General features: G+C 42.8%; 11 protein-coding genes, 2 long non-coding RNA genes and 1 other non-coding gene across 21 annotated transcripts in view; 7 read left to right on the forward strand and 7 right to left on the reverse strand.

Moving 5' to 3' along the window:
- ETF1 (eukaryotic translation termination factor 1) overlaps positions 1 to 12212 on the forward strand; it is a 29158-nt gene extending 16946 nt beyond the window's left edge. Inside the window, exons 3-11 of the mRNA XM_040239997.1 lie at positions 2819 to 2994; positions 3369 to 3508; positions 5982 to 6120; positions 6406 to 6596; positions 7125 to 7254; positions 7790 to 7945; positions 8350 to 8414; positions 9584 to 9731; positions 9902 to 12212. Of these exons, the coding sequence (XP_040095931.1) occupies positions 2819 to 2994; positions 3369 to 3508; positions 5982 to 6120; positions 6406 to 6596; positions 7125 to 7254; positions 7790 to 7945; positions 8350 to 8414; positions 9584 to 9731; positions 9902 to 9984 (1228 nt within the window). The 3' untranslated portion in view covers positions 9985 to 12212. The remainder of the gene's footprint in view (positions 1 to 2818; positions 2995 to 3368; positions 3509 to 5981; positions 6121 to 6405; positions 6597 to 7124; positions 7255 to 7789; positions 7946 to 8349; positions 8415 to 9583; positions 9732 to 9901) is intronic.
- LOC120863605 lies at positions 7334 to 22891 on the reverse strand. Its single transcript, XR_005721034.1, has 3 exons — positions 22840 to 22891; positions 21807 to 22021; positions 7334 to 9577 (listed from the first exon to the last, which is right to left on the reverse strand). It is a non-coding gene; the product is annotated as an uncharacterized LOC120863605 (long non-coding RNA).
- Positions 22892 to 38423: 15532 nt separating this feature from the next.
- EGR1 (early growth response 1) lies at positions 38424 to 42565 on the reverse strand. The gene is made up of 2 exons (XM_040239998.1): positions 41668 to 42565; positions 38424 to 40975 (listed from the first exon to the last, which is right to left on the reverse strand). The coding sequence occupies exons 1-2, from the start codon at positions 41978 to 41980 to the stop codon at positions 39657 to 39659; spliced, it is 1632 nt and encodes a 543-aa protein (XP_040095932.1). The 5' UTR covers positions 41981 to 42565; the 3' UTR covers positions 38424 to 39656.
- A 4323-nt stretch (positions 42566 to 46888) lies between these two features.
- Positions 46889 to 50940, forward strand: LOC120863608. The gene is made up of 2 exons (XR_005721035.1): positions 46889 to 47042; positions 49175 to 50940. It is a non-coding gene; the product is annotated as an uncharacterized LOC120863608 (long non-coding RNA).
- A 3197-nt stretch (positions 50941 to 54137) lies between these two features.
- REEP2 (receptor accessory protein 2) lies at positions 54138 to 60201 on the reverse strand. The gene is made up of 8 exons (XM_040239999.1): positions 60037 to 60201; positions 58213 to 58285; positions 57846 to 57922; positions 56506 to 56626; positions 56194 to 56307; positions 55689 to 55836; positions 55464 to 55594; positions 54138 to 55378 (listed from the first exon to the last, which is right to left on the reverse strand). The coding sequence occupies exons 1-8, from the start codon at positions 60066 to 60068 to the stop codon at positions 55310 to 55312; spliced, it is 765 nt and encodes a 254-aa protein (XP_040095933.1). The 5' UTR covers positions 60069 to 60201; the 3' UTR covers positions 54138 to 55309.
- A 1722-nt stretch (positions 60202 to 61923) lies between these two features.
- KDM3B (lysine demethylase 3B) lies at positions 61924 to 119677 on the reverse strand. The gene is made up of 24 exons (XM_040240000.1): positions 119428 to 119677; positions 108009 to 108176; positions 105706 to 105819; positions 103628 to 103733; positions 101954 to 102078; positions 99989 to 100063; positions 96522 to 97121; positions 91808 to 93044; positions 90742 to 90943; positions 85650 to 85864; positions 84735 to 84887; positions 79334 to 79441; positions 77947 to 78074; positions 76592 to 76871; positions 75610 to 75866; positions 72763 to 73029; positions 71795 to 71966; positions 71307 to 71397; positions 71037 to 71167; positions 70511 to 70630; positions 66115 to 66254; positions 65677 to 65853; positions 65080 to 65214; positions 61924 to 63357 (listed from the first exon to the last, which is right to left on the reverse strand). Exons 1-24 carry the CDS (start codon positions 119626 to 119628, stop codon positions 63277 to 63279), a joined length of 5283 nt encoding a protein of 1760 aa, XP_040095934.1. The 5' UTR covers positions 119629 to 119677; the 3' UTR covers positions 61924 to 63276.
- A 3005-nt stretch (positions 119678 to 122682) lies between these two features.
- Positions 122683 to 132229, reverse strand: FAM53C (family with sequence similarity 53 member C). Its single transcript, XM_040240003.1, has 5 exons — positions 132032 to 132229; positions 128931 to 129160; positions 128487 to 128544; positions 126546 to 127330; positions 122683 to 125626 (listed from the first exon to the last, which is right to left on the reverse strand). Exons 2-5 carry the CDS (start codon positions 129006 to 129008, stop codon positions 125369 to 125371), a joined length of 1179 nt encoding a protein of 392 aa, XP_040095937.1. The 5' UTR covers positions 129009 to 129160; positions 132032 to 132229; the 3' UTR covers positions 122683 to 125368.
- Positions 132028 to 137191, reverse strand: LOC120864485 (oocyte-specific histone RNA stem-loop-binding protein 2-like). The gene is made up of 6 exons (XM_040241559.1): positions 137175 to 137191; positions 135593 to 135673; positions 135382 to 135486; positions 134396 to 134539; positions 134112 to 134253; positions 132028 to 132225 (listed from the first exon to the last, which is right to left on the reverse strand). The coding sequence occupies exons 1-6, from the start codon at positions 137189 to 137191 to the stop codon at positions 132028 to 132030; spliced, it is 687 nt and encodes a 228-aa protein (XP_040097493.1).
- A 459-nt stretch (positions 137192 to 137650) lies between these two features.
- CDC25C (cell division cycle 25C) lies at positions 137651 to 175570 on the forward strand. Its single transcript, XM_040240001.1, has 14 exons — positions 137651 to 137929; positions 138520 to 138725; positions 139610 to 139704; positions 140404 to 140449; positions 142013 to 142046; positions 142152 to 142241; positions 147378 to 147536; positions 167918 to 168070; positions 169097 to 169198; positions 170177 to 170239; positions 171504 to 171602; positions 172137 to 172270; positions 172659 to 172770; positions 172975 to 175570. The coding sequence occupies exons 2-14, from the start codon at positions 138532 to 138534 to the stop codon at positions 173122 to 173124; spliced, it is 1431 nt and encodes a 476-aa protein (XP_040095935.1). The 5' UTR covers positions 137651 to 137929; positions 138520 to 138531; the 3' UTR covers positions 173125 to 175570.
- Positions 175571 to 178920: 3350 nt separating this feature from the next.
- Positions 178921 to 200500, forward strand: GFRA3 (GDNF family receptor alpha 3). Its single transcript, XM_040240004.1, has 8 exons — positions 178921 to 179183; positions 187575 to 187862; positions 191512 to 191604; positions 192894 to 193206; positions 195415 to 195518; positions 195686 to 195820; positions 196234 to 196322; positions 196534 to 200500. Exons 1-8 carry the CDS (start codon positions 179111 to 179113, stop codon positions 196621 to 196623), a joined length of 1185 nt encoding a protein of 394 aa, XP_040095938.1. The 5' UTR covers positions 178921 to 179110; the 3' UTR covers positions 196624 to 200500.
- A 35980-nt stretch (positions 200501 to 236480) lies between these two features.
- Positions 236481 to 265001, forward strand: CDC23 (cell division cycle 23). Of its 3 annotated transcripts, XR_005721036.1 has the most exons (18): positions 236496 to 236678; positions 236764 to 236836; positions 238601 to 238738; positions 240138 to 240180; positions 240703 to 240808; positions 240903 to 241035; positions 242818 to 242995; positions 243079 to 243176; positions 243316 to 243397; positions 252385 to 252538; positions 252793 to 252912; positions 253501 to 253576; positions 253878 to 253939; positions 255321 to 255399; positions 255477 to 255596; positions 256823 to 256919; positions 261059 to 261216; positions 264918 to 265001. XR_005721036.1 is itself a non-coding variant. In XM_040240014.1 (17 exons), the coding sequence occupies exons 1-17, from the start codon at positions 236518 to 236520 to the stop codon at positions 264929 to 264931; spliced, it is 1734 nt and encodes a 577-aa protein (XP_040095948.1). In that variant the 5' UTR covers positions 236496 to 236517; the 3' UTR covers positions 264932 to 265001. The 3 variants fall into 3 exon arrangements, 2 of the variants coding, with proteins under 2 accessions (XP_040095947.1, XP_040095948.1); XM_040240014.1 differs by lacking the exon at positions 261059 to 261216; XM_040240013.1 differs by lacking the exons at positions 256823 to 256919; positions 261059 to 261216; positions 264918 to 265001 and adding an exon at positions 255798 to 256788 and having other exon boundaries at positions 236481 to 236678.
- LOC120864952 lies at positions 239031 to 239157 on the forward strand. The gene has a single exon (XR_005721291.1). It is a non-coding gene; the product is annotated as a small nucleolar RNA ACA64 (small nucleolar RNA).
- On the reverse strand, positions 257260 to 265662 carry KIF20A (kinesin family member 20A). The gene is made up of 19 exons (XM_040240012.1): positions 265546 to 265662; positions 264903 to 265085; positions 263492 to 263581; positions 263271 to 263390; positions 262287 to 262425; positions 261999 to 262186; positions 261785 to 261914; positions 261411 to 261605; positions 261194 to 261305; positions 261021 to 261089; positions 260659 to 260802; positions 260351 to 260516; positions 260076 to 260240; positions 259808 to 259947; positions 259563 to 259665; positions 259093 to 259288; positions 258756 to 258847; positions 258390 to 258527; positions 257260 to 257821 (listed from the first exon to the last, which is right to left on the reverse strand). Exons 2-19 carry the CDS (start codon positions 265062 to 265064, stop codon positions 257504 to 257506), a joined length of 2667 nt encoding a protein of 888 aa, XP_040095946.1. The 5' UTR covers positions 265065 to 265085; positions 265546 to 265662; the 3' UTR covers positions 257260 to 257503.
- Positions 265663 to 265776: 114 nt separating this feature from the next.
- BRD8 (bromodomain containing 8) overlaps positions 265777 to 285673 on the forward strand; it is a 21078-nt gene continuing 1181 nt past the window's right edge. Inside the window, exons 1-21 of one of the 6 annotated variants that reach the window (XM_040240005.1) lie at positions 265777 to 266136; positions 267326 to 267422; positions 271452 to 271521; positions 273113 to 273162; positions 273391 to 273513; positions 273629 to 273709; positions 274144 to 274208; positions 274851 to 274987; positions 275525 to 275743; positions 276137 to 276281; positions 277139 to 277348; positions 277727 to 278007; positions 278334 to 278786; positions 279089 to 279185; positions 279391 to 279437; positions 280216 to 280430; positions 280605 to 280697; positions 280885 to 280953; positions 281904 to 282081; positions 284253 to 284357; positions 284834 to 284878. In XM_040240005.1, coding sequence (XP_040095939.1) covers positions 266118 to 266136; positions 267326 to 267422; positions 271452 to 271521; positions 273113 to 273162; positions 273391 to 273513; positions 273629 to 273709; positions 274144 to 274208; positions 274851 to 274987; positions 275525 to 275743; positions 276137 to 276281; positions 277139 to 277348; positions 277727 to 278007; positions 278334 to 278786; positions 279089 to 279185; positions 279391 to 279437; positions 280216 to 280430; positions 280605 to 280697; positions 280885 to 280953; positions 281904 to 282081; positions 284253 to 284357; positions 284834 to 284878 — 2799 coding nt within the window. In that variant the 5' untranslated portion in view covers positions 265777 to 266117. Of the gene's footprint in view, positions 266137 to 267325; positions 267423 to 271451; positions 271522 to 273112; positions 273163 to 273390; positions 273514 to 273628; positions 273710 to 274143; positions 274209 to 274850; positions 274988 to 275524; positions 275744 to 276136; positions 276282 to 277138; positions 277349 to 277726; positions 278008 to 278333; positions 278787 to 279088; positions 279186 to 279390; positions 279438 to 280215; positions 280431 to 280604; positions 280698 to 280884; positions 280954 to 281903; positions 282082 to 282880; positions 284124 to 284252; positions 284358 to 284833; positions 284879 to 285673 lie in introns of those variants that run through there. The other 5 variants (XM_040240006.1, XM_040240010.1, XM_040240008.1 and 2 more) reach the window with 5 other exon arrangements.

Here is a 285673-nt window from a genome sequence, read left to right on the forward strand (position 1 = left end):
TTAACTTTTTGACCAGGCCAGATCTTAGTTCTCTAACCAAGAATCAAACCCATGCCCCTTGCAGTGGAAGCACTATTCACTACTCTGCAGTGATCACCAATATGATTTTAAAACATTTTCAACCCAAAAAGAAACCCCCATGTGCCCATTACTAGTCATTCCCCATTCCACCTTGGCTCCTGTCTCTGGATTGCCTATTCTGGACATGACATATAAATGGAACCGTGCAAGTGTGGTCTTTTGTTACTGCTTTTTATTGATATAATGTAAATAATGTACTAGCATTCTATATTACTGAATAATTCCATTGTTTGGATATACCACATTTTGTTTATCCATTCATTAGTTGGACATGGGGGTTTTTCCTACATTTTAACTATTATGAACAGTGCCTTTGGTGAACACAAGTTTTTGTGTGTACATATAATTTTACTTCTCTTGAGCATATACCTAGGAGTGGAATGGCTGAGTCATGGTAAGTGTTTAACCTTCTGAGGAACTGCCACGTTGTTATTCATAATGGCTATATACCATCTAACATTATCACCAGCAATGCATATGGGTTCTGTATCTCTGCATCCTGCAAACACTTTTTTTTTTTTTTTTTTTTTGGTAACATTTTTTTTTTTTAATAGTGGCCATCTTATTGGGTGTGAAGTGGGTTTGTGTTTTAATTAATGATTAGTGAACTGGTATATTTTGATAATTTTAAAAATATTTTCTTCAAAGAAAATGAAGAATATTGAAATATTTCTTAACTAGTGATGCTAATAATAAGTCTTGAGAATGTCTAGGTTAAAAAGATACGTTGTTGGCATCAATATTGAGGTTAGAGGGGTTGATAGCTGTTCAAAAGGGAGCTCTCATGGGACAAAGCCTTGGGGATGTATCCTCCGTAAGTTAGGGTTTTGTCCTGGTTTTTAGTTGTAGAAACTTCAATTTGCTTGGGTACCCGGAGGTAATGAGACTCCGCATTTCTCTCTTTAATCAAACTCAAAAATGATTAATATGTAAAATACATTTAGAGGTACATTTATTTAGAGAGAAAGGTGTGTGTGTGACGGAGATTTCCTAACTGGGATATTTTATGTGAATCCAAGACTCTTGTTTGTCATTATCAGGATACTTAGGGTGCTGAATTAGTGATTCTAAGTTTTCGTGGTGAGCCTGCAATTTTGAAGGAGGGGTCCAGATATTAAACTGGTATTTCATCTAGACTTGTTGCACCATCCTATTATTGCATCTTCCTCTGAAGAACCACCAGATTCTAAGCCTCTGCCATGGACTCAAGGTTAAATTCAAGTCTTGTCACACCTTTATCAAAGCTTCTCCTTTCATTCCTTGGTGAATGAGGCATTTCCCAAGTACCTCTTAAAGTGCCTTTTGTCTTTACATATAGCTAAAGCTGGTATTCATTCAAAGAATTAAACACCTGTCATATTTTTTTAATTGAAGTATAGTTGATTGTAAATCAATATATATACATTCTGGAGAAGGAAATGGCAACCCACTCCAGTATTCTTGCCTGGGGAGTCCTGTGGATGGAGGAGCCTGGTGGGCTGCCGTCTGTGGGATTGCACAGAGTCAGACATGACTGAAGCGATTTAGCAGCAGCAGCATATACAGTGATAGTTATGTGTGTGTATATACATTCTTTTTCATATTATTTTGCATTGTGGTTTATTACTGGATATTGAATATAGTTGCCTGTACTGTACAGTAGGACCTTGTTGTTGTGTCTGTTAATCTCAAACTCCTAATTTATGCCTTCTCCCAACCCCTTTCTCCTTTGGTAATCATAAGTTTTTTTCCTGAGTGTTTTGTAAATAAATTTGTGTCATATTTTAGATTCCACATTAAGTGATGGGATATGTCTTTTCTCTTTCCTCAAATGGGATTATCTCATTCCTTTTTATGGCTGTGCATGTGTGTGTATTTAGTTTTTAAGCAACCTTCATACTGTTCCACAGTGGCTGCACCAACACCCTCCCACCTGTGGTGTAGAAGGGTTCCCTTTTCTCCACAACCTCTCCAGCATTTGTTATTTGTAGACTTTTTGATGATGACCGTCTTGGCTGACAGGAAGTGATACCTTGCTGTAATTTTTATGTGCATTTCTGTGATGATTAGCAGTGTTGACTGTCCTTTCATGAAATGTCTTCTGCCTATTTTTTGATAGTGTTTGTTTTTTGTTCTTGAGTTAGTTGTATGAGCTGTTTGTATGTTTCGGAAATTAAGCCATTGTTGAGCGCATCATTTGCAGGTATTTTCTCCCATTCAGTATGTTGTCTTTTTGTTTTGTTTATGGTTTCTTTGCTGTGTGAAAGTTTATAAATTTGTTTAGGTCCCATTTGTTTATTGTTGCTTTTATTTCTGTTGCCTTGGGAGACAGACCTAAGAAAACATTGGTACGAGTTATCTGAAAAGGTTTTGCCTGTGTTCTCTTCTAGGAGTTTTATGGTTTCATGTCTTAAAGTCTTTAAAGCATTTTGAGTTTATTTTTGTGTATGGTGTGAGGGTGTGTTTTCATTGATTTACATGCGCTGTCCAACTTTGCCAATACCACTTGCTGAAGAGACTGGCTTCTCTCCATTGTATAGTCTTGCCTCTTTGTTGAAGATTGATATACCTACCATGTTCTGAACACTGTTCTAGCTCTGGGTACACTTTAATTACAGAGGTATAGCCCCTACCTTCATGGTCACTTTTAGAGTGATTTATTTTTCCCATATTAGGGGCATCTCACTTTTAACTCCATTTACTAATGATAATTCTTTACTTATGTAGTACTTAAACCTCTAATGCTATTCTTCCACAGCAATGGCACAAGCATGATATCGTTGATCATTCCTCCCAAAGACCAGATTTCACGAGTGGCAAAAATGTTAGCAGATGAATTTGGAACTGCATCTAACATTAAGTCACGAGTAAACCGCCTTTCAGTCCTGGGAGCCATTACATCTGTACAACAGAGACTCAAACTTTATAACAAAGGTAATCTGGAGCTTGACCATTTACCTCCTCTACTTGGTCTTGGTTGTATTTTCCACTTACTCTGTTGTGATGCTTTTGGTCACAAGTGCTTTATTTACCCAGCCATGAGCTGTGTTCCTTTGGTCTTTTTTTTTTCCCTAAGTTATTTTTTGAAAGTTAAGTAGTATGTACTATACTTAAAATAATAAATCCTTTTGAAAACATCGCAAGTTTCAAAATTAGGAAGAGAAATCCACCTGAGAAATTTACAGATATTTGTACTTCATGTAAATTATGATTTAAAGGGGCAAGAACAATGGGCTGTGGGAACATTTCCTATTAATTGAGGAAAATTAGGTGTGTATTTAAGTGGAGAAATTGTTTGTTCTTTGCAGTACCTCCAAACGGCCTGGTTGTTTACTGTGGTACAATTGTAACGGAAGAAGGAAAGGAAAAGAAAGTCAACATTGACTTTGAACCTTTCAAACCAATTAATACGTCATTGTATTTGTGTGACAACAAATTCCATACAGAGGTAAGAAGTTAAAACAGGATGTTTTCGTTACCCTAAAAGAAATCCACCATAGCTCTTAGCAGTCACTCCCAGGCCTTACTCTGTCCCTTCCGCCACACCCCAAGATCTCTCAGCTATAGGCTACCCTTAATCTGTTTTTCTGTGCCTTTTGTGGCTTGTTTCTTCTACTTAGCGTATTTTCAAGGTTCATCCATTTTGTGTTATGTATTATCCATCATTCTTTTTTTATTACCAAATACTATTTTCCACATTTTATCTATTCATGGATATGCCACATTTCACTTAATAACATCATTTTGTGAAACTGTCATTTCCACTGTTTGGCTGTTATGAATAATACTGCTTTGAACATACGTGTACAAGGTTTTGTACGTCCATATGTTTTCACTGGGGGGCCAGGTATACAAGCTAGAAGTGGAATTTCTGGGTCATATAGTAATTATGTTTAACCAGTTCAGCGATTGACAGGCTGTTTTCCAAATAACTATTCTATTTTATAAGGCTGGCTCTTTTAAAAAAAAAAAGATACATTATTATGACAATGAATGACATGAATATTCAGTATATTTGAGGAAAGTGCTAAGCTGGGTTTGAAGAACTAATTAGAAGCAAAGAAATAAATGTCTACCTGATCTCTAGGTCTCCCTATGTATCCATGATATTTGAATATATTTCTTGCATTCTTAGTTTCAGCTCACAAATTATAAAAATCTTCAGTAGTCAGAACCATAAGAGCTTTTTTCCCCCATCCATTAAAAAAAAAAACAACTTTTGAGTGACAGAACCGTCATAATATGATGAACATTAAGGGTAGAAAGGAAACCTCATTAGAGTGACCTAAATCAGTCAATAGTAGAACAATCAGGAATTCACAGCTGGCTTCTAGTTCAGTCTCTTGCCTTTCATCGACATAGGGGAAAACCTCTATAGTGGAATTAGAACTGACATTTGTCTACACAGTTTACAATGGATGATTCTGCTAACTTGACGGGAAGTTCAATTCCAGTCGGATCTTGAGCGATTGCATAGATGGTGGAGATTTTTCTCTTGGCTGTCACAGCCTGCTTCTGGCAAAAGTTTCATTGGGGAGGCAGTTTGCCACCCTCTTCCAATTAACTCTATCTGCTTTGATAAAAGCAGATTTTGAGTCTTCTTGATTTAAATAGTACATGATAGTCATGTTATCTAGTTTTACCTTACTTACCTAAGTTAGCTTCATTGGTTTTTCTACACCTTAACTCTTTTTCCAAGATACCATTTCATCTTAACTAGCTTTGTTTGTTTTGGCTCTAACTGTTATAAACTACATACACATGTGGCATACTGAACAACACAGCTGAAGTTGTGTTTAATCAGGATATTTATATATTCTTATTATGAGGGATAAGTCTATTCCCTGATGAGAACCTAAATTAATCAAGTTATGTAACAGAGGTAATTGGGATAAGGCAAAATTTTTTTAAACAAGTTATTTATTTAAATTCTGGCCCCACTCTGTGGCATGTGGGATCTTAGTTCCCTGACCAGGAATCAAACGTGTACCTCCCTGAAATGGAAGACAGAGTCTTAAAGGCAAATGTTTTAATATGGGCAGTATTCATGTCTTAATGCTAATTATCAAGTATGCTTTGGTTAAAGAGTGATTCTTAGTGCTTAATATGCTTTCCAGTCAGTTCATGAAGAGCTGTTTTCTTCCTCAGTTAAATGGTATGGGTAATAATTTCTTAGCTCTATAGAGGCTGCCACCTAGTAATTAGTCATCTACCATGTCTATAGACGCCAACTCTTGCCCATCTATATGGGTCCCAGATCTATTTAAAGATCTGCTCTTTCAGGAGGCAGAAATACAATGATATAATAACCCAGAAGGATTTTCTCTCATAAAAATTCAGTATTACGTATAGTACCTTTAAAATTGAATTTTAGATATTGATGTCATTAATATTACTCAAGACATAATTAAACACTTCAAAACTAGATCTTTTTATAGATGGTTTCTGGGTTTTGTCCTCAGTGAGTACTCCTATTCTAGAATTGATTTGCAAAAGATTCTTATTAGCCATAGTGAATACTGCTTATTAATGCTGGGGTTATTAATGGTAATAGCAAGTCAACTTTTAGAGGTTAGACTTTGAATATTATGTTCCCTAGACCACCAGCAATCTAAAAACAACCTAGGAAGAATTTGATCCCTATAACTCTGTGTTAGTTTTGGGTTCCTGTTCCCAGGTCAGCTTTGTAAAAAGGCTTCATGTTGATATTGTTGGTTTTCTCCTGCATCAGGTTCAGATTTGTCTGTGTGAGTTACATATTGATAGCTGAAGCCTTTAAATTACTCTGTGAAATGGTTTTTCTGTAGTACTCCATACCGTTCTGAGTGAATGGAAAGGGCTTGTATATGACCTTTTGGAATTTTGTCTTAATTTTGCAAAGCCTTGAGATTTATGGTGTGGTACCTGTGTTTGCTTTGCAGGCTCTTACAGCACTACTTTCAGATGATAGCAAGTTTGGCTTCATTGTAATAGATGGTAGTGGTGCACTTTTTGGCACACTCCAAGGAAATACAAGAGAAGTCCTGCACAAATTCACTGTGGATCTCCCAAAGAAACATGGTAATCTAGGAAGAGAACATGAACACTTTTGCTTTGTGTCCAGCATTAAGGAAGCAAATTGTGTAATAGGGGAAAGTAAACTCAGGTGATGGGAGAAGCATTGTTACTTGTGGCTCTTTTGACTACAGAATTATTGTTCACTCACTAAAAGCAATTTTATTCTGAAAGGAATAGTGATTTTCTCCTTTCCTTGGGAAATAGCACGGTTATATAATTACTTTTTAATTAGCAAGGTATCATGTACTTAATAAATGCCTTTTTCTCTCATCACTTTTTTTGTCAAAGGTAGAGGAGGTCAGTCAGCCTTGCGTTTTGCCCGTTTAAGAATGGAAAAGCGACATAACTATGTTCGAAAAGTAGCTGAGACTGCTGTGCAGCTGTTTATTTCCGGGGACAAGGTGAATGTGGCTGGTCTCGTTTTAGCTGGATCAGCTGACTTTAAAACTGAACTAAGTCAATCTGATATGTTTGATCAGGTAAGTGAGAAGTAGATGTTCCATTATGTAAGTTTCTAGGTGGGAGTAGTTGAGTTCTGTGAGTGCTGGGACATGCACATCTCTTTCTTTTACAGTGATAAATTCCATGTTAAAAACCTCGCTCTGTGTTGGCAAAATTTTGTGTGTATTATTAGTAATATTAGGAGATATTCCCCCATGTCTGGACTTAATTTCTTTTGAAATCAGCCATTTGGGGATGGAATCTTTCTTGGCCCTATGTTGGCCCCTGGTTTTAGTAGGTTGCCATAATTGGCTTTAAATTGAAGTTTGATTTCAAAGAAACTAGGAGCTGGTTTTGTAAGTCTAATAGGATGTGCAATACAGTTGGCTGGGGAGGTGATCTTCATGAGACCTGTTCATGAATAAATTGGGCCCCTTCCCCTATGGTCTTCCTCTTGAGGTTTCACTGGTTAGTTTTGCATGCCGTTAAGAGGTAACTGGTCTTGGTAAGGGTGTTTTGAAGTACTAATGATGTGCTTTTTCTTTTATAATTTTGTTTTGTGTCAGAGGTTGCAATCAAAAGTTTTAAAATTAGTTGATATATCTTATGGTGGTGAAAATGGATTCAATCAAGCTATTGAATTATCTACTGAGGTCCTCTCCAACGTGAAGTTCATTCAAGAGAAGAAATTAATAGGTATCAGTGAAATACAACTTCTTTACTGTGAAAAGTTTTTGTATTTGTGTATGTACAAAACAAGACACTGAGAAGGGTGAAAGAGGAAGGTTTAGCATTTTTATTAAAATCCTCCTCAATGGAACCATTATTTTAAATCATCCTTTAGTTGTCACGTCTAATATTAATAAATGTTTGTTTTTCTTAGTTTTTTACCCTTTGGCAGTAGGAACCAAACTTCAGTCAAATTTCCCATATTATCCTTTGTTTTAGAGTGATAAATAATTCAAAAGCTCATATTAAAGATTAATAGGGCCATTGTTTGGCTGTGTTTCCAATTTGACACACACACCTTTCCAAATGATTATGTACTTGGCCCAACTGGTACCTCTTGAGACTCAATTTCTGGAGCCTTGACTAGTGGTGTGATTTTTCACTAACTTTTGGCAGTTATTTTTAAGTTGACCTTTCTCTTTCTCTGATTTTGAGTAAGCAGGTGTATATGTACAAAAAGAAACATTAATATACATTCTTACTGACCTGTCCCTAACCACAGGGCGATACTTCGATGAAATAAGCCAGGACACGGGCAAGTACTGTTTCGGAGTTGAAGATACACTAAAGGCTTTAGAAATGGGAGCTGTAGAGATTCTAATAGTCTATGAAAATCTGGATATCATGAGATATGTTCTTCATTGCCAAGGGACAGAAGGTATGATAATTAGTAAATAAGTTTTCCATTTGTTACTGACCTGTGTATTCAAGAAGCCTGGGGTGGATACTGGACAGGGTGGCTGATTTCAGGAGCAATCAAAAGACAGATGTACACCTTCTTCCCCACTCCCAGCCTGTACCCTATTGAACTGATAAATGTCTGCCTAAGATTTTTGAGGACAAGGGCTGTATCTTAAATGTCTTTGATGTTTCCTTATGATAGGACCAGTATAACTGGTAGACATCCATGCACTGCATACTGACTAACGTGCTTATGAAAAGGAGGTTGATAGAATCAGTTCAGGAGTCCTTTCATCTAACCTAATTTTCACCTCATGGAACTTAAACCTGTTAGTATCTGAGAAGCAGCTTAACACATTTTTTTTTTCCCCAATACTGCAGAGGAGAAAATTCTCTATCTAACTCCAGAACAAGAGAAGGATAAGTCTCATTTTACAGACAAAGAGGTATGTGATTGTTTATATGCTTTGATGATACATGCAAGGAAACATAAATCTGTATGTTAGACCACTGGCAGGATACAGTAGCATCAGCCTCAGGAAACCAGACCTCTACTTGTTGGCAGTGGGAGTACCAGGAGGTGGTCCACTCCCATATGCCACATAATAGTCTGATTCCAAGGAAGGAGGCTAGGTGATGGTTACCCTGGTTCTTAAGTATAAAAAAGTTTACTTGCTCAGCACAGGTCCCTTTTAATTGTTCAGTTCAGTTCAGTCGCTCAGTCATGTCCGACTCTTTGCAACCCCATGAATCGCACCACGCCAGGCCTCCCTGTCCATCACCAACTCCCGGAGTTCACTCAGACTCACGTCCATCAAGTCAGTGATGCCATCCAGCCATCTCATCCTCTGTCGTCCCCTTCTCCTGCTGCCCCCAATCCCTCCCAACATCAGAGTCTTTTCCAGTGAGTCAACTCTTCACATGAGGTGGCCAGAGTACTGGAGTTTCAGCTTCAGCATCATTCCTTCCAAAGAAATCCCAGGGCTGATCTCCTTCAGAATGGATTGGCTGGGTCTCCTTGCAGTCCAAGGGACTCTCAAGAGTCTTCTCCAACGCCACAGTTCAAAAGCATCAATTCTTCGGCGCTCAGCCTTCTTCACAGTCCAACCCTCACATCCATACATGACCACAGGAAAAACCATAGCCTTGACTAGACGGACCTTAGTCGGCAAAGTAATGTCTCTGCTTTTGAATATTTTAATTTTTAGCATCTTCAAATTCTGAGTTGGACAACTTTGGTTTTTACAAGGCTCCTCCAAAAAGCAGTTGTGGCTTGTCTCTTAGCTGTTGAATATTGTCTAGAGACACTGTTAAACTTTGTAACAGCCTGACTTCTCAAGACAATGGGAGGAACTATAAATTGAAAAACTGCCAAGTGTGTGTTAACATTTCATTACTGATGCTAGAGCCTGGAGAAGAATGTTGTTTGAAGTAATCAGAATTTCTGTGCTGTTGTATTTGTCACCAGAACTCATAATTTGCTTACAGTTTAACACACCATAGATCTGAGGGGAAGAGGGAGAATGTTCACAGGCAGGGTAGCAAGTGTCTAGCAAATCCATGTCTTGATATATCCTAATCCTACTGTTTCTGTATCTCATGGCTGCCCCTGCAGACAGGACAAGAACATGAGCTGATTGAGAGCATGCCCCTTCTGGAGTGGTTTGCCAACAACTATAAAAAATTTGGAGCTACATTGGAAATTGTCACAGATAAGTCACAAGAAGGATCACAGTTTGTCAAAGGATTTGGTGGAATTGGAGGTGAGTAGCAAATCAGAAAACTAAAAGCTAGGGTCTCAGCCACCTTTCCTGTGTATCCCCAAGATATCATTATTCCAGAGAGGTGTGCTGTAATTCTGCAAGGGGATTGCTCCCCACCCTCCAGTTCTGTCAGCCACAGCTATTTACTGTTTGTTCATTTGTTCCCGTAGGTATCTTGCGGTACCGAGTAGATTTCCAGGGAATGGAATACCAAGGAGGAGATGATGAATTTTTTGACCTTGATGACTACTAGGTAGTCGACATGGGTCCGGCAAAACGTGCCTCACCCTCCAGCATCCAACCCAAGGAGCATACCCGTGGTGGAATCCAAACAGATCCCTGCCTTACAATTGGAACATTTCCAGAACTTAATCCATGAGCATTGGATATTGAAAAGAAAACCGAAACAAAACCAGACCCAACCCTACACTTTGGTTTGTCATGGTGTCAGCACAGCAGCCTACAACTAGTTCCTAAATGCCACTTTGGACTAATTTAAAAAAGAATCCCAGTTTTTACTTTTACTTGATGGTGAAATTGGTTGCTCTTGTATTTTATGGGGAAAAAAAAAAGATTTTTTTAACCTTCATACATAGAAGCAAAAACACTTTAACTGCTGTAAACCTTCAAAAGTTAATAGAAATGAGATATACTGGTTTGTTTATTTTGATTGGAGAAAAATTAAATTGCTGCATTTCGCAGTGACCCATTTACATGGCATTCTCAGCTTAGACTGCATAAGAAGAAATATATGTGGTGAAATGTTGGAACCATTTCTCTCTCGGTCTCTGTTTAATGTTGAAAGGGTGAGCTAATAGGCAATTTCAACTTCACTCCCTCACACTACCCGTCCCCTCCAGGCTGTCAGTTTCAAGGATGCAGATTGCATTGCAAAGATAAACTGACACATGAAGCATTTGGGCCACTGCTCTGTTTCCCTCCATCTGTTTTGCAGGTGCATTTGCGCCCAGGGTTTGGGAACCCTTGGCATCAACTGCTTTGACAAGGGTTCACATAATCTTGCATACCAGAAACCAGTTTGGGATGGATATGATGGGACTTCTATGCTATTGCTGGAATTGGGAGAAATAAAACATGCAATTTAAGTGGAAGCAAAGACATTTAAATTATTTTATTTTGCTTGGGTCTGTCCTTGCAAAAGGGAGGTGGTCGTGTTTTCCTTGTGTTGGATGGCATGAGATTATGTGAATGTTTTGATTTTTAAAAAATGAACTGCAAGGTTTTTCACAGGAACGACAGACGAGACATGTATGACTGTGCATGTAATTGTAAACCCCTGACCTCCTGGTGGGGTTGGAGCATCTGTTTCAAATATGGGACTTAACAAGCACCTCTCATAGGAGAAATTATGGGAGGAGGGTGGGAAGGGCAGGGGTGGGAAGGGATGGGGACACAACTTCTGGCACCAAGGACTTAAACCATGTTGGACCCCAAAGTGGGCCTGAAAACCTGAAGCTTAGGCTTCACGGCTGGGTTGTAAAGCAGACTTGACCCCAGCAAACATGCAAGGTCATGGACAGGGTGCCTGAGGTGGTGACAGTGAACAAAGTGTATAGGATGTGCCCAGTGGTAGCAATGGAAGAAGGTATACCAAATGGACTTTGAAGGACCAAAGGTTTCAAAAGTCGATTGGTATCACCCCACACTGCTAGGGTAGTGGGGTGCGTTTGATTTTCAAATTGGGTACTTTTAACACTTTAGTGCCTGACTGCTGTTCTTCACTGACTTGACTCAGTCACTCGTAGCTTTATTGGTCTGAACCAGCTCCTTGTTCCCAGGTTGCAGACCTGCCTATCGTTCCAGTAATCCTGTTTCACTTGAATGAAGGGAGTATGTCTTAAATGTAAAGCTTCTGGTTCTCAACACTGTACTCTGAGGTCCAAATGACTGTCTGTCGATGTATAACCTGATGTCTCAACCCCCAGTATGAAGAGTCAATTCTTTGGTATTCACCAATGTGGGAGGCTTCACCAGAACAGGCTTTTTCTTTGGGCTCTGCTGTTTGTTTGCAGAACACCCAAGAGCGAGCAAACATGCTCTCTTCATAGCAGTACCTTAGGGTTTTGCCATTGTAAATGGGTCTAATGTGATATAAGATCAGAGAAATTGGATGTAAATTTACATTTGAATATGCTTGTTGTTTCACATGATACATTTAGGGTATGCAGCTCCTTTTGTAGTTTTTATTTTTACTATTTAAGTTTGGAAATGATGCCAAATTTTTGTATTTCTTTAATCAATGTGTTCTCTTCAGTGATATATATTGCATTATATATTGATGTGTGTATCAATATATACTGATATGTATTACACTTACACAATACAAACACATAAGTAAGAGGGGGTGAAAACCGTAGCCTTTGCATTCTCTATAGCCTCTACAGAGAGATCCTAAACAGCAAAATCTTGGTGTTGTGATGTACAGAAATGGAGAAGAGTATTAAACCATATTTAAGAATATACTTCGTGTGCTTGAGATTTTTTAGGACTGTTCTAAGAAAGGTCTGAGCCGTGGAGACAGTGTGAGTGAGCTCTCCAAAGCATGTGCAGTTTCCTCAGTTACTCTTCAGCCATAGATTTAGTTGTCTAATGCTACATTTGCCTATGGAAGGGTATATGCAAAAGACCATGATCCCAGTGTTAACACCAGAGAAAAGAGGTTCCAGTTGCTGGGCCAAATTAATTTGTACCTTACTCTCTTCCCTATGCAAGCCAAAGGGAAACTTGCCCTTTAAAAAAAAAAAAAAAAGGTGTTATCCTTGTTAACATTCTATGGAGGTAGGTGGCATACTTAACCGAAAGAGGTTAAATAGCAGCTCTTCAGTGGCAAAGCCAATTTTTATGCCAGGCTTAGTTCCAAAATTCTCTTTCTACATGTGGTTGCCTTTGAGTCAACAGCGGATCCAGATGGAAAGGTGCAAACAAAGCCTCCCCTGTTCTGATCTTGCATACCTGGTACCTGTGGAAGAGCAGTAACCTCATTCAAGGGCAAGCCAGAGGTTGGCTCAATGGAACAGGGCTTCTAGGATGTGTTAAAACAGAAGAGGATTCTTGTTTCATTTCTTTTCCCAAAAGTGGAACTCCTCTTTAGTAGTTTAGGAAGCCTAGTTGAAGTACCAAGGTGGTACGTGATTTTCTTTGTCCAGGTTTAAGAAGTATTAACAAAACTGACCAGTAATGGAACCTCTTCTGTCACTTTGCTTTTTCAGCATAATTTTGTCCAGTTTCTCATCTGATTTAGATGATAGCCTTGATGAAACCCAGTCACCCTATGGGAAGAAGCAGACATGCCCATGCATGGCAGAGGTAGTTTTTTCTACCCCTAGTTGCAGTCTGAAGTCAAAATTTAGAAGGCAGCACAGTAGTGCCGGTTATGTGGGCTGTTGTGCTCGCCTGTCTGGGCCTGCAGCACTTGCCATCTTTTGTTCCCTGGCTCCAGTTCTCATGCCATGGTGCTCCTAGACAGACATAGTGTATTCAGGGCTGAATGCCAAGATGGAATGTAAGCTTCATGCCAGCTTCTCCCTTGTTGCCAATTTGAGTGTGTGCCTGCTGGGACGCCTACCTGCCAAGTCCACCCTGATGGGACTGTGCCTCCCAGGGACACAGGAACTGACTGACCAAGAGGTGTGGAAGTAATGGGTGCCAGAGTTATTGAGGATATAATTGGCACTAGAAGTATATGTGGAAGCAGTTTATCTCCAGGATACTCTTTGACACTCGACTCCAAACATGTCTGAGAACTCTGTTTTGGGTATAGTCAAACTGCTTGGTAAGCTCACCCTGGGGTTAGTGAAGAGCCCAGGACAAAGAATCAGCTCTTTAGGCAAACATTTCTGGTTTTGTCTCTGCCACTTGTTGAACTTATGACTTCACGTAAGTCCCTTCCTATCTCTCAGTGCCATATCAGTGTAAGGATGAGTCTGAATCTCAAAGAGCCTTTCCAACTGTAAAGCTATCAAGATATAATAGCAGGAGATCTAACATCTGATGAATAGAGATGCTGCCTAGAGACATTTGGCCATGTCTCTGAGCAGCAGTTTCCCTAACCTGTAACAATGCCTGCTCCCTATAGATTGTGGTAAGGATTACATGCAATAAGGCATGTGAAATACACAGTAGTACTTAGCAAGAACTCAGCTGGGAGATGATCACACCTGCACCAGCGCTTCTCTAAGTGGCCTGGGTGAATCTGCACTGCAGACCACAAGGTGGTGCTAGAGTTAAGGATACTGGTTGCGGAAGAAAGCTGCTTCCGGTGGGGAGATTTCTGACAAGCATTAACAGATTCCTGGGACAGCTTGTTTAAGATTTGGCTTATATGGAGAAGGCAAACTACCAAAGAAAGCAGGGATGAGTGAACAGGGAGGAGAACCAGGGCTTTGAGTGGCCCATCTGGAAAACAACTACAATCACTAACATTTGTTGGACAGTTACCAGGTACCAGACAAGATGCTATGTCACGTGCATTTAATCCTTAGAAAAACAACGTGTCTCATTCTGTTGTATATCTGCCCATTTGGTTCCAAAGCCAATGCAAATACAGGTCGTTCTTCCATCAAGAAGAGAGAACAGGTATTGCTACTGCTAAGACAACCAGTCAACTCACCTCACCAACCTCTGCTTTCAGAGACAACCAACAACTTGGATTGCATCTGGAAGACATTCATCTAGCAACAGTTATGTCCTTCCCTCAGAACATATATGTTTTGACAGCTCAGTCACAGCCACAGTTGAGAATGGATAAAAGAAACTCCCTTGGACTCTGTAGAGGATCCCTGTAATTGATCCAGCATCTTCAAAGAAGAATGTATACACATAATGGAATTTCTCATAATGGAATTTCTAGGGCATCTGCCTCTGCTCTTAAAAAAATATGCTGAGGGCAATTAATGAAATTGGAATGTGGACTATGGATAAAATATTGTTATCAATGTTTCTGATCTCCTGAACTTGATAACTATATGTGGTTATTAAGAGAATACACTTTCTCATAGGAAATATTCACTGATGTAGCAAGAGGTTTAAAATAAGACGTTCATTAAGGAAATTTTTGAAATTTCAGAAATACAGAAAAAACCTAAAAGCATCATTTAACTAACATTTTAAGGTCATCGTGAACATCCATTATAGAAACAGTGTAATATAATGAATGTTTAGGTTCCAACTGATTCACAAAGTATCTAGAACACAATTTTAGTTTGACCCTTCATTCAAGTTTGGTTTTTACTCAGAATTTGGGTTTGACTCAAGGTCAATATAGGAGACAGGTTCGATCCCTGGGTGGGGAAGATCCCCTGGAGGAGGGCATGGCAACCAACTCCAGTACTCCGGCTTCTAGAGAATCCCATGGACAGAGGAGCCTGGCAGGCTGCAATCCATAGTGCTGCAGAGAGTCAGACATAAGCGACTCAACAGTAGAGAATGCATTAGAAGAGTTAATTATGCTGCAGGGTGTATAGCTGAGGAGAAATCCCCAGCCAGAGGGGCGGGGGGTGCTGAACCTAAGAACTGGGCCCAGATTGGAAGGAAGAGAGCAGAGGCAGTGCCAGAAGAAGAGCTTCTGTCAGTCAAACACTTCAGAGATGAAATCAGCTTTGGAGTTGGATCAGTGCTGGGTGAGATGAGACAGTATGAAGAACAAGACTTCTTGGGGGACCCTTGACTCCTGCTTCACTGAGCGACCCTGGGGATGAAGGGAAGAAGGCAACGCTATCTTAAAGCCTAAAACTCATTCACAGCAAGGACAAGAGTGAGATCAGATCTAGTCCTCTGTCCACAGCCACACCCCTTCACTACTTAAGGAGTCATAATTTCAGCACTTATAGGGGGCTTGGACTTTACCATCCCAAACTCCTAATTAAAGGGATAAGAAAGCTGAAGCCCAGAGAGCAGCCTAACGACCTGTCATGCTCACGCAGCAAATGAGGAGAGCCAACATGAGCAGCTGTTATAGCTCCAAATTCAGTGCTCTTACCAAATGTGGGATCTTGTTATTTTTCATCTAGGCCCCTTCTCCTCGTTAGAGATGAGAAAAGGGAGGATCAGAGAATAAGGGAGTGGCACCAAGCCAAAGACAGAGCTGGGAAGGGAAAGGTGGCCAACATCCAGGTGGAGTTATGAAAGTTGTTTTGAAGCCACTTCCCTGTGAGTCAGGGTTGGCTTGAGTGTATAGATTAACTTGCTTCTCCAGCCTCCAGGGTTCCATGTTAGCACCATCTAGGTTTCCCTTACAGTCAGACTTCTGGCTCTAGCACTCTAGTGAGAAACCCTGCCTGGGCTCATCCCCTTCTGCTTGATTCTTCATCCTCACCCAAAGGAAACCTAGGGGGCAAACCCATTTTCAAGGAAGCCTGAGTGAGTAAGTGAGTGAGTGAAAGTCAAAGTGTCCAACTCTTTGTGACACCATGCACTATACAGCCCATGGAATTCTCTAGGCGAGAATACTGGAGTAGGTAGTCTTTCCCTTCTCCAGGGAATCTTCTCAACGCAGGGATCAAACCCAAGTCTCCTGCATTGCAGGCAAATTCTTTACCAGCTGAGCCTGGAGAACCAGAAAAGGAAGGTGGAAACTTCAGAGGCTCTCCAAGCAGGAATGGCAAGGATCTTTTGAGGTAAACCCAAGATGTAGGAATATTCTGCTCCATGGAGGAAGGGAGGTGGAAGACAGCCTTGAGAACAAGAAGAAATCAGGGCTTGACGCTAGAAGGCCTGTTCCAAGTTAAACATCTGTCCAGACCTGAGCACATTCCCAGGCTAGGCTCCCCTGGGGACTGGGATGAACCAACCCCCTCACACAGCAATCCCCACTAGAGGGCCGGCAAAGGAGCACTCTATTTTTAAAAGGACAGGATATCACCTGAGGAAGAAGAGTTGCACTTCAGTCCTCAAGGCTAGAGGCCCTCCCTCACAGCCCTGTCAAACTTGGATTCTACAGACAGATGACATGGGCTCTTTCCTCCCTGAGGAACTAAGCAAAGGTCCTCAGAAATTCAGTCTTCTCACAGACATTGCTCAATGCCACCTCTATTCCTTACATTGTGCTTGGGTTAACTCTGGTCTCATTCTTTCATTCAGCAAGTATTTACAAACATTTCCTATGTTCTAGGACCTATGCACGGAGAAGGCAATGGCAACCCACTCCAGTACTCTTGTCTGGCAAATCCCATGGACGGGGGAGCCTGGTGAGCTGCCGTCTCTGGGGTCGCACAGAGTCAGACACGACTGAAGCGACGCAGCAGCAACAGCAGCAGCAGCAGCAGCAGGACCTATGCAAGATGCTGGGGCACAGTGGTGAGAAACAGTCACTGTCCCTGTCCCTGCCCTCCAGCAAGAGACAGCAAGAATTATAATAAAAGTGAAGAGTGTTAGAGGATGAGGAGGGCACCTCCTCTTCATCTGGGGGTGGCCAAGCTGCCTGGTGAGCCAGGGTTGGCCTGGAGAGGTGGGAGGTGAGTTTCGAAAGGCAGATATGTTGGTCCTGACTTGACCCAAAGGCCAGGAAACTACTCAGGTTTTAAAATACTTTTCTAAACCTGTTATCATTTTTGTTGTTTATTAACAGCTTTATTGAGGTATAACTTACAAACTGTAAACTCAACCCACTGCATGTATAGTTCGGTGATTTTTTAAAGATAAATTCATACAGTTATGCAAACATTACATAATCCAGTGTCCACCTCTCAAAAAGGTCTTTCATGTCCCTCTGTAGTCAACCTTTGCTCACTCCCAACCCTAGGCAACCAATGATCTGCTTTCTGTCTCAATAGTTTTGCCTTTCCTAGGAATTTCATGTTACTGGAACAGTGCAATATGCAGTCTTTTACATCAGGTTTCTTTCACTTAGCTTTTTTCATTTAGATGGATTTTTTTCACATACATCCATGTAGATGCATGTTTGTTTCTTTTTATTGTTGAGTAGTGTGATATAATAAGCAATATACATTTGGTCTTTGTCTCCTATTCTTGGCAAAGACTTTCTCTAAAACCCTTGGAATCTCTTGAGTGATGAATGTCTTTGGTACACTAATGAGATACCCAGATAGTTTCAAGATGTGGGCTGCTTGCCAAATTTAAAAAAAAAAAAAAAGGGATTACAGGGTTGGAACATTCAGCCCTACCCCTGGAGGCAAAAGGGTCTTGAGATCAAATCACCAATTTCCAATGATTTACTCAATAATGTCTACATAATGATGCTTCTATAAAAACCCCTAAATTATGCAGATCGAGAGCTTCCAGTGTGGCGAACACACCAAGGTACTGGGAGAGATCCTTGAAATTCTATATGAATTTGAGGATGAACTTTTCCATATTTGCAAACAGTGACACTGGAATTTTGATAGAAATTGCACTGAATCTCCAAATTGCTTTGGGTAGCATTACCATCTTGAACATATCAGGTCTTCTAATCCATAAACACAAGATGTATTTCCATTTATTTAGGTCTTCTTTAATTTCTTTCAACTGTGTTTTGCAGTTTTCTGTGAATAATTCTTTTACATCCTTGGTTAAACTTGCTCCCAGGTGCTTTAGTATTTGGATACTACTGTAAATGGAACAGTTTTCTTAATTTCCTTTTTGGATTGTTCATTGCCGGTGTCATTCTGGTTTTGATTTACAAGCCATTCATGTATCTTTTCTGGTGAAATGTAATCTTTCATTCTTAAGCTGCCACTTTATATTTCCATGAGTAGAGAGAGAGGGAGTCCCTTTGTCTCTCAGATACTTTCTCCCTTCTTCTGTTCCTCTTACTCTCTAAAAGTGCTTCACAGGTGGAAGGAAAACACTGTGCATGAGGTTAGCAACAGACCCTGGAGCCACATTAGGTCCGCTCTGCTACTTACTAACTATATGACTTTGAGCATGTTGTTTCACTTCTCTTTCAATTTCTTAAAGGTTTAAATAGGATGCTTTGTTAAATAAGCTATTTCATTTGTCACATAAAATATTAATAACTACAGCCTACTACAGCCAAGCATCATGCTAAACCCTACAATGCAGTCATAAGTAAAAGAGACACAGCCATTGAGCTTCCAATGCCTTATCCCGGTGAATGTGAAACCCCAAATGCAATTATCACCTGAGGGAGGGCGACAGGTGAGTGCCTGTCACAGGGTATTTTGACCTGGCTGTCAACTTTTCTGAAGACACTGGTGCTTTAATTGAGCACAGGAGATATTAGCTAGACAAAGAAGAGGAAGAACATCCCAGGCAGTAAGAATATGTTGGCGGTGGCAAAGAGTACAGTTAAGGAGGTAGGTGGAGAGAGGTGTGGATGAAGCTCAAAGAATGAAAAAAAGGCAATGTCGTGGAGGAAGCGAGAAGCGAGGCCAGAACAGGCAGTCCGGGCTGAGCCTCAAGAGCCTTGCTGAGACCTTGAAATTTTATTGAGAAATGGGAGAGGCTGCTCCGGGCTGAGCCTCAAGAGCCTTGCTGAGACCTTGAAATTTTATTGAGAAATGGGAGAGGCTGCTGAGGTGTTTTAAGTAAAAGGGTAACAAATACAGATCTGCTTCTCAAAAAGATCCTTCTGGGCACAGTGCAGTTTGAGAAGAGAGCATGAGGCTGAGTCTTGAAGTACTGGGACATTTTCTTTTAAATAGGATTTTTTTTTTTTTTTTTAATTTTTGGCTATGCTGGGCCTTCATTGCTGTGCTGGGGCTTTTTCTAGCTGTGGCAAGCGGGGATGCTATTCTTTGTTGTGGTGGTCAGGCTTCTCGGTGTGGTGGCTTCTCTTGTTGCAGAGCACAAGCTCTGGACGTGGTGGCTCGGCAGTTCTGGTGCATGGGCCCAGTTGGCCCACAGCATGTGGGATCCTTTGATGTCCCCTGCATTGGCAGGCAGATTCTTAACCACTGGCCCACCAGGGAAGTTCTCCTACTGGAACATTTAATATCCAAATAGAGCGTTGTACATCAAGACAAGTAAGCAATGAAGGAAAAGCCTTCAAGAAGAGATAATCAGGGACTTCCTTGGTAGTTCAGGGGTTAAAAATCCGCTTTCCAGTGCAGGGGCCTCAGATTTGATCCCTGGTTGGGAAACTAAGATCCCACATGCCATGGGGCAACTAAGCCCACATGCTGCAAATAAAGAGCCTACATGCTCTGGGCTATACAGAAGCCTGTGCGCCACAACTAAGATACACAATGCAGTCAAATAAGTTAAAAAACAAAACAAATCACAGATGGTCACTTACAAGTCAATGCTGGTGAGAATTACTAAAGGAAAATGAAGACTGAAAAAAAATCTACTGGACTCAAGAGTCAGGGGGTCCCTGGTAACAGCTAAGGAGCCCCCAAACACTGCTGCTCAGACCTCGGAGTCTGTCTAGCCTCTCTATGGCCCCACGGTCACTGCCTCAGGACTTATCCTCTGGCAGCTCAGAGCAAGTCTTTCTCATTAAGATTCTTAGGATTCCCTGGCAGCTCTTCTGGCTGGCTGCACCAGCTCTATCATAGGACCAGTTTGCCCATGTCTGCCTACATATCTCATCTAACCCATCTCACCCATTTGGCTGCTGGGGAGCCAGAGGTTTCTACTGGGTGCCAGCAAACAGGCAGTTTCATGCCACAGTTAAGCACTACTCCAATGTCACACACCAGTTCCTAACACAGCTCTATCACTTATCAAGATCTTGGTGAAAGATATGTAAATGGATGAAACTGTTTTCCAATTTGTAAAACACTTTGACAATGAAGCATGTATCAAATACTCCATCTAGAGAATTAGCTATCATAGGTTCACATTCATTCATTCAACAACTGTTTATTGTATAGGTAACAGCTATATAATAGACAACAAGGCAGACATCATCTATGTCAACAAGGAGTATCCAATCTAGTGGCGGATCCAGTCAAACAAAGATTTGATGCCTGATAGGAAAAGCACAGGGCACTGGCAGAGAATTGGGGATGGGGGGGCGGTGGGCAGAGAACAAAAGTCACACCCCTAGTACTGTTGCAGGGGGTTGGCTTTTCTTTGGGCAAGATCACTCATTTATAGCATAAATACAGGGTTGGTGCCATAAATAATAAATAATAAATGAATAAGGTTTGGTTCCTGTCCTAAAAGAGAATTAGGAGGTAAGCACAGGAAAATAATATGGTTAATGAGAAGAAAAGTGCAAAGAAATTCCAGGAAACTGTCAAATTGGGTGTCACACTGGCTTTTTAGGCACAAAGTCTCAGCTTATTTGGAACTCAAGTTCCATTAAATATCCCTACCACAGAGAGGCCTAAAAGCTAGGACCCAGGGCCACTGGAGTCTCAATCTCTCTCAAGATAGGGAGCAACACAGAAACCCTACTGCTCCATAGGGTTTTTCCAGGCTCAAATCCCTGTCAACCCAGAAGTGAACACAAGGCCTCCCCAGAAGAGGCCTGGGGTTCCTGCAAATTCTGTAGCTGGAGAGGAAGCTGCCAGAGCTCCCCTGCCTCTCTCAGGCCTTGCTCCTCTGCTAGGCTCAGCTATAAATAGCTTGCTGGTTTCCAGCTGGGGATCTCCCAGCCCTGAAAGGAGTAAGTACCGCCTTCTCACCTTGTCCTGCCCTCAGCCTGGAGCAGAAGGGGGTGGTAGCTGGCAGCCGGAAGGAGATGAGGGGAGGACCAAAATGAGCACCACAGAGAAGCTGGCCCCTGGACTACATTACCCACAATCCTAGATCATAGCTGGAAAGAAGAGGCTGCTTTGGGCCTGCAGCCTTAGGTGGGAACAAGGCCAGAGGCAACCTAGTGCCTGCGTGTGCAGCCCAGGCCCAGATTTTTCCAAAACTCTAACCCAGAAACCTTCAGTCATGGACCTTAGAGATCATCTCCTCTCCATATACTCAATTCACAGGCACTCAGTTGATCTGAGGCCAAGGAGACGGACAAAATTCCGTTTATTTTCACCTTATTAACCGTGTGTGTGCGTGTGTGTGTCTATACCAAAGACTGGAAGTCTATGAGTGATTTTATTCTGGATGAAGTCCAGAGGCTTCTTAGTGCTAAAAGCCCCCTCCCCAGCATTTACTTGACTCATTACTCCCAAGCTCTCAGCTTTTCTTTCCCTGCCTCACCTGAGGAGGAGCAAATGCTCACAGGATAATCCATGTTGCACTGCATTTCTGGAAGCGCTGGGGGGTGGGTGCCCAGGAACTGCTGTCTCTGCTGAGATCTAGTCCCTCTCAGACCTTTGCTCATCTCCCAGCAGGCAGATCAGGATAATCACGTGGCTGAGGCAAGTTTTAGTCCCTGGAGGTGCTGTAGGAGAGCCTGGAGGGGTTGCTGTTTCCTGTAGTGGATAAACCAAAGGTGTCAGGCTGAGCAAGGGAGGCCATTCTGGATGGTAGACGCACCCAGTGGGCACTGCTCCAGACCTCAGTGCCATGGCAGGTGTACACCTGCCCCAGGTCTGGCTCCCCCAACTCCAACCTTCCAAGTTTCCACAAAGAGCCAAACTATTCATGTTGGATTCTGGGGCCTATGAAGGTCCAGACTGACAGGGAGCATAGCGGTGAAGATATCTGGGACTAGACCTTAAGTCGGGGATCCCTGTCCAAGATGGAAAGATACTAAGGCTAGCCTGACAACAGGGTGTTTCCCTCCTTCCCCTCGCTCAGATATAACAACTCTCACATCCTGAGCCCGGCACCAGGAATGTAAAGATGGAGTCACAGTCTCAATAAATAAATGATGAGTTAGGTACACAAGAAGCCTATGGGTGGGGGGTTGGAAGGACTTCCAGACAGCCAGAGGTCTGAAACAAGTAAAGGTGACGCACAGTTCCACCAGAATGGTGTAAAAAGAATATTCCAGGCAGAAGGGACAGCTTGATAATGGCAGAAGGAGCGAGAAACAGAAAGCAGAGAAATACCTAAGACCGACTAGCAAAATGCGCGCGCGCTGGCGTGCAGCAAGCGCCGCCAGGCCCTCACACCACGCTAAGGTGTGGGCTTTAGGCCTTGGGTCGGTAGCCGCCAGAGGAGCTCCAGCAAAGTCGGCGGCACTCAGAGAATCAGGGGATAAAGTGGGACAAAATATGAAACCGGTGGGGAGAGTGGCAACCTCGGACCCTCTGGGGACGCCCGAGTCGGCCTATCCCGCGTTTACCTCAGCCCGGCCAGGCCACGCGTTCCCGGCCCCGCCGCCGCCGCCGCCCCCTCCTTGGCAGAGTCCCCTGGCCGCGGGCTCCCGGGCGCGGGCGGACCCGGAGGGCCGAGCTCCCGCCCACAGCCGCCTGCGGGCCGCCTGCCAGACGCGGCGGGAAGGAAGCGCCTTGTATGGGCCTCAGGCAGGGAGGAAGCGCCAGGCAGGGCCCCGGGAGGAAGCGCCATATTTGGCGAGGGGCGGGCCGGGGGCGGGGAGCGCGCTCGCGAAGGAGGCCGCTTCCGCCGCCGCAAGACGGAGCCACGCCGCGCCACCCCGCCCCCACCGCGCCGGGCCGCGGCCCCCGCCCGGCCCCTCCTCCCATTGGGGGTACGCACGGCTTCTCGCTCCGCTCCCTCGGTTCCAGAGCTACGGGAATTGGGGACGGAAGGCGGGGTCCAGGCCGGCTTTGACGACTGACAGAGCGGAGAAGGATTCCCGGCTCCCAGCACTCGCTCTGTGTCCTTGGGCAAAACACTTTGGTCTCTGAGCCTCGGATTCCTCTTCCTCCGAAGGAAATGGGGATAAAATGAGAGGATGCCTGTTAAGCACCGCCAGGAGCGGCACTGCCCGCAGTGGCAGCGCATTAACCCCAACAGTTCTGTGTGGCAAGAGAGGGGCGGAGGTGTTTCCATTCCCTTGCCGTGTCTCTTTAGCCTCTTTATAGCCTACTAGGTGCCTGGGGGCTATATGGAGCTGACGCTTTCAAGAAGATATTTTTCTTGAAGAAAATAGGGCTACCTTAAAGTCTAGAGTTTTTCCTTCCAAGCTCTGGGAGTCAGACAGACGGAGTTTCAATCCCAGCTTCTCCCCTTCCAGCTGATTGATGCTCGGAAAGCTACTTTCCTAAATCTCAATTGCCTCATCGGTAAAATGGGGATAATAATTCATGATTTGCAGGGTTGTTGTGGTGATCAAATGAAACTGCTGTGTGTGTGGATGTCTGTGTGTAAGAGAGAGAGAGCTCTTCTCTGCCTACCCTTAGAGCCTAGCTGACCTGAACACACTGGCAAGGGCAAAAACAACCTGGAGGAAGTTGAAGTTCCCATCACAGCCAGAACCTGGTATCTAGGACACCATACCCTCCCCCGCCTGCTGTCAGTACCACACCCACACGTTTCACCAAGAGATGGATATCAATCTCAGAAAAACATTTCCCAACCCTCCCTTGTTGGCCCTGCCCTGCCCTCATCAGTTCTGCCTGTCCTGGAGTTCCACTTAAATCTAACCAGAATCTTTCTGCCTCTCAGTCGCAGCTCCATCCTGCAGTTTGCAGTCCCTAAGAGGTTCCAGGCAAGTTTGTGAACACACACAATAGATGCGTCACCCACGGCCTTGCTTCCTTTCATCCTTGCTGGGCAAGGAGGCTGTCGTTGGCATGGTAACCTTGCCTGTAAAAGTTGCAGCCCTCAAGGATGTTTTTCAGTTCCAGCGGGGACATGGCTCCTTCCCCCCACCTCCCCCATGTAGATCACAGGGTGACATGTAGCTGTGTCATCTGGCCTCCCCCAGAATGGGGATGTGGTGCCTGGAGCCACTGGTTCATGGCTTCCTTAAGCCCATGGAGTGAAGGGCTTAAAGGAGATGTTGATTGGATCTCTGAGGAACAGTTTCCTTCTGTTCCTTCTGTCCTTCTGTATGTGTTGATCCTCAGCCACCAGAGAAAACAGTTCTGAGGTTCAGAATATGTAGGGAGCCACTCTGGATCTCGTGGTGAATGACAAGCACACATCTTCACTAAAATCAGGCACCCTGTAGAATAAACTGTTAAACCAAAAGCCTCCAGAATCCAGTGATTTCCTTTGTCCCCATGCCCTGTGGAATAAATGAATATTTATTAACCATCTCCCATGTTCCAGTTTCCCCATATATTATTTCATCTAATTCTTCCCACAGTCCTTTGAGGGAAGTATTAAAACACTCCTTTTACAAGTGGGGAAACTAAAATTTGGGCAGAGATCTTCAAGCAACTTGACCAGAAATACATGGCCTTGAAGTGATGGTACTGAAACTGGAACCCAGGTCTTCAGACACCCAGCCCTCACAAAAGTCCTGTGTTCCTTTGTATTTGTGACTGTACTACTGGTAAAGAAATCCTTACCCCCAGGTCACAAGGCATTCCCTTTCTAGGAGGTCCTCAGGAATGAAATGGGCATCAGCATCGGTCGGTGTGGCTGCGGGGTCCTGTGTGGCCCTGCATGGCACAGCAGTAACAGCGTCCTCAAACCTGAGGCTTCCCGCTACCAGCTGCCTCGTCTCTGTCATGGAGTTTCCCCGGCAGAGGGCAAGCTGAGGGAAAGTGGTTCCCAGCTGCCAGCCTCATCTAGACAAAATTGCATTAGCGCCAGCCCCGGCTTCCCTCAGTCCCTCCAGAGTGAGCACATTCGGCTCCCCCGCAGAAGGGAGGGGCAGAGAGATACCGAACACAAAATTTCTTTGGCTGGGAAGCACTTGGCTTCCAGCTGCCACTCATCTTGTAGGTGGGGAAGATTAATACTGATCCTCTGGAGACTACAGAAGTCTCTAAAATGAACCCTTGGGCGAAAGGTATGCCAGGGAGAAAGGCTAGTAGAAAAGCCCAAGGTTTGAGTGCAGGGGGCTGGAATGAGAGGCAACCTTAGAAGGGAGGAAGGCCACTGATCACTGATCTCCTGTCATGCTCACTTCTGGGTGTCATTCTTCTTTCTGTGGGACTTCTGGCCTTTTAGCCCAAAGGTGGAAACAATCATTTCCTGGCAACTGAAGCAGGGTGAGGTAGGAAGCAGTAGGAGGTGGGAACTATCAGACTGTGACCTCAAGCGAAACAGGGGATGCCTTAATAGTATTAATAGTTAATATTTATTTAAAAAACAAAGTGTGTCAACCACACTTTCTTTATTACCTATTAAATAGATCTTACTGGTACCCCTGTTTTAGAGAAAACAAAACTGAGGTTTATGGGGCTCCTCAATGACCATAGCTCCCAATAGAAGTGGGCCAAGCACTCTGTAGATATTGTCTCATTTAATCCTCACCATGAACCAGTGAGATGGAACCATTATGCCCATTTTCTAGAGGTGAAAACTGAGAAGCAGGAAACTTGCCTGTGATCACTAATGTAAGTGGCAGAGTGAGGGATTAGAATGTGACACATGCTCGACCACTTTGTCTTGCTGCTACCAAGGCTTCTCCATGCCTTTGGGGACTTCTGCTCACATAGCCTGGGACCACAAATATCTGCCCACACTTGCATTTTCCTAGTAGTTGCCACGTAGGTGAAAATCCAGCCAGAAGCGTTCACTTGGTTTAGTCCAGACTTGCCATCAGAGTCTTTGTAGGGCCTGAACAGATAGGTCTGGGTAATGTGGGGCCCTATATCTTGGGGCTTGGCTATCTCCCATCCAGACTCCCAAGGTGGGAGGAAACCCAGAGAGGTCTTCACTACCCTCCTCATGCCTTGAGATTTCCCTAAGAGATACAAAGATAAATTGAACAGTCCTCAGGAGGTCTCCTTAAGACCCAGGAAAGTGCTTCTTGCGGGAGAGGATGAGGAGTCCAGCAACTTTAACCAGTGAAAACCGAAAGCAACAGCCTCTCCAGCAGGGCAGGCTCCCAGTAGCCTTTCTCAGAGGCTCCTCTGCACTATTATATGAGGAGACTCCATTGCTCCCAGCCCTACTGCAGGACTGCGGGGGTGGGAAACACTTGGAATTCTGAGTCAGAGGCAAGGTTCCACTTCACTTTCCCTGGAACAGCAGGTCAAGGATGCAGCAGGCAGTGTATCTGGAAAGGAAGGGTAACTGGAAAGTGAAAAGGAATCGTGCACATTTCCTTCCCTGGTAGATCTCTTTTATTTTAAAAACATTTTATGTATTTAATTTTTATCATACCATGTGTGATGCATATTATTGCAGAAAATACATGTGATGGAAATGAAGTTTTTTAGTGTGAGTGTTCCTTCCTTTTTTCCTTTTTTTGGTTGTTCCACTTGGCATGTAGAATGTTAGTTCATTGACCAGGAATCGAATCCATGCCCCCTACATTGGAAGCTTGGAGTCTTAACCACTGGACTGCCAGAGAAGTCCCAATGAAAGCATCCCCCACCCACCGCCTTTTTCCTCTCCTAACTTACCAACCCACCAAAAGGTTTCCAGTTCAGAATCCAATCCCACGTTCCAGTTTAGAGTTCAGTCTTTGCAGTCCAGTTCTGGACATTTTGTCATGCAGAATCAGAATTGGGAGAGGGGAATAGTTAGAGATGTAGAGCCTGCTGTTGTTGTTCAGTCACTAAGTCGTGGCTGACTCTTTGTGACCCCGTGAACTGCAGCATGCCAGAGCCTGAGAGTCTGGGAAAGGAAAGGACTTGGGCATAGAGGCTAAGCTGATGTATTTAATAAAGAACAAAGAAGGAGAGGGAGAAAGAAAGGTAGAAAGGAAGAGTATGAGGAATTTTATGAAGTATCGTAGGGCATCTCTATAATTCCCCAAGTAGAGATTGAAATAAATTGTACTTTCTGGCTCCAGGGTCATAATTCCTTATTTGCAACTCTTTATTGCAAAGCTTGTAGAGCTATAATCATACAGAGATCCAGAATTTGTTAGGGATACAGGAAAGTACAAAATATCATTATGTAATAAATGAAAGAAAATAGTCAAGGATTTATCCTTTTTTTTTTTTTAACAACTATGATTAAGCCTAAATTCATCATCAACACATTCTGGTTAACAAATGCTAATGGAATGATAGAATTACAAAATCACCATTTTGTAACCTCTAATGAGATAATAGATTTAGATAAGTATCATCAGTAATCCGGGGATTCCTGAAACCATTGGGTGGTGAAGGATTGACATAAATTTTATAACATCAATAATACTTGAACCCATCAATTAATTTTAGCATCACAAAAAGAGAGAACACCCAAGAGAACTGAAAACATCTTCACATAGAAACCTGTATATAATGTTCATAGCAGCAGCCTTATTTGTAATAGCTAAAGTGGAAGCAACCCAAATGTCCATTAACTGATAAGTGGATTTTTAAAGGTGGTATATCCATACAATGGAATATTATTCAGTGGAAAAAAAGGGGTTGATGTACTGACACATGCTACAACATGGATAAACCTTAAAAACATTGTGCTAAGTGAACAGAGAATCCCAGGGACAGTGGAGCCTGGTGGGCTGCCGTCTATGTGGTTGCACAGAGTCAAACACGACTGAAGCAACTTAGCAGCAGCAGCAAGTGAACAGAGATACCAAAGGCCATATATTTTATTATTTCATCTACATGAAATGTCCAGAATAGGCAAATCCATAGAGACATAAAGAAGATTGGTGGTTACCAGGTGCCGCAGGAGGGTTGGGTGGAATGCAGAGTGACTGTCAATAGCTATAGGATTTCTTTAGGGGGTTGTGGTAATGTTCTGGACTTAGGTAGTGGCAATAATTCTACAACATTATGACTATATTAAAAACCATGAAATTGTACACTTCAAAGTTTAGTTTTATGTTATATGAATTATTTTCAATTAAAAAATCATATATAGGAAATTTTAAAAAGAGAGAGAGAATCTATGTCTCTTGATATACTGCAGGAGCAAGTATACTACATGACCTAAAAAGTGAACCTAAATTTGATCAAACCTCTAGGTGTAGAACGAGTTTATAGGAAACTCATGAGATAGAAGGACATAGTAAATAACATTATGAGAGGAGAAAAGCAATGCAATCTATCAAGTCCTAAAAGTGGTGAATTCTTCAGGACATGTAACCTGGTTTCTTCAGTAAATAAATAGCAAGGGCAATATTATGGATGAAAAGAAACGTAAAAGACATATCAACCAAATGCAAAATGTGGTCTTTTTTAGGTCGTGATTTAAACAAAGGAACTTCAAAAATACTCATAAATATATACATATATATCGGAGAAGGCAATGGCACCCCACTCCAGTACTCCTGCCTGGAAAATCCCATGGACAGACTTTCACTTTTCACTTTCATGTATTGGAGAAGGAAATGGCAACCCACTCCAGTGTTCTTGCCTGGAGAATCCCAGGGACGGGGGAGCCTGGTGGGCTGCCATCTGTGGGGTCACACAGAGTCGGACAAGACTGAAGTGACTTAGCAGTAGCATGTATATATGTATATGTACTGAAGGGCTTCCCTGGTGGTCCAGTGGTTAAGAATCCACCTGCCAATTCAGAGGATGAGGGATGAGGGTTCAATCCCTGGTCTGGGAAGATTTCACATGCCACAGGGCAATTAAGCCCATGCACCACAACTACTGAAACCCACTCGCCTACAGCCTGGGCTCTGCAACAAGAGAAGCCACCGCGATGAGAAGCCCTCACATGGCAACTAGAGAGTAGTCCCCAGTCGCTGCAGCTGGAGAAAGCCCGCGCACAGCAACAAAGACCCAGCCCAGTCAACAATAAATAAATAATTTTTTAAAAAGTATATACTGAAGTATTTTTCAAATAAAATTATGTAATGTCTAGAATTTGCTTCAAAACAATCCAGTGGATGTTGGCAGGGAGCAAGAAAGGCAGCATAGATGAGACAAGACCAGCTGTGAACTGACAGTTGTTGAACTGATTGTTAGATACAGAGAAGTTCACTACACGACTCCCTTCTACTTTTGTGAATGTTTGAAAATTTACACACACTTGTAAAAATGAGGCTTGACTTACCCATGAAATTGGGGCATATTTAAATGTTATATATTATTTAAAGGAAAATGGGCTAAGATCAGATAATTGAGTGTGAGGTCACTCATGTTTTCTTGAAAGCTGAAATTAAAGATCATGTATAAAATCTGAAGGGACCAGTGAAATTATTGTTACCATTATTGTTATTATTCCAATAACCATGTTGGAAGTGGAATAGGGGGACCAGGACCCTCCCAAGGAGGCAGAAAGCAGTGCAGCCTTTCAAATACACAGAAACACAGTCAAACTAAGTTGTTGGCCTCTGACACCAACCTGCGTTTCAAGCCCCATTTCTTGCCCCCTCCTCACTTTCCTTGCTTTCAGGCCACACCACCATTAAGTCACAGGTTCCTGAACACCCTGACCTCCTTGCCTTTATACTTGTTATTCCCCTGCCTGCAAATCCCTCTCCTGTGAACGCCTCATCTTCCTTTTACACCCTATTCTCCTCCACCTTCATAGAATTAGTCACTCCCTGCTCTATACACACCTCTGGCACAGTGCAAGGCAATTATTTATTTCTAAATTTTCCTCCACCCAATTCTGTCTTGCCCCAGACTCTATTTTGTTTATTTCTACAAGCTCAGGGCCTGACATAAAGCAGGTAGCATTTGATGACTATGTTTTGGATAATAGACAGGTGGAGTGACTGAGGAGCAGCATAGACTTTGGATGGCCCAGTCCTCAGGGTGGCCCCAAGACAGTTACCCAGACTTGGGCTCTCCCATCATGTGCCTGCTACACTGGGATACAACAAAGCAAACAGTCTGATCCAAGAACAATCAACAAAATCACCTGGTTTACAACAACTCAGTTATAAGCAGAAGAAAAAAGTTTAGGAGAAAAACTTTGAACCTGGTAGTGTGCATGAATTGTGTATTGAAATGAGGACAGAGATAATTCAGTACTGGGGGCAAGATCTCAAGAGTTCTCTAACAGTTGAGGGAAGGTGACAAGCTAATAAAATAGTACTTTCTGACTTTTAAAAAGCCTACAGCCCCCAAATTTAGAAGCCAGCAGCAGCTCTCTGATGCTTCTATCCTGCCAGATCCGACAGACAATCCACCTACAGGGAATATTAAACAGGCAACCTGTGTCCCCTCAGCAAAAACCTAGAGCCTTCAGTCCCTGGAAAAATTTTCCCTTTTTTTCTTGTTAGCACTCTTCGTAACACCTTACAACTGAAGGAGCAGATCTGTGCAGGGAAAGAAAGTACTCCACCAGAGGACCTTCATAAAGACCCCTACATTACACCAGATTCTAGAAAATAATTGCTTGCTTACCTAGTATTTTTTTCTCTTTTTCTTTCATAAACAAAATTATTTTCTTTTGATGATAAAAAATACCTGCTTATTCGGAAAATACAGACAGGTCCCCAACATGAGATAAAAATATCCCATAATCACACCAAAACTAATATTAACATTTGACGTATGTGTGTGTGCATATGTGTATTTTATATAATTGGACTCATGTCATAAAAAGTTTTATATATTCAACTGTGGTATATTGTGTTACTAGTCAGGTCAATGACTATTTTAGAACATGATTTATAATGACTGCATAGTAGTTCATCATATAAAAATTGACTTCAGCCATCACCCATAGGGCACTTACGTTGCTGCCAGTGTTTTTTTTTTTTCCCATTACGAATAATATACTATAATTAACAGCAATCCTGGAAGAATTGCTAGGTCAAAGGGTATGAATTTTTATAAGGTTTTTGGTGCATGTTGTTGAATTGCTCTCAGGAAGGCTTGCACCAGTTTATTCTCCCTCCATCAGTGTGTGAGACTTTCGTGCCTCAAAGTGCTATCCCTCATTTCACCATGTGTGAAGAAAACATAGGTACATTCTCACAACAAAGATATATTTTGTAATCAGAAAATAATTCACATTCTTTTGAAGGGGGCCATACCCTGTGGTGTGTGGAATTTTCCCTACCAGGAATCAAACCCCTGCCCTTGCTTTGGAAGCATGGAGCCTTAACCATTGGATTGCCAGTGAAGTACTCATGTTCTTTTTTAAAAGAAGAAGAAAATAAGCACTATTTTCCCCATTAAACAGATGAGAAACATGAGGCCCATGGATGAATAACTTTAAAAGACTTGTTTTTTTTTTTTGAAGCCTGACAGTTGGATCCGAGGAGGTTGGAAAAAAAAGGTATTTCTGGATAGAATCAAGATGCTTCTAAGAAGAAAATTCTACGGACTTTGTCAGTTTCATTAGCCAAAAATGAAGTCTGACTCTGAAGAGAATGAAAGATGACTCTGAAGAGACTATTCAGGGGAGTCATCACAGATCTGAGGGGACAAACTTGGTTCTGAGCCTTCCGGAATGGGATCAGAAGCAGTTAGCACTCCAGAGTTCCTGTTTTACAGCAACCTGGGGCAGTCAAACGTGCGTTTGCATCATTCATAGAGTATCGAGAACATTCCCAAAGTACTGCTTGACCTCATCACTGATCTAGGAAGAATTACAAATGGCCCAGGTTGGGTGGACCTGAGAATATTAAATAAGTGGTTCTGAGAAGAGTTTAAGATGGATGATCGGTGTTGAAATGATTGAAAACTGGTTGTGATAAGGTAGCTGGAGATTCACTGTCTCTGACAAGCTGATGTGAGGAAATTAAAAGACATTCAGAGGTGGTTGGCAGGCTGGGATGCTTTTGTTTTTCCTTCCCCCACCTCCTCCAAATCCCCTGGATCAACCCATCCACAGTAGGTGCTTAGTTAATTTGTTCAATAAACGAGTCACAGTTTGTTTCTCAGGAGTCTGGTCTTCAGATCCGAAAAGATTCTAGGATGAGAAGTTGGCTCTGAGCTTCCAAGGATGCTGAGATAATTGTCTCTGAGGAGGGCACCCACTTCTGGTTCTGCGGAAATGGAAACCTCTGGGTTTGTCTGGGAACTGAGAAGGCACCCAGGCCCAGATGGACAGCCTGATTTGGGGAGAAGACCCTTCAGCTTAGATTCATTTCCATCCATTTGCCTCTCCAGATTAACTAAGCCCCTTCCCTTAAAATGAGTCCCAAATGAGAGTCTTAAGAGGGCCTCCACCCCTACTATCCCCAGGTCTGTTCTTTGGACTCTGGTTTGCAAATCAGCATCATGATCTTAGAAAGCTGTGTCCTCCCAGCAGGGCAGCTAGGAGAGAGGCCCATGAGAATCCCATGATATTCTCAGCCCATGAGAATCCCTCTCAGGGAGGAAGGACAAGTCTGTAGGATGGAGTGAGCTCCGGGAAACTCACCTGGGGAACAGGCACCTAAGACAGGGAAGAAAAAGATTTTAAAAATCTGGCTTCAGTGAGTATAAAGGATTTTAAAATACTATACTTTCTTTTTATTTAAATCAACTATACTTTGACTTTCCTCTTTTTATTTGGCTGCGCCGAGTCTTAGTTGGGGAATACTAGATCTTTATTTGCATTTGAACTCTTAGTTGAGGCACGTGAGATCTAGTTCTTTGACCAGGGATCAAACCTGGGCCCCCTGCATTGGGAGTATGGAGTCTCAGCCACTGGACCACCAGCAAATCCTGAGGTATAATTTCATATCCTAAAATTCATCCATTTTAAGAATACAATCAATGACTTTTAGTAAATTTACAGAGTTCAAACATTATAATTTATTTTTAGAAAATTTCCATCATCCTCAAAATAACAAGTTGATTTGCAGTCAAGACTTATTCTTTTTTAAAAATGTTATTTTTGAATTAATTTTGGCTGCGTCACTGCACTCAGGATCTTATTTCCCCCACCAGGGATGGAACCTGCGCTCCCTGCAGTGGAAGGGCAAAATCTGAACCACTGGATCACCAAGAAGTCCCTCAAGATCTCCTCTTACCCACAGCCTCTGGCAACTACTAACCTGCTCTCTGTCTCTATGGATGTGTCTCTTCTGGATATTTCATATAAATGAAACCATACAATATGCACCAAACTTCTTTATTATAATGTCTGTAAGGTTTATCCATGCTATAGCACACATTCATATTTTGTTCCTTAAGGATCACAGAATGTTATTTCTTTGTTAGTATATACTCCATCTTATTTATCCATTCACCAGTTGAATAGACATTTGGCTTGTTCCCACTTTTTTGACTCATGAATAATGCAGGCATCTGTATCTTTGTGTGAACATGCTTTCATTTCTTTTGGGTAGAAGCCAGGAGTGGAATTGCTGGGTCATATGGAAGATCCCCTGGAAAAGGGCACAGCAACCCACCCTAGTATTCTTGCCTGGAGAATTTCATGGACAGAGGAGCTTGGTGGACTACAGTCCAAAGAGTTGAACACGACTAAAGCAGCTTAGAATGGTGTGGCATGGTAAGCGTATGTTTAACTTGACAAAAAATAACTAAGGACTTCCCTGGTAGTCCAGTGGTTAAGAATCAGCCTTCCAGTGCAGGATGCAGGTTCAAGCCCTGGCAGGGAAGCTAGGATCCCACATGCTGAGGGGCAACTAAGTCCGTGCACAACAACAGAGACCTGATGCAGCCAAATAAATAAATATTTCAAAAAAGAAGAAGAAATGGCTAAACTGTTTTCTAAATGACTGAAGTGGTACCTTTTTACATGCCCACCAGCAGTGAACGAGGGTTCCAGGTTACTCACATCACCAACACTTGTTAATGTCTGTCTGAAAGTGTAAATGTTAAGGACACTTTTCTAAAATAAGTCAAGTTACCCCCTCCCTAGCCTAATCCCAACACATACCCAGGCAGGCAACAAGCGCCAGTTTATGAGAGTTGGGAACCTACCCTCTGGCCCCCTCTGTCTTTTCACTCTCAGGCTGCGGCCCAGTCCCAGGCTCCCTTGGCCCAAAGAGGAGAGACAAAAGATGTAGTTACAAGACTGCCTCAGAACGGAGGGTTGGAAATGTGGTAAGACAGGGTTTGTGATAACTAGGGAGTGAGGGGGGCCTGTGTTCTAGAAAATCCATCCAGATAAGATCCCACAGGAGATAGTAACAAAATGCAATGTGTACAGATAAGCTCCCAGGACTAGTCTCCCAGGATTGCTTCCCACATCATCTGATCTTAGCCACTTCCTCCTTTTGAGGTAGGAGCACCTCATCAGTGTGTGGCCCACCACCCACCAGGCTCCTTTTCTCCTTAGAAGAGTATTGCTGAGGACTTAAGTACATTTGCCAAGCTAAATAAATAATGACCTATAAATAAACATACCTTGTTTAGCCCCAGACATCTCGTTAAAAGAGGGTATAAACAAACTGGAGGGAGTTTGAAATAGAGCAGTAAAGATGATGAAGGCACTGGCTCTGTTTCCATGCAGAAAAATGAAATGAAACAAAAAATTTTTAGAAGGCTGAGTGCTGACTCTGTGAGTTTCGGGGGAAGCAGGTGATTATTGCTTTGAGTAAGAGAGAGGCCAGTGAATGGGGACATGGTAAGAAGGAGCCAGAAACGGGAGGGGGCAGTTTGGGAGTGAATGGGCCCACATCTACACAATGACTTGTACTCACATGCCCGCAGCAGCTTTATTTCTAATAGCCCCTAAAGGAACCAACCCCAATGTCCATGCACACATGAAAACATGAGTAAATTTTGCCATTCCTGCACAGCAGAATACTGCTCAGAAATAAAAAGGAGTCACTATTTATTTATACATGCAACAACATGGATGAATCTCAAAATAACACTAAGTGAGAGAACCCAGGCCAGAACCAGTGGATACTGAATAATTCAATTTGTCTGGAACTCCATAAAATGCAAACTGATAAGTTTATAGTGACAGAAAACAGATCAGTGGTTGCCTGGGGACAGAGGTGGAAGAAGGAGAGAGATTTCCCAGGGGTATAAGGAAAGTTTTGAAGGTGATGGATATGCTCACTACCTTCACTGTGGTGATCATTTCACCTGTGTACACATGTATCAAAACTTATCAAACTGTACACTTTACATGTACCTCAACTGTATTTGTATCAGTTTTGTACTTATATATACATACCAACTGTACCTCAATAAAGTCATAATAGCAACAACAACAATAATAATAACAAACAGCCTAAGTGCTGAGGAGAATAGACTTACAGGACGGCTTCCTAAAAAAGATGAGATCATGCTACTTGGATCTGAGGAGCTGAGTCCTCAACTTAACCTATGAGAACATATCAACTAAGCTTTGCCTCAGAAGTCTCTCCTAGGGTCTAGTAGTGGGAAAAGTGAGATGGGATGAAAAATCACTGCAGTGGAGGGATAGATTTGCTGTTTGGGCGCAAAATCTTATCAACACCCAAAGGTGTATGGGTAGAATGTTGAAATCTTACTTGCTCAATACCTGATTATTTTAGATTTTGTCTCATTTCCCCTTAGGACCACTAGGATCTTCCCCTCTCAAACTGAACTAAGTGCGGCTGCACCAGGGCAAACAGCAGAGGAGAGAGGGGCACATTGGAGAGAAGACCTCTGACTCTATTGCACCCTTTCCTGACTCCCATTTCTTCCTGAAGTTGAGGACGGGCTGTAAGTGGGGGCAGGTCAAAGGAAACACACCTCAAACCCAGCCTGAAGACAATGCTAAGCTCCGCCTTTCTCAGTGCTTAGGATTCTTCAAAAAGGATGAGACTGAACAATCCTGAAGTTAAGAGAAAAGACTATCTCTCAGATACTAAGAGGTAAGGGTCAAGGGTCCTGAGGATTTGGTTCTTTCTTTCGTTTCAGAATTGAAACCTGTCCTTTGCTGGCCAAGTTCCCCTGATTGCTCTCCTCTTCTACCCCATTCCTCTCTGTCCCTCTCCACAACCCCAAAGGCCTAGACAATGTCCCCAGGTAACAATCAATCGCTCCACATTCTCTGGGTTCCTTCCCAAACCTCAGCTTGTATGATGATGAGTGCTTTTATCAGCACTACCCTGTGCCCTTGGTTTTAGATTTCCCTCACAGGAGCCAGAGTTAAAATGAACACTTTCCTTTTTCTTTATACTATAAGACTATAAAATGGGGGCAATTAGTGAGTCTTGGCCTATTTCAACCATGCGAAGAAACTTGAATCTCAGTTGTCAGAACCTAAAGAAACTCTGGTGACGGGACTAGTAATAATTAGCTAGCAGTCTTGGCAGAATTTCTCGGTCTGCATCAGAATCACCTGGCATGCTTGTAATCAAGGCCAGTTCCAGGAACCCAATTCCAGACCTCAGGTATCAGACACTCTGGGAATGGGGACTGGGAATCTGACTCTAATGCTCTGTAACGATGTAGGAGGCCCTTTGTTTTAAAGGAACAGAGTGAGTATCTTCACTCCTTCTTTCGTATTTTATTTTTGTCATGTTTTGTTTCTTGGGAGTCTGATGAGAAATTCTTAAGAATGTGTAACAGGCATAGACTTGTGTTTCTGGGCCAATATGGGGAGGGTAGGTGGGGCTGGCAAGAGGTGTGCCAGCATTGTCCCATCAGGACATGGCAATTTTGCCAGGAGGCTCACAGGGATGTGCTCTTTGCTAGAGAAGGTGGCTTGGTTCCCCCCTGTTCCAGGCTGAGGAGTCTGGTGTCCTGTAAAAGGGCAGAGATCAACACTGCTGGTGCTTGAGGGCTAGCATGGAAGAGGAAGAATTGGGCTGATGCCAGGGGACTGCTGGAATTCCCCTGGCTCCAGTGAGACTCAGAGAGACGAGAAGGTATGGAGGCAGATTAGACCTCCATTTCATTGAGGGCCTGATATCCATACTGGATAGAGGAGATACTTCATTGTTCTTGATTTGGAGGTCAGAAGTTGGGAGAGAAGCCAAGGCTTGGGAATTCCAGAACTATTAGATTCCAAATCTATTGTACACTGACCAATGGAAGGGGTGTCTAACCAAGTCACAGAACACTCCTATCCAGGTTGGAGGCCGTGCTTCTCTTCAAGAATCTAACCCTCCATCCTCCCTGGCTCACACACAAAACAAACCAATCAGGCTGACTTCTACTTGCCCTGACAAACTCAACTTTTCCACCTTTCCTAAGCCCCTGGATGGGTTTGAGAGCCTCATGCTTGCCCATATTATATAACCTAACGCCATGTTACAATTTTCGGCTTACATCTCTGTCTCCCCAGCCTACAGTCTGCGTTGTTGTTGTGGCCAGCTCAAAGCCTCTCACACAACAGACAAATGCTCACGAGCCCATGAGTATTGCTCTGTATACGATTGTGGATCCTCAATGGACGGGGACCAGAGGAACCTAGCACCTAAGGCCTCCCACACAATGGGGACAGACTTAGTCTAGATGGAACCTTAGACAGCAGGCCAGCCTCCTGCCCGCTCTGCCCTGTGTCACAAAGCTGCCAAGGATCCCAGCTCCAGCTGGCAAGTGATGAGATTTCTTCCTGGAAGGATTCCTGGCTTGAGAACTGGCCCACGTCTCTTCTAGTTTTCTTCAGTACCCTCAGGCTTCTGGGGACCTAGAAGCCAGGAGGGGGACACCAAGGCAATCCCACCTTCATTACTGTTTCCCAGTGCCCTCTGCCTACCCCTTAATTCCCCCAAGTGCATATGGCAGGGATTCCCTAGAATACAGTTTGCCAAGTCCAGATAGACATGAGTTGGGGGGTGGTCAGGGCTGGCTGAACATTTGTGGCCAGAATGGTACTGCCTCTGGCCACAATTACTCCACCTACACATCTGGCCTTTAGTAGCTTTAATTAACCAAGATAAGCTTACAGCCCACCAGATTGAGGAACGAGCCCAGTATCAAAAAGAGGAGACCCACATTCAATTTTCTAAGAATTCACTCCAGTGACACACATTGGGTACATCTCTGGTTAGAATATCCTTGTCCCCGTAAAAGTCCCTCAAACCCCTCAACAGAGATGGCTAACTACAAACGCCTCCCCCTAGCCCAGGAAACACACCCAACCACAGCTATTTTTTTTTCCTTTTAATTTTTCTGAAGGATATACACCACATATCCCATGGGCAATAAAGCGCATTCAATGTGTTTATAAGCCAAACAGTCACTTTGTTTAAGCAAACACATGTACAAAGTAAAATAAAACCACAAAATAATGAACTGCATGTTCATAACATACAAAAATTGCCGCCTACTCAGTAGGTAACTACAACATTCCAACTCCTGAATTATATTTATAAATTTACATTTTCAGTTTAAAAAAATAGACTTTTGAGAGTTCGGATTTTTAGATTTTGTTTTCTTACATTCTGGAGAACTGGAGCTCAAGCTCAGCCCCCTTCCTTATTTTGCTCCCAAAGCCTCCCCCAAATCACCACGCCCTGCCCCCCTTAAGGCTAGAGGTGAGCACATCCCTCACAATTGCACATGTCAAGCCGTGTCAGCAAGGCGCATCTCACAAAAGGCACCAAGACGTGAAACTTTTTAAACCAAAAGGACAAAAAAAAAAAAAAAAACTACTTTCAAAAAAAGGAGAAAAACCAAACCGTATTTTGCCACGTGAGTACAGTCGGGCAGTATTTACAAAACGGTTAACAGAACAACACTCTGACACATGCTCCGATTAATACCAAGAACTGCTGTTTCAAAAAAAAGCTTTAAACTGAATCGTCACAGCATCATCACAAAACAAAGGATCACCATTGGTTTGCTTGGCTTTTCTTTTTTTTTTCCCCAAAAGTGAGAATCTAATTCCAAATAATACAATAGAGTATGCAAATTATCTTCACATCAAGAGTACCCCAAGAAAAACAAAATCCATGGCACAGACACTGTACAAGAGTACAGGGCTGGGCTCTGAGGGGCCCAAACCCCATTTTTGCCAACTTGATTTTCTAGCATTGAAGGGAGCAAGGGGTCAGGCATACGATGGAGATGATACTGAAATGATATATCCAAAATCCATGCAAATCAAGTTCTTTGGATAGATGTGAAGAACTTGGACATGGCTGTTTCAGGCAGCTGAAGTCAAAGGGAATAGGGACTGGGGAGGAAAGGGAAGTGGACAGAAAGAATTGTTGGCCAACAGACCTTCCACAGTGACCCTGGGGTCAAGCAGAGAGGGAGGACTTGGCTCTGAGAACCTCCATCTGACCTAAGAGGAAACCACCCCCCTTCCCATGGCCATCTCCTCCTCCTGTCCTTTAAGTCTCTTGTGTTTCCTTTTCTCCCTTTCACTTTCCCTTTAGCAAATTTCAATTGTCCTGGGAGAGAAGGTGGTTGTCATGTCCGAAAGCCCAGTGGAGGCGCTGAAGGAGCTGGTGACAGCTGAGGAGGAGAAGCTGCTGACCTGGGTCGGGAAAGCAGGAGGGACGGAGGAGTATGTGGTGGCCACTGACGGGGATGGGAAACCATTGTGGACAGGGGATGGGTAGGTCGAGGAGCCGGGAGAGGAGTAGGAGGTGGGCACGGGCGATGGGTATGAGGTGGTGGCTGGGGATGGGTAAGAGGTAGTAACTGGGGATGGGTAGGAGGTAGCCACCGGGGACGGGTATGAAGGGAGAGAGGAGGTGGCAGCAGAGGCTGCGCTTTTGTCTGCTTTTTTGTCCTTCTGCCGCAAGTGGATCTTGGTATGCCTCTTGCGTTCATCGCTCCTGGCAAACTTTCTCCCGCAGATGTCACAGGCGAAGGGCTTCTCCCCTGTGTGGGTGCGGATGTGGGTGGTGAGGTGGTCGCTGCGGCTGAAGTTACGCATGCAGATACGGCACTGGAAGGGTTTCTGGCCGGTGTGGATGCGAATGTGGCGGGTGAGCTCATCTGAGCGAGAGAAGCGCCGGTCACAGGACTCCACGGGACAGGCGTAGGGGCGCTCATGGGGGGGCGTCTTGCTGGGCCGGTTGGGGTACTTGCGCATGCGGCTGGGTTTGATGAGCTGAGACTGGTAGGTGCTGTTGAGGGCCTTCAGGTCCTGGGAGCCCGACTGTGTGGCAAAGGCCTTGATGGTAGAGAGAGGAGTGAGCGAAGGCTGCTGGGTACGGCTCTCCAGGCCCTGGAAGGGCTTCTGATCTGGCGTGCCCAGGCCCAGGTCCCCCTGCTGTTGTGGAAACAGATAGTCGGGGATCATGGGAACCTGGAAGCCCCCCTTGGCACCAGGGTAGGCAGGAGGTGGGTACTGAAGGGCGGGGCCTGCTGAGCCCGGAAAGGCCTGGCCTTGTGGCTCAGGGAAGATGTCAGTGTTAGGTGTGGGGAAGGTGGGCGCCGCCGAGTAGATGGGGCTGCTGTCGTTGGACTGCACTGCGCAGCTCAGCGGTGGGCTCTGGGAGGCTGAGGAGGAGGCCGCTGGCGATGATGCTGAGGATGAGGTGGCCGGCGGGTTGGTCATGCTCACGAGGCCGCTGACCAGACTGAAGAGGGGCTCAGGCCAGAGGGTGTTGCCACTGTTGGGTGCAGGCTCCAGAGAGAAGCGGCCTGTGTAGGTGATGGGGGGCAGCCGGGTGGTTTGGCTGGGGTAACTCGTCTCCACTAGAACCTTCTCGTTATTCAGAGAGATGTCAGGAAAGGACTCTGGCAGGAGAAAGAGAGGGAGGAAGCCTGGTTACTGGAGAGCAATCACCGGAGGACGCGGAAGACCCATGCTGCCAGACAAGAGGTCGGGCCAGCTACCATTGACTCTTGAGCTGGTTAATAATTGATAACAGCAGATTGAAATGTTCCTGGACCCGCTCCAGACGCAGAACCCATTTTAACAACCGCTGACGCAAATACGGAGAATCCCCCTCCACTGCAGCTTCCAGCGCTCCGCAGCGGCGGCTGCGCGGGCGAGGGATTCCCGCCAGTACCCCCGCAACGGCCGCGGCTAGTGCGCGCCCCCTACCCCGGGCTGCCGGGACATCCCGGGCCAACGATCCCGGCCCTTCCTCGGGGATAGCGGCAGGCTAGGAAAGTCTTTCTGGAGGGGGAGGGGGGCGCAGCCCTGTTCGTCAAAACAAGCTCTCCCTCCTCCATCCACCCACGCAGCCCTACAGCTCTCCATCCAAAACAAAAGCTGCCTCCTCTGCGCACCGTTAAGGACAGGGTGGGGGTGGGGAGAATGTCTTCAGGCAGTCCTCTAACACAGGACCCTGGGGATGTGAGGAACGGAAGGGAAACCCCACTTGCATCCCTGCGGCGAAGGGGGCGCTGCAAAGGCCGTGGGGAAGAACCGGACGCCAGAACGTCGGCGAACGGGCTAGCCCTCGGCGTAGGCCACAGCTTACCTGCGGTCAGGTGCTCGTAGGGCTGCTCGCTTGCCTCCCCCTGAGGGTTGAAGGCGCTGCTGCTGTTGCTGTTGCTGCTGCTGCTGCCGCCCCCTCCACCTCCACCGCCCCCGCTGCTGCTGCTGCTGCTGCTACCGCTGCTGCCCTCCGGGGCCCCGGCGGCACCGAGGAACTGGGGAGCCCCATTGCTCAGCAGCATCATCTCCTCCAGCTTAGGGTAGTTGTCCATGGTGGGCGAATGAGGAAAGGAGCCAAAGGGGTCGGAGATCTGCAGCGGGGACATCAGCTGCATCTCGGCCTTGGCTGCCGCCATCCCGGACCGGCGGGCTGGAGAGCTGGTGTTGGGGCGGGTGGGCGCAGCCGGGGACCGAAGCTGCGGGGGACACCTCTCAGGGGCTTGGCCAGGTCACATGCGGGGCGCGGGGCACACTGTGAAGAGCGCAGGCGGGGTCCGCAGGCTCGCCCTCGCCGCCGGCCGGTGTAGACGCGGCGCTGCTACCGAGGCTGGGGTAGGGGCCGGTCCTGCGGCGGCGGAAGCTGGCGGCGGCGGCAGCTGGCGGCGGCGGCTCCCCAAGTTCTGCGCGCTGGGATCTCTCGCGACTCCCCGGATCCGCCTCTATTTGAAGGGTCTGGAACGGCACGGACCCGCCTCCGTCGTGACGTACATGGCCATATATGGGAGGCAGGAAGCCCTAATATGGCAAGACCGGCCGGGAGGACCCAGAGTGACGTGAAGCCCCCTCTCCAAGAACTGTAGGCACTGCCATCCCGCACCCTGGGCCCCACGCCGGCTCCCGCACCCTAGGTGCCCAGGCTTCGAGGAAATTTAGTGCTCAAGCCGCAGCTGAGAACTCCCGGACCGAAGCTGCTCAGTAGTTCCCGGCGTTGCCCCCGCCTCTTCCCTCCGCCTTCTTCCCTCCTCCCGGAGCCGGAAGCAGCCAGGCCATATCGGGGCGCTCCAAATAAGGCGATGCCCAAATTAGGATTGTTCCGGCGGGGGATCCTTCCTGCTCCTTATATGGCGTTTCCGGGTCTCTGCTTACTGCTCCCTGGCTCCCTCCCTCCTCCCTGGTTCCGAGCCGGGAGCCCAACGCGCGCGCTAGAGCCGGGGACGCCCAGGCGGGGAGGGCTCCGGGCGCACCGCGGTTCCCCGGCGGGGACTGGGCTGGGAAAGCCCGGGCCCTGGGCGGGGGCGAGGGCGAGGAGGACTGGGGTTCTGCCACCGTCATCCAGGGCTCGCCCGCCCACCTCTGGGACCGTGGGAGCCGGGCTGGAGCTAAGGGGAGGAGTGGCTGGGCTGGCCAGGGCAGAGGCCGCCCAGGAGAGGCGGGGCCCTGACCCCTGGCCTCGACCAATGGCATGGTGCCTTTCCAGGTGTCGCGGTGGAAACTGAGGCTTAGGAAATAATAGCCAGATGGTTCCTGTGCAGTGCGATGGGCTACCTGCTTCTCCGCCATCTGCCAATGGAATGGGGTTGTTGGGGCCTCGGGATCCCTCTGCGCCACCAGAACCGAAAGGCGATTCTCTGGTTCCCTCTGGGGGAGAGCCCACACTTGGGTGGCTGGACAAGGAAAGCTGATTGTCTCTGGAGAAACCTGAGTCCTGTTCCCACCAGGAGCTAGTGGTCCTTGGGATGGTGGGAGACTGACCCACCTTTATCCAGAACAGGTGATCGGGGGCGAGAAGTGTGGGAATCTGAACAGGAGGCTTCCCTACGGACTGTCTGGTGACCCCCGGCTGGCGAGAAGAGAGATATGCTTAGCGAGTTGGTGCTGCCCTCTGGAGGTCCCCTCTCCAGCTCGGTTCCCCCGGCCCCTGGCCGAGTAGGCTCTTCGCCGCCTTCTTGCTCTCCCTCCCAGCTCCTGTGCTGGGCGCTGCGCCAGGCGCGGGGAGCCTTAGACGCAGTGAGCGCTAACTGAGCAGGCGCCGCAGCCTGGGCTCCCCCTGCAGTCCCTGGGGAGCCACCACAGCCGAGGCTCACAACTCCCCGGCGGGATAACACTCCCCTCCTCCAGCCAGGCCAAGGGCGAGGGTGGGAGGAGGGTGCGGTTAGGCTGGCAATGTTCCAGCAGGTCTCCTGGGAGCTAGACGCAAACGGGGAAGCCCTCCCCATTGCGTCCCCGCTCCCCCACTCAAGTGCGCACCCCAAACAGAACGGGGATTCCTGTTAGGGAAGGCTTCTGCTCTAGCTCTGAATCCAGGGGAGGTAGTGTTTTTCTGAATTTAAAAAGAAAGCAGAAAATGTGTGTGTGGAAGGAGGGTGCTGACGACACTGGGAGGGAATGGGGGGCGGGTTAGGGTCTCCCTGAACCCAAACAGCTTCAGGAAGTCGGGGTTGAGGGTGTAAAATGGGGGAGGAGGATGTAACTATCTTCGGCTTCATCCCTCTATATTCTACACACACGTAAATCGGCTTAGGGAATTCAGCAATGAACCAGGGCTCCCTTACCCCTGTTCTCTAAATCTGAGCTCCCCATCCCAAACGCTAGGACCTGGTGGGGGCCAACTCCCACCGGATACCGAGCTGTCCGTTAGAAGCAAAAGCCTCCTGCAGGGCAGAATGGCCAGGCCAGTCAGAGTCAGATGTGTTGTGTTTGAATGTCCATTTTGCTTCTCCCTGGTGGGGTACCTTGGCCAGGCTTTTCGTATCTCTCTTCAGCTGTAAAACAGATCTAATGTTAATGATGGAAGGATTGTTATAAAGACTGAAAACTTACATGGACTTCCATGTGTGAAGTTCCAAAGCACAGTGCCTGCCTTGCAGTTGACATTCAGTAAAGGGTGGCTATTGCTGTTTTCTGGGGCTTTTGACCCACTGGGGTTGCCCACAGTTCACCCACCCATCCTCAACCCCCAAGTAAACCTCAGTGACCATTTTCTGAAAAGTTGTACAGAGAAGGAGAAACATTCCAATCCTAACACAGGGGCCATTGTCCTGAAGAGCTCATCTTAATCCTTCTTGCTGCAGTAGAACATTATTTCATAGAGCAGAATTTTTTCAACCTTGACTGTGCACAAATGGAACTCTGAAAAAGAAAGATTTTACCCTAGGCTGACCGAATCACAATCTTCCTGAGCTCATGAGGGCCAGAACTGAGCAGAGACTTCCTAGGATCCTTTTTCTGTCTCTGGGGAGCTACCCAGGCTCTGAGAGTACATATTCCTCCCCCAGCCAGGGCAAACTGGTTCCCCTATAATTCTAATGTGGAAGTTGACCCACAGGATGTTCAGGTCCTCACTGAAGCTGGGCACTCGAAATCCTAATAATCGACATCTTTTGCTTTGTGTGTCCAACCATTCTTTTCCTAAGTGCTCCCAGTCAGCTATTTCCTTTGGAGAACCACCCCCAATCCATGTGGTTGAGGGAAGAAAACCCCATCCTAGATCTAGGTGAGGACATGTCACCCCTACCTGGCCATCCATCAAGGATGCTTTCTTCCAGCAGTCTAGGAGACTTCTATCTCCCTAGGCATAGCCACTGCATCAGGATGGGCACATGACCCAAACCAGGCTAATGAGAATCTCTTCTAGGACTTTTTCTGGAACTCTGAACAATAGGAATTCTCTTTCCCAGATGGTACTAAACCAGTGGAATGTAAGCCTGGAAGCCATCTTGCCATCTGACCTGGAGAGCTTACGTGAGAATGAAGCCCATGCAGAAGAAATTAAAAAACAGATCCACACCCAGAGAATAAATCTCTAGATAGAGTCGGGGCCTTTGAGTTACACAGATTAAAAAATTTCTTTTTTAAATAAAGCTTATTTCAGTTTCTATTACAACCCAGCAGGTTCTGATTAAAACACCCATTATCCACAACAACAGTAAACTTTTTTGAGGACTTTCTGTGGATAAAGGCCTGAGGCATAGGCTCCTGCTGCTGACAAGCTTACAGTTGGGTAGAAGAGAACCTGGACTCCATGTTACAAGAGAATTAAGACTAGGCAGCAGCCCTGAGTCTGGGACTCTCAGACCTTGTCCACCTGGTGACTGATGCCAAAAACTCTAGAAAAGGTGAAAGGCCCTCAGAGGGTCTGCAGGTCTGAGCTGATGTCTATGCTCAGACTTTCCTTGCAAACCAGAGAAGAGGAAGAGGCAGAGGTGAGAGCAGAACTGGGCTGGTCCATGGCAGCTGATGCTAGGAGAAAGTCAATGGGAACCATCATGTCTGACCCAGGGCTGAACAGGCTGCAACTTTCAGAGGAAAACAAGCCCCTTTTTCCATTGCCACTTCCTCCTCCCCACCCCAGGCTACGTCAGCACCCACACGTGCTGCTCGGATAGTGGTTTGCTGCCACTGTGACCAGCCCAGGGCTCAGGAAGTGACTCTCGCTTTGGTTCTGCCTGGGGTGCCTGTCACACTTTCCGATGGTTGATCAGCTCTGCCGGAAACATGGAGGGCCTGGCCTTCAATGGGTCTGGGGGCAGCTCTGCTCCCACCCCAGGGAGGGTCTTTGGGCACTGAGAGAAGAACCTGAAGAGGCCAGGTATGGGGTGGCACAGAAGATGCACTGAGGTGGGGTGGGGCTGGGGCACCGGGGAGAAGTGGAGGCATGGTGGGAGAGAGGAAATGAAAGAGAATCACCCCAGAGTGCTCTGGTGGGAAACCATCCTATTTCCTCCAATTTCAGATGGAAAAACGGTGCCAGAGGAGATCCTGAGCCCTAGGACAGGTGGAGAAGGACAAATTCTGAGACAGGCCCACAGAGTGATGCTGAGGCCTGAGGAAGTGGAGGTCCCTTGGGCCCTGAAGAGGTGCCTGGCTGCACCTTCCAGATGGGATCCAGGGCTGCAGTGAGAAGTCCATGTAGGATTTGGCCCAGGTTGGGGATCTGCCTGTGAGAATCAGGGTCTGGGCTGCTGTCCTTAGAGGCTGCACGAGGGGTCATGTGCTGGACAGAGTTAGGTAAGGCCTGAAGTAGAAGTCACGGGACTGGCACAGAGGGACCATTAAGGGAAGAGGGAGTGGGTCAAGGTAGGTGAACATTTCGGCATGCTCACTGGGTCCTCTCTGCCCTGCAGAAGCAGGAAGAGGCTGCTGTCCCTGGACATCAGTCCCTTTGCCCTGTGCTGAGTGGTCCCTCTCCCAGGCCTGGGGTCAGCGGGATCCTGGGCTCAGAGGACAATCCATCCTTCCTTGCTCCCCCCACCCCTAGCTGAGTGTGCAGCAAAGCTGGCTGCAGAAATCTCTGGAAGCTCGTTGGGCAGGCAGAGGGAGGGGAGTGTTACATAAGAACCCACTGATGTGCAGGAAGTCTAGAGCAGCCTTTAGATTAGAAAGGCAGTGTTCCCTTCCAGCCCAGAAAGGCAGGAATAGCAACGGCGGTTATTTCTGGCCCCTCACCACCGCCCAGCGCCAGGGCTGCTCAGCTTCGTGGTGGGTGAGCTTGGACTCTGCAGACCTTGGGGGAGGGCAGAGGGAGGGCACGTAGCCCCTGGGTTTACCCCATTCTAGCACTGGCCTCACCGTCCCCTCCCCCTAAACACCGGGATGCCGAAATCAGTGGTGATGCTTGTTTCCTCTGATTTTCCTCAATTTCTAGATGCATTTCCTATCCCCACTCCCACCCCTCAGACACATTTACAATGTGACAGGATTCATACTAAACACTTGACAGGTATTTGTCCTTACAATGCCTTATGAAGTAGGTTCCATTTTCACTCCTGTTTCATTGATGAGTAAACAGGTTCAGAGAGGGCAGGTGACTTGCTCAAGGTCAGAGAGCCCAGCAATGGCAGAGCCAGCATTCCAATCCAGACAGTCTGGCTTCAGGTCTGTCTGGCTGAACCCCAGTTCATCCTAAGAACTGTTTTCTGGGGCCCCAGAATGAATCAGACAAAGCTTTCATCCTACTGGCACTCTTGAGTCAAATCAAATAGCAGAGGCAGACGTGAACACATCATTTCAATTCATTCATTTGGCAATTACTTATCACACATCTGTTCCACTCTGGGCATTAAAGATATATGGAGCAGTAAGGCAGGTTCTCCCTTTTTGCAGGTCATAGCTCAGTGGGGGAGACCGACAAGTAAGCAAGCAATTTCCACAGTGTGCTGTGTGCTATCCTGGGGGAAGCACAGTGACTGGGGAGCCCCTAATCCAGCTCCCACCCACTGAAGTGGTTCCCAGGCAGTCAAAGAGCCAACGCACCATTTTAAAATAATTCCAGGAGGCTGGGTGGGGGAGGACTGGCAGTGAGACCAGCCAGGAAACTGTGTAGTCATCCAGGAGAGAGGGTAAGGTCTGCATGCCTCAGGGTCAGCTATCAGAGACTCTTCAGGGACCTCCCAGTCAGAGAGCAAGAAAACCGACCCCCAAATTTACAGACAGGCCTCTCAGTCCAAGGTACATCTGTTCCCCGTGGTACTGTGGCAATGGGAAAGTCAGAGAGGTTGGATGGAAGAGTCTTCTCTTTTTCCTCCTCTAATCATCCCCCTAACTGGTCTACCCTTATGGAAATCCTGCTTTTTACTTATTTATTTATTTAGCTGTGCTGGGTCTTCATTGTGGCACCCAAACTCTTAGTGGGATCTAGTTCCCTGACTGAGAATCCAACCTGGGCCCCTTGCATTGAGAACATGGAGTCTTAGCTACCGGGCCACCAGGGAAGTCCCAGAAAACCTGTTTTAGGGCAAAGTCAAATGAGTGAGTAAAGAGGAAGCTGGCACCCAGAAGCAGGGAGAAGCACTTCCATCCAGATTATCACACTGACGAGTAGTGATGAGAGAGAGGACAGTTAGCCCCGGTGCCCAGGAACATCTACAGAGGGGTCTTCACTTCACTCTGGGCAAAGACCACACTTCTGTTCTGTCAGCAAAGGGAGGGACTCTTCGGAACTGAAAGGATTTGTTTTCCCTCTGGTCAAGCTACAGAGAGAGCTATCGTGGCAGGATGACGATGTCTTTAGGCTGACACTGGACTCGTTTTTTTTCAAAAACATGTTACAATAAAATATACATAACATAAAACATCCCATTTTAACCATTTTAAGTGTCCTATTCAGTGGCATTCAGTTATATGTGCAGTGCTGTGCAACCGTCACCAGTATGCATAGGCAGAACTTTTTTTTTTTTATCATCTCAAACAGGAACTCTGTACCCATGAAACACTGGGGATAGGGAAACATGAATTCTCTATCCTGTTGCTTCCTCTTTGGCCCCTGATAACCTCTATTAGAGTTTCTCTCTATACAAATTTGCCTAGTCTAGGTACCTCCTGTAAGGGAAGATGTTTGTCCGTAATATTTGTCCTGTTGTGCCTGGCTTAGCGTAATGTTTTCAGGGTTCATCCATGTTGTAACATGTATCAGAATTTCATTTCTTTCTAAGGCTTAGTAAGTATGTATATACCACATTTTGTTTATCGTCTTATCTCTCTCTCTTTTTTTTTATCCTCTCATCTCTTGATGGACATTTGGGTTGTTTCTATTTTTTTGACTATTGTGAATAATGCTGCTATGAATATTAATGAGCAACTATCTGTTTATGGATTCTGTTTTTATTCATCAGGCCTCTGCTGCTGCTGCTGCTGCTGCTGCTGCTAAGTCGCTTCAGTCGTGTCCGACTCTGTGCGACCCCATAGACGGCAGCCCACCAGGCTCCCCCGTCCCTGGGATTCTCCAGGCAAGAACAATGGAGTGGGTTGCCATTTCCTTCTCCAATGCATGAAAGTGAAAAGTGAAAGTGAAGTCACTCAGTCGTGTCCAACTCCTAGCGACCCCATGGACTGCAGCCTACCAGGCTCCTCCGTCCACAGGATTTTCCAGGTAAGAGTACTGGAGTGGGTTGCCATTGCCTTCACCAGCCTCTCAGCAGTTACCAAATAGATTAAAGTTAGATTTAAGAAGGACTTTCTGGTTTCCTACTACCACAGACCTAAGCAGCAGCATCTCTGCCTATGGATAGTTCCAATAACCTGAATCTCTTCCACCGCCTCTAATCCCATCCCTAGGCTGGGGTAGTGCCCAGAATGGCTGCACCATCGCAGGAAAGAGGATTCACAGGGGTCACTCTGGAGTCATACCTCTGGATGACTTATTTTTAGTAGCTGGGTGGGGGTTTCATTGCCTTCTCTTGGGTTCTGGGTACGTTTGCCACCACTACCCATCCCAGACCCAACGTTCTCCTTTCCCTGGCAACATCCAGACTGTCTCCCTTTTTCTCTCCCAGGCTAAATTGGGAGTGTGAAGCTGCTCTTCTTCCCAATTTAGCTTTTGAATTAAAGTGAGAAGTGAATGTGGCTGGAAAGCTGACTCCCATCTGTGTGTGAGAGAGAGAAGGGCAAAGCAAGCGAGCATGAGCACATGCCAGGCGGCCAGGGCGAGGGTAGGTGGTCTGGGCAGCTGCTGTTTAGTGCAGACACCCATCCTCAGGTGCTGGCAAACAGCTATGCAAAGAGATGCTGAGGGTAGAAGGCTGGTGTTTTTTTGGGAGAGGAAGAAAGCTGCAGAGATGTCATTCGTACATTCCAGAAAAATGTGCTGAATTATTAGAGTGTGCCATGCCCTGTACTAGATGCTGGGGAAACAGTGGTGAACCAGGTAGGCCCATCGCCTATGCCCAGGCTTTCAGTCTAGTGGGGACACATGGGCAATGATGAAACAGGGTGATATGTGCTGTCAGGGAAGAGAACACGAAAGAGAAGACCACAGGGCCCTGGACCAGGTGCGGTGTCACATCTAAGCTGAGACTTGAAGAACACGCAAGACACTGCCAAGTGAAGCAGGAGACAAAGAGCACGTGAGCAGAGGGCACTGCGTGTTCAAAGATTTGGGTGGGCCTGGTTTCCCAGAAGAAGGGCGCTGCCCCCCCCCGCCCCCCCACTCTGGGAAGACCGCCAGGTAGGCTCAAGAAGGCTAAGAGCTTCCACTTCCTCCTCTTCTTCCAGGGAGAAGAAAGCCAGAAGACAATGCCAGGGCCAGAAGTCTGGGAGCGCATGAGTCCCTTCTGCTCAGGCTCTAAAATAGTTGAAGCAGGGGGAGGAGGGAAGCCCCAGGTCTCCTTCTGAGTTGCCACTCAGAAAGCTGGACCCGGCAGGTCCAAGATGGACACGGAACAGAGGAAATGGGATCTCACTTGCATCAGAGGAGACAAAGGAATCAAGAAGGGTTGCTGCTTGGTTTAGCTTACCCCATCCTCCCCCGGAGGCTGCCTGAGTCGGTCTCTGGGGGACCCGTCCTCTTCTCACCTAATGGCAATGAATCATGATCTGGTGGAGATGGGGACAGGTCGAAATCTTGGCAAAGAAAAGAGGAATAAAGGAGCTCTTTAGGGGCCATGCATTTCTCTGTCAACTCTCAAGTTCCCCAGTGACAGGCACGGCTAAGGGATGCTGGTGTAAAACTTGCCATTAATATTTCAGGCAGCATTACTTATTGATCACTCATCTGGCTGGGACAAAAGAAGAGAGTAATTCATTAGGTGTGCAGGGCTGGTGGGGTCAGTTTGGGAAAGAGGTCAGGCAAGGGTAGGTCATTCAGGAGTCAGCCTTGGCTGCTGGAAAAAATACCTTGGGGTTCCACGGTCTGAAGATTAGGGTCTTTGTCTCCTTTTTCAGCTCTACAGTAACCGTGATGAAAATAAGGGAAGGGGCAGGGGACGGGGAAACCTAGGGGCAGCCCTGGGACTGCCACTGTGGCCATAAGGGAGTCAGCTCCAGGGAACCCTGCATCTAGTTGAGTGTCCCTCTCGCTCGCCCAAATTGTCCCTCTCTTGACAATATTTTAGAAGCCCAAGTTGGGTTCTTTGGGCTGTATGACCCTCCTAGGGTCAGCTTGGCAATTTCCTTGCTCCCAGGAGGTGCCTCCCCAAAGGGAGTACCTGCTTGTTGGGTCTGACTATCTCTTCTGCACACAAACTGGGGTTGGAAAGTGATTGAGAATTCATATCTGCCTATCCACGCACAAGGATGCTTTCTTCATGAACCTCCAACTCCAGGGACTTCGGTTTAAAGCATCCTGCTCAGCGGACCTTAAAAGCCCATTGACTGCTGCAGGAAAGGGAAGGGCCAGGGAATCCCACACTGGGGGGGGGGTTAGCTGCGCCACCTAGTGGGCTTTTTCCTCCTTGCAGGCATCCTTCTCACCCATCACTGCCTCCAGCCTAGATTTGCTGACAAGCTCTCAGGCAGAACCCAGATGGCTCTAAGACTTAAGGTGCCCTCCTCCTTTATGCAGGCCTGATCCAGCTCAGAGAGGGGAAAACTGGGGTTAGGGGGAATCTGTGACGGAGATAATCACATACTCGCTGGTATTTAAGGCAATGGGGAAGCCAGCACTTTGGCCTGGGAATAGTCTCTCCCTATTATTCTGAATGCCACATATATGAGGACTAGAGGCCCCCAGAGACCCCCCTCCTCTACCTAACCTCCTTTCCTCCAGGCTGAGCAAGGCTGGGCTCAGCTCTGCTGATCAAGGAAGAGCTGGCATAGGCTGGAGCTGCTGGCTTTCCTCTGACATCATAGCCTGGAAATCACATTTTAAGCAGGTTCTCCTAGTGTGGGGCACACACAAGGAAGGGAGGGGAAGCAGGATGAAACCGCTTCATGCCTGAGGACCGTTTTAGCCAGGGACCTCAGGCCTGGAGGGCTGCCCAGTGTCCCCAACATGGTTTGGGCGTGGGACACAGGGCTAAACCTCAGCCCCCACTTCAAAGCTAATCTCTCTCAATGCCCAGTGGGTTTCCAGGCAATTATCAAGCACCTTCCACATAGCTCCTGCCAGACATCTCTGTCATGACTTCTCTTCCCCACTCCCCTGGCCTAGAGAGATCTACTAAGGTGGAGGGGAGAGGACAGGTGACCCCAGGGAATAAGACAGCAAGGGGTCATGTAGACCCAGATGTGTTTCACCAGCCTCCACCTCCATTCTGTTTGTCACCCTCCATCTCTCCTCTTCTCCCCAGCACCACAGGGGTCAGACCCTGTGTGGAGGGCTAGAAGACAATGTTTCCATGGCAACGGGCCAGTGAACTTGGAAATCTGAGCATCTTCTGTTGACACAGGGAAACCCAGATGTGCAGGGAGAGCCTGGAGATGTGGAATCTGACAGTGACCTCCTTGGCCACTGGTCACTGTGGATGGAAGTGTGTAATCTGAGTGTGAGTTGTGTGTGTGCATGTGTGTATGTGTGAAATGCAGCAAATGGGATTTAGGTTAGAGAGGCCTAACCTGCTTTCCTGGCCATATCATAGCTGCTAGCAGGAGATGCAAGCAACTTACTCTGTGGAGATCTTTCTAGAACCAGCGAGTCTCTTACCTGACTTCTACTCTGACACTTCCTCTCCTTTCTGATAGTGAAAGGGGCCAAATTGCCCAGAGGGCAATGGTGAAAGGAATGCCGCTCAGAGCACTATTGACTAAGGAATTTCAGCAAAGATGAAAAGGGCCTCTCACACGCCTCCCTCCCCCTGCCCCCACTCTCCAAGAGCACCTCAGTTCAGGAGTTTCTTGGCCAGCTGGCTCAAGTTTGGCAGAAGGACATGCCCCTGTGATGCCAGGGAAAGGAGAGGAAAGCCTGGTGTAGGGATGTTTTGCCAATCCTGGGGTCCAGGGCCGGGAGCAAGGTCTCCACTCAAACCCGCACCCCATCCCCAGCTCTGCTTCCTCCCTTTTCCTTCCGTAAGGCTGAGCTGCTGTTTCTCTAGGTTCTTTCAGCCTTCCTTCTCCTTCCCTCTTTTCCCCCCTCCTCTCTGCTCTTTTCCCTTGTCTCTTCTGATGCTGCCTCTGCCATCTTTTCCCTTCTCCTGGCTTCTGTTCCCACCAGTGGTGCCCCTGGTGACCTAGGCTCCACCTCCCCAGAACTTGACCCCAGGCCCTGCAGCCTCCCTCCTTCTCTCCTCTACCCCAGCCCAGCAGCTCAGGGCTCCAGCCCTCCTTCCACAGGCCACATGGGCGTGCCTCACTGGCTCTGGCCCTTGGGTTCCTGCCTGCCTTGTTTGTCCCCAGGGTCAGATGTGAACCATGAGGCTGGTTCCACATCTCCGTCTCTCCCTGCATCCCACCTAGATCCTCCCTTCAGCGTCTGGCTCACTGTCCCTCTCCAATGTTTTTTAGCCTTTCTAGGCCATAGCGATCCAATCCCCAGGCTCTGCCGGGAGCCCCCAATATCCCATTCTTTTTCCTGGAGCCTCATCATGATCTTTGCCCCTAGAACTTACACCCTGGCACTTTCTGAGGTGCCAGAATGGGGAGGGGTCTGTGGGTAGGATTCTGAGGGACAGGACAACCTCTGGGGGTGGTTCCTTGCCCTTGGTAAGTCCTGGCTCTTTCCAGCCCTCTGGCTCTATGTTGAACCTCCAAGCCATCTTCCCAGATGAAACTACCTCAAGCCTGTCTCTTGGAGATCAGATCTCTTGAGTTCACAGTTTGACTTCTTCACCCCTCCATCCCACAGCTGAGCCCTGGCTTCTCACTTGAAGTCCTTCTCACCTGTGGACTGGTAGACCAAGAACAAAGCACACAAGCTAAAACAAATGAGGTGCCAGAATTTGGTTTATTGGCTCATCCAGTGCCAAAGGTCCATTGGGCACCCTCTTCCCACGGATCTGGAGCCCCCTGGCTCCTAATACCTTTTTCTTCTTTACACGATCCTCCGAGCCCTGACGGAAGGAAGCCACAGCAGAAGCTGGGGCAAAGTGTGGGGCAAAGGCTGGGCTCTGACAGGGGTCTGTTACAGGGGGCCTAGTCTGCTTGGCACAGGAAGAGGGCCTTACAGGGAAGGAAGATGGGCCCCCAGGAGAGGAGAAAAGGAATCGGCTCAGCAGGGGCCTCTACTGAGGGCCCAGAGGGGATGGAGCCCCATCCTGGGGCAGGAATGGGAGGAGGCAAAAGAGGAGGGGATCAAGGGCAGAGGAGCAGGTGAGAGGCCCCTTGGAGCCCTACTCTCTCATGGGCTGGGGTCCTCTGAGGCTCAGAGAGTAGGCAGGATGGCCAAGGGGGGAAAAGGGCAGCTGGGTTGGGTGGGGGGAGGTTACTGCTGGAGGGAAAGTCCTTTACTCAAAAGCCCCCAGCTCTAGACCCAGAAAAATACATACACACACACACACACATTTTCTCTTTCACACACACGCACACCCCTGGAGCCCCACCTCTTTTCAGTGGGCACAGGTAGCTCACACCCCTACCCAACACCCCCAGCTGCAGCTCTGGCCTGGCTCCTGGTCACTTAAACACCACTGAGCCCCTGTCCTCCATTCACACCTGCAGGCCCAGAGCCCAGGTTCTCCGAGGCCTCCCCACTTCCTCCTCCTCTGCTGGGCCTTCAGGCTTCAGTCAATCTGGGCTGTGACTGGCCGCCCACCCTGACTCGGGGACAGCAGTGGGGCCATGTGTTAGGACAAGAGGATGGCCATGGTCTTCAGCAAGGCACTGGGTGGGCGGGGTCAGGGCTGGAGCAGGGAGAGTAGCATTCGGGCTCTGGGGGGCCCGCACCTCCTCGAGTGGCTCCATCCTCAGCTCCTGGGTCCAGCCTGCACCCTCGGCCCCCCACAGCAGGGCCTCCCTTCTCTTTCCCAAGCCCTTCCAGGGGAATGGCCACTGGGAGGCACCGGAAACAGCCATCTGAGAGGCCCCGGGGTCTGAGGCTGAGGGCTGCTGGCACAGTGTGGAGCTGGGATTCTGCAGCCTGCGGGGAGGGGGCTGGGGCCTCAAGCTGAGTCACCCCCTGCGGAGGTCTTCTTCTTGGGCCGGGTCTTCAGCGTCTTGGAAGCCGGTGGCTATGGAAGGAAGAGAGGGAGACAGAGAGCTCTGCCTGGAGCCACAAGCCCTTCCCACTTCCCCAAGCTCTGGCCTGGCTCTCACCTCAGCTTTGGGCACTTTTTTGATGGGTTTGACCCTCTTAGGGGCCTTGTCTCCCATGTCATCCTCAGAGATCTCTGCCCGGGGATCTGCCTGGTTGGTGCCTGACCTTACGCTCAGGGTGGGGTCATCTCCTGGTTTGGGGAGGAAAGTAGAGCAGGTGTCTGGTCTCTCTCCTACTCAGCCTCCTCGCCCTCCCCCCGTGCCCGCCCTGGGCCCAGACAGTACCCAGGTCTTCAATGGTGTCCAGGAGGCTGCCAGGGCTGGCTCTGAGGCGGCCGTCAGGCCCCTGCAGGGGTAGCGCATCCTCGTCCCGGATCAGGGTCAAGTCCTGCATGCTGAAGCTTCGGAGCTTCTCTGATAGCACCCCCTGGCCCTGGGGTCACCACCACGCACCGGGAGGACCGGAGGAGAAGGGGTGGGGTGGAGAGAGAGGTCACCACAGGGCACTGGACAGCCACTGGACTCAGCGCTCTCCCCATGGTGTCCTCACCCCATCCCACAGCGGCTCTAACAGGCTGGGGCCACGTGTTCCCTTTGGACGGGTGAGGAAACTGTGGCCAGCCGAGTGGAAGTCCTTTAGCGGGGGGATGTTAAAGGCAGGATGGGAACCCCAAGCTGCACAAGCCCCCAAACCTTCACCACCCCGAGAATGCACTGGATGCAAAGGGGACTGGCCGGGGGATGAAATGAGCAAGCTGGGGCCTGGGAGATGGGTCTGCCCCCATCTCACCTTGGCAGCAGCCGTGACTGCGGCATTGGCGGCCAGATTCAGACCCCTCTTGCCCACCCTCATCATGGTCTCATAGCTCTTGTCTCGGGCCTGTGTGATGTACTCGTCGATCTCCTGAGGGGTTGGAGGGGAAGGAGGAAGAGGTGAGGCTGGGTCCTACCCTGCTTTGCCCTTGTTCACACCTGGCACTGCCTGCCCCAGAGGGCCCTCCCAGATCACGCACAGGGAGAGCCACGAATGCATGTGGCTGCAGGCTCTGGGCTGCCTAGACGTGGGATAGGTGGGAAGCAAGCGTCCCTTGTTCCAACAGACCTTCTCTTTGTTGGACAGTGTTGGGTGCACGAACTTGCGGTAGAGCACGCTGGAGCCTTTGGTATAAGGGGACAGCAGCCATATCACAAAGGCGATCTTGAGCTCAAAGTAGAAGGGGAACCTGCGGGTGGGAGACAGGTAAGGGCAGAGCCTAGGGCAGGAAGTCAGGAGGCATATGGACCCACTGCAGGACCCTGGCTGGCCCCCAACCCCTTTTAGTGCACTAAGGTCCCCATGTGGCTTAGGAGACCGGTCAAGCGGAGGCTCAGCTGAGACCCCCAGTAGCAAGGTGAAAAGTGACCCCAGCAGGAATTCCCAGTGGCGGTGGCTCTATCACCCTCTTCTCTGACAGAAGAGCACCCACTCCTCCGTCCTGGGGTCAACACCACGGCGAGCTCCCTAACCTTCCAGGTGCACTCTTGGGTGCTCACTCCCCTTCCAGGTGCACTCTTGGGTGCTCACTTCCTTCCTTCTGCTCTTCCTCCCATGAAGAAGTCGGGCTTCTCCAGCTGCGCTCTCGATCTATCCCTTGCTGCCGTGACACGGCCTCTGCTATTTAAGGACTGTTCTCTATTCTCGTGGCTCCTTCTCAGGCCACACACTCCTTCAGGTCTCCTCTATCCTCACAAAGCCCTCATCAAATCTCACTCCTTTGCTTGCATCAAGAGGCACCTGCACTCACCTGTTCTCAATTTTTAACCCATTACTCTTTCCTAATTTGACCCCATTCAACTTTCTCTGCTCAAATGGTTTTTTCTCAAAGGCCCTTGAAATCTACGAACGCAAGGATCTTTTGTCCTCTACCTCTCAGTAAAACTCTTTTGACTTCCAGTGTACTGTGCTATGTTTGTCCTCTCTTCCAAGAGGCATTTGCTCATTTAGTAAACATTTTTGAGCGCCTGCTGTGAATATACAGATGGTTAGACAATTCCGTGTCCTCAAGAGTGCATATACATAGTCTAGTAGTGCCTAGAAAAAGCCTTTGAAATACAAGCTTTGAAATACAATCCAATGTTCACGAGATCAACTCATATGCCTGTTTTACAAATAGGGAAACTGAGGCCTAGAAAACTGTGACCTGCCCAAAGTCACTGTAAGTCTGGGAGAAACAGGTTTCCTGAATTCTATTGTGCTGCTTTGGCTGCCAAAAGAAAGGTGAGAGTTATGTCTGTTCTTATTTTGCTCAATCAAGCCAGGACTGGATGGGGGCTGAGAGGAGGGGACACCCAGGACCCCATGGGACTGTTGGGGAGATGCCACCCTAGGTGGACTGGCTGTGTAGAAGAAGTCAGAAGCCCTGGCCCCTGAGGTGGAGGGAGGCGGGGGTTGCTGGACCTCACCAGGAGAGCACGATATCTGTGAGTGTCTCAGCAGTGGTGAAGAAGGCAAAGACGATCCAGTACATCATCCATTTCACCTAAAGGTACAGAGGGCGGTGTTAGGTGAGGCCTTGGGGAAACACCCTGGACCCCACCTCTACTTGCCAACCTGCTGGAGGCACTGTGGGGGGGGGCACAGAGGGCCCCGACTTTGTCTGTGTATCACACCAGGGCTGGGGAAAGGGAATACACGGGAGCCTCCCCTGAACCAGGTCTCATTAGTGCTGACAGCATTAGTATAAAGCCATCCCCGTCTGTCGTGTGACTCACTGTCCTCCCTGATCTCTGCCACGTAAGTTGGGTGGGAGATGAAGGGTCACACACTCACATATTCCTTCACGTTTTTTGTCTTCACGGCCTTGTAGGAAGAGTAGGCTGGGTACAGGGTGCCAAAGATGAGCCTAGGGAGGCAGGCATGGTTACTGGGCCCCTCGGCCAAAAGCAATGGCCTCTCCCTCCCATCTCTGCATCAGTCCCTGGGTAGGTAAGGGGAGAATGGACAGAACTCCAGGGTACTACATCAGCTGACTGATGAACTCAGGTCAGGGGTTAAGGTCAAAGCAGGCAAGCCTGAGGTGACACACAAGCATGGAGGCCCTAGCCAGCTAGGGTGATGCCCCTGAACCCTTTATTGTTCAGTTCTTCTCCAGCCCCTGACAGAAAGACCTAGAGGCCAGAGGGTCTGATGTGGCTTATCTGGCCCTGAACCTCATTCGTGCATAACCATATCATGGGGTGGGGGTCAGGTCACTGCCTCAGGGCTGTCGTCCTTCTCCAGACATCACGCACTTTCTTACCCATTGGCCCTTACCCTCTACCTGCCTGTCGTAGGGCCAGTGACACCACCTAACAGGGTACCTGGCAGTCAGAAGTACCGCTGTAGTCCTGGGGACCTGAGGAGCAGAGGGCACGGGGGCAGGAGGCCCTGAAGGGCAAAGTGGTTTATTTCCCGATGTAAACACTTTTGGGAGTAGGCTCCGGAAAGTGCTGGGCTAGAGATCCTGGCTATAGTGGAGTCTGTGCTGTTCCCATCAGAGACCACATATAGGACACAGGCGAGGCAAGGAGAGGACCAATGCCACTCGGGGAGCTCATTCACACAACAGGAGCAGCCACTGTGAAGGCCACATGGAGGTATGAGGGCCCTGGGTTCCCTCAGGTGGGAAGGGAAGGAGACTCTGCTGGGTCTAGAGGAAGCCAGAACAGAACATGATAGCAGGGAGGGGATTCTGGGGTGTCAGTGCCCCAAGGTGGAGGTTGAGGGGCAGGGTCCTGAGCTGGGGCAGGTTAACTGAAGCCATGCAGAGTTCCTGCCAGGCCCAGCCTCTTGACAACGTGTGGATACTGCCTGTTCCCCATGGACTTGCCTCACTGAGGCAGGATACTTCGGAGATGGAGTCGGGGGTGGAATCCTCAAGGACAAAGTCCACATTTGTGGGAGAGGGCACCCTCCTGGAGCCTGGGGGAGCTGGGAGGGACAGAACTGGCAGCCTGGGAATGAAGACCACCTAACACCTTTCCCTCCACGGCTCTCACAATCCCAGGCTGAACACACATATCCTCTCCCAGTTACCTCCCATACTTTGTCGTCCAAGCATCTCTGCTCCCCGTCCTCCCTGGGGGGCCTTCAGAGCATGTGCGCTCACCCCCAGTCTCCTGACAGACAGTGGAAGAGGGAGGAGAAATGGGGCCCTTCGGGGAGGCCAAGGCTGCCATGGCCCTAAGCTATGGAACGAGGAGGCCCTGCCTTGTTCCCCTGGCTCTTCGGTCAGTTCTCCCGCTGGGAGATGAGAGCCTAGGTCTGAGGGGCTCCTCCGGCCAGCTCTGCTACGTGGGGGAGGGGACAAGCCGCCTCCCCTCATAAATCAAGCCATGCTGCCTAGCCCCGCCAGGGATGAGGGAGGGCGCAGAAACAGGGAAATTAAAAATAAAAGGGGTGGGAAGCCAGGCCTGCCTTGCTCTTCGAACATTCCCCCCTCCTCCGGATCCCTCACCTCCTCGTCTCTGGGGACCCCAAATAGGGATGATGCGCCTTTGGGTGATTCTGCTGTACGAAGCCACGGACTGGTCCATCGCAGGCTTCCATACCCTCATCCGCCACCCCTAGCCCCCATCCCCCTCCCAACCTGCCGCGCCCCACCGCCGCACTCACACCACCAGGCGAGAGATGATCCAGGACACCATGGCGGGGCCGGGCGGGGCGCGGGGCGCGGGGCGGGAAGCCGGCCCTGGCCGAGGATGTAGCTGCTGGAGGCCGAGCGGCGGCGGCAGCAGGAGCCGCAGTAGCAGCAGCACCCGCAGCAGCAGCCGCCGCGGGGGCCGCGGAGCGCCGAGCCGCCGCCGTTAAAGGGGAGGTCCCTGCCGCAGCGGCGGGCCGTGGGCGGCGGCGGCTCTTAAAGGGGAGGCCGCGGCGGCGGCAGCGGCGCGCCCCCCTGCACCTGCTGTCGCTGGGCATGCGCCTTTGACCTGCCTTCCTCCAATGGCTTGTTCACCTTTCTTGGGTTCCAAACCCAGGATTGAAGTCCTCAGAGGCCTTCATGGTTCCATCCGGACATCCTAGCCCTCTTCCTGCGCTGATCACAACAGGCTGAAAGACTTACATATCCTAAGAGGAATAATGACTGACTTACTGAGTGCTTATTGTGTGCCAGGCCCTGTGCTAAGAGCTCCACATGCGTTATTTCAGTGACCATCCCATAAGACAGACGTTATGATGATCATTTGAAGATAAGAAAATGGGAAGCTTCAGGGAGGTTCAATAATTTGCCTCGGGTCACAGAACCACTAAGTCATGCTGCTAAGACAGGAACTTAGGAAGTCTACCGAATTGGCTACTTCTTCCAACTGCTATCAAACCCTTCTCCCCTATCGCTGACCGTCAAGACACCCACCCAGGAAGTCCTGTGGTCAAAAGCATAGAGGCATATGTCCACCCCACCATCACCAATCACTCAAGTTGTAAAAGGACCTAACCCCATTCCCAACCTGATTTGCTTTAACGTTGTCAGTTCTTAAGTTTTGTAGAGGAACAGGGCCCTGTGCTCTCAAGGATACCCTGGGGCAGGGGAATCACCCTCTTTGTAAAGAGAGGCTGGTAGAGAGGCCTGGGGTCCAGGGAGGCGATGAATAAGGGGCTCCAGTTCCATCCCCATCAGCCAGCACTGGTGGCAATGGCTGCCCTAATTCTGAAGACATTTATATCCAGAATGTAGGCTAGCCTGCCTCCTGATTTTCACCAAAGCAACAAAGCTCCAGCAACCTCTGCAACCTCCCTTCCCCGACTGCTTTCCTTTCCCGTCCCATTTCAAAGCTTCTGCATTCTTTATGTTGAGATATCATCCTCTGATGATCACAGCACCAGCCCGTGCCCATCCAGGCTTAAAGGACATGCTCAGAACTCTGTATTTCAGTTATGGTGCTATTCAAACTCAGTATCCTTGAACCACACACAATGGTCTATTTCCACCCTGATAATTGTATTTCCAGGCTCAAACACTTTGGAAGATGTTTTTCCAACAGGATCCAAGGAAGCAGCCTCTGATGACCCCTCTTGCTATTCTTTACAACTTCCTCTTCGAAAGGCCTTTTCTAATTGGAACACAGTCTGTCCTCACCCTTCAAGCCACTTCAATCTCCTATGTCGGCAGCCAGGCCTCTTGTTCTGAGGAACTTTGTCACTGATTGCCCAAAACCTTGCTCAGGCCACTCTCCATGGCCCTTCCCCAGCCCCCCACCCCCAGCTGCTTCTGGAAGGTAGGAACCCACCTTTCCCATAGGGCAGAAACTATGGAAAGCCCATGTTTGCTCCTACCCTCTAGCTCATGTTGAACATTCCTGTTTGTCCCTAAGCCCTCAAACCACAATGACCTGGCACATCCCTCACCCAACTGGGCACAAATTCAGGAAGCAAAGAGTAATAATTGGATGCAACAATGTAATGATGATATGAAAATAAACTATCCTTCAACTCCAACCCCACCCTCAACCTGGCCCTGCTTTTTAGAACAACTGGCACAGGAAGAAGTTAGTCCACTATGAACAGATTTGTTAGATTTTTAATAAGAACATGGAAATCCCAATCAGCCCTTCAACAAAATTAAAATACAGAAAGTGAAATTAAAAGTATTCTACAGTAAATGACTTTTATTTAAAAAAAAAGTAACTGTGAACATATAAACAAGCCTGCAGGGCACTACAGTACAGCTGGGAAGAAGATAGATACATTTTCCAATGTATCTATGGGCCAATGAATTCCATCATTTTCAAATAAATTCTTAATAAAACTCCACTGAGTTGGAAAGTTTTGCTGAAAATATTTCTGGACAAAAAAACTCCCAAAACAAAAAGCCTCATGTAGGAAAGCAAACTTTCCTTTGAATTTGGAACTACAAGAGGAGTCCCAAGGGAACGCTGGTAATCGGTGGAAATGGTTCCTGGAGTCACCAGTGTGTGTATGCATGGAACACACCACAGCTCAGACACAACAAAGTTCTTTCTCAAGATGGCTGTTCCCTCAAGATAGGGCTGAGATGGGAGGGGGGTGAAATTAAAAGAACCCTAAAAAGCCAATTCTTTTAAATTCTGCTTTGGCTGATTTTTGTGCTATAATGGGCAGTTGATTTCTAAAAATCTTATTTCTTCAAAGTGTTTTCTCGAAGGAAGACTAAATGTAATGTGCCTTTCCTCATAATCCAGGAAAACAACTGTGGTATTTCAAAAGTTCTAAAAATATCTACTTTCATGAAATAGTAACTATTTCACTACAAACCTATTTTTCACTAAATACACACGTTTCCTAATCCTGGAGCCTCTTGGAAAAAGCAGTGGATTCTCCCTGGGTCCTTCAAGACTTCAGTGTTCATGGGAGAGAGATGGTGGGGAATGGCTTCACCCGGCTCCTGGGATGGGCTGTGTCAGAGGTCATGTGTAGAGACACCATCAGGCTTCCACCAGGCGTGTTTAAACAATTAGCCCCCATATGTACCAGGTATGTGATTTCCCCCTACCTCCAAACACATTCCCACTTAACTAGGCACAAGAGAAAAAAAAAAAGAAAGGTGTGCCCACATTCCCGGTTTCCACAAATCTCAAATCATGAGAATGTGCAGGACAGCCCAGCGATGTTCAGGCAATCTGAAGTCCCAAAAGGCCACAGGACAGGGATGTGGCACCCTCGGCTTGGAGTCTGAAACTGTGTGTGTGAACAGTGCGACTTTCCTGTGTCAACCTTCAGTGTTGAGGCAGCGTAGAAAAGAGTGGCTGGAGAGTTTGTAATACTGACCACACTGGCTCCAAGTGAAGGACCTCTGCTCCAGCAGAGAACCCTGTCGTTCCCTGTATGTGTTGTGAGTGAAAGACCTGCTTCACAGGGGAGTTTGAAATTTCTCCATGCCTACGATCTTGCCAGCTTGGATTCATGTGCCTTGAGGGTGCCAACAGCATCTTTCACTGCGTGATAAATGATGTTCTTCACCTGGAGAGAGCAATCAGCACCATTAGTTCAGGGCAGCCACAGACTGTGTTCTGCAAATGAAAATATCCTGCAACGACTAAAAGCCTACTGATGAGTGCGGAAAGCCCTCAACCAGGACTGCACGCTCCCCTAACCAACCCCAAAAGATGACTGACAAATCACACGAATATATAGTCTACATTCAAAAAAGAATGACCCATCATTTAAAAGGCTATATAATCACCATCCTCTATGTGTATATATGTGCTGGGCACTACTGCTAAGCTCTTTATGTGGACTTTCATTTAATCCTTACCATAATCCTATGAAGTAGATTCTATTACAGTCCCCATTTTGCAGATGAGAACTGAGGTTCCATGGTTAAGAATCTTACATTAAGGTCCTATAGCTAATAAGAATGGACTAAAAACAGTGGGCAGGTAAGATTTATTGGGTATTTTTCCCTTTCGTGCCTATACTTTCTAATTTGTCAAAAAGGAACACATATAATGTATGAAGTAAAAGTTATTAAAATAGAGTGAACAGGATAAAGACAGTTTTAAATCAACATGATGATTATTTCTGGGGAGATGGAATGGGAAAGGGTACATGGAGGCTTCAACAATGTAGTTGTATACAAATACATTGTATATATGGTATGAATATGATGTTTTATCTCTTAAGCTGAATGATGGCCACACAAGCCCCCTTGCTATTCTCTATTACATTTTTTGTATTAATTCAACAAATGTTTACTGAGTACCTACTATGTGCCAGACATGTCCTAGGGAAAAGCAGTGAACTAAAACAGCAACACCCCTGCCTTCATGGAGCTTAAACACTTATGTTCTAGTAGGGATAGAAACAAACAAAAGATACACAGTATGTTAGATGGTGAAAACTACAGGAAAAAATAAAGCAGTAACAGAGGACTGGGAAGTGATATGTGACAAGTAGAGACTGAACAGAGGGTGGTATAAAATATATATGCCTGAACACTTGCATTCTATCTATAACAGAAATGTCATCTATCAATCTACCAACAACCAAGAAAAATATCCAACCTCATGGGTCACTGACACACCTGAGTCACAGGCATGACGCAGGAAAATAGGCCTTAAATGAGAGGCTGGAAGAATGCCTGTTTGGATGCTAAACCTCTGCCTGGGGAATCTTGCTTTCTTATTCTTTTTTTTTTTTTTTAAATGTTACTAAGCATCCAGGTATATTAAAAATGAAATTCTGCCCTTAAAGTTCCAATCCATTTCTGAACAGAGGAAAACCTAATCTGATTCTCCAGTTTAGATAGATCTACTCTTAGGGACATGGATTACAGTCCCTAGCAGGGCTCTAAGGAATTGAGTTTGCACAGAAATTTGCTGGGAGAAGCAGTTTTGTGGAAACAGGTTTAGAACACACTGCCACATTGCTTTTCGCACCTGACTGGGGAAGTCAGTCTAGTGTAGTTTCTAATACTGAAACACTATATTTTCCAGGGGCAGGGGCAGAGAAGACTGCCACATTGGAAGTGAGGTTAAAAGATGACTATTCTCTAAAAGCAAACCTGAAGAGGACTGATTAAACACTTCCTGAGGGAGGACTTGTCACACCCCAGACATGGGTCCCTGAGTCAGCTCTCTGCAGTTATCCTGCCCAGATAATGGTCTCAGAAAGCAGTGTGCGCCTCCTGTGTATGTGGCCTACAAGGAGATAAGACAGGGCTGGAGTGGAGGAGTTCTTTACCTGCAGTTTATCCTCATGGTTTGTGTGAGTGTTAGAGAGATGCCTGAATTCCTGCGTCAGGCGAAAACAGTGCTTTACGTGTTCTGGAGACACGAAGTCTTCTGCGACTTTTATGCAACTGTATAGATTGTGCACCTGGAGAGGAAAGGCAGAGGCAGACACCAGGTGCCAGAGTCAGTAACCTGTGGGAACTGCTCACCATGTAGTTCACAAGGACACTGGGGAAACACTTCTGATACCCCATGTTTATAACAACAACAAATGCAGAAAGACTGTAAGTATAAATTTATAAATGAAAATGTTACTAGTTGTGCAAAAATAGGATATGGAAAAATATATACCAAACTGTTAACAGTAGGCTACTTTCTGAGGAAGCCAGAATGAAGGGATTGAAAAGGGGACTGAACTGAGACTCACTTTCTTCTTTAAATGAGCATTTAAAATTACATGGAAGAAAATGAAAATGCCAAAAATAAGTTGCAGTTTAAGAGCAATTGGTCTAACCGACACTTTTATATCTACTGCCAGATTAGCAACAAACTCAGAAATAAGGAAACTATGGGAACTGCGGAGCCCCACCCACAAGTTGGGACATACCTGGTGTGGGGCTCCAGCAGGTATGAAGACAGCATCTCCCAGGAACTGGACAATGGCCCAGCCTTGCACACCATACTCCTCATAGAGCCGCTTACGTAGGGTCTGGTCCAAGTACCAACTTTGGTCATGAATTGGATCATGATCAGGGGGATTCTCTTGGCCTTGCTCTTCTCCAACCTGATCATGAAACCACGATCAAAACCCAAAGATGGAAAAATCAATAAACACATAAAGATTATTAACAGGATTAATCCAGCTTGCTGCAGTAACACCTACTTTATTTAATATCCTCTAAGTGAGGATTCAGCCCTATGGGGCATTGTAACAAAGGACGCAGGTCTTTAATGCCAAGGGACTCTACATGAGAAACCCTAGTTAGACTGTCTTAGCATCCCCAGACCTTTAATCTGTGATCTGGGAGCCCACTCAGGGACATACCTTTCGGAGCAGCTCCCGGATCTTCTCTGCATCCTTGGCTGCATAGATATGCCACAAAGCACCGGGTTTCTCCTTTCCATCATGAATCCTTTGCTTTGTCACCTCATCAGCATCTCCCTCGTCAATTGTTTTGAGAACCTCTAAAAAAAGCAAAATGATATTTCAATGTAAGCAGCCACTTCAGTACCTCTGAGTGAAGCAAAATGTCCAATTCAAACAAGTTTAGTCTCCACTATTCTTCATCTGGAATATTGGACTGGTTTAAAATTGGGAAAGGAGTATGTCAAGGCTATATGTTGTCACCCTGCTTATTTAACTTATATGCAGAGTACATCATGTGAAATGCCGGGCTGGATGAATCACAAGCTAGAATCAAGATTGCCAGGAGATATATAAACAACTTCAGATATATGCAGATGATACCACTCTAATGGCAGAAAGTAAAGAGGAACTGAAGAGCCTCTTGATGATGGTGAAAGAGGAGAAAGAGCTGGCTTGAAACTTAACATTCAAAAAACTAAGATCATGGCACCCGATCCCTCACTTCACTTCACTTCAGTTCAGTCGCTCGTGTCCAACTCTTTGCTACCGCATAGACTGCAGCATGCCAGGCTTCCCTGTCCATCACCAACTCCTGGAGTTTACTCACTGAGTCGGTGATGCCATCCAACCATCTCATCCTCTGTCGTCCCCTTCTCCCGCCCTCAATCTTTCCCAGCATCAGGGTCTTTTCAAATGAATCAGTTCTTTGCATCAGGTGGCCAAAGTACTGGAGTTTCAGTTTTAGCATCAGTCCCTCCAATGAATATTCAGGACTGATTTCCTTTAGGAAGGACTGGATGGATCTCCTCGCAGTCCAAGGGACTCTCAAAGAGTCTTCTCCAACACCACAGTTCAAAAGCATCTGTTCTTCGGCACTCAGCTTTCTTTATAGCCTGACTCTTACATCCACACATGACTGCTGGAAAAACCATAGCTAGACGGACCTTTGTTGGCAAAGTAAACTCTAGGCTTTTTAATATGCTGCTTAGATTGGTCTAAGCTTTTCTTCCAAGGAGCAAGCGTCTTTTAATTTCATGGCTGCAGTCAACATCTGTAGTGATTCTGAAGCCCAAAAAAATAAAGTCTCCCTTTCCACTGTTTCCCCATCTATTTGCCATGAAGTGATAGAACCGGATGCCATGATCTTAGTTTTCTGAATGTTGAGCTTTAAGCCAACTTTTTCACTCTTTCACTTTCATCAAGAGGCTCTTTAGTTCTTCTTTGCTTTCTGCCATAAGGGTGGTGTCACCTGCATATCTGAGGTTATTGATATTTCTCCCAGCAATCTTCACTCCAGCTTGTGCTTCATCCAGTCCAGCATTTCTCATGATGTACTCTGCATATAAGTTAAATAAGCAGGGTGACAATATACAGCCTTGACGTACTCCTTTCCCAATTTGGAACCAGTGTGTTGTTCCATGTCCAGTTCTAACTGTTGCTTCTTGACCTGCATACAGATTTCTCAGGAGGCAGTAAGGTGGTCTAGTATTCACATCTCTTGAAGAATTTCCTACAGTTTATTGTGATCCACACACTCAAAGGCTTTATCATAGTCAATAAAGCAGAAGTAGATGTTTTTCTGGAACTCTCTTGCTTTTTCAGTGATCCAACGGGTTGGCAATTTGATCTCTGGTTCCTCTGCCTTTTCTAAATCCAGCTTGAACATCTGGAAGTTCACGGTTCACGTACTGTTGAAGCCTGGCTTGGAGAATTTTGAGCATTACTTTACTAGCGTGTGAGATGAATGCAATTGTGCAGTAGCTTGAGCATTCTTTGGCATTGCCTTTCTTTGAGAGTGGACTGAAAACTGACCTTTTCCAGTCCTGTGGCCACTGTTGAGTTTTCCAAATTTGCTGGCATACTGAGTGTAGCACTTTCACACCAACTTTTAGGATCTGAAATACCTCAACTGGAATTCCATCACCTCCACTAGCTTTGTTCGTAGTGATGCTTTCTAAGGCCCACTTGACTTCGCATTCCAGGATGTCTGGCTCTAGGTGAGTGATCACACAATCGTGATTATCTGGGCCATGAAGATCATTTTTGTATAGTTCTTCTGTGTATTTCTGCCACCTCTTCTTAATATCTTCTGCTTCTGTTAGGTCCATACCATTTCTGTCCTTTATTGAGCCCATCTTTGCATGAAATGTTCCCTTGGTATCTCTAGTTTTCTTGAAGAGATCTCTAGTCTTTCCCACTATATTGTTTTCCTCTATTTCTTTGCATTGATCACTGAGAAAAGCTTTATCTCTCCTTGCTTTTCTTTGAAACTCTGCATTCACATGGGTATATCTTTCCTTTTCTCCTTTCCCTTTTGCTTCTCTTGTTTTCTCAGCTATTTGTAAGGCCTCCTCAGACAACCACTTTGCCTTTTAAAATTTCTTTTTCTTGGGGATGGTCTTGATCACCACCTTCTGTACGATGTCATGAACCTCCGTCCATAGTTCTTCAGGCACTCTGTCTATCAGATATAATCCCTTGAATCTATTCAGTATCACAGTAATCCAAGTGTATGCCCTGACCAGTAATGCTAAAGAAGCGGAAGTTGAATGGTTCTGGTCCCTCACTTCACGGCAAATAGATGGGGGAAAAAGTGGAAACAGTGACAGATTTTATTTTCTTGGGCTCCAAAATCACTGTGGATGGTGATTGCTGCCATGAAATTAAAAGATGCTTGCTCCTTGGAAGAAAAGCTATTGACAAACGTAGACAGAATATTAAAAAGCAGAGACATCACTTTGCTGACAAAAGTCCATATAGTCAAAGCTATGGCTTTTTTCAGTAGTCATGTATGGATGTGAGAGTTAGATCATAAAGAAGACTGAGCACCAAAGAACTGATGCTTTCAAATTGTGGTGGTGGAGAAGATTCCTCAAAGTCTCTTGGAAAGCACACAGATCAAACCAGTCAGTCCTAAAGGAAATCAACCCTGAATACTCAATGGAAGGATTGATGCTGAAGCTGAAGCTTCAATACTTTGGCCACATGATGGGAAGAGCTGACTCACTGGAAAAGACCCTGATGGTGGGAAAGACTGAAGGCAAAAGGAGAAGGGGGCAGCAGAGGATGAGACAGTTAAGATAGTATCACTGACTCAACAGACATGAGTTTGAGCAAATTCCAGATGGTGATGGACAGGAAAGCCTGATGTGCTATAGTCTAGTGGGTCGCAAAGAGTTAAACATGACTTAAGAGACTGAACAACAACATTCTCTATCTCTCGGGAGTGATAAAAAGTAGACTCAAAGAATCAACAGTCACATTGAAGTCTAAGCTTCCTACACATGGGAAGTGACCCTAATCTTCCATACTTTTGATAGAGAGGCAATGGCAACCCACTTCAGTACTCTTGCCTGGCAAATCCTATGGACAGAGGAGCCTGGTAGGCTGTAGTCCATGGTGTCACTAGGAGCTAGAGATGACTGAGCAACTTCACTTTCACTTTTCACTCTCATGCATTGGAGAAGGAAATGGCAACCCACTCCAGTGTTCTTGCCTGGAGAATCCCAGGGATGGGGGAGCCTGGTGGGCTGCCATCTCTGGGGTTGCACAGAGTCGGACACGACTGAAGCTACTTAGCAGCAGCATTTTTTGGAAGTACTGTTTTTTTTAAAAACATATTTCCTGTTCAAACTGTGTAGCCATATCTTATATTCAAATTGCACGTTATTTCCTACTGTATGTAGATGGACTGTATACTTTCTCAAGACCTCTTCAAACTCTAGGATTCTATGGATTTAAGGCCATGAAGAGTAAAGCTTCTCTGCCAAGGTAAGAGGCTTGGCTTCTAATCCTCATCTATTATAACCCTTTAAAAGACAGCATGATGAAAAGATCTACAGGTGTGGCAGAAAATATTACCAAAGTAATGACACTGATTATCTTTTAACTTTGAGATTTTGAGTTATTTTCTTCTTTAAAATTTTGTTTTCTGAAACCTCCATAATTAACACATATTAATTTTACACCAAAATAGCGGAGAGTGCAAAATGCAGCAAAGTATCACTTTTATGCTTCATTTCTGTGCAAATGACCTGGCTTTATCATCTGTTACCTCACAGCTGAACTAGCTGCTGGATGAAGTAGGCCAGTTTGCCATTTCTTCTTTTTCCTCTTTGTGATGCTATACACTCAGTGTTAAGGGGCAGCATTCCCAAAGAGAGAATAACTCTGGTTGATGACACACAAGTACCACTCTTCTCTGCTACAATCACCCCTTTGTGCACCTACGACGCATCATGTCTGGTGGAGACTTAAGAAAAAGCAACTGGCCCTGACTGAGGAGAAGGACATCCCATTTTACTTCTGAGGCTAAACCTCACCCTCCTGAAGCACTGAGTTCTAGAAATCTTACCTTCATCATGAGCACCCTCCCCGATGGGGATCCCAACATACACCATCACATTAACTGCATCAGACACATCTAAATGAAGATTTGTTGTGCCAACTCTTCTGTCTTCTGCTGTTATCAAGCCTGAAGATAAAAGGAAGATATACAAGGTGAAATGGCAATATTCTGTATTATTATTTTTTTCATTTTTGGCTGAGTGGCGTGGCATGCCGGATCTTTCCCTGACCAGGGATTGAACCCATGCCCTATGCAGTGGAAGCATGGAATCTTAACCACTGGATTGTCATGGAAATTCCTTGGATGGAGTCTTTGAGAGGAAACTTTCTAATGCTGTAATGTAAGTTTTATGGACAGTAAATCAATGATAAAAGCAAACATTCAAAACTATCCTGGATACTGTCAGCTTCTTCTGCACCTGTCACTCTGCTCTCTATCATCTCTACACAGGACACTTATTACAGATCTCCCTCTTCAGGTAAAATGGAAACAAAAGTGTCCAAAAAGATCAGTTATGGCCTCTCCCTCATACCGTAGGCATTGTACATCTTGGGGCCCAGATCGGGCCTTACAAAATAGCTGGGTAGCCTGGAGGCCAGATTGAGCCTGCCATCTCGCTTGGTATATTCTGGCAGAGGAAGGTTCTCCATCAGATCTTCAAACCTACAAAAGAACATGAGAGATGACTTAGGTTGTTACAGGGGAAAAAGGCAAAGAGATGGAGCTCACTTTTCTGTGATTACTTGGTGATGGCTTCAACAAAGCACAAGTCTCTCAAGATGACTTATTGTAGTTCACTAACCTTGTTGGCATCATGTCCCGAAAATCTTCCCCAGGAGGCCAGTCCTTGAGTTTGAGCACCATTGGCTGCCCATCTTCTGACCTTAATCGCTCTGGAAGAGAAAGCACTCCTATAAACATCTGCTATGTTGGCTATTTCCTGATTCTCCAGTGACTAAAATGTTTAGAAGACTAAACTCTCTTTTTTTTTTAGTTTGCAAACCTCTATAATGGATTATGTGGGCTTTGTTTTCCTCACCCACAGAAAAACCATGGTGAGTTTTTCCATCTCAAAGTGAAAGTGCCCCACACAGCCCATGTGATCATGTGCTTAGGTCCAGGTAAGGTCTGGGAGCCATGTGATTGCCATGAGAGCTACCTGGTTGCCACCATGATGGACTGTTTCTCCCACTAAGAGGATGTATCAATAATTTGCTATTTTAGGGTCTGGGCATATAGATGTTAACTTTCTAGTCTGCTTTTATAGAACCAGATAGCAAAGCTACTTACTGCATATAATCTCGAAGCCATCCCAGAAATCCCGAACTTTCACATCGGAAATTATAGCACAGTTTCTGCAGTTCACCAAGTCCACATCCTGGTCTCCAAATTCCTGGCTAAAGGCTTCTGGCTTCCAGAGTTCAGACTTGAGCTTTTTATGTACCCCTGAAACCAGCACTGGCTGTGGAAACAAAAGTATCTTTATCAGAGCCATGTAGGAAACACTTAACTCAGGGCTAAGGATTGAATAGGAGGGTTTCCTGAGGACAACCTCTTCTCCATGATGACTTATTGATCCCTCCCAGTTTCAGAATCCATGGATCAACATGTCAGCTACAGAAAATGAAAACACTTCTATTCTGTTACTATATTGATTCTCACAGGGTGAGGGTGGGGGTGCATTCCAGAGAAATCACTTCTATTGCCCTGGTATATACCATTAATTTGAGGTGAGAGGATGAAAAGCTAACAAATGCAACTCAGAATACTTCCTCACATCTCAAATGAAAAACTATCTAGACAATTCCATAAACTCCTTCTTCCTCATACCTGCTAATGTATAAAACTCAGGAAGTGTTATCATACTATCACACAGACTTGTATGGTCTTGAAACATTTACCTAGAAAAGTACCACCCACTTCCTCCAACTCTTGCCTCACACCATATCTCACTTAAGGATTTTCCTCTAAAGGTGTCATTAATGCCAGATCACAACCTCACAGGAATTTCAACTGTGCTTTTAAGAACACAGAGCTACACAGCTGAGAAAGAAAAAAGATCCATAGTGTATTTTACAAATCTTCCGATTTTTAAAAATCAAAGAAAACTCAAAGTAGCAAGGCTGTCTACAACAAACTTACTGTATATCTAAATCTTCTTGGCAGAGTATCTCCCAGAGAGAACTGAAACTATCCTGCTAGCTTTGGTGGGTGGACAGGTAGACAGCCGACCCTGGGATCTGCTTATTCTTGCTTACCTGGCCTTGCTTCCAACACTCCCGGAAGATCTTCCAATTGTTTTTGTTGCTGGGGTCATGAAGACACAAAAGTCTTCCATCACAGAGCCAGGAATGAGAGGTATGGGGGTCCAGCACATTTAACCCCATCACCATCTCCTTCACTTCCTTTTGGGTATCAGTCAAGTTACAGGCCCGCTTTGCAGCATCTGAGGTTTTCTTATTTTCTACCACTGAGGCAATGATGTGGTCAAGGAAGTTGGGTAGGCTGGCCTTGTTCTTCACTCCCTGCCAGACACAAATCCATCAGGTTAGTATGACTGAGGCACCATCAGTAGAGTATTAAAAAACAGTCTCACAGTTTTATTCACATGGAGTTCTGATCAACTTTATTCAATTTCATAAAAGTCATTATGAAGTCTTTTGTGGTTGGAAGGGGAATCTATTCAGTATCTTACATTTTCCTAGCCTTCATATTCTGCTTTTTATTTGTGAAAGAAAAGTACAGAAAGATCCCCTCTATTGCAAGAGATTTGAGACCTAAGAAATATCTCTGGGGACTTCCCTGATAGTCCAGTGGTTAAGATTCTGTGCTCCCAATGGGGGGTGCATAAGTTCAATCCCTGGTCAGGGAAGATTCCACATGCTGCATGGTACAGACGAAAAAAAAAAAAAAAGAAATATCTTTGGCATTGAGGCCCATTTTAAGTATATGCACGTAGACGTCAGGGATCACAAAATGCTATAGCTGAGTGAAAAAGAAAGATCATTTACTTTGAGGGTTATACATTTTTCTCTGGCCAGCATGTTCAAGGGATATAATACTTCAATTAAGTAACTGAGGTGACTTACCAAGGCAGTGACTTTTTACTAGGGAGTGTACCCAATAAATATTTGTATCCAAGAGAACTATATATTCTGAAAGTAGTCTCCCACTCCTCAGTTTGTCCCCTACCAAGAATCTCTCATTTGTTTTGGCTGGTGGGAAAGCTCAGGCCCAGAGATGAAAGTGACAAACCTAAGATCACAGATGTGAAGGAAGGGGAGGGCTTCTGTAAACTTGATAGCCCAATGACTTAAGTATCACTAATTGTTATCTCTATAAAGTATATGTAACCATATAACATCTTTGGAAAATTTAAAAAGAGAAAGGAGAACTGGGAGTCCAAGCCAAGTACAAATAAAACAGAGCTCAACGTAATTTTGGAGGTCATTTATCCAAAACAGAAACAAATAACCCACACTGTACAGGGCTCAACCATCATCAAATTTCAGTCAGTCATAAGATAGAATGAGAAACATGTTTATGTTTTTGTTTGAAATGATCTCTGAAATACATAAACTGAAAATAAAGAAGCAATGTATAAAAATATCTGTGTAAAAAGAAGAGGAAAAAACTATATACTGAATGTATTTTAATATCACAGAAAGGACAATCATGAAACAGTGGTCACCTACAGAAAGGGAGGCAACAGCAAGAAGATGCCTTTTCACTGTATCTTGTAAATTTAAATTTTATATCTTTGAATTTATTTGTTCAGTAAATGCTTACTGAATACCTATGTATCAAACATTGTGGCACTATGGCTACTGGGGGAATAAAACAGACAAAAATGGGGGAATTTCTAGCAGTTTAGTTATGACTTTGTGCTTCCACTGCTAGGGACCCGGTTCGATCCCTGGTTGGGGAACTAAGATCCCAAAAGCTGCACAGCATGGAAAAAAAAAAAAGACAAAAATGCCTTTAAGTGGTGATAGAAAATAAATAAAACACAGTAAGTCAGATGATAATAGGTGCAGAAGAAACAGATATGAGTGGAGGATGGGAGTGGAATGGACTTTAAAAAAAGGGTGATCTAAAAAGAAGCCTTATTAAAGAAGTAACATTTCAGAAAGGAGGAGAGGATGCTGATGAAGCAGGCCATGTGGTGACATGGAAAAGACAGCTCTTGGCGGAGAAAAGGACACATGTAAAGGCTCTGAAGAGAGCATGCCTAGCCATGTCCAAGGAAAAGCAAGAAGGCGGGTGGGGCCAGAGCAGAATGGACAATGAGAGTGGAAGTTGAGGTCAGGGAAGTGAGGAGAAGCTAGGGCTGGAACATTATAGTCCACTGAAAGGACTCTGTTTTTATTATGGAATTGGAAGCCCTGGAAAGATTATAGGCAGCAGTGATATGATTTATATCTTAAAAGGATCATACTAACTCCTCTGTATAAACTGACTGTAGAGTGGAAAGGGAAGAAATGGAGATTACTGTAAGAATTCAGGCAACAGAGGATGTTATCTCAGACTAGAATGGGGAAGCTGGGGAGCTGATGAGAAATGGGTGTGCTACGAATACATTTTAGCAATCAAACTGAAAAGATATGCTAACAGATTAGACACAAAGTGTGAGAGGGGAGTCCCAAATGACTCTAAGATTTTTGGCCAAGCAACTGGAAACCAGTGATGAAGAGAGGCAAAAAAAAGGAAATGCAAGTTTATAGGCAAAAGATTAGGAGTGTGGTCTTAGACGTGTTATGTTTGAGGTATCTATTAGATGTCTAAGAGGATGCCACATAAATGTATTGCCTATGTTAAAAAAAATTAGCTGTTATCATCAAGAAAATAAAGTGATTCCTGATGATGACTGAAAAATTCCAATGTCTCAGTTTCTACTGATATCCTAACATGGCACAAAAGCTTTACTACTTAAAAGGATCTGAAACATTCCCCAAACTTGAAATAAAGAAAGATCTTATCAGTTGGGACTGATAATGTAGAGAACACAAGTCACTCTATACCCTCCAACCTAGTTATCAGATCTCTTTCTGATGGTTCTTCCATGGAAAAGCAGCAAAGGCTAGAGTTTTAGGGAGGACACTTACTGCTGAGGATGTAGAGAAGACCGGGGGAAAGGGTATGCCTGTGTCCAAAGGGGTTTGAGGAAGCTTTCCTGGCCCGGAGTGGAGGAGGTCTCGAAGGCTAGAGCCTTCAGTTTTGTTGTTGGAGGCAGTGGGACCCAGTAACAGACTGTTAAAAAGCTTTGGAGTCAACGGAGAGACCTTTGCAGTGGAGTTGAACGAGTCCAGCCCAAAGGGTGAATGAGACTCTTTATTGAGCACCGACCTCAGGGACCCTGCTTCTGTAAGAACATAACCGGGAATAGCATTAGGCACAAGGAATACCCAGCAGGCAACTGCCTCCTAAAAATCAGCAAAGTAGGAAAGAAGAAACTCTCCCCTCCCCTGCCCCCCAAACTACATACAGCCTGTCTGGGCCAAGCCTGATGAGCTATGACTATGGCAGGTCTCATGGCCAAGGAGAAGCTCTCCTACTTCTTCCTTTCGTTTCCAGATCTGGATTTCAAACTTCCTTTTGTTCCCATTCATCTTTCGTCTCCCTCACTTTCTAAGACAGTGTTTTTTCAAGTAAGTCTCCAGAATACTTGTATTGCAATCACCTGGAGTGCTTGTTAAAAATGGAGATTCTCATTTAATAGTTCTGGTGGGGCACAGGAATCTTCATTTTTAACGATTCCCCAGGTGATTCTTGTGCCCATCAAAAGACAAATCTAGCCCTCCTGGCTAGCAATACTGGCTTAATAACAGGGCAATCTGGGAAGATTGTTAAAAACCAAATTCTGTTAAAAACCAATTTCAAACCAAATTCAAGCCCAGGCATGTGCCTTTTTAAAAAAGCTCCACTTCTAGAAAGAAGTTGAAAGAGATTCCCTCATTTTATGTGATCGGCCAGAGAAAGCAAGCAGCATGTTTCAAAAATGTGGATGGTAATGTGTGAGTTTGAAGAATTCCAGAATAACTCAAGTGTTCCACCCACAGGCAGGGCAGGGACTTGTGTTAATCTCACCTTTTGTTTCTTCTTTAGCCTTCTGAGTTGCTAAATCCGCCAACCAGTGCAGGGCAGAGGAGGGTGGGGCTGTGTCAGGGCAAGGGGGCCTGATGGCTTTTAGCTCACTATTGCTATTTGATGTCGAACTGTCTGCTTTCAAAGGCTCATCTGATCTGCTGTCAGTACTGTCGGCTTTGGGAACATGGTCCGTCTCTGGTTGTGTTCCCGGTGTAGTTCCTCCTCCGCTTGAGAAGGTGGTTTCATTTCCAGAAGAGGCACTAGGGTTTATGCTAGGAAGCTATAGCACAGAATGCCAAAGTTATTAAAGTGCTGTCCTTGAGTAGAAAAAATACACTGCAAATAGTAAGGACTGCTGACACTAAATAAGTCTGGGAAAGCAATTTGGAATTGTCCCATAAACTGCTATTTCACTCACTCATTAATCTAACATATATTTATTGATTCCTACATGTGATAGAATCTATGCCAGGTTCTGTGGAAAGAGCAATGAACAAGACAGGGTTTTTGTTTGGTATGCCTGAGGCTCAATTTCTACAATGACAAACTGGTGATCAGAACCTGACTGCACAAAGCTGCTCTGAGGATCAAATGAGATAGTAGATGCAAAGAGCTCAGCACAGTGTCTGGCACACAGAAATGCTCAATAAAAAGGTCATTATTCTATTGTTATATTTTCCAGATGATGTGTTCTAATATATCAATTCTACTGAGAATATATCTTGAGATTTCTCAGGGTTAATCCTTGTACCTCTTATTGATCACATGTAGCATGCCTGGAAAGTCCTCCAAAAGTAAGCAGTGTGTTTTTTGTTTTTAAATAATGTCTTATTCTTAGTGGTCACCATCAAACTAGAATGACCTCCACCTCTGACAGAAAATGGGAAAATCACTGCCGCTCTATGAAGGCTTAGGATGGTTTCAGGTGGAATGATCCCAGAGCAACGGGCCAATATTCATGTTTCTTTCCTCAGTACCTAACATGTCAAGGCAGGGTCCATGCACACAGATAAGACTGTATTGCTATACTCTTTTCTATACTCTTTATCTACATAAAGACCCTGAGGTAGAAATCCTGACAAGATGCAAAAGAATCTCTTTGTGCTGCTTATCAACCAAGCCTGAATTGGTTTTAAAGACAAATGAAGAGAAACTCACACGAGTTAGGGGGAATTTAAATCCCTCCAGTAAACCCTACGGGCTCTCTCTAGACAGGCTTCCCTATCTCCTAGTTGCCCAGGAATCCAAGAGTAGCCTGGGACAACAGAGGTGAAAATGGGACATTTCCTGGAACAAAGAACTTAAGTTTCTCTCAGTTTACCTGTGAGAAACACCACTTTTTCACACCATTTTACCTGTGACATCCCATTAGTGACAGCAGGTCTCAACACAGATTTGCTCTGCCGACTAATACAAGGGCAGTTTGCTTTAATTCCCCACTTGCCCCGGGCAGCATGTACCATGTCTCCAATATTGTAAAGAGCTGGAAAAAAGATAATTATAATAATAATCAACCTTGGAATACTTTACATTATCTCTCTCAAGCCTTACAGCATTTCAGTGAGGTAGCAGTTTGTACCCTTGATTTCTGATGATGAAACTGAGACTCAGGGAAGTTAGGTTATTTGCTTAAGTACATAAAGTTGGTAAATGAAAGTACTAAGACTTTAACCCAAGTCTATCTAGCACTAATGTTCTGTACACATTTAACCACTAAGCTACACTCCCACCCTCCTCTAGTAAACATTAACAAGGTGTCCTTCAGCAGAAACTCTAAGGGTAGATTCCTTAATATTCAAGCGTATATAAATGTTTTGAATTGTATACTTGAGATTTAGGTACTTTACTATAAGTTATACCAATGTATACTTTACAGAAACATTTAACCAATGCTTAGATCAGCAGGGAGCAGGCATCTGACCACTGCACTCAGGGAGCTCTTCTGCTTGCATACACTGGGGTATAATAGGGGGTGGTTCCCCAAAGTGAAGGAGACTATAGGCAGGGGATTCACCAGCTTCAGTGTGTGTGTGTTAGTGAAAGTATGGAAGCTGGAAATAGACTTTCTAGAGGAAATCTCTGAAGTAAGTTGCCATGTGACCATTGATTCCTACTGGTAAGCTGCCTTCTTCATGGTTTCAAGAGCTTTGATTAGCTTCAGCTGGATTTTTTTTTTGGCTGCACCATGCGGTATGTGGGATCTTAGTTTCCTGACCAAGGATCGAACCCAGGGCCCCTGCATTGGAAGCATGGAGTCTTAACCACTGGACCATTAGGGAAGTCCCTCAGCTGGATTTTTATAAGCCTAAAAACAAAGGTCTTTCTGGAAGCCAGGGGACTAGCTTTTTCTTTCCTTTTTTTCTTTTTGCCATGGTACACAGTTTGTAGGATCTTAGTTCCCCAACCAGTCTTAAACCCAGGCTCTCAGCAGTGAGAGCACAGTCTTAATCACTGGACCACCACAGAATTCCAAGACAGGCTTTTTCTATTCTGGCCCTGCTGACCATAAGAATGACATCTGAAAAGCAACCAACCCCTACACCCAGCAAAGTGAGGCAAAGTATGTGCCCTGGCTGCATACAATCAATCTAACATTTCTAAAGATTGAAAGTCTCAGAGAAATCTTGTGAAGCTTTAAAACAGTCAAGCTGACATAAACCATTTTACCAAATTTTATAGTGTATAAATTATAACTTAAAAATATTTTTCTCCCACCAAATCTAAAAAAGGAATTCCTTTTACCTGTGCCAGGGATTATCTGTGTGGGCATGAGATTCTCTGGTTCATGGGACTGCCCCTTTGCACACTTCAACCACGAGAAAACCTCTTCATCACCCATCTCTTCTGTCTCTGAAACGGAAATGAATGACTTTCCTATTTATGAGGGTCACAAGATGTATCTCTCTCAGCGAGTGAGAGTTTCAGACTCTAAAGGCCAGTTTTCTCATGGGTCAAAGAAGAACACAGCTAATTTTATTTATTTTTGGTTATACAGTTTGTGGGACCTTAGTTCCCCAACCAGGGATCAAAGCCATGCCCCCTACCGTGAAAGCAGAGTCTTAACCACTGGACCACCAGGAAGTCCTTAACTTTTAAAAAATACTGCTTCACTGAGGTATAATTTACATAAAATTAGTTCAACAATTTAAAGTGTACACTTCAAATTCAAATATGTTTGAATTTAGACAAAGATATCTAGTTGTGGAAAACAGTGTGACATTCAAAATTTAGAACATTACTATTCCTTCCCAAAGTTTCCTTTAGCCTTTGCAGTCAATACCCTTTCCTCAACCCCTGGCCACTACTGATCAAATTTCTAACATTAAAGTTTTACTTCTAGAATTTCATATTACTGGAAACATATGGTATGTCATCTGTCATTTGTGTTGAGATATTTTCATTCGGCATAATGATTTTGAGATTCATCCATATTGTTCCATGTATAAGTAATTCGTTCCTTTTCATGTCTGAGTGCTGTTCCATAGTTTGGATGTACCACATTTTGTTTACCCACTCATGAATAGTTGGACTACTTTCAATTACTGGTCAATAGTTGGATTGTTTCCAATTATTGGCTATTATGAATAAAGTGCTATACACATCCAAGCACAAGCCTTTGTGTGGATATATTTTCATTTCCCTTATACATACTAGTAGAATGCTAGTTGATGTTTTCCAAAGTGATGGTACCAAATTGCATCCCTATCAGCAATGTTTAATAAGTTTTAGTTGCTCCATATCCCTGACAGCACTTTTGCACCCTCAGTTTTAAAAATGTTATCCAACCTAGTGGGGACAGTGGTTTCTCATTATGGTTTTAATTTGCATTTCCCTAGTAAGTAATGACAGTTTTTTCCATGTGTTTATTTTTCATTGACCTATCTTCTTTGATCACATATCTGTTCAAATATTTTTCCCATTTAAAAACTGGGTTGTGGGGATTTCCCTGGTGGCACACTCCCAGTGCAAGGAACTTGGGTTTGATCCCTGGTCCAGGAAGATTCCAGATGTTTTTCCTTGTCTTTTTAATGTTCTAATTTTTTGGCTGTGCTAGGTCTTAGTTGCTGCGTCGGCTTTTCTCTAGTTGCAGACAGTGGAGGCCACTCTGTAGTTGCAGTGTGTGGGCTTCTCATTGCAGTGGTTTCTCTTGTTGCAGAGCATGGGCTTTAGGGCGCTCGGGGTTCAGCAGCTGTGGAACACAGGCTCGGTACTTGTGGCTCCCAGGCTCTAGAGCACAGGCTCAATAGCTGTGGCGTGCGGGCTGTTGCTCCACAGTATGGGGGATCTTCCCTGACCAGAGATTGAACCCATGTGTCCTGCATTGGCTGGCAGATTCTTTCTAACTGAGCCACCAGGGAAGCCCTTCTTTGCCTTTTTTTGAAATTATTTATCTATCTAGTCAGTTATTTTTGGCTGTACTGGGTCTGCTGTAGCAGGGGCTAGTCTTCCTTGTGGTATGTGGGCTTCTCACTGCAGTGGGGTTTCCAGTTGCAGAGCACAGGTTCTATACACGTGGGCTTCAGCAGTTGTAGCACCCGGGCTCAGCAGTTGAGGCTCACAGGCTCTAGAGTGTGGGTTCAGTATTTGTGGCGTATGGGCTTAGCGGCTCCACAGCCTGCAGAATCTTCCCGGACCAGGGACTGAGCCCATGTCCCCTGTGTTGGTAGGTGGATTCCTATCTACTGTACCACCAAGGAAGTCCTAAAATAAGAAAAAGTTTTTTATATGTACCCATATATTTACCATGTAGCACATTCTTCATTCCTTTGCATAAATCCAAATTTCCACACTGTATCATTTTCTTCTGCCTGAGTCACTACCTTTAACTTTGCAGCATGGGTCTGCTGGTGATAGAATGATGAATTCTACCACTTTTTCCATTCCTGGAAAACGATTTCACCCTAGAAAGATATTTCCACTAGGTATGAATTCTAGGCTAATAGGTTTATTTTCAGCACTTTAAAATGCTGTACCATTGTCTCTAGAGTATAGTTTTCTGACAAGTTAGCTATCATTCTTATCTTTGTTACAAAATGTGCATCTTTTTCCTTTTGTGCTTTTCAGCTTTTCTCTTTACACACAGTTTTTCAGTAAGTAATTAGGACGTGCTTTGGTGTGTTTTTCTTAATGTCTTTTTAATTTGAGGATTATTGTTGGACCTCTGTTCTCCTGCCCTTTCTCTTTCTGGAACTCCACTTATTGTTTGGGAGACTACCTAATGTATCTGGTAGTTCAACAAGGCACTCTTCAACTTATAAATTTAAGTCCTCTGTCTGTACTTAGTTTTTTACAGTTTTTATTCTATGTCTTCAAGTTCACTGTTTCTTCTGCAGTATCTAATATGCCATTAATCCTACCTAGTGTAATTTTTTTTGAGTTACTTTTCGTCTCTAGAAGCTTCATCTGGGTCTTTTACATGTCTTCTATATTACTCATTATATTTTCCTTTATGTCCAAGCATATTGCTGCTGCTGCTAAGTAGCTTCAGTCGTGTCCGACTCTGTGCGACCCCCTCCAGGCAAGAACACTGGAGTGGGTTGCCATTTCCTTCTCCAATGCATGAAAGTGAAAAGTGAAAGTGAAGTCGCTCAGTCGTGTCCGACTGCTAGCCGAACCCATGAACTGCAGCCTACCAGGCTCCTCCATCCATGGGATTTGCTAGGCAAGAGTACTGGAGTGGAGTGGGGTGCCATTGCCTTCTCTGGTCTAAACATATTAAAAGTATTTTAATAGCTGTTTTAAGGTCCTTTTACAATAACTCCCTCATCACTGTCATTTCTGTACTTGTTCTATCGATTGTTTTCTTCCTCCCAGATTACTGGTTGTATTATACTGGTTGCATTATTCTTTTCTGTACACCAGATCTTTCTTCACCGAATGCAGAGCTTTGTGAGTTTTATGTTTCCGAGTACTGGATTTTGTGTAATCCTTTAAAGAATGTTTGGTTTTACCGTAGCGTATAACTAAGCAATTTGCAGATGAATTTGATCCTTCTGAGTCGTGCTCTACACTTCATTATGGCAGCTCCAGAGCAACTTTATTCTGGGACTACGTTAGTCCTACTACAAAGGGTGTGACCCCTTTGGACTCTATCCAATGTCTCTCCACTGGCTGGTGGGAATACAAATTGTGAGTTCTGTATACAATTCAGTTGGTTGGCTTGAGGACAGTTTCCTCTGATGCATGTGCAGACCACTATATAATTAAAAAAAAAAAAAATTGAGGTGATTTCTCTAGATCTGGTGTTCTTTCTGTAGCACTTCAGTACACTGCCTCACTCTTCTCAGATTTTAATTTCGGTCTGAACTTGTGAGACTGCCAAACTCTATTTTAATTGCCTTTCCCTGTGGTACAGGCTAGAAACTGCCTCCAGGCAGTAAACTGGGGCAATTGTAGGACTCACCTTGTTTCTTCATTTTTCTGAGGGAATACAGACTCAAGCTGCCTGTTGTCCAATATCTGAAACTGTGAAAGTGAAAGTCGCTCAGTTGTGTCTGACTCCTTGAGACCCCAGAGTCCATGGAATTTTCCAGGCCAGAATACTGGAGTAGGTAGCCTTTCCCTTCTCCAGGGGATCTTCCCAACCCAGGGATCGAACCCAGGTCTCCCACACTGCAGGCAGATTCTTTACTAGCTGAGCCACAAGGGAAGCCCAAGAATATTGGAGTGGGGAGCCTGTCCCTTTTCCAGTGGATCTTCTCAACCCAGGAATGAACCGGGGTCTCCTGCATTGCATTGCAGGCAGACTCTTTACCAACTGAGCTATCAGGGAAGCCCTCTGAAACAGTGGTTTTGTATATTTTGTCTGATTTTCTTATTTTTTATGATAGGAGGGCAACTTCTGCAGAAGTTTATCTTTCATGGGCAAAAGTGGAAGATCTTAGCTATGTAACATGTAGTACCTAGTGAATGTGTTAACCACTGGACATACATTATCTCATTTAATCCTTAAAACAATGCTGTGAGGGACATACTTGTATTATCTTTGTTTTATAGACAAGGAAATGAGTCTGAGGGGCTAAGTAACTAGCCCAAGATACCATAGTTGGTATGATAAGATACAGAAGTAGGATTCAGATCCCAGTAGTCTAAGCTCTAAATCACTGTTACAATGGTTACACTGTATCATAGAAGAGGGAAGAATGATGAAGTCAAGGGGCAAGGAAAATTCTTGGCAGGTAATAAGATAAAGCAAAAAGAAAGTGAAGCAAAGATTTGAATAGACATTTTTCCAGGGAAGATAGGGCCAAAAAACACATGAAAAGATTCTCAACACTAGTAGTCATCTGGGAAATGCAAATTAAAATCACACTATATACTAATTCACAGTCACTATGACGGCTATAATCAGACAGATAATAACAAGCGTTGATAAGGATGTGGAAAATTTGCAATCCTCATACATTGCTGGTGGAATTATAAAATGGTACAGCTACTTTGGAATACAGTTTGGCAGTTTCTGAAAGGGTTAAACATAGAACTGCCATATGCCCCATCAATTCTACTACAAGGTATATATTCTCAAAAAAATGAAAACATACATCCACACAAAAACTTGTAACAAATGTTCCACTATTCATAACAGCCAAAAGTAGAAACAACGCAAATGTCCATCAACTAAAGACTGGATGAAGAAAATGTAGTATATCTATACAATGGAATATTACCTGGCAATACAAGGAATGAATTATGTGCTATAACATGGATGAAACTTTGAAAAAGTATGCTAAGTTTAAGAGGCTAGTCACAGAAGGCCATATATTGTATGATTCCATTTATATGACATGTACAGAACAGGCAAGTTGATAGAGACAGTAAGTGGACTGATGGTTACCAAGGTTTAAGGGCGGAAGGAATAGGGAGTGACTGCTACTGAATGCAAGATTCATTTTTGGAGCAATGAAAATGAAATTAGATAATGGTGATAACTATATAAACTTGAGAATATACTAAAAACATTTGAAGTGTATACTTTAAAAGTTTTAACCTTCTCAGTTAGGCTGGAGTATTGGCACTTTTAAGAGCTCACAATGTGACAAAATATAAGCTAAAGAAGGAGCCCAAAGCCATTTCTGCTTCAGTTTCCAAGTCCACACCTCCACTGACATTTTACCTTCAGCTGTATAGGACAACATTTGCTCACCACTGCGTGGTCGGCTTTTCCTGAGCCTGTAACAGTCAAGGCAGACCCCAAATCCGCATTTGCGACAAACCCAGTGGATGTTGAAGAGGGTTGTCTCACAGACATCACACATCTCCCGTACACCTCGGACTGCTCGCTTCCATGCCACTTTCTCTGGTGGAAAAAGGAAGAGGAATACTGTTGGCACTGAGCATCCTGAGCGAGGGCAAAAGATCCCAGATCCACTGACTCCCATTCAAGCATTTTGTCTAGCAATTAAACTCAAAGATTCATGAAGTTCCTATTTCTATAATTGTAAGAGAAACAAAATACATGGAATTTCTAATATTTCTGAGCAAGTGTTAGTGAGAATGAATGCCGTATGTTGTCACTTAAGATACTATAAAATTTTCAAATTGGGGAAGCTTGAAATAAGAAGATTTTTCTCTTAAAGTATAGTACAATATTCCTTGGTCTAGAAATAGGGTATAGTATCTCATAGACATGGAAATACCATAAATGTATGAATAACATGGGTTTAAGGTATGAAACACAACAACCAGTGGCACTTAATCTATTCACAAACCATAAAGTATTACTACTTACTGACACAAATTAGTTCAAAGTGAAGAAAATATTCAGAGTGAACCAAACCCAAATAGGGATCAAAATGCAAATTATGGCAACTGTGCTACAAAAATGAAAGACAAATAGGGAAGGAAATTTTAATCTGTTAAATGCCAAAGACGGAAAGACTGAGGACTGCTAGACACAGGTATTGCTTTAGCTATTCAATTTAGTTCATATAGAAGTTTTAGCAGGCTTAATTCATCCATAGAAAATGCTATCTGCCACTCATTCCACACTTCACATTAAGCAAAAGAAAATGAGTTTCCAACTAGAACTGCCTAGAAGACAAGCAAGAGGGGGCCTTACGGTGTGGCTCCACCATCATCATGGCCTCCTTCTCAGACATCACAAGTTGGCAGAACTGGTCTCCAACATTGGCCAGAATGTACTTTGAGGTTTCTAGGTCTATTCCTTCTGCTAGGGAGGAAGAGGGAATCCACAGGTTCATGGCATCAGGGTCACTTTGCTGGGGACTCAGAAACCCTTCCACTCGGAGTACCCCTTTTCGAGTGAAGATCAACCTGAGATAGGAAGATACACAGTCAAATACACAGTAAATAGCAGCAACCATGCAAACCAACACCCACTTAAAAATCCTACGACCTAAAAGAAATTAAGTGAGACTTAATAGGAATCAGGCAGAGTTAAGAACTTACACCATATTCGACCAACACAGTATGCACTAATAGAAAGGCTTATTGTTAACACTTATTAGGTCCAGGTTCTTTAAAGAGCTCTCTACCAGTTTCTCTAACCACTTATTCCATTTACCAGCAACCACACCAGTAAATGTAACCAGAGAAAAACACAGATCTGTGTTCACTGTCACAAATGCCTGTCGACTTATATCAGGTGAGCCTTTAATGCTTAATATCTTCTTTCTTTTCAAAACTTCAGTATTATTTTCCCCACGAGGACCTTGCTAATTATTTCATTCAAAAATTCCTGCAAGGAGCCAGAAGAGAGAATTCCCACAAGCTCCCACAACACTATCACACATTGCTATACCTGCCCCCAGGTACTCCATCTCGTCTTCTGCTACTATGGATGAACTAGTTCCCAGTAAAGACCAATCTCTCCACTTTTGCTCTACACCTTATCCTCTTGCACAGGCATCCCTTCACTAATTCTCTGTTCTACATCTATTTTCCTCTCTTTTTGTCATTGTTCAGTTGCTCAGGCATGTCTGACTCTTTGTGACCCGATGGACTGCAGCATGCCAGGCTTCCCTGTCCTTCACTGTCTTCCTGGAGTTTGCTCAAAGTCATGTGCATTGCATCGGGGATTTTCCTCTCTACTGAATCACTCTAGTCAGTATTTGAATGTGCTATCTCAGTCCCTTTGATCCCACATCCTCCTTCATTTATCTGTTCATAAGAGCAAAGTTTCTTAGGAGATTTATCTATACTGATAGTTACCAGTTCCTTTCTCCTTTATTTTCTTTTTTAAAATTTTTATTTTTACTTTATTTTACTTTACAATACTGTATTGGTTTTGCCATACATTGACATGAATCCACCACGGGTGTACATGAGTTCCCAAACATGAACCCCCCTCCCACCTCCCACCCCTATTTTCTCTTAAACCACAACATTCAGACGTTCTCTCATCAATCTACCAAAACTTTATTTTGGCTGTGCTGTGTGGCATATGACGTCTTGACTTCCTGACCAGGGATGGAACCCACATCCCCTGCAGTGGAAGCACTGGACTGTGAGGGAAGTCCTAAAACTGTTTTTGACAAGGTCATTCCCCACTGTTAAATCCAAAGGTCATTTTTTGTCCTTAACTGACTACACCCAATCACCAGCATTTGCCGGAGTTCATTATTCCTTCCTAGAAACACATTCTTCAGTTGTCTTCCAGAATACCTCACTGGCTGTTTCTTCTCAGTCTCCTTTACTAGTTCCTCCTCATCTTGATTTTCCTGGTAGCTCAGACGGTAAAGATTCTGCCCACAATGCAGGAGACCTGGGTTCGATCCCGGGATCGGGAAGATCCCCTGGAGAAGGAAATGGCAACCAACTCCAGGATTCTTGCCTGGAGAATTCCATGGACAGAGGAGCCTGGTAGGCTACAGTCCATGGGATTGCAAAGAGTCGGACATGACTGAGTGACTTCACTTCACTTCACTTCCTCATCCTGAAACAGGAGGGAAGGGGGTGGGCACAGACTTTAAAAGAATGACATAGTCCAAGGACACAACATAAACTGATTAGAACAAACAGGTCCAAGATGTCAGAGTGACTTCCACTAGACCTCTGAGCCTCAGTATACACTAATCATTCAGGTATGACCTAAATCAAATCCCTTATGATTATACAGTGGAAGTGAGAAATAGATTTAAGGGCCTAGATCTGATAGATAGAGTGCCTGATGAACTATGGAATGAGGTTCGTGACATTGTACAGGAGACAGGGATCAAGACCATCCCCATGGAAAAGAAATGCAAAAAAGCAAAATGGCTGTCTGAGGAGGCCTTACAAATAGCTGTGAAAAGAAGAGAGGCGAAAAGCAAAGGAGAAAAGGAAAGATACACCCATGTGAATGCAGAGTTCTGAAGAACAGTAAGAAGAGGTAAGAAAGCCTTCTTCAGCGATCAATGCAAAGATATAGAGGAAAAGAACTGAATGGGAAAGACTAGAGATCTCTTCAAGAAAATTAGAGATACCAAGGGAACATTTCATGCAAAGATGGGCTCGATAAAGGACAGAAATGGTATGGACCTAACAGAAGCAGAAGATATTAAGAAGAGGTGGCAAAAATACATAGAAGAACTGAACAAAAAAGATCTTCACGATCCAGATAATCATGATGGTGTGATCACTCATCTAGAGCCAGACATCCTGGAATGTGAAGTCAATTGGGCCTTAGAAAGCATCACTATGAACAAAGCTAGTGGAGGTGATGGAATTCCAGTTGAGCTATTTCAAATCCTAAAAGATGATGCTGTGAAAGTGCTGCAATCAATATGCCAGCAAATTTGGAAAACTCAGCAGTGGCCACAGGACTGGAAAAGGTCAGTTTCCATTCCAATTCCAAAGAAAGGCAATGCCAAAGAATGCTCAAACTACCACACAATTACACTCATTTCACATGCTAGTAAAGTAATGCTCAAAATTCTCCAAGCCAGGCTTCAGCAATACGTGAACCATGAACTTCCTGATGTTCAAGCTGGCTTTAGAAAAGGCAGAGGAACCAGAGATCAAACTGCCAACATCCGCTGGATCATGGAAAAAGCAAAAGAGTTCCAGAAAAACATCTACTTCTGCTTTATTGACTATGCCAAAGCCTTTGACTGTGTGGATCACAATAAACTGTGGAAAATTCTGAAAGAGATGGGAATACTGGACCATCTGACCTGCCTCTTGAGAAATCTGTATGCAGGTCAGGAAGCAACAGTTAGAACTGGACATGGAACAACAGACTGGTTCCAAATAGGAAAAGGAGTAGATCAAGGCTGTATATTGTCACCCTGGTTATTTAACTTACATGCAGAGTACATCATGAGAAACGCTGGACTGGAAGAAGCACAAGCTGGAATCAAGACTGCCGGGAGAAATATCAATAAACTCAGATATGCAGATGATACCACCCTTATGGCAGAAAGTGAAGAGGAACTAAAAAGCCTCTTGATGAAAGTGAAAGAGGAGAGTGAAAAAGTTCCAGCTTAAAGCTCAACATTCAGAAAATGAATGATGCTTTTGAACTGTGGTGTTGGAGAACTCTTGAGAGTCCCTTGGACTGCAAGGAGATCCAACCAGTCCATTCTGAAGATCAGCCCTGGGATTTCTTTGGAAGGAATGATGCTAAAGCTGAAACTCCAGTACTTCGGCCACCTCATGCGAAGAGTTGACTCATTGGAAAAGACTCTGATGCTGGGAGGGATTGGGGGCAGGAGGAGAAGGGGACGACGGAGGATGAGATGGCTGGATGGCATCACGGACTCAATGGACGTGAGTCTGAGTGAACTCCGGGAGATGGTGATGAACAGGGAGGCCTGGCGTGGTGCGATTCATGGGGTCACAAGGAGTCGGAAACGACTGAGTGACTGAACTGAACTGAACTGAGCTGATACACTCATCATAACACATCAGCAAAGTGAATTGACACAACCACCAGTAACCATCACAGTTCTGAGGTCAACCATCAAAGACCAAAAAGAGGGCAGTGGCCCAACTCCTGGAAATCCTTGCCCTTTCCCAGGATGACAGAGGATGAGATGGTTGTATGGCATCACAGACTCAATGGACATGAATTTGAGCAAGCCCTGGGAGTTGGTGATGGACAGGAAAGCCTGGCATGCTGTGGTCCATGGGGTCGCAAAGAGTCAGACACGACTGAGTGACTGAACTGAACTGAATTTCCCCAAATAGTTGGAATAATCCCCCCAATCATTGTTGTTGGTCAGTTGCTAAGTCATGTCCAACTCTTTAGGACCCCATGGCGTCACCACACGTGGGATCTTAGTTCCCCAACCAGGGATTGAACCTGTGCCCCCTGCAGGGGAAGTGCAGAGTCCTAAACACTGGACTGCCAAGGAAGTCCCCCATCAAGTCATCCTATTTAAATTGTAGCCTCTCTAGCCTCTCCACATATCAATCCTCTTTCCCTTCTTTATCTTCCTCATAGTTAAACTTGTTTTTCTTTTTTTTTTTTTTTTAAACTTGTTTTTCTTATTTATTATCTGCATCCCTTACAAGCCTCTGGAGGGCTGTAATTAGATGGTTTTGTGTACTGTTTAATCCTCAATGCCCACAACAATAGCTGGCACATATTAAATTTTCGATACACATTTGCTGAATAAGCAAATCCATGCCACATGGATAAACCACTTGGATTTCTTTATTTAAAAAACTAAGGACTCTTGATTGATTTATTAGAAGAAAGTCCTCTTCTAAGTTTATCAAGCAGAAGCAAAGTAAGTAAATAGGTATTGTTTGGTAAAAGCAAGGGACATTTCAAGGATTTTCAACAGTTATCCCTATTTTAAAGAAGGTTCACATTATCTCCTAATCTTACTTCCCCTTCTTTCTTAGGGGACTTAAATTACTCTAGCACTAAAGAGGAGTAACTGGGTAAGCAAATTTATAATACAAAATGGCATCCTTCTGCTCACATCACTGGTTTCAAATGGAATTCAAGTTAGGAATAAGAACACAGTTCAGGGGGCAGCAGATGAGACTGTTAAATTTAAATTCTCTTAAGGACAAAGTCATGTATCATTTCACAACCTAAATAACTAATGGGATGGCAGAACCTTAGCACAGACTCTAAGAGCAACGAAGTTTAGGAAAACAAGAAAAACATGCTGAAATATGTTTACCAATTGAGAGAGAGTGGAAGTGATGTATCACTAAGGAAACTGGGAAGGAGATGAAGAGAGGAGTTTGGGTACCTCCGGAAGTGAAAGAAGCGGCAGGCCACAGTGGAATCATCTTGCTCCTGTTCCTTAAACTTCCGATACCGCTCCAGGCGGCACTCACGACACTTGTGCAGATGAGGGGCGACATTGATGCACGACCCATCCTGCAGGAAGGGCTCTCCGGACTGCTTCAGCTTCTTTACTTTGCTCACATCTTTCAGCACTGACTGGCCCACTATGAGAAGGCAGAGACAGAAATGGTTGGTCATGAAAGGTTTAAAAGAAATGCACAAACATAATCCTCCTGAGGACAGACACTGTCCTGACCTGAGTCACTCCGCCTTGACTGGATGGGCATGAGCCCATCAGGTCCATCCTTGGCAGAAAAGGGGCAGAGGAAACAAAGAGGCTTCAACTGGGAAATAAAAACCGTGGAGAATTTGTGGGAAGTACCCCATGACAATGAAACAACTCTGAGTATGGGTGAGGAAACCTCAAGAAGGCAGAAGGTAGCTTCTTGCCACCAGCCCCTCAGGATATGACTGTTCTACTAATCAAGAACTCTTGGGGCTTCTATGGGAAACCAAATCCTAATGAGAATGGTGACTTGCCATTTTCTTAGACACTTGTCTTTACACAATTTCAGACTATAACCTTACTCCACAGGAGTTAATGGCTTTTGAAAGAGATTTAAAATGATAAATATGTGACAGAGAGGAGCAAACTGAGGAGCGGTTCTCTATGTGAGAATGAAGACTACTTACTGAGTAACTCACCTAAGTTCATTAAAGGGGAAGGACCAAAGGCAGGAGAAATACACTAAGGGAGGAAAGAGTTCCCGACCAAAATTAACAGACTATCAAGACTTTGTGGGATTATCATTAACAGGACAGATATCCCTCTTACAGAGCTGGTTTAGATCAACCCTAACTTGAACCAGATGATCTGATGAGGGATCCCTACTGCACCCTTTCGACTATGTAATTCTATGAGATTATAGGACTTTCCATCAAAAAGAGGGCCTCTGCTGCCCAAGAGCACAGCAAGCATTTGAAGCAAGTGCCAGAGCCAGGCCCATGGATAATCTCAGCAGGATCACCTTTCAAGGGAGCAGTCCGAGGCCGGCCCTTGGGGGCCTGCTTCCCTTTGCCTTTTCCCAGCAACAGCTCAGCACTGCGTTCCCCATTGGGGCCCAGCTTCCCCATCAGGTGTTCTGGAATCCCCTTCAGGCCGGTCTTGGCTTGGAGCTGCTCCTCAGAGTCGCTTAAATCTGACAGGTCACTATTGGTACTGGAGTCTGAGTCCTGTCTGCAAGCCAAGCTTCGCTCATCCAGTGAGAACCTTTTCACAGCTTCAAAAGGAGCTTTGTTCTCCTGTGAAAAATCTGCTGGGGAGGACAGAAAGCTGCCTGAGTGCCTGCCAAAGACGTTACTAAAGGTTTTAAGGAGAGGATTGTCCTGCTGCCCAGGCCCCACAGTTGGCCTCTCCTCTGTGGGGCTAGAGGAGAGAGTAGGCATCTCAATGGGCTGGGTGAGGCCGCTGGTGGGTGAACTGGAGCGGCCATTCCCCATGGCAGAGAGGCTTGGCCCCCCAGTGGTAAGAGCTGAGCCCAGAACACCAGACACCAGTTTGGAGGAGTCAGTTGTGATGAAGAGGGTTTTCTTCTTTGCTAAAGATGCTGAATCTGTAGAGGAGTGAGACTCGGGCCAGCTGGGTGCTGCCTTGGAGGTGACAGTGGTAGCAGAGGAAGAGCTACCTGATGCCTGAGATGCAAAGCTGCTGAAAGGGCTATGTTCAACTTTCTCCACAAATGCCAAGAAAGGGTTAGAAGGCTCTTCTCGGGACAGTTTAGGGGGCTGTAAAAATAGATTTTCATGACTGTCTGGGGTGCGGGCATTTAGGAGGCTCCGTGGGAAGGCTGGCGTGAGGGTGGGCATGGACTCTGCAGGCACTTTCCGATCCACAGAGCTGCCAGCCTTAGAGCCTGATTTAGTGTCTGCTCCAAGAGTGGATCTTCCTTTACAGAGGCTCTCAAGGCTTTGTTTAAATGAGTCTCGACTGGAGGAATCATCAGCCAAATTCTCTGAAACGGTAGTGAAGTAGTTACTGGTGGGTAAAGTTTGGGACATGCATTGAAAAAACAAGTTTTTGGAGAGATCAGAGTCTTTCTGAGACTCTGGTGCTGGGCTACAGCCAAAAGAGAAGCCCAAAGGTTTGTTCTCTGTGGCAAGAACCCCATTGGACTGGCTCCTTCCACTTCCAAAAGTCAAAGCTTGTGATGAACCCGGGAGAGATGCTCCAAATCCAGAAGAGGCCAGGACAGAATTCCTTGAATTCTGAAAAGAAGATAGCCAGAGTTAGTGATGTTGGCTTCCTTGACAATCTTTTGATACCTTCTTGGACCTAGGCCAACATTTCTTATGGGTCAATCAATTTTTCTCCCCTACAATTCCAGGAAAACTGCTCTTATAACTGTTACTTCACCAGGAAAGAAAACTGCCACAGACAACACAGAGGGGTCTTTAGCAAGGTGAGACAGAGATGGCAGGATGAAATGATACCCTTGGTTGTTAGTCAACTGACTGTCAAAGCACCAGGAGGCTGTGTAGGCTTCTAAGTTATCTATTTAGAAATGAAGACTCTGTCAGGGAACTGAAGAAAAGGGTTCCTGAATGTAAATGAGCTTTTAGTCTGAAAGAGTGAAATATTACTAGTGACCCTGTAATATTAATCTACCTTAAAGACCTTAGGGGCTATGGTTAAAGTTTTGGTTGATTTAAGTCATTGCAAATTGCCCACTTTTACAAAAGTGACTTCAGCCCTATGAAAAGCTCATTGTACATTAAGGAAAAAAATCTTTGTCTGAAAATCGCTTAGATGGACTCAAATCAACGTAAAAGCTAAATTATCTGTTTCTCTTAAAGTTAGACCTAAAGGTGCTAAATTAAAGAGGCATACCAGTTACTGAACACTTCTGTTATCATTATGGTTTAACAAGTCTCCAAAGCGGAAAACTGTAGATACTGATAATACCCACCAACAAAAGCACTCAGCATAACAAACTGGAGAATGAAAAAAAAATCTTTTTTTTATACCTTAAAAATGCTAACTTCCGCATTTAGATAAAGAAGGATGTGTATATAAAAGGGGTTAGAATCACTTTCATATAGTATATCACATACTCATATATGTGGATAATACAGAGAAATATCCATAGGTAGGTATAAGTACTTACATAATACTTATATTCACTTTAAAGTATTAGAAATAAAAATTATTTCATGACTGCTTAATAGATATGGAGTTTCTCTTGGGGAAGAAGAAAATTTCTTTATGTAGTAGTGATGGTTGCATAACATTGTGAATATATCAATGCCATGATACTGTACACCGCAAATTGTATAAATGGTAAATTTTATGCATTAACTTAATTTTTAGAAATGCCAGATACATGAAAGGGTGGTATTAAAAAAAAGCGAGGTGGGGGGAGAGTTTCTTCTTTAACTATGTAAGAGGAGTCTACATCAGGACTTTCTTTGAGGGTGGCAAAGAGGCATGAGAACCAGGCAGGCCTTTTAATGGCTTGCCTCCAGATGACATCTGCTACAGAGACCAGTTCAGGGCATTTCAATAACTTAGTTCATTCTCCTTTTTTCTTTTCCTTCCCACTAACCAAAAACCAGACTTAAAACTCCGCCAAATAAAAAGAAGAGAATAGACAGACACAGCACTGACGCTATGCTGTTGTTTCACTGGCTGGATCCGCCCAGGTCCCTTGACACCTGTGTGACTGCAAGGAATGAGCATAAGGATCTCAGGCTTCACTACTAAAGTTACCCTCTAAAAATAAACACACACATGGACTTCCCTGGTGGCTGAGTGGTAAAGAATCGTCCTGCCAGTGCAGGAGACACGGCTTCCATCTCTAATCCAGGAGGATCCCACATGGCTGTGGAGCAACTAAGCCTGTGCATCACAACAACTGAGCCTGTGCTCTAGACCCCAGGAGCAGAAACTACTGAGCCCATGTGCCTCAACTACTGAAGTCTGAGCGTCTAGAACCCATACTCTGCAACCAGAGAAGTCACCACAGTAAGAAGCCCTTGCACTGCAACTAGCGGAAAAGACAGGGCAGCAATGAAGACCCAGCACAGCCAAAAATATTAAATAATAAACAAAATTATATAAAAAAAATACACACATGAATGAAAAATAATTGGATGCTCTTTCATTTTCCTATAACTGATTAAATTTCAAATCTTTTTCTTATAAGAAAGTGATGACAAACTGATTTCAACACAATTTTTAGGGCAGGAAGTTTCCTGGGGGGCTGTGTCCCTGGTTCATGATGGAAATATCCATTTCTGTACTTTTAAATCATATCCCAAGAGAATACCTAGGCTAACCCACTAGTAAAGTTACTGATACAGTCACAGAAATTTCTCAGACCTGTTTGGAAAATGCCCTCTGAATCCGCACTTCATCTATTCAGCTTTGCTACTCCAAGAACAACAGTATTCAGTGGATCTCTTCGTGAAGCATGTAGTATTTGCTCTGTTTTGTAATCCCCATTTACATCTATTCTGCCTTTGACATGGATTTAATTTTAATCAATTTGGGCAATATGATGACTTAAACAGAGGAGAAATCCACATAAGATCCCCACCTAGTTCTCTTGGGAATGCTGGTAAACTAACAGAGAACAAATCATGAAGAGTGTAAACTTTGCATTTACAGGCCTTCTCTTCTGCCTTGGCACTTCACTTCCCTCCCCATCCCTGCACACTAGAGATTAACAAACTGGATCTGCTCTGAAGGGGAAGAAGTCAGATGAAATGTATATGCCATGTTTTATATGACACTGTTGTAAAACAATTCCATTTTAGGACGTGAGCTCCTTCAAATAGGATTTCAATTCTCTGTTTATAATATACAGTACTTAGCACACAGTAGTTTCTTATACATAATTTATACAAGTCATTTAGTATTTTATTTGTATTTCATATTCCAGTTTGAATTAATAGCCAATTTGAAAAGAAAATATGACCAGCATCATTAATCATATTTTAGTGACCAAAATAAGAGCCAAAAGACTATAAGAACTAAAAAAAAAAAAAAAAAAAAGACTATAAGAACTGATTTTGATACTGTTTCAAATTTGACTGGGGAGCCAACTTGATGTTAACTTTATTTAACAAAAGTTGCATTTCAGCAACAATATATGCATATCAGATAAAGAACCTAGCAAGCTGGATACTACCACAATTAATTCCATCAAAATTTCCAGGTAAGGCTTAAAAGATTAAGTTAAGAGGGGGGAAAAAAAAACCTTCTATGGTCATATCAAAGTGGCCCAGCCTCAAAGGAAAATATAGAAAATGATGAACTGAAAATGGGTTGGTAATAGTAGCTTTCACATAGCCCTAATTATAGTGTTCACTGTTTCCAACACTATAATTCATTAACCTTGCCTCTCAAAGGCCTGGCGGAGGCTAAACCACTACACGAACTAGATAGATAACTGAGTTTAAAAGATTCCCCATTAGATCTATTTTAACGACACATTAAATTGGATTGTATAATCAAGTTTTGATTAGCCCAACTGTTCAGGTGACTTTTAGGAGCTGAGAAAGTTTTAAGAATATACACATTTGTCCAACAAGCAGTAAAGGACTACCCACAGAATACAATTTAAACATATCTCAGAAATACTCCTTCCCTATGGCATCTGAGATGCTTTTTAATGTGCTAAGAACAAAGTAGGGTAAAAGTGTGAACCCACATCTTGCAAATCTGCCCCTGAAACAACTCACCTCTCCTGGGGCCTGCGACCAGCTGCCTTTCTGTTTTTCCGGCCCAGTCCCTGTTGCAAGGCCAGTGTCTGAGATCCTCACCGTGGTTGGGGTGGAGCTGGCGGTAGTGACCACAGCTGCTGAAGCCACCATACACTGGCCAACTTGTTCCAGTGTTTTTCCTGCCTCTTTATTTTCGGCTCCACCCACCTCTGGGGCCAAAGGTGTCTGACCTGTGGCTGTAGAATACGGAGTGAAAGGTAGAGGTGTGTCCCCACCCACAGGCTCATCCTGCACCACCAGAGTCCTGCCGTTTTCTTTGGTGTAAGTGGCAAAGCGAATGTTGCGGTTAATCTGGGGGACAAATGTAGTCGGTGGCTGCTTGGTTCTCTGATCCAGCCCTGGCTCTCCACTGGCATTCCCACCTTTCCAGGGCCCTCGGCTTGCCTCGCCTCCATCGCTCCCATTACTGTCTACTTCACCCCTGTCTCCTTTCAATTTCTTTGATGCAGGGTCACACCCAGAGTCCGAAGCACTTTTCCTCCTCCGGCCATCTTTCCCCTCTATGCTCTCTCTCTTCTTCTTTCCTTTGGAAGATTTTACTGCTTTTAACGTACCCCCCTACAAAACAAAATTCAAAAAAGATTTATTACAAGGGACTTTCCATCCAGTGAAAACCATAAACCATTAGCTCTTTCCCATCTCTAGAAGCAGACAATCAAAGCTGGGACAGATTGCCAAATTCCAATGCCAGCTCTAAGATATACCCTTTTTAAAAAGCTCCAATCTTCCGTGATTCAATTTACACACACATTTTCAAGATAATAGTTACTAGAGGTTAACTCACTTTGCAAAACTTCCCTTAAATGAAATGTACTCCTTTCTTATATGGACTTTTTTCAGGACTTTAAAAATTTATGGAATATCTTTTATAAAATGGACTGATAAAGCTAGTCTGGGAACTTATTTGCCTCTTAGTGAAAAAAAAATCTGCTTTATTTTATATTTATCTCCTTGTTTGATAGAAACTGGCAAGTATTGAAATATAAAATCTCCTCTATCCAGAAGTCACTAAAAACTGGTGACAACTTAACAACAGGAAAAGGAACATTTATGAGTCTGTGATCAGAAGAAAAGTGAGCCCAACAGAGAAGGTTTGAGTTGCTGTTATGGACACTATAAAGAACACAAATAATTTCTAGGTCTTATTTCAAAGCATTAGATACAAACAGGGGGGAAAACTAAAAAGGCAGGCTACCATAACCAAAAACTCAAATCTCTTAGCTCTTTTAGTAATTTCATCCCATCTCAGGAAATCTTAAAATTTAGCCTTATTTGAAAGATGAAGTGAAGAAGTGAAGTCGCTCCGGCGTGTCCGACTCTGTGACCCCATGGACTGTAGCCTATCAGGCTCCTCCGTCCATGGGATTTTACAGGCAAGAGTGCCAGAGTGGATTGCCATTTCCTTCTCTAGGGGATCTTCCTGACCCAGGAATCGAACCCGGGCCTCCCACATTGCAGGCAGACGCTTTACCGTCTGAGCCACCAGGGAAGATTTGAAAGGTCAGTAAACTTAAAAGACACAGAATTAAAAGGGGACAGTTCCTATCTCTGAGTGAAAACTCTTTCCCTGAGAAGGACAAGAGGACAGGGGCTTGGGACACAGTTAACACTCTCTTAGGCAACTTATACCTGGAACATTCTTAGATTGATATCCTATTATTTCCTTTTAGCTGCATTTAGCTAACTTTCAGATAGTTTCATTTAGATAATGTGCTGGGGTGGCAATAAGCTAGTGACATAGTTATTTGGCTGTTATTATTTACCAGCTTGATTAATCGACTTTTGATTAATCTTGATTAATCTACCCTTGAATACATATAGATTCTTTGTAAAGATCTGTATCTTTGCTGTAATCAATCACTATTATAGCTCTTATAACTGAATTTTTTTCAAAATTTTCATTTCTTCTTGCCAGTTTTCTCTTCATTTTTTTCTGCCTTCCTTTTTTCCCCCTTAATTTCCTTCTGAAAACCTTAACCAAAGCTCAAGATTTACTTGTTTCTCCCATACTTTTGGTAATATTAATCTAACTTCCTAAATCTTTCATTTAAGAACTGTTTCTGTTTGTTAAGAATTATTTTCATTTGATCAATTAAAAATCTTTTTACCCCTTCTTCAACCTCTATCATCACTCAGTTTTCAGTGCTGTGAAGTATTTAAGTACAATCACTGAAATCTCTCCTTTCTTGCTCACTCTTTCCAAGGAAATGAGGTGACCATGGATCTCTAAGAAGCGTTACTGTAAAACTTGGCAGATCTGTCAATAATTGTATTTTGCTAGCTAAGAAGACAGTCACACGATGGCAAAGCTGAAAAGAGAAGAATCAATGTCTGTTGCTGAAAACCAAAGATCTCACCTGTAACTCCTTCAGCCAACTTACAGAGCCTGGCTCACAGCAATTTCCCTGAGCAACAACGTATATGTATGTCCTACTTATGGTGAGCTACTCACATGTGAGTAGATTAGGACACTGAGACCAGTACTCTCTAGCTATATATGGCACAATCTAAATGTACCTAGCATATAATAGGTGCTTAAAGAACAAATGAAATGAGGAAGGAACTAAAAAAGGGACCCAATACAGCATCAAAGTAACAAGTGTTTTTCAGCCATGTAAACACAGTCAAGAGACTTATCCTATTTGTAATAATATAATATGTAGTAAAGAACTATTAAATTTTACCCTGATTCTTCTTTTCCTACCCTAATCTTGTTTTATCAAGCCAAAATGACTGGATAAAGAAGAGGAAGAATTGTATACCCAGCAGGAGCAGCCCAGAGAGCAATACAAACACAGGTGCTAAGAAAACTATGAAGAATATATGGACAGACGGCTGTCCAAGTCAATGTCCTACTGAAGGAAATTCATACAGGATTCCTTAATTGGTTCAGGCACTGATTTATAATGTGTCTTTTGATGGGTCATGATAATTCTGAATGAACCAAGAGTTGGTCTGATTCACAGAAACTATGGAGTAATCCACTGTGTGCTGAGCACTGAACTAGGCACTAGTTTAGTTTGAACTCTTCTTGGGATACGAAATTTCAGATTTCCTTGGAGCTCACTACCACCTGATGGAAAGAAAAAGAGGATGTAGTTTCTTCTCCATTTCTTATTACTGGGTAGGTCATGAATATTACTACTACTTATTATAGCTTTGTCTATTGTACCTTTTAAATATACCTGTCCTAAAAAAATATAAGAAAAAAGTAGGCCATTTTAAAAGGGATTGCTCAGACTAGGTCTCTTTCTCGAGATTACCCTCCCTCAACTAGACAAGACTGTGGTGAGAGCAAGAAATGTACAGTGGTCAGAGCTTGAAACCCAAAGCTATTAACATGGATAACACACACATAATGAAGTCTGTGTAACAAGATAATGCAAGCTCATGAGTCTGCCCAGAGACTCACTCCATTACTGTACCTCGCTCTGAGGCGCCGAATTATCCACGAGCATCACATGGATCAGTCTGGGATCTACGGACTTGATCTCACCACTCTATAGAAGGAGGGGGATAGAAATTAGAAAAAAGAAGGAGAAAGATTTAATGCCTGCCCACTAAAGACATAATTATGTAATTTTTCTTATGTAATCTATGCAATTATCTCTATTTGTTTCTACTTCCCTGCTAGAATGAAAGCTCCATGAATAGGGATCTCTATTATTTAATTCACTGCTGGAATAACAACATTTCAAACAAGGTCTAAAATATGGTAAGCACTCAAATATTTGTTAAATGAATGAATGAAAAAATTGAGTTCAATGCCCAAGTGTCTCTTTTAGGGTTACTAATTTCAAATTCTGCATCTCTAAAACCTTCCTATTCTGTAATTAAAAAAAAAAAATGAACTTCCCTGGTGGCTCAGTGGTGAAGAATCCACCTGCCAATGCAGGAGACACGGGTTTTATCCCTGGTTCAGGAAGATCCTATATGCTGTGGTAACGAAGTCTGTGAGCTACAACTGCTGAGCCTGTGCTCTAGAGCCCAGGAGCCACAACTACTGAGCCCATGTGCTTAAATTATTGAAGCCCTGCCAGTGTCAGAGCCAGAGCTCTGCAACAAGAGAAGACACCACAAAGAGAAGCCTGCATACTGCAATTAGATAGTAGCCCAAAGACCCTGCAGCAACGAAGACCCAGAATAGCCAAACTAAATATAAATAAATAATAAAATTTAAAAGAAAAAAGAAACCTTCAGAAAAAAAAGCTAAAGGTTTCGGCAGGGGCCAATTTGACAGATACTGTCAGATTTAATGTGTACATCCTTTGACCTGGCAATTACACATTTGGGAATTTATTTCAATAAATAAATAATGTGAAAAATGTATAATGATATAAGCTCAAGGATAGTCACTGAGGCATTATTTGTATTAGTAAAATACTGGAAATGATTTTTAAATGTCCATCAATTTTAAATTAAATTAGCTATACTACATCAATTCAGTGGATAGTATGCATCTGATTTTAAAGGATGAAGTAGATTTCTATATATATTTATAGAGAATGATGCTAATAAGTTAAAAACATAAATCAGAGAACTATGTGTATCATATGATCCCATTTGTTAGTACAGTATGATTTATGCAGTTCTTACCTAAATAGACAGTATAAAAATATCATATACACACATAGAGAGAAGGTATTTGGAAGCATATGGAATATATACTAAACTGTTAATGGTGGTTACCACTGTCAGTAGTAATATTTGCCTATGAGAAGGGATGGCTTTCACTAACTATTTTATATATATGTGTATCACTTGAAATTTATAAATGAAGATTGAATAATTTAATAAATTAAATAAATAAATGACTAAAATCATTATGCTCATATTACATGTGACTGCAGAGGGCAAGTCTGAAACCAATTCAAAGGTGTTATAAATACATATGTGTTTGCCTCAAAATACTCTTGTTTTTGATAGATAATTCTCCAGGTAGTTATAGTTGCTATGTTTTTTCTAATTATTTCCTTAGAAAACAATTCATTTTATCAGCATGTAGGGGAGAGTGGCATAAGTATTATAGAAGCAAATGCTAATTGATTAGATTTTTAAATAATAAACATTATGAATATGATAAAATAAGATAATAGCACTTCACATCTGTATACTGTTCTATAGATTTCAAAGCACTTTTGAATACATCATCTCAGTTCCCAAAACACATACTGTGAGGCCAAGGGTGGTTACCTAATTACCTCTAATTTACAGATGAGAACACTGAGGTTGAAAAAGTAGAACAACCTTTCTCAAGGTGATAGAATCAAAAGTGATAAAGCCAGAGACGGAACCCAGCTCTTTTCACATGTAACGAAGTGCTCCCTTTCTCCATACCACCCTTGATAAGGGGATGGATGGACCTCAGACAAAATAACACAGAGCCTCACCTCAGTTACAGACACCTCCATAAGACGGGTGATGGAGTCTTGATGGCTTACAACACCACAGAGCCAACTTTCTTCTCCCTCTGGCTGGTATACTTTGACCCTGTGACCTTGAACACTGTAGGGACCTAAAGAAGAGATCAGTCAGTACTGATTATTTTTGGCTAAGCTGTATTTCATGACTGTTCCTTAAAAAACAGAAACAGAAGGAAGACTTACTGGCACTTTTAATCCTCTTGTATGGAGTTGAATAAATGAGCAATTTCAGATTTACTATACACAGCAATTTAAAAATAAAACATAAGCTTTTCCCAGTGACTTTGGTAAATTAAATTTGGAGATTTCTTAAAATATCCTAGATTCTGACACCTTATCTCAATATTTCAATTCTAGAAGTAATACAGGAAAGAGAAAGGCAACTTACAAGTCAAAAACTATAGATAATATGAAAATCCACTCAGATCTATCTGACATACACATAAAAAAAGTAGGCCAATAAGTTGAATGTACTATTTTGTTATGTTAGCATAGGAATGATACATAACCATTTGCCCTTTGCTATCTTACTTTCAATACAGTAGGTGGCGAATTCAATACATGAGGTTTGCAGCCTCTGCTCTAATAACAATCTGAACAAATATAGCACCTGTCTTCCTAAGAACATAGAGTTTCAAAGATATTACTTTATCAGCAGGTAATGTTACCTTATAATTTCAGCTGGCCCTCCAAGAACAAGAGTTTCTCTCTCCTACATATCTTATACATTTGAGACCATATAGTTAAATCACTGCTTATTTTAATTATCTTTCAGAGCTATAATTAAGCTTAATTTTTCTATATACTTCATATATATCTCTACATCTTATCCTGTCCCTTGATTTCCTTCTCACTGCTATCTATTTTTCCTCACTTTCTTTCCTCTCTCATACCTTTCCTTGATTATTAAACATCATTTCACACTGATACTTCCCTTCTCCAAAGAGGCCAGTTTTCCTACTTTTACCTATTTAGATTTAGTTTGACAAAAGAGAACTAAGAGCCCTATTTCACTGAAAATCATTATTATCATGAGGTCAGGAAGGACAAAGAGCAAATGTACAACATGAAGGGAAGGATAAATGAAGCCAGAGTCTCCCCTTTGTGTAGAATCTTGGGCAAAATCTGTATGTAAAATGAAAAAGTTAATAAATCTCTTTTGTTTTCATTCTTAAAAGTTAACATGCTCTTAATGTGAATGAGTCTGTGGACACCTTCCTTTATGAACACACCTTACACTCTTAAGTTGTTATAACAGTCTTTGGTCCGCTGAACCTTACAAGACAGTATGCTCAACAAACGCAGAGATTCTCTAGCTTGTGGTTATATCCCCAGTACCTTAACACTGTGTTGACTGCAAGGTTAGTCCTTAATAAATATTTAAGAAATAAAGACATTTTTAAAAAGACAAAACTGCATATTATGAAAGATAATACAAAAAGGAAACTGGTTTGAGGGAGATCCTATTTTTCCAATCCATTCTAGAGATCCAGCTAACTGGAGTTACTTGTGACACTACCCACAAAAAGAAGATAAGCACAGATGTTTAAGAGTTGCATGGTGTTTTCCCCATTCTATCACTTTCAACATTGGCCATACACCCGATTCAGAATTTAAGGACAGAAGACAATCTATTCTTACCTCGGCTGAATATCTCTTGTAGCTTTTGGTCACTGATCAAAGCATTAACTGTGTCTCTCAGAGCAGCATGTTCCAAAAGAATCTGGTTTTGACTATCTGTTCCCATCTAGTAAAGATAAAAAAAGAAAAAACTGAATACTGAGATAAATAGCAATAATATCTAACCAGAAAAATTATACTCCTGAGGAGCTCTACATCAGCATATATCAAAATGTTCCAAAGAACCCTAGTCTGACTATAAGATGCTCTACAAAAGTTAAAGATGCTACGATCATTTAGGTTTAGGAAATATTATACCCCCCGTGAACAAGGTGGGAAGAGGGCAGGACATCAAATGCTTCCCCAACCCATCCAGTCAAAAATCTGTGTATGTTTGACTCACCCAAAACTTAACTCCTAATAGCTTACTGTTGATTGGAAGCCTTACTGATACATAAATAGTTGACTGACATATATTGTGTATATCATACATATTTTTCTGTATTCTTATAATTAAGTAAGCAAGAGAAAAGAAATATTAAAATCTTGAGGAAGAGAAAATACATTTATAGTACTATGCTGTATTTATTGTTTTATATAAGTGCTTGTATGAATAGGCACTCAGTGCATTGTGGATAAGTATCAAAATAACAATATAAAACCATTGTTTTATATTGTTTTACCCTATGTTCATGATGTCTGTTTACAAGATGAATCATCTGTCAATGCACTACATCAAGACTGCCTTATTCAGGGCTTCCCTGGTAGCTCAGTGGTAAAGAATCTATCTGCCAATGCAGGAGACATGGGTTCGGCCCTTGATCTGGAAATATCCCACATGTCACCACAACAATTAAGCCTGTGCTCTAGAGCCTGTGGTCTGCAACTACTGAAGCCTGGGCGCCCTGGAGCCTGTGCTCTGCAACAAGAGAAGCCACCACAATGAGAAGCCCGTACACAGCAACTAGAGAGTAAACCCCACTTGCTGCAATTAAAGAAAAGCCTGTACAGCAGCGAAGACCCAGCATAGGTGGAAAAAAAAAAGACTGCCTTATATAAAACAAAGCACTACAGATGTTAAAAGTATTACTAACACTAGACATCTAAATGAAAAGACAGTGAAAAAACTTTGTATTAAATTTACAGGTACTATATTTATTGACAAAAATCCATACACTAAGTGGACCAATGTAGTTAAAACCTGTGTTGTTCAAGGGACAACAGCATACTGTATCTTTCTACACACAATAGTACGTCTAAAGGCTCTGAGAAGACATGCAGAAAAAAACATGTTTAGGTAAATGTTCTTCATACTTATTTGACCATAAAACATTTTATTCCCTGTAAATCTTGTTATTTTGATACTTATCCACAATGCACTGAGTGCCTATTCATACAAGCACTAGGATTACAAAGATGAATAAAACAAGACTGATGAGAGGGAGTGAGGCCCAATGAGTCAGGAAGACATTTCAACAACAAAGAAATCATCATTAATATTTCACAAAACACAGTTTAGTAAACATTGCTCTTGGCTGCCTCCATAAGACAGCAAAACTCTTGGAAGTCTCTAAATTTTAATGTTCAGACAATAACTGTTATGAGAAATAAATATTATCATCCATAAATTCTGAAACTCTAACTCAGATACTAGCTTGTTTAAACTACTAACCTATCCCTTTTTTGTAACTAAAAATATACCTAAGCTCTTCAATATTTAATGTTGGTTGGAACCAGCCCAAATTCCCAGCGTCCCTGGCACTGGCAAAGGTATAGGCCCTTCTCAGACAAGTTACAGAAACAACCATCTCTGGGAAGTCAGTACTTCTGAGGAACTGTGGTCTTAAGTGTGAAGTGGTTTCAGGGTGAGGTGGGGGTGTGTAGGGGAGAAAAGAACCCTTAGTCACCAAATGTACTTTTCAAGGGAGCAAAGAAACTTTAAAAGCCACATGGATTTAAGAAAAAAAAAGGCACATGGAATTACTGGGAGAAAGTACTTGCTTCAACATTAAAAGAGAAGAGGAAACACTCTATTTATAATCAACAGAGAAATTAGCAGGGAGAGAAATAAATTCAGGACTAGACCAACTGATAAGTACCTGGAACAAATGCAACCCATTAGCATCTGACAGGAAACGAAGCTCCCGATCCAGAAGGTATTCAACTGGAACCACAGAACCCAAACCGAGTTTATCTACCAGGGGAGTGAAAGTCTGAAATACAATGACAAGAAATAGATTAGTACTTGGTACAGAAAATAAATAACAATTAAACTGAATATCTAACTGCAGAGAAAATATCCATTGTTAACATATATCTTTCACCTCAGTAAATACAGATAAGCTAAAGCATAAGTTCTGAGAGTCATTCCTAACCCACCATCTGCCCTCAAATAATCATATGAAGCAAACTAGAGCATAAAGTCAGCTCAATAGCCTTATTAACAGCTAAAAAGGATAAGAAGAATAAGAAATTCCTCATTCTCTTTTGCAATCTAACTAATCTTGTCAGGCTTCAAGAGGGTTACATTACAGTAAGCTCTCGGAATAAAGAGTTACACCATTATCATCTCTAGAACTCTTGAAACCTTTGTGAGATTTCTAAAATGATCAGTGATATAAAAATGCATGGGTAAATTCATATTTAGTGTTTCATAAATAATCTGCCTACAAAAGTCACCCAGGGACCAAGATCAATTTGAGCTGCTTCTAAAAGTTCAACTGGAAAGTGGCCTTAAAAACAAATGAAAAGAGCTCAGTAAGTGATGATATGTATAATCAATGGGTTAAAAATGTTTGTTTTGAGCATTATTTAATTTGGTTAGTCATAGGAGAACTAGATTTTTGCCTTGTGAGAGTCTGAGCTAAGAAGTAGTACACAAAGTATCTATGCTTCTAACTTATCCCACTAATAAATGGGTGATTTAAAATGCTAAAAACAAAAAACTCGTCACAAATAGTCTGATTTAAAAATGGGCATATCACCTGAATAGATATTTTTCCAAAAACAGACAAATGGGCAACAGGTACATGAAAAGGGGTTCAACCTCACTAAATTCAGGGAAATGCAGATCAAAACCACAATGAGTAATCACCTCACACCTAAAAATGAAAGACAAAGAGGAGGGGACCCTTGCACCATCAGTGGGGATGTGAAAAGACAAACACACCAAGTACTGGAGAGGACGTAGAGAGGGGGACCCTCGCGCCATCGGTGGAATGTAAACTGGCGCAGCCACTACAGAGAACAGTACAGAGGTTCCTCAAAAAAATTAAAAACAGAAACTACCATGTGATTCAACATCCTACTTCTGAGTATTTATCCAAAAGAAATGAAATCACTATCTTGAAGAGATATCTGCACCCTCATGTTCACTGCAGCAATATTTACAATAGCCAAGACAAGGAAATGACCTAAGTGTCCAGTAATGAATAAATGGATAAAGAAAATGTGGTGCACACACACACACATAAATATTATACACAGAGAAATATTATTCAGCCATAAAGAAGGAGGAAATTCTGCCACTAACAACAACACAGCTGAATCTCCAGGGCACTATGCTAAGTCAAATAAGTCAGAAAGAGAAAGACAGATATGGTATGATTTCAATTACATGTGGAATATAAAACAACTGAACTCATAGACACAGAATATACTGGTGGCTGCCAGGGGTAGGGGGAGTGTGGGAAATGGGTAAAAGTGGTCAAAGGGTATAAGCTACAGTAATAAGGAGAGTAGATTCTGAGGATCTAATGTACAGCATGATGACTATAGTTAAAATGCTGTATTGTATACTTGAAAGTTGCTAAGAGAGCAAATCTTAAAAGTTCTTACCATGTATGTGTTGTGAGAAGCAAATTAGATAATATGTAGGAAGGTACGCTATAAAACAATGAGATTATTATACTTTATTGAGATTTTTAGAATGTTCTTGTTCTGCAAAGCTAAAAAAGAAAAGTTCTTACCACACACACACAAACTATGTGAGACATAGACTTTTAACCTTACTGTAATCATTATTTCACTATAAATATAAAATCTTCACATGTACACAGACTTATACAATGTTATATGTCAATTCTATCTCACTAAAGCTGGAAAAAAAAGTTTCTATGGGAAAAACAGACTTTAAGAATTACATTGTTTCATAATATTATTATGAGAAAAGAGGTGAAAAATTATTTAGAAACAAAGTATCAAATATTACTTAATATAAAACATTTCAGAAGGCACAGGAGAAGAGATCTCTCCCAATTTTTGCTTTAGTAACTTCAGAATAAAAGCCTGGTAAGGACAAAGCATTAGAGTCTGGGGAATTCTAGAGTTCAGCTATTGCATAAATACCATGTTGAATAGGAATAAAGCCCAAATATGCTTCTAGCCAATAAAAGTCACTCACCAGGGCTGGCCACTGTGCAATTGAGACTTGAGTGCCCTGGATAAGGACTGGGTCCTTCCGAGGTGCCCATACTAGAGACCCTTCCAGCAAAAGTACAATAACTTCTTCAGCGTGAACTTTAACCCAGGAGTGCTGCTTCCAGTTACAGCCATCAAATTCTACAAAGATCTGGAAAAAGAGACAAGAAGTCATCTTAAGGTTACATTGGAAAAATCCCACACTATAATATAAAAACAAACACAAACTTCCTGTTTTGAAAACTTTTAACTTGTTTTTAACTTCTTTTAATGGATTTCAATAAAAACCAATCTTACTTCAGAGCCAGGAAGTTGGTCTCATCCTCACTCTGAGAAGAGGCTACAGAGTTAAGGGGGCATTAGTTATTTACAGTTATTAATTTCTAGCCATGATCCTACTGAGATTTATAACTCTTAGTTTCCAATTTACATCTAAGTACACTAACTGGGGGCTTACTATGTATAAGGCCCTATGCTAGGTTCAGGAATACGGAAAGGAATCTAGAACACCGGTCTCAAGGAGCTCATAGTCTAATAGGTAGAAAGACAAATTTTTTACACTTCTATTGTGAACTTTTAAAATAAAGGCTAGAGTACTTATAGCCCACTTCAAAGAATTTTAGTTGGCTTTAGGGAAAGATGCAAGAAAATGATAAAATATAAATTTGCAAATCAGGACTAAGCAAACTACAACAGGAAGTCACTATTAAAGTATAAAAAGAGGGAAAACTTATGAAGAGAGTAAGGATCTATACAGCTCTATGACTGAGGGATATATGATGAATGATGGATTACTGATTTGGCTCTGAGCTTCCTAAAGGCCAGTCTGAAAATGGAGAGGTCAGTTGCATTGTCTTCATTGTCTACAAGGAGAACACAAAGCAATGTCTTGTGGAAGCAACACTTTCCCAACCACTTGGCTCTACAAGAAATTTCTCATATGACACTTCCAAAGGTAACAATGTAGGGCAATTAAATTCATTACACAAAGTTCTAGGTTTATTACTTGTAATATGCTAAGTAAGTTTCACATCTACTTAAAAAAAAAAATGACGGGAAAATAAGGCTCAAAAGGGGAAGCACGATTTTTACAGAGAAAGAACATTAAACTGCATGATTTTTACAGAGAAAGAACATTAAACTGCATTACATTTAATATATGAAGGGGCTCATTCACATATTAATATGTGTTCTGGGGGAATCATATACAACTTTAAGTAACTTGCTGACAACTGGAAAGAGTTGTATTCAAACTTGTATTTAAGTACAGACTCAGGAAACAAGAAAGGCAGTAATGAGCAAAGCTTGGGGCTTATGTTCCTGAAGGCTTGGATTTCCATCTTAACCTTAAGATGTTGGTTTTAACTGAAAACTTGAGCAAGTCACTCTTCGCTTCTCAAGTCTTGGTTTCTTCCTTTGTGATAAGACATAGTGGTAATAATCTGCCAACTACTTTAAAAATCAACATGGTGCTGGTGCTGAATCGCTTCAGTTGTGTCTGACTCTGCGCAACCCCATGGACTGTAGTCTGCCAGGCTCCTCTGCCCATGGGATTCTCCATGCAAGGATACTAGAGTGGGTTGCCATTTCATCCTCCAGGGGAACTGCCCAACCTGGGGATCGAACCAGCGGCTCTTATGTCTCCTGCATTGGCAGACAGGTTCTTTACCATTAGTGCCACCTGGGAAGCCAGCATATGAGTCACAAAATTCCAAGTCATACCAACATCCAAATATAAGGACAACACTAAAAGAAGTCATTGTATCAAAGCTGTAATGATTGTAATTCTTTATATAGTAATTTGAACATTTTAGAAGTTAGTATTCAGGAATTCTATCATAACACATCTGAAAACACCATGGAAGAGCTGAAATATTTGAAAGCCATATTTCACCTAATTTAAGGGCAATTATTTCCTAACCTGCCTGGGCAAAGGAATGAAGTATTGAACTTGGCAACCACAGTGCTGTATGTTCTAGGATCAAACAACTGCTCTAGGCTAGCAATACAAATTTGTTTTGAGAGCCATATGGAATGTGGATATATGTAAACATGTTCTACCAGTATTTTGGCTTATTTCTGGCCTTAGCACTCTGTTCCACCTCCTGGCTAGAGATGGAAGGAGTTAGAATATATAAGGTGAAGAATCATTTCAGGTCAAAGTATACAGAACATGAACTCTTTAAATGGTAATGGCCAGGGACTTCTCTGGTGGTCCAGTGGTTAAGATTCCATACTCAGAATGCAGGATGCCCAGGTTCTATCCCTGATCAGGGAACTAGATCCTACATGCTGCACCTAAGACCCAGTGCAGCCAAACAAACATTTTTTTTTTTTTTTAATGGCAGTGGCTACGTCACAAAACAGGAAGAAGGGATATAAGCTAACGAAAATCAATGGTAGTGCTTGGACTGAGAGATGGCCAAGGCAGGTTGATAATCTGAACAGAACTAAAACAGTTTATTTTTTTTCAAGTATTTTAAAAATTTCTACTATTAGAGTAAAAGTAGCAAAAAGTATTATTGTACAGCTAGAGCCTAAGGACTAGATGTGTAAAATATTTCCTTAGTTAGGAGAGTTAGTGGTAAAACGCTTACTTTCATTTCAAAATCCCTTTTATGGTCTATATGTAATGCACATTCATTCAGTGACATTAAAATTAAATAAATTTTTTAAAAAATCAAGTAAGTTAACCTAAGTTTGATAAAATCAGACAGTAGTAGTCTGAGTAATACAAACTTTCATGCTAACCACATAATTATATAATAATGTTTGGATTCTGGTCCTCCCTAAGGCCATTCTTACTACAATTAATAAAGGTATTAATTCATTCACTCACTCAACAAAAACAGAATGCCTCAAAAATATGCATGTGTGTGTGCGTGTGTGTGCATGTGCACAGAACACTTGCCAGGGCCAAGAAGATCAAGGTGAATAAGGTAGCACTTGGCAGGAGGGAATCAATCCCTAGATGAGTGAGCCAACAGACAGGTACAGAAATTATTACAGAGGTATGTAATAAGAGCAGTAATGAGGACCGAACATATTAGAGAAGGAATATGCTTTGGGAAACAAGAAAGGATTCATGGAAGAGGTAGTGGTATACAAACTATATCTCAAAGGACAAACTGTGTTCTTCTGGCAGAGAAGGGAGAGAAAGACTGCAGCAAGTGCCAAAGCAGAGAAACCTAAGAGCAGATTCGGTGTTCTAGGAGGAGGATGTAGCAGCCAGTAAGTTAGCTGTAAAGTGTTCTGTTGGCCTGTTAACGGATGATAAATTGAAACCTGGTGGCAAAGGTTCTTGTTTGGTCAGCAGAGTGGGGGTTCTGTTGGTATGTCTGAACTCTCCAGTAGTCAATCCCCCCTATACCCTTCAGTCTGTCGCCCAGCTATTTCTCACTAGCCTGGCCCTGGACACATGCGAGTTTATGTTGTCTTCCATAGGCCTTGGGGGAGTGTTTGATTGTTTTAAGCGGAGTGGGGGAAATGATGATATACACAGACATCTTTCACGTGCATTTTAGAAGGATAATGCCATCTGAGGGGAAAATTTTCTCAATACTCAGTTTAAATAGGAAATAAAAATAGAAATTACAAAGTATTAAACATCCTTTATTCAAATTATGGGATAAAGAAGTTTTAAAAATGAGATGTATCTAATAGATGAACATAGAACTCTAAGATATATGGAAAAAAGCAAGCTGCAGATTTTTTAGGGAGTTGGGAGGACAGGAGAAGGGTTGGGATAGGAGGAGTAATAGTATTATCTGATAATAAGGTAATACCTTATCAATAAATGTTCCTTTTTTGTCCTTAGACATATTATTTATATAATTAACTTTTTTTTTTTAAGGAAAGAATTAACTTTGGGATCAGGTTTGAAAGGAACTCATAGAGGCAAGAAACTGGAGGCAAGGAGACTAATTATAAAGTGATGAAAACCCAGGTTAAGAGATGTAAAAGGCCTAAACCAAGATCTAGATCAAGACTGTATGAAAGAAAAGCAAATTTGAGAAATTAGAGATAAAATAACAGGATATGGTAATGATATGAGAAGGTAAGGAAAATGGAAACTAACTTCCAAGGTTCCTAACTTTTCTTTTCCAGTTTTCCTAACTACATTCTAAATGAAATATGAACTGTTGCAAATGATATTAGAATCCCAGGTGGCACAGTGGTAAAGAATCTGCCTGCCAATGAAGGAGGCGCAAGAGACAAGGGTTAGATCCCTGGGTCAAGAAGATCCCCTAGAGTAGCAAATGGCAACCTGCTCCAGTATTCTTTCCTGGAAAATTCCATGGACAGAGGAGCCTGGTGGGCTACAGTTCATGGGGTTGCAAACAGTCAAATGCAACTGAGCACAGAAATAACCTGAATACAAACTCAAGTGTGTGTGTGTGTGTGTGTGTGTATACTGGTGGGCTACAGTTCATGGGGTTGCAAACAGTCAAATGCAACTGAGCACAGAAATAACCTGAATACAAACTCAAGTAAGTGTGTGTGTGAGTGTGTGTGTGTGTGTGTGTGAGTGTGTGTGTGTGTGTGTGTGTAAATGGTTTTAGGTGCAGTGGAATCAAAAAGATGTGGATTTGCATCCCAACTTCCCCATTTCTTACCTGTGGGAGCAAGTTACTTTAGCCTCTTTGGGCCTTACTTCCTTTGTCTATTAATAGGGACAGTAAATACCTCACAGAACTGTGGCAGAATTAAATAAAATAATGTGAAATGCCTAGTGGATCTTGGGCTTCTGATAAATATGCATTTCTTAAGCAAATTCATAACTGGTCAGAATATAAACTGGAATGGCTTAAAAGGAAAAAAAACTGTCATATATCAAGAATCTTAAGTATGTGTATATCCTGTATTTCCATAATAGCATTTCTGGCAATAATCCTAGGAAGTCATAGTAAACACCGAACAGGCTTTATTCACAAAAATGTTCATCACAGAAATATTAATAAAGCATAAAATCTGAAACAATTTCAGTATCCAATGAAAGAGGAGCAGTTAAATAAATTAGCCAGTCAATAAAAACTATAAGATTTCTTTGAGAGCATTTATTGTTTCTCTTTCAGTTATGAAAGCAACACATGTTATCTGTGGAAAATACAAAAAATGACAAAAAATTAAAATCACCTAAAATACAAACTTTTTTGGTAATACATGAAAATAACTGACATATTAAGTTAAAAGAAAAACTCAAAACTGAAAATACAGTATGAATTCAACTTAAAAAAAGATTAGACTATGTACCAAACATAGCAGTTTTTAATAGGTTGTGATTCTACAAGGGCTTTATTAAAATAACTTCTACATTTTGTATACTAGACATGTATTACTTGAGAACCAGAAAAACAAAACACATCTAATAACTCTGATGTAAATCACAAAAACCAACTGACAATGTACCTTGGATGGGGGTCCCAAATATAAATCCAATCATATAAAGAAGAAAATCAGTAGTGAGTCAGTATCAGTAAAAATATACAAAAGAAAAAACCTTGAAGATCAAGTTAAATACAGGGGGCCACCGAGTAGAAAATTCATAATAAATAAAATAAAAAAATCAGAAATAAAAGTTAACATAATACTGGCTTCTAAATATTCTACTTAAAGTGAATAGTAAAAATGCACATGTTCCCTGTTCTTGATGAACTTACAATCTAGAAGGGCAGATAAGCTATATATCTTGTTATGTATCTACACCAAGAAAAATTAATAAATATTACAAAAGAAGTATCTCACCAAGTGATAAAGGAAAAACACTGGGATTTAGAAAGACTTGATAGAGGTGTTCATTTCTCTTTACAGGATTTCAATGGACGACAGAATCAAAAGCAAAGGGTAAAGGAGGTATAAAACACAGAAGCCAGAAAGCACTAGGAAAGCAGAAGATCAGCAAGAGTGCATGTTGTAAATATCCATTTGGCAACACCCAGCTTTCCTTGTCTGATTCTTTGCAGGACAAGGATCCCTCTTATCTGTAATTTGGTCTCCTGAGTAGACCAGGAGGGGGCTCTGTGCAGATCTCTGGATTGGTTTATCTCCCACTGTAAATTAATAACCTTACATGTGGATTTACAAATCAGTCTCAAGAGTTTGGTTAGTGAGAATCAGTTCCCTAGAGCCTGACTACCCCTGAAGACACAACCCCCGCTCCACCCAGAGCTCCTGCCCTTGCAAAACTAAGCGAGGTCACTGTTCAATCAGGCAGGTTTTATCCCACTGCAGAACAAGAGTAAAAGACACTTTAGTAGTAGGAACAGTGGGATGAGGAGGGCTTAAAAACCACCAACCTGTCAAAAGCAGTGGAAAACTGAGAAACAGCAACAGGTGTTGTGTCCCCCAGGCCTTGAGGAAGCAAAGCCTACTGGAACCCACTCCAGCTGTTGCTGAGAAAATCACTAACAGAAAATGCATGTTAGCTACCCATGATTTAGGCAGGTGGAGGGGAAACTAAATCAACAAGAAGAAGGTGGAGAATAGAATTAGGCAAGTGAGTACTAAAGAAGGGAATGAGTCCTTGACAGATGGAGAGTTAGTCAAACAACTCTTAGAAATAAATGCATAATAAACAAGAAAAAAATCTGATTGTACAGTAAAGGGAGAGGATGCTGGACAAAATGACCAGTGTACAGTGTGACCACTGGTGGACATATTGTAGTCTTGAAATAAATAGAATACAAAGACAATAAGATAGAAGTATCAAAAATGACATACACACATAAATGAAGACAAACTTTAAAAAGCAACTTACACAAAGCACTTGAGTGCCTAAAAAATTCAACAGTGGCTCAATGTTTCAAAAACAGACCTCTTGCTGTAAGAGGAGAGTTAGGATGTAAAGTGTGTGTAGATGGCCTCACACTTAACCATTATATATTCTTTTGGACCATTTCATTTTTATTTAAAGTTCTCTAAACCATATACTGATCCACAAAACATATTCTACTGACTTTAATAAACAGCATACTACAATATTATTCAGATTTTTATTTAGCTTAGGGATTATAAGCAAGAAAAGAACACTTATGAATAGTCAGTAAAGGCTGATCTCCTAATTCAATTAGGGCTGAAGTTCTATGTGTGAACTTAGGTTGAGAATAAATAATATTAAATTGTACACTGGAAATTATTACATTATCTAGAAACAAATTAGACAGCTATTTTAAAGTCCACCTACCCTGAGACAAAGAGGAGAGTTTGCAGGAAGAGTTTTTTTCTTTTTTTAACAAAAAGCAGATAGGCTTTCACTCCTCTTGGAAGATTACCAGATGGAAGAAATATGGTACTAGCCTGGACACTCCCACATCTATTACATCAACTCAAATCAAAGAAAAGGAGTACTTTAGAGCCCACCTTTCCTCTAGATAAAGATGAAAAAATTAAAGGGTTAAAAAAACTAAGGCAGATATGCTTTTACTCCTGTTGCAAGTTCTGGATAGCTGAGATAGGTAAGATATACATTCAAAACAATTCATGACTACTAAAAGCATAATTTAATTCTATCATATAGAAAGAAAAGGATGGTTTAGTTAATAAAATTGGTGGTGTCAAAGTGGTTCCTACTCAGTAGGAAAAGTTACATTGTCTACCACACATGCCACTTATAAAAATATTCCAGATGGACTAAAGATCTAAAGGTAAAAAAATGAAACATTAGAAAGAAAAATTGAAGAATATTTATACAGGCTTAAGGTGGCAGGGGTGAGGGTGGGTGTCTTCGTCCCAAGCAATTAAACCCAGAAGCCATTAAGAAAGGTCTAACAGACCTGATGATATGAACATTTTATTTTTCTATGTGCCAAAGCAACCCTTAAACAAAGTTAGAAGACAAATGAGAGAAATGATACTCTTGACAGGTAAAGGGATTAATATGCCAAATACAGAACTTGAACAGAATAAGAAAATTTCCATTTTTTCAAACAGGCAAAAACTTGGCATAAATAACTCATAAAAGAAATGTAAGAGACTAATAAACATAGGGAAAGATCAGTGGTCATGAAAATGCTAGACACTATTTTTCACTCATCAGATTGCAAAAAATGACAAAGACTGATGACACCAGAGATGTCAAGGATGAAAAGAAACAAGCACTGCCTGCATGTGGGTGAGAGTATGAAATGCTATAATCTCATAGGAAAATAAACTGGCATTACCTAATAAAATAAAAAATATATGTATACATGTACTCCTTAACCCAACACTTTCACTCCTGGATGGCTAAACTAGAAATAAAACCATGATTACATAAAGACGTATATACAAGGATACTGACTGCATTGTAAGTGCTAAAAAATTTAAAATACCTTGATATCCATCATAAAGGGAAATGATTGAATAAATCATTGTACATCCATTCTATAATGTAGTTATCTAAAATGATGAGTAAGGTCATGGGTACTGATGCCCATGGTCTAATGTTAAAGGGAAAGAAAAAAAAAGACACAGGCTACAGATATTGCACAGTATGATAGCATTTGCTTAAAAAAAAAAAAAAAGAAAAAAACCCGACCTTTTGTGTAGAAATGTTTTTATATTTTTGTACCAGTATTAAGAAGACACACAAGGCTTCTTCAACAAGTGGAAGCTGCTAAAGGATGCAGATTGTTGACCTTCCTATGTATACTCTTGGCATTTTGACATTCTGCAAAATGCAAGTTTTGCTTTTATTATTCCAAAAAAGAAAAATCTATGTTTTTATATGTCTGTGTATTTACCATGCCTACATATGTGAAGGTCCCAATGTCTCTGTCACTTATATGGACCAATAACGATCCAGAACACAAAGAGGACATAGTGTTAGAAAGGCATAAAAATCCATAATACTAATTCTGCAATTAGATTTTTTTTCAAATATAACAAGCCTATTTTGAAATACAAATAAAGTTACCATTACAAGGAAGAGTGAAAGGAAAAAAAGATGTTTAACTACTTAATTCAAAATCTCAGTAGTTATTTCTCAGCATAGATTTGGTGAGGAAAATGCCCAGCTATTAAATTCTTTTCAACAAAACTCTTGATCAAATCCTGACTTATGGCTTTAATAATGCTTTCAAAAAAAGGGAGGGGGTTCATTAATGAATCAGGACTGCATTTTGAAAGATTTCTGGATCAAAATTATTTAGAAAGAGGGTATTAATGGAACCTAAAATTGCAAAGTGTTTGCAATCACTTCAAAAACTCATTCATTCAACCCTCAATTACTCATCCTTAACAGGGGGCGCCCTGCCATGCATTTCTCAAAACCAGGCATGCCTGAAAACATCTTAAACATAACTGAATGAAAATCTGTCCAATCACAGGCCAGCTGCTTGCAAACTCCACCCTTGAGTACAGGAAGAACACTTTTGATTGGAAGACAGTTGTGTTTACTACGGTTGTGTGGTGCAAAATTGGAAAGGCACACATGCCAAGGGTCCAAAGGAAGTCTCTTTAATGAAAAAGGAAAACAAACGGACAGTTCTGATTCTATAATAGTTGTTGTCATTAACTGAACCTCATCACCACAGCAGCAATTCTTGAGCAACTTTGCAAGCTAGTAAAATATTTTAAAGGCTGAGTTTTGTTGTCGCTTTTTTCTCATCTATGTTCCTTGATTATACATACGAGACAAGCATAAGCCTAGTCTTAAAACCCCAAACTGTCTTTGCTTCTAAATGCATACAGCTCCATCCAAGATCTCAACACAGTTGTAACACTTTGTTTTGAATCACTGAAACTTTTTACTTGGTTTGAGAAACCAGTTCCATGGGCCCAGTGGCACAATTCTTCAGTATTTAGCTTAGTAGGTGTCCAGCATCTCCGTGAGCTTCAAAAACCACCGCCCTTAGGGAGCTCAGCAAACAACAAAGTGAATGGGTAGCCATTTCAGGTGCAGAGCTCATTAGCAATTCATCTGATGGAGGAAACAACTAGAACAGAAAACTTCGACTGAAAGGCTAGGACAGACTAAGTCTTTAGGTCAAAATATGCATTTAATGGTGGATCTTAACCTAAGTTTTGCATTCAAGGTGGTAAATTACTGGATCTAAGCGGGACACCTCTCCCCCAGTCTTAACCTAAAAAGCAGTCTTCTAAAGAAATCGCAAAGGAATTTAACTCCAAATCTCCTTGCTTAATCACCCTCTTCGCCTCATTATATTCCTGATATCTCTTTAAAAATTCGCCCCACTAAAGCCTCATAATGTCCCAGCAGCCTTTTTCTGAAAGCCAAAGCCAGCCACAAGCAAAACAACCCAGAAGACTTCTATATGGGGCGAGGCGGGGAGTCTAAAACCACTGATCGATAGGTAGAAAATGAGTATCAGAAACCTGCAATGTTAACATCAAATCTTACAAACTGAATTCCCGTTTACAGCGAAAAAAATATCTGCAAAAGCAAGTTCATCAAGAAAATTTTCCTTCTGCTGCGGATCTATCACAATCTAAAAGAATGCCCCTATTCTTCACAGCCTTATCTCAACACAGAACCTAGGGCCGCTATCAGAATGAGGAACTAAAGAGGCTTGCCAAAGTTCAAAGACAACATTTTGGCGCTATATTAACAAAAATAACGCATCACGGACACGAATGCTAGTTAAGTTCTATTACTGAACAACTTTAATCACAAAATACACCAAGACAAGTATTCAAAAGTGGCCATGCCCCAACACAAAGTTTCAAAACAAAACCTCTCCCAAGGTTTGGGGGAGTTGCCCAGCTCGGAGATAAAAAGCACCACCCAACAGCCCCATTTGGCTGCTAAGACAGATCTCAAACTTATCAAAAGCAGCCACTACGGCAGCTCCTGTCACCCAGAAGCTCAAAGAGAGAGGAGCCTGAAGAGAGCTGGCCTTTCTGGAGACTGCCTGGCCGAGTCTGGCTCAGACAAGGAGGAAGTAACTGCCAGATAAAAAAGCCCTGAGCAGCTTCAACTGCAGCCTCTCGATCTCCCACAAGTGTCCACATTCCCGCCCCATTCGGGGCTCGGGGAAGAAGGGAACAGGGCGCAGGTCTCCCACGAGAGGCTGGAGACTACAGGTCCGCTTCTTCCAGGGGGCAGGGGCACACGGGCAGAACTCTAAGGGGCCCCGGAACCCAGGGTGCTAGAGCCTGCTCCGTATGAGTGTTGGGGGGGACGCTGAGAAAGGGGTCGCTCAGGAGGCGGGGCCTGCCGGGTGGAGGCAGCATTTCCTAGCGCCCTGGCTGTCCCCCGGGGTAAACCAGGGCGCGCACCCCGACGCGGAAGCCATGCTGGCCAGAGCTCGGGGTGCCGAAGAGCCGGCGGGGGGCGCTGAGGAGATCTGGGGGCGCGGAACTGGGTCACCTCCACCCCACCGCCCCCTCACAAAGGCCCCCGGGGAGGCCGCCCGCAGGCCGTGCAACCCCGGCCTCGAGTGCCCGCCTCGGCCGCCACTCACCGCTAGGTCCTGGGGCACCGCCCCGCTCATGGCCCGCACCGTGCCGGCCCGCCAGGCCCGAGTGCGCAGCGCAGGCCCCGGATCTCCGCCCGCCGACGCCGCCGCCGCCGCCGCGGGGACCGAGGCCGAGGACGAGCCCGCGGTGTCCGCGAACAGAAGCAGCAGCCGCTTGCCCACCGGGGAGGCTGCCGCGTCCGCCATCGCCAGGGTCGGCCGGACCCGTGCTCCCGCCCGCCGCCTCCCACCACCTCCGCCGCCGATCTCCCGATCCGCCCGCAAGGCCTCCCTCCGCACCACCCGCGGCCGCCGCTCCCCCCCACCCCCCCCCCCAACAGCCACCACCAACCACCGGCGTCGCGCAGCGCCCCCCGTGGTCGGGAGCGGAGCCGCAGCCCGGGCCCCGCACAGCGCCCCCCGCGCTTCGGAGCGGGGCGGCAGCTCCGGGCCCCTCGCAGCGCTCCACCCCAACCTCCCCGGGGCCTGCAGTGCCCCCTGCGGCAGGGAGGGGAATTGCAGTTTCGGCCGGGGTGGGGAAGTGGGCGGGTCCTTCAGTCGCCTTTGGCACCATCCTGGTGCCATATTGCCCTTAGGGGGCCCCTTTATTTGAGAATGTTTTAGCTTACCCTCCTTGTATACCAAAGACTTTAACCGGGGTGGGTGGCTGAGGGGCAAGTTACCTAGAGAATTGATATTCTGAGGTAAGAAGTTAGTGCCCCAGTACCTGATTGATTTCCAAGACTGAAAATAGGCACTATACTCCTGTCCTTATCTTTTAGGAAACTTCCCATTGGTCCATGGGGCACAATATCTTTCTTCTCACTGATCCATAACATGGTACCATTTAATTATATATTACCAATACTTCATAGGTCCCTTTCCAATTGACCAACGTTTTATACCCATTGTATGTGATAATGCCATTCTATACTGGCTGAAGGCCAATGTGCTTCCAACATCTCAGTAGTCTGACATATCCCAGTGGAGCTTCTTCCTGCTTCCAAATCAGCCAATGTTATTAAGTCCAGGTGTTTCTCAATTCAACTTTTAAGGGAACTGGAAAGAAACCAAATTACATCTTACCATGGAAATAAGTGGAGCTGGGGACAAAGAAAACCCCACCACTCCTCTCTGAATTCACAGGCATGGAAGACTGATACTCTTGTCAGAAAAGTGGCTGTAGAGAAGGGGAGATAGTGAGATATTTTTTGCCTAGATTTTTGTTTACACTGGGCAATGAGAAATCTCAATCATTGACATTGGTCACATTAGAGACTAGCACAAGTTCCATAATCTTATGGATGCAGAGTATACATGGAAGTAGATACGAACCAGGAAAAGGTATGGTATGGTATTAATCCATGATTACTACCCTAAAAGTACCCATTTCTTTCACTGATCTAACCCACAGACAATTAGAGCAGTAGGATTCTTTCCAGACTTATGTGCCTACCCAGAAATCTGTCCATAATCTTTTTTACCTTTGACTTACTTGCCTTGTAGCAAAGATTGGGGGCCAGAGGGAAGTACCAGTTATTGGCTTCAGTCAAAGTACAACATCCAGTGAAGCCATTCTAGAACTAACCCTATGGAGCACCAAGGAAACATTTCTTTGGATTTTTTCCTCTCCCTGTTCCTTATAATGTCCATTTCCCATAGCCAACCTGAGGCCTGATTCAGTTTTTCTTGTTGTTTCTGGGCCAAGACACCTCTTAAAGCACACTCCTCACAAACTGTAGTTGGTAGGAGAGAAAGAGGGATGATCCATACATGACCTAGCTGCCTTGTAGATTTTCCATTAAAATTCACTGCTGGGATTTTCTCCCACGTGGAGCTCTTATTACTATCCCACTGTCCAAAGCTGGCTTCTCACAGCACCAGACACAAGTGGTATCTTTGTGTGTAAGCTCAGGAATGGGAAAGCAAAGATAAAAAAAAAATTAATTCACAAATATGGCAACACTTTTCATAAGCCAGCAAGTTTTCAAAGTGTTGGGGTTACAACACTGAATAAAACAAAACCCTCATAAAGTTTATATTCTTTCTTATGCTTCAGCAATGGAAAATGAAATCACACTAGCCTTCAGAGAAAATAAACAGTAGAAAAACCCAACAAAAAAACTGAACAAAAGGAAAAAAAAGCAGAGGGAAGTAAGTTTAGATGTTCAGGCCTTAACCCTGTTCAAACAGTAGGTGAAACATAACAGCAGTTTTATACAAAGAATGAACCTGTAATTCTGAGATTCTTTAACCACATGCTATAGCCTTACCCCCTCAAAGCCCTTCTTACTTTGTTTCCAGGATAGGTGACAACTCCCACTCTTTTCAGGGTGTATTTTCATCCCCTCAAAGTTCCTCCTCCAGGTAGTCAAGCCAATCCTGTCTTCTTGCACACTTCATTGGTATTCAGTGATGAGTGTCACCAATTTGAAGCAGGAAACTGGGTCGGAGGCTAAGCAACTTGACTCTTCTTGCTGCCTGGCAAGTCAGTGCTACAACTGGTAAAGAAAGGCTATGCCTTAGGGACAAGAGGCTCCTGCCTGGCTCTAAGCAACTACACTTCACCCACACACATTGGGAGAATGCTAACGGAGGGGGAAGAAAGGGTGGAATAGAAAGGTCTAAAGAGAGTGAACCACACAGCTTCTTTCAGCAAATGAACATTCCAAATTGAAGCATTAGGTAAAATACCACCTTCTAGAGCAAAAAAGCAGCTCTGCTGCTAGGGTAATTTTCCAAAATCAGTATTTTCAGGATGGAGAAATTGCTGAGGTCTTTAGACTTTGAATTCTGACAACTTTATCTCCAGCTCTCCACAACATAATGTATGAAACCTCTGAAAAGACACTCCTGGACAAGATCCGTATCATGCCTTCTCCATACTTCCCAAAGCCTACAAACCATTCTAGACAAGTTTCTAATTGTACCATCTAGCATTTCTCAGGGAGGAAGAATGGATTAATACTTGACTTCACCCGGCTGGAAGTGAGAGTGACATGAGGTAAGAAGAGACGGGTATGAGTACCAGGGAAACAGGAGACCAAATCAGACTGCCAGAAATAACTGAGGTCTTAACAGAAGCTGGGTCACAGGATATAACTACTGTGGCTGCAAAGGGCCCAGGGACCAAATACTGTCCTCCAGGGGCAAAAGTTCAGCCATGTCATAGAAGCAGCAGCTGGAAGAGTTGGGCAGCCTTCTCCCCACTTCCTCGCCTTTCTTTGTGAAGAAAGGAAGACAACACTGTAGTACACAAGGTTGCTTGGGAAAATGGATTATTCTAATAAAACTTTATTTTTTCAAACACAGCCACAGAGGCAGGACCTCATGTTTAACACACACAGACTTATGGATTTTTTTTTTAATATAAAACAAAGTTTACGAAAAATTTTTTTCCACTTTTTGTATTTGTAATCCCATTAGCACAGGGACTTTGGCAGCAGGTGGGAGTGAAGGGCAGCTGGAGCTGCCAGTGGGCAGTCACCGGGCACAGGAGGAGAGCACCAGCCTGGGAGTGGCTTCACTCACACACGCAGGAATACTCACCTACTGATCAGCCACACCACACACACAACACAGATGCAGATGTCTACCCAGGGTCAACCACTGCAGAGGTGTGTTCCACTCTGGGTAAGCCCAATATGTGAAAATCCAAATTGTCAAAACAGCTAAAGTAGAGGGAGGTTGCTTGCTTTACAAAAGAAGCAATCACAGGCTGCTTTTAAATGGTCAGCAGTCCAAATGCTTTGAAAAATAGCATTTGGTTTATACAGAACTGTTGGAACAGATCTACCATGTAAAGCAAAATAAACCACTTCTCGAAAAGGCTTGTCCAAGGGCCACAGGTACTTAGATTAGGAAGCAAAACAATAGCTCCAGCTAGTTTAACTTTCCTGATCTTAAAGTAATGGAATTCAAATACGGCATCTATACACCTTCTCCCTTAGGGATGGTACCCTAGGGCTTTGAGGAAGCCAGGGTGGAGGCAGAAATTATTGCCCTCACTTCTTCAGCTTTGGGCCTGCAGAGAACCCCCTGACATTACCAGTGGCCTACTGTAAGCTGGCACAATCTACAGCAGAGAGCCCAGGGATGAGGATGGCCCAGGAGGAAAAGAAGCTGGCACCAGGGAATTTATGGACTAAAGAGGGAGAACAGAAAGGGAAGGGATAAAACCAAGGAGGGGCAATTCCTGGGCTCACAGTTTTCTTGGATTCTCCAGAGAACCTCTCTCAGGCCCCTACAGACCTGGTAGCTCACTGGTAACTCGTGCTAACTAGCAGGTGAAGGGCAGGAGTCCTGGAGGGGTAGACCTCTAAAGGCAGGAGGCTGAAGAAGACATAGCCATCTCCTCGGGAGTGGAGGCAAGGATGCTAGGGCCTCACTGATGTTCCTATCCAACATGTGGGAGACCCAGAAAACCATAGATTCAAATCCATAAGGAAGAAAACACATGAGCAACTGGTCCTACAAAACCCTGGGAAAATGCCCTTCTTCCAATAAACAGGAAGGGCAGGTCTAATTTGGTCCTGCAGGGTCTAAGCAAAGCTGGACAAAGCCTCAAAAGCCACTATGGCAGCAGCTTCAGTATGCATCTCCCCTGGAGCCAGCCCTATAGAGCTTCTGAAATCCTTAAACCCATCAGTGTGGCCACTGAGACCTGTTGCCAGGCCCAAGTTGTGGGTGTGAAACAATAAAAGAAATTCAATCCAGCAACAACAAACTCCCAGCTGCTTCTCACAGTCTGCTTTACACATCCTTAGCCAATCCCTCAGTGAGCCTCAACCTCCCTGAGGTCTCTAAGGGGCAATTAGAGGCAAATAAACATTTCCTGGCAGGAGTGGAAGACAAGCAAACTAGTAAATGCTGACATCCCCTTCCTCTTTCTCAACCAACTCAGAAAAAATGGCTAGGCCTGGATCTTATAACGAATTTCTCTACAGTCTGCTTCCAAAGGGCAGTGCTGGGGTGCACTCACCTATGCCTGCTGGGGACTGAACACTACTTCTGCTGGTCAGCCTCCATACAGAGGCTTCCTTCCTTCTTCTTCACCCTCAAAGGGCAGAAAGTAAGAGGGAAAAGAGGTCCCATCAGTAGGGAGGGAAAGAAAGAGATGGAGCCCTTCAGCCCTGCCTTAATTGCCCACATGTGCTTGCATCTACTGAGTGAGTGAGACAGGCAACTTGTATCCAGCCTTGGCAATCTGATAACAAAAAAAAGCCAGCTCAGAATCAATATGCAGCGCCCTCTCTAGGCAATACTAGATCTATCTAGGGGAGGTGTGGGCCTGAGGAAAAGACCATTAGTTGAGGACCCCCAAATAGAATCCTTTGCAGAGCCACTGTTGCTAACAGATTACAAGCTTGCTCGCAGAGCTCCTTAGAACCCCAACTCCTAGAACAAGCCTGCTGTCCCGTGAAAACCCAAGATCCTGGGAGTACTGTGGTGCTCTGCTGTTAGGGAGCAACTGCCTTCCTTCCCTAAAGCTACCCAAACACACCTTTCCTCGAGCACTCTCATGCACTCACACACTCTCACACAATTTCTCCAAGGAGGCTGAATGAACCCCCGACCCTGGCCAAATTCTAAGACACAAGTGCCCTTTGAAGCAAAGGGGCTAGTGAAATTCCCCGAGCTGGGGTTGGCAGACCCCTTCCGTCCCTGCCCATTGCTTTCTCGGTGGCAGGGATACTCACACTCAGGGCCGCCATGGGAAGGGTCTGCTCTGGGGCTGTCCCTCCCGCCACCAGCTCCGTTTATCTTGTCCCGGCCAGTCTCTCAGCATGGTCGAGCTTCCTGGAGCGAGAAGATTTCCGGCTGCCCTGAGTCGGAGCCCTCCATTCACCCCCGTTCCCAGGCTGGGCCCCCAGCCTTGGGACCTCGACACTTGTTAGTAGCCATAAGAGAGTCAGTCTGTGTGGCCCCAGGAAGTAGCCTCTCAGTTTTAGTTCTCCTCAATCAGATTCAAGTCCAGGTCCCCAAAGTCCTGCTGGCACAGTGTCCGCTTGCTTAGCGCCTGCCGCCCCCACCGCACGGCCCCCTCCTCTTCCTCTTCGCTTTCACTCAGCACCTGGGAGGAACCCCCAATGGGGCTGCAGGAAGCAGAGAGGGGTGGGGGGCTGCAGGCCATGAACCATGGTGGAGAGATACTGCTGCCTTCCCGGGCTGTTTCTTGGAGACAGAGACCTCCTGAGTATGGTTTCTGTCAAACAAACAAACAAACAAAATTAAGGCAAAGAAAGATGTTAACTTCCCAGAGAACCCTGCCCAAGCTGTATTTCAAAGTACCCCTCTTGGTTACCCTTGAAAGCAGGAGTCCTATGTGTTAGGGTAAGGTCATGAACTCCCAGATAAAATTTTGAAAATTTAGTGTACATGCATATTTTTTTGAGGAAAAGAGCTCATAGTTTCTATCAGATTCAAGATTAGAAGCCTGTTTATAAACTTCACGTGTGTAGGAGTACTGACTGACGGCTTGTTTCACTCCTATATTGCTAGTGCCTAGTCGGGGTCTGTTACATATATTCAATAACATTTGTTGACTGATTGAACGAATGACTGTGAATAAGTAAGTTCTCAAAGCGGTTTATGACCCAGTGGTCTAGAAGGAAGAATATGAAAAGAGTGGGCAAGTGCCTACAACAACTGTACTCACATTGGGAAGACAAAAAACACTTGTTGAGTGAATGAGTGACGCAGCAGCCTATTCTGCTTAAGCCCTCACAGGCCCACGTGAAGCAGTGAAGGGCAAGGGACAAAACCAGCCTTGCATGAGAAGGGGCAGGGCACTAATGATGGGGCTTTTCTGACCCATGCATAAAGAGGAAAGATGCCTCCGGTAGGACAATCTGGGATCTCTGTTGGAAGGTTTAACATGGGTCCAATAAGTTTCTCTGGAACTCCCAGAACAGGAATTTCACAGGACACAGGACTTTCAATGCTAACACCAGCTAATCCTGGGCAAACTGAGATGGTAGACAACTCTTAGCCAAGGCTCAGGCAGACAGGAGTGCCAGGGGAGGCCATGTCAGGAGGGCCTGGAGCTAGAGGACACCTTACAAGTGAAAATGGAACAGTCTTCACTACTCCCATCCTAGCTTCCCTGGTCTTGCCGGTCCCACCTGATTCATCTTGTCGAAGTCCAAGGAAGGCCGCAGCCGCCGAGGGTCCTCCTCATGGCGCCGCTTGACCCCAGCTTTGCGGGCATCAAGATCACAAGGCTGTGAGCGGCTTCGGGGAAGATTGCGCAGGCCTCGAGGTCGCCAGGGCAGCTCTGGGGAGGATGCAGGGGAGCTCCGGGCAGAGGGCAAGAAGCGGCTTGCCTGTGGGCCCAGGCTGGGTGACAGGGAGAAGCGGCGTTGGGGTGGGCAAGGTGACAGGGACTCAGCATCACTCTCCCAGGAGCCACTTTGTGGGGAGGTGGCAGAGGGATGAGAGGAATCTTGGGCTAGGGCCAGGCTGAAGAAAGGGGGGCTGTAGGGTCTGTGGGCTGGGGCACATTGAGACGAGGCACTGGGAGCTTGGAGGAACCTGAGGCTGGAGACCCGCTTCGGGGGGCTCTGGTGAGGCACCTGTGGCCCACCCCCTCCACCACTGCCCCGGTGCTTGATGGGAGTCCACAGCTTGGAGGGGGCGGGCCGCCACACTGGCTGCCAGCGAGACAGGTCCACGGGCACTGAGAGTGAGCGGCAGTGCCTCTTAGATGGAGGGACAGGGGGCACAGGAAGCTTTTCTGGGTCTGGGGGTTCAGGGCTTAGGACTTGGGAGAGGGACTGCTCCTGTGGGGAACTTCCTGGGCTGGGTGGTCTGAGGTGCAGGCTCAAGCCTGAGGGGTGGTAGCTGAGGTTGAGGCTATCCTGGAACTCAGCACAGGAACAGTGGGGCAGGCCCCTCCAGGAAGCACCTTCTGGAAGGCATTCATAATAAAGACAGAATTAATGATAGCTAATATATTTTCAAGAGCTTACCATGTGCTACAAAACATAGTGAGCTTTATGTGAGGTTTCCCCTAAACTTCATGAGTTAGATACTATCACTACCCCCATTTCACAGATGAGAGAAGTTCCGTAACTTGCCAACAGTTATGCAGGAATCAAATGACCAAAGCAGGGTTCAGAACCAGATTTGTCCGATGCTAAAGCTACGTCTTTTACCCAGCAGACTATACTGCCTCCGTTACGAGGAACCACCTGAAACTAAAAATATAGAATCATAAACTGCCTGTGAATCCCTGTCAAAGGTAGAATGAGTCAAGAGAAGCAAAGGTGTGTGTGCCACGCTCATCTTGCACTCCACTCCACCAAGCTCTACTTTGCTCCCCCAACCCCCAAGCCCTGAGTTGCGGAAAGCTGGCCTACACTCTCCGTCCTTAGCCTTTACCTTTCCTATGTGTCAAAGCACCAAGACAGGGTGATCAAGCAGGTAAGAGATCATTTGTATTCTTAGTGAAGGCAAGGGTGGGGAGGGTACAGTGGGAAAAGCCTTTGATGGTGCTTGTGTTCCTCTGGGTCTGGCCACCCACAAGTAAACACTCAACATACTTACATGGAAAGATCTTCTAGCCTTATTATGATTAGTTTAAAAAGAAAGTTCCAAATATACAGAATCCAACCTTTTGTGTTAAAAGAGTGCGAATAAAAAAAATTTACATTTATATTTGATTCTATTTGTAAAAAAACAAAAACAAAAACTCTGGTTGAATAGACAAGAAACTAATAACAGGAAATACTTTTAGGGAGGTGATAGAAGCTCAGTAGATAGAAAAGGAAGGGGGACTTTTTTCAGATTAACACCTTTCCTATTTAAAAAAATTTGAAATGTGACTGTATTGCCTACTCAAAAAATTAGATTACAAAAGTTCCTACAAGGCTAGAATAAGAGTAAGGTAAACAGATAACTCCCATACTGGTGCAATAAAATGGAGACAAGCACCAATCTCAGAAGCTGACCCTGGTAAGAAAATTGTGGAGGCAGACTAGCTAGACCTGGTTATGGAAAACCAATAAAAGAAACATGTGGATGGAGGCATGGGCATACACACAAATATACACATAATGTCTTACCAGACACAAGCTGGAAAGGGTTCCCACAGTTGGAGATGTCCGCATGATCAGGCAAAGGCTAAGAGACACAGAATATCCATCATGATTCAAGATCAGGACAGAGTTCCAGGAAGCCCTTTCAGCTCACCCCTGCAATTCACGGGCTATAGGGATATTAGGGACATCTAAGTGTTCTCTTCTTATCCTCCCAAAGTTAGTGAGTAAAATAATTCACATCTTCCAGTATCTCAAACCCTTCTCCACCCAAATTTTAGTGGCCCTTCTCTTAACAGTAAAAAAATCCCTGCCCCCTTCCTTTTGGGCTAGGTTTTGAGCCTTTAGTGGGCACGTCTAGTACAAGTACCATGATTCATACAACACAGGACAAAGGTGAAGTAGTAACAACAAATAGCCTCAGAAAAAAGGGCAAGGGGGTCTTAGAGAAGTGGGAAGACTGTCTTTTACCAGACTGATGCTGAAGCGTGTGCATTTCAGCTCATCCAGAGTCTGCTTCTGTAGCTGCTCAGTGATCAGGGTTATCATGATTCTCCCCGGGATTTGACTTGCACACTTTGGAGCAAATGATGGATGTCTTCCCTGTTGTTCTTCCACACCTCACTCGTGAGCTGTCTTCTGCCACTGCAGCACCATTCTAGCACCATTGGGACTTCCCTCTCCAGTCATGCCTGCTGAGTCTGCCAATTACAGATGGATCAGCCCCAAGTGATATTAGAGATGTACCTACTCCAGAGATGGAAAATGCATGGCACACATACCCCAGCATCCCTATGTCAGGCCTCTGGCACACATCATTAACTGATCACAGCTCTTTCCGGCTAAGCCTAAACATAGCCTCGGAAACAGTCTCAACTTGGCACTCCGGATAACCAGTATAATAAAATGGAGTTAGCAAGCAAGTTGAAACCTATTTGCCACTCCTAACCTGGTTCGTGTTCTGCTCTGCCTACCCAAAATACCAGCACCACTTAGAAAACAGCTCAAATGAGAGAAATGCCCACATTGTTATCTCCTTCTTGATTAGTCCAATATTTTATCTTCCAGTCAAAAGCAAGGAGAGGTAGCCTTTTCCTAAACTACAGAAATAGTAACAGTGCAGTGGCTGTAGGAATGACTTTCTACTTCAAAGCAGAGTAAACAAGGTATTATATTCTCCTTTACCCTCAACAGCGGATATTACATTATTGTTCTCCAACAGATACTGTACATATTCTCTTCTAAGAAGACAAGAAAATGCTAGGGTAATTCCATTCACATTTCAACTCTATAGATGTTAAAAACAAAAACTCTAACTTCATTCAACTAAGTTTTTAGCCTGATTTGACTCAAAGACCATGAATACAATTAATCAAGACTCTTTCTCACGGTCAATTACAGTAGAAGCAAACTAATTCTATCAGAAAACAGGCTTCAAGCCCACACAATTGCCTGAGGGACCTCAATCAACGGAGGAGGGGAAGTTAATCTAACATTTCCATACTGTTCTGCCTATTCCCAGAAATGACCAGCAGGCAGACAGCAATCAGTGTAAGTAGCATTTGCTAGCAAAGAGAACAAACTATCAAGAAATCAAATCTGGATCCGATTTGCTGTGATGGTCTTGGCAAATCATCAAACTTTTCTTTCCCTCAGTTTACCCATATGAAAAATGGGCAGAATAATCTTAATCTGTCACAGGGATAATGTAATGCAAAATATCAAAACATAAGAAGTATACCACTTGGCCTGAACAAATCAGAAGTCCACACAGATTGCCGTTTCTCACCCTTCCTATTTGTTGCTCTACAAAGCCTCAGGGTGCTACAAGTGATAATATTAAGATGAAGAAGGCAATTGGGTTGATTTATTTGGCTGGGTATCAACCTCCCTCACTCACATGCCAAAAAAAGCCCAAAAGGCTTGACCTTGAGGGCAGATAACTTTCAACCCTGGCCAAAAAAAAAGGTGGGGGGTGGGAATCCTCTCTACTCGATTTCCACCTCAGAGGGAGGCAGACCACAAAGAAAAGCAAAGAAACACACTTCGATGTACTTGGAGTTTAGGCAAAAAGGAGGCAGGAGAAGTCAACCACTACTATAGTCAAATAACATTTTCATGCATAATTATTATTACCACCCTGAAGTTCCAGTTTCCTGAGCGCTCCTGAGCGCTCCCTTCAGCTGCTTCCCCCATTCTTGTAGAAGCTAAAGCTTGTATCACTTCTGCTCTTGGTTTCTTAACTCTGCCCTCAAAGACCAACCAGAGAGGAAACCTAAGGCAGGCTTTTACCCCCAGAGACCCCAGGCCTCAAGCTGACCAGCCATGAGGAGCACGGAATGAAGCAAACTCTTTCAAGGTTTTCATGAGGCATTTGGCCAAATAGCAAACTTCCAGCCCTCTCTGGGATCAAGAGAGTGATTTTGTGTTTTTCTGCATTTTAATTGTTGGGATGTGGCCACACACGGCGGTAATTAGAACAATGCAACTACCACCACGCAACTGATACTTTCAGTCTGAGTTTCCTAAAACAGGCCAGGCTGAGAGGGGGAACAGAACGGAAGCCATAAGGAATCAAACCAGGACACAAAAGAAGGCAAACCAGCTCCGCGAGGGGCCTCCTCTTTCTCAGGCAGGCAGAGAAAAAAGAGTAAGAAGCCCTCTCTTGCCGTCTTCCTTCCCCTTCCATTTTGTGTATCTGAGGGGCACAGACAGCCCTGAACGTTCACTAAACAAGTTAAAACTTCTCAGCTTAACAACTGGCATGGGGCTAAGCCCAACACAGAGCAGCAGGCCGCTAGGCCCTCCCTCAAACCCCACCAGGCCCAACTCTCAATCCAGGCTTTCTCTGCACCATCACCTGTCCCTCAAATAAAGGTTGGACCCCCACCCCACTGGGTGGCAGTAACCCCTGACATAAAGGTTTCAGGGATGCTGAGGTTGTGCTGAAACCTGGATAACCTAGGATCAACTCAGGCCAAGGAAGAAGAGAGTCAAAAACCCCTGGAGACCTTCCCCCTAGGTCCCAGTCCCACACTCTGGGGGAGACTGAAGAAAAACATGAGGCAGGGAGGCACACGAACAGGTATGTGGGGACCTGAGTGCTTTTTCTCCATATGGCACCGGTGGGCATAGGAGTGACAAGTGGGAGCACCCCTCCCCCCACCCCAATGAAGAAGCAAAAGGCTAGGCCCCCCCCTCCAATCTTCAACCTCTCCATCGGTTGCTCTGCCTGTCCCCGCGGGGTGGGGCATGGGGCGTCCGCTAACCCCTTGGGGTGGGGGGGGAGGGCGCCACGGCACGCTCAGGGGGGCTGTCGCTCGCCTGTTCCCAGTCAGCTCCCATCATCTGGCCGCGGGGAAGCGAACTCAGGACACAGGGGACGGGAGGGTCTGGGACTTAACACTCCGCCACCCCCTCCCCCACCGGGTCCCGTGCTCTCCCCGCGGAGGCGGCCAGCGAGGCCCTGCCTCGCGGGCGGACGGGCTGGGGGAGGGGAAAGAGGGAAGGAGGGAGGGACGGTCTAGGTGCCCGCCCCGAGGCCCCAGCGCCACCTGCCCTCCGCCACCTACCGCGGCTCCTCCAGTTCCCAGGGCCGCGGCCGGAGCAGCTCTGAGCGCACAGTTCGCCCCACGGTGCCCTTAAAAGGCGCCGGCGTGAACCAACGGGCCCCTGAGGAGAGTGGAGAGATCGCTCGGGTTGGGAGAACCCCACCCTGAACCGTCCGCGGAGGCTCGAGCCCCGCGTCGTTTTTCTCGCAAAGTCTCTCGTGGATAGCGCCGTCGGAAAGAGGCCGGGCTCTTTAATTTAGCGATGAGGGTGGTTTCTTCCCTAGGAAGTCACCCCCTGCAAAATATTGCAGAAGGTGGACTGGGCCAGTCGAACGCAAATCTCGAAACCCGCGGGGGAGGCCGTGTTGGTCGAAGGTAAACAATGCCATTGCCCCCGCCCTCTGTTACTACATCAGCCCACGTACAGCCCCCAGCTCGATTCCGGCAGCGTAATGGAATTAGCCAGGGTTCCTCTCACCTGTTCTCCTGCCCCTACTCTCTACGGCCTCCGCTCTGAAGGAATTCCCCTTCCCCCAGCAGAGGACCCGTCCGCGTCGTGAAGGCTTCTGGGAGGCGTAGTCCAAGCGCCGATTAGGGCCTGCTCCGAGTCCCAGGAGCCCCTCTTCCAGCTGCCGGATCGACTCGAACCTTAGAAACCCAGGACCTGTAACGGTTCCGGGCTGTTCCCACTTGTTTGTGTAGTTAGCTGTCTCTCAAAATACTGTAAATCCGACGAGGGCCCAGGACTGTTCACTCCTTCTCCTCTCTCTATGCCCCCACCCCCAGCAGGATGAGGTAATGGGATTGTGATTATGACATCATAGGCGGTTCAGTTGCTTGCGTGGGGGAGGGGGGAGAAGGGAAAGTACGGTGGTTACAGCTGGACCACTTTCTTTAAACCTTTATGGGAGGGAGGAAACAGGTCGCTGGGGGAAAAGATATTGATAGTGCTATATTTACTCTTCAGGAAGAGAAAACCACCTTTTATTAAATCTCCATCGCTACCACTACCTCCTACTCAGCCAAAGTTTAAGTCCTTTTTGAAGAGACTGAATGTAGCAGTTCGTAGGTGAAGAGGTTGTGGAACAGCTAAGTGGTTTCTGGCTCTTAAGTAAATTTGAGTATCAGCTACCAAAGGTTTAGACAGAGGGTAAAACATGGGAAAAGGAGAGGTTTTAAACAATGCCTTCGTATTATGATCTTTTTGTGGGACAGAGTTTTAGATTTTTAATCAATTGGAAAGTAGAAGTACTGCAAGTAATCTTCACTATTACATTCAGCAAGAAGTCCCCTGAAAGACACGTTTTCCCTACATATTTTATGCACCACTGAAGTCTGGGACAGATAAGTAATCGTGACCAGCTCAAAGGTAGAGCCAATGTTGGGGATCTTCCTCAGAAAGACAGGGAAGGCAGGAAGCAGGAGTGATCAAATCTGCAAACTGAAAAAGAAGAGTAAAGGGAAAGTGAGGTACTTATCAAGAAAATACGAGGAGCAGGGGGGTGTGATAGGAGATACACTGCACATTTGTTTGCCCTGCACATTTCCCCTTGGCAAAAGAAGGGGCAGGGACCGTGAAGTGTAGAGGAAATGATTTCCAGTAATTGCTGCTATGGAGCGCTTATGTGCCAGGCACCGTGCTGCATACTTTAAATATGTATTCTCATTTTTGTTTACAATCATCAAATGGGAGAAAATTTCCTTGTTTGACAGATGAAACAGCAAGAGAGGTTAAGTAGCTACCCATGTGGTGGACAACGGTCATATTAAAAAGCTGTCTGAGACTCTAAAGCCCTTGGTCTTCACCACTAGGTAAATCTCCCTTTTTATTTAATAATAAAATATCATGCTTACTAAAGATAAGTGATTGACACCCATTTCATCAAGTATAAAACAGTGTCCCCAGTGCAGTCCAGCCTCTTCCCCATTTCTAACAACTAGATCTCTTTATGCTGCTTTTGGTTCAAGGATTTTTTTTTTTTTTTAACTCACATTCTGCATATTTTTCCTCCTGTTGTTCCATTTTCCTTCTTTTGTTCTTGGGCTACTACCTTGAACCCTATCATAATTGTGACCTCCTGGGCTAGACCCCATCTCTGACCCTGCTCCAGCGGGTTTCAGCAGAGGATACAACCTCAGCTCCCTCCTGCTCTTCATCCTGATTCTCTGAGGGTTCCAGGGCCTGGAGCCAGTCATCCAAAGGGGTGGAATCCATTTGCTCTAAGAGATTGTCCATTCCGCACCTAGGAAGGCAGCAGAGTCAGAGAAATGTGCACTTCAGTCAGATTCTCCCTTTTCAGGCAGTGAAAGTGAAACCTCTGCAAAGTGGAGAGAGAGAAGGCTTAGTCCACCACTCAAGGAAGGAACAAGGAATAGTGCACATACCCCTCAGCCTGCAGAGGCTGGCTGGGAGGGTCCCAGGAATGTAGGGCTCTTCTCCACTTCCTGATCTGGGCATCCCAGGAGCGACGGCTGTACCTCCTGTTCTTGTTTGGTGTTTGAGGGTGAAGTCCTGGCTGTCGCTGTGCCCTGGCAATGACAAATGTGTCAGACTAAGGTCAAGGCCAAGGGGCACAGCTTATTGTTTATTATGGTGAATTAGGAGACTCATTAGGGATTTCCTGAAAATGAGGTTAAGATCAATGTCCTCAACCCAAAGAAAATGTTTAAGTAAGATTAAACATCAAACTTCCCAACTCTCTAATATTCTTTCTTCTGGGTAAGCTAAATTAGATATTCCAAGTCCCTCACTAGTCAAGGTAGATACGGAAGAAAGTACTTGACATCTCTTTAAAACATATTCTACCTTTTCATTCATTAATTTGTATATATGCTTGTAAGCTTACATGTAATTAGGCAGGTATGTTATAATTAACAGCCAGATGGAGGCATGGGCCTCCTAGGTGGCACTAGTGGTAAGAACCCTCCTGCCAATGCAGGAGATGTAAGAAATGCAGGTTCCATCCCTGGGTCGGGAAGATCGGAGGGCATGGCAACCCACTCCAATATTCATGTTTAGAGAATTCCATGGACAGAGGGAATCCCCTGGGGCTGGGGTCCATTGGGTCGGAAAGAGTCGGACACAACTAAAGTAACTTATCATGCACACATATGGAGGCATGAGGTGAAAATGGAATAAAAAAAATTATTAGCAAACACGAATAGAGCTTTGAGAAGTCTTATGGGCCAAGTATAACTTGTTCCATTTGAAAAAAAAATCTTGGAAATTTATTTGGGGGACTAGATTACAGGATAATTTAGTAATGTTGCAACTTTGTGGGAGCATTCAGATTTTAGTATCTTTCCATCACTTGACATTGAACAAAAACCATGTGTTTGACACTCTTGTGACTACCCACAACTGCACTCACTTGGGGACCTGCTGCAGAAAGCACTGGTAACCAGGTGTGCGCTTTCCATAATCTATCTGCTTTTGCCGCCGCTGTAGGACAGTTGCATCTGTCTCTAGCTCCCACCTATAAAGGCGTAGACAGTGGTCCCATGAAGTGTTATGATAGTCATCAAAGCAGAAACCAGCTCTTCCCACATTCCCTTAATCTCCAGCCTGATTGTCAAACTTACCTGTCATGGCAGGGCTCTGTACTGACTCCCACATTCATCATCTCTATCCTGGAGGATAAAGACTCTTCACACACCTTCTTTCTGGGGAAGCAGATTCTACAGATGAAAAGGTTATTAGGATAAAACCCAGCTAACTATACTATACCTCTCAGCCACTACACTACCAAGATCCTGGCACCAGATAAAGGTTGTATTCCTGACTCACTGTCTCTCAAAATTAAAGGTTGCATTTCTAATTTGTTTCTCAAAGTGTGGTCTGTAAGCCATTTCTATGGGTAGTTTATGATTGCCTTGATAATTCCTCAGCCCCACTCTCAGTTCAGTTCAGTTCAGTTCAGTCACTCGGTCGTGTCCGACTCTTAGTGACCCCATGAATCGCAGCACGCCAGGCCTCCCTGTCCATCACCAACTCCCGGAGTTCACTCAGACTCATGTCCATCGAGTCGGTGATGCCATCCAGCCATCTCATCTTCTGTCGTCCCCTTCTCCTCCTGCCCCCAATCCCTCCCAGCATCAGAGTCTTTTCCAATGAGTCAACTCTTCACATGAGGTGGCCAAAGTACTGGAGTTTCAGCTTTAGCATCATTCCTTCCAAAGAAATCCCAGGGCTGATCTCCTTCAGGATGGACTGGTTGGATCTCCTTGCAGTCCAAGGGACTCTCAAGAGTCTTCTCCAACACCACAGTTCAAAAGCATCAATTCTTCGGTGCTCAGCCTTCTTCACAGTCCAACTCTCACATCCATACATGACTACTGGAAAAACCATAGCCTTGACTAGACAGACCTTAGTCGGCAAAGTAACAGCCCCACTCTAGACCTATTGAATTATCATTTCGGTAAGTTATATTTTAAAGAGCTTCCAAGGTTATTTTAAACATTTTATATTATGGAAAATAAATACTCAATAGCATAATTCTCTGCTACTCAAAGTTTGATCCCCAGACCAGCTGCATTAGCATCAGCTGAGAACTTGTTAGAAGTGTAGAATCTTGGTAACCAGATCTACTGAACCAGAGTATGCATTTTAGCAAGATCCACAGGTGATTAATATAAAGATTAAACTTTGAGGTCACTGGATATCACGGACCTCCTAATTACCCATGACCCAGTACTCATGGCCCATCTTGTTTCATCTATACTCACCACCACTCCCACAGGATTATTTAAAAGCAAATCCCCAACATTAATAATAAATTCTTAATGCCATCTAGACAGAGGATGAGAGAGATGGTTGGATAGCATCACTGACTCAAGGAACATGAGTTTGAGCAAACTGCAGAAGATGGTGAAGGACAGGGAAGCCTGGCGTGCTGCAGTTCATGGAGTCCCAAAGAATCAGACACAACTGAACGACTTAACAATAATAACCACCTAATCAATGTTCAGATATCCATAAACAACCAATGTTTGGGATCCTTTGGACTCTGATAAGGATTATGCCATGAGATGATTCTACTTTCCTTGAAAATAAATTTCTTTTACCTCACAAACCTAGTGTCTCAGATGCTGCCTGCTTAAAAGGGTCACGGACCCAGGAAAGCTCTTGGAAGGGGCCAGTGCTACTCATCATAAATACACACACCTGTCTTGCCGCAACATCTGCCACACTGGCTGCTTATGTTCCATCTATAGGGGAAGGCTAGCAAAAATAAGGAAAGGTCCACGTAACGGCACAAGAAAGAAGCAAGGGAGAAAAACACAACCCATTTAAAACACCCTCTCACATAAATGAATTCCTCCAGGTATTATCCTAGGGAATGGTCGTCGCTAGCAAGGTGCAATTTAAATGTCCCGGGGTAGAAGGGGCTGAGGGGGCAGAAGGAAAGGAGAGCTCAGAAAGGTTGTGGTGATTGGCCAGAGGAAGAGCCAATGAGGCGCCAAGCTCCCTATGGGGTGGGGCTTAGCTAGGGGCTGGGCCAAAACTGGTGGTCTAATCGGAAGCCCGCTGGCCTGTGGGGCGGGGCAAACCTCCTTCCGAACAGCTCACGCCCCCGGTGATGTAGGAGGCAAACGATTGGCTCAGCGGGTCTAGGCGGGTACGCGGAGGTAGGTGGACTCAGTTCTGAGGCGAGCGTGATAGGTTTTTGGGAAGGCGGAAGGTTTGAATGGTCAAGGCTTTTGGCTGTTAATCTTACTCTTAGGCTGTAACTTCAACCTTCTGCTGAGAGAAGCGGCGAAACCAGACCCTGGCCTATTTGGTCAAGAGGCATAGATGTCTGGTTAAATCGCCTCCTTTACCTCAGATTTTTCTTTAATTCTTCTAGAATCTTCGCTTGTGTCTGATTTCCCTGCTTACTTTCATTCCTCCTGAAGGCAAGTCTCGGACTCAAACCTGCGGTAAGCCGGGAGCGGTGTCCTCCACAGAATCACGGGCCTCGCCAACGGTGGTTAGGGGACAAAACAGGCATTATCGCGAGTTAGGAGACCTGAGTTCCTTCCTGTCAGGAGTCATGAACTGTGTGGCCCCTAACAAGTCAAAGTCCTCTTTTAATTTCATCTTCAAAACCCTGAGGTTGCCTTTCGGTAAGTTAAGATTCCAATGGAAAGGCCAAGCCGCTTCCGGCAAGTGCTATTTCACCTTCAGGCCAATCTGTAATTCACCGTTTGGGAATGCCCCCTTCTCCAGTACTGGTTCACTGGTTGCAACTGTAAAGGATGGAGGAGGTTGTGTAGGTGACGTTTTCCCTCTCTTATGGTTGTTTAGTAGAGTCCGACTCTTTTGCGACCCTATGGACTGCAGTCGACCAGGCTCCTCTGTCCATGGGATTTCCCAGACAAGAATGCTAGAGAGGGTTGCCATTTCCTCCTCCAAGGGATCTTCCCCACTCAGGGATCCAACCCACGTGTCCTGCATTGGCAGGCGGATTATTTTACCGCTGAGCCATCTGGGAAGCTTCGTCTCTTAGCTAGGTTTTGTTTTTTCTTAGAACTCGGAGACCATGTCTGCAGAATTCTCATCCAAAAGAGAGGAGGGAAGCCTTGCCTCAGGACCTAGTTTTAGGTCCAATCAGAGGAAGATATTAAACCTGCTCCTTGAGAGAGATGCCTCCTTTTCCATCAGTTCAGATCTCCCTACAACTCCAGTGGAGAAGAAACTTTTTGGTGACTCTGCAAACCTAAGCATTTTGTCTGGGTAAATCTACTTTTTCTTTTTACATCTCCTTTGCTCTTCTAAACAGTTTTTGGGCTTTTTAAAAATTATCCTAGTTCAGAGATAAGGGTTAAGCTACTGTCCTTGACTAACCATTTGACAGTTCTGAGTCTAAGGCTTCTTTTCTGTGACACAGAAATAATAATCCCTTACTATCTTACTAGGATCATATAGAATCAAATGATGAGGAGAGTCTTTGAAAACTATTGCATCATATAAGTTGTCACTTTATAAGTACTACAGTTAACATTACTTTTGTTGTTGTTTAGTTGCTAGTGCCCAATTCTTTTGCAACTCCATGGGCTGTAGCCTGCCAGGCTCCTCTGTCCATGGTATATCCCAGGCAGTAATACTGGAGTGGGTTGCCATTTTCTTCCCCAGGGGATTTTCCCAACCCAGGGATTTAATCCACATCTCCTGCATTGACAGATGGAGTCCTTACCACCGATCCACCAGGGAAGCCCCTATTGTACTTTAAATTCTGGTAATGCCATACTCTGATGCCTCAACTAGCTAGCAAAGTTGGAAGTCAGAGAAGTACTGAAGACTCCAGGGAGAAATAAAATCTGTGTGCTCATGGTGCTCAGGGCAAAAGATGAGGAGTCAAGACCCACCTCAGCCATTTTCTTAAATTACCTTGATTAAACATGTTGTTGAGAAAATGAGGTATTATTGGAGTAGAGAAAAGGTGGGCTATTTTTCTTAGGCTAGTCTGACGTGTTTCCAAAAATCAATTAGATTTATTTAAAGACTGTTTTATGTGGTAGTCAGGGACGGGTATTTCAAATGGAGAGGATAATGTAATCTTTGCCTTTTAGGATATTATAACCCAGTGGGAATCTTGATGTACTATTATGTCTCAACAGAGGAACCCCAAAACGTCGCCTTGATCTTTCAGATCTTAGCAGCGGGGAGATGTCTGCCACTCAGCTTACTGCTTCTGCAGACCTTGATGAAACTGGTAGGGAAAAGGGAGGTAAAGGCCTCAAGGGAAAGAATAATTGTTAGGAGAGAGGACAGTAGTATGATAGAGATGGAAGGTGGTAAAAGTAGATAGAGGGCCTTGAGGATGGAATTCTTCGAGTACCTAGAGGATTTTTGAGAAGAATAATTCAGCCAATGGGAAGAGAACTGACCCGAATAGGAGTCACATTGCATTGAGAAAGTTAGACAAGAAGGAATATTTTGTTGATTGATTGTGTGAATGAAAGTGATAGTTAAAGATAAAAAGTTTTATGCCCCAGTCTAATTTCAGCAGAGACAAAGAAGCCAACATAAAGAAATGCTTTGTCAACTAATTCTTATGTGTTTTTATAGGGTGTGTACCCCAAAGGAATGTGTTTTACTAGTCAACCATTTTAGTATTTGTTCTAATTTCATATTTCCTGAGTGATAAATTTTCCTTTCTACTGATGAAAAAAAATCTCTATAGGTTAGCATAATGCACTATTTCCGAGAAATTTTCCTTTATGTGACATATGCAGATTTTCAAGTTTCCATGAACTTGTACCATGGTACCTTATATCATGAAATTGGTATTTATCAAGAGCCTTTGTATTTAAAAGCTCAGCTTTTGAAATTAATATGGCTCACTAGTAATGAAAACTAGAAGGAAAGACAAAATACATGAACAAGAATAACTCTTTACATCTGATTGCAGGTCATTTGGAGTCTACAGGACCTGAGCAAGTACAGTTAGCTGGAATGTAAGTTCTTTTGCTAAATGAATCCCATACTAAAGTATTAAAGCCTTCTCAGCACTGGCCTAGGGATTTTATCCTATGCAGACTCTATAGCGAATGTTTCACCTTAAGTGTAAGGAGGCTTGAAGGCGTAGGTTCTTCCCTTGAAAGATATTTTAAGTTTCCAAAATCGAAATTGTGTTGTGAGGGACTTCCCTGGTGGCACAGTGGATGGAAATCCGCCTACCAATGCAGGAGACTTAGATTTGATCCCTGGTCTGGGGCAATTCTGCATACTGGGGAGCAACTAAGCCCATGAGCCACAACTTGTGAGCCTGTGCTCTAGAGCCCATGAGTCACACCTACTGAGCCTGCATGCCACAACCACTGATGCCTATGTGCCTAGAACCTGTGCTCTGCAAGAAGAGAAGGCACTGCAATAAGAAGCCTGAGCATTGCAATGAAGAGTAGCCCCTGCTTGTTGCAATTAGAGAAAGCCTGCGGGCAGCAACAAAGACCCAATGCAACCAAAAAATAAAATAAATAAAAAATAGTAGATTACTTATGTAAAAAAAATAGTGCTGTGAAAAGGAAGGCTATTTATTTTAACCCTCACATAAAATCAGTATGGTCTTTAAAATGGAAGAGAATGGTATACTGAACTTAGATGGAGGCTATTATCTGCATGTGAGTAGTACTAAATCTTAGTGGTCAAAAGTGCAGCAGAGGGCAGGCTCTGGAATCAGAGTGTTTGGACTCCAGTGTCTTACTGCTTCATGAACTTATTTTGACAAGTTTCTTAACTTCAAGGGACCTCAGTTTATTTGTAATAAAGAAATAATAATAATGGAGATAATAGCACTTTACATAAATGACTCCTGTGAAGATTAAATGGAGATGTATACCTAATACATATGCTGCATTTTACAATGTTTTTTATTACTATTGAAGATTCTTTATTGAAGATCTTAGAAAAATGTTCAGTTAGAGAGTACTCAAGGAATGAAAAGTAGTTTTAATTCTTAAAGTTATCATGAATTTTCCATTTGATTGTTTTAATATTTTTATAACTTTTTTCTTCAAAGTTTAGATGAATTAGGTGCCTCTTTGTGCACTAGGGAAGACTCTCCATGAGTATTTTTAATCAATACATGTGAAAATTTTACTTTATATTGCTTTTATTTTCTTTGAATTGCTTATATGTCCTAACTCAGACTAGATGAAGTCTGGGGAGGGAGGATAGAAATTCATAAATAATAAATTTTAACTCCCAGTAGTCCATGCTGAAAAATTAGCAAATTGTAAATTGTATCTACATAAGATATAGGACAAAGTCATCATCTTTGATGCATATCTATATATATAGTTATGCCAGTGAGGTGAGGTCCTCATCCCCAGGATGTCACTCAATGTGTTGTTATTTACCACAGAGAACCCCCTATATGTTAGTATTGGAAGAGACATCAATTAGGTACAGGTCTCCTAGAATGCAAGAAAAGAAAAGTGGGATGTTCTGAGTCACTGAAGTATAACCAAATCGTGTTTGGGGTTTGAATGACTGGCAGTTTTTCTTTTTTTGATCTACAGGAATTACCGCCAACATCTTATAAAATGTAGCCCAGTGAGTAACTCATCTTTCTTGGGTTTGGGTTTGTCAGGTGGGAGGCAGAGGATTTCCAGCTTAGCTTGAAGATGCTGAATGTTCTTTGAAAACAATTTCTTGTAGGCACAGCTGTTTTGTAGCACTCCGAATGCCTTGGACCATGGCCGCAGGAAGAAAGATGCAATATGTGGCTCATCTGCAAATAAGGAAAATGTGAGTGTTTAATGGAATCCTAGGTCCATTAGTAGTTTTATTCCTTTGAGTAGAGCAACTCATCAGTATCCCTATGAGACCTAGAGCTGTCTGTGCTTCAGTATTCTCGGCAAGCAAATTGCAACACTAGAGGAAAAAATTCTTTATAGTTTGTTTGTTTTTTTCTATTTAAGGTTTGATCCTAGGATGGAAACCTGGCTTCCAGTCTTCCACAGCAGGTCATCATTATTACTCATGTTCATTTGATTGTAATGTAAAAAATTTAGGACTTAAAAAAAAACACACAGGGATAATTTACATAACTTGTTCACATATTCATTGCATGGCTTCACATACGAGTCTAGGTTTCTTCATTTCTTCTTATTTCCCTCTTAGTCTAGCTTCTTAGCCCCTATTCTGAGGAAGTCATTGTCCTTTTTAGTCTGAGTCTTAGATCATCCTTCAGTTCCAAGTTGAAACTAGCTTCTCCAAAGCTACATAATAGCTAAGATAATTCTCTAACTAATCCCTCCACTAATCTCCTAACCATCTTTTTGCTTTTTCTGTCCTCCCATCCTTTCTTCCAGGTCAGTATGTATAAAAGATAGCTGCTGTTCTTCTTTGCTCACATTGCCTAAGTTATGCCCATGTTTTTTGGCTGTCCTAATCAGCTTTTTCTTGAATTAGTACAGTTGTACTCTCTGTTCATAATCACTATTTAAAAATTTCATCATTCCTTCCCCTGTCAGGCTCCCTTTTTCCTCCCTTCCTTTGGCTTGTGATCATAAAATCAGTACCCTCCAGAGCAATTCTGCACACCATACATCAAATCCAAACCATAATTTGTATTTTCAGGATGTGTGGTCAACCTTGATTACATGTACTATGTTTTGTGAGGGTTATCCATGGCTTCATCAGATGAAATGTTTTTGGCAGAGTCTACTGACACCTCTTCTTTCAGCCAGTGTAGCTTTTCTTATGCAGGAAAACAGCACTTCAAAGCCCCTGGAGTGGTGTGTACCCAGGTACCTGAGGTCTCCTCTTTCTATACTGGTGAGTCACTGGACATCATCCTCAACAATCAGCTGAAGTGTTGTGGAGTAGCGGATTGCAGATCTGGATTTAATGGCCCTTTGAATTTTCTAAGCTGACTTGAGTGAGAAAAGGGGTTGGAGAAGTAACCTTTGAACAAGGAAAGAGAGGAGACATGTCCTCTAATCTTTTTATGTTAAATTTTAAGAAGAAGAATAAATTCTTAGGCCTTTTAAAGCATTTCTCCTTTATTCTTTAAGTGTTTCCCTCCTCTTTCGCATGGCTTGCAGGTGGCTCATTGGGTAAAGAATCTGTCTGGAATGCAGGAGATGTGGTTTCAATCTCTAGTTGAGAAGATCCCCTGGAGGAGGGCATGGCAACCCACTCCAGTATTCTTGCCTGGAGAATCCCATGGACAGAGGAGCCTGGCTGGCTATAGTCCATGGGGTTCTCAAGAGTCGGACACGACTGAAGCAACTGAGCACGCATGCACCCCTCTTTGTCAGTTTTAAAAGTACTGTGTGCCCATGTGAAAACTGTGTAAAAATATAGTAAAATAAAAAAGAAAATAGCTACCTCATAGAGAAAAACCACTATTAACGTTTACCTCATTGCTTTCAATCTTTTAACCATGTGTATAGTTTTACAAAGTTGAGGTCATATTGTATATATAACTTTATATTCTATTATTTTAAATAAATATTAAAACTCTTAGTAAACAGTTCTTAATGGATGCTTTTATTCTAATAATTGAACTGTAATTTATATAAGTACTTCCTGATTGTTAGGCACTTATGGGTATATATATTTTGCTTTTACAGATGATGCTATCGTAAATTCCTGAGCACAAATTTTGCCTGTTAACAATTTTTTTTATTGAGGATTAGTACCAAATATTATAATTACTAGATTAAAGGGTTTAAATACTTTTAAGATTTTTGATATATATTGCCAAATTCCTTTCCAAGTAAAGTTCTAAGAATTTACATTTTCATGAGCAATCCATAGCTCATTTGGATAAATGATTTGTTATCACTTTAAAAAATTTGCTAATTAGATGGGTAAAATGTTTTATTTTATGTTAAAAGTAATTAATTATGATTTCATGTCCCTTAGCCATGCATATTTTCTCTAATGAATGATTGTGTCCTTTGTTCATTTAGCTACTGGAGTTTTAAGTTACACAGGTGCTCACCTGTTATTGTGTTTGTTTAATTGAAGTATATTTGATTTACAAGGTTGTGTTAGTTTTGGGTATATAACATCACTTGTTTTTAATAAACTATGGACTTGATATACTCCAAAGATTTGGATCCTAATCTCAACACTCTGGGAAAGGCATTTTAATATGCCTCATACTAAGGAGATAAAGTTGAGCATGTTTCAGATTTTTCATATCTTGGAGTAAGGCAAGACTTAGAGCACAGTAAATTGCTAGATAGCTGTTAGTATATGTATGTGTAATTTTTTTTAATATAGTAAAATATATATAACATTTACCATCTGAACCATTTTTGTGTACAATCCAGTGGCATTATGTTCACAACATTAAGTATGTTCACTATGCATTTCAGAATTTTTTTATCATTAAAAACAGAAGGTCTTTGCTCACTAAATAATGGTGGTGGTGGTTTAGTCTCTGAATTGTGTCTGACTCTTGTGACCCCCATGGACTAGTAGCCCACCAGGCTCCTCTGTCCATGGGATTTCCCAGGCAAGAATACTGGAGTGAGTTGCCATTTCATTCTCTAGGGGATCTTCCTGACCCAGGGATTGGGCCTGTGTCTTCTCTGTTGTAGGCGGATTCTTTACCACTGAACCACAGGGAAGTCGCCCATTAAACAATAACTCCCCCTTTTCTCCCTCTGGTAACCTTTAGTCTACTTTCTGTCTCTGTGAATTTCACTACTCTAGGTACTGCTTCATGTAAGTAGAATAATATAATTTTGGCCTTTTCTGTCTGGCTTATCTCACTTAGCATAATATCTTCAAGGTTCATCCATACTGTAGCATGCATTAGAATTTCATTTCTTTTTATGGCTGGATAATATTCCATTATGTGGATATACCACATTTTGTTTATGCATTAATCTGTTGATGGACATTTCGTTTGTTTCTACCTTTTAGCTACTGTGAATAATTTTGCTATGAACATTAATATAAAAATATCTGTTTAAATCCCTACTTTCAATTCTTTGGAGTATATACCAAAAAGTGGAATTGCTGGATCATACATTGTATGTTCAATTTTTTTGTAGAACCACCATACCATTATCCATAGCGGCTACATCATTTGACATTTCCCGCAACAATGTACATGGTTCCAACTTCTTCATATCCTTGCTGACACTTGTTATTTTCTGTTTTTTTGTTTGCTTATAGCTATCCTAATAAGTACAAAGTAGTATCTCTGTGGTTTTGATTTGCATTTCTGTTCAGTTCAGTTCAGTCGCTCAGTCGTGTCCGACTCTTTGCAACCCCATGAATCGCAGCACGCCAGGCCTCCCTGTCCATCACGAACTCCCGGAGTTCACTCAGACTCACGTCCATCCAGTCAGGGATGCCATCCAGCCATCTCATCCTCTGTCGTCCCCTTCTCCTCCTGCCCCCAATCCCTCCCAGCATCAGAGTCTTTTCCAATGAGTCAACCCTTCACATGAGGTGGCCAAAGTACTGGAGTTTCAGCTTTAGCATCATTCCTTCCAAAGAAATCCCAGGGCTGATCTCCTTCAGGATGGACTGGTTGGATCTCCTTGCAGTCCAAGGGACTCTCAAGAGTCTTCTCCAACACCACAGTTCAAAAGCATCAATTCTTCGGCGCTCAGCCTTCTTCACAGTCCAACTCTCACATCCCTACATGACCACAGGAAAAACCATAGCCTTGACTAGGTGGACCTTAGTCGGCAAAGTAATGTCTCTGCTTTTCAATATGCTATCTAGGTTGGTCATAACTTTTCTTCCAAGGAGTAAGCGTCTTTTAATTTCATGGCTGCAGTCACCATCTGCAGTGATTTTGGAGCCCCCCAAAATAAAGTCTGACACTGTTTCCACTGTTTCCCCATCTACTTCCCATGAAGTGATGGGACCGGATGCCATGATCTTCGTTTTCTGAATGTTGAGCTTTAAACCAACTTTTTCACTCTCATCTTTTACTTTCATCAAGAGACTTTTTAGTTCCTCTTCACTTTCTGCCATAAGGGTGGTATCATCTGCATATCTGAAGTTATTGATATTTCTCCCAGCAATCTTGATTCCAACTTGTGCTTCTTCCAGCCCAGCGTTTCTCATGATGTACTCTGCATATAAGTTAAATAAGCAAGGTGACAATATACAGCCTTGACGTACTCCTTTTCCTATTTGGAACCAGTCTGTTGTTCCATGTCCAGTTCTAACTGTTGCTTACTGACCTGCATACAGATTTCTCAAGAGGCAGGTCAGGTGCTCTGCTATTCCCATCTCTTTCAGAATTTTCCACAGTTTCTTGTGATCCACACAGTCAAAGGCTTTCGCATAGTCAATAAAGCAGAAATAGATGTTTTCCTGGAACTCTCTTGCTTTTTCCATGATCCAGCAGATGTTGGCAATTTGATCTGTGGTTCCTCTGCCTTTTCTAAAACCAGCTTGAACATCAGGAAGTTCACATTATGACTAGTTATGTTGTGCATCTTTTCATATGGTAGTTGGTCATTTGCATATCTTCTTTCAATAAATGTCTATTCAAGTCCTATTTGTTTCTGTTGTTATTGTTGCTATCGTTATTATTGAGTTTTGGAAGTTCTTTATGTATCTTGAATATTAATCTCTTATCAGTTATGTGATTTGCAAAAATTTTCTCCTATAGGTTACCTTTTCAGTTTTTTAATAATCTTTGATGCACAAACGTTTTTAATTTTGATGAAGTCCAGTTTATCCTATTTTTCTTTTGTTGGTTGTGCTTTTATATAATATTCAAGGAATAATTGCCAAATCCAATGTCATAAAGCTTACCTCATCCTATTTTCTTCTAAGAGTTTTATAGTTTTAGCTCTTGCATTTAGGTCTTTGATTCATTCTGAGTTAATATTTTTATATTGTTATAAGGGAAGGGTCCTAGATAGTTTTTAATATTGTCAATATACTTTGTAGGACAATGGAAACTTGGTGGAAAGTGAAATGAAACATCTGGGCAGTCCCATTACTACAGTTTCAAAATTACATAAAAATCCAGAGCTAGCAGAAGATCAGGCAGAGGAGATATCAGATGAATTGATGGAGTTTTCACTGGAAGATCAAGAAAAGGCCAAGGTAAAATACTCTCTGATGGTATCTTTGTGTTTTTCAAGTTCCTTCACTCTTGAATAAATAAAATTGTGTCTCTAATATGTTGCAGCCACTGGACTATGTGGTAGGTCTGAAGAGATGAAGAAGATATGGTCTCTATACTCTAAGGGTTACCTGACTGATAGAGTGTCAAGTCATCATGGGAATATTACTGCTGGTGAGAAGGTTTGTTAGCAGTTTGAGTAAATCACCATCAGTGTAACCTGGTGTAAAAGATAGCTCCAGAATAATAGTAATAGATGAAATATGTTTAGGATGATGTTTCAAATATTTTAGAGTATATCTTTTTGTCTTTTATCCTCTCCATATCACTAAGAGGAATATATGAAGCCTGTGTTATTAGCAATATGCTGATATGTCAAAGATGCTTTCTGAGGCATTTAGATTTTCTGAGTCAACTTCCTTTCTTTGAAACAAATATGTGCAGGGGTTTGCTTCTTTTGGTGGGATTCAACATTCTCCTGTCAATGGTTGTTCAGCAGTGAGTTGCAATTTTGGAGTTCTTGCAGGAGAAGATGAGCGTACATCCTTCTACTCTGCCATCTTTTCATGTAGGCTGTTAAGAAAGTTCTAGGACCCACAACAGATTTCCCAACTTGAGGATCTGGCAAAGGGACTGAGAACCCCCAGGAAATTTGACTTTAGAGGCCAGTGGGATTTGATTACAGAACTTCCACAGGACTGGAAACAGACTCTTGGAGGGCACAGACAAAACCTTGTGTGTACCAGGACCCAGGAAAAAGGAGTAGTTTCTCCACAAGAGACTGAGCCAGACTTGCTGTGAGTGTCCAGGAGTCTCTGGCAGAGGTGTGGATCGACAGTGGCCTGCGGCATGGTTAGGGGCAATGAATACAACAGTGCAGGCATGAATCCTTTTGAAGGAGATCGCCATTATCTTCATTACCCCTACAATAGTTTGGTCTCAGGTCAAACAACAGGGAGAGAACACAGCCCCATCCATCAACAGAAAATTGGATTAAAGATTTACTGAGCATAGCCCCTGTAAAGAAGCTGAGCACTGAAGAATTGATGCTTTTGAACTATGGTATAGGAAAAAACTCTTAAAAGTCCCTTGGGCTGCAAGGAGATCAAACCAGTCAATTCTAAAGGAAATCAGTCCTGAATATTCATTGGAAGGACTGATACTGAAGCTGAGGCTCTAATACTTTGGCCACCTGATGTGAAGAAATGACTCACTGGAAAAGACCCTGATGCTAGGAAAGATTGAAGGTGGGAGGAAAAATGGAAGACAGAGGATGAGATGGTGGGATGGCATCACTGACTCGATGGACATGAATTTGAGTAAGCTCTGGGAATTGATGATGGACAGGGGAGCCTGGCGAGCCACAGTCCATGGGGTCGCAAAGGGTCAGACGCAACTGAACTGCACTGAGCATAGCCCGACCCTTCAGAACAAGACCCAGATTCCCCCACAGTCAGTCTCTCCCGTCAGTAAACTTCCACAGGCCTCTTGTCCTTATCCATCAGGGGTCATAAGAGTGAAAACCACAACCACAGAAAACTAACCAAATTGATCACATGGATCACAGCCTTGTCTAACTCAATGAAACTATGAGCCATGCCGTGTAGGGCAACCCAAGACAGACAGGTCATGGTGGAGAGTTCTGACAAAACAAGGGAATGGCAAACCACTTCAGTATTCTTGCCTTGAGAACCATGTTATCAGTATGAAAAAGCAAAAAGAGAGGACACTGAAAGATGAACTTCCCAGGTCAGTGGATGCCCAATATGCTACTGGAGAAGAGTGGAGAAAAACTCCAGAAAGAATGAAGAGATGGAGCCAAAGCGAAAACAACGTCCAGTTGTAGATGTGACTGATGATGGAAGCAAAGTCCAATGCTGTAAAGAACAATAATGCATAGGAACCTGGAATGTTAGATCCATGAATCAACAGAAATTGGAAGTAAGTGGTCAAACAGGAGATGGCAAGAGTGACATTTTAGGAATCAGTGAACCAAAATGGACCAGAATGGATGAATTTAATTCAGATGACCATTGTATCTACTACTGTGGGTAGAATCCCTTAGAAGAAATGGAGTAGCCCTCAGAGTCAACAAAGAAGTCTGAAATGCAGTACTTGGGTGCAATCTCAAAAATGACAGAATGATCTCTGTTCGTTTCCAAGGCAAACCATTCAGTATGACAGTAATCCAAGTCTATGCCCCAACCACTAATGCTGAAGAAGCTGAAGTTGAATGGTTCTGTGATGACCTACAAGACCTTCTGTGGGCAGGAATCCCTTAGAAGAAATGGAGTAGCTATCATAGTCAACAAAAGAGTCTGAAATGCAGTACTTGGATGCAATCTCAAAAACAACAGAATGATCTCTGTTCATTTCCAAGGGAAACCATTCAATATCACGATAATCCAAGTCTATGCCCTGACCAGTAACGCTGAAGAAGCTGAAGTTGAATGGTTCTATGAAGACCTACAAGACCTTTTAGAACTAACACCCGAAAAACATGTCCTTTTCATTACAGGGGACTGGAATGCAAAAGTAGGAAGTGAAAAAACACCTGGAGTAACAGGCAAATTTGGCCTTGGAATACAGAATGAAGCAGGGCAAAGGCTAATAGAGTTTTGCCAAGAGAACACACTGGTCATAGCAAACACCCTCTTCCAACAACACAAGAGAAGACTACACATGGACATCACCAGCTGACCAACGCTGAAATCAGATTGATTATATTCTTTGCAGCCAAAGATGGAGAAGCTCTATACAGTCAGCAAAAACAAGACTGGGAGCTGACTGTGGCTCAGATCATGAACTCCTTAATTGCCAAATTCAGAGTTAAATTGAAGAAAGTAGGGAAAACCACTTGACCATTCAGGTATGACCTAAATCAAATCCCTTATGATTATACAGTGGAAGTAAGAAATAGATTTAAGGAACTAGATCTGATAGACAGAGTGCCTGATGAACTATGGATGGAGGTTCATGACATTGTACAGGAGACAGGGATCAAGACCATTCCCAAGAAAAAGAAATGCAAAAAGGCAAAATGGCTGTCTGAGGAGGCCTTACAAATAGCTGTGAAAAGAAGAGAAGCAAAAAGCAAAAGAGAGAAGGAAAGATACAAGCATCAGAATGCAGAGTTCCAAAAAATAGCAAGGAGAGATAAGAAAGCCTTCTTCAGCGATCAGTGCAAAGAAATAGAGGAAAACAATAGAATGGGAAAGACTAGAGATCTCTTCAAGAAAATTAGAGATACCAAGGGAACATTTCATGCAAAGATGGACTCAATAAAGGACAGAAATGGTATGGATCTAACAGAAGCAGAAGATATTAAGAAGAGGTGGCAAGCATATACAGAAGAACTGTACAAAAAAGATCTTCATGACCCAGATAATCACGATGGTGTGATTACTAGAGCCAGACATCCTGGAATGTGAAGTCAAGTGGGCCTTAGGAAATATCACTACAAACAAAGCTAGTGGAGGTGATGGAATTCCAGTTGAGCTATTTCAAATCCTGAAAGATGATGCTGTGAAAGTGCTGCACTCAATATGGCAGCAAATTTGGAAAAGTCAGCAGTGGCCACAGGACTGGAAAAGGTCAGTTTTCATTCCAATCCCAAAGAAAGGCAATGCCAAAGAATGCTCAAACTACCACACAATTGCACTCATCTCACTCGCTAGTAAAGTAATGCTCAACATTCTCCAAGCCAGGCTTCAGCAATATATCAACTGTGAACTTCCAGATGTTCAAGCTGGTTTTGGAAAAGGCAGAGGAACCAGAGATCAAATTGCCAACATCTGCTGAATCATTGAAAATGTAAGTGAGTTCCAGAAAGCCATCTATTTCTGCTTTATTGACTATGCCAAAGCCTCTGATTGTGTGGATCACAATAAACTGGAAAATTCTGAAAGAGATGGGAGTACCAGAGCACCTGACCTGCCTCTTGAGAAACCTGCATGCAGGTCAGGAAGCAACAGTTAGAACTGGACATGGAACAACAGACTGGTTCCAAATAGGAAAAGGAGTAGATCAAGGCTGTATATTGTCACCCTGGTTATTTAACTTATATGCAGAGTACATCATGAGAAACGCTAGGCTGGAAGAAGCACAAGCTGGAATCAAGATTGCTGGGAGAAATATCAATAACCTCAGATATGCAGATGACACCACCCTTATGGCAGAAAGTGAAGGGGAACTAAAGAGCCTCTTGATGAAAGTGAAAAAGAAGAGTGAAAAAGTTGGCTTAAAACTCAACATTCAGAAAACTAAGATGGCATCCAATCTCATCACTTCATGGCAAATAGATGGGGAAACAGTGGAAACAGTGAGAGACTTTATTTTGGGGGCTCCAAAATCACAGCAGATGGTGACTACAGTCATGAAATTAAAAGACGTTTACTCTTTGGAAGGAAAGTTATGACCAACCTAGACAGCATATTAAAAAGCAGAGACATTATTTGTCAACAAAGGTCCATCTAGTCAAGGCTGTCGTTTTTCCAGTAGTCATGTCTGGATGTGAGAGTTGGACTATAAAGAAAGCTGAGTGCTGAAGAATTGATGCTTTTGAACTGTGGTGTTGGAGAAGACTCTTGAGAGTCCCTTGGACTGCAAGGAGATCCAACCAGTCCATCCTAAAGGAGATCAGTCCTGGGTGTTCATTGAAAGGACTGATGTTGAAGCTGAAACTCCAATACTTTTGCCACCTGATGTGAGGAACTGACTTATTTGAAAAGACCTTGATGTGGGGAAAGATTGAGGGCTGGAGGAGAAGGGGATGACAGAGGATGAGATGGTTGGATGGCACCAGCGACTCAATGGACAGGAGTTTGGGTAAACTCCGGGAGTTGGTGATGGACAGGGAGGCCTGGTGTGCTGCAATTCATGGGGTTGCAAAGAGTTGGACACAACTGAGCAACTGAACTGAACTGAACTGAACTGAACTATGGTGTCTCCTGCTGAAGATACCTGGGAGGTAAAAATCATACAAAGGGGAATTCCCTGGCAGTCTAATGGTTAGGACTCTATGTTCTCACTGCCAAAGGCAGTGTTAAATACCTGGTAGGGAAAATAAGATCCCAGAATCCTTGTGGCATGGCTCGGAAAAAAAAAAAAAGTTGCAGCTTGAAAGAAAAAAAAAAGAAATCTTACTACTAGGGACTTAGAAAAATGATCGTTGCTTGTTCAGCAGACTTGGTAAGCTGAATATACAGAGTTTGAATGAACTAAAGTGTTAAGAAAGATGGTTAAGCAATTATCTAAAGTGATGCTGTTCAGTATAACTTTCAGAGATGATGGAAATATTTAATATTTGATACAATATCCACTAGCTACTAGCCACATGAGGCATTGAGAACTTAAAATGTGGGTCGTGCCACTGGGAGTTGGTGATGGACAGGGAGGCCTGGTGTGCTGTGATTCATGGGGTTGCAAAGAGTCGGCCACGACTGAGCAACTGAACTGAACTGAACTGAACTGAGTGCCACTGAGGAACTGAATTTTTTTTCTTAGTTTTAATTCATTCACATAGCCATGTGTGGTTTGTGTTTCTATAATGAGTAGCACAGATCTAGAACTCTACATTAAGTATGGTCCCTGGAGCAGGAGCCCAAGTATCAGGTAGGAACTTCTTAGCCATACAGATATCTGGGCCCCACCCCAGACCTGCAAATATATGGGCCCCACCCCAGATCCTAAAAGATGATACTGTGAAAGTGCTGCACTCAGTATGCCAGCAAATTTGGAAAACACAGCAGTAGCCACAGGACCGGAAAAGGTCAGTTTTCATTCCAGTCTCAAAGAATGTTCAAACTATTGCACAGTTGCACTCATCTCACACACTAAGAAAGTAATGCTCAAAATTCTCCAAGCTAGGCTTCAGCAGTACGTGAACCGAGAACTTCCAGATGTTCAAGCTGGGTTTAGAAGAGGCAGATAAACCATAGATCAAATGGCCAACATCCATTGGATCATAGAAAAAGCAAGACAATTCCCGAAAAATAGCTACTTCTGCTTCATTGACTATGATAAAGCCTTATCGACTGTGTGGATAGCAACAAACTGGAAAATTCTTCAAGAGATGGTTGTACCAGACCACTGACCACCTTACCCGCCTCCTGAGAAATCTGTGTGCAGGTCAAGAAGCAGCAGTTAGAACCGGACATGAAACAACAGACTGCTTCCAAATTGAGAAAGGAGTACATCAAAGCTGTATATTGTCACCCTGCTTATTTAACTTATATGCAGAGTACATTGTGTGAAATAACTAGGCTGGATGAAGCAGAAGCTGGCATCCAGTCCCATCACTTCATGGCAAATAGATGGAAAAACATTGGAAACAGTGAGAATTTAGTTTCTTGGGCTCCAAAATCACTGCAGTTGGTGGCTGCAGCCATGAAATTAAAAGACACTTGCTCCTTGGAAGAAAAGCTGTGACAAACTTAGATGGCATATTAAAAAGCAGAGACATTACTTTGCTGACAAAGATCTGTCTAATCAAAGCTATGGTTTTTCCGGTAGTCCTGGATGGATGCGAGAGTTGGATCATAAAGAAAGCTGAGCGCCGAAGAATTGATGTTTTTGAACTGTGGTGTTGGAGAAGACTCTTCAGAGTCCTTTGGATTTCAAGGAGATCAAACCAGTCAATCCTAAAGGAAATCAGTCCTGAAGATTCATTGTAAGGGCTGATGCTGAAGCTGAAGCTCTATTACTTGGCCACCTGATGTAAAGAACTGACTCATTGGAAAAGACCTTGATGCTGGGAAAGATTGAAGGCAGGAGAAGGGGAAGGCACAGAATGAGGTGGTTGGATGACATCATTGACTGGATGGACATGAGTTTGAGCAAGCTCTGGGAATTGTTGATGGACAGGGAAGCCTGGCATGCTGCGGTCCATGGGGTCACAAAGAGCCAGACATGAGAGAAACTGAACTGAACTGACCCTAGATCTGAATCAGAATCTTTGTGAGTGGGGCCCAGCAATCTAGTTCAATAGTTCCTCCAGGTGATTTTGATGGACACTTAAGTCTGGGAGCCACTGCAATATAAATTGAAGTTAAAAAATGCATTTTTAAATTTTATTTTTTAAAAATTAATTAATTTTATTTGGAAGATAATTACTTTACAGTATTATGGTTTTTACCTTATGTCAACATGGATCAGCCATGGATGCACATATGTCCCTCCATCCTGAACCACCCCCAAACCCCCACTAAATTAAATTCTGTTTTCTTTCAATTTCCTTGGTTTGTGGGAAAACAACAGAACCAAGATAACAATCCAAAAGGGGCAGACTGGGTATTGGGAGAATTGACAGTGACCTTCCTAAAGAAAACATTTTTGAGGACTTGCTGATTATGGAGAGTAGATCTGTGGAAAAAGCAAGTTAAGGATAGTTAGCATTGGGAAAATGCTACTAGGCCTTTTGGAAAAAAACAAAAAAGCCCATTGTGAAATGAACCTTAGTGTTGCTCTTGAAATACAAGTTAGTCTTCATATTTGTAAAATGTTGGCATTAATACAGACAAGTCTCAATAGTTATTAACATAATAAAGTTGAATTTAATGTTGATTAAAAAGAAAATTCTTTTGTTTTCAATTTTATTGTTTTAAATTTTTCTGAAGTGTTTAAACTGCTTTTATGAAATTATAAGTACAATAACAGTGAACAAAATTGAATCTTTCTTTGCTGATTGATGATCTTTCACAGTCTTAGAAACATTGTGCATTTTGAATTGTATGATATAAACATTATATGACAGTGAATTTAAAATAGACTCACCCCAGTAAACACTCTGGAATTTTGTTTGTTTACTTGGAAGAATAACATGTGGCTGTTAGGTATTTATTTTGTTGGTCTTTAAGAAATATTAAATCTCTTTATTGGCTTGTTTTCTTGGATTATGACTTTTATAAAGTAATTTTTTATTGAGAGCCTACTGTTTAAGACTGCATTGCAGTAGATTTTAGGTTAGAAAACGTGTAGGGATTTTCTGTTACTGGTTTATCTCTTTGATGCTAAATGGAATGGGATACGTTATAAAGCAAGTACATTGGTATAACCTTTGTGATTTTTGATTCATTTCTTAAAAAAAAAAAAACCCTGTTGACACCTGTTAAGGGTCAGGCACTGTGATACAATAGTGAACAAAACAGACTAGGTTTATGCCCTCTTGGGGTTTATATTCCTGACATAAAGACACGAAAACCCAAAACCAAAAAACATGTTCATCAACTTACTAGATGAACTTAGTTCGAGTTCTTGGTTACAAATAACAGAAATAGATTCTAGTTACCTCAGGCAGAAAAAAGATTTTTCTGGAAGATACTGAGGAACTTGGAAAATTACCAGGAAGTTTGGAAAATAAGATGAGGCCCAGCCAAAGTGCTACTATAGGAACGTTGTGCTCTGGATGCCACCACTTGCTGGCTAAATGCTCAGTGCCACTATTACTGGCCCCCTGCCACAGAACATAACCCACCTTGCTGTTGGACTCTTGATCAGGGACATTGCTGCCACCCACTATATTGTCCATTGTGATGCAGCATAAAAACATCTTAACCAATGCGGTGCTTTTGTATTGTTCCTCAAGGTTCAAAATCCAGTCAAGAATATGAAGTTGACTATAAGAGAACGGAAAAGGGATTATCTGTCCCCTTTTGTCTTCTTATCAGGAGGCAAGGCTGTGTTCTGTCTAATTTGAGATTTTACTAAAACAGGATGCTTAGTAGCCAAATTGCAAATGACTGTGATAGAGACAAAATAATTTAACTATTGCAAATTGTCTAAGTGTAATGTAGGAAACAAAATGGGGACCAATATAGCATCTTGACAGAAGATGCTATTACCTCCTTTAAATGGAGGTAATTAGGAAAGGCCTCCTCAAGCAGGAGATATTTAGTTGAGAACAGATTCATGAACTGTCCCAGTTTGCCTGGAACTGAGGAAGTTCTCAGGACATGGGACTTTCATTCTAAAAGTGAGAAAGTCCTGGATGAATTAGGATGAGTTGATAAGGAACTATCAACTCCTTCCAATCCCAAAGAGAAGCAATGCCAAAGAATGTTCAAACTCCTGCACAGTTGTACTCATCTCACACACTAGCAAAGTAATGTTCAAAATTCTCCAAGCTAGGCTTCAACAGTACATGAACCAAGAACTTAAAGATGTTCAAGCTAGATTTAGAAAAAGAAAGAGGAACCAGAGATCCAATGGCCAACATCCATTGGATCACAGAAAAAGCAAGAGAATTCCAGAAAAACATCTGCTTCATTGACTATGATAAAGCTTTTGACTGTGTGGATCACAATAAACTGTGGAAAATTCTGAAAGAGATGGGAATACCGAACCACCTTACCTGCCTCCTGAGAAATCTATATTCAGGTCAAGAAGCAATAGTTAGAACTGGACATGGAACAACAGACTGGTTCCAAATAGGAAAAGGAGTACATCAAGGCTGTATATTGTCATTCTGCTTATTTAACTTATATGCCGAGTACATCATGTGAAATGCCAGACTGGATGAAGCACAAGCTGGAATCAAGATTGGGGGAGAAATATCAATAACCTCAGATATGCAGATGACACCACTCTAATGCAGAAAGCAAAGAGGAATTAAAGAGCCTCTTGATGAAAGTGAAAGAGGAGAGTGAAAAAGCTGGCTTAAAACTCAACATTCAAAAAATGAAGATCATGGCATGCAGTCCCATCACTTCATGGCAAATAGATGGGGAAACAGTGAGAGACTTTATTTTCTTGGGCTCCAAAATCACAGCAGATGGTGACTATAGTCATGAAATTAAAAGATGCTTGGTCCTTGGAAGAAAAGCTATGACCAACCAAGACAGCATATTAAAAAACAGAGACATTACTTTGCCAATAAAGATCTGTCTAGTCAAAGCTATGATTTTTCCAATAGTCATGTCTGGGTGTGAGAGTTGGACCATAGAGCACTGAAGAATGGATGCTTTTGAACTGTGGTGTTGGAGAAGACCCTTGAGAGTCCCTTGGACATCAAGGAGATCAAACCAGTCAATCCTAAAGGAAATCAGTCCTGAATATTCATTGGAAGGACTGATGCTGACGCTGAAGCTCCAATACTTTGGCCACCTGATGTGAAGAACTGACTCATTGGAGAAGACCTTGATGCTGGGAAAGATTGAAAGCAGGAGGAGAAGGGGATGACAGAGGATGAGATGGTTGGATGGCATCACCAACTCAATGGACATAAGTTTGAGCAAGCTTTGGGAGTTAGTGATGGACAGGGAAACCTGGTGTGCCGCAGTTCATTGAGTTGCAAGTTCAGACATGACTGAGTGACTGAACTGAACTGATAAGGAACTGTACATGACAGGAGTTGATAAGGAACCATACATAGCTAGATTGTTCCATGACAAAGGAATATTGTTAAGTGCCAGAGTCCCAAAGTGAAAAGATCCTGGTGTGTTCAAGGAGCTGAGAAACCAGTGTGAGTGAGGGAAAAAGTTCCCTGGGTAGGAAAGGAGAGGTAGGTAGGAGACAAATCATGCAGAGCCTCTAGGCTATGGCAAGTTTTTCAATTTTATTCTAAATAAATGAAGTGGGAAGTTATTGAAGGGTTTTAAGTAGGACACTAGTATAATCTGATTTATAAAGACCACACTTGTTGCTGGAAGAGGAATGGATAAGAGTTGAGGGAGGGGAGAGGAAGGAGTTGGAAGCAGGTAAGAGTAGGAAGCAATTGCAACAATCCCAGGGAGATTGTTGGTAGCCTGAACTAAGGTGGTGGCTGTGGGACAGAGAGAAGTGGATGAATTCAAAATACATTTTGGATATAGAATCAACAGGACCTGGTGGGTTGGATATAGGCTATGAAGGAAGGATGGGTCAAGGATGACTCTAGATATGTGAAGTTTGAAGTGTCTAGTTTCAAAGAAAACAGAAGCAAGCAGTACAAAACTACCTTTTCTCGCCAAATATAGCAACCCATCTTCTCTGGTATTCATATGATCTGCCATTCCTCTAGTTACATGAAACAAAATGTCCTTGCTCAGATCTAAACTCAGCCCTTTCACCCATTTACACTGCACCCTTTGCATTCGTTCATTCAATAATCCTGGGGTTACAGTAGTGAACACAGCACAAGTCCCTGCTCTCGTGTAGCTTACATTCTAGTCAAGAGGTAATAAACAAATCCCAAATATATTTATAATTGGCTGATAGTAAAAATACTATGGTAAAAAAAAAGTGGGGTGAGAAGAATGGAGAGTGCTTGGATTACAATGTGGTAGAATGGGAGTTTATATATATATATATATATATATATATATATAATCTTTGGCTGCACTGCATGGCATGTGGAACTTTCTTAACTAAGAGTTGAACCTGTGCCCCTTGCAGTGGAAGCACGGAGTCTTGACCGCTGTACCACCAGGGAAGTCTGGGAGTTGATCTTTTTGGTAGGTTGCATAGGTTAGAGAATATCTCTCTGAGAGTGAGCAGACTTCTGAAGCAGCAATGGAGCCAAGCAGCAACTATCAGGAGGAATGAGCTCTTCCAGGCAGAAGGAAAAGAAAGTGAGTGCCTCTGAGATGGCAGAATGCCTGGCATATTCTTGGAAGAGCAAGAAAGCTGGAGCAGTGAGCACATGCAGAGTGGTAGATAAGGGCAGAAGGCAGGTACCTGGACAGATCATATAGGGCCTTATGGTATTGTAAAGACTTTGCAAAACCTCTGAGTCAGATGGAAGCATCTCTTCTTGTTTGCTCCTACAGTACTACTCTCTCTTCCTCTCTCCTATATTATCTATTTTCCTCTTTCTCTTAGATTGATAGTTATCAATTTTTTTTTTGTATAAGGATTCCTTTACAATCGTAATTATTGAGAACCCCTTGCTTGTACCTGATCTTACAGGAAAAGCATCCTGACTTTCTCTATTGAGTATAATGTTAGCTGTAAGTTTCTCGAGATGTCCCTTACCAGGTGAGGAAGTTTCCTTCTTTTCCCTAGTTCACTGAGATATTTTAGCAGGAACAAGTACTAGATTTTGTCATGTGCTTCCTCTGTATCTACTGAGATGATCATATGAGTTCTTTTTCTAACCTACTAATACTGTGAATTACATTTATTGATCTTTGTTAAAACAACCTTGCATTCCTTTGATTAGTCAGTCATGATATATTATTCTTTTTATGTACTGTTGGATTTAATTTACTAAAATTTTGTTGAGAATTTTAACATCCATGTTTGTGAGCAATATTGATCTTCATTGTTTTGTTTTCCTTATAATGTCTTTGGTATTGGTATCAGTGAAATGTCATCAATTGGAAAGAAATCTCTCTTTTTCAGTTTTCTGAAAGAGTTTGTATAGGATTGGTTTTCATTTTTTAAAATGTTAGGCAGAATTCACCTGTGATGGTGTCTGGACCTGAGTTTTTCTTTGAGAAGTTTTTTTTTTTTTTTTAAGTTATTGTATTGTATTTTTTGGCCATGCCATATGGCTTGCAGGATCTTAGTTTCCCAACTAGGGATTGAACCTGCATCCCCTGCATTGGAAAGTGGATTCTTCACCACTGGACCACCAGGAAAGCCCCTCTCTATTGTTTTTCTATTCTCTACTTCATTGAATTTTGCTCTAATCCATTATTTCCTTCCTCCTGCTTGGATTTAGTTATTTCTAGGTCATTGACTTGAATTCTTTCTCCTTTTTTTATAGGTACTTAGAGCTACAAATTTCATCTAATCACTGGTTTAGCTGAATTTTTACCCAGGTTTTTGTATGTTATATCTTCATTCTTGTTCATCTCAAAATATTTTCTGATTTCTTTCATGATCATTGTTGACCCATTGGTTATTTAGGAGTGTGTTAATTTCTACATTTGTGAATTGTCCAGATTTTTTTCTGTTATAAATTTCTAATTTTCTATTGTGTTCAAAGAACATACTTTATATCACTTCAATTCTTAAAATTTATTGTTTCTTTTTTTAATATCCTAGTATATAGTCTATCCTGGAGACTGTTCCATGTTTATTTGAGTAGAATGTGTATTTGAGAATACTGTTGTTGGGTACAGTATTCTATAGTTGTCTATTATATCTAGTTGGTTTATAGTATTACTTCAGTTTTCTTTTTTTTAATATTTATTTATTTTTGGTGGTGCTAGTCTTCATTGTACTGTGTGGGCTTCTCCTTGTGGTGGCTTGTGTTGTAGAGTACAGGCTCTAGGGTTCTTGGACTTCAGTAGTTGTGGTGCATGGACTTGGCTGCTCTATGGCATGTGAAATCTTCCCTAAGATTTGCAGGTTTGTGAGATCAAGCCTGCATCCACTGCACTGGCAGGCAGATTCTTAACCACTGGACAACCAGGGAAGTCCAGTATTGCTTCAGTTTTTTGAGCTTTCTAAAAATGAAAGTGAAGTCGCGCAGTCATGTCCGACTCTTTGCAAAACCGTGGACTGTAGCCCACAAGGCTCCTCCATCCATTGGATTCTCCAGGCAAGAATACTGGAGTGGGTTGCCATTTCCTTCTCCAGGGGATCTTCCTGACCCAGGGATCAAACCCAGGTCTCCTGCATTGCAGGCATACACTTTAATCTCTGAGCCACCAGGGAAGCTGGAACCATCCTAAATTCTGCCATCACTGGTTTTGCCGTTCTCACCAGAGCATTTGTTGCTCCTGCAGCCTAGAACACTTCCCCTGGGTGAACATGATTTTCTCCCTCATTTCAGTCTCAGATCTCCACATTTGTCAGAAAGCCTTTCCCGACAAGTTTCTAACCCCAGTATTTTTCCTATCTTTTATCTTTTCTTTTTCACTTATGGAGCTTATCACTTTATGAAAGTACAGATTATATTTATTTGTCTCTTCCACCCTCTTATTCACTGCTATGTCACCTGATATGTACTTGAAAATTGTCTAACAGGTATGTAAATATGGAAGTCTGGAAGTAAGAACAGAGGTCTTGAGATAGAAATTTGAGGATCATCATCATAGATGGAAAATCTAAATTCATGAGTAGGAAAAAATCACCTAGAAAAAAGGCCAGGTCCTAGCCCTGAATCCAACATTTATTAGAGGTTTGATAGGTGGGGAAACTTGACAAAGAAGACAGGAGTCGGAGAGTTAGAAGAATCACAGTGTTTTCAGTAAATGGTTGCCTATACAAGGACTAAACTCAGAAACTAGGTAGTGCCACTGAAGCTAAAGAAGAAGGAAGTAGCCAAGTCAGTGGAAGCCACTGTGTGATTCAGGATGATACAGGGCTAAAGAAATGACTGATATTACAAGAAGATTGTTGATAACCTTGATAAGAGCAGTAGAGTGGTACAGACAGAAGCCAAGTCTATGTGTGTTAAAGAGCATATAAGCTATGAGGAAATGGTGATGCCTCTTCAGTTTATGAAATAATTATCCAGTTTAAAAATCTGTAGATAGAATTGAGCTTTTTTCTTTCTGGTCTTTTCAGTGCTTAAAAATTCCTAGATTTGGAAAGTGTTCATTAATTCCTTAAACAATGAAAGCCATTAGTTGGTAGATCTAAGACAGCTGGTCCTGGGATCTACCCTCACCAGCTTCTGGACACTGGGAAACTCCTGACTAGCTAGACAAAGCTAAAGTATCATTATTGTCCCTCTATGACTTAGCACATATACTCTTTGCAGTCAGTTGCCATTTGTTTTTATGGTAAATGTATTGGAAATAACCTATCAAAGCACTAGTGGCTGTTTCTGTTTGTTGAAATAGTTTTCTGTGAACATTTATTTCTGGCTTCTTGTCCTTGGACTATATGAAATCCAAAGAGATGTTTATCACCCTCATTATCGCCATCATAATAGCTACCAAAAACCTAAAGCTTCAGTGCAACAGAATAGAGATTTGAGAAATAGACCTATGCATGTATGGTCAATTGATAATAGATGAAGATACAAAAGCAATTAAATGCAGAAAACATAGTCTTTTCAACAAATTGTGCTGGAGCAATGGAAAGTCCATGTGAAAAACAAAAACTTCAATCTATACTTCATATCTGGAGAAGGAAATGGCAACCCACTCCAGTATTCTTGCCTGGAGAATCCCAGGGCCGGGGGAGCCTGGTGGGCTGCTGTCTATGGGGTCGCACAGAGTCGGACACTGAAGTGACTTAGCAGCAGCAGCAGCATACTTCATATCATATATATAACTTTACACAAAATGAATCATGGGCCTAAACGTAAGAGTGTAGAACAGCTGAAGAAAAAAACAGAAGAATGCTTGTGACCCTATGTTAGGCAAAGATTTCTTAGATGTAATAAATGGATACATTTCACTTAGTAGACAGTTAATTCAAACTCTTTAAAATAAACTCTTTGCTTAATAATTACAGTGTGTTCTAGAGAGGCTCCTTTGGTTAAAGAAACAAAGATTGACTAAGGCCAGCAAATTTGAAATTCTGATCTAGCTTTCTCCTGCATTCTTCTCAGGGCAAAACTGAAGTAATACGAAGGGAAGTCATTCATGGAGGCTGGGTAGCCTGCTTCTCAGTTCTTTACCACATCTCCTCTACCACTATACCTTTGGTTCATCCATCCATTCATCATTGGTGTCATGACCTTGACTGTATCTCTTGGCTCCTTCCTTTTAATAAAACTTTGGCTTCTGCTGCTGCCTAATTATTTTGACATTTTGCAAGTTCAACTCCCAGAGAGGGAACCTGATTGACCCAGATTATGTTTACATATTTTTGACCACTAAATAAGAGTATTCAGTCAGCAATATGGTCCAGTCACCAGTGGCTTGCAGTAGGATTGTGGAAACTATAGGGCGTTGACTGGCAGGGTTGCAAGGGAAAAAGTAGGTATAGAATGTTGGTATATAAAATGTGATCTGTACCTTTAACTGGTACCATGAACAATCAAGTTTTCTTTAGACAGGACCATGGGTGTGACAAATACTGTTGTGTAGATGTAGTTATTGTGTTGTACAGTAAATTACTGATGTTCTTACTTTCTTCTCCCAGAAACCATTGACTATCAATATGTTTTCCAATTTTGACTCTCTTATGGCCTAGCCTGCTTCTAAATCAATCCATGGCAGTTAGTGAGATAAGTATATAAAGAAGGAAAACAGAGGATAAGAATCCTGGATTAAAGTTGCTATCAGAGATCTTTTAATATATCCCCCTGCATCTGGGTATATAACACCCATATCATATCTTTCAAAGAGACAATTAGTCTATACTTCTGTACTTAGTCTATTCCTGGGTGAGCAGCTCCCATGATATTTAATCCATTTTTTTCTTCCTGATAGGCTTCATAGTATCAATCCTATAATGGTCATCCTGATTTTTTTTCAATTTATTTATTTTAATTGGAGGCTAATTACTTTACAATATTGTAGTGGTTTTGCCATACATTGACATGAATCAGCCATGGGTGTACATATGTTCCCCATCCTGAACCCTTCTCTGAACCTCCCACCCCATCCCATCCCTCTGAGTCATCCCAGTGCACCAGCCCTGGGCACCCTGTCTCATGCATCGAACCTGGACTGGCGATCTGTTTCACATATGATAATATACATATTTCAATGCTAATCTCTCAAATCATTCCACCCTCACCTCCCACAGAGTCCAAAAGACTGTTTTATACATCTGTGTCTCTTTTGCTGTCTTGCATATAGGGTTATCATTACCATCTTTCTAAATTCCACATATATGCATTAGTATACTGTGTTGGTGTTTTTCTTTCTGGCTTCCTTCACTCTGCATAATAGGCTCCCGTTTCATCCACCTCATTAGAACTGATTCAAATGTATTCTTTTTAATGGCTGAGTAATATTCCATTGTGTATATGTACCATAGCTTTCTTATCCATTCATCTGCTGATGGACATCTAGGTTGCTTCCATGTCCTGGCTATTATAAATAGTGCTGTGAAGAACATTGGGGTACACGTGTCTCTTTCAATTCTGGTTTCCTTGGTGTGTATGCCCAGTAGTGGGATTGCTGGGTCATATGGCAGTTCTAGTTCCAGTTTTTTAAGGAATCGCCACACTGTTCTCCATAGTGGCTGTACTAGTTGCATTCCCACCAACAGTGTAAGAGGGTTCCCTTTTCTCCACACTCTCTCTAGCATTTATCGTTAGTAGACTTTTGGATAGCAGCCATTCTGACAGGTGTGAAATGGTACCTCATTGTGGTTTTGATTTGCATTTCTCTGATAATGGGTGATGTTGAGTACCTTTTCATGTGTTTGTTAGCCATCTGTATGTCTTCTGTGGAGAAATGTCTGTTTAGTTCTTTGGCCCACTTTTTGATTAGGTCTTTTATTTTTCTGGAATTGAGCTGCAGGAGTTGCTTGTATATTTTTGAAATTAATTCTTTGTCAGTTGCTTCATTTGCTATTATTTTCTCCCATTCTGAAAGCTGTCTTTTCACCTTGCTTATAGTTTCCTTCATTGTGCAAAAGCTTTTAAGTTTAATTAGGTCCCATTTGTTTATTTTTGCTTTTATTTCCATTACTCTGGGAGGTGGGTCATAGAGGATCCTGCTGTGATTTATGTCAGAGAGGGTTTGGCCTATGTTTTCCTCTAGGAGTTTTATAGTTTCTGGTCTTACGTTTAGATCTTTTATCCATTCTGAGTTTGTTTTTTTTGTATGGTGTTAGAAAGTGTTCTAGTTTCATTCTTTTACAAGTGGTTGACTTTTACAAGTTTCACAAGTTGACTTTTACAAGTTTTCCCACCACCACTTATTAAAGAGATTGTCTTTTCTCCATTGTATATTCTTGCCTTTTTTGTCAAAGATAAGGTGTCCATAGGTGTGTGGATTTATCTCTGGGCTTTCTATTTTGTTCTGTTGATCTATATTTCTGTCTTTGTGCCAGTACCATACTGTCTTGATGACTGTAGCTTTGTAGTATAGTCTGAGGTCAGGCAGGTTGATTCCTCCAGTTCCATTCTTCTTTCTCAAGATTGATTTGGCTATTTGAGGTTTTTTGTATTTCCATACAAATTGTGAAATTATTTGTTCTAGTTCTGTGAAAAATACCATGTGGCTTGATAGGAATTGCATTGAATCTATAGATTGCTTTGGGTAGTATACTCTTTTTCACTATATTGATTCTCCCAATCCATGAACATGGTATATTTTTCCATCTGTTTGTGTCCTCTTTGACTTCTTTCATCAGTGTTTTATAGTTTTCTATATATAGGTCTTTTGTTTCTTTAGGTAGATATATTCCTAAGTATTTTATTCTTTTCATTGCAATGGTGAATGGAATTGTTTCCTTAATTTCTCTTTCTGTTTTCTCATTGTTAGTGTATAGGAATGCAAGGGATTTCTGTGTGTTAATTTTATATCCTGCAACTTTATTATATTCATTGATTAGCTCTAGTAATTTTCTGGTGGATCTTTAGGGTTTTCTATGTAAAGGATCATGTCATCTACAGACAGTGAGAGTTTCACTTCTTCTTTTCCAAATTGGATTCCTTTTATTTCTTCTGCTCTGATTGCTGTGGCCAAAACTTCCAAAACTATGTTGAATAGTAGTGGTGAGAGTGGGCACCCTTGTCTTGTTCCTGACTTTAGGGGAAATGCTTTCAATTTCTCACCATTGAGGGTAATGTTTACTGTGGGTTTGTCATATATAGCTTGTATTATGTTGAGGTATGTTCCTTCTATTCCTGCTTTCTGGAGAGTTTTTATCATAAATGGGTGTTGAATTTTGTCAAAGGCTTTCTCTGCATCTATTGAGATAATCATATGGTTTTTATCTTTCAATTTGTTAATGTGGTGTATTACATTGATTGATTTGCAGATATTGAAGAATCCTTGCATCCCTGGGATAAAGCCCACTTGGTCATGATGAATGATCTTTTTGGTATGTTGTTGGATTCTGTTTGCTAGACTTTTGTTAAGGATTTTTGCATCTATGTTCATCAGTGATATTGGCCTGTAGTTTTCTTTTTTTTGTGGCATCTTTGTCAGGTTTTGGTATTAGGGTGATGGTGGCCTCATAGAATGAGCTTGGAAGTTTACCTTCCTTTGCAATTTTCTGGAAGTTTGAGTAGGATAGGTGTTAGCTCTTCTCTAAATTTTTGGTAGAATTCAGCTGTAAAGCCATCTGGTCCTCATCCTGATATTAGATTCTATTATTTCCTTTTCCCTTGTATGCTGCTTATTTTGCTGTTTTTCTCCCCCCATTAACCTCTTTTAAGCCTGAATGATAGTTTTCCTCTATCACTCCACAGATTGAAAAAAAAACTTTTTTTTGTTTTCTTTTTTTCCCATGAAGGAAGTTCCAAAAGGCAAGCTTGAATTTGCCTACACAGGAAACTATTCACATAGCATTTACACTGTATTAGGTGTTATAAGCGGGCTTCCAAGGTAGCACAGTGGTTAAAAGTCCACCTGCCAGTGCAGGAGATGCAGGAGATGTGGGTTCGACCCTGGGCCAGGAAGATCCCCTGGAGGAGGGCATGGCAGCCCACTCCAGAGTTCCTGCCTGGAGAATCCATGGACAGAGGAGCCTGGCAGGCTACAGTCCACAGGGTTGCAAAGAGTCAGAAACGACTTAAGTGACTTAGCATGCATGCATGAGTGTGCGTGTGCATGCACACACATGCACACACACATAAGCAATCTGGAAATGATTTAAAATATACAAGAGGGAATTCCTTGGGTTAACCATTCTTCAGTTCAACTGCATGGGGCATAGGTTTGATCCCTGGTCAGGAAACTAAGATTTCACATGCTGTGCAGCATGGTCAATAAATAAATAAATAAAATAAATGTACAGAAGCATGTTCATAGAATATACTACATGATTTTAAATAAGGGACTTGAGCACCCCCAGATTTTGGTATCTGTGGGGGTCCTGGAACCAGCCTCTCACAGATAACCTCACAGTTGTCTCAAGGGACAACTATACACTCTTGCTTCTTAGTACTTTTCACCTAGGCTAACTTTTTTGGCTTGTTATCTTCAGCTTCGTTGGGATTCTTAAATCTTGATAATCAGCGTCTTAGGATCCCATAGAGAAGCTATCATATGACTAGAGGAATTAAGCTTGCATTTGCTTTTTTCTACAGGTATTGTCATATATGATGATCAGGTTGAGAATTTGGCTGGAGTTAAAACATCTTAGAGATGGAACATCATGGAGTCTGAGAAGAAGGTGTTAGTGAGGAAGGGAGGACAGGTTCCTTACCTGGGGCATTGTTTCTCAAACTTAAGTGTTTCTAGGAATCACCTGGGCATCTTGTTAGAGTGCAAATTTTAATTCATCAGGTTTGGGAAGAAGCCTAACATCTGGGATTCTGCATTTCTAACAACCTCCCAGGGGAGGTTCACAGTGCTGGCCTACAGACACACTTCAAGGAATAAGAACTATGGTGTTTCATGTTTCCAAACAGCCACCTCTGAACTGGAGCTCCCTGTATCGCTCTTCATCATTGCCAGACAGCTTGAACAGTCCAAGTCTGAAGCAAGTGGTAAAATTCAAGGACAGCACAATACCAGATAAAGTAAAAAAGAAGTATTGTTCAAACCACAAAGAGCTAGGAAAGGTAAGACTTTTTTTTTCTTTTTTTTTGTCAGAAACTTTTAAAAAAGACAGTCTCTCTAATCTTTATCTCATCTTCTCCACCTTTCTGGGTTGGGGGTTGCTTTCGCATAGCTTTTGGCCTTGTACTTTTACCTTTACCTCCTCTTTCCATTTTCCTTTTCTACATCTGCACCCATATATAAAATATTTAATAATAAATATGTTATATTATAATTTTGGAAATGATATCATTGTATTGTCTTCCCAACCACCTTTTTTAAGATCTGAGCGAATACAAGGGAACTCTGATTGAGAAGGACATTTATTACTGTTTATAGGCATTTGGACAGAAATAACATCATAGAGCACACTGGTTTGCTGGAAAGCAAATTCTGAAAAACTTAGCCCTCATCCTGTATCTCTCCTTTAAAAAAGAAATCTCAATACATTTGGCTATTTTATAAAATCAGTGTATGACATTATAGAAAAATAGAAAATTCAAATAAGCAAAAAGAAGCCATTGCAAAATGTGCATAATCACATAGGCCAGAGATAATTACTGTTAATAATGTATAGCCTTTCAGACATTTTTTAATGCAAATATATTTTTTCTTTTATTAAAGAGGCATTACAAAATACATGTTTTCTAACCTACTTAATGATGTCTTATTTTCAAGTTAATGAAGTTAATTTACAGCTTACTTTTTATTCCTTCAGTTCAGTTCAGTTCAGTTGCTCAGTTGTGTCCGACTCTCTGCGACGCCATGAATTGCAGCACACCAGGCCTCCTTAATAGTAATCAATAATGTGTGGATATGATTTAACCAAGATCCTGTTAGTGATCATTTAATTTATTAGTAATTTTTCTCTATTGTAAACATCCTTAATAGCCAAATCTTTCTACATATCTTTATTTTCTTAGTAAAACAAGTAGAATTATTAGATCAAAGAGTATGCATATTTTTAATGAATCTCCCAACAGTCCTTCCTTCCCTTGGTTTTTAAACCTTTAACATGAGGATTGGGGTGGGGGGAATCTTGTCTTTAGGGCTTAGGTCTAAAGAAAATGGTCTCCCTCTGTGACATCAATATGACTCAGATGCTGGAGGAAGATTCAAACCAGGGGCCTCTGATTGGTGATTTCTCCAAGGTGAGTTTGGTTGTACCAATCTTATATTTCATCCTGTATTTTGGATCTGAATCTTATCTGCTTCCAGAGGATACTAAGTTTAATTAATATGCATCTTTAGCAAGTACCCACTGATAACCTGAAGGTGCTGTAGTGGTAGATCTAGGCCCCAAGCCTTTCATGAGAAAGTGTCCCTTACTCACTCTGGAAATATCTACAGAAGTGGAAAAAGTATGAGGCTTTTTTTTTTTCTGTTTTTTGGTGGTGCCCTATGGCATGTGGAACCTTAGTTCCCTAACCAGGGGTCGAACCTGTGTCCCCTGCAGTGGAAGCACAGAGTCTTAATCACTGAACTGCCAGGGAAGTCCCAATTATGAAGCTTTCTACTTTTTTAAAAAACATATTTAAAAATTATGTAAATCATATTTGGTGACTACAGAAAAGATAGAAAATGGAATCTACCTCAGATCTTACCAGAGTATTATTGTTTTTGTTTACTATTCTTTTGGTGTATATTTCTGGTGTATATTTTGGTGTATATCTCTGTATGTATTTTCACAAAGATACGTGCGTGTACACAAATACACTTTTTGTTTTTCCATGTTTGTTTTTAGGTTTTTATTCCATCTCCTTTGATATATCAGGAACATCTTTTCATCATTTCATCACTTTTAATAGCAGCACACTATTTTTTTTTTTTTTTGGCTGCCCGTAATTTCCTGATAAATCCTTTCTTGTTATTTACTTCTACAATTTTTCCTTATGAACTGTACCAAGATGGACATATTTGCAGCTAAATCTAAGAATTTTTAAACATTCATAATTAGCTCTTTAGGTTCAGTTCTTAGAAATGGGATCGTTGCATATGCATATTGAGACCATTGATTTCTGAAGGCATGTGGGGTTTTAAATGTCATTTGGATAGGACAATATACGGGTCATGATTTCAAATTTGGGTATAGAGAACTTGCTGTTTTTTTAGCTCTTGGGTATTTCTAGGTATGTGCACTGCCAGTCGTGTCAGGGAAACACCAAGATCTGAAGTACGTCAACCCAGAAACAGTAAGCAGATTTCTGGAGATGGTAACTGGTTACATAAGCTGCCATCTGGTCTGTTCTGTCCCTAAAATCCCCACTTCCATTTGTATTTCTTTCACTTTGTTCACTCATGTGGGCTCTGTATTCAGCTGAAGCTATGTTAAAAAACTCTCTTATATGTCACCTTTGTTTGTAATTAAGCAAATGATATATAATTGTTACCTAAGAAAGGAAGGAGGAAGGGGAAGGGAGAAAAGTAAAAATCACCCAATTAAGCTGGCCTTACATCCTGGTTTACACGTTGCAATTCCATTTATGCCTATTACTGCATATTGTGCTCTCTGTCACTCTCAAAAGTATTCTAGTTTGTGCAATAATTATTTTGTCACTTTACCCATAGGTCTCACCATCAGAGATAAGCACTAGTAAGACTTTCCTTATGGCCTTACAGATTTTATTCTGATATAATAAGTTTTATAAAAATAGTATCATAATCATGTAATTTTATAGTTAGCTTAGTAAGTCATTGTAAACATCTTTCTATATCATTTTTTTAAAAATCTGTATTATCCCTTTGATGGCTATGTAATATTCTGTTATAACTTTTTAAACTAAACCTCTTTTATTATTTGTTATTTATAATATTTTGATAATCTAAAGCAATGGTGAGATCAACATTATTGTGCCCTATCTTTATGTACTTCTGTTTACTTAAGATGCAGAAAAGAACTTGCTGAAAATGTAATTACATTTGTTTTTTTTATAAGTATTTACAAAGTTTCCTCTGGAAAGTTTGAACCAATTTATATAACCACATGTAGCTTAAGTTTCCTCCTCTGGATATCAACCCTTTCCTTCCATATCCCTTTTGAGAAACTTGCTTTCTAATCTTACAGTGGAGGGTGGGGAATCATTTCTCATTTCTTCTTATAAAATTGAGACCTCTAGCTACTACTTGTGCCCTTACAGAAATCCTTGGGTGTCTTCTCAGAGATTGATTGCAGCCGTGTCTTCCTCCAAACAAGTAGTTTGAATCTTCTCCCTTGTGTCCTGGCAATACCGACTGTTTTGGTTCTCCAAAAGGCCATTGCCTGTTTTATTCTCTTACTTGCAGAGGGTTGATGGGGGGTGGTTGCATCATTTGCCATGTTTCAAATATAGGGGGACTTTGGAGGCTGGGCGTACAGTGGGATCCTGAGTGACTAAAAGGAGTACACATCAGGAACTGGGTGACTGGCTCTTCTCTCCCTCCAAAGAGGCAGGGTATTCAGTCATAGTTTCTGTACAGGTGGCTGCCTTACTATCAGGCGAGTTCCAGGGTCTGATTGAGAAGTTTTATATCATCGATTGCCGCTATCCATATGAGTACCTGGGAGGACACATTCAGGTAAGGTTATATTGAGGACTTAGCAGGGGAGGGACTGGAGATACCACTTATTAAGTCTAGGCAAAGTGTCTTGCAACCTCTGGAACCAGGGCAGACATTATACATTTGGAATACCTCAGGGTTGTCAGCCCTCATTCCTGTTGTAATTCTGTGAACCTTGAGCAATTTACTTTCCCTATCCCTCCTAGACCAATCTGCCTCTTTCCTATAGGAGCCAAAAGCTCCTACCTGGAAATAAAAACATTAATCCAGGGACTGAGCAGCACTTTGCAAACACTTAATGCTTACAGACATTTCTCACAATAATCCCTACACTTCAGGCAGTTCCATTCTATAAATGTTTATTGAGCGCCTAGTATATAACCAAGCTCCATGCCAGGCCCTGGAGGTTGATACAGGTAGATTTCCACTCTGAAAGTACTTAATAGTCTAGTCTTCCTGAACTAAATATTTCAAGATGGTATTCCAGTTATTTCTAAGTGTTGGCCCCGTTCTCTCACCCTTAAGGAAATACTTAATAAAATTATTTTACAGGGAGCATTAAATTTGTACAGACAAGAAGAACTGTATAACTTCTTTCTGAAGAAACCCATTGTCCCTTTGGATAACCAGAAAAGAATAGTCATCGTGTTCCATTGTGAATTCTCCTCTGAGAGGGGTCCCCGAATGTGAGTGTCTACACAAGGAGGGGGCATGGAGAGGGTGATGGATCTTGAGTTGGGACTTACAGCCAGGGAACCTTCCCAGCCCAGTTCAGACAGAGACTAAATGAATGAATGATTTCCACTGTAGTTTAAAGAATGTTAAGGAGGTGGAAGGAAGAAGTTTCTACAATTCAAAGGTTTGAAGTAGTGAAGGAAAAGGGATTTGGAATTAGGTACCAATGGAGGAAAGGAGAAAGAGCGGTGCTACTTGCACCTTGTTTTGCAAAAATAAGATCTGGAGCTCCTTTTGAGGGTTAGGAAAAGTCTATTCTTCCTCCTTCCCCAGTGAGTGACCCATGGAATCCTGAACTTGCTTTTTCCCATCTCACCCATCTCTGGATTTTCTCTAAAGGTGCCATTCTCTGAGAGAAGAGGACAGGGCTCTGAACCAGTATCCTGCACTATACTACCCAGAACTGTACATCCTCAAAGGGGGCTACAGAGACTTCTTTCCAGAATATATGGTAAATCTTGGATGGGGCATGTCGGGCAATGGGGGAGCCCAGACTTAGGGGAGCCAACTTTAACATGCAGCTCCCAGGGCCTGCAAAGCCCTCTGAGAAGAAAGTGCTGTTCCTTCTAAGCTACTCCCTGTAGCATCTCTATTATACCTCGTGGGCAGACTGTAGGCATCAAGAGGATTCCTTACTCTGTCCCTTGCCTTTCAGGAGCTGTGTGAACCACAAAGCTACTGCCCGATGCATCACCAGGACCATAAGGCTGAGCTGCTGAGGTGTCGAAACCAGAGCAAAGCATGGGAAGGAGAGCGGCAGCTGCAGGCACAGATTGCCTTACTGGTGAAGGATGTGAGCCCATGATACCAGGTCATCTACTGGCTGCCTGGGACTCACCAAAAGGCACTGTAGAAACCCTGAGCAGAAAGAGGCCATCTTCTATGCAGCCTCTTTTCATTCTAAGATGTTAAAAGATGTCAGCAAACCAACAGGCTGCCAAACTAATGAAATCCCAGGCGTGGGGATTGGTTACATTTTAGTAGAGCTGTTGGCTAGTGAGGAAGTCCTCGAGCTAGTTCTCTAAGGTTGGAGCCTTGAGTTGCATGGAGATTTATGTTGCTTCAGGGGGCTGTTGCATTCCTCTTCCTAACTACTCGCGTGTTCTCAGAAGTCAGCCAGATCTTTCTCCTGGGCTCTGGCTATGCAAGAGAGAGTTGAGAGAATTGTCCATCTTCTTTCTCTATATTTTCCTTCTTTGTCTCCCTCTCTCTTCTTTTTTTAAAAATAGAAATACAAACATTGATGAATGAGAAAAACTCCTAGAAGATGTATGTGAGGAAGTAATCACATTTAAACTCCTTCAGACAAAGATGTAGCCATCTCTATTCATAGCTGAGGCCAAAGTGCTTTTATCCAGAGCATGGTTCTCAAAGTTTGGGCCCTGGTCCATCAGCATTATCTGAACTTTGCTTGAAATGCAGGTTTTCACAGCCCACTCCAGACCTGCTAAATCAGAATGTCTGAGGTTAGGGCACAGAAATCTGGGTTTTAAAAATCTCCCTTTCAGGTGATTGTGATGCATGCCAAGGCTTGAGAACTACAGCTCTGGAATTAAAGAAAACCTTTTAAATGGAATTCTTCAGCAGTGTTCCAGACTTTCTTTTCCTATACCATTCCATGGTATGAATTGGCTAAAAGTGTGCCCCAAACTCAATTCTTTGTGGTATCAAGACTCAGAAAACCAAAATAATTGCCGTTCTGTAGGACCAAGTGATAGGTCTGAGTTACATTCCAAAGGTTTCTTATCTACAGCCTCAATAGAATTTTTAAAAATATTTATTTATTTATTTTTGGCTGCACTGGACCTTTGCTGCTGCTCGGGCTTTCTTCTAGTTGCAGAGACTGGGGGCAGTGTGTGTGGGGGCTACTCTATAGTTGTGGTGCGTCTCATTGCAGTGGCTTCTCGTTGGAGAGTACAGGGTCAGTATTTGTGGCGCACAGGCCCAGTTGCCCTGCAGCATGTGGAGTCTCCCAGACCAGGGATTGAACCTATGTCCCCTGCACTGGCAGGCAGATTCTCAACCACTGGACCACCAGGAAAGTCTGCCTCAGTGGAGTTTTGACTTTTCCCATTTTCCAAAGTTTTTTTTCCACTCCATGTTTCACAGAGACAGATTTAGGATGGTTGGAAGTAGACGTCTGTGCCATATGAAGATAAGAATGAAAGAAAAGAAAAGTACCAAGCAAGATCAGTTAGACTTCAGAAAGATATTTAATTAATTAATTAAAAAAAAAAATATGGCCATGCCGTCTGGCATGTGATATCTTAGTTCCCCAACCAGGGAATGAACTTGCATCCACAGAAAGATATTTTTAAGTTACACTCTTCAGCATTACCCCAGGCTTTCCTTTTTTAGAGCTCTTTAAGGTGAGTAGGTTTTTGTCTGTGTAGTCAGGTACAGCCCTACTTGGCCTGGACGGCAGTGGAATTGCACATTTGTCATTCTGTGGCATTAACCTGGTAAGTAGTGATAGCTCAGGACTAGAAATGGACAAAAGGCTGTGAAGCCTAGCCTGAGATAGAATGGAGACAGAAATGACACCTTCCCAGATCTGGAGTAGGGAGACTTTTTAAAAAATGATTGGGAGGGAAGAGTGTGCCCGAGTAACTGAATTGATTTTTGCAAGGTTCAGGAACGCTCTTCTCCCAGAGTGCTGCATGCTTGCCTCACAGCAGAGGGCACTGCTGTATTCTCTAAGGCAGCCAACTGCAGCCTGCAGTCTCCACTCCTAGCCTGAACCTGCCTGTCCTGAGCCCTTGAGCTCAGAGCTCAGAAGGGCTGGGGGAAGATGGAGAGAAGAGCAGCTGCTTTAATAGTTGGAGACAGCTGAGGGAAAGATGCTGTTCTTTTGTCCCATACCACACACTTCCTCACAACAGGCAGGAGCTTAGTCACCTGAGCAGGAAACTGCTTGAAGCTCCTCCACTTCCAAGTGTGAGGAGGGGTCCCTGACTCACTGCCTACCCTAGTGGGTCATTTCCTGTAATTCTTCCCAGAAAGGGAGAAGCAAGCCCCTACCTGGGAAGAGACTGGTACACAATTATTCACATTTCAGTGATCTTAAATGGAAGTTCTGAGTTGTAAAACATAAAACTAGGGCTTAATCAGCTATCTACTTTGTGGAAAATTATATTTGCCTGAAAAGCTACATTTTCCCATATAGTTTCTTGTAATATCTTCCCACTGTATAGGTACCATGTCACGTGATTCATGTTTTTTTCAGAAACAACAATAATAGTACCTAACAACCTTTCAGTTGTTTACTGCTTGCAAGTAAACATTTACTCATTTTATATAAATAAACTAATTTTCACAACAATCCTGTGAGGCAAGTAAGTAGTCACTATTATACATGTTTTACCAATAAAGAAATTGAGGAACAGAGAGACTGAGTAACTTGTTTAAAGTCCCACAGCTAATGAATGGCAGAGTTGGGATATGAACCCCGGCAGTATGGCTCCAGAGTCTGTAATGCTAATGGATTTTGCTGTTACCAAATCCTCATCGGTGGAATGATGTGTCTTTCTAAATTGGCATTGTATTAGGTGTTAAATGTGTAAGTGCCTCAGTTATAGGTTCTTGAGAAGTCAGGGCCATAGGGTTGCTTCAGCTTAGGAACTGAAGCTAAGGGCAGATACTAAGACCCCAATCTAGAAACTTTTGCATGAGGCTATGAAGGGGTTAGCTCTGTGCTGGTGTCCTTGTACTGACTGGTATTCATTGAGCATGAAGTCAAGTGATAAAGAATGGAAACCTTTTGGTCTGGAAACACTTCTGGTTGCAATCTCAGCCCCAGTACCTGGCTGACCTTTGCTACAGAGAGGGAAGCATTTCCCTTTCCTTACCAGCCATATATAAAGTGAGAGGCATGGAGGATCTTCTTTCCCCATTCAGTTCAGAAAAATGTGAGAGACTCACTAGTTTCTTTCTAAGGATGTCAATTCTGAGTACCACAAGCATTCAAATATGTCACAGTTCCTGCCCTTAAGGTAGAAATGACTCTCTTTGTTCCCATCCCTACGAGCACTCTGGCCCACTAGCATATTCAGCAAAAGGAAGAAGATCTAGCCTCCAACTCCAAATCTGTAGGTTGACTGGTAAGGGCTGGCTGAGTTCATAGAATAATTAACTCCTGCAGAGATATCATTCCGTGTGTGCTATGTGCCTGGCACTAAGCTAAACCCTTTACTCACTATATACTTGTTTAATCCTCAAAACTGTTATACAAAGTAAATACTGCTATTAATTTTTCAGATGAAGAAACTGAAGCACAGAAAAATTGAGTGACATGCCCAAAGTCACACAGCATGTGTTGATAATGTCAATTGAAACCAGGTAGTCTGTAAAACTTGTTCTCTTAACTGTTTTTCACTGAACTGCTAACACCCTGGATTAGCTAAGGATAGCAGCAGGGCAGGAATTAAAGCCCAACAGTGAGAGACGGCTTGATAGAAGGCAGAAAACCAAGATTACAAATGAAAGTGGAGTAAGATACAGAGCTTTGAGCCCCAATCAGTTGCTTGCAAAGCCCTCCCAGGGCAGTTTATGTCTTAATCATTTTTGTACCTGGCACAAAGCTGGGCTCATAATCAGCCTCAAAAGACATTATTGAATTGAATGATGGTTGAGTAACATCTTTGTAGAAAGGATTGGCTCATTTGTCATTATCCACAAGGTTCCCAACAGCAATGCTGCTTATCTAGCAGGTGTTGGCAGCCACAAAGGACATGGTTGGTGGGGAGAGAGTGTACTGGAGGAGCTGTCAATATTAGTCTTGGAGTCATATTTATTTGCAGAGGCTTCCTCAACCCTCCACTAGCCTTGGTTACCAATCCTCATTAAAGGCCTGATGATGTCAAGCTCTTTACCACAGTGCCCAGACAGAATTATGCTCCAAGCATCTCATTTACTCTCAAACAGAGGCTGGTCTTTTATGGGTGGCTTTGGATATTGCTTTCAGCCCATCAAGTTGACCTTGTTCCTTTTGCTTTCCTGGTTCCTTTTGTGGAGAGAGCATTTCATAGACCCACTGAGTAGGTACCCTGAGCAAATGCCTTTTCTAAGCCTACCATCCTATCCACTGATTTGCCTTGGTTGCTGAAGGAGAGAGCAGAGGTGACACCCCTTGATCACCTCCCACATCTTTGTTGATTTATAGCACCCTTTCCTAGCATCCCAATCACCTGATATTGTTACATTTTGCCTTGTAAATCCCATTTTGGAACTATTGCCAGAGTGAAGCGGAGAGTGGGGTCTATCAGCTCCCCAGCCAGAAGTTTCCTAATCTTACTGGAGGGAAGGACTTGGGAAAGGTACACAGAGGTAGGGTGGGACTGGTGGGGGTTGGGGGGAATAGGCTCTGTATAAGAACTGAGTAGCCAGATGTTCACTTTCACAGCTCTCCTGTAAGACTGGCAGGGCAGATATAGATTAAAATGAAGCACAAACTCCATTTAAAGTGCATTACAGCCCAGGAATCAGCTCCCCCTGGGCAGGAGAAGGGAGGAAAGGGCACGGGAGGCCACATAAGTCTCTTTCCTTATCTAGCACCACATGTCTCTCTCCTAGCTTTGTGAAGGGTGATTTACACCCTGGCTGGAATGACTCTCTTTCTGAGCTGATTACATTGGCAAATGCCCCCCAGAGGCCACAGCAGGATGGCCATATTCAGAAGCAGCAGCCAATAAATCTCAGAGGTATATATTGCACTTCTCAGTACCCTCCCTCCTGGCCCTCTGCCAGGTGGGCTGTGGAAGTAGGAGAGGGCTTGGTTGGAGGAATTGGGGGAGGACACCCTTCAATACCTTTCATTACCATCTTCCCTAAGTACTGTTTAGTTCTCATTCTTACAAGCCATTCTGCCTCTGTCTTTATCCAGGGAGCAGGTGGGAACCAGCCCAGTAAATTGATCTAATAAATAACCCTTATCTTTATGGGCAGAAGTCCTGGGTTTCTTCTAGGTATTTGCTCTTGATAGAGTAGCTTGCTCTCCTAACCCTCCTCTGAAAATGATAAGGCTCCTAAATGATCTCTCCAACCACCTTTCTCAATGATCTTTCGTCCAGGGAAATCTCTGCAGTTTAGTCTGAGGGAGGTTTGATCCATCCTGCCTCATGACACTGAAGGGGCTGAATTTTGGAGGCGTCTAGTCTGGCAAAGGTCCTGGGATATGGCCCCAGGTCTGTCCCCAGCAAGGTCATTTCACCTGTCTGCAGAATCTTGGGGTTAATAATACAACGGAATCTCACCCCTGAAGATACTGATGCGGGGAAATGATATCAGAGATGTGCAAATTCTAAGGGAAAAAAAAAAAACCCAAAACTTTGAAATGCAAGTGCCCTCGTGCGTTTGTTACAAGATCTCATTTGGGGTGGTTGTTTCTTGGTGGTAGAGCGGATTCCGGAAAGTGAGATAGGAGGCTTTTTAAAAAAAAAAAAAAACAAATATTTGGACCCCCGAGATGGCGGGTTTCCAGTGGCAGCTCCTGCAATGACTTGGTTGCTCCGCGGCGCGCACCCTGCCTGGCTCGCCCCCACCCCCGCAGCCCTCTAGGCCTAGTAGAAGAGGCTGCGTGGTGCGTCTGTCGGCTTTGGAGTTGGGGGGCGGCGCCCGGGACCCTGGTGGGAGAGTGTCGGCGCCGCCCTCCCTGCAAGGAGGGGCGGGAGAAGTGGTGGGAGGTGCCGGTGGAGGAGCCCTGCTCACAGAGCTCCTGTGCTAGGAGAGAGGGTAACGCCGAGTCGGGTGCAGGCAGCGCACCCTACGTCGACAGCCAGCGCGCGCACCCCACCATGGCGCGCCCGCGGAACCCACGACCTTTGCCGCCTGCGCTCCTGCTCCTGCTGCCGCTGCTGCTCCGAGCTGGTGAGTGTCGTTGGAGCCATCCCAGCTGGGGAGCGAGGGGATGGGGCTGGTGGTTACAGTGTAAGTGGGGTGCTGGCACCAGAGCCCAAAGAGGTCTCAGACCCCACACTGCTGCCTGGTGCCGGGCGTCCGTCTGTCCGAGCCTGGAGAACTGGAGGAGGAAGCCTAGGGTGTCAGGAAGGGCTGGGTTCTACGCCTAGTCCAAGTGTCTGAACTTGTAGGTTGAGTGTCAACCGTGGCCAGGGCACCCAGGCATCTCCTCGCTGCCGGTTCCCCCTCTTCCCTCTTTTGAGGTGCTCCTATACAGTCACAGAACAAGCTGCAGCCAGGCCACTACCAAGACAGCATTTCTAGGAGGCGGGGAGAATCAGAAGCAGGACGCCTTTTGCTCCACATGGGCTTTACCACTTCCACCCTGTGTAAAGACTGGGAAAGTGGCCACTAGGTACAGATGACAATATTGAAGTTTTCGTTAGAACTAACTTGTCACTGGGAACTCCCTGGTGGTCCAGTGGGTAGGACTCTGAACTTTCACCCCCCAAAAAAGAAAGAAAGAACTGACTTGTCACAAATTAGGGTTGAAAACTGCTGCTCAGAAATCGCCAACACCATTACTGAGTGGTTGAAAATATTGCTCACCATCAACAAACCCCCTCTTCAGGATGTACTTTATTATTATTTTAATTGGAGCAGAAAACTCACTATTGGGTAAGATGGCCTTTCTGTATAGGCTGCCCAGCACAGTGCCTTGCCCTGTTATAGAGCCACAATAAGTGTTTGTGTAGTACATGGTGCAAGGCCTGATTTTAGAACTATGCCATTCCCCTAAGGAATCTCACTGTGGGGCTCCCGTCCAGAGCCTGGCTGGAGGGACTCATGAGGCAGAGACCAGGTACTTATCTGCACATGACCTCCTCCACAAAGTAGGACTGCAGAAGTGCAATCTTGGCTGAGAGACAGATAAGGAAGGAAGGAGGGAAAGTACTGACCTGTTCAGACTGACTTTGTCAGTAAATCAGAGCAACAAGACATCACTGATCTGATTGAGCTGCCCAGGAAATTTCACTACCCTAACAGTATGGCTGTATGTCAGAATCTGGGTAAATTTTTAACACCTTCATCATGACTGATTTAGTGGAACAAGTTACCCTCTGTTAGTGATGAAATTTAACATGACCCCCACCTTCTTTTGTAGAGCTGCAATGCCCTCAGATCTACCACTGCTCAGACTTGGTGAACTGTATCAGAAAAGAAATTAGAGAGGTTTACTTTTGAAAATTGTTATGACTCAATATTTAATATTTAGTCTAGTTAAAGCAATGAGACTTGAACCTGCTACATTTCTTTCAGCAAGCACTTTCTGGGTACCTACTAGAAGTAACATCTTAAACATGCAGCATTTCTCAAACTGTTTAAATCCATGTCCCTTTTTTGATAAAGATAAAAATCTTATGTCTTAAATAAATTTTGAAATTTCAAAAGTCCTTTTGTTCATCTTTCACATATAAAATTGTTATATATGCTTTTTTGTTTTTGTTTGTTATCATTGTTGTTTTGGCCATGCCATGATCCTAGTTCATGTTTTGGCCATGCAAGATCCTAGTTCCTTGATTAGGGATTGAACTTGGGCCATCAGCAGTAAAGGCACAAAGTTTTAACCACTGAACTACAGGGAATTCCTGTCAAACATACCTTTTTGAACCACAGGTTCCCTTTGGAAATTCTGATATGTCCCTAAAAGGGTCCCATCCTCTCTCTTTCTTATCCCCTGCATTGAGAAATTCTGGTTTAGTCCAATCCCCTTTTTAAAAATCAAAATTATGAACTTCCGTGGTGGTCCAGTGACTGAGACTCCGTGCTACAAATGGAGGGGGACCGGGTTTGATCCCTGGTTAGGGAACTAGATCCCACATGCTGCAGCTATAATCCTGCATGCTGCAGCAAACATTGAAGAATCCATGAGCTGCAACTAAGACCCAGTACAGCCAAATAAATAAAGACATTTTTTAAAAAGTCAAAATTAAGGACTTCTCTGGTGGTGCAGTGGATAAGAATCTGTGTGCCAATGCATGTGATACGGGTTTGATCCTTTGGGAAGATTCCATATGCCACAGGGCAACTGAACCTGTGAGCTACAACTACTGAAGCCTGCACACTCTAGGGCCCTCAAGCCACAACTAATAAGCCCCTGTGCCACAACTACTGAAGCCCACATGCCCTAGAACCAACAAGTCACAACTACTGCGCCTGCATGCTGCAACTACTGAAGCCTGTGCATCTAGAGCCTGTGCTCTGCAACAAGAGAAGCCACCACAATGAGAAGCCAAAATACTGCAACAAGAGAGTAACCCCGATCTCTGCAACTAGAGAAAGCCTGCATGCAAAAATGAAGACCCAGCACAGCCAAAAATAAACAAATAAATAATGACTAAATTAATATAGCAGTGTGTACATGTCAAAAAGTAAAAATAAATGCCAAAAAATCCACAATGAACAAAATACCAAAATTTTAAAGGAAAAGTAACAATGCCATGTTGAGGCATATTAGAGCCTGAAGCAAAAGGAAAAACCAGTACTGCTCACCCTGCCCTTTTTTGCACATTGGATATGGCATCAATTGTCAAACTTTAAGGGGCATCATTCTCTCTAGTGAATTTGCTAAAATTCAGATTCCCAGGCATCACCAGAGATTCTTGTTTGGTAGTTTGGAGCTAGGGCTCAGAAATGTACATTTTAATAAGTAATCTAATTAATTATTATATGATTGGAAGAGAATGTTGGACTAACTAAACTTGGAGGCCCCTCCTAATTTGGGGACTCTGATTATAAGTAGAAGGTGCTCAGAGAAGTTATTGGGGTGGCTCATAAAATATCTGTTATCTGGTTATTTTTAAAATATTAGTGGGAGCTTACAAAGAAAAAGCACTGTTCTAAACACTGGTAACAGAGTGGTGGTAAGATAGACATGGAAATCTAGCTGGGAAGAAAATTTAAAAATGGAGTAAAAATATATCAAATGGTGATAAGTACTATGCAGAGAATTGGAATAACAGTATGTTAGAGTAGCTGGGAGTCTATTTTACTTTGGTTGGTTGGGGATAGCCTTGTGAGATGCCACTGAATGACCAGAAGGGTCCGGTCATGTGAAGATCAGATGGAAGAGCATTCCAAACAGAAAGGTTAGGTAGACACGAGCTTGTCTCGTTTAATGGCAACCAGAAAGAAGGCCGGTGCAGATGTAGGGAAGTGAGAGAGGAAGAAAGAGCTAGGAGGGAAGGTTAGAGAGTTGGGCAGGGCCAGATCTCTACAAGGCTTTGTAAACCAGAGTTCATAAACTAGATCTTAACCTAAGTGCAATGGAAGCTGGTGGAAGGATTTAAGCAGAGAAATGAGATGATCTGATATACAGTTTTTAAGTTGATCAGTTCACTCAGTTGTGTCTGACTCTTGCGACCTCATGGACTACATGCTAGACTTCCCTGTCCATCACCAACTCCTGGAGTTTGCTCAAACTCATGTCCATCCAGTCGATGATGTCATCCAACCATCTCATCCTCTGTCATCCCCTTCTCTTCCTGCCTTCAGTCTTGCCCAGCATCAGGGTCTTTTCCAATGTTGGTTTTTCACATCAGGTGGCCAAGGTATTGGAGTCTCAGCTTCAGCATCAGTCCTTCCAATGAATATTCAGGACTGATTTCCTTTATGATTGGCTGGTTTGATCTGCTTGCATTCCAAGGGACTCCCAAGAGTCTTCTCCAACACCACAGTTCAAAAGCATCCATTCTTTGGCATTTAACTTTCTTTATACTCCAACTCTCACATCCATACATGACTATAGGAAAAACCATAGCTTTGACTAAACGGACCTTTTTGGCAACATAATGTCTCTGCTTTTTAATATGCTGTCTGGGTTGGTCATAGCTTTTCTTCCAAGGATCAAGCATCTTTTAATTTTCATGGCTACAGTCACCATCTGCAGTGATTTTGGAGCCCAAGAAAATAAAGTCTCTCACTGTTTCCATTGTTTCCCCATCTATTTGCCATGAAGTAATGGGACTGGATGCCATGATCTTTGTTTTTTGAACGTTGAGTTTTAAGCCAGCTTTTTCACTCTCCTTTTTCACTTTCATCAAGAGGCTCTTTAGTTCCTCTTTGCTTTCTGTCATAAGGATGGTGTTATCTGCATATCTGAGGTGATTGATCTTTCTCCTGGCAATCTTGATTCCAGCTATGCTTCATCCAGTTCAGTATTTCACATGATGTACTCTGCATATAAGTTAAATAAGCAGGGTGACAATATATAGCCTTGACATACTCCTTTCCCAATTCGGAACCAGTCTGTTGTTCCATGTCTGGTTCTAACTGTTGCTTCTTGACCTGCATACAGATTTCTCAGGAGGCAGGTAAGGTGGTTTGGTATTCCCTCTCTTGAAGAATTTTCCAGTTTGTTGTGATCCACACAATCAAAGACTTTATCATAGTCAATAAAGCAGAAGTAGATGTTTTTCTGGAACTCTCTTGCTTTTTCTATGTTCCAACAGATGTTGGCCATTTGATCTCTATTTCCTCTGCCTTTTCTAAATCCAGCATGAACGTCTGAAGTTCTCAGTTCACATACTGTTGAAGCCTAGCTTGGAGAATTTTGAGCATTACTTTGCTAGCGTGTGAGATGAATGCAACTGTCTGGTAGTTTGAACATTCTTTGGCACTGCCATTCTTTGGGATTGGAGTGAAAACTGACCTTTTCCGTTCCTGTGGCCACTGCTGACTTTTCCAAATTTGCTGGCATTTGAGTGCAGCACTTTCACAGCATCATCTTTTAGGACATGAAGTAGCTCAACTGGAATTCCATCATCTCCACTAGCTTTGTTCATAGTGATGCTTTCTATGGCCCACTTTACTTTGCATTCCAGGATGTTTTGCCAAGAGAACAGTTAAGAGATGATCCCATATAATGCTGCTGCTGCTGCTAAGTCGCTTCAGTCGTGTCCGACTCTGTGTAACCCGATAGACGGCAGCCCACCTGGCTCCCCCATCCCTGGGATTCTCCAGGCAAGAACACTGGAGTGGGTTGCCATTTCCTTCTCCATTGCATGAAAGTAAAAAGTGAAAGCGAAGTCCCTCAGTCGTGTCCGACTCTTAGCGACCCCATGGACTGCAGCCTACCAGGCTCCTCCATCCATGGGATTTTCCAGGCAATAGTACTGGAGTGGGCTGCCATTGCCTTCTCCCATATAATGCTAGTCAGCATTAAAATTATGTTATATTCACACAATGGAATACTATACAGCAATGGAAATAAGCTATTTGCAACTAAACAGTGTGAGTGAATTTCAGAAACTTAATATTAAACAAAAGGAGCCAAGACACCAAAAACACATGTATGATTGAAAAACAGGCAAAACAAATTACTAATGTTAGAAATTAAGATGTTGTATTTGCTTTGTTAGGAAGATGGTGACTGGCAGATGGTTTCTGGCATGCTAGTAATGTTCTGATTCTTTATCTGGGGATCCGGTTACACAGGTATATGTAATTAGAAATTCATTAAGCTATACATTTTTGATTCATGTATATTTCTATGTTATACTTTATTAGCAAACATGATATACAAATGACTAACAAAAACATGAAAATATGCTCAATATCATTAGTTATTAGGGAAATGCAAGTGAAAACCACAATGAGATACTAGCTTACACCCATAAGGATGGCTGTAAAAACAATAAAAAACAGAAAACATGAGTTAATAAGTATGTAGAGAAATTGGAACCACCCTCATGCACTGCTAGTAGGAATGTAAAGTGATACCAGCTCCTGTGGAAAACAATCTAGTGGCCCATCAGAAAGTTAAACATAGAATTATCATGTGACCCAGCAATTTCACTTCTAGAGAAATACCCAAGAAAAATGAATACAGGTGTTCAAGCAAATACTTGTGCATAAATGTTTACATAGCACTATTCACAGTAACCCAAAGATGGAAACTACCCAAATGTCCATCAGCTAATGTTTACATAAACAAAACAAATTATGGTATCCATGCAATAAAATATTATTCATAAAAAAGAGTGAAACACTGATATATACCACAATGTGGGTGAATGTCAAAAAAAGTATGTTAGATGAAAGAAGCTAGATACAAAAGTATATATTTTATGGTTCCATTTACATGAAACATGTAGGATAGGTAAGTGTGTAGAGACAGCTGACTACCAGGGGGAAGTAAGAATGGAGAGTGACTGTTTAATGGGTATGAGCTTCCTTTTGGTGTGATGAAAATGAATTGGATTTATGAATTGGAAATGAAGTGATGGTTGTACAACACTGTGAATATATTAAATGCCATTTACTTGTGCCCTTTAAGATGATTGATTTTATGTTGCATGATTCTTCTCTCTCTTTTTTTTTAAAATAGTTTGCATCTTTTGACTACCTTCATCCAGTTCTTCCTTCCCACCCTCTGCCTCTGGTAGCTGCAAATCTGATTTCTTTTCCTATGAGATTGTTTGTTTTTGAAGTATAATTGACTTACAATGCTATGTTCCTAGTGAACAATACAGTGATTTGCTATTTCTATACATCTCAGAATGATCACCAGACATGAATTTTACTTCAATAAAAATGTTTCACAACGTAAAACAGTTTATTAAAAAAGATGGATGCAACAACAGAAAATGGTAATTATGTGAAGTGAAAGATTTGTTAACCAATTGTGGTAACATTTTACAGTATATACATGTATCAAATGATCATGTTGTACATCTACAACTTAAAAAATGTTGTATGTCAATCGTATCTCAATAAAGCTGGAAAACAAAAAAGATGGCTGAGTGGTAAGGAAGAATGAATTTCGAAGATGGAATCATGGAGACCAATAAGGACTCTCAAGTAGTTCAGACAGGAATTGATGGTGGACGCTTACTCCTTGGAAGGAAAGTTATGACCAACCTAGATAGCATATTCAAAAGCAGAGACATTACTTTGCCAACAAAGGTCCATCTAGTCAAGGCTATGGTTTTTCTAGTAGTCACACATGGATGTGAGAGTTGGACTGAAAAGAAAGCTGAGTGCTGAAGAATTGATGCTTTTGAACTGTGGTGTTGGAGAAGACTCTTGAGAGTCCCTTGGACTGCAAGGAGATCCAACCAGTCCATTCTGAAGGAGATCAGCCCTGGGATTTCTTTGGAAGGAATGATGCTAAAGCTGAAACTCCAGTACTTTGGCCACCTCATGTGAAGAGTTGACTCATTGGAAAAGACTCTGATGCTGGGAGGGATTGGGGGAGAAGGGGACGACAGAGGATGAGATGGCTGGATGGCATCCCTGACTGGATGGACGTGAGTCTGAGTGAACTCTGGGAGTTGGTGATGGACAGGGAGTCCTGGTGTGCTGCGATTCATGGGGTTGCAAAGAGTCGGACACGACTGAGCGACTGAACTGAACTGAGCTAAGGAAGGAGTGATAGATATGGAGAGAAATGGAGAGGTTCCAGATATGTAGTGAAATTGACAGGATTTGCTGGATTGAACATAGGATGTGAAGGAAAGAAAAGAATTAAGAATGACTCCTAGATGTCCTGCCTTGAAAAGCTGGGGGATGATGGTGTGTTGTTGCCACTAGATAGGAACCCTAAGGCCTAGAGCACAGGGCCTTTCTTTCTCCAGGGCTGACCTATAACCAACCATGATATATCAACCATGATATCTTGAGTGAGTAACAGAATCAGTAAAAGTGCCCTACCCCAATCCCAGCAAGTTCCCACTATAAGGGTTTTTATTATATAAATATTTTTAAGTTTTTAATTTTGTTTACACTATGTTATTTTTAAGTGACTTTTTTTTTTTTTGGCTGTGCTGCGAGGTTTGCAGGATCTTAGTTCCCTGACCAGGGATTGGACCTAGGCCTCAGCAATGAAAACACTGAGTCCTAACCACTGAACTACCAGGGAATTCCCTTAAGTGACTTTTAATGGAAACTGAGAGTTGTTGCTAACTGTCCTTTAGCACTCCCGTGTACATTCTCAACTCTCTGGTTATGCTGCTAGCCCTGTTCATGGCATAACTCTGCTTAGGGCCCTCTTCCCAGTACCTGGCAGGGTCATCAGGCTCAGCTTCAAACAGATGTTCCCGTTCCCTTCCCAGGAGGCTGAGCAGCCTTTCTTTATCAAACCTCTACCCTTTCTTGAGCCTGATCTCTTCTGTCCAGATTGTGACCACGGCAGACCCTCCCGCTGGACTTCTTGTTCCCCACTAAAGGCCTCTGTGCTACCCCAAGACTTTCCTACTAAAGATTTCATCCAGAATCCCCCCATCCTACCTTATGACTTGGTTTTCTCAGACAGCTAGTCTGACCTTATGTGAGCCTCTCTTGATCTCTCTCCCTCCATAGGGAACCACCTCCCCACAGAAGGCCGACTCACAAACAGCTGTATCCAGGCCAGGAGGAAGTGCCAGGCCGATCCCACTTGCAATGCTACCTACCACTACCTGAATTCCTGTGCCTCAAGTATAAGCACCTCATCACCTGCAGAGGAGCCTTTGGTCCCTGAGGACTGCGTGGAGGCAGCACAGCAACTCAGGAATAGCTCTCTGATGAGCTGTACATGCCATCGGCGCATGAAGAACCAAGCTACCTGCCTGAACATCTACTGGACCATTCATCCTGCCCGCAGCCTTGGTGAGGCTCCCATCCTAGAGTGGGCTAAGCTAGGGAAGATGGCTCTTGGGAGTTGATTTTTAATCCTATTGGATATGGGCCACATGGTAGATTCTGACAGGGATGATAATGAAGCTCTGCATTTGACATCGGTAAGAAATGCAAGGAGCAATTGGCTGTATCCTTTTGGATCCCAGAATACTGCCCTCCCTTCCCACTACTTCCCCCTTTCTTTTACCTGGAAACATGTGGCTGCCTCTTGGAAGATCTCTGAACCAGGCTAAGGCCCAACATGGGAACTCCTGAAACAGATGGATATGGAGAGGAAGTGGAGGGAAATGGTCTTAACCCATAAATATAACATACAAATACAAGATAATCCATAGGTTCAGAGAGGCTGGGAGGCTGTGTCCTGGTGCAGCCTTTAACAGAGAGGATACTCATTAACCAGACAAGAGATGGTAAAAGACAGAGGGCACTGGAAGACCAAAGAGGAGCTTCCTCTGACTCTAGAGATCCCTTTTTATATAGTCAATTTTACTGGACTATGCCACAGTAATAAAATGGGGTCTTGTAAAACAAAGGTTAAGTTCTTACTCAGGTTTTGTCTTGTCTGTGTCATGTGTCCTCTTCGTTCTGGGATCCAGTTCAGCCTCTACCTGGGATGTTCCTTTCTGATGGCAGAGGGAAATGAGCATTGGCAGAATCACTTGATGCCTTTAAAAGTTTCTGCGCAGACATCGCATGAAATACTTCTGCTCACATTCCATTGACAAGCAGATCACACGGTCAAACCTGATGTCCTCTCCCAGGGGACTCTCAAAATCTCATGGCAATAAATGAGGATGTGTAGTCTTACAGGAAGGGTAAAAATAAGTAGAAACAGTAGTGCAATCTACTGTAGTTCATCACTTGGTCAAAACATTCATTTCCCTACCTTCCACAAGCAAAATATAACTACTCACTATCTAAGGAAGGTGCCTAAGTATTCTATTTAAGCAGAACATCAGACTCCAAGATCCCCAACTTGGATATTATCTTGTGGCAATTTCTGTATAATGTCTGAATGTGTGGTTCCTCTTAATCTAGAAACCTATATACTAAAAAGTCATCTGCTTCCCATATATACTCAATATGTGGTAAACAGGGACAGGAGAAGCACAACAAACTCAGAAAGAGGAATAATGGGAAGCACACAGCAGACATTGATTCATAGCAATTCTGAAGTCCTGCCACACAACTGATGCAAGGGCTGTCTTCCCTGGGAGTAGGAATTGCTCTTTAATAAGGCCCTGCTTTTGCTCATTGGGGAGCAAAAGCCCAGGAGTTTCTCAGCCCTCTGGGACGTCCTTTCTTTTCCATTGTTTTCTTGGGCTACATCTGAAAATGGCATTGGAGACTATGACCTCCTTAGGGACTGAATAGCATTCTCTGCTTGCTTCTTAGTTGAGGAATGTTGGAGCATCTTAAGTCTCAAATAGTCAGAGTCTCTTTTAATCCAGGCTGGTGGCTCTTAGCAGTACAACTCTCTCAATACATAATTGTGTTTTATATCTTTTGATTTCTGTCACCTCATGTGCCAGTAGCTGTTCGTATAATTCTTTTCAAGACATACATCTCTTTCCAGACCTAATTAGAGGTACCTTGCCCTTATCAAACTTCTGTGCCTGAGCCACTATCTCAGTCTTTTTCCCTGATCATATTTGTCCAACTGGCAGGATTTATTGGATACTGTCTTAATCGATGCGATCTCCACAAAGGGCATGATAGCCATGAACTTGAATTTGTCTTTGCCCCAAGGCTGAGTTGTAATTGAGCTTATTACTCAAAGCACTTTTCAGTTTTATCTTTTACCATTAGAATATGAGAAACAGTTGCATTTCTTAATCCTGCAAGTCCTTGAATTTCCGTATTCTTTCTTCTCTGTTTGCTCCTTATTGGTAAACTGGTCAGTTCTCCAAGCTTTTATCTTTCTTGTGGTACCTGACCAAATATAGTCATGAGCATTCACGACATACTAGTAACCTTCCTTTTCTTAGCTTCTTCCTCTTAAAGCACAAGCTCACTGGTACACCATCTTCCTTCCAAGTTATTGCAGGCAACAATTTTACCAAACATTGTGCCACTGCATAATGAGAGCTGCCAGCCCCCAATAACAGCTTATTCACTGCCCAGTCCTAAAGCTAATACTGTTTATTTTAAATTTTGTTACTTCAGCACTGCACTTCTAGATACCAAGTACATGTTTAGTAAGAGTTTGCTAAATTATTCAACCGCAAAATCCTTGGCTTTCACCAACAGAAATGTAACTTTTGTTCATGTTACACACATCTGCCATGGGCTTCCTTCCATAAGTTGGCTTTGTTTATGGTCCACCTGTCTTCTTCTTTGAGGATCCAGGATGGTAGATGGAAAAGAACCACAGCAGGACCACGTGATAGTTCTTAAAAGTTCTTCTTAGAGGTGATTAAGTCTCTGAAGCTCACAATCCACAGACCAAGGCAAGTCACATGGCCAAACCTTACAGTAGGCTGGGAAAGTACAGTACTCTCCTGGGGGGCCTAGAACATGACAACAGGTAAGGATATATAATCATCCTCCAGCAAGCAACTGGAAACAGTAATACAATATACCACTCTCCTTGTTCCCTAACTTCCTCTCCTCATCCTAATCACTTCACTTCTAGAGCTTCACCTGAACCCTCTCCCTAAATCCTCTTGCCTTCCCCCTCTTTTCCCTTGGGAGCTCCCAGGTCTCCCCAGGCATTCAAATCATCTTTTCCAATTTGCTTGATACTATCCATATCCCTTCTCTACTGAAGACATACCCACAGAATGTCCCTGCAAGCTCACCTCTGTCTTTAAACAATAGTTTTTAACCAGCATTTATTAAGCACCTTGTGTATGAGCTATGCAGTGATTTTTTTTTAATTGAGGTACGGTTGGTTAACAACATTGTGTATGCAGTGATTTTATAAGATCCTGTACATCTCTTTCAGGAGCCCACAGCCCCATGAGGGCATCTGAAAGAGATGTGTTTCCTTTGAAAGCATTGTCTCTCCCTTCTCTGCTTTTCTCAGTCAGTTTCATTCTGGGCCTGGTCACGTTTCCATCACCTCAGCGTGTGATAAATCTCCATAGCCAAGTGGTCGGTCATGGAACAGAGTTCACCATGGCCCCTTCCCCAATTGCAAGAGCAAACAAGACAGAATCCCTTTACTTGTTTACATACCCACAGGCGATATGTGTAGTAGTTAAGAGTGGAGACTCTGGAATCAGATAATCCAGATTTCACTTATTAGTTTATGTGAGCCTGAGCAAGTGAATTAAACCTCTCTTATCCTCAGTTTCCTTTTACCTACCCAAAGACTTCTATGAAGACTAAGTGAAATTGTTTATATATAAATATATAACATATTTATATATATAATACCACAGTTCCCAGTATACAGTGTGCACAACAAACAGTAACTTTATTATTCTTACCGTTAAACCCAGTTTATTCATCAAGCCTGTACCTTTATGGCCCTGTTTTTTTTCCTCTCCTCCGCCCAGGATGCAGCTAGTTGCGTAGAGGTTGTGCTTTTGCCTTTTCCCCAGGAGCTTCAGCCCCTCCTACTCTCATCCCAGCCCAGTCCTCAGGATTCTGATGCATCCTACCTTGTCTCTAGGTGATTATGAGCTGGATGTCTCTCCCTATGAAGACACAGTGACCAGAAAACCCTGGAAAATGAATCTCAGCAAACTGAACATGCTCATACCAGGTGTGCAGGGCCAGCTGGGGCTGGAGTATGGGAGGGCCTGGACCCTGCGGGAAGGGTAGCTAGTGGGGAACACAGCTGGGTAATAAGGGGAGAGTTCTAGACTGCCAGGTGACTAAAGAAGCCCTGTCATGGTGAGAGTCTGAGTTATGGGGCATAATCTAGTCTCACAAATCAACAGAAAGCAATAGTTATTGAGATAATCGAAGAGAGCCTGTTAGAGCTTCTAGCTTCCAAAGGGTGGATCTCTACAAAGGGTTAGAAGGGAGTGGCAGCAGTTCCAGGGAAAAAATGTGCTGAAATGGAGTATTTACCCTAATTTGAGGCAGCCAGGAAAGTAGCTTGTGGTCCCTGAAGACCAGGAAATTGCTTGTTTTCAACCATTCTAATGGGATGGGCGAGGTGTTGGGCAGGGAATGGTGAGAGAGAGTGTGACTTCTCAGGAGTGATTCAGGGTGGGGAGCCATCTGTCTGGCAAGGACTATGATGCATGTTTTTCAAGAAAGTGAGGCTGTTGTGTTAATTGGAGAGGAAGACACACATGCACTCTCTTTTTGAGAGAGATGTGAGATTTGTTGTACAGTCAGTTCTTCATATTAGAATTTTGAGAGAAAAGTATAGAAATTTCTATATTAGAAGCTCTAGGTTACAAGGAATCTGGGAATAACCTATTCCAGTTACTTCATTGTTCTGACTGCTGAAATATTCTGTTAATAGAAATATCACCATGATTTCCCAAGACTCAGAGTATGGGTTTTTTTATGCATGCATCAATAAAAGAAAGATGGACAGAATACAGATACAGAACCAAAATCCTAAGTAGAATTTGGTTGCATCTGTTGCAGACAGTTCAGAAAGTATACTTTTCCACACCAGGAGGATTGTGGGATCCTAGTTCCCCCACCAAGGATGGAACCCCTCAGAAGTGAAAGACTGGCGTCCTAACTGCTGGACTTCCAGGGAATTTCCCAGAAAGTACTTTAGAATGTTGTAGGGCCTCTTGGTTACAGTTTCCACCATGGGATCTCACTCATTGCATAGGATTGTAAAAAGGATTTGGTTAAATATATGTGGCTTAAAAGCAAACAAAACAAACAAAAACCTAGGCAAGCAGAGGAGCAGGATGGGGGAGGCTCATGAATACCAGTGTTGTTTGAGGCTAGAGGGCAAGGCCTTTTTCAGGGCAGTCCTCCCTGACGGTCAATGCCCTCCCACTACCGCCCTTGATAAATCAGAGGCTGGGCTGCAGGTCTGTGAAGAGCACTGCTGACTTGCTTCCCCTCTCCCCTTAGACTCGGACCTTTGCCTCAAGTTCGCCATGCTGTGCACTCTCAATGACAAGTGTGACCGGCTGCGCAAGGCGTACGGGGAGGCGTGCTCTGGGTCCCGCTGCCAGCGCCACACTTGCCAAAGGCAGCTGCGCACCTTCTTCGAGAAGGCCTCAGAGCCTCACTCGCAGGGCCTGCTGCTGTGCCCGTGCGCGCCCACCGATCAGGGCTGCGGGCAGCGCCGGCGCAACACCATCGCCCCCAGCTGCGCGCTGCCCTCGGAGGCCCCCAACTGCCTGGAGCTTCGGCACGTCTGCGTATCCGACCCGCTGTGCAGGTGCGAGTGCTATATGCTGGGCTCTGGTGAACGGGGTGGGTGCCACTCCTTACGGGCTTCTTCCTGGGCTTCTTCCTTCTAACCTAGCCCAGGGATCCTGGACTGACTTCACCACGTAGCTACTCTCGATACCTTTTGAAACTCTTTTCTAGGGGTAAATGTAAGTGTGTGTGTACACACACACACACACACACACACACGGTGTAAAAACCTTAGGAAATATAAAAATGTCTTAAAATATCACCCCAAACCCATCACCTGGAGTTAATCTAACATACTTTGGAGAGCATTTCCTTCCCATCTTTTTTCTCTATAGATAAACAAAATCAGACATTTTGAGAGTATATTTATCTTGCTTTTCTTCCACTTATGGTACATATCTGGTGAGCATTTTCCAATGGAAGCAGTATGGAATAGAGATGAAGACAAGCTCTGAAGTCAGACATATGTGAATTTAAATCCTTGTCTGTGTGACCTTGCATCTATCACTTAAAATTCTGTCACTTAACCCAAGGTTCCACTTGCTGCTAAGTCGCTTCAGTTGTGTCCGACTCTGTGCGACCCCATAGACAGCAGCCTACCAGGCTCCTTCATCCATGGGATTTTCCAGGCAAGAGTACTGAAGTGGGTTGCCATTGCCTTCTCCGAGGTTCCACTTACTCCTCTGTAAAAACTGGGATAATAATGCAGACCTCTAGGGATTCTGGTGAGGGTTAAATTACATAATTTATGTAGAGAGTTAGCTTACTGGTGCAGTTAAATAAGCACTCAGTAAATGATGGTGCTTATTTTGTCATTTACTGTTCTTTAACAACTTACTTTTTAACTGTGTACATTGTATGTCACTTTATAGATGCCCCATATTTTATTTAATAATTTCTCTATAGATATTTAGGTTGCTTTCTTTATTCTATAAATAATGCTGCAATAAATATTACTGTTATTCATTAATCTTTGTGCACAAATCTAATTATTGCTTAGGTTGTGTTGCTACAAATGTCATTACCAAATCAAAGAACATGAAGAATTGTAAGGTGTCTGATCAAAATTTAAGCAAAATTTTAATCTGGCTTACTTTGACCTTCTCACACAAACATTCATCAGATTGAAGTTATCACCCTTTCAAGTGATATTTGTTGACAGTGAGAGTCAGACCAACTTTGTGTTGCAGGTTGGTTCTACCACTTAGTTCTCTGTAACCTTGGGCAAGTCACCTCTCTTTTTTTTTTTTTTTTTAAGTCACCTCTCTTGAGTCCCACTTCCTCTTCTGTAAGATATTACATAATAAAAGCTCTTAGTTAACATAATATTAACACTTAGTAATTACTATGGGCTAAGTACTGTTTTAAGTACTTAACATCTAGTAACTTCTAAAATTCACAAGAACTCTGTAAGATTGTTGTTATTATTTTTTTTATCATCCTCAGTTTACAAATGAAGAAACCACAGCAGAGAAAGGATAAATAGCTTACTCAAATTCACCCCTAGATAGTAAGTCAGGTTTGTTAATGAAGTTTAGAATGAAAGAAGTCTGGCCTAGAGTCTGCTCCTAAAGGCTCTGCTATGCTGCCTGTTGTTATGCTGGTAGCTGTTACTATTACTATCATAATCACATAACAAGCATTGGGCTAGATGACTAAGATATTGTCCCTCCCTTCAAGGAGTTTGCAGTTGAATGGGGATGACAGAGAAGTAAACCACTGATCTAACACAAGCCAAAATGTAAGGAAAACTGCACATATATATAGAAAAATATATTCATAATTCCATTGCCTAAAGATAACCAGCTTTACCTATTGTAGGATGAGTGTTAAAATAATAATATCTAACATTTACTGAATACTCACTGTATACCAGGACCTAATAAATGCTGTACATTTAATGCTCTTACTTCATCCTCACAAAAATCTACAAGGTAGTCTTATTTTTGTCTCTATTTACTGTCAAGGAAACTGAGGTTAAACTGCCTGAGGTCTTATAATTAGAGATTTTGGAGCCCACGTTAAAAGTGATATGCTGTGGAGACTGGGGTGATAGTATATTTGACTGTGACAGGAGCAGGTCTCACTCAGGAGGAGGCCATGGCTCAGGCTCTGAAAGGCAGAGGAGGATTTGGCATGAAGATAGGCATGTCAGCTAAAGGGGCAGCAAGTTGATGGCTGCAGGCCAGACCGTTAACAGGGACTCTTGAAATTTTCTTTTTTCCAGATCACGTCTGGCAGATTTTCAGACCCACTGCCATCCCATGAACATCCTAGGGACCTGTGCAACAGAGGAGTCCAGATGTCTGCGAGCATACATGGGGCTGATTGGTGAGGCTGGGGGATGTGGGTAGGGAGCCAACAGGTTGGCCAGCCTGGTGGGTGAAAATGCTCTCAAGACTGAACCCAGATGGAGTGGTCCTAAAACAGGTGGGAGACGGATGGGAGCTGAAGGCAGGGTTGGCTTAGTCACCGATAATCTTCTCTTCACCCCATAGGGACTGCTTTGACTCCCAATTTTGTCAGCAATATCAATGCCAGTGTTGCCTTAAGCTGCACCTGCCGAGGCAGTGGCAATCTGCAAGAGGAGTGTGAACGGCTGGAAGAGTCCTTCTCCCACAACCCCTGCCTTAGTGAGTGCTTGCCATCTGCTCCCAGTCCCTGTGGCTGGTTCAGCTCAACCCCGGGAGAGGGAAGGGGTCAGCTCTGTGGTCCAAACTGGTTCCATCCATCTCCTGCAGATGGAGCAACCCCTTCCTTAGCCCTTAGCATAGGCTTACATCTCCCCAGCCTGGGCCTTTTTGCCTTCTCCCATTCCCTAAATGACCACCCTCCTGCCCCTGACAAGCTGCCTCTTCACCTGTCTGAGGCCCAGAGACACTCTTCAGCTCAAGGAATAGCAAGCAGAATGAGATAATATCCCATTCCCACCTGCCACACACCCACCCTCATATATGCCAGGATCCCTGAGACATTTCCTTTCCTTCTTTTGGAGCCTAAGAAATCTCCAACATCTGCCTGCTCTCAGTCTTCCTTCTCTCCTCAGTGGAGGCCATTTCAGCTAAGATGCGTTTTCACAGCCAACTCTTCTCCCAGGATTGGGCAGCCTCTACCTTTTCGGTGATGGAACGCCAGGTAGGGGCTCCTCTGTTACACCCCCTCCTGCCTTTTCTGGACCATTGGGGGAAACCCAGACAAGGGGGACAAGAGACTGGGGGTGGCATGAGTTCCTTTTGGTCATGAGGACTGTAGGCCTCTAATGGACACCTCAGGGGAGGGGAACAGGCCTTGATGGAAACTGAGGTGGTGCAAAGGGTGGAGCTGACTCCATTTCATTTTTTCACAGAACAAAAACCCTGCTCTGAGGCCACAGCCTTGGGTGCCCACTCTTTTCTCCTGTACTCTTACCTTAATTCTGCTCTTGAGCCTCTGGTAGCTGGACTTCCTCAGGGGCCCTCTTCCCTTCTACCACACCAGCTGACCTGCTGCCTGCAATGGGTGAGGAAGGAACAGCATCGGGAAGGAGGTTCAGTCTACCACGTGGCAACCCTGACCTATGTCCAGTCAACTCCAGATGAGGTCATGGTAGAAGCTGACTACCCGAGTTCTCATGCCCTTCACTTCTTTTTTTATTTTCTTGTTGTTGTTTGGCTGTACCACACGGCTTGTGGGATTTTAGTTCCCCAACCAGGGATTGAACCTAGACCCTCCCAGTGAGCACTCAGAGTCCTAACCACTGGACTGCCAGGGTCATTCCCTTCACTTGTTCTCGGGCTGCCCCTTCTTAGGACTTCAGCATATCATCTGGTGGTATCCAGCTCTCCCGGGTTCTCTCCTTATTTCTTTCTCCTGCCCACCCAGGATCACTCAGGCTCTAACAAACCAGTCACACTCTGCTGCATTCTCCAGGTAGGCAGAGTTGGGTGTTCTGAAGTGACCTGGAAAGACATTCCTCATGGTGAGGAAAGCTGGAGGAAGACTCCTATCTATCCCTTGATTTCTCCTCTGAGTGGGGGATGGGAACCTACTGCCAGCCCTGCCCCAGGATCCTACACAACACTTCAGCATCAGGAGCTGGAGCATTTGGGCCTTGCTTTCTTCCTGCTACTGTCCTAGAGTCCCCTTAGCCTCTTGGATTATGATTAAACCTTTTGACTTAAAACTTTTCTGTTTTCCCATTGTCTCACATTGTGAATTTATATAGAATGAGGTGTGTTACAGACACAAGAGCACAGGCCAGGTTATCTAAGAGACACAGTGACCCTGCCACCAGGTTCTATGTGACCCCTGGGCAAGTCTCTCAGCCTCCCTCTGTACTTGACATGGAGTTGGAAGAAAAGTAACGTATGTGAGGCTGTGGACCAGGTACTAGTCCCAGCTACTGCCTAGGATCTGCTACTCCCTGTACATCTGTGCACATGAGAACCTATAGGTATGTCTAATATTTTGTAAGGAAGATCAGGCACTGCTTGTCAAAGTGTAAGTCACAGACCCCTTTCAACATCCATGAGAAGAGCTTGAAATACATCATCCTTTTCATCAGCTGCGTGACATGGACTTGTATGAATGCATATTCCTACATACATAGTTTATTTAACCGGTTCTGTATTGAGGGATATTTGTTTGTCTTCACATTTTTCTCTGAGCCAAGTTTTAAGGCAGCAAGGAGGTGACTGGGGGTAGTATGTGCAGAAGAGCTGCCAGAGCAATGGGTGGCATAGGGAAGCCACTCTCTAAACATTCTTGTATCCACATACCCCTGTCCCAGGAAATGCCCAGCCAACCTGCCATCCTGTACACTTCAGTGGGGTACCTGCTGGACCTTCCTCTTTCTCCCCTCCCAGGAAGATCTCTGAAGCATCAGGGCCTCTCCATTTGCTTTGGCTCCATTATCATGGGGCTGAGGAGTTGAATGGTACAGTCATTCCTTGCTAAGTGCTTGAATTAGACTAATAGGTCATCTGTACTTTTCTCTGAAGAAGGCCCAAATTCCTGGTAAACAACCAGACCACTCTCCCAGCTTAGGGCCCAGAGCCAGGACCGGTGTGGGGGTGCACAGTGGCTGGACTGAAGCTTTTAATGGTATCCTGGCTGGCCAGGGTGGTTAATGCCATTAGACTAGTTTCTGGGTAATGAGGTGGGAAGGTCTGCTGGCAGCAGTGGTAAGCAGAGAATGCTGAATTACAGGTCTCTGCATGGCTGGGGTGGAGCAGACTGTCTTTTAAACAGCTATCATGAAATTGACCCATTCAATCTTGTATTCATTCAGCAAACCTTAGCAAGTGCTTGGTCTGTTCCAGGCTGTATTTTTCAAGATCTGTCCCTTCCTATTCATGAGCTAGCATTTTGGTGAAGGGGCAGCCTACCCCAGGACTTTGGCAACTGGACTTCGGCTTTAGACACTTGGGACTTTTCAGTTATCCTGGCTGATTGTAACACTCAGCTGTTTGACCTTGTGAAATACTCTTTATCCTTTGAACCACCATTTCCTTATCTCCAGTAGGGATGCCAATAAGAGTACTTAAAGGGTTGCAGTTTTGCTTTTGCTTTTGTTTTAAATAAATACATTAGCAATTTAATTTCAGTTAAAAAAATTAGCAACATCAACTAATGTTTATATCAATTTAAATGGTTTAGTTGGCAATGTTTTTGGCTTCTTATTTCTATAAAAGCTTACAAGCATGAAAATTTTATGCTCATTTTGATCTCCATGTATATTTGTTAGATAATAGTAAAAATATTTAGAACTAACAGGGTTGTTTGAAGACTAGAAATAATTGTAACATTTAACATAGTGCCTGATACAGGATGAAGAGTCAATGAATGGCAGCTGTTACTATTATTACTTCTGAGAGGGGATCTGTAGGTACTATGTATTCCACTCCTAGCCCTGGAACCATGGCTGGCTCTGCCATGGTGATGATGCTGGCTCTGCCTCCAACTGGGGGCTGAATTCTGGGTGGGGCTGCTTCTGGGAGATTGGCTATTCAAGCTCTGAACTCCAGGATGGAAACCAGAGCTCTGGGTTTGTAGCTCAGGCCCTGAGGGACCTTGGACCAGTTGTGGAGTCAAAGACAGTGTCTCAGTCAAGGATCCTATGGCTGCAAGTAACGGAAGATCCCCTGGAGGAGAAAATGGAAACCCACTCCAGTATTCTTGCCTGAAAAATCCCATGGACAGAGGAGCCTGGCAGGCTATAGTCCATGGGGTCACAGAGTCCAACAGAACTTAGCAACTGAGCATGCATGCACACAACGGAAACATTAGAATTACTTAGTAAAAAGGGCATGTCGTGCAGTGTAACTCCAGGAAGTTCAGCTGGACTTTGGCGAGACTGAAGCTAAAACGTCAGGAGCCAGTCTTCAGCTCCAACTATTGAAGGCCTAGACATCATGGGCCATCGACTTCATTCTCTCTACAGACCTCCTTCTTTTGCATAACCTTCCAGGGCCAGCATCTTCAACCAAATGACCTCCCATCCCAGTTCCAAATTCATGAAAAATCTGACTGTGCACAGGTTTTAGATTAGCTTTTCTGGATTAAGGGTCCATCCCAGGCCTATCAGCTGGGTAAAAAAAGCACAGACACACATGCAACTAAGTAATTACAGGGTCCCAGGCCTCTTAGCCAAAAGCAGTTCTCAGAGAAGCAGTGTGTCTCAGCAAGACCCCAAGAGCATAGACACTTGGCAGGGACTTGAGGTGGATTTTAATCACCCAACGTCCAACTTTACTTTTTTTGTGGCTTCTTTGAGCTTCCTTCTTGGATGCCCTGAAGGATGGGAGTTAGGGACAGAGGCCCAATGTTGTGGCTCCTTTGGGTCTGAGAACTATCCTAAGAGCTAAATGGAGGTTCTTTATGGCTGCAGAAGGAGGCTTTGCTACTGTGAAGCTTGCTAGCTTTCTGGTCCTGACAGTTGAAGAGTGAAGCAAAGTGAAGGGGATCAGAATATACCACTTTAAAATATGTCATTTTGGCATAAGGATTATTTTGATCTGAAGGCAATTAAGAACCAACAAAAAGGTCTCTGTCTTCCCCTTAGCTGCCTGAAAGGGTGTAAATGAAGATGAGGAGTCAACACCAAGATAAGCTTGCACAAACAGACCTTACAAAAATAGCTGTTACTTCCAATTAGTTTCCCCCATATATTTCTTAGTTTCTGCTGCACAATTTATTGTTCTTTGGGGCCCAAACTCTCTATCCTTTGTTAAAAGGGTACATAAGGCCCGTAGTCTAATCTCAAGTCTTATACAAGTTTCATTTCTTTTCTGTAAACTCCCATTTAGGTAAATATTAATAAAAACTGTACCTTATCTCTTGTTAATATGTCTTTTGTTAGTTTAATTCAAAAGCCTCCAATTACTGACTGTAAGAGAGTAGAAGAAAAGGATTTTCCTCCCCAACAGAAGCATTGCTACTTCTCTGGCTGATAACCCTCCATTTGTGCTTCTATATCCCATCTTATTTCCTATTTGGAACCAGTCTGTTGTTCCATGTCCAGTTCTAACTCTTGCTTCCTGACCTGCATATAGGTTTCTTAAGAGGCAGGTCAGGTGGTCTGGTATTCCCATCTCTTTCAGAATTTTCCACAGTTTATTGTGATCCACACAGTCAAAGGCTTTGGCATAGTCAATAAAGCAGAAATAGATGTTTTTCTGGAACTCTCTTGCTTTTTCCATGATTCAACAGATGTTGGCAATTTGATCTCTGGTTCCTCTGCCTTTTCCAAAACCAGCTTGAACATCTGGAAGTTCACTGTTCATGTATTGCTGAAGCCTGGCTTGGAGAATTTTGAGCATTACTTTACTAGCGTGTGTTCAGTTCAGTTCAGTCACTCAGTCATGTCTGACTCTTTGCGACCTCATGAATTGCAGCACGCCAGGCCTCCCTGTCCATCACTAACTCCCGGAGTTCACCCAAATTCATGTCCATTGAGTCGGTGATGCCATCCAGCCATCTTGTCCTCTGTCGTGTGAGATGAGTGCAATTGTGTGGTAGTTTGAGCATTCTTTGGCATTGCCTTTCTTTGGGATTGGAATGAAAACTGACCTTTTCCAGTCCTGTGGCCACTGCTGACTTTTCCAAATTTGCTGCCATGTTGAGTGCAGCACTTTCACAGCATCATCTTTCAGGATTTGAAATAGCTCAACTGGAATTCCATCACCTCCAGTAGCTTTGTTCTTAGTGATGCTTCCTAAGGCCCACTTGACTTCACATTCCAGGATGTCTGTCTCTAGGTGAGTGATCACACCATTGTGATTATCTTGGTCGTGAAGATATTTTTTGTACAGTTCTTCTGTGTATTTTTGCCACCTCTTCTTAATATCTTCTGCTTCTGTTAGATCCACACCATTTCTGTCCTTTATTGAGTCCATCTTTGCATGAAATGTTCCCTTGGTATCTCTAATTTTCTTGAAGAGATCTCTAGTCTTTCCCATTCTATTGTTTTCCTCTATTTCTTTGCATTGATTGCTGAGGAAGGCTTTCTTATCTCTCCTTGCTATTCTTTGGAACTCTGCATTCATATGCTTATATCTTTCCTTCTCTCCTTTGCTTTTTGCTTCTCTTCTTTTTACAGCTATTTGTAAGGCCTCCCCAGACAGCCATTTTGCTTTTTTGCATTTCTTTTCCATGGGGATGGTCTTGATCCCTGTCTCCTGTGCAATGTCACAAACCTCTGTCCGTAGTTCATCAGGCACTCTATCTATCAGATCTAGTCCCTTAAATCTATTTCTCACTTCCACTGTATAATCATAAGGGATTTGATTTAGGTCATATCTGAATGGTCTAGTGGTTTTCCCTACTTTCTTCAATTTAAGTCTGAATTTGGCAATAAGGAGTTCATGATCTGAGCCACAGTCAGCTCCTGGTCTTGTTTTTGCTGACTGTATAGAGCTTCTCCATCTTTGGCTGCAAAGAATATAATCAATCTGATTTCAGTTTTGGTCAGCTGGTGATGTCCATGTGTAGAGTCTTCTCTTGTGTTGTTGGAAGAGGGTATTTGCTATGACCAGTGTATTCTCTTGGCAAAACTCTATTAGCCTTTGCCCTGCTTCATTCTGTATTCCAAGGCCAAATTTGCCTGTTACCCCAGGTGTTTCTTGACTTCCTACTTTTGCATTCCAGTCCCCTGTAATGAAAGGGACATCTTTTTTGGGTTTTAGTTCTAAAAGGTCTTATAGGTCTTCATAGAACCGTGCAACTTCAGCTTCTTCAGCGTCTTATTGACGGTCAAGCCTCTCACTCTCATTCCTCTCATGGAATCTCAGGTTCTCAAAAATTCTCGACTGTTTTCAGCACCTCTGCTTCTCTCAGGAGGAAGCCTATTCACATGGGAGACTTGGTCCAGTAAAGTTCCATCCTCAGAGCAGAGCTGGTCAAGGCCTTATCTGACATACTGTGGGAGTTGTGGGGGTGGAGGAGAGACAAAGACAATAATAATAACTAACATTTATTAAGAGTTTAATGTGTGCAAAGCACCAGGCTAATGGCTTAAAGAGCATTATCTCATTTACTTTTCAGAAGTATCCTGTTTTATTTTCCTTGTTTTACAAGGGCATTGTAGCAAAGCTAAGCAACTTGTCCAAGGTTACAGGGCTAACATGTGTCTGATCCAGGATTCAAACCTCAATCTCCCTGACTCCCAGGTGCAATCTTTGATCCAGTGATCACGTTTGTTGGGGTGAGATCCCACTACCTAAATTTCAACAGAGGCCATGATGAGCAGCGTGGGGTCAGAGGGCTCTTTTAGGCTATAAACATGACTTCCTCAAAGAGAAGGTATTTGGACTGGATCTTGAATAAATAGGGTTTATCAGGTAGAAGTTGGGGAAAGGGCACCCCCAAAATCAGAGTGGGCAAATGCAGGCTTGAAAGGGAGGATGACAAGATGTCTGCTGTGACTGGAATTATTTGAGGGGAGGTACTCTCAGGTCTTCCTGTCACTCAACTCCATATCCCACTGTCCTGGGGAGGGTTCTCCTCTGGGGACATACCCAACTGCAGAGCTGCTGTTGTGAAAGCCAGGCCCTATGAAGCAGGCAGGAGTCTTGGGGAACTGGTGTGCAGAGTTCTGGCTTGACATGCTTGGCATCTCTGGTCATAGGGAGCCCCATGGCTTCTTGACCCCTCGGTGACATCCAAGGGCACAGAGGTCATCACTGTATAGGTGAACAGATAAAGTGAGATTGTGTCTGGCCTGCAACAGTGAAAAGCAGGAAGGGATAGCCCATCCCCTACAGATGGATACCAGCAAATAACCACTCCCCACCCTTCCCACCCCCCACACCCATGAACTTCCAGTTGCTGTAGTCAACTGCAGTGTCAGGGCATTCATTTCAAGAGTCTGGTCTTCCCAGACTTTGGTTGGCTTTGGGGTTCCCATGGAGGCTTCTGCCTGCTGTACCTACTGTGGAGTAGGTATGGCAGGCAGTAGGTGCATGTAGAAATGATGACAAATTTTGTGATGGAGATAAACAGAGACATCATTATTTGAGCACTTGATATGTGTTGAACATTGCACTGAGAGTTTTGCATGTGTATCTTTTTAAAGCTAAGTTGCCTCATGGGCTTGTCTCCACATAGTATCATCTGGTATCCATAATATTTGAAAAAATTTAAATAATTATTGTGCAGTCTTTTGATAAAAAAAAAATACACAGCAAAACCGAAATCCTTTCCCCCTATCTGTCTCTCTCTATTGTACACACAAAGCAGCAGCCATCTCCACAGAATCTCTTCTCTCTCCATGAAGCTCAGAGGAGAGATTTACAGCATGAATATATGTAGTTAATATTTTGTCTTTGTCTCACATATGTAATACAGTTTAAATTTCCTCATGTCTCTCTAAGGGCAGACACTATTATCCCCATTTTACAGATGGAGAAACAGATGTCCAGAAATGAATTATTGCCCAAGGTCACATAGCTAATCACTGGCAAGTATCTTTTAAGCAGAATTTGTGCTTGCTGTGAAAGTACATGTGATCTAGGGTCTGTGAGGCTCTTGAGGAAGTGGCAGTTCATTCATTGTGGGGGGCTTCATGGGGAGGCAACATTTGAGTAGAACCTCAAAGGATAAAGAGAAGCTCAACAGATAGAAAATGGCAGTAGAAGTGTTCTTTAGGAAGGCAGGAAAACCTGAGAGATGAACATAACAAAGTATGGGATGTCAGAAGAGAGGCAATCTCATTTCTCCCTATCTCATGCCTCCCTCTCAGTAGTGGTGGGTCTGGCATTTAGGAGACTTGCCTCATTTCCCAGCTTTGCCCCAGGCACATTCTGCCTGTGCCCTTTAAGAGCCTCCATCACAAAGCCTCCTTGTGTCTTCTGAAAGAGACCATCTAATTCACACTGGTTTCCTACCCACCATTCCCCTCCCTGACATAGGGGAAGAGAGAGAGATGTAGTGATGGAACACAGAAATGAACCCCCTCTTAGGCCAAATCAAATACACTTATTTCTTCAGGAATTACATGTCAAGAGTGTCTTAGGGAACGCAGCTCTCTAGCTGTTCAGTGGAAGCATGTTGTAGTGAAAAGAGCACAGTGGAAAGTGGATTCACCCTTTGCATCTCAGCAGAACTACTTATCAGCTAGATGACTTCAAGCAAATTGCTTAACTTTGCCAAGCTTCAGTTTCTTGATCTACAAGAATTATGGGCCTTATTGTCAAAAAGTGGTGTCAGAGAGGGAGAAGAAATGGCTGGCTGGGAATATACTGATCTGATAGTTACTTTAGTACTGGGTGTCAGGGACTTGTTAAATCCAGATTTCTCCTGCAGGAAGTGGACAGTATAGGCCAGAAACTTGCATTGTTACTTCATGTGTTTAATTTTTAAATATATTTTTTCATATTCTCCCTTAGCCCAGAAGAGATTTGAGGTGGCTTATACAAATACACAATACCACAAAATGAAAATAAAGGCACAAAAACCAAGATGAAGAGAGAACAGTGAGTGATAGATCATTTCAGTAATCTGTAATGCGTGTGAGCAGATCCTGCCCAGATGAATACCATTGACACAAAACCCTTAGTATTAATATATCATGCTTGCAGGTAGTAGAGCTTAGAAAGTGTATCTTAATAGAGCTAAAGGTAATACTCCTATTTTAGAAATGAAACAGGTGATGTCCTGCCCTGGTTCCAACATATACTGTGCGTGTGCCTGCATGAGGGAGCAGGAGAAGAAACCCTTTGTAAATTATACAAAGTTTGGGTCCCCTGTGTTTGACAAGAGACCAGAGGCAGCTGCCTCTGCTTTCTCTGCTGCCCAGGGAATCACAAAACCTGACCACCTGATTGAAATGGCCAGCCAAGAGAGGGGAGGCAAAAGAGAATAAACAGAAATTAGCATTTCAATAAATTAATTATCCTGCCACTGAAATGTATGGAGTGTTTGTTATTTAGCCTGCTCAGCCCTTCACATTTAGTATATTTCATGTTAATGTTGTCTATATTACATGTTAGAGGGAGCTAGCCTAGGAGCTAAGGACACAAGCTTGGGTAAGAGGGGTAGAGCCTCGTCTTCCTCACTGGCTTGCTGCAATCCTTGGTTGATAATTGCCTATGTTCCTTCACCTGGGGACCCCACTTTATCCCTTTCTTGGGTCGTGGTAGCGAATCTGTAAGCTAAAGCATGACACAGTATTATTATGCAGTAAACAACATAAACAGCGGCAAAAGTTTTTTGCCTTTTAAGGATGGCAGGAACATCCAAATCTTGAAACACTATCCCCCCGCGACCTCCACCACCCGCACCTCCCAGGCCCCTCGGTTTGGTTAGGGTGGTAACGGGCGCTGGTTCTCCCCCGAGCGGGCTCCGCGGGGCGGGAGGGAGGAGGGGTGGGAAGCCGCAGGCGGCATGCAGAAGAGGCGCGCCGCCTAATGCAGTTGGCAGTTAATTAGAGGGAAAGGTTATGTCATTAACGGTGGGATCGATGCAAAGGGAATTAAGAGGCTCTGGCAGAGCGCGGGCCACAGGCCGAATTCAAGCAAAACTCAATACGCATTAGCGCACTATCTGTGGCTGCCCCGGGCGCGGGGCGGCAAGCACGGGAGTTGCAACATCCAAGTTGGGCGGCCTGAGCGGGACCTGGTGCCTTGCTGGGAAGCGCCAGTGCCCCAGCCTGGGCTGCCCGGAGCCCCTGCGAAGGGTGGGATGAAGGATGTCCTCCCCTGGGAAGGCTGGGAGCAAGGCGGCTGCCTCCTCACCAGGGGCCCTCCCGTGACTTTAATCACAAGGAAGCCAAGTTGACTTTCCCAGACTAGGCCAGGCCACGGTGTAACCTACCCTCCCAGTGCTGACTTCTTCGTGGTCTTTATCATAGCGTCATTACATGGTGCTCTGTACATTTTTATCAATGTGTTTTCCCCAACCAGACTGTCAGCTCCAGGAGGGCAGGGACTGTGAGGGTCTGCCTTGTTTAACTGCACTCACAGAGCATGGCACATGGCAAGTGCTTAGTGAATACTTGCAGATGGAGTGGATCTCTAAAGCAACCCAGTGAGCTGTAGAGTGAGGAAACTGGGCCTGTCACTTCATTTCCTTGTGCCTCAGTTTCCTCACTGTATCAGCTCATTGGGATCCCTTCACAGACTCTTTCCTTGAGCAAATGACCTCCTCTGCCTGAATCTTATTTTCCTGTCTAGGGAAAATTAGTTGCTGCTGCCTCCAAAGTATGTGCCAGGGACTGTGTTAACACTTAGATTTGCTCCTTTAATTCTCACAAGACTGTAAAATAGAGATCATTTTATAAACATGGAGGTAGGCCCATCCTTTGCCTGTTCACACTCAAATCCATTGCTCCCCTGCTGATAGTCCATGTCACAAATGGGTTTCCCTGCCAGCAGGCTTCATTACCCAGGCTTCCTTGTCAGCTGAATTTTGTTTGGGAGCCACTGGCTCGGGATTAGGGGACTGAGGACAGAAGGAACCAGTACGCCATCAGCCTTGGCAGCTTCTGGGCTCCGTCCCCCTTCCTTTGACCTCCAGACCAGGGATGGTAGTGATTTCCTGTTCTTGCTAATCTCTGGGTCACCTCACTTTCCTGTTTGGCTTCTCAGTTCTTCTATTATGTGAGTTGTCATAGTATTAAATTGTCTGTATTAAATTCCCTCTGTATGAAATACTTAAGAGTGAATTCATTTTCCTGATTACTCTAAGTCATGATTGGAATCCAGATCTGTCTGACCACAGAAGCACACTTAAAGTTTTTGTTTCTTTTTTTTAATGGAAGATGATAGTAGGGCAGGGCACTAAATGTGATAACCATTTAACGACCTGCCCAGAGAGCTCTTCCCTGGTCCCTTTTGTGAGAGAAATTAGTTTTAGAGATGGTTATCCACTCATAAAGCCTATTTATAATTTATTGTGTTTAAGAAATTCAAAAAAAAAAAGGAAATCCTACTTTGCATAGCTAAAATATTGTTTATACCCATAAACAAAGATTACTTACCAGAGTTGTTCTGAAGATTAAATGAACTAATGTATGCCAAACACCTGGTACATGGTGGATGTTCAGTGATAGCTTTAAAACCTGGATAATTTTTAGTACCTTCAGTTTTCTCAGCTTGGTGATCCTGGAGTGTGGAAGACAGCAACTCTGTCTTTCATTCTCTCACATTCTCATTGCACAGTAGATTAACCTTGCCCATTGGAACAGTGAGTGAGAAGTAGTAGTCAGATGGCTGGCCTGGCAGCTACAATACACAGAAGATGTGTGCAATGAATGTTAGATCTGAGAGAATGCTTCTAAATCAATTGGACCACCCTAGAGACTTGGCTGGCAATGAATGAGGGTGTGAGGTGCTTTTGACACATGCATCCAACATCTGATTTGAGCAAAGATGTCTGCTCAGTGGTCCCGAGGGCAATTTTCTCCTGATTGATTTGGAACTTTCAATCTTAATGGAAAAGAAGCCAAGTATAAAGGAGGTGGTTTTCTCCATGGATCAGAAATCTCATTGTGCTTTCCTTTCTAAACTTGGGTACCATCTCCTGTTAGCTGCAAAGGGGCTACAGAGGCCAAAGTTTACTAAGGAAGGGTATTTAAAGGTGGGGGTGGGAGTTGGGGAAAGGAGCTTCTGAATCCATAAAACTCCCAATGACTAGGGAGAACCAGGAGACCAGAAACTGCCCTTGATGCATCCTGGTTGTAGACAGTAGTTCAGGCCTTCAGCTAACATAACCTAGAGCCTGGGGCTGGGAATCCCACCTGTGCCCTTGGCCAAGACACTTCATTCGAGCCTGCCTTGATCACTGCATAGGTTGCTGGGGCCTCATATGAGTCACTGATGTAAATGCAATTTAAAGAAGTTTATTGACCTTACAAATATATTTAAGGTTATGGTTTTAAGCTAGATAAGTAGCTGAAAAACTGCTTTTTACCATAATTGCATAAGCCTCCTACTCCTAGAAGTTAAGAGCAAAGGATTTGGAGTCAAATAGACCTAGGTTCCAATCCTAGCTCACTGTGACGTGACTACTTCCCACTTACCCTTTCTGTGCCTCAGGTTCATCTATAAGACAAGAATGATAATACCTCTCAGGAAGGGTTGTGAAAATAAAGTAAGATACTAAGGTGAGAGCTTAAGAAATGTTAGCCATGTTAGAATTGTTCACAAATTTATCTGCCAACTAACATTTTGGGACAGAATAGGGAATCTGGACCATTATAGTCTTCAGGATTTTCTAGTATACATGCTTTGGTTTGTCATCTATGGTCCACTTCTCTAGTAACTGTTCTCAGTCATTGTTGTTCAGTTGCTAAGTCATGTCCGACTCTTCGCGACCCCATGGACTATAGCATGCCAGGCTCTTCTGTCCTCCACTATCCCCTGGAGTTTGCTCAAATTCATATCCACTGAGTCAGTGATACTACTAACCATCTTATCCTCTGCTGCCCCTTTCTCCTTCTGCCTTCAATCTTTTCCAGAATCAGGGTCTTTTCCAACAAGTCGACTCTTTGCTTCAGGTGATCAAAGTATTGGAGCTTCAGTTTCAGCAATAGTCCTTCCAGTGAATATTCAGGACTGATTTCCTTTAGAATTAACTGGTTTAATCTTGCAATCCAAGGGACTCTGAAGAGTCTTCTCCAGCACCACAGTTCGAAAGCATCAATTTTTCCGTGTTCAACTTTCTTTATAGTCCCAACTGTCACTTCCATACATGACTACTGGAAAAAACCATACCTTTGACTATAAGGACCTTTGTCAACAAAGTAATGTGTTTGCTTTTAATATGCTATCTAGGTTCGTCCTAGTTTTTCTTCCAAGCAGCAAGCATCTTTTAATTTCATGGCTACAGTCACTCTCCATGGTGATTTTGGAGCCCAAGAAAATAAAATTTGTCACTGCTTCCACTTTCCCCCCTTTTACTTACCAGGAAGTGATGGGACTGGATGCCACAATCTTAGTTTTGTTTTGAATGGTGAGTTTCAAGCCAATTTTTTCACTCTAATTTCACCCTCATCAAGAAGCTCTTTAGTTCCTCTACACTTTTTGTCATTAGAGTAGTATAATCTGCATGTCTGACCTTGTACTTTGTTTAGTCACTCAGTTGTGTCCAACTCTTTGCAACCCCAGGGACTGTGGCTCACCAGGCTTCTCTGTCCATGGGATTTCCCAGGCAAGAATACTGGAGTGGGTTGCCATTTCCTTTCCAAGGGATCTTCCTGATGCAGGGATCAAACCCATGTCTCCTGCATTGCAGGTGGATTCTTTACCACTGAGCCACTGGGAAGCCCATAATCTGTGTATCTGAGGTTGTTGATATTTCTCCCAGAAATCTTGATTCCAGTTTGTGATTCAACCAGCCAAGCATTTCACATGATGTACTCTGCATAGAAGTTAAATAAAAGGGTGACAAAGTACAGCCTTGTCATACACCTTGCCCAATTTTGAACCAGTCAGTTATCCCATGTCTGGTTCTAACTGTTGCTTCTTGACCCTCATACAGGTCTCTCAGCAGACAGGTCTGGTACACCCATCTCTTTAGGAATTTTCTACAGTTTATTGTGATCACCACAGTCAAAACTTTAGCATAGTCAATGAAGCAGAAGTAGATTTTTTTTCTGGAACTCCCTTGCTTTTTCCATGATCCAGTGAATGGTGGCAATTTGATCTCTGGTTCCTCTGCCTTTCCTAAACCCAGCTTGTACATCTGGGAGTTCTCAGTTCACTTACTGCTGAAGCCTAACTGGAAGGATTTTGAGCATAACCTTACTAACACGTGAAATGAGCACATGAAATGTCCCCTTGCTATCTCCAATTTTCTTGAAGAGATCTCTAGTTTCCCATTCTATTGTTTTCCTCTACTTCTTTGCATTCATTAAGAAGGCCTTCTTATCTGTCCTTGCAATTCTCTGGAACTCTGCGTTCAGTTGGGTGTATCTTTCTCTTACCTTTCCTTGCTTCTCTTCTTTCCTTAGTTATTTGTAAAGCCTTTTCAGACACCACTTTGCCTTCTTGCATTTCTTTTTCTTTGGGATAGTTTTGGTCACTGCCTTCTGTACAATGTTATGCACCTCCATCTATAGATCTTCACGCACTCTATCAGATCTAATCCCTTGACTCTATTCATCACCTCCACTGTATAATCATAAGGGATTTGATTTGACTTAGGTCATATCTGAATTGCCTAGTGATTTTCCCTGCTTTCTTCAATTTAAATCTGAATTTTGCAATAAGGAGTTCATGATCTGAGACACAGTTAGCTCCAGGTCTTGCTTTTACTGACTGTATAAGCTTCTCCATCTTTGGTGCAAAGAACATAATCAATCTGATTTTGGTATTGACCATCTCATCTGGTGATGTCCCTATGTAGAGACGTCTCTTGAATTGTTGGAAAAGGGTGTTTGCTATGACCAGCATGTTCTCTTGACAAAACGTTAGCATTTGCACTGATTTATTTTGTTCTCTAAGGCCAAACTTGTCTGTTATTCTGGGTACCTCTTGACTTCCTGCTTTTGCATTCCAATCCCCTGTGATGAAAAGGACATCTTTTTTTGGTGTTAGTTCTAGAAGGTCTTGTAGGTCTTCATAGAACCAGTCAACTTCAGTTTCCTTGATATCAGTGGCTGGAGCATAGACTTGGATTACTGTTATGTTGGATGGTTTGCCTTTGGAAACAAACTGAGATAATTCTGTCATTTTTGAGATTGCACCCAAAAACTTCATTTTGAACTCCTGTGTTGACTATGAGGGCTACACCATTTCTTCTAAGGGATTCTTGCCCACAGTAGTACATATAACGGTCATCTGAATTAAATTTGCCCATTCTCATCCATTTAATTTCACTGATTCCTAAGATGTTGATGTTCAATCTTGCCATCTCCTGCTTGAACATGTCCAGTTTACCCTGGACCTAACATTCCAGGTTCCAATGAAATATTGTTCTTTAATCAGACTTCACTTTCACTGCTAGATACATCCACAACTGAGTGTTGTTCCCAGCATTGCTCCTGGCTGTTGGCTCAGCTGGAGCTATTAGTAATTGCCCTCTGCTCTTCCTCAGTAGCATACTGGACACCTTCCAACCTCAGGGGCTCATCTTCCAGTGTGATATATTTGTGCCTTTTCATACTGTCCATGAGTTTCCCCAGACAAGAATGTTGGAGTGGTTGCCATTTCCTTTTCCAGTGGACCACATCAGAACTCTTCACTATGACCTGACCATCTTGGGTAGTCCTGCCTGGCATGGCTTATAACTTCATTGAGTTACAAAAGCCCCTTTGCCAGGACAAAGCTGTGATCCATGAAAGGGGTTCCCACTCATAGTTCTTCCCAAATAGCTAGACCGGGACAGCCATGTTTGTGCCATATGACCCTGTCCTGTTGGCCGTTTTTGTTGGACCTCAAGTGAACACTTAAGCTGGACAAATCAGATTCCTCTCCTAGGAAGTGGGGAGTCATGTAGAATCCAGAACTAGTACAGCTGATGGAGGAGCTGAGAAAACTGATGTGGAGAAGTACAGAAAGATGTATAAAGAAGAGGCAATTTACCTTGTAAAAATGATGGAAATGGCCTTGTTCCTGATGATTTTTCAGTTCCATAAGGCCTTGCTATGCTAATTTCCTGTGCTTGGAGTCTATGCATTCTGCACACCCAACTGCTAGTGCCCACCTTTTCTTATACTGGCACAAGTACACCTGTTTTCCTTGCAACTCAAAGAGACTACTCTAGGATAAAGGTGTTGTCCCTTTATAAGATAAAACATATTTCTTTAAAAACCTGAATGGTTTTCTTAGAAATGATCTTACACACTCAAAACACACCTATACCTCAGTTAACTATATGCCATGTGCTAAGTTGGTTCAGTCGTGTCTGACTTTTGTGACCGTATGGACTGTAGCCCACCAGGCTCCTCTGTCCATGGGATTCTCCAGGCAAGAATATTGGAGTGGGTTGTCATGTCCTTCTCCAGGCGACCTTCCTGACCTGGGGATCGAACCTGTATCTGATATGTCTCGTGCATTGCCAGTCGAGTTCTTTACCACTAGCGCCAACTGGGAAGCCCCTCAGGGCCTTCAGTTAACTAGTAAGCACAAATCAGTAAGAGCAGTTATAAACCAGAGTATCAACCACAAATTAGTTGAGAAACCTCTTTTTCCCCCATATTTTCTTGAATATCTTGTCATTATACTGAAAGTCTCTAAATGTTTGATTTGCAGCAGCACCTGGATATTCTAAAAAAATTCCATTATATGATCATGTAGTTTCTAAAGGGATGTTGAGGACCTAAGGGTGGTTGGGATTATAGGACTGAGCGAAGGCTGAGCGCCAAAGAATTGATGCTTTTGAACTGTGGTGTTGGAGAAGACTCTTGAGAGTCCCTTGGACTGCAAGGAGATCCAACCAGTCCATTCTGAAGGAGATCAGCCCTGGAATTTCTTTGGAAGGAATGATGCTAAAGCTGAAACTCCAGTACTTTGGCCACCTCATGCGAAGAGTTGACTCATTGGAAAAGACTCTGATGCTGGGAGGGATTGGGGGCAGGAGGAGAAGGGGACGACAGAGGATGAGATGGCTGGATGGCATCATGGACTCGATGGACGTGAGTCTGAGTGAATTCTGGGGGATGGTGATGGACAGGCAGGCCTGGCGTGCTGTGATTCATGGGGTCGCAAAGAGTTGGACACGACTGAGCGACTGAACTGAAACCAAAGAAGCAGGGAAGGGAATTTCCTGGCAATCCACTGGTTAGGATTCCACACTTTCACAGTTGAGGGCCCAAGTTCAGTCCCTGGTCAGGGAACTAAGCTGTATGGTGTGGCCAAAAAAAAAAAAAAAGAGAGAGAGAAAAGAAACAAACAGGGAAAAGCTATCTAAGCATATTATCTATCTACCTATCTGTAACAAATGTCTATTATCTCTATCATAAAGTGGGGATAATAAGGGACCCACTTTGTGTCATTGATCCAAGTAGTAAATGAAACAGTGCATACAAAATTCTTTGCTGCCTTAAAACCCATAAATTTTTTTAGCTATAATGATCATGAAAATGTGACAAAACTTGGTGCTGGAACAAGGTTTTAAAGGAAAATGCTCTAAAATCAAATTAAAATTAAAGTAAATGCTCTGACACTCAGTAGATTTGTGTGGGTAGGTACTGGGTCTTGGTTGCTGTGGTTTTCTTAGAGCTTAGTGCCTAGTCCATAAATAATTTTTTGAGCAACCACTGAGCCCTCAAGAGGACATCACAGGGCTGAATAGCAGTTTGAAAGCACTGGAAAGTAAAATGGTGATTTTGAAGAGGATTCTAAATCTGGGGTAGAAGTATTGAAAAGTAGGTAGATGAGAAGAATGGAGAGGAGGAGTTCATGGACTTAGAAGGCCAACATGAAGACACACACATTCTTAAATTTTCCAGAGTCTGAGGTCATGAGCTTAGTCAAGAAATAATAACACGATATGGGTTGTATTGCACTCCCTCAATTCATATGTTAAAGTCCTAACTCCCCAGTACCTCAGAATGTGACTTTATTTGAGCACAGGGCCATTTCAGATATGGTTAAGATGAGGTCTGCAATAGCCAAGACAAGGAAGCAGCCTAACTGTCCATCAACAGGTGAGTGGATAAGTAAGATGCTTTATATACATATATATGTATATACAGTGGAATATTGCTTAGCCACAGAAGAGAATGGGGCTTCCCTGGTGGCTCAGTGGTAAAAGAATCCACTTGCCGAGCAGGAGACCTGGGTTCACTCCCCGGGTCAGGAAGATCCTCTGGAGGAGGAAATGACAACCCGCTCTATTATTCTTCCCTGGGAAATCCCATGGACAGAGAAACCTGGCGGGCTACAGTCCATGGGGTCACAAAAAGTCAGACATGACTTAGTGACAGACTTTGACTTTCATAGGAGAGAATGAAAGAATGCTATTTATTATTTTTTAAATTTATTTATATTTATGCTTGTGCACACAGGCTTTCTCTGGTTGTGGAGAGTGGGGGCTACTTTCTAATTGCAGTGTGGAGGCTTCTCACTGCAGTGGCTTCTCTTGTTGCAGAGCATCGGTTCTAGAGCATGAGGTTCAGTAGTTGTGGTGCATGGGCTTAGTTGCTCCACAGCATGTGGAATCTTCCCAGACCAGGGATTGAACCCATGTCCTTTGCATTGGCAGGTGAATTTTTATCAACTGTACCACCAGAGATGTCTGAAATAATGCTGTTTGCAACAACATGGATGGGCCTGGAGATTATCATACTAAGTGAAGTAAGTCAGACAAATATGATATCACTTATATATGTGATATAAAAAATGATACAAATTAGCTTATTTTCTAAACTGAAATAGACTCACAGACACAGAAAACAAATTTATGATTACCAAAGGTGAAGAGGGAGCAAGGACAAATTAGGAATTTGGGATTAATAGATATACACTGCTGCTGCTACTGCTGCTGCTAAGTTGCTTCAGTCGTGTCTGACTCTATGCGACCCCACAGACGGCAGCCCATCAGGCTCTGCCGCCCCTGGGATTCTCCAGGCAAGAACACTGGAGTGGGTTGCCATTTCCTTCTCCAATGCATGAAAGTGAAAAGTGAAAGTGAAGTCGCTCAGTCGTGTCCAACTCTTAGCGACCCCATGGACTGCAGCCTACCAGGCTCCTCCGCCCATGGGAGTTTCCAGGCAAGAGTACTGGAGGGGGGTGCCATTACCTTCTCCAAGATATACACTACTATATATAAAATAGATCTACCAGGATCTATTGTATAGCACAGGGACCCATATTCAGTATCTTATAATAACTTATAATGGAATCACTTTGCTATACATCAGAAACACTGTAAATTAATTAAACTTCAATTAAAAAAATATGAAGTCAAACTGGAGAAGGGTGGGCTTCTAATCTAAAAGCTCTATGTCCTTAAAAAAAGACAAAAACTGGACATAGACAAGCACACAGGGAGAATATCAGGTTAAGATGAAGTTAGAGATCAAGGTGGTGATCCTAAAAGCCACAGTCACTGAAGATGGCTAACAAATCACCAGCTAGTGGAAAAGCCTGCAACCCATCCTCTCACAGCCCTCAGTTCAGTTCAGTTCAGTTCAGTTGCTCAGTTGTGTCCGACTCTTTGCAACCCCATGAATCACAGCACGCCAGGCCTCCCTGTCCAACACCAGCTCCCAGAATTCACTCAGACTCACGTCCATCGAGTCCATGATGCCATCCAGCCATCTCATCCTCTGTCGTCCCCTTCTCCTCCTGCCCCCAATCCCTCCCAGCATCAGAGTCTTTTCCAATGAGTCAACTCTTCACATGAGGTGGCCAAAGTACTGGAGTTTCAGCTTTAGCATCATTCCTTCCAAAGAAATCCCAGGGCTGATCTCCTTCAGAATGGACTGGTTGGATCTCCTTGCAGTCCAAGGGACTCAAGAGTCTTCTCCAACACCACAGTTCAAAAGCATCAATTCTTCGGTGCTCAGGCTTCTTCACAGTCCAACTCTCACATCCCTACATGACCACTGGAAAACCATAGCCTTGACTAGACGGATCTTAGTCGGCAAAGTAATGTCTCTGCTTTTGAATATGCTATCTAGGTTGGTCATAACTTTTCTTCCAAGGTGTAAGCGTCTTTTAATTTCATGGCTGCAGTCACCATCTGCAGTGATTTTGGAGCCCTCAAAAATAAAGTCTGACACTGTTTCCACTGTTTCCCCATCTACTTCCCATGAAGTGATGGGACCGGATGCCATGATCTTCGTTTTCTGAATGTTGAGCTTTAAGCCAACTTTTTCACTCTCCACTCTTACTTTCATCAAGAGGCTTTTTAGTTCCTCTTCACTTTCTGCCATAAGGGTGGTGTCATCTGCATATCTGAGTTTATTGATATTTCTCCTGGCAATCTTGATTCCAGCTTGTGTTTCTTCCAGCCCAGCATTTCTCATGATGTACTCTGCATATAAGTTAAATAAGCAGGGTGACAATATACAGCCTTGATGTACTCCTTTTCCTATTTGGAACCAGTCTGTTGTTCCATGTCCAGTTCTAACTGTTGCTTCCTGACCTGCATACAGATTTCTCAAGAGGCAGGTCAGATGGTCTGGTCCCATCTCTCTCAGAATCTTCCACAGTTTATTGTGATCCACACAGTCAAAGGCTTTGGCATAGTCAATAAAACAGAAATAGATGTTTTCCTGGAACTCTCTTGCTTTTTCCATGATCCAGTTGGCAGTTTGATCTCTGGTTCCTCTGCCTTTTGTAAAACCAGCTTCAAGATCAGGAAGTTCACGGTTCACGTATTGCTGAAGCCTGGCTTGGAGAATTTTGAGAATTACTTTACTAGCATGTGAGATGAGTGCAATTGTGCAGTAGTTTGAGCATTCTTTGGCATTGCCTTTCTTTAGGATTGGAATGAAAACTGACCTTTTCCAGTCCTGTGGCCACTGCTGAGTTTTCCAAATTTGCTGAGCCCTCAGAGAGAACCAACTCTCCTCATATCTTGATTATGGACTTCCAGCCTCCAGAACTCTGATACAATGAATTCCTGTTGGTTAAACCACCCAGTTTGTGGTACTTTGTTACCACATTTGCTAGGCAGCCCTAGCAAACTAACATTAATATGTGAAATAAACAAATCCAGAAATGCTGCCCCTCTAGCTTTCCCTGTAGTAATTCCTGCCCAAGCCCAGGAATATGAGCTTGCCCCAAACCACTTCTGTTAGAACAATTCTTGCCAGGTAAGCTTCCAAGCAGCAGGCAGAATGATGTGGAACGCCGTTGACCTATTAGTCCCAAAAAACACAGTAGTTTTAAGTCTGATCAACTGCAACCATGCAATTAACAACAACAACAAAAATTCCTGCCTAGGTCTGAAGAGCTTAAAAAAAGTTTGCAATTTAGCTATTTTATCCTAATGGTATTTTAATAAGTAATAACTGCTATACATTGATGGATTATTATTATGGGTTAGGGAGTTTACTAAACACTATACCCATCATTTCTTTAAACCTCTCAACAACCTTAGGAAATAAGAATTATTATTATTTACATTTTATCAAGGAAGAAACTGAGACTCAGAGGATTAGCTTGTCTGTAAATGCATAGCTAGTCAGTAATGGAGCTGACCTCAGACCCAGAGTCCATGATTTTTCTTACCACACTCCTCTGTCTCCTGAGAGGGTACTGGGCCTCTATGCAGAGAAGGCATATGGAACATTAGATCCCTCCCCTGTCTCCTTGTAATTGACATAAAAGCTACTGCTTGTTTTGCCTGCATTTTCAAGCTCAAAATGAAAGAAAAGTGACTGGCACATAGTAAGTGCTCAGTAAGTGTTAGCTATTATTACTATTAATGTTGCATTGTACATATTCTTCTCTGGCAAGGGAGGTGAATCCCTAGTCTATTGCTAACAATGAGTGCTTAGAATTTTTCCTGAATGAACAAGACAAGTGGAGTGGGGGCCTGGAAAGTTAAGTTGATCTAGGAAGAAAATGAGAAGTGAGGGTAGGGAGCTTAGGGCTGGGAGTGGGGGGTGGTGAGGGAGAGAGAAAGTAGTTGGCAGAAAGCCAGACACCACTTTGCCTTTGGTGTGGCTCCCCCTGGGATTTCAGAGGTGGGGGTTGCAAAGCCTTTCTACTCCTGATTGGTCAGTTCACCTTGCTTTATCCTGTATTTTCTCCCTTTTGGGGTATTGAGAAGGCTGCAGCTTGAGGTTACGTAAAGCTTCCTGGAAGAATTCCAAGAAGAGGAGACATGCATGGGATGCTGACAAAGGTTCTGGGAGTGAAGGACTGTGTGAACAAGAGTGATTGTGCACTGTCCATCTGCACCATGGCAAGGCCAGAAGGCAGTGGAATTGGGCAGATTTAGGTGAAAATTCCAGCTCTCCCATTTTAGCAACTGTGTGACTTATCTTCTTGAGTGTGATTTCCACTTCTATAATAAAGATGGTAATGGTACCTATTGCATAAGCACTTAAAAGCCTAGTAGAATGCCTCATAAATAATAGCAGCTACTACTGTTATTGTTATTAAGGGTTAGAGTTTAATATCCTCTCTGTCTCCCAGCCTTCTCTTCTCCCTCCTATTCCCTCAGTCCTGAAAATTTGAGTCAAATACCTCCAAGTGCTCCTTGATACCTCTGCTTTCCCCTGGTCTTTCTGGTAGGGCCAGGCCTTCAGGCACACTTGGGCAGCCCCAGGATAATGGAAAGCATCACTTCATGACTCTGGGATGGTCCTTTCTCCTTCACAGCATAGGGAGGGTTGATAAAAGTCTTATCTGAGTCACATTCCATTACAGGATTAAATCAGACTTGCTCTGGGGCCTTCTGTCTGCTACCCTAGGCTGCATGCCGGCAGCCCCTTGTTACTGCCTTTAGGCCAATCTGAGGTCATCACACTTCTTTGGACCCAAGGGACCCTTGGAGGCAGAGGCTGAGGAGAGGCTCTGGCTGCCATTTGGGATCCATTTCAAGTAGCAAGGATTGACTAAGCATGGAGTTCAACAGGCCCACACATACTAGGCCCTTTGGTTTGCAGACTAGGAGGAAGGATGCTCACCTAGTCAGGTCCAACCTGAGGAGAGAAATGGCAGGCTCCACAAGGGCAGTTGACAGGGATGAAGGAGATCAGCAAACAAGAGGTAATAGGGCAAAGGAATAATTGTGTGACTGCAGGCAAGTTGCTAAATTTCTCTGAGACTTAGTTTCTTCAACTCTGAGCTCATAATATTAGCATTTACTGCAAGAAGTTAATTTAGATGGATACACGTGTTAAAACAACCAGGTTTTAGAGATAAACCTGAGTATGGATTCTGGCTTGGCCACCTTGTGCCATAGCTATTAACTTCTCAGAACATCAGTTTTCTCATGGGTAAAAAGAAGGAAATAACACTTCCCTCCCAGGGTTGTACAGGTTAGAGAAATTTATGCATAGCCGTTAGTGCTTACTGGTGCAAATGCATACCCTATCCACTGTGCTAGAACTGCTCAATGAATGAATACTCATGATTCTTCTTAGGCAATGTAAGTGGGAGTGGGCTTAGCCTTCTGGTCTACCTTCTCAAATTAGAGAGGCAGCAGAGAAGATCCATTTCTCTTGCCCAGGTCTCAAGTGTGTGTGTATGGGGGATGATAGGGTTTGGGGGAGAAGGTTGAGGATGGGATACATGTCTCTGTGTGTCCCCTGGCAGAAAGAGCCTGGACTGAGCCAGATGCCACCTCAGTGTGGGATCAACACCATGATATATATACTGGACTTGGGACCAATCTCAGCATGAGGGCACAGCAGGAAGAGAAAAAGTGGGATTTCATTAGCCTCCAACAGCCAGGTGGGCCTTAGAATGAGTGTATACTCAGTCATGTCCCATTCTTTGCAACCCCATGGACTGTTTCCTTTAGGATCCTCTGTTCATGGCATTTTCCAGGCAAGAATAGTGGAACAGGTTGCCATTTCCTCCTCCAGGGAATCTTCCTGACCCAGGGATTGAACTCACGTCTCCTACATTAGCAGGTGGATTCTTTACTACTGCACCACCTTGGAAGCCCAGGGCCTTGGAGTGGACAGATGAAAGCTGGAATCTGTCTGTGAGACTATCCAACAACAGGGAAGGTCTGAATGCTCAGCACCTGGCTGCCCCAGCAAGGGTTCATTCCCGAGTCTGAGGTGCCACCTTAGGAGCTCCCAGCTAGTACTTCAGTCTCTCTTTGCTCAGATCTTTTGTCTTTCTGGCTCCCTTTTCTTTCTTACTTCTTATTTTTATTTGCCACCACTCCATAATTTTATTGTGATTCTTTCCTGACCTAGGCCTAGTCGGTATCTGGTAAATGTGAAGGGACATCATACCCTATGCCTGCTGGAAACACAACAATCTTTGTGTAATGACTGTCTGCATGGCATGATCTCATCTCATTCTCAGAGTAACCCTATGAGCGAATTTCTATTAATACCCTCCTTGCAGTTGAGGAAACTCTCATTCTATGAGACAAAACAACTTTCTCATGGTTATTTGGTTACAAAGTGGTTGAAGCAAGACTTGTTCAAAGATGGGGTGACTTTTCCATTCCAACTCCAGGTAAAGAGCATTCTCAGGTCTAAGCTGCGCTTTCTACACTCATGGATCCTGGGGAAGTGTGAGAGCTGAGCTGTTTTCTCAGGGGGACGCCGCAACCTCTGTGGAGTGGGCACTGCGCCTCTAGAAACAGTAGGCTGATGGAGGGTCCTCTGATGTCTTCCTTAGGGGGCACTGAGCTCGCAGGAGTGGGTATGCTGAAAGTGTAGATGTCTTCATCCAAGTTTTAAAAGGGAGCCCAGAGGTTCCTGGGGAACAGAAGAAAAATAAAGGAAAAATGGTGGAGGCATTGGGTTACTTTGAAGTGAAGCCAGTGGATGCCCCCTGTTGTGGTAGTGATTGGGCTTCCCTAGTGGCTCAAACAGTGAGCATTCCATGAACAGAGGAGCCTGGAAGGCCACAGTCCATGGGGTCCCAAAGAGTCAGACACAACTGAACAACTAACATACACAAGACAGTGGTTAGGCACATGAGCCTTGGAGTCTAACATTTGGGTTCGAGTGTCACATTGGCACCTGCTTCTGTGGGTGATCTTTTTACAGGGCATTTAAATTCTCAAAGCCTCAGTTGCTCTATCTGTAAAATGGAGATGATAGTGGTGCTTTGTTGTTAAGATCAAATGATATCATGTTCCATAAAGCTCTTAGCCTAATGCCTGGACCTCAGTCAATTTATTTAAAAAGGTATTACTGTTAATAAAATTAGACTAAGAGTAAATACCTGTCAGAAGTGTTATTTACCTTGATCTGGGTGACGGTTATATGAGTGTGTGTCTATGTATAAAAAAAAAAACCTTGAATTGTACACGTAAGATAAAATTACTTTTCATGTGTGAAAATTAGTACGTTCTATATTTTACTGTACGTATCTTATACCTTACAAAAAAAAAAAAAGAACGAGAAAAACAAAAGGAAGCTCTTGCAAGCTAGAGTTAATGGAATGAAATGGTTCAAATAAAAAAATATTGCAGGCTAAGATGTAGAAAAAATGTATTGTGGATATATGTCAGGAAGTTAATAAAAACATTTTCTTTCCCTCAGATTTTGTAATGGTTATGGGATTTATCAGGGTTTTTTTGTGTTTTTGACCACACTGCACAGCATGTGGGATCTTAGTCTGTCCCCTGCTCCCAAGGATTGGACCTGTGTCTCCTGCAGTGGAATCAGGAAGTCCTAACCACTGGACCACTAGGGAAGTCCCTGTCAGTTTTTTTTTTTTTAATGTGTAATTTCATGTGTTTTCTTTTGTTATCCTAAGTAAATATTCACTTTTGTAGTGAAAAAAAAAAATGTGAATGAGCCCATCTTTGGTAGTGCTGTGCATGGGGCCCTCTTGGGAAAGGAGAGAAAGCAGAAGTTGCCAGGCTGGATAAAGACAGAGTCACACCCAGCCTGCCCTTATCCCTCAACTGGTTGGAGCCAATAAATGGTTGTGGATGTGGCGTCCTGTGGTTTTCCTGGGGGAAGCCTGCCTGATGGGAAGCCTGCTGTGATCAAGCTCAGCTTTTTGCCCCTACAGAAGGAGCTCCCACTGTATCATCTTCCCCACTGGGAACAGCATGAGCAACACCGTGATGTCAGCCCAATCAATTCTCCCTCCTAATAGCTCTCAGCAGCGACCTGGGAGGTGAGGCATCCTTAGGGGGACTTTATTGAGTAATAGGAATTAAGAACACTGAGAAGAGGGGTCACCCAGGCTCTGGGCCCCTGATTAACAGGGCTGGTAGCAAGGCCTCCCATTACATCCTGGAGCTATTACCTTGGGGAAATGGAACTGGACAAGCCTGCCTTCCCATTATGCAAAGAAAGGGCTTTTCAAGTAAATTTCCATTTAAGTATGAGCTTAGATCAGTGAAGATGGGGCCATAATAGCTGAGATGGTCATCACAGCTATTAAAAATACATTTTATAACCATGTGCTCAGGCTGCCTTGTCATCTTCATATCATTTATCCCCAGAAGACTGTGACTCAACCTTTCCCAAGTTTCTCAGAGGCAGGTTAACATCTGTCTGTATTTTCAACTTTTTAAGTCTTTGACATACATCCTGAGTGAAATTTACATCCTTGACATAGCCTACGGATATATTCAGAATGTGATAAAAAATTGGTCCTGGATTGAGATGGAGATGGGTGGTGGGCAGTAAGTAAGGCACTCCACTCACTGGTCATCACCTGTGGTGCTGGGCTTACCTCTCCATTTAGACCATCTTGTTCTGCTGTTCCCTACACAGGACCTCAGACATACATAGTTCATTTTTAGCTCAATGCCTTCAAATGGTTGTCTCTGCTGCCCTGGATTACTATTCCCCCATGCTCTATCAGGCTGACTCCCACTTATTCTCCAGGTCTTAGCTTGAACCTGTGTCTTCAAGGATGCCCTCTGACTCACTCCCCACCCCCAGACATGGTTAGGACTTTCAACTGGTTTTCTATCTTTGAGTAACAAACTGCCCTTAGCCATTTGCCCATGATTCTGCAGTTTGATTGGCTCAATATTGCCTGGGTAACCTCTGTAGCTGCAGTGAGTTATTGAGTTGACTGACAGCTAGCTATTCCTGGGTAACTTTGCTCATATGTAGGGAGCCTCAGTCAAATTGGTGTAAGCAGCTGGGATAGCTGGAATGTCTGGGAAGCTAGGATGCTAACCTGGGGCTTCCTTACATGGTGGCTTCAGGGTAGCAAGAGAGTGCAAGTAGAAGCTGCCAGATTCCTTAATGCTGAAGTTCAGAAGTCACATAATGTCACTTCTACTGCATTCTGTTACTTGAAGAAAGTCCTAGGGCCAGCACAAATTCAAAGGAAGAGAAATAGACTTATTTCTTGATGCAGAGTCACCTTGCAAAAGGGCAGGTATCCAGGGATGGAGGGCTTACTTTGTCCATCATTTAGTACAGACTTAGTTCTGTAAGCATTTCCTTCAATGCTCTTATAACTGGTGTTGACCAATGTCTTGTATGATTGTTTACTTGTCATTTTTATTTCCTACTAGACAATAAGGTCTATGAATGTAGGGATTGACTATCTTGTTCATCACTCTATTCCCAGAGCCTGGAACATAGGGCTTAGTTGCTCAGTTGTGTCCAACTCTTTGTGACCCCACACACTGTAACCCGCCAGGCTCCTCTGTCCATGGGGATTCTCCAGGCAAGTAAACTGGTGTGGGTCGCCATGCCCTCCTCCAGGGGATCTTCCCAACCCAGGGACTGAACCCATGTCTCCTACATCGCAGGCATTCTTTACTGTCTGAGCCACCATGTAAGCCCTAATGGAAACTAAGTAGTTGTTAAATGAACAGATGGATGAATGAATGAATAAATAAGGTTCCAGGTGTCCCAAAGTTGCAGCTAAGGCTTTGGAGATAGTCTTGGGTTTAAATCCTTGTTTTATCACTTCCTAGGTATTTGACCTTAGACAAGTTAACTTGATCTCTGAGCCTTAGTTTCTTTATATTTACAGATTAAAATAAACTGCACCTCAGAGTCCAGTCCTAACCAGAGGGTTTCAATGTCATGCTTGCTTTCTTTCCTCTTCTTTGTGACCCTCTTAGCTTTCATACTCAATAGGTGAGGTTTCAACAGGTGCTAGTTTGCTTTCCCCAACTCCCAAGCATTGGAAACTGGGCTTTCAGGGCAAGTGGCCCTCAGAGTACATCCTTTGAAGGTCCCCAGGAGTCTTTTTTTTTTTTTTGCAGTGCCATGAGGCATGTGGAATCTTAGTTCCCTGACCAGGGATCAAACTAGTGACCCCTGGAATGGAAGCACAGAGACAGGAGTCTATTCTATATAGACCACTGCCCCAAGACTATTAATGGCCATAAACCAGTGGTTCTCAACTAGGAGTGATTCTGCCCCTCAGGGGATATTTGGCAATGTCTGAGACATTTTTGGTTGTCACATACATTTTTGGTTGGGGAGAGGCATGCTGGAATCTAGAGGCTAGCAGCTAAGGATGTTAAACATCTTACAGTGGACAGCCCTCTCCCAGTCCCAACAAAGAATTGTTGATCCAGGGGATCTTCTCAACCCAAGGATAGAATCCAGATCTCCAGCATTGCAGATTCTTTGCCATTTGAGCTACCCGGAAAGCCCCAACAAAGAATTAAATGGTTGAAGGCAGGAGGAGAAGGGGACAACAGAGGATGAGATGGCTGGATAGCATCACCGACTTGATGAACATGAGTTTGAGCAAGCTCCAGGACTTGGTGATGGATAGGGAAGCCTGGCGTGCTGCCCTCCATGGGGTCGCAAAGAGTCGGACACGACTGATTGATTAAACTGAATTGAAACTGAAATATCCGTAGAGCTGAAACCATGCTAGGAATTGACTGTTCTTTCCATCCTTACCGGGTTTAGATGTACTAGATTTTACTTGGTAGTAGTCAGCTTTCATCCTTCTTTAGCTCTGGTTTCTGGTGATGGCTGCAGTCCTGGACCTCACAGCTTTTGATTAACGGATTTTCTGCTTGGCAAATTTGTTGAGGGGAAGGAAGAAATGACTCCATCTGCTGGCGACAGCTGGGATCACAGAAGGAGAAGGCAAAGGAGTTTTTTTCTGGCAAAGGCCTCGTGTGTGTCAACCTTCAGTTCAGTTCATTCACTCACCTGCATCTGAGCAAGCGTCTTTTAATTTTATGGCTGCAATCACCATCTGCAGTGATTTTGGAGCCCAAGAAAAGAAAGTCTCTCACTGTTTCCATTGTTTCCCCATCTATGTCCCATGAAGTGAATGGACTGGATGCCATGATCTTAGTTTTCTGAATGTTGAGTTTTAAGCCAACTTTTTCACTCTCCTTTTTCACTTTCATCAAGGGGCTCTTTAGTTCCTCTTCACTTTTTGCCATAAGGGTGGTGTCATCTGCATATCTGAGGTTATTGATATTCAACCTTCATGGAGTTACAAACCCCTAGGGTTCCTGAAGAATGTTAGTTGGGACAGCACACAACTGGACGAAGTTGTTACTGAAGATGTCATGTGTGACAAGCTTGGGGTTAGAATCTAGAGTTGAATTCAGCAACTTCTTGTTCTTTCTTCTTTTTTAGAAATTGTTTTAAAAGTTATCCCAGGGGTCCAGACCCAGGAATGGACATGATCCTAGAACTTCATTTTCTCAAAGGGGGTTAGTGTCCTGGGTTTAGCAGCACTTCAGCCAGGAAGGTGCTCATAGCTGCCTAGTGGGTGCTTGGTACACAGTTGCTGAACTGAATCCAGAATTTAGGAGAAACTGCACCAGCATGCAGTTACTTTTAATAGCCCTATTGGGAAGAACATTTACTCAACCAGAGAAAGAAGAAGAGAAGGATAGAGGGAGGGAAAGGTGTTAAGTGATGCCTGGGTACTATATGTGTCATTTCATCTGATCCTCGTAACTACTTTGTATGGTCAATTACTGACCATCACTATCATCACCCCCATTTTATGTAATAGATGGAGAGGTTTAGTGACTTGCATTAAGCCACTGCTAGTATATAATGGAACCACAGTTTGAATCCAGGTCTTTCTGGGCCAAAGAGACTAAAGTCCTATCTCCATTATACCACAAAGTTCTTCCATAACAGAAGTGGTTTTTTCCTTTTTTCATTTTTTTTTTAAATTTTTTTGACCGTGCTATGTGGCAAGCATGAATCTTAGTTTCCCAACCAGGGATAGACCCATGCCCCCTGCAGTGGAAGTGGGGAATCTCAACCAGTGGACCACCAGGGAAGTCCCAAAATGATTTTTAAATAATAATAAAAATGTAAACAACTACTATTTATTGACTTCCAACCATATGCCAAGGTCTGTGCGAACATTTCACACAGATTATCTCATTTAAACCCTCTTATTAAATCTCACCATGAGCCTGTAAGTTAGGTATTGTTCCTATTATTCCCATTTTATAGATCAGGATACTGCTGAAGTTCATAAGAATTCAGTGTCTTGCTCTAGGTTTCATAGCTGTGAAATAGCAGAGTGCAGGGGGAAAAAAGGGAATTTTTTCAAAGGATCAGAATGGAAGAAAGAATGTAAAGAAGAAAGAAAGGAAAAGAGCAAAAGGAAAGGAGGGGAGGTGGAAGGAGAGTGTCACTGGAGGGGCTTTTCAAGAACTGGTCACCTCTTTGGTCTTGGCCAGAGGAGAGGTGAGGAAAGCGATATCAACACTGGGAAAGCATTGCAGTAAGGTGCACACACTGCTGCCTCCCACCTTCAGAAGTTGACCTGCAGCAAATGTGGCTACCTGGTCAAGTGGAAGAGAAAATACAATGGAATGCCAAGTCTAAAAGACGAAATACTGCCTCAGCCAGTGAATGAGGCACCTAAAAATTGTATGATGCAGATTCAGGCATGCATTCCATGAAGGAACACTACCTAAACCTAAAGACGGCAGCATCTTTGAAGCAACTTTCGCGTTTCAACAATTAGTCAGGAATTGAGTGTTCTGATTTTAAATTTAAAAAAAATAAATAAAAATGAAGATTAACTGTTGCTATATACTATGTGTTATGTATAAGCATATTTATATACTATATCTGATATAATTGTATCATATCCATAAAATAGGGATAATAATATCTGCTTTGCAGGGTTGTCATGCAACGGATGGGCTTCCCAGGTGGCTCAGTGGTAAAAAATCTGCCTGCCAAAGCAGGAGCCACAGGAGATGCAAATCTGATCCCTGGGGTGGGAAGATCCCTTGGAGGAGGAAATGGCAACCCACTCCAGGATTCTTGCCTGAAAAAAGTCCAAGGACAGAGGAGCCTGGTGGGCCACAGTCCATGGGGTTGCAAACAGTCAAACATAACTGAGCAACTGAGGAGACACACATGCAAACAAGTAATCTGATATGTAAACATGCCAGCAGAGAGTAAGTGTTCAGAATAGCTTACATGTATACAGTGTTCATTGTGTTAACAATTGTTCTGAATATATTACATGGATTATCTCATCCAGTTCTTACCCCAAATGAATAGCATGAATTATTGTTAAGATCCTCATTTTACAAACGAATGACCTAAAGGACATAGATTAAATGATACTCCCAAGATCTTGGGAATGGTGGAATTAGGGTTGGAACCTAGTAATATGGCTCAGGGCCTGAATTATATAGCTCTCCACTCAACTTGGAGAAGGAAATTATATAGCTCTCCACTCAACTTGGAGAAGGAAATTATATAGCTCTCCACTCAACTTGGAGAAGGAAATGGCAACCCACTCCAGGACTAGTGCCTGGAAAATCCCATGGACGGAGGAGCCTAGTAAGCTACAGTCCATGGGGTTGCAAAGAGTCGGACACGACTGAGCGACTTCACTTTCACTTTCCACTCAACTATCTTCCAGTAAAGAACTCACTATTACCAGCATTTTACCTCCTGAGAGAGAAGAAGGTAAAAGGAAGCCTAACGTCAATTTGGAAATAAAATACCTTTGAACTGGGCTGAGACTGGTGATGCTGGAAGTGCAAGGAGATAGACATCAGGAATTCACAAAGGTGTTGGGAGGGGTCCACATTACTAAAGCTGATGATCATGATTTTCATTTTTTAAAAAACATTTAACAAATAAGATAATTATTTAAATTTTTTCTCTTGATAAAAGGGAAGAGTTTGAGTCTTGAGTGAATGAAAAAATGAATGTGGGGTGGCTCCTGGTGATCAGAGGAACATAGAACAGTTTACAGCTGACCCTTGAATAACATGGGGGTTAGGGGTGTCGACCCACTAGTCAAAAATCTCAGTATAACTTTTGACTCCTCCCAAACTTAACTGGTAATAACCTACTCTTAACTGGAAGCTTTATCTGTAACATAAGCAGTAGATTAACATATTTTATATCTTATAGGTATTATATAGTGTATTCTTAGAATAATGTAAGTTAGAGAAAGAAAATGTTATTAAGAAAGGAAGTGAAACACATTTTACAGTACATATATGTATTTATTGAAAAAAAAAAAAAGATTTGCATGTAAGCGGACCTGCACATTTCTAACCTATGTTATTAAAAGGTTGGCTGTATTACTCAACTGAACACTGGAAGCCTCCATGGTGGTTTTTACTGTTGTACTCTTTAAGTCATATATACATTAAAAATTTACCCTCGATGGATAATGGTTAAAGTCTCCAAGCATAAGGAACCCTGATACTGAAATACTAGTTAATGAGGAGTTTACAAGTGACACTGCTACAGATTTGCCTTAAGGTACTCTTCACATATATCTGTGAATTGTATTCATCTAAAAAAAATATCTTGTGTAACACAAGAAATCTCTGGGGCTTAACAAAGCAGTGTTGCAATGAGAAATATATCCAGGGTCCACAGGGAGGGGAGAGTAGGAAGTGTTGCCAATGGGTAGGAGGATTCTTTTTGAAGTGATGAAAATGTTTTGGAATTGGATAGTCATCATATGCTAAACCACTCACCTTTTTACTGTCTCCTTAGTTTTGCCTTTTCCAGAATGTTACATAGTTGGAATCATACAATATGTAGCCTTTTCAGATTGGCTTCTTTCACTTAATAAAAGGCATAGAAGTTTCCTCTCCAAGTCTTTTCATGGCTTGATAGCTCATATCATTTTAATGCTGAATAATATTCTATCTCTGGATATACTAGTTTATTTATTCATTCACCTTCCAGAGGACATCTTGTTTCCAACTTTTGGCAATTATGAATAAAGTTGCTATAAACATCTGTGCACAGTTGTTTGTGTCGATAGATGTTTTCAGTTCCCTTGGCTAAATACCAAGGAGCAAGACTGCTGTGTCACATGGTAAGTGTATGCTTAGTTTTGTAAGAAACTGCCAAACTATTTTCAAATGTGGTTGTACATTTTGCATTCTCACCAGAAATGAATGAAAGTTCTTGTTCCACATCCTTGCTAGCATTTGATAAGCAGCAATCTAGATTTTGGCCATTTCAACAGGTACGTAGTGGTATATTTATTTTTATCCATGAATACTGTATTTTTTAAGTTTTCTGCATTGACCATACATTATTTTTGTAATAGAAAAATGTGCTATCAAATAGTAATCTGCAAAGTCTTTGCAATAGCAAGGAGTGGCGGCATGGTGGAGAAATAAAAATTATATAGCATTACAGTGAGAAACATAATACAAAGTAATGATAGTATCAGAACAACTATGGCTTTAAAAATGGTTACAAACATGTGACAGTTATATCTAATTTATCCTTTCATTCACTGGGACAAAACATTCATTCACTGGCTACACCCAAAATGTGTTGTTTGTAGAGAACTGCTTGCCAGAAGCATCTTGAAATCATTTCTATTTAAGTAACTAAAAACAAAACATAAAAATTATAAAATTACAGACAATTATAAAATAAACAATAACATATTAAAGGGCAAAGTATAATAATTATAAACAAGTCATAAAAGCATTATCTATCTTACTACCTATAATACCATAAACAGTTACATTTCATATTTATTCAATTTATATTCAGTACAGTCCATGGAATTGCAAGAGTCAGACATGACTTAGTGACTAAACCACCACCACCACCATATATCTATATCTATATATACACACACACAGGTAGATATGTGATATACTGTAATTTTTGTGTTTGCTAACAAATCATTTTGTTAAATTATAAATTTAAAACAAATATAAAGTGTGCAACACTTTTGAAACAAGAAAAAAATAGAATTTTGACCTCATATACTATATAGTATGGTGGGAAAAAGTTGACTTTAGAATAGTCTTTAATAATACAAGTTAGGGACTTCCCTGGTGGTCCAGTGGCTAAGACTCTGAGCTCCCAGTGCAGGGGGCCCAGGTTTGATCCCTGGTCAGGGAGCTAGATCCCACATGCTACAATTAAGACCCAGAGCAGCCAAAAAATAATAATAATAATACAAGTTAATCTAAACATGCTTTACATAATTTCACTTATATATAACACACAAAGAATGGGTTCAAGACATTCCCAAGGGAGTTCAAAAAACCATATATTACTATGAAAGTGTTAAAGATAAAACAAGGTTGAAAATGTTCATGTAATACTTAGTAATGTTTATTTAATATTTAAGGGTTTTGGAATCAGAGCAGGGTTATAATCTAAACATTCTCCTTGGAAGACTGATTGAAATTCTGAACTTTCGTCTTGTTTTATCTGTAAAATTGGGATGGTACAAATCATGCCGCTGCTGCTGTTTAGCCGCTAAGTCGTGTCCAGCACTTTGCGACCCCATGGACTATAGCCTTTCAGGCTCCTCCGTCCATGAGATTCTTCATGCAAGAATACTGGAATGGGTTGCCATTTCCTTCTCCAGGGGATCTTCCCGACCCAGGGATAGAACCTGGGGCTTCTGGATTAGCAGCCAGGTTCTTTACTGCTAGCGCCAGCTAGGGAGCCCTCAACAAATATTAGTTATCTTCTCCCGTCCCCTGGGGTAAGAAAGAGGCTGGATAAAAATAAAAATTCAGACAAACTGAAGAAAGTAGGGAAAACCACTACACCATTCAGGTATGACCTAAATCAAATCCCTTATGATTATACAGTACAAGTGGGAAATAGATTCAAGAGATTAGATCTGAAAGACAGAGTGCCTGAAGAACTATGGGTGGAGATATGTGACATTGTACAGGAGACAGGGATCAAGACCATCCCCAAGAAAAAGAAATGCAAAAAGGAAAAATGCTTGTCTGAGGAGGCCTTACAAATAGCTGAGAAAACAAGAGAAGTTAAAGGAAAAATATATCCATCTGAATGCAGAGCTCCAAGAGTAGCAAAGAGAGATAAGAAAGCCTTCCTCAGTGATCAATAAAGAAATAGAGGAAAACAATAGAAAGGAAAAGACTAGAGATCTCCTGAAGAAAATTAGAGATACCAAGGGAACATTTCATGCAAAGATGGGCACAATAAAGGACAGAAACCATATGGACCTAACAGAGCAGAAGATATTAAGAAGAGGTGGCAAGAATACACAGAAGAATCATACAAAAAAGATCATCATGACCCAGATAACCATAATGGTGTGATCACTCACCTAGAGTCAGACATCCTGAAATGTGAGGTCAAGTGGGTCTTAGGAAGTATCACTACGAATAAAACTAGTGGAGGTGATGAAATTCCAGTTGAGCTATTTCACATCCTAAAACAAGATGTTGTGAAAGTGCTGCACTCAGTATGCCAGCAAATTTGGAAAACTCAGCAGTGGCTGACTTTCCGGGCGGCTCAGATGGTAAAGTGTCTGCCTACAAAGAGGGAGACCCAGGTTCAATCCTTGGGTCAGGAAGATCTCCTGGAGAAGAAAATGGCAACCCACTCCAGTATTCTTGCCCGGAAAATCCCATGGATGGAGGAGCCTGGTAGGCTAGAGTCCATGGGGTCACAAAGAGTCACACACAACTGAGAAACTTCACTCACTCACTCACACCAGTGGCCACAGGACTGAAAACGTCAATTTTCACTCCAGTCTCAAAGAAAGGCAATGCCAAAGTTCAAACTACCACACAGTTGCACTCATCTCACATGCTGCCAAAGTAATGCTGAAAATTCTCCAACCTAAGCATCAACAGTACATGAACCAGACATTCAAGCCAGATTTAGAAAAGGCAGAGGAACCAGAGATCAAATGGCCAACATCTGTTGGATCATAGAAAAAGCAAGAGAGTTCTAGAAAAACATCTACTTCTGGTTTATCAGTTTAGTTCAGTTCAGTCGCTCAGTCATGTCCGACTCTTTGTGACCCCATGGACTGCAGCATGCCAGGTCTCCCTGTCCATCACCAACTCTCGGAGTTTACTCAAACTCATGTCCATCGAGTCGGTGATGCCATCCAACCATCTCATCTGCTGTCGTCCCCTTCACCTCCTGCCTTCAATCTTTCCCAGCATCAGGATATTTTCCAATGAGTCAGTTCTCCATATCAGGTGGCCAAAGTATTGGAGTTTCAGCTTCAGCATCAGTCCTTACAATGAATATTCAGGACTGATTTCCTTTAGGATGGACTGGTTGGATCTCCTTGCAGTCCAAGGGACTCTCAAGAGTCTTCTCCAACACCACAGTTCAAAAGCATCAATTCTTCAGTCCTCAGCTTTCTTTATGGTCCAACTCTCACATTCACACATGACTACTGAAAAAACCATAGCCTTGACTAGGCAGACCTTTGTTGGCAAGATAATGTCTCTGCTTTTTAATATGCTGTCTAGGTTGCTCATAACTTTTCTTCCAAGGGTTCCAAGGAGCAAGCATCTTTTAATTTCATGGCCGCAGTCACCATCTGCAGTGATTTTACTACTAAGGATTCGCTCAGTCGTGTTCGACTCTTTGCGACCCCGTGGACTGTAGCCCACCAGGCTCCTCCGTCCATGGGATTCTCCAGGCAAGAGTACTGGAGTGGGATGCCATTTCATTCTCTAGGGGATCTTTCCAACCCAGGGATCGAACCCAGGTCTCCCGCATTGCAGGCAGATGCTTTAACCTCTGAGCCACCAGGGAAGCAGTGATTTTGGAGCCCCAAAAATAAAGTCAGCCACTATTTCCACTGTTTCCCTATCTATTTGCCATGAAGTGTTGGGACCAAATGCCATGATCTTAGTTTTCTGAATATTGAGCTTTAAGCCAACTTTTTCACTCTCCTCTTTCACTTTATTGATATTTATATAAATATTTATTGATATTTCTCCCAGCAATCTTGATTCCAGCTTATGCTTCTTCCAGCCCAGCATTTCTCATGATGTACTCTGCATATAAGTTAAATAAGCAGGGTGACAATATACAGCTTTGACGTACTCCTTTTCCTATTTGGAACCAGTCTGTTGTTCCATGTCCAGTTCTAATTGTTGCTTCCTGACCTGCATACAGATTTCTCAAAAGGCAGGTCAGGTGGCCTGGTATTCCCATTTCTTCCAGAATTTTCCACAGTTTGTTGTGATCCACACAGTCAAAGGCTTTGTCACAGTCAATAAAGCAGAAACAGATGTTTTTCTGGAACTCTCTTGCTTTTTTGATGACCCAGGAGATGTTGGCAATTTGATCTCTGGTTCCTTGACCTTTTCTAAAACCAGCTTGAACATCTGGAAGTTCATGGTTCACGTGTTGTTGAAGCCTGGCTTGGAGAATTTTGAGCATTACTTTACTAGCGTGTGAGATGAGTGCAATGGTGCAGTAGTTTGAACATTCTTTGGCATTGCCTTTCTTTAGGATTGGAATGAAAACTGACCTTTTCCAGTCCTGTGGCCACTGCTGACTTTTCCAAATTTGCTGGCATATTGAGTACAGCACTTTCACAGCATCAGCTTTTAGATTTGAAATAGCTCAACTGGAATTCCATCACCTCCACTAGCTTTGTTCGTAGTGATGCTTCCTAAGACCCACTTGACTTCACATTCCAGGATGTCTGGCTCTAGGTGAGTAATCACACCATCGTGATCATCTGGGTCATGGAGATCTTTTTTGTACAGTTCTGTGTATTCTTGCCACTTCTTAATATCTTCTGCTTCTGTTAGGTCCATACCATTTCTGTCCTTTATAGAGCCCATCTTTTCATGAAATGTTCCCTTGGCATCTCTAATTTTCTTGAAGAGATCTCTAGTCTTTCCCATTCTATTGTTTTCTTCCACTTCTGTGCACTGATCACTGAGGAAGGCTTTCTTATCTCTCCTTGCTGTTCTTTGGAATTCTGGATTCAAATGGGTATATCTTTCCTTTTCTCCTTTGTTTTTCAATTCTCTTTTCACAGCTATTTGTAAGACCTCCTCAGAGAGCCATTTTGCATTTTTGAATTTCTTTTTCTTGGAGATGGTCTTGATCCCTGTCTCCTGTACAATGTCACAAACCTCCATCCATAGTTCATCAGGCACTCTGTCTATCAGATCTATCCCTTAAATCTATTTCCCAGTTGCACTGTATAATCATAAGGGATTTGATTTAGGTCATACCTGAGTGGTCTAGTGGTTTTCCCTACTTTCTTCAATTTAAGTCTGAATTTGGCAATAAGGAGTTCATAGACTACACCAAAGCTTTTGACTGTGTGGATCACAACAAACAGGAAAATTCTTAAGCAGATGGGAATACCAGGCCACCCTATCTGCCTCCTGAGAAATCTGTATGCAAGTCAAGAAGCAACAGTTGGAACCAGAGATGGAACAACAGACTGATTCCAAATTGGGAAAGGAGTACATCAAGGCTGTCCATTGTCACCCTGCTTATTTGACTTATATGCAGAGTATATTATGTGAAATGCTGGACTGCATGAAGCATAAGCTAGAACAAGACTGGGGGAGAAATATTAATAACCTCAGATATGCAGATGACACCACCCTTAAGGTAGAAAGCAAAGAGGAACTAAAGAGCCTCTTGATGAAAGTGAAAGAGGAGAGGGAAAAAGTTATCTTAAAACATTCAAATAAACTAAGATCATGGCAGTCGGTCCCATCACTTCATGCAAATAGATAGGGAAACAATGGAAACAGTGAGGCTTTATTTTCTTGGGCTTCAAAATCACTGCAGATGGTGACTGCAGTCATGAAATTCAAAAACGCTTGCTTCTTGGAAGTAAAACTATGATCAACTCAGCTGCTGCTGCTGCTAAGTCGCTTCAGTTGTGTCCAACTCTGTGTGACCCTATAGACGGCAGCCCACCAGGCTCCTCCATCCCTGGGATTCTCCAGGCAAAAATACTGTTGTGGGTTGCTATTTCCTTCTGCAATGCATGCATGCATGCTAAGTTGCTTCAGTCTTGTCCAACTCTATGCGACCCTATGGACAGCAGCCCACCAGGCTCCTCTGTCCACAGGATTCTCTAGGCAAGAATACTCGAGTGGATTGCCATTTCCTTCTCCATGACCAGCCCAGACAGCAGATTAGAAAGCAGAGGCATTACTTTGCCAATAAAGGTCCGTCTAGTCAAAGCTATGGTTTTTCCAGTAGTCATGTATGGATGTGAGAGTTGGACTATAAAGAAAGCTGAGCACTGAAGAATTGATGCTTTTGAACTGTGGTGTTGGAGAAGACTCTTGAGAGTCCCTTGGATTGGAAAGAGATCCAACCAGTCCATCCTAAAGGAAATCAGTCCTGAATATTCATTGGAAGGACTGATGCTGAAGCTGAAACTCCAATACTTTGGCCACCTGATATGGAGAACTGACTCACTGGAAAAGATCCTGATGCTGGGAAAGATTGAAGGGAGGGGTAGAAGGGGATGACAGAGGATGAGATGGTTGGATGGCATCACCCACTTGAAGGACATGAGTTTGAGCAAGCTCCAGGGAGTTGGTGGACAGGGAAGTGTCTGGCATGCTGCAGTCCATTGGGTCGCAAAGAGTTGGACACGACTGAGGGACTGAACTGAACCGAAAGAGGAAGAACTCACCTGTGGCCATACATCTTACTTCTTAAAAAAAAAAAAAAAATCTATAGAGTATATCAGACATCCTTGCCAGCCACCATACCTCACTGTCATTCAGCGGCAGAGAATCTGCCCAGGAAGTACACTCTATCTTTAGTCCAATCACATCATCCTTAAAGTGCAGGGTAGGGCTCTCTCCCTTCTGCAAATTCTTGCCCTCCCATCTCTAGTTTCCAGTCCATCTTCTCTGTCCACCTTTCCATTCACTCATTCTTCTCTGCCCCGCCCAGAAATCGTGGCTTTGCCCACTCTTTCTCGTTCTAACTTTCCCGCCCCAGTAGTTCTTCGCCAATCGGAGACGTAATTGTCTCTTCCCTCCCGACCTATTAGTGACTTTACGAGAAGGAAGGTTTCTGATTGGTTTTTCTGTAGCAAGAGCTCGCCAATAACAGACAGACTTTTTTGGTTCAGAGGGTCAGGCAGTATTTTCGCTGATGATTGGTTGGGGTGGCCGAGACAGGAAAATGGCTGCGAGCTCCTCTATAGTGTCGGTGGCCGTGACTGCTTCCTCGGTTCCCGTCCTGCCATCCAGCTGCGATTTCTCAAATTTGCGGGAAATTAAAAAGCAGCTGCTACTTATCGCGGGCCTCACCCGGGAGCGGGGCCTCCTGCACAGTAGCAAGTGGTATGATGTCGCGGTCCGAGGGGACCAGGGTTGGATCCTCGGCCTTGGGGGGCTTGGGCTGATTCAGTTTGTGTGGCTGTTCTAGGTCTGCGGAGTTAGCCTTCTCCCTCCCGGCATTGCCTCTGTCTGAGCTGCCGCCGCCGCCGCCTATTACAGAGGTAACGACGTATTCACAGCGAGTGCTCCCCAGCATCAGAAGAGATACTGAGTGCCCTGTCACCAGAGGGGAGCACACTGTTTAGCAGGGATGTTTGTAGAGGGAGTTCAAGCCATTCACAGAGATGGATATTTTAAGCAATTTTATCTGTATGTGTTTGCTAAGCTTGGAAAGACTTGGTGCTCCAACTTAAGCTTTTGGAGGAATTAGTAAATAATGCTTGCTTAAGATTTCAGCCTTTTAGATTTTTACAGCTTAACCTCGACAGTATTCATAACGAGGAGAAGCATCGAAGGTTTTTACAACAGTGCGAAACCGATTTTGGATCCAGACGGTTCAGGGTTCAAATCTCAGCAATACTAGTGACTTTTGACAGTTTACTTAATTAACCTCCTGAGCCACAGTTTCCTCATCAGTGAAATGTATATAATAGTATTTACTTTATGGGGATACTGAGAGAGTTAAATGAGATATGAATACATTTTATGTATGATCTATAGTACATATGTTTACATAGTCTGTGTAGTCTGAAAGATTTGTGTCATAATCCATTGTTTTTCCTGAAGACGCCATTTCTTAATTCCACTGCTGCTCCAACCACAGACACACACACACACACACACACACACACTTAAAAGCAGTAAATATTCATTAATCCAAAAGGTCCAATGCATGACATATATACACTACCATGTGTAAAATATATAGCTAACAGGAAGATGCTGTATAACACAGGGAGCTCCACTCAGTACTCTGTGATAAATAGAGGGATGGTATGGGCAAGTGGGAAGGAGACTCAGAGGGAGGGGATATATGTATACTTCTGGCTGATTCACTGATGTTGTATAACAGAAACTAACACAAAATTATAAAGCAGTTATATTCCAGTAAAAAAAAAAAGTCACACAAAAAATGTATAATGCAAGTGAGAGAGGTGGAAGAAGAAATAAGCAAATGAAGAGTATATGTGAAAAGGGCCACCAGAATCCTAAGCTCGAATGGCCACATTTAGTACATGTTCATCCAATGAAGAAAACATGAATATAATTTTGGTTCCAGTTTTGTGCTGGCAATATTTGGGCAGGAAGGATGAAGAGAAATAAATTATTAAAGTTTTAATCAACTTATCCCTAGAATTTGAGGGAATTGTGTGTTTTTACCTCAAGCATGTATCATTTAATTTTTTTACATAGAGAATGTAGCTGTGTTTTTTGCTTTTACAGTATTAATATGTCAAAACTTGAAGACCAAAAAATACAATTAATTCCACAATATATTGCATTTATGTGGACATTTAAAAGTCTGGAGAAGGAAAGGAATGTCAGATATTAATACTAGATATTTTTCATGACTTTTTTACTTTTTCCTTATATCATATGTGTATTATTGGCTCCATTTTATAGAAGTGAATACTCAGAGAAGCTAAGTAAGTTCCCTACTAACATCTTGAATCCAGGAAGTCAAGGAGTCAGAATTTAAATCTAGGTGCCTAACACTAAAGCATATGCTACTTCCCACTACATTTGTAGAGACAATACAAATGAGTGCTGGTTTAGTTTTTTAAAGTTCTTTCCCCAACTTTTTATTTTGAAAGAATGTACTGTTACCTTACTTCATAAGCTAATAAATAAGTATTGGGTTTGGGAGAGGAGGAAAATAATTATTGTTTTTTACATCTTGAATTTAATAAATATGCTTCTTGGATTTGAACTTTGGTTATCCTGTTCTTAATCACTAACATAAGCTTGTCTTGTCTCTTTTTTAGGAAGATGCCCAGGATATGGATGCTTATACCCTGGCCAAGGCCTACTTTGATGTTAAAGAGTATGATCGGGCAGCACATTTCCTGCATGGCTGCAATAGCAAGAAAGCCTATTTTCTGTACATGTATTCTAGATATCTGGTGAGGGCCGTTTTAAGATGTCATTCAGTTATCAGCGAAGCATCCATGTTTAGAATCCCAATAGAAAAAATTTAATAGGTTAGCAATAGTCTACTTGGTGAATATACTTTATAAATACTTAATAATAATACTTAATAATAAAAATACTTAATAATACTTAATAAGACATCATAAGAAAAGTAAAAATAATGGTATGAAAGAAAATATAAAAATATTGACAATATTCATTATTGATAAAGGCAGGGGGCAGTAGACTATCTATTTCAGGAGTAAAACTTTATATAGTTTTGGCATTGGTTGAAAATCACCTGTGGCTTCGGTTGTGGCTATGGGTGAAATTTGCTGCCCAGAGCCACTAGGAGCCTCAGTTCACCACCCACGCCTCTGTGTGGGGAGGTGAAACCCAGACCCTGACATGTGTGGACTGCTGCTCTGGGCATGTGTGCATGCTGTGTGCTCAGATGCTGTCGTGTCTGACTCTTTGCGACCCCATGAACTGCAGCCTGCTAGGCCCCTCTGTCCATGGGATTACCCAGGCAAAAATATTGCAGTGGGTTGCCATTTCCTCCTCTAGGCGATCTTCCCGACCCAGGGATTGAACTCATGTCTCCTGCTGCTCTGGGCAGATTATGTCAGTTTGAAATACTGTGCCCAAATAATTCTTGAAAAAACTTCACTTGTCCAGTAGAAATACTTCAGTATGTGTACAGGGATATATGTACAGAACTGTTCATTGAAGTATTTTTTGTAGTAGGCAAAAAAATTAAGAACCTAAATAACCATTAGTGAAGAAATTCATTGTTAATTTTTGCCTGAAGTTTTCTTTATTATAATGTTGTGAAATGATCTACTCCAGGATTCTCTTGAGAAGTAAATTCTACTCTAAGCAAGACCCTAGGATTTCCCTGGTGTTGCAGTGGCTAAGACTCTCTGTTCCCAATGCAGGGGCCCTGGGTTCGATCCCTGGTCAAGGAACAGATCCCTCATGCTACAACTAAGGGTTTGCATGCTGCAGCTAAAAATCCCACATACTGCAGCTAAAAGAAAGATCCTGCATGCTGCAACTAAGACCTGCTGTAGCCAAATAAATACATAAATACTTATTTTTTTTAAGCATATTTTTCCCTTCACTTATTTATGTATTTATCTAATGTCAGTATGGACTCAAGGATACCTATTTTTTTTTTAATGGTTTATAATTCATTATTGTACTTTATCGTTTTGGTACTCAAATTATTCCAGATTCGCAGTGGGAGTTCCTAAATAGTTGTTTAAAATTAGTGACCAATAGTAGATTTCATTTTGGACTTGAACGCTTCAGGTCAATTCATGCTGCTAATTTTAGAACTGGTTTCACAATAAACTGAAAAAAGACCTACTTACTGATTTTCTCTTACAGTCTGGAGAAAAGAAGAAGGATGATGAAACAGTTGATAGCCTAGGTATGAATTTCTTTCTCTTACCTTTTGGACTAAAGCAGAAGTTGCAAATTCTAATTCCTGTAGGAGCCAGGCAGGTAATATAAATGTGGGAAGTGGACTGAGGAGAAGTCTGCAAGCTGGAGGGCACAACTGACTGGATGTCACCCAGCTGCCTCTGAGGGCTCCCTTGTGGGAATGTGGGCTTGGTTTTGTCAGGGGCTTTCTTCCCTTGGCCTTACCCTGTTCCCTGCAACCTGAACCTGGAAATTTAGATTTTTAGTTGAGGCTTCTGATATTTAAATATTGATAATTAACTCAAAATTTTAAAAACCTGGTGGACCTAACAGAATATGACTGCAGACCAATTATCAGTTTCAGTTTCTGTAATAAAGTAAATGGACTGTGTAAGATGTCATTGGCCATTGGTGAATGTTGGCTGGAAGTTCCAGTTGTAACTTTGGTTGACGCCAAAGGGATTATCTGAGTCTATGAAATAAAAAGCAGCAGTCTATCCTTAGGTCAGAAACTCTGTCTCTTTCCTAGGCCCTCTGGAAAAAGGTCAAGTGAAAAATGAGGCTCTTAGAGAATTGAGAGTGGAGCTCAGCAAAAAACACCAGGCTCGGGAACTTGATGGCTTTGGCCTTTATCTGTAAGTGTTAGAGTAATTTGGAACTTCTGAGAGAGATTCTTCTGAGTAGAGGGGAGATGTTATTAACTTCTGTGATCATTCCTTTCTTTTCTAGGTACGGTGTGGTGCTTCGAAAGCTGGACTTAGTGAAAGAGGCCATTGATGTGTTTGTGGAGGCTACTCATGTTTTGCCTTTGCACTGGGGAGCCTGGCTAGAACTCTGTAACTTGATTACTGACAAAGAGATGGTAAATTTGAGATGAGCTATATGAAAAATCTTTTGCTTCAAGTCTTATGTAATTCTTTAATAATTGGAGGGGGAGAAAAATTTTGCTAAACTTTTCATTATAGCTACCACTATGCTCTCTCTCCTATGGTCTCTTTCACTGTTGGGATTTAGGTCTTTATTTGAAAGACTAATGTCTAGCTCTTGTTCGGTAGATGCTGTTGGATTTGCATCCAGTTGTGTTAGACTGTCTTTTCATATTCATGCTTTCAGGTTCAAGTTTTACTGTAACTTGTTTTATAGACTAAATGCTATTATAGTTTCCTAATTCCAAAGATGCTATAGGAATAATTTCTCTTAAATCAAGAATTGTATTAAAAGCATATTTAATGTCTCTTCTGAACTTCCATAGGACTCTGTTAAGATTTAGAAATTTGTTAATTAATGAAAGAATGTATATGAAATTGCTTTCTAAACTGCAGTTGTTTTATTAGTCATTGTTAGAGAACAATGTCTACAGAGTTATATACAGAGTTTATTTTTCTGTGCTTCAGTAGTTAATAGAAGCAACAACATACTTCCTTTTGTTGACTCTAAGGGACCAAGGGCTGGGTTGATTTCCCTTAATAATGACACCTGCTACTGAATTTGAGTCTGAAATCTTAATCTTGGTTTACTTCTATTCACTTATCTCTAGCTGCCTACCAGGCTTTCATTGAAAGTTTGTTTAGCTCTGAACTTAAAATATGAAAAACCACATTTCTCATCTTGCCTCTTCAGTTCTCTCTCTTCCTCTCAATGTGATGGACTCTCAGTTGCATCGCTACTTCTCAGAATGTACTCAGTCTGGATGTCTCAAAGTCATATTTTGTCTCTTTCCTTTTTTCATCTCCCTTTCTCTAGTCAGCCATCAGACATTGCCATGGCTTCCTTCTTGTCTGCATCTCTTTCTCTTGGTTCCCTTTGCCATCTTGGTTATCATCTCAAAACTAGATTACTTAAAAGGAATAAATACTTTCTATCTAGCTTTCCTACTTTTGTACTTCCATTTCCAAGCTATCCTACATACTGTTTCCAAACTTATCTTAAAGCACTCATGTCATCATGTCATTCTCTTAACAAAAATTGCAGTGTTTTCACATTGCATCCCATTTCTGGTTGTAGCATAGCACCCACTCTTAGTTCAGTCTTTTTTTTTTTTTACAGCTTCCCAACACATAGCCTCTCCGCAAACTGAACCAGTTGTCTCATCCTGTTTACCTACACTCGTGACTTTTTCCTCTGTTGTTATCCTTACCTAGAATGTTGTCTTTTTTCTCTTCCTCTCCCTTTTTTTATTCAGTTTTCTACCCATCCTCCAAGACTCACCTCAAATCCTATCTTTTTGAAGCTAGACCATTCTTCCCTATTCCCCCTATTATGTTTGTGAGTCCTATTCACTTAATCGAATAGCATCTCAGGTGGTGCTAGTGCTAAGGAACCTGCCTATCAATGTAGGAGACAGAAGAGATGCGGGTTTGATCCCTGGGTTGGGAAGATCCCTGGAGGAGGAAATGGCAACCCACTCCAATGTTCTTGCCTGGAGAATCCCATGGACAGAGGAGCCTGGTAGGCTGCAAACCATAAGGTTGCAGACTTCAACTTGACTGAAGTGACTGGATACACACACACACCTGTTCATTATTAGGTGCTCTAATAAAATTTTGGTGATAAATTCTTGTAGAAAATAAAGATAGTTCCTTGATGTTCATTTGGGGGAGAGGTCAAAGTATATTAAGTATCTCCCTTTCTCTCCTGCTGCCAGCTGAAGTTCCTGTCTTTGCCAGACACCTGGATGAAAGAGTTTTTTCTGGCCCATATATACACAGAGTTGCAGTTGATAGAGGAGGCCCTGCAAAAGTATCAGAATCTCATTGATGTGGGCTTCTCTAAGAGCTCATATATTGTTTCCCAAATTGCAGTTGCCTATCACAATATCAGAGGTGAGTGAAGAAGGATAGTGAAGTACCATCAAATCCTGAAGGTAGCACTGTATTATTTTCTGAACTCTGTCTTATTTCTGCAGATATTGACAAAGCCCTCTCTATTTTTAATGAGCTAAGGAAACAAGACCCTTACAGGATTGAAAATATGGACACATTCTCCAACCTTCTTTATGTCAGGGTGAGCTGCTTCCTTTGCTTGGACTTGATTAAGCTCTTGTGCTTTGAATCTCCTGGGTTGGATTATCACCTCATAGCATTAGATACAAGAAAAATAAGGGTTTCTTTTTCATGCTTAGATCATCTTTCTTTTTTTTCAGAGCATGAAATCTGAGTTGAGTTATCTGGCTCACAACCTCTGTGAGATTGATAAATATCGTGTAGAAACATGCTGTGTAATTGGTAAGAGTCATTTTTTTCTTTCAAGATTTATCTTTATTGTAAGTAATCCAAATAACAACAATATAAAAGTATCAAAAAAAAAGGAGGGGGGCCAGTAATCTGGCAGTCCAGTGATTAGGACTCTGAGATTCCACTGCAGGGGGCATGGATTCAACCTCTGGTCAAAGAATTGGGAGCCTGCCCAAAATAAAAGTGTCAAAGGTAATAAAATTATATACAGTAGAATGTCAAGGATCACTGTAATCCCACTCCCAAGACTGTTTGGTGGATACAACTCCAGAATATTTTTCTGTGTAAATAGTAAAGATGGTGTATGTGTAGGTATGATTATTTACAAAAATTGTGTCATTATATACACTGCTTTGTAATGTCCTTTTTTTTTAACCTAAAATATATCTTTTTCCATCTTTTCATGGTATTACATCTAGAGTTGTATTATTTATGATGGCTATGTAATATTTATTATATTGATGTGCTTTTTTAAAATTTAATTAACTTTCTATTGTGTAAGTTGTGGCTAGTGTTTCTCTTCAAGAAAGTTAGAGATACCAAGGGAATATTTCATGCAAAGATGGGCACAATAAAAGACAGAAACGGTATGGACCTAACAGAAGCAGAAGCTATTACGAAGAGGTGGCAAGAATACACAGAAGAACTATACAAAAGAGATCTTCACGACCCAGATAATCACGATGGTGTGATCACTCACCTAGAGCCAGACATCCTGGAATGTGAGATCAAGTGGGCCTTACTTGAAGCATCACTACGAATAAAACTACTGGAGGTGATGGAATTCCAATTGAGCTATTTCAAATCCTAAAAGATGATGCTGTGAAAGTGCTGTGCTCAATAGGCCAGCAAATTTGGAAAAGTCAGCAGTGGCCACAGGACTTTAAAAAGTCAGTTTTCATTCCATTCCCAAACAAATGCAGTGCCAGAGTATGTTCAAACTACCACACAGTTGGACTCATCTCACATGCTAGCAAAGTAATGCTGAAAATTCTCCAAGTGAGGCTTCAACAGTATGTGAACCAAGAACTTCCAGATGTTCAAGCTGGATTTAGAAAAGGCAGAGGAACCAGAGATCAAATGGCCGACATCTGTTGGATCATAGAAAAAGCAAGGGAATTCCGGAAAAGCATCTACTTCTGCTTTATTGACTACGCCAAAGCTTTTGACTGTGTGGATCACAACAAACTGGAAAATTCTTCAAGAGATGGGAATACCAGACCACCTTAACTGCCTCCAGAGAAATCTGTATGCAGGTCAAGAAGCAACAGTTAGAACCAGACGTGGAATGACAGACTGGTTCCAAATTTGTAAAGGAATACGTCAAGGCTGTATATTGTCACCCTGCTTATTCAACTTTTATGGAGGGTACATCATGTGAAATGCCAGGCTGGATGAAGCACAAGCTGGAGTCAAGATTGCTGGGGAAAACATCAATAACCTCAGATATGCAGATGACACCACCCTTATGGCAGAAAGCAAAGAGGAACTAAAGAGCCTTTTGATGAAAGTGAAAGAGGAGAGTGAAAAAGCTGGCTTAAAACTCAACATTCCAAAAACTAAGATCATGGCATCCGGTCCCATCACTTGTGGCAAATAGATGTGGAAACAGTGGCTGACTTTATTTTGGGGGGCTCTAATATCACTGCAGATGGTGATTGCAGCCATGAAATTAAAAGACACTTTCTCCTTGGAAGGAAAGTTATGAGCAACCTAGACAGCATATTCAAAAGCAGAGACATTACTTTGCTGACTAAGGTCCGTCTAGTCAAGGCTATGGTTTTTCCTGTGGTCATGTATGGATGTGAGAGTTGGACTATAAAGAAAGCTGAGTGCAGAAGAATTGATGCTTTTGAACTGTGGTGTTAGAGAAGACTCTTGGGAGTCCCTTGGACTGCAAGGAGATCCAACCAGTCCATCTTAAAGGAGATCAGTCCTGGGTGTTCATTGGAAGGACTGATGTTGAAGCTGAAACTCCAGTACTTTGGCCACCTGATGCGAAGATCTGACTCATTTGAAAAGACCCTGATGCTGGGAAAGACTGAGGGCAGGAGGAGAAGGGGATGCCAGAGGATGAGATGGTTGGATGGCATCACCGACTCAAAGGACATGAGTTTGGGTGGACCCTGGGAGTTGTTGATGGACAGGGAGGCCTGGCGTGCTGCGGTTCATGGGGTTGCAAAGAGTTGGACATGACTGAGCGACTGAACTGAATTGAACTGGACTACAAGGAGATCAAACCAGTCAAGGAAATCAATCCTGAATATTTATTGGAAGGACTGATGCTGAAGCTGAAACTCCAATACCTTGGCCACCTGATGTGAAGAACTAACTTATTGAAAAAGACCTTGATGCTGGCAAAGATTGAAGGCAGGAGAAGGGGATGACAGAGGATGAGATGGTTGGATGACATTACCAACTAGATGGACATGAGTTTGAGCAAGCTCTGGGAGTTGGTGATGGACAGGGAAGACTGGTGCACTGTAGTCCATGGGGTCACAAAGATTCAGACACAACTGAGTGACTGAACTGACTGGGTGTTTGTTAATATATAAAAATTACTTTAGGAAACATCTTTATGTATGCATTTATTTTGTTTGTTTATGCAACTGTTTCTTTTTCAATTTTAATTTTTATTTTTTACTTTTGTTACACTAGGTCTTTGTTGCTCTTCATGGACTTTCTCTAGTTGTGGCGAGCAGAAGCTACTCTTTGTGGTGCACTGGCTTCTCATTGTGGTGGCTTCTCTTGTTGTGAAACACAGGCTCTAGTTGCAGAGGCTTTAGTAGTTATAGCACATGAGTTCAGTAGTTATGGCTCGCCGGCTCTAGAGCACAGGCTCAATAGTTGTGGCACATGGGCTTAGTTGCTCCTCGGCATGTGGGATCTTCCTAGATCAGGGATTGAACCCATTTCCCCTCCGCTGGCAGGCAGATTCTTATCCATCGTACTACCACGGAAGTCTTTTATGCAACTCTTTCTGTGTAATAGGTTCCTTGCAGTGAAATGCTGGATCAAAAGGGTGTGCATTTTAAACTTACTAATATTACTAAAATGTTCTTAAGAATTTCCAATTCTATGAAAAAAAAATGAGATTACCTCTTTTTGCTATACAAGAGTGTCTCAAGCTTGGCTCTGTTGACAGTTTTGGTTTTAATTTCTTTTTCGGGAGGCTGTCCTAAACACTGGGGCTTCCCCGGTGGCTCAGTGGTAAAGAATCCACCTGCTAGTGCAAGAGCCTTGGGAGATACATGTTCATTTCCTGGGTTGGGAAGGTCCCTCGGAGAAAGAAATGGCAACCCACTCCAGTATTCTTGCCAGGATAGTTCCATGGACAAAGGAGCCTGGCAGGTTACAGTCCATGGGGTCACAAAGAGTGGACACGCCTGAGCGACTGAGCGCACATGCATGTCCTGTACACTGCAGGGTGTCAGCAGTGTATCCAGCTTCTAACCACTCGGTGTCAGTAACCTCCTGGCAGGTGGGACAACCAAAAATGTTTGCAGGTAAAGCCAAATAACCTCTTGGGGTTAGAATCATCCTCCACTGAGAACTGTGGTCCCATGTATTTGGTCACCCTAGTGTAGCGTGATAATCAGTTGACACAAAATGATGAATGGCCACTCTTGGATAAAAGTAACCTTGGTTGTTTGTGATTGAAAGCCCAAGTTTCCTGGAGATGAAAGACCTTGTTCCTGGGTCTTTGGTGATATGGCACTGAGATCATTGTTATTAATAAAGTGATAGAATTTCAGTTTAGTCATTCAGTAAGTATTTTTAGACCTTGAAGAAGTTGTAGTCTAGTATGGAAAAGAAACATTAAAAAAAAAAAATCCTAGACCCAGGTTTGATCCATAGGTTGGGAAGTTCCTCTGGAGAAGGGAATGGCAACCCACTCCAGTGTTCTTGTCTGGAATCCCATGGATAGAGGAGCCTAGTGGGCTACAGTCTGTGGGATTGCAGAGTTGGACACAACTGAGCAACTAATAATAAAACAACAATGGAAACATAGGTAAGAGGAACAGATGATCTTTTCAATGTCAGAGCATTATGAATGAAGCATTAAGTCCATTAAGGTGAGGATGGACTTCCAGTTTATTCAGAAAACACCCTTTCAACATATTCTGAATACCAGGTACTATAATTTGTGTTGCAGTACATACCCCATTACCTACTGAGGAAGATCAGTAAGAAACAATGATATAGTGGGTTGAGTGTTATGATTGAAGTAAACATAGGATACAAAGAGAGTACATAGGACAGATAGCTAGCTAATCCAGTCTGATTAGGGAAGGCATCTTGAGAAGGTGAGATCTGAAGGAATGAGAGTTGACTAAGGGGGAAGATGGATTGACTTGGGAGGGGTATTGCAGTGCAGAGGCACTGAAGTGAAACAGACAGTGATCCTGAAGTACTGTGTGGGAGGAGGGAATGTACAAAAGGGGCCAGATCTTGAAGAGCCTTTTATGCTTTGCCAGAAGTTTGGATTTTATTCTTAAGGCAGGAGAAGCCTTCTGATGGATTTTAGACCAGACAGTGATAAACTTTTTCAGATTTTCATTTTCAAATGATAACTGGAGACTGTACTGGGAAGATTAGCAAAAGGGTAAGACTAGATGCAGGAAGACCAACAAGGAGGCTTTTGCAATAAACCAGTCTAGAGATGAGCCCAAGCTGAGGTATTGGCAGGAGGAATGAAGAGAGGTGATTAGACTTAGAAGATGTTTAGGAATTAGAACAAATAGAAATTGATGAATGGGTAACTAGATTTACAACAGTGTCCTCTACCTGAAGAAAGGAAATATAAGTAGGGGAGATACTGCTCTTTTTTACCCTACTAACTTAAAACCAGTTAAAATCAAAGGAGACATACATATGAAGAGTAATGCTTTAGGAGTTTCTGGGTTTTTATTTATTTATTGTTTGGCTGTGCCACACAGTTTATGGGATCTTAGTTCCCCTAGCGGAAAAGGCACTGGCAACCCACTCCAGTACTCTTGCCTGGAAAATCCCATGGATGGAGGAGCCTGGTAGGCTGCAGTCCATGGGGTTGCTAAGAGTTGGACACGACTGAGCGACTTCACTTTCACTTTTCACTTTCATGCATTAGAGAAGGAAATGGTAGCCCACTCCAGTGTTCTTTCCTGGAGAATCCCAGGGACGAATGAGCCTGGAGGGCTGCCGTCTCTGGGGTTGCACAGAGTCGGACATGACTGAAGTGACTTAGCAGCAGCAGCAGTTCCCCTAGCAGGGTTTAAAGCCAGGCCTTTGGCAGTGAGAGCAAGGAGTCCTAACTACTGGACTACGAATTCCCATCTGTTTTTGAAAATAATTGTTTGATTGGTAAACTTTTTAAATTTATTTTTATTTTTGTTAAACTTCTTAATGAACTATTTTTGTTTTCTCTTCAGTATATCTGTGCATGCATATATGCTCAGTATATGCGTATATACTCTTTGCAAACCCTTGAACTGTGGCCCACCAGGCGCCTTCGTCCATTGTATTCTCTCAGCAAGAATACTGGAGTGGGTTGCCATTTCCTCCTCCAGGGAATCTTCCTGACCCAGGGGTCAAACTGGCATCTCCTGCATTGCAGATAGATGCTTTACTGCTGAGCCATCCTGTCCTTTGCCCCCAGTATATCTGTAATGCCTAACAAAGTTCCTAACATGTGGTCAATAAATGTTTGTTGAATTCAGCCCACCTATTTTAAGAATAAGGAACGTTAGATAAGATAAAAAGTATATTTCAGCTTCCATATTATAGCCAATTCAGAGGAAGTGAAAGGAGTAAAAAGGGTGGAGAGAGAAGAAACTTGAGGACCTGAAAGAGAATGAAACAATAGAGTGATGAATAGAGTGATGGCAAGAAACCCCTACTTATTTATTTGTTGCTTCTGATTTTATGTCTTGATGTGAGTGGAATGCTTCCTTTTGCATCTTTTCTGGAGTTCTAGTCTCTGAAGGCAGCTTTACACATACACACACACACACACACACATATATATATAATGAATATATATATATATATATATGTATATTACTGTGTAGCATGGTGAAGATTTAGACTCTGGAACCAAACTGCCCAAGTTTAACTCTTGGTTTTGCTATTCACTAGCTGTGTGACAGTGGATTTAAATTCTCATCCATAAAGGGATTTATCAGTAGAACTTTTTCCTATGTGTTTGTTTTAAGGATTAAGTAAATTAATAACATACAAAGCACTTATAACAATGTTAAGTTGCCCAGCACATTGTAATTATACAGTACATTGTAGCTGTTCCAACTGGTCAGAAAAGCTCATCTACTTAATCTTTGCACAGTTCAGTTCAGTTCAGTCACTCAGTCATGTCCGACTCTTTGCGACCCCATAAATTGCAGCACGCCAGGCCTCCCTGTCCATCACCAACTCCCAGAGTTCACTCAGACTCACGTCCATCGAGTCAGTGATGCCATTCAGCCATCTCATCCTTGGTTGTCCCCTTCTTCTCCTGCCCCCAATCCCTTGCCTATTCTGACTTACTTAGTATCTCTTGTGTCATCCCGACTCCTTTAGTAGTTAAAGCTTATACTCCTGCTACCACTGCTTCACTTCTATTCTATTACAGAAGTTAACCCTTGGACAGTCTGCTTAAAGTTTGGTTATTTTTCTGTATCTAGTTCTGAGTCAGTGGCAGAAGCAAAGGTATCTTTGTATACATAAAGACCTCCCATCTTTTTTCCCAAGCGAATATCAACTTGAATGATCTTATGTAATACAGACAGTTGTTATAAATGATTTCTCCTGAATCAAACTGACACCTGAATCTAGACAAATTTAAAAAAAAAAGACAAACACATATATAGAAAACAAGTATTACTTGTTTTTTACCAGAGTGGAATCATAAAATTTCTCACAATTTGCTTTTTCCATTTGACAGTTTATCATGATCTCTGTAAGTTAGTATATGTATATATCTAAATCCATCCTTTTATTTAGTTTATGCTCATACAGTTTTTACATAAAGAAGGTGGTTCCCCCCCACCCCACTGCACCCTTCATCCTTTAAAATACTTGTGTTAGCATGTTCCAGTACCACATGAAAAATATACATACATATATGTGGGGTTTGGGCTTCCCTGGTGGCTCAGTGGTAAAGAATCCACCCGCCAGTGCTGGAGAGGCGGGTTCAATCCCTGTGTGAGGAAGATCCCCTGGAGAAGGAAATGACAATCCACTCCAGTATTTTTGCCTGGGAAGTCCCATGGATAGGGGAGCCTGGTGGGCTACAGACCATGGGGTCATAAAAGAGTCGAACACGACTTAGTGACTAAACAACAACAACAATGCAGGGTTTAATGGGCTGTTTGGTTACAAAAATAGGATCATATTGTACCCATTTCTCTGCATTTTACTTTTCTCATTCAACACTATCTCCTGAGAAATCATTCAGAAGACTTGGTATATCTCTAATTTTTTTTCTTCTTTTTAAAATAATTGAGGTATAGTTGATTACAGTATTATATTGGTTTCAGATATATACCACAGTGATTCTATATTTTTTCTGTACAGATGATCATATAATTTTTATTTTTCATTTTGTTAATGTGCTATATATCACATTGATTAATTTGCAGGTATTGAACCATCCATGCATCCCTGGGATGAATCCCACTTGATCATGATATATGATCCTTTTAATGTATTATTGAAATCAGTTTGCAAATACTTTGAGGACTTTTTTGTCTGTGATCATTAATGATATTGGCTTGTAATTTTCTTTTTTTGAGATATCTTTGGTTTTGGTATCCAGGTGATGCTGGCTTTGTGGAATGAGTTTGGAAATATTCCTTCCTCTGTAATTTTTGGGAATAATTTGAAAAAACAATTGTTAGCTCTTTTCTAAATGTTTGATAAAATTCATCTGTGAAGCCATCTGGTCCCAGACTTTTGTATGTTGGGAGTTTTTTTTATTACTCATTCAGTTTTATTACTGGTAATTGGTCTGTTTATATTTTCTATTCTGTTTTAATTTTTGGAGATTATATATTTCTAGGAATATGTCCATTTCTTCTAGGTTGTCCATTTTATTGGTATATATTAAAGATAGCTTTATTAAGGGATAATTTGTATACCATAAAATTTACCCATTTTAAGTTTACAGTTCATTGAGTTTTTGCTAACTTATTAAGTTGTGTAACCATAATTATAATCCAGTTTAGAAAATTCTGTCATAACCCAAAATTCTCTTGAGTCTACTTGCAGTCAGTCCTACTCCCATCCCCAGCAGATCTGCCTTCTGAGTGTGCAGTTTTGCCTTTTCTAGAAATTTTAAATGGAATCTTGGAATATTTAGTCTTATTATGTGGCTTTTTTCACAGAGCTGTTTTTTGAGGTTTGTCCATGTTGTAGCATATGTCAGTAGTTCTTTTCTTTTTACTGTCAAGAAGTATTTCATTGTCTGGATATATACCACATTTCATTTATGCATTTACTAGTTGGGACAAGTCAGATGGTCTTTATTCCCTTTCTTCAAATACATTTTTAAATAGAATCCTAAAATCTTTCATATACTCTTTTTAAGACCAGTGATAATAGAACTTCCTTGATTCTTGTGGAAGAGAGGAGTTCAGAGTTCTACATTTTTAACCTTTCAGGTACTTCCTTAGGGACCTTGGAAGATAGTTGGAAAACTACCAATCTGAAGCATACTCTAGGAATATCTTACCCTTTGTTAAGAAAATATATGTATAAATGCTAATATCCAGAGGAAATAAAGTGAAGAAAACCTTTGTGGTGTTAGGAAACACTTTTTTAAAAAAAAACAGAATATGTGATCAAATGTATTTTCCAAGGAAATGATGATATTGCCTATACAATTTGGCTTTTCTGCAAGGACTTTGGGGGAATGAGTTCATGCCTACCTTGTGAAATGCTGCCTATTTTAGTGACTTATTTTAATCTTTTTAGTTGTTCACATATTTTTTTTTTCCAATCAGGCAATTATTATAGTTTGCGTTCTCAACATGAGAAAGCAGCCTTGTATTTCCAGAGAGCCTTGAAATTGAATCCTCGGTATCTTGGGGCCTGGACGCTGATGGGACATGAGTACATGGAAATGAAGAATACATCTGCTGCTATTCAGGCTTATAGGTAAGGTTTTAGTTGGAGGGTGAGGTGGAGCAGATTGTTGTGATTTTAGGAACCTCTGGGAAGATCACCTGGAGAAGGAAATGACTTCCCACTCTAGTTTTCTTGCCCATGGATAGAGGAGCCTAACAGGCTACAGTCCGTGGGGTCCAAAGAGAGTCGGACACAACTGAGCAACTAACACTTTCACTTTATTGAGTCTGCAAGTCGCTAACTTTGATTCTGCCTCCTTACCAGTTTTTTCTTCCATTTCTTAGGCATGCTATTGAGGTCAATAAGCGGGACTACAGAGCCTGGTATGGCCTTGGGCAGACCTATGAAATCCTTAAGATGCCGTTTTATTGCCTTTATTATTATAGACGGGCCCACCAGCTTCGGTAAGTCTGACCACCACCTGATGATATGTTTGTTGTGGGAAGCGCTGACACTTTTCTTTCTCTTTGGATAGCTACTGAAGAATCACAGTGAATGGTTTTGACTTTTGGAGACCTAAGTTTAAACATGCCATATGTTGTTTGGTCATTTTTATGTAGTGTATTCTACTAATATGTTAATAGCATAACTGTGGGGACTTCCCTGGTGGTCTGGTGGTCAAGAATCCGCCTTGTAATACAGGGGATGTGGGTTCGATCTGTGGTTGGAGAACTAAGATCCCACATGCTGTGGAGCGCAGGCGCCACAACTACTGAGCCTATGCATCACAACTTGAGTCCCTGCACTGCCGTGAGAGATCCTGCATGATGCAACGAAGACCCCCCCGTGCTGCAACGAAGACCCAAGGCAACCTAAGTAGTTAATTAATTTTAAAAGTAGTATAATTGTGAACATAAAATAATATATGAAGTATTGGATTAAAGCCCATTCCTTTCATGGGTTTGAAACAGTTGTGGTGGTGGTTCCTCAAGGGAGGACTTCAGTTATCTTTAAAGTCTTTGCTCAGATTTCCTATTTCTCGTTCCTCACAGGCCCAATGATTCTCGTATGCTGGTTGCTTTAGGAGAATGTTATGAGAAACTTAATCAACTAGTGGAAGCCAAAAAGGTACCTGAAATTGGGTTCTGGAGAATTTATGTGGAAACCTAATGTTTGGATGAGGGGTCGAGCTATTGGTGCTTAATTTTCCTTCATTTGTATCTGTCTACATAGGGAAGTCTGAATATTTATAGGCTCATAGTGTGTATAAAGCAAAGCAAGGCTGACATAGTGGGAATGTTAATATGTAGCCTGGACCTCAGATCTAGTAAAAATGCTTTGTATTCTCTAAGTCTGAACTTCAGGGACTTGCGTGAGTCATGGCACATGGGCAGTGGTTGAAGTGACTAGTTTATTTCTTTATTGACAGTGCTATTGGAGAGCTTATGCCGTGGGAGATGTGGAAAAGATGGCTCTGGTGAAACTGGCAAAGTGAGTGAAAGAGTGAAATGTTAGTTATATTTCTGTTGGCTTCTCTGGTAGGTGGATCCTGCATGTTCTAGAGCCTCTTATCCATCATCTACATGAATGAGGGGATGTTCAGTTCAGTTGCTCAGTCGTGTCCAAATCTTTGTGACCCCATGGACTTTAGCACGCTGGGCCTCCCTCTCCATCACCGACTCCCGGAGTTTCGTCAAGCTCAGGTCCATCGAGTCGGTGGTGCCATCCAACCATCTCATCCTCTGTCGTCCCTTTCTCCTCCCACCTTTAATCTTTCCCAGCATCAGGGTCTTTTCAAATGTGTCAGTTCTTCACATCAGGTGGCCAAAGTATTGGAGTTTCAGCTTCAGCATCAGTTCTTCCAATGAATATTCAGGACTGATTTATTTTAGGATTGACTGGTTGGATCTCCTTGTAGTCCAAGGGACTCTCTCAAGAGTCTTCTCCAGCACCACAGTTCTGGAGCATTAATTCTTTGGCGCTCAGCTTTCTTTATGGTCCAGCTCTCACATCCATACATGACTACTGGGAAAACCATAGCTCTGACTAGACTTTGTTGGCAAAGTAATGTCTCTGCTTTTTAATATGCTGTCTAGGTTGTTCATAACTTTTCTTCCAAGGAGCAAGCATCTTTTAATTTCATGGCTGCAGTCACCATCTGCAGTGATTTTCGAGCACCCCAAAATAGTCTGTCACTGTTTCCACTGTTTCCCCATCTATTTGCCATGAAGTGATGGGACCAGATGCCATGATCTTAGTTTTCTGAATGTTGAGTTTTAAGCCTAACTCAGGGATATAGTACAGTATATGAATACTGATCTGGAAACTTAGTCATCTTGACTCAAGAGAATGCTAGTACTTTTTGAAGGGGAATTGTTTTCCCATTTGGAAAATTCAAACTAATTGAAAGAAATGGAATTTTATGTGAGAGCAGTCTGGAGAAACTAATTTAGGTATCAGTCTGCTCCTAAGCCCCAGGAAAATACAGAATAACTCAGAAATGATAGGGAAAGAGGTTCTTAAATGCAATTTCATTCCTACTAATTATTTTCTGGATTCTTACAAAAAACCTGAGTTGCTTGGTATCTTTTTGACCTGACTCAGGGTATTACCAGGCAGTTTTTGCAATGGTATGTTATCCAGCTTAAGTATTTACTAACTTTCCCTCCATCACCAGAAGCAGAATGATTTGAAGCTTTGATGAAGAAACCATCACTTCTGGGCACTAATATTCTGGGTCCCACTGTGTCATTTATGTCAGAATTTGTCTATATATTGTCATTTTTTGATGTTACTTCTGTGCTTTTACTTTTTTTGATCGCTAGCTTGCTTTTCAATATGATTTGTACCTAAAGACCAATTTCTTTTGTAGGCTTCATGAACAGTTGACTGAGTCAGAACAGGCAGCCCAGTGTTACATCAAGTATATCCAAGATATCTATTCATGTGGGGTATGTGTCATTAGCATGAGAATTGGGTTGCTGATCTTATTCTTATCACCTCAGTCATTCCTGCTTTCCTTATCTAGGAAATAGTGGAACACTTGGAGGAGAGCACTGCTTTCCGCTATCTGGCCCAATACTATTTTAAGTGCAAGCTGTGGGATGAAGCTTCAGCTTGTGCTCAGAAGTGTTGTGCATTCAATGATGTAAGTATCAGTACTTTAGTGAAAGACTTGGATTTTAAGTTTGAGGACATGACTTTACTGTGATCTGGGGGTGGAGGGTGGTTAAAAGGGTGAGTGGAGAGGTTACCTTGTTCTGAGGAACTTTATAAGTCAGTATTTTAGAACCTGGTTTTGAGAATAACTTTGGATATATTTTGATACATTTGCTTGACCTTGTTTCAGACCCGGGAAGAAGGTAAGGCCTTGCTCAGGCAAATCCTACAGCTTCGGAACCAAGGCGAGACTCCCTGCACTGAGATACCTGCTCCCTTTTTCCTCCCTGCTTCACTGTCTGCTAACAACACTCCCACACGCAGAGTTTCTCCACTCAACCTGTCTTCAGTCACACCATAGTTGGCTGCTTTCAAATCTGAACATTGCCAGACCCATATTAAGCCTTATCTCCATGTAAAGAACAGCCACGTCTATTTTTCCAAGGACCTTATTTCTCTTTGTTTGTACAACGCCTTGGGGACAGTTTATAGAATCACCTTCAGAGTAGACTGACAGAAGAATCCTGGCAAGAACAGATACTGTCTTTTGCCAGTCTGAAGCACTTCTATCTCCCTTCTGTTCAGAGTGGCTACAGATCTTGGCCTTTTCCCCAGGTCTTTTGGCACCCCCACAAAACATCCCTTTAACAGCACTTTAGCACAGGCAAGTCTACAGGAACAAAACTTAAATGCTGCTGGGAGTGGGAGATTTCTCTAGAAAGGCAAGGAAGAAAGCCTGCCACTTTACCCTCTGCTGACAATAGGGCACTGGATACCCTAGGAAGGTCAGGGCACTGGATAGATACACATGACTCATCATTCTTTGATGTGCTGAGCATGACTACTCTGATATCAGAGATTAGTTTTAAATGGATTCTAGCTGTACTTTTGTTCTCACTAGGAAGACATTCTTCCAAAACATGATTTTGGGGTGTCTCCTAGAAACTTTCAAATTGGAAGTAACAAGTAGAGTTGAACAGAGGGGCAAAAGGACTGAGTGTGGAACTGATGGCCCCTACTAAGGGGAAACGATGTCTAGAGTTAGCTATACCCTTACTAAAGCAGAGCAAGGAGACAGGATTACAGAGTTTCCCAGATATTTGGGTGTGTACCTTTTGTGACTATACAGATAAGAATAAACTCTTTAAGTTGGTCTGTTTTAATAAATATTTTTGACATAATTGTTTGTGTCTCTTCCCCCTGCCCCATCTCCAGCAGAATGATAACCTTCACCTGTCAGACAAAGTAAAAGTAATCATTTCTGCTGTATTCTTGGAGAGTTTCGGGCCTGTGCTCATGTGTTCCGTAGGAGGTTATATGCTGTGATTATGTCTGCTGTGATTGGTTTGTACAGTGGATACTATGGGTTATTCTGAGCTCAGGGCCCAGCCTTCCTTGATTCTTTTTCAAGAATAAGTTTGTTACCCATTCATCTCCTAATATATGACATTTCACTTTTTATTAAGGAAGGTTTAGAATATCTAATGTCCCTTGAATTCATTTCTTACCAAGATTTCTTGAGCTAGCTGTACACCAGTTGCTGGTCTCCACTGCCGTTCCTGTGCAAAATTCCCAGGAGCCTGGATGATATCTGATTTTCAGTTTTTCTGCCCCTTTTATAATTTACTTCAGTGATAATGCTAGATTTGGAATTCAGATTTAAAATGTGAATAATATCTTTATTTTAATATAACTTTTGTGTGCACAGAAACCATATAAGTAAAAAAGTGTAAGATTACATAGGTGATTATATTACAAAAGGGAGAAAAACTACTAGTGTCTGAATATTGCATTTTAGATAGAATTTCAGGTATATATATGGTAAAGCTTTAAAGAAACCTATTTCTTAAACTGAGCAGCAGACCCACCTGAGGGAAGTGCTCTCTCCTCACAACCTTAGTATTTTTTGCCGAAAGGCCCAGATTTGAGTAAAGGGGAATGCCGTGAGCGCAGGATTCGGGCATAAGGGCTGCAGTCTGTTGAACTTTGGCAGGTGGGTGTTCGGGGAAGTAAGTTACGAAGAAACGGTTTCTTCCCTGGGGGCTGCTGGTTTGGTTGCTGGTTTTCCTGGTTGGCACCGAGGCGCTTTTTGGTAGAAGCCTGGCCTTGGAGTTTCAGCACAGTATGATACTGCTCCGCGATGCATGCTGCCTTCTTCCGAAGGTCCAGTTTTACTAGCGTCATATTATTCTGCAACTCAGCCAGCGTCTGATCCTAAGGAAGATGAACAGAGTTATAGAAAACATTTCTGTCTGATCTATTAGAGAAACTCAAGGCAAGGTAATACACACTATAGTTAATAAAACTTTGTGTGTTGGGGGTGGGTATTGGTTTTTAAGACCCAAACAAATAGCACTGAATAGGACCTTTTCTAACACATCAGGTGGTATGAGCCTGAATTTTACTTAACCTCCAAGAACCTTAGTTCCTGGGTGGGTATCAAATTAGGATGTATTTTTTTACATTTCCATATATTTGGATGGAATCAGGGTGCATTTATTGATGACAGTGTCATAGGTTAATTTTTAGTGTTTTGTTTTACTATGGTTTGTTACAGTTAAACCATCTTGGATGAAATATGATAGTATCTCCCTCCCTAGGATAGTTATAACAGAAAAAGCCTATAATTACTTAGCATAACGCCTTGTACTTAGTGAATGGTTACTTTGCAAGGAAGAGAAACTCCCCTCACTAAAAGATTAGCCTAAAAATCTTTTTTATTTTCCTCACATATACTCTGACATGGGCTGATGGGAGAAAGTGATATATAGGCTGCCCCAACCTGTTTGATTAAGATGTCATCACAAGTGGCCAAGGCTTGGCGAAGTTTTCCTGCTCCAGTGTTGTGGCAACAGGCTCTTTCCGCCGACTGGAGAGACTCCCAAAGTTTCTGAAGCTCTGTCCGCAGTAGCCTTATATTCTGAAAAAGGAAGAGCGGGAACCAAATTGTGGCCAAGACGTCACACCAAGTGACCTATGGGAGTCAGAGAACCATCTGAAGAGAAGTAAAATTAGAAAGGCTAGCCGAAAGAATGCAGTAGCCATTCTCCAGGATGGCACAGAAAGCATCTTGTCCTCACGTAAACCAGGGATACAGTGCAGGAAACTGTCTTAGGTGAGAGCTTTGGTAATGGAGAAAGCAAATTACCTTCTGGCCCTCCTCTAACTTCTTGTCCACATCAACGATGAAAGGCTTGGCTGAGGGTGGGGGTTCTAACATTTTCTGGTACTTCTGCAGCTCTGAAGGGAAGAAACAATAACCTCACATGTGTAGGCTTTCTAGCCTTGGACTTACCTCTTTAACTGAATTAACAGTAGTTTGCAAAAAACATAACAAGTGAGGCCATGTGCATCCTAGAATGAAAGGTCAGGGGGATGTAGGTTGGCGGTCAAGGAAATTATGTTGGAGTTGGCCCCAGAAGGCCTAAGTTTGAAGAACAGCTCTCCCTGAAATACTTCTGCTTGTGCCCTCTCTCCCTCTTCACCTTCATTGGTGGAGTTTAGCTCTGCTTTGCATTGTTCCAGTTTAGCTTTAATCTCGTGGAGCTGTTGGGTGGAAACAGAAGCCAATCTTTGTGATCGCCGTAGGGACAGTTCAGACTCTGAGGGTTGATGGGCCACATGCTGCTGTCTGGCTTCCTGCAGGAGAGCTTCTAGCTCTTTAATCTTCTCATCTCGCTCCTAAAGGGAAACAGAGAACACAGTTCTGTTCAAGAGTCAGACAAATCCTACAGGTATGGATGACTGAAGAATGAACAAAAACTTCCTTGTAAATTAGCATTTACACCATTTCTTGGCCAGTCAAACTCTAAATCAGTTCATCAAACATAGATTGACATAAAGCAGTAAGGAGGCAAGAGAAAGGTGAATTACACATTCCGCCCCTACTTTTATCTCAGGCAAGCTAGCGATGGGAATCTGAGCAGCTACTTGGGGCTGGTTCAGGGCAACTCACCTGAAGTTCTTCTTGGTAAAAACTTGTCAGTGACTCCTTGAGGATTGTTAGTTTGTCTTCATACAGTTCCTCTAGTAGTTCCTTTTGTGTGTCCAAATGTTCACTGTCAGAGGAGAAAAGAGAAGTCAGTGCAGATTCTGAGGAGTGAGCTTGGAAAGCAGATCTTGAGGCACTACTCCATCCTAGTCTCTACTTCCTACCCTATGGTCTCAGTGATAGAACAAGAGGGGTTACTCGGCTGGTACCTGCACCACTGTTCTCGTTGTTGCATCTGCTCCACCATCTCATTGCAAATTTCATCACGGAGCTGCATCTCCAGCCGCAACTTTTCCTGCCGTTCTTTCAAAAGCAGTGCTTTCATGGCTTCTACCACCTGTAGGAGCTCCTAGGAGGGACACACAGGTCAGAGATCATCAGAAGTCCATGCCCTAAAAAGGTATAGGTCCACTTGGAACATAGCATGGAAAATGTATATTCATCAAGCTGCTGCACCAAAGTTTTCTGCATTCTCACCTCCTTCCCATATGTGGAGATGTCAACTTCATTTTCAATGTCATCACCAAGGCCTGGGTCAATCTTCCCTCCAGTCTCTAAGCTGGGAGAAGCGTGCAGACTGTGTTCCTTGAGGAATGAATGTATCGATGGAAATCCCAGTTGCACAGGTGGAGCATGCACAAGCTAGTGAGGGGAAAAAAATCTTAACTGAATCCATTACTAGTTCCTAGTAGCTTTCTGAAGTAAGGTACCAGCCCAAAGTGAGCACAATCGTCCCACCTATAGCTTCGCACCTGGCTAGCAATGGCTGAGAACTTGGCCACATGAAGGGTCTCATCATAGGTAGACGCACAGGGATTCACATTGACAATCATGCAGGAGCGGCCTCGGCCTGTGAAGAAGCCTTGAAACACTCGAGTCAGCTTGCTGTCACGGAAGGGAACCAGGTTCTGCTTTGACCTGGCAGGGAATTAAAGAGAATAGTGCTGTGAGCAGAGCTCTAGCCCCTGAGGAGATACTAGCACTAGCCCCTGTGATGATCAGGAAGTCTCTTAGCAAACTGCAGAGTGCCAGGCCATCTGGCTTGCAGTGAAAAGCTTACCGGTTCTGCTGGTTTTGGCGCAGAGCAGCGATACAGCGGCCCAGGGTGTGCAGAGAAGTGTTAATGTTTCCTGCTTCCTTCAGCCGCTCGCCACTTTTTTGATCTTTGCAGCGCTCTGAGCCAGCGAGATCACAGAGTGATAACCTTGAGTGATGGACAGGATCTGACATTAGGACCCCACATTATATGCTTTTTAGCCCCTTCATATAGTTCTAGGGAGGGGAGGACCTGTGAAGAAACTCTGTACCCAAGAAAAGAGAACATGAATCTAATGGAAGTAATTCCTCTGAGGACTGCCTTGTCCCCTCCCCCAATCACCATTTAAGGCCCCAAAGCCCAAATTTCTAAATGGAAAAACTTACTCGCTAATCTTGGGGATTATATCTCCTTCCCCCTGAAGGTGCAGGATCCGGATTGAGAAGATGCTATGACTAGAAGTTAAAAAAAATAAAAGTCACTGCATATCTTCTATGACCAGGTGGAGGACTAATGTTTCCTAAAACACAGTGAAAGGCTGACTCATTAACCTACTAACCTGCGGCTGGAGTTCTGGTTCAGGTGGGTGCTGGCAAAGCTCTGGTTTTTACGACCCACTTTCAGGAGTTTCCAGGCCTCCTCAGCATCCTGAACATGAATCCAATTGAGATCTGATGTAAAGATGAGCATACATAAGATGGGAGCACCTAACTCTTTTCCAAGTCTCTCCCAAGGTCCCCTCCAGGGTTCATGCCAGCCACCGTGCTTTCCCATACCTTTTACGTAGGGATTGCCATTCTGATCCTCACACAGCCGCAGAGTCTGCCTCTTGCGCTGCTGGCTAGGTGGTTCTAACAGATCATAAAGCAGTTCATTGTAGATCTCAAAGAAGGAGATCCAGATGGAGAAGCGAAGATCTGCAGGGACACTTACAGGGGCAGTGTCTGGTTGTGCCCATCGGTGACTCATTTCTGAGGAAAAAGCCAATGTCCAGAGCATCAACTCAAGGGTAATCCATCTCTCCTTTAGCCTGCAGGGGCCGCAGAAAGTGGAACTCAGGTTCCAACCTCTGATCTTTACCCTTGAGTTTTGGGGAGCAGAAAATGGGTTCCTACTGTTAATTGGCACAGAGCCCAGTCATGGTACATACCATCCAGCTGGCTACTGCTAGGAAACTGGCTACTGGAGGAGAGCCCTGCAATGCCACTGTCAAAGCTGGTGCTGGTACCCATCCGGCTGTCAATGTAGACACTTTTCTTCAAGGAGGTGGACAGCTCTTCCTGGAGGGGTCCAGGGATAAAATAAGCACAAAACTTTCTGGAGGTTTGTCCCCTATCCCTGCCTCTGTGAAACCAACACTTTACCTCTTGGAGGCCTCCATTTAGTAGGGCCAGTTTCTTTAATTCCTCCTGCCGGATCTGCTTGCTGTCTAGCCACATGACCTCATTGGAGAACAAGGGCTTCAGATTAGGTGTTGGATGAAGCTGGCCTTGGAGGCTATTGAAGATCAGAGCCAGGGACCTGGGCAGGATCCCACCATCCTTGATGGTACCTGGAGGCATGCGAAAGATGGACAGTTGCAGCAAGCACTGTTCAACTCAGAGCATCAAAAGCCAAAGACAGTCAGCAGTTCTGTGAGGTCTAATACTCACCTTGAATTGTGTAGGTTTTCCCTGAGTTGGTGACTCCATATGTATAGATGAGCCAGTTCTGTCCTTTAAGTACATCCTTTACCATCTCCTTCACAGTCAGGTTGAAGAAAGATGCCTGTCCCACTTCTGGTCCAAAGATCTAGGGACAGACCCAATTTCTCAGAGGCCCATCCTTCATCTGGAGAAGGCAATGGCAACCCACTCCAGTACTCTTGCCTGGAAAATCCCATGGACGGAGGAGCCTGGTAGGCTGCAGTCCATGGGGTCGCTAGGAGTTGGACACAACCGACCAACTTCACTTTCACGTTTCACTTTCTTGCACTGGAGAAGGAAATGGTAACCCACTCCAGTATTCTTGCCTGGAGAATCCCAGGGACAGGGGAGCCTGGTGGGCTGCCATCTATGGGGTCGCACAGAGTTGGACATGACTGAAGCGAGTTAGCAGCAGCAGCAGCATCCTTCATCTCCCACTTTTCCCTGTGCCGAGCCAGAAAATACATCCCTTCCTGGATGGTTGGCTCTGGAGACTACTCAAGCAGCTTCTTCCTGCAGTGCTACCAGTTGCTGCCTAAATACTCTCTGCCAGTCCATCTTTCATCCAAATCAACAAATACTTACAGAATGCTATCCACTAAGTCCAATGCTGCACACAATATGGAGCAACATAATGGTCACAAGCATGGGCTTGGTAGATAGATGAATCTAGATTCAAGTCCTAACTCTACCAATGACTAGCTACATGGCCTCAGGAACATATTCAATGAGTCACAATATCCTTACCAGGAAAACAGGAACAGTGATGATAGTAACAACAGAGTTGTTGGGAATTAACAGTACATGACAAACTCACAACACATAAGGGTCCCTAAAACTGTAGACATGCATATATAATGAACTCAGTCAAGTAAAATGCTTTCCTTCTGAAGAGGGAATAAAGTTGCCCCTACATATTGGTCCCTTGTTCAAATATCAGTAACTCCATACCTGGGAAAAGGTGAATTTGTGGGTGGCCTGTCCAATTCCTCGCTCGTTGCTCTTCTGGGCAAAAGAGTCCTTGGGTGCCTGAAGGGCAAGGGTCTCCATATTCTCAATACAGACACAACCCTGAGATGGGGGAAAACAGTTGTCACAGAAGGAAACAATTCTGGGAACCTCTGCTGTACGTATCATTCCTTCTTTTAAATCCTCCCTCCTCAGAAACGTACCTGCTCCTCCTGTCGTTCTAACTCTGAAGGTAACAAAGGCCTGACCCTCAGGTATACTTTCACCTTCTCTGTACCATCTTCAGATGGAACCTGTTAGTAGAATTCCCAGTCAGAATCACAGATTAATCTCAGTTACTTCTGAGCAGATGGGCAAACACAACATAGTCTCTGGGAATCATGCTAACACTATCCCAATTAACTTCAGATGACTCTGTGCCATTACTCTGGTTCCATAATCATTCCAACCCACATGGAGTTTTTCAGTACTTAATCACCATTCCTTGTCTCTTCAGTATCCTGCAAACTTGGCTTACCACAGATTATCTGCATCAGAAGTGGCTGACTGGTATGAAAATCAGTGTGTGATATTCACAGTAGTGAAGCACTTTGCGTGTGTGCTAAGCCACTTGTGTCCGACTCTGTGACACTATGAACCATAGCCCACCAGGTTCCTCTGTCCATGGAATTTTCATGTGCTCTGTCCAAGAATACTGGAGTGGGTTGCCATGCTCTCCTCAAGGGGATCTTCCCGGCCCAGGGATTGAACCCATGTCTCTTACGTCTCTTGCATTAGCAGGTGGGTTCTTTACCATTAGTGCCACCTAGGAAGGCCCAGTTAAGCACTTTGGAGGCAGACATACCTGAATTTGAGTCCCAGTTTCATCATTTAGTAACTATGAGATCTTAAATAATCACACCCACCACGTTCATTCAACAAATATTTATAGACATCTACTCTGGCCTAGAAATTCTAAGAGGCTCTGGTAGCCCACAGTGAAGAATATTACCAAGGCTTCTGCTCTCATGAAACTCCTACAGAAGAGAAGACTTCTGAGTGGAGCTGTTCTCAACTACGGCCATTTCCCTTTCAAGAAACATTTAATAATGTTAGGACAGGTTTCCTGGTCATCACAAATGGGAAGGAACTACTGAATTCTAGTGGGTAGAGGCCAGGAATGCTGCTTAACATCTTAAATTGCACAGGATAGCCCCCTATAACAAAGAATTATCTGGCTCCAAACATCCATAATGCTGCACCTGAGAAACAGCTCAGCAGAAAGAAAGTTTCCTTAAATGGAAGGTATGGTTGATATTAAAACCTGAATGTACATTTCACCTACTTAATGGTGATATGACCTTGTGCAAATTAACTAAAATGTCTGGGCCTCATGGTCAAGGAGAGCCAAGGACTGCCTTTCCTCATAGGATAAATTGAGAGTAAGCATTGTTTCATTAATGCAATGCCATTAATAGCTTTCTTATGGACAAACAACTCTACATTTTTTACTTATCATGCTCTTAATTTTGAGTTGACCTGTCAAACTCTAGAATTGCTGGGTTTTTTACCTCATGCTTCTAGTAGGCTGATTATATCACTTTCAGTCCCCAAGCCACTCTTCAACTCCTTTACCTGCTTGTCTTCCAGGGAGGTGGAGATGACAGAGCAGTCTGACAGCAGGTCCTTGCGTATAACAGATCCCAAATCTGCAGCTGTGGACTCAAACATGGGGGAGACTACGACCTCCTCATCGGACAGCAAGCCAGCTGGTGGAGAAAGGATCCCTTGCGACATGTCAGCAGGGGCAGTTTAGGTCTAAAAAGAGACAAGAGTGGGTAGGGAGGAGAACCTTAAGGGATAAAAGGGGCTGAAGAATTCTGAAGAATTCAGCCTCTTTTCTAGGTAAGAAACAGTTCCCTCGCCCCAGGACAACCTAGTCTCGCTGCCTGAATTCCTACTCCCTTTTCTTTTCAACTACCAGCAAACGGGAAAGAGAGAAAGAGTTAATCATTTAATCCAACCTGAGGCAGCATTTCGGCAGCGAACAGGAATGAACAGATATCTAACTCCGAAAACATAAGGCCAAGGTCCAAGTAGGGAGCCTCCCTCAGCCGTGTCAGTAGCCCTAGGCTCATTCTCTAAACCTCGCTCCTAGGCCCACGGTGAGGACAGAATTATTAAGAAAAACAGAAATGGCGGCAGTTCTGCTTTCTGAACGCCTAATCCGCCAGAGCAAAGGTGCCCCAACTTGGCTCAAGTTCAGCCGCACACTTACCTAAAGACGCCACACTTCTACGGGACCGGCTCACTCACACCCGACAGCCGAAACTGGGCTTTCGCAGCTTGAGACCACAACTCCACCCACGAAGCGCACCTTTGTTACTGATACAATGTTTTAAATTGCGCGCTGAGTTCGTTCGGCCAATCAGATAGCGAACCTTGCACCTACCAATCAGTGCAAGGGGGCGGGCGAAACCCGGAAACGGTTTTCTTCGGCTTGACCTCGCTGCTCAAATGTGGGACGGGTTACCAACTGTTGGATTTTGGAGCTGGGTCAACTGGAACTTCGGTTTATCAGTTTTTCTTGAACCCTAGGCATTTATTTTCTAAGAAGCCTGAAGGAAATCCTAAGGCTTCAGCCACCATTCTCTGTTCTCTCGCACATTCCTTCCCAGGAACTCACAAGAATACCTGATTTTGGGCGCTAGTTCATCCTAGGGTGGGGAGAGGGGACTACATTTCCCAGGACGCACCGCGAATAAACGCTGGAACTCTATTTCCCAGAATTCCTTGGGCTTCAATTCGGCCAGAAATCTTCCTTCGGGGGTTGGAGACGTCGGGGCCAAGATGGCGACGGGAACGGGCAGTAAGTATTTGCCTTGCTCTTGCGTGGAAGGTGTTTGTAGAACCAAGGCCAGGCAACAGATCTGTCACACTCTCAGGGAGTAGAAGCAGTGATTTACCTGAGAGCCCAGAGCCATCAGAGACTTGGGCTCGAGCGGCGCTGTTAAGGCCTGCGGTTGGGGGTTGAGGGCCCAGAAGCTTGAAGTCTTATACTTCAGTAAGGCCGCGGAGTTTTTTTGTTTTTAGAATTTTTATTTATTGGCTGCGCTGGGTCTTCGTCGCTTTCCGTGGACTGTTCTCTAGTTGCCGCGAGGAGTGCTCCTCTTTAGTTGTGGTGTGCAAGGCCACGGAGTTTTGAGAAAAGCGGCCCAAGAGAATTATTGTATGTTTGTCAGCTCTGCGGGGTGAGAGGGAAAAAAGGTGCCTTAGAGGCTCCGGCGTGCGGACAGAGATGCTGTGAGCCACATGGAGTGGCCGGGGTCCCAAAGAGTCATTTTCTGACAAACATTTATGAGGCCTGTACTCACAGAGAAATGGGGCATGTTAATCGTGAGCTTTTTCTGCCACTAGGGAAAAAATGCATTTCGTGTATCTCAGCCATTACCCCCTGTTTCAGGGACTGAGAAGGTCTTTTAGGCCTAACAGCTTGAGGGGAATGGGTGTAACTGAGAGAAGTAATCAAGTTTATGCTAAGAAGGAGGCGGGGCAGTAGCGGGGGTTGGCCGCTCGGAATCCTGGGGAATAAGGCCTGGGGTCCACATTGGAATAAAGCATTCTTTTTTTTTTTTTGGCCAGTGCGGAGCGGGGAGGTTGGTGGTTGGCAGGATCATGGGACCCACGTCCCCTCTAGTGAAAAGGCACAGACTTAACCACTGGACCACCAGGGAAGTTCCTGGAATAAAGCATTCTTAAAACTGGGTTTTTTGGAAGAACTGCCCTAAATTAACTTGACTTTTTTTTTTTTTTTAATATGGTAGCGTAACCATGGCATTTACAGAAAAATGTTTTGCCAGATAATCAAGTGCAGTTCTCATGCAATGAATAAGCACCATCCTAGTGATGGTGTTTACTAGAGAGGTGAAAATCAAGATTTGGTGATAGTGGCTCACTTTGTCCTTACAGGTTAGGACATTTTTGTATTAGACTTTTAATCCTCCCTTTGGGACTTAGAGTTAGTGCCTCAGTGGTTGTCCCTAAATCTTTCCTTTCAGAACATAAGCTGCTGAGTACTGGCCCTACAGAGCCATGGTCCATCCGAGAGAAGCTGTGTTTAGCGTCTTCTGTCATGAGGAGTGGAGATCAAAATTGGTAAGGTATCTAGGATGTCTGCTTCCTTGGGTATTAGAAACCGTTTTTTTTTTTTCCCTTCATGTAAATACCGGTGGCTTCCAGTAGTTAACGTTTAAGCAATATTTGGTTAACAGCTTTCTTGAGATGCAATTACATATCACAAAATTATATTCACAGAATTTAACTTAATTTAAAATTATTAAAACTTATTAATATAATTTAATTTATTAAATTCACATAATGTAATATGTATCTGTAATAGGACCAATGCTGGAGTCTAATTTTACAATTTAAATACACTTGAAAGAAACCTCTTACCCCTTAAGGAATCACTCTACAAATCTCTTTGCCTCTCTAATATTTCCGCCTCCCTCACCAAACACTCATCTACTTTCTGTCTCTCTAGAGCTTATTCTGATCATTTCATATAGATGGAAACATATACTTTGTGGTACTCTGGGGCTGACTTCTTTCACTTAGCATAATGCTTTCAGGGTTCATGCTGGAGTATGTATCAGTACTTTATTCTTTGTTTTGATGAAATTGTAGTTTTCCACATTTTGTTCATTTGTTGATGAACATTTGGGTGGTTTTTACTTTGCTGAATATTAATGCCGCTGTGAACATTTGTGTACAAGCTTTTGTGCAGGCATGTTTTCATTTCTCTTGAAAGAGTGGAATTGCTGGATCATAGTTGAGTTCAGTCACTCAGTTGTGTCCCGACTCTGTGACCCCACGGACTGCCGCAGCACGCCAGGCTTCCCTGTCCATTACCAATTCCCGGAGTTTACTCAAACTCATGTCCATTGAGTTGGTGATGCCATCCAACCATCTCATCCTCTGTTGTCCCCTTCTCCCGCCTTCAATCTTTCCCAGCATCAGGTCTTTTCAAATGAGTCAGCTCTTCATATCAGGTGGCCAAAATATTGGAGTTTCAGTTTTCAACATCAGTCCTTCCAGTGAATATTCAGGACTGATTTCCTTTAGGATGGACTGGTTTGATTTCCTTGCAGTCCAAGGGACTCTCAATGGATCATATTACAACTCTTATATTTACCTTTTTGAGGAACTGCTTTCAAACTAAAAAGTGGCCTCACCGTTTTACATTCCCACCAGCAATAAATGAGGGACCCAGTTTTTCTGCATGCTTGGCAAACATTTAGTCTTTTTGATTATAGCTATACTGCTGAGTGTGAAATGGTATTGTATTGTGGTTTTAATTTGTATTTCTTTTAAGTACCAGAAAGTAGGACTGTGTGTTTTCCAATCTTTTTTTCTACCAGGACATACTCTCATTTTTAACATTTGGTCTCCGCCCCACACCCTTTTTTTTCTCTCCGTATCTAAAGTTACCTTTTAATTGTCTTAAGTGTTCAAATTACTTAATAAACAAATTTGCATTTGTAGGGTTTATCTCTACTACGTTAACCATTCAAATGAGTTTACGAAAGCACCATTACTGATCACATGTAACACTTCTACAATTCTATATATTTTTCAAATAACTTTTCAAAGAGAAAACCAGAGTACTCTAGGTAGCAGCTATTCTTGAGCTGGTAAACCCCGACAAAACAAAGCATGGTTATTTGACGAATCTCAGATTGAACTTAAATATAACTCAAATATAAACTGAATTCATTTTTATACAAAATATTAATATCAAGTAAACTGGATTGAAATAGAATCCAATATGTATATTTTATTACATTTTTCTTTAGTATAAGAACGCTTAAGTAAAAGTTTGAAATTTTAAATTGTATTTATGTTTTGAGGAGGTTCTTAAGACATAAAGTTCAAAATTCAAAATGGTACACATTTGTATCTTATCTCCCAGGATTAGCAGTTCCTTGTGTGTTTCTCTGCCATTAAATTTTATACTTGAACAAATAAATATTTTCTTTTTTTCTCTCCTTTAAAAAAAAATCCTTTATTTATTTTTGGCTTTGCTGGGTCTTAGTTGCTGTGCACGGGTTTCTCTAGTTGCTGCGAGCGGCGGCTACTCTTCCTTGGAGTGTGTGTTGTGGTTACTTCTTTTGTTGTAGTCTGGGCTCTGAAGTCAGGGCCTTCGTTGCCCCATGACATGTAGAATCTTTGCAGAGTGGGAATTGAACCTGTGTCCCCTGAATTGGCAGACAGATTCTTAACCATTGGACCACCTTTTCTCTCCTCTTTAAACACAAGTGGCTCTGGAGTAGGAAATGGCAACCCTCTCCAGTATTCTTGCCTGGAAAATTACATGGATGGAGGAGCCTAATGAGCTACAGTCCATGGAGTTGGACATGACTGAGCACTCATGCACCCACGCAATGTATAGTACATAATTTTTACTGCTGTGTAAAGCAAATAAAGATCTTTCTTAAAATAAACATAACTGGTTATATACTATGCACATTTTACTTTACTTTGGCACTGCTGCCTTTTTTTTTTTCCTTCAACTTAGAATTATACATTATAGATCATTGTATATCTTCATATGAATATCTAGGTCTTTTAAAACAGCTGCATGATACTGTTTTATGGATATACCATAAATTATTTAACTAGAACTTTGTTGATGGACATGTGCTAATAGAAATATAGTGTTGTATAGTTATTTGTGGATTTGTATCTTAGACAAACTGAAAGTGGAATTATTGATTCAAAGAACATATAAGTTAAAAAAATTTGTTAAGCATTTCAATTGCCCTACTCAGATTTGTTTCAGTTTATTCTCCCATTGGTGATATGTCATACCTATTTTTCTGTGCCTTGGCTCATAGAATGTGTTGTTATGTATTTTTGATCATTGACAGTATAAGATCAAAACTTTGAAATAGTTCTCGTATCTTTCACTTGCATCTGTCCTATGATGAGTGAAATTAAATATCTTCTGTTAAAAAGACACCTGTATTTCCTTTTCTGTAAACTGTCTATTCCCATTTTTCTTACTATTAGTCTTTCTCTTTAATTTTACTGGTGGGGTGGGGAGGGTGAAGGTGGCTCCTTATATATTAGGGAGATTAGCCATTTATCTACATCTTGGGGTACATTTTTTAAAAACTAGTGTGCTGTTTGGCTTTATTTGATGTAGTGTTTTTACATTAAGGGTCTAAAATATAGTTTATTTATTAAAACTTTTCTCTTATAGCTCCTGGATTTTGTGACTTAATTAGAAAGTTCTTCCCTAGTCCAAGGTTATAAAATACTTTTCCTTTTTTTCCCCTAGTACTTCTGTGTACATTTAAAAAAATATTTAAATCTTGATTTGGAGGCTTTTCTTGATTTAAAGAAAGTTTGTTATAAATTGGACTTTATTTTTTGCTGATAGTTGTCTACATAACAATGTTAAAGTGAATTTTTTAATAAACGAACTCTGTGAAACCATTATCCCAACACAGAATTTAAAAAGTCGTATAAGTGCATCATAGGAGAAAATTGTCTTTTTTTTCCAGAAAATAGTTATAAATATGTTCTGTATCACCACATATATTTCATAGTTACTTTTATGGGTGTAATATTTTCTTGAGGGGAAGTACCATAAGTTAAATGTGCTGTTACAGGCATTTAGGAAAAACCTAACTGTTCATCAGTCTGATCAGCACACTTGTGGTTATTGCAGGGAGGATGTCCGTGCCTTCTTCCTGGTGCTTCTTTTGTTGAAATTATTTTCATATATTACATTCTTAAGAACTGTATTAGTAGATCAAAAGATAACTTTTGGGAGTCTGGAATATTGCTTCTCAAAAGACAGATATTTTCTAAAAGAACCAAAGAAAAAATTTCCCAAATGAACAGAAATGATACCTTAGTGTAGGTCCTCATACCTTCACTTCACTCAGGAAATACATCATGTAGGGAAACCGTTTATCAATGACACTTCCCCTCCAAAATGACTTTTCAGTAGCTGTGTCCTTTGCCATAGTCATGTATTCCAGAATGTTTCCCAGTAGCAGTTTTTCCTCCAGATTTTGTACTCTAAACCTTGAACTGTGGATGTATACCTTCTCTCTCTCTCTCTCTCTTTTTTTTTTTTTCAATTTAGTGTGTGATGCTTTTCTCATTTTGTAGGGTATCAGTTAGCAGAGCAATCAAGCCCTTTGCAGAACCTGGCCGCCCTCCAGACTGGTTCTCTCAAAAAGTAAGTTCCTGAGTACATGTTCTTTTAGAGCATTTTTTGGGATGTAAAGTGGGTTCCCTTCCAGCTCCTGCCCACCCCACCACCTGCCCTTCCACCTGTTTTGTTTTGTTTTTTGTCTTTAAGTATCTTGCTCATTTGGGCTTCCCTGGTTGCTCTGTGGTAAAGAATACTCCTGCCAATGTAGGAGATAACGGGTTGGGCCCCCGGTTGGGAAGATCCCCTAGAGAAGGAAATGGCAACCCTCTCCAGTATTCTTGCCTGGGAAATCCCATGGACAGAGGAGCCTGGATGGGCTACAGTTCATCAGAGTTTGACAAAAGTGTTTGACACAACCTGGTAACTAAATGACAACAACATCTTGCTTATTTATTTATTCTTATATTTGTTTCTTTTTTAAATTTTATTGAAGTATAGTTGATTTACAGTGTGTTAATTTCTTCCCTCCACACCCTCCCCCTGATAACCACAAGTCTGTTCTCTGTATCTGGAAATCTGTTTCTGTTTAATACATATGTTTAGATTGTACATATAAATGATATCATATGGTATTTGTCTTTCTCTTTCTGACTTACTTAGTATGATCTCTGATTCTATCCTTGTTGCTGCAAATGGCATTATTTCATTCTTTTTTATGATTGAGTAATAATTCCATTATGTGCATACACACACACTTCATTTTCTTTATCCATGCATCTGTCGATGGACATTTCGGTGGTTTTCATGTGTTGACTGTTGTAAATAGTGCCGCTATGAACATAGAGGTGCATATATATTTTCAAATTATTGTTTTGTCCAGATATATGCCCCAGAGTGGGATTACTGGATCATATGATAGTTCTATTTTTTATATTTTGTGGAACCTCTATACTGTTTTCTATATTTACATTTCCAACAATAGTGTTAAAGGGTTCTCATTTCTCCATACCCTCTCTAACATTTATTATTTGTAAACTTTTTAGTGATGGTCTTTCTGACCGCTGTGACCAGGTCCTGCCCTTTTAAATCACAAGGCTTTTGTACCATGAAGAGTAGTTGAGAATACTTTTCCTTTTTCTCAGTATTTGCCAATCCATCCATGTATGCTCACACTATTACAAACTGTTCTTTTCAGCGTAGCATAAGAGTGAAAAACCCAGTCCTGTACATTAGACAGATCCAAGTTTAATATGATTTTATTTAAAACTTTGAACCATGATCCTTAGTTTTCTGATTTGTAGAATAGAGATAAAAATTGATTCAAGCTTGTTTAAAAGATTTTGTTGAGATAATACCTAGAAAACATTTAGTACAGTGCCATGTATATGGTAACTACTCAGTAGATATTAGATATAAATATTGGCTCTTAGCTTGTCTCTCCCCCAAATACACAAATTCCATGCCAGAATTTGTATTACATATTATACAAATACATATTTGTATTCTGTATTATGGTGTTGATTATTTTGAACTGAATTGCAAAGTAATTTGTCCTCCTAGAAGCTACTGATACCTTAAATATAGCTCTCCTGTCTAAACGTTAGTGTAATATGTTGAAATTTTAAAAAGTCGTCCGTTTTTAGGCTTGGTCATCATGTTTTCACTTTTTCCACAGCACTGTGCTTCCCAGTACTCAGAGCTTCTAGAGACCACAGAGACTCCAAAGTGAGTACAGAGCCAGGCATTTGAACCAAATCTCTTTAGTGGAGAATATTTACTGTAGGAGTCTGCTTTTTTTTAAAAAAGAAATTATTTATATTATGGTATGATAAAATTGAAAAAAATATAATAATCTTTGGTTAGGTGGTGAAGATGCCTCAAAGAAAGCAAGTGGGAGTAGAAATAATGTTCTTCTTATTCAAGTCTGTGTGTGTTTTTTTAAATTTTCCATAGACGGAAACGGGGTGAAAAGGGAGAAGTGGTAGAAACTGTTGAAGATGTCATTGTTCGGAAACTGACTGCTGAGCGAGTTGAGGAACTAAAGAAAGTGATAAAAGAAACCCAGGAAAAATATAGGTACTAACCAGAGAGAATGCAAAATGGTTGGGAGAGACAAATGGGGCTACCTTACCCTAGTCAGAAATTTTTAAATACATTAAAAAACCTAGTCTACCCACCTCTCATCCTACAGACGACTGAAAAGAGATGCAGAACTAATTCAAGCTGGGCACATGGACAGCAGACTGGATGAACTTTGCAATGACATTGCGATGTGGGTTATATTATTTTTCCATCTATACTCCTCTTTTTGCCCTCTTTACTCCTTATGTAATCTGGCTTATTTCCTTCATCTGCCACCCCTTTAGACTTGAGAGATTTTTGGAAAGGGACAGCTGCAGAGTGGCCTGGAAGCTGGGAGGGGGTGGTGAGTCTTAGAAGGTGATGTGATAGAACATTTCACTGTGAGAACATAACTTAGTTCTAACTTAAAAGTGGCTCTAGTTTGCCGAGGTAAAGAACTGGTAGTTAGGTAGTATACTCAAACTTCCCTATTTTGCTGATAAAATTTGTGAGTTTTTTTTTTTTTTCTTTAGGCTTTTCCTCTAAAAAGAGTTAGCCTGGCGAAAAAAAATTTCCTTGTGAGGGCACTATGAACTGTGGAGGAGCTACAGTCGGCTAGGATCTAACCCTTAATTTTCTCTTTAGGAAAAAGAAACTGGAGGAAGAGGAGGCTGAAGTAAAGAGGAAGGCTACAGATGCGGCATATCAGGGTAAGGTGAACCTAATGACTAGCAGTTGACTGTACAGTACTGCATGTTGATGGCAGGCGAAAAATATTTGTTAACACAGAATCCACTAATTCCAATTTACTTGCACACTTTCCTCTGTCATCTTCTCTTTAATCAGAATAAAAGTGACCCTTTGTGTCCAGGAAGAAGCTCTTAGAAAGTGAGCTCTATTCAGAACTCACTTGACCTTGTGTTCTTTTAAGTACAAAAGCCTGATGGTAACCTACTGAACATAAGCAAGGTTTTAGAAGTCAGATTCTGTAAAAATACTGAGAATAGCTCAGTCACTGGATAAGGGGAGGAACTTAAGCATTTATAACTCTAGGAATACATGCTCTGAACCAATAAGGTCTTTCCTTGTTTAAAGCAGAATCTCAAGTTGTTGTAGAGGATACTGAGGGATGTTTAAACTACTTTCCTACTCTAGGAACTTTTGAGGTTTACGAATTTGCTCATAGGAAAAATTAGGCTAAAAACTTGCAAAGAAAGCTTTCTAATCTAGATTCTTAACACTGCTTTAGTAATACAACATCTCTATTTGTCTTTTGTTGTATAATAGCAGAGTAGAGTCTAGTTTTATTTTTTTAATCTTGAAGACAGAAATCCTTCTTTTTTATGTTCTAGCCCGTCAAGCAGTAAAAACACCCCCTCGGAGGTTACCTACTGTGATGGTCCGCTCTCCTATAGATTCTGCCTCCCCTGGAGGTGATTATCCACTTGCGGACTTGACTGCAACCACTATGGAAGAGGCCGCCTCTGGGGTGAGTATATTTCCATCCACAGGAATTGATCAGCAAGGGGCAGTAAGCCAGCTGAGAGCTGAGTAATGAGGAAACCACTTTTGGCTTAGAGACCGTTTCCTCTCTTGGTCTGAATGCTGAAAACTCATCATGTTCTGTGCTTTAGGATAAGAATGGACCTAAAAACATTGAGCTTTTTGAACCGTTTTTAGAAATAGGTAAAAGACTAAGTTAAGGAATTACAAGTAAGTGTACTGATCTTATGAAATTCTTGCTCAAATATAGGATGACTTCTTTGTAAATACAATATTGGTAGTGGGTAAGGAGTTTATAAAAGGCAAGTTGGATGGAAAGATTGAGTCATTTTGGGTTTGAGTGGGTGGAAGAGAAAAATTTGGGAGGGAGAAAGGTGTGATTAGGAGCAAGAGGGGTTGAGGGTTTCTGGGCAGTTCCACTCAGGACTAATAAAGTAATAGTTAGATACACTAACCCATCCAGATTAGTAGGGAACCTTCCTGAGTTTGAGAAGTCAGATAAAGGTTCTCTGTTGTCTCTTAGGTAACCCCTGGGACTTTGCCGAGTACCCCAGTCACCTCGTTTCCTGGAATTCCTGACACCCTTCCTCCAGGCTCTGCACCCTTAGAAGCCCCCATGACCCCAGTAACAGATGATTCACCCCAGAAAAAGATGCTTGGACAGAAAGCAACTCCACCCCCTTCCCCTCTGCTGTCAGAGCTCTTGAAGAAGGGCAGCCTCCTGCCTACTAGCCCCAGACTGGTATGGAGACTTCTGTGGGTGTTTGAGAGCTGTGGTGATTTAGTAATTTGGAAGGGAGTGCCTGGGACCTAAAATATAACCTAAAATATACATGAAAAAAAAGTTCAAAAGAGGAAGAGATCTCCTAGTTAAATGTTAATTTAAAAACAAAACAAGTAGTTGATAGTATCCTTGGGTCCTGAGGTATCTGAAACCATAATTATTTTGGTTCTCTTCTCCAGAGGACTCTTGTTCATAACATTTGAAAATTAGAGTTTCCCCGGGTCTTCAATTATTTTCTTTGGATATTAACTTTTAGTTTCATGAAGTTTGGCCAACTGCTGGAGCTTTTTTTGGGAAGTGGTAATAAAGGAAAGCTTGAGTGTAGCCTTCGCCTTTGTTCTTCCCTGGTAGGTCAATGAGAGTGAAATGGCTGTGGCTTCTGGCCACCTGAACAGTACAGGTGTCCTCTTGGAGGTAGGCGGGGTCCTTCCCATGATACATGGTGGGGAGATGCAGCAAACACCCAGCACTGTTGCAGCCTCCCCTGCTGCCTCAGGTAAGTCAGTACTTTTCCGTTATCTACTTTGTTTTAGAAATGTTGAATATGGCATTGATTGCCCTTGGTTTCTAGCCTTTGTTATTAAGCAACTGTGAATCCTAGATTTAAAGCCCAACCTTGGAGCTGCATTACCTCTTAAGCCACATGGAGCTCAAAATTATAAATCCATTTCATCTTCAAAGTACTGAATATCTTAGATGAACATGGTATAGATTATATTAAGAATAGTGAAGTTAATGGTCAAGGTGCAAAATCACAGAAGGGTGCTAGGGATACCTGAGACTATAGTATAGGGAGACAAGATTTGGAACTAAAACGCTAGACTTGACAAGTTTCAGGCCTGCCATGCCCTGGGTTTGTGACCTTGGATAGGTAACTTTAACTCTTGAGTCTCAATTTTCTGTTTTATTAGTTGCAATATACGTACTTCTCAAGGATGTAGTAAGAATTAAATGAGGTAGAAAATGTAAAGCAAAAAAGAGTTTTATAAAATGCCAAATGTTAGATTTTGGTGTTTGAGTGATGTTACATTTGAGTGGTTTATAGCATGCTTAACTTCAGCAGAAGTGACAGATTTACTCATACTGTTTTTGTTTGTTTGTTTGTTTTTAAATTGCCCCTCATCTTTCATATGAGTTGTGTATTCTAGTACTTTGAGTCATTCCTAACTTGGCAGAAGATCTTAAGTGAGATTTGGAAAAGTAAGGATATAGATAATGAGCTTATTTAACAGAGGAGTTGCTTTCATCCTTTGAGACTAAAAATTTCCTTGTTTGAGTCTTAAAGTGGCTGTTATTTGCTTCTTGTTTATGTGCTTTCTTTTTACCTCATTTGTGTGCCTCTTTGTGTGTTAGGTACTCCCACTCTTTCCCGGCTTTTAGAAGCTGGTCCTACACAGTTCACCACACCTCTTGCTTCCTTCACTACTGTTGCCAGTGAACCTCCAGTTAAACTTGTGGCACCCCCTGTAGAATCTGTATCCCAGGCTACCATTGTCATGATGCCTGCGTTGCCAGCACCATCCTCTGCTCCGGCTGTCTCCACTCCTGAGAGTGTAGCTCCAGGTGCGTCCTTGACCCACGCCCTGAGCAGCAACTAGATCCAAAGTTTCATTTTGAGCTTCATTTAGAGAAAGGTGACCAAGAGCGTTAGCTTCTGTTATAGACATGTACTATCTTTATCCTTACAAAAGCAAGGATATGAGAAGAAGTGGGTGGGCATTTATTCATTGGTGAAAAGGACTAAGTGTACACATATAAGTGGGCTTGAGAATGTGTTTTCAACTTTTTAGTTAAAACTGTGGAGAAGAAAACATAGGCAGATGTAAGATAACTTCTGCTGAGCTTAGGTTTATGGGTACTTGACATCTGAGCTTTGCCGTGATCTCCAGTTGGGCAGTTGATAACAAGCTTCTGAGATGGTTTTCTTTTCCTATTATTCAGTGAGTCAGCCTGACACCTGTGTTCCCATGGAGGCTGTAGGGGATCCGCATACTGTGACTGTTTCCATGGATAGCAGTGAAATCTCCATGATCATCAATTCTATCAAAGAAGAGTGTTTCCGATCAGGGGTAGCAGAGGCCCCTGGAGGATCAAAGCCTCCCAGCATTGATGGGAAGGAAGATTTAGATCTGGCTGAGAAGATGGATATTGCGGTGTCTTACACAGGTGAAGAGCTGGATTTTGAGACTGTTGGGGACATCATTGCCATCATTGAGGACAAGGTAACTATTTAGCAAAGCCCTGAGGAATGTCTCATGGGTCCTGCATAGACTTCTCTCCTCAGCTTCTCCTTGCAGTAAGAATTACATAAACAGCTCTCCTTCCTCCCATCTCCATCTCTGTAGTCCCAGAGCCCTTTGATGCTGACATACTAGTCATCTGCCCAACCTACTGGTTTGCACCAGACAGGTACCTGTACATTGGTTGCTTCTTCTACCTGGAGTAGATGGAGAGAGAAGCTCAGATTCAGGCCATCTCATTGGGTGCTAATGAATTGAGGGACTTGGGCTTCTTTTTGTGACTTCAACAGTGTGTTATTGTGGGACAGGTAGATGACCATCCCGAAGTGCTGGATGTGGCCGCAGTGGAAGCAGCACTGTCATTCTGTGAAGAGAATGATGATCCCCAGTCACTGCCTGGCCCCTGGGAGCACTCTATCCAGCAGGAACGGGATAAGCCAGTACCTCTCCCTGCACCAGAGATGGCAGTCAAGCAAGAGAGGCTGGACTTTGAAGACACAGAAAGCAAAGGAATCCATGAACTGGTGGACATCAGGGAGCCCAGTGTTGAGATCAAAATGGAACCTGCAGAACCAGAGCAAGGCATTTCAGGGGCCGAAATGGTATCTGGAGTTGTTCCAGCCACAAATATGGAGCCACCAGAACTCAGGAGTCAGGACTTAGATGAGGAACCCAGAAGTATAACAACAGGAGAAATTACTGAAGCAGATGTTTCCAGTAGGAAAGGTGATGAGACTCCACTTACAGCAGTGAAGACAGAGGTATTTAAGATCAGGGGGTTGGGAGAGGGTAGAGGGTTATACCTTATGTAAGAAGGGACAGTTTGGGCCTTTGGTTTTCCTTTTGTATTCCTGAGTTCTGACATGTTGGTGTCCAAAGCCCATAGGTATGATCAGTGCTATATATATTTACTTAATCCTGTTCCTATTAAGGTGACCATTAGAATCATATTTCATGGGTAATACTTAGAATTTCTTGTATAGTTTCATTATCATTGAAGAATAAAGTAGAAGCTATAGCGATTTACCAGGACTTAAGGTACTTATTCTTTTTTGGTCTTCAGGCATCCCCTGAAAGCATGTTGTCTCCATCACATGTTGTCTCAAATACCATTGAAGATCCTTTAGAGGCAGAGACTCAGCACAAGTTTGAAATGTCAGGTAAATAAATAATAAAGCCAGGATATATGTACTCTGTAACTAACTTTAAATCATTTGCTTTGGCTTCTGAGGGATTGTGGGTTGTGGGCAAGTAGAGGAGATAGAGTAGGTCAGCATGGAAAGGAGAGCTGCAGGGGATTATTGTCCATAGGAACGGGAGGGCTAAGGTGGAAAAATCTTCAGGTAGTCTTTCTCTCCTCTGCAGACTCATTGAAAGAAGAATCAGGGACTATTTTTGGAAGCCAGATAAAGGTATTTCAGACTTTTCTTTATTCCTCTTGCTGTGTGACTAGATTTCCCTATAGCACTACCTTTTTAATGAATTTCAGTAAACTCACATCTTTATTCTCTGAGATGAGACTGGTTAAGGAGTTGCATGGGGAAAAGCTGCAGTGGACAGTTAGGCATAGTGGGAATACTGTGGCAATGTGTGCTTCCTATCTGAAAGAGTTTATGACTATCACACAGACCCTTCTTTGCGTATAATGCACAGAGAAGCTTTGATACATCCAGAAGATTTGGAGTAGTAGGGATACCAGAGCCAGGGAGAGCATATAGGAAATCAGATTATTAATTATACTATACAGAGAAAGTCATCCAGAGTTTTCTTTTTAGAATTACTAAAGCAGTAGTAACAAACAGACTTAAAGTAATGCGATGTGAGCTTGCTCCATCAGATGAGACACAAAATAAAAACTATTTTTGATAATTTGTACCCAGGGTCAGAGTTCCTCTCAAGAGCAAGGGGAAAGAAGGAACGCCTCTTAGCTTAGTCTTAAGTAAGTAGCTTTTTTTTTTCTTCCTTTTAAAAAGATCCTGGGTCTTATTCTTTGTCCAGGTTCTAAATTACTTGATCAATCAGTATCTGTAAGTAGACGCTAGTATAAGTGATAGAGGGCTCAGTCAGGAAATAGTGTGAGGCCATTTTCTAGAACTGATCTAACCCAAAAGACAGATCATGTTTAATGATGCTTTGCTAGATAGTTTTGCTCTCCTTTCAACTTGTTGACTGGAACACACTATGTCTAAGGATGCCCCAGGTGAGGATGAGGAGGAAGATGGAGTCAGTGAAGCGGCAAGCCTAGAGGAGCCTAAGGAAGAAGATCAAGGAGAAGGCTATTTGTCAGAAATGGATAACGAACCCCCTGTGAGTGAGAGTGACGATGGCTTTAGCATTCACAATGCTACACTGCAGTCCCACACACTGGCAGACTCCATTCCCAGCAGCCCTGCTTCTTCACAGTTGTGAGTATTAGCAATTCTTTCTTTGGGGTCAAGGCAGTGAAGGTGAGAAGTAGGAGAGGATCTTTTCTTTAGTTTTACTTTTCCATCTTCACTTTCTTGGCCTGAACAAACATTTGATAAATAGAACATTTTTTTGGGACTTATACCAAGTGGGACTCTCCTATTTTATTTCAGCTCTGTCTGTAGTGAGGATCAGGAAGCTATTCAGGCACAGAAAATCTGGAAGAAAGCCATCATGCTTGTATGGAGAGCTGCAGCTAATCATAGGTGAGTGGGCTTTACCAGTTAATGGGAACATTTCCTCCTGCTCTTTTGGTAACTAGAAAAGTCTAAATAGGCTTATATATGATTGATAGCATTGGCTCTTAAAACCTTCAGCCCTTTAGATCAAGTTCCATTACTTGAGCTTCTTGGAGGAAAAGTCAGTAATTGGCACCAAATTCTTTTTGGACAGGTATGCCAATGTCTTCCTCCAGCCTGTTACAGATGACATAGCACCTGGCTACCACAGCATTGTACAGAGGTAAGCCATGACCCATTCAGCCTGCTGCCTTGGCCTGAACTTTTCCAGTCTTGGTGGACTTTTCTATAGACAGAAAGTTTAAAGCAAATTTTATTTGATGTAAGGATGACAGAATACTAAACTAATTATTTCATTGACTGGATCATTGAGTCTAAAAAGAATTAACCCCCTTTATTATCTTTCTCAATACTTATTTGACTGACTTTTTGTTTTTATGTTAAGTACTTGTTTGGGGTTTAAGTATTTGTTTTCAGTTCAGTTCAGTTGCTCAGTCATGTCCAACTCTTTGCAACCCCATGAATCGCAGCATGCCAGGCCTCCCTGTCCATCACCAAATCCCGGAGTTCACTCAGACTCGTGTCCATCGAGTCCATGATGCCATCCAGCCATCTCATCCTCTGTTGTCCCCTTCTTCTTCTACCCCCAATCCCTCCCAGCATCAAAGTCTTTTCCAGTGAGTCAACTCTTTGCATGAGGTGGCCAAGGTACTGGAGTTTCAGCTTTAGCATCATTCCTTCCAAAGAAATCCCAGGGCTGATCTCCTTCAGAATGGACTGGTTGGATCTCCTTGCAGTCCAAGGGACTCTCAAGAGTCTTCTCCAACACCACAGTTCGAAAGCATCAATTCTTCGGCGCTCAGGCTTCTTCACAGTCCAACTCTCACATCCAACATGACTACTGGAAAAACCATAGCCTTGACTAGACAGACCTTAGTTGGCAAAGTAATGTCTCTGCTTTTGAATATGCTGTCTAGGTTGCTCATAACTTTTCTTCCAAGGAGTAAGCGTCTTTTAATTTCACGGCTGCAATCACCAGGGCTTTATATTTGAGTCCTGGCAGCTGGGACTGAAAGTATATATTAGGAAGTGTATGTGGTAATAACATATTCAAAGATCCTGTTGAGTCCTCTTTCCCTCTCTGCTCGCATTTTCCCCTGCTCTGTGTTTTAGGCCTATGGATTTGTCAACTATTAAGAAAAACATTGAAAATGGACTGATCCGCAGCACAGCTGAATTTCAGCGTGACATTATGCTGATGTTCCAGAATGCTGTGATGTATAATAGCTCAGACCATGATGTCTATCATATGGCAGTAGAAATGCAACGAGATGTTTTGGAGCAGATCCAGGTACTTTGAGTATCCTGAGTGTTTTAAATTATTCAAGAGAAGGATTTGTGTTGATATTGGGAAGGGGTGCTGGGATTTTTACTTGAATAGCCATCAGGAACACAGTACAATTTTCTTCTTGCTGCATTTATGTTGGTTTTCTCATGTTGGTTTGCTAAACGAGTTGTGAGGAAATAGTCTACCTTTCTTGGGCATATATCAGTAAAATTTTTATAAAATGGTGAATGTATATTTTTAAGTGACATGAAGTATGTACATGGTAGACAGCCCTTTTCATTGCAGGGAACCTACGTTTATTCTGTAGTTGCATTACCAGGTACCCTTTGGGTATTGAACTTAAAAGGATGTTGTCAGTCTCTACAGAAAGATAGTGATTAGTGCCTAGTGATTACTTAAGTTGCTTCAGTTCATCTAGTTTTATTCTCTCATTTTCTTTCTTAGAGCATATAGATTTGTTTTTAAGGATTTTTTTTTAATTGAAGTATATAGTTAATTTACAGTGTTGTGTTAGTCTCAAGTGGACAGCAGATTGATTCAGTTTTTTAGATATATATATATATATATTAGTTTGGTGCAAAAGTAATTGCAGTTTTGCCTTATTGAACTTTGCCATTTGATATTGGAATACATTCTTAAATTTGTTAAATAAATGTGGTTATGTTATACATCATTTTAATGCACGTTTCTTTCTTTTTGTTTTTTTTGCTAATGACATTACTTGCCGTGTGTTTTATATTTATTTTAGACTATGGAAATGATGTTAGACAAAAAGCAAATTCAAGCGATTTTCTTATTTGAGTTCAAAATAGGTCGTAAGGCAGCAGAGACAATTTACAACCTCAACAACGCATTTGCCCCAAGAATTGCTAACAAACAGTGCAGTGGTGGTTCAAGAAGTTTTGCAAAGGAGATGAGAGCCTTGAAGATGAGGAGCTTAGTGGCTGGCCAATGAAAGTTGACAATGACCAATTGAGAGCCATCATCGAAGCTGATTCTCTTACAACTACGCGAGAAGTTGCCAAAGAACTCAACGTCAACCATTCTATGGTTGTTCAGAATTTGAAGCAAATTGGAAAGGTGAAAAAGCTTGATAAGTGGGTGCCTCCTGAGCTGACCACAAATCAAAAAAATCGTTTGAAGTGTTGTCTTCTCTTATTCCACACAATAGCAGCAGACCATTTCTTGATTGGATTGTGGCATGTGACGAAAAGTGGATTTTATACAACAGCAGGCGACAACCAGCTCAGTGGCTGGACTAAGAAGAAGCTCCAAAGCACCTCTCAAAGCTGAACTCGCACCAAAAACAGGTCATGGTCACTGCTTGGTGGTCTGCTACTGGTCTGATCCACCACAGCTTTCTGAATCCCTGTGAAACCATTATGTCTGAGAAGTATGCTCAGCAGATCGATGAGATGCACCAAAAATTGTAACTCCTGCAACCGGCGTTGGTCAATAGAAAGGGCCCAGTTCTTATCCATGACAACACCCAACCGCAAATCATACAACCACCACTTCAAAAGTTGAATGAATTGGGCTATGAAGTTTTGCCTCATCTGCCATATTCTCCTGACCTCTCGCCAACTTATTACCACTTCTTCAAGCATCTCAACAACTTTTTGTAGGGAAAATGCTTCTACAACCAGTAGGAGGCAGAAAATGCTCTCCAAGAGTTTGTTGAATCCCAAAGCATGAGTTTTTATGTGACAGAAATAAACTTTATTTCTCATTGGCAAAAATGTGTTGATTGTAATGGTTCCTGTTTTGATCAATAAAGATGTATTTGAGCCTGGTTATAATGATTTAAAATTCATGGTCTGAAACCACAATTACGTTTGCACCAACCTAATATATATGTTCTTTTTCAAATTCTTTTCCATTATAGGTTATCGTAAGATAACTGAGTATGGTTCCATGTTTTGTACAGTTAGAGCATAGAGATTTTGATGCTGTATTGTAGCAACAACAAAAACTTAAGAGTCATTTGGCATTTTCTGATTGTTTATCATACCCAAGAAGAATTAAAACCTAATGTGCTGAACTTCTAATTAGTAGATGTATTTGAATGGTGTTTGCAGAATGGTACCATAGTCCTGTTTACAAAGCCTAAGTTGTCTTCGTTCTTCCCTGATGGATCAGGTCTCTAGGGCCAACTCTGTTTCTTCTCCCTACAGCAATTCCTGGCCACACAGTTGATTATGCAAACCTCTGAGTCTGGGATCAGTGCTAAAAGTCTTCGAGGCAGAGATTCTACCCGCAAACAGGATGCTTCAGAGAAGGTGAGGAGACCAAGGAAGAGCATGTGTGCCAGTGTTCCAGTGATAGAAGTCTGAAGCATCCAAGGAACCTTATGTTACTACTTGGTATTGCCAGGCTTCTACATTCCAGTGGTATACAGACATCAAGATCTTAAAATGGTAGTTGTTTGCTCCCATCAAACATTGAAGAAACCTGCTGTGACTGAAAGACTCAGTCACATAGGAGAAATTGTGAGCTGAGTAAATGAATTATTATCTCCTCTGGAAGAGTGCTCACAAGTTGGGAGAAATGACTTAGCTTGTAGCATTTGGGGACCATCAGTTCCTATTCCAGAGGCATAATGGCCAGATTGCTTTTGGATCTCTTTCCTCTTATTCTTGAGTTTTAAAATTTTGTCTTTGTGTGCGTGGTGCTTGTGTCTCTGTCCTGAGGTTTGGGTTGCTTGCAGCTGAGAGTTTCTGTGGAACCTGATCAGTGTTTGTTTGTCCTCTAACAGGACAGTGTCCCCATGGGCTCTCCTGCCTTCCTTCTCTCTCTCTTTGTAAGTATTGAATGCTGCAAGGGGTGGTGTTGCCACAAAGATTCTCAGCTCTTGCTGGGGGTGGGTGGCAGAGGGAAATCCAACGTGCAGACTGTGGCAATGTCTCAAACTTCTGTTTATTCAAGTCATCAAATAAGAAACTGCCTCTTCTGCATTCCTGTCTTTCTGCATGTGTGTGTGTGTGGGCTGGGTAGGGACTGTTTCAAGACTTCACTAAGCTGAAATGAGGTATTCTTGGTAAGGATCTAGGATGTACCTGCTCCTCATTTCTTGACTTCACCTTTTGACAGTTCTTTTTTTTTATAAATAGAAGATTGCTCAGAGCAGCAGCTGCTAACTGGCATTTAAAAAGATTCTCTGCGCATGGGTTTTTTGTTTTTTTTCTTTTCCTCTAATAATAAGTTGCAAGAGTGATGCCTGATACATAAACATCCAGTAAAATTTAAGATAAAGATCTCAGTAATAATGACCCCTACCTTTAGTAGTGGCTGGTGGAATTAGAGATAAGCTTAATAAAGCTAACCTAAAGACTTCTTTCTTTTCCTCTCTGATTTGAACAAACCTTTGACTGTGTTCATTACGAGGCACTGATTCATGATATAATGAGGGGATATCAGCCTAGAAAACCATATGATTTTAAAACTCACTGAATTTTCTCTTGGAGCTTTGTTTTCCTCATCTGTGTGATGCAGATAATATTATGAGGTACCTGTCCAGCCTACCTCACAGGGATGTTGTGAGGATAAAATGAAATAATAGGTGTGAAACTGGCTTGAAAAAAAAAATTAAAGTGTT

This window comes from Oryx dammah, unplaced genomic scaffold (assembly GCF_014754425.2).
Source record: "Oryx dammah isolate SB20612 unplaced genomic scaffold, SCBI_Odam_1.1 HiC_scaffold_5, whole genome shotgun sequence".
Lineage (NCBI taxonomy): Eukaryota > Metazoa > Chordata > Mammalia > Artiodactyla > Bovidae > Oryx > Oryx dammah.

Bases quoted from the DNA above. Each gene is read 5' to 3' on its own strand.
- GFRA3 (XM_040240004.1), top strand. From the start codon at position 179,111: ATGGCGCGCCCGCGGAACCCACGACCTTTGCCGCCTGCGCTCCTGCTC. The intron at 195,821-196,233 runs GTGAGTGCTTGC...TTCTCTCCTCAG, and splicing joins CTCCCACAACCCCTGCCTTA to TGGAGGCCATTTCAGCTAAG. The intron at 196,323-196,533 runs GTAGGGGCTCCT...ATTTTTTCACAG, and splicing joins TTTCGGTGATGGAACGCCAG to AACAAAAACCCTGCTCTGAG.
- KDM3B (XM_040240000.1), bottom strand. From the start codon at position 119,628: ATGGCGGACGCGGCAGCCTCCCCGGTGGGCAAGCGGCTGCTGCTTCTG. The intron at 90,944-91,807 runs GTGATCCTGCTG...GCCTTCTCATAG, and splicing joins TCGGACTGCTCCCTTGAAAG to TGGGCCAGTCAGTGCTGAAA. The intron at 73,030-75,609 runs GTAAGTGTCCTC...TGTGTCTGGCAG, and splicing joins TCTTCTCTACATCCTCAGCA to GGAGTGAAGAACAAGGCCAG.
- REEP2 (XM_040239999.1), bottom strand. From the start codon at position 60,068: ATGGTGTCCTGGATCATCTCTCGCCTGGTGGT. The intron at 58,286-60,036 runs GTGAGTGCGGCG...CTGCCTCCCTAG, and splicing joins ATCATCTCTCGCCTGGTGGT to GCTCATCTTTGGCACCCTGT. The intron at 55,595-55,688 runs GTACTGTCTGGG...TCCCCAAACCAG, and splicing joins GGACACCATTGAAGACCTGG to GAGATGACCCCACCCTGAGC.
- EGR1 (XM_040239998.1), bottom strand. From the start codon at position 41,980: ATGGCGGCAGCCAAGGCCGAGATGCAGCTGATGTCCCCGCTGCAGATC. The intron at 40,976-41,667 runs GTAAGCTGTGGC...TTCTCCTGCCAG, and splicing joins CTACGAGCACCTGACCGCAG to AGTCCTTTCCTGACATCTCT.
- FAM53C (XM_040240003.1), bottom strand. From the start codon at position 129,008: ATGATAACCCTGATCACTGAGCAGCTACAGAAGCAGACTCTGGATGAG. The intron at 128,545-128,930 runs GTAAAAGACAGT...TGTGTCTCTTAG, and splicing joins CACGCTTCAGCATCAGTCTG to CCTTTGCCTGATCATGCGGA. The intron at 125,627-126,545 runs GTGGGACCGGCA...TTTGTTTGACAG, and splicing joins ACTTCGACAAGATGAATCAG to AAACCATACTCAGGAGGTCT.
- LOC120864485 (XM_040241559.1), bottom strand. The intron at 135,487-135,592 runs GTAAGTTTGACA...ACGCCTTTATAG, and splicing joins ACAGAGCCCTGCCATGACAG to GTGGGAGCTAGAGACAGATG. The intron at 134,254-134,395 runs GTATGTGCACTA...CTGCCTTCCTAG, and splicing joins CAGCCTCTGCAGGCTGAGGG to GTGCGGAATGGACAATCTCT.
- CDC23 (XM_040240013.1), top strand. From the start codon at position 236,488: ATGATTGGTTGGGGTGGCCGAGACAGGAAAATGGCTGCGAGCTCCTCT. The intron at 252,539-252,792 runs GTAAGGTTTTAG...TCCATTTCTTAG, and splicing joins GCTGCTATTCAGGCTTATAG to GCATGCTATTGAGGTCAATA. The intron at 252,913-253,500 runs GTAAGTCTGACC...CGTTCCTCACAG, and splicing joins AGACGGGCCCACCAGCTTCG to GCCCAATGATTCTCGTATGC.
- CDC25C (XM_040240001.1), top strand. From the start codon at position 138,532: ATGTCTGCAGAATTCTCATCCAAAAGAGAGGAGGGAAGCCTTGCCTCA. The intron at 170,240-171,503 runs GTAAGCAGATTT...GTTTCTGTACAG, and splicing joins AGTACGTCAACCCAGAAACA to GTGGCTGCCTTACTATCAGG. The intron at 171,603-172,136 runs GTAAGGTTATAT...ATTATTTTACAG, and splicing joins ACCTGGGAGGACACATTCAG to GGAGCATTAAATTTGTACAG.
- KIF20A (XM_040240012.1), bottom strand. From the start codon at position 265,064: ATGTCGCAAGGGATCCTTTCTCCACCAGCTGGCTTGCTGTCCGATGAG. The intron at 263,391-263,491 runs GTACGTTTCTGA...CCCCCATCTCAG, and splicing joins TAGAACGACAGGAGGAGCAG to GGTTGTGTCTGTATTGAGAA. The intron at 260,517-260,658 runs GTAAGCTTTTCA...ATTCCCTGCCAG, and splicing joins CGCCAAAACCAGCAGAACCG to GTCAAAGCAGAACCTGGTTC.